The 288358-nt window shown below is 40.4% G+C and overlaps 55 non-coding genes across 55 annotated transcripts; all 55 read right to left on the reverse strand.

Moving 5' to 3' along the window:
- Positions 1 to 963: 963 nt before the first annotated feature.
- TRNAS-GCU (transfer RNA serine (anticodon GCU)) lies at positions 964 to 1045 on the reverse strand. Its single transcript has one exon. It is a non-coding gene; the product is annotated as a tRNA-Ser (tRNA).
- Positions 1046 to 3609: 2564 nt separating this feature from the next.
- On the reverse strand, positions 3610 to 3691 carry TRNAS-GCU (transfer RNA serine (anticodon GCU)). Its single transcript has one exon. It is a non-coding gene; the product is annotated as a tRNA-Ser (tRNA).
- A 12827-nt stretch (positions 3692 to 16518) lies between these two features.
- On the reverse strand, positions 16519 to 16600 carry TRNAS-GCU (transfer RNA serine (anticodon GCU)). The gene has a single exon. It is a non-coding gene; the product is annotated as a tRNA-Ser (tRNA).
- Positions 16601 to 19163: 2563 nt separating this feature from the next.
- TRNAS-GCU (transfer RNA serine (anticodon GCU)) lies at positions 19164 to 19245 on the reverse strand. Its single transcript has one exon. It is a non-coding gene; the product is annotated as a tRNA-Ser (tRNA).
- A 2565-nt stretch (positions 19246 to 21810) lies between these two features.
- Positions 21811 to 21892, reverse strand: TRNAS-GCU (transfer RNA serine (anticodon GCU)). Its single transcript has one exon. It is a non-coding gene; the product is annotated as a tRNA-Ser (tRNA).
- Positions 21893 to 24457: 2565 nt separating this feature from the next.
- On the reverse strand, positions 24458 to 24539 carry TRNAS-GCU (transfer RNA serine (anticodon GCU)). Its single transcript has one exon. It is a non-coding gene; the product is annotated as a tRNA-Ser (tRNA).
- Positions 24540 to 29751: 5212 nt separating this feature from the next.
- On the reverse strand, positions 29752 to 29833 carry TRNAS-GCU (transfer RNA serine (anticodon GCU)). The gene has a single exon. It is a non-coding gene; the product is annotated as a tRNA-Ser (tRNA).
- A 2565-nt stretch (positions 29834 to 32398) lies between these two features.
- On the reverse strand, positions 32399 to 32480 carry TRNAS-GCU (transfer RNA serine (anticodon GCU)). The gene has a single exon. It is a non-coding gene; the product is annotated as a tRNA-Ser (tRNA).
- A 2565-nt stretch (positions 32481 to 35045) lies between these two features.
- Positions 35046 to 35127, reverse strand: TRNAS-GCU (transfer RNA serine (anticodon GCU)). Its single transcript has one exon. It is a non-coding gene; the product is annotated as a tRNA-Ser (tRNA).
- Positions 35128 to 37692: 2565 nt separating this feature from the next.
- On the reverse strand, positions 37693 to 37774 carry TRNAS-GCU (transfer RNA serine (anticodon GCU)). Its single transcript has one exon. It is a non-coding gene; the product is annotated as a tRNA-Ser (tRNA).
- A 2565-nt stretch (positions 37775 to 40339) lies between these two features.
- On the reverse strand, positions 40340 to 40421 carry TRNAS-GCU (transfer RNA serine (anticodon GCU)). The gene has a single exon. It is a non-coding gene; the product is annotated as a tRNA-Ser (tRNA).
- Positions 40422 to 42986: 2565 nt separating this feature from the next.
- On the reverse strand, positions 42987 to 43068 carry TRNAS-GCU (transfer RNA serine (anticodon GCU)). Its single transcript has one exon. It is a non-coding gene; the product is annotated as a tRNA-Ser (tRNA).
- Positions 43069 to 46816: 3748 nt separating this feature from the next.
- On the reverse strand, positions 46817 to 46898 carry TRNAS-GCU (transfer RNA serine (anticodon GCU)). Its single transcript has one exon. It is a non-coding gene; the product is annotated as a tRNA-Ser (tRNA).
- A 2565-nt stretch (positions 46899 to 49463) lies between these two features.
- Positions 49464 to 49545, reverse strand: TRNAS-GCU (transfer RNA serine (anticodon GCU)). Its single transcript has one exon. It is a non-coding gene; the product is annotated as a tRNA-Ser (tRNA).
- Positions 49546 to 52110: 2565 nt separating this feature from the next.
- TRNAS-GCU (transfer RNA serine (anticodon GCU)) lies at positions 52111 to 52192 on the reverse strand. Its single transcript has one exon. It is a non-coding gene; the product is annotated as a tRNA-Ser (tRNA).
- A 6244-nt stretch (positions 52193 to 58436) lies between these two features.
- Positions 58437 to 58518, reverse strand: TRNAS-GCU (transfer RNA serine (anticodon GCU)). The gene has a single exon. It is a non-coding gene; the product is annotated as a tRNA-Ser (tRNA).
- A 12906-nt stretch (positions 58519 to 71424) lies between these two features.
- TRNAS-GCU (transfer RNA serine (anticodon GCU)) lies at positions 71425 to 71506 on the reverse strand. Its single transcript has one exon. It is a non-coding gene; the product is annotated as a tRNA-Ser (tRNA).
- A 2564-nt stretch (positions 71507 to 74070) lies between these two features.
- Positions 74071 to 74152, reverse strand: TRNAS-GCU (transfer RNA serine (anticodon GCU)). The gene has a single exon. It is a non-coding gene; the product is annotated as a tRNA-Ser (tRNA).
- Positions 74153 to 76717: 2565 nt separating this feature from the next.
- Positions 76718 to 76799, reverse strand: TRNAS-GCU (transfer RNA serine (anticodon GCU)). Its single transcript has one exon. It is a non-coding gene; the product is annotated as a tRNA-Ser (tRNA).
- Positions 76800 to 79362: 2563 nt separating this feature from the next.
- TRNAS-GCU (transfer RNA serine (anticodon GCU)) lies at positions 79363 to 79444 on the reverse strand. The gene has a single exon. It is a non-coding gene; the product is annotated as a tRNA-Ser (tRNA).
- Positions 79445 to 92271: 12827 nt separating this feature from the next.
- Positions 92272 to 92353, reverse strand: TRNAS-GCU (transfer RNA serine (anticodon GCU)). The gene has a single exon. It is a non-coding gene; the product is annotated as a tRNA-Ser (tRNA).
- Positions 92354 to 94915: 2562 nt separating this feature from the next.
- Positions 94916 to 94997, reverse strand: TRNAS-GCU (transfer RNA serine (anticodon GCU)). Its single transcript has one exon. It is a non-coding gene; the product is annotated as a tRNA-Ser (tRNA).
- A 2566-nt stretch (positions 94998 to 97563) lies between these two features.
- On the reverse strand, positions 97564 to 97645 carry TRNAS-GCU (transfer RNA serine (anticodon GCU)). The gene has a single exon. It is a non-coding gene; the product is annotated as a tRNA-Ser (tRNA).
- Positions 97646 to 100209: 2564 nt separating this feature from the next.
- Positions 100210 to 100291, reverse strand: TRNAS-GCU (transfer RNA serine (anticodon GCU)). Its single transcript has one exon. It is a non-coding gene; the product is annotated as a tRNA-Ser (tRNA).
- Positions 100292 to 102856: 2565 nt separating this feature from the next.
- TRNAS-GCU (transfer RNA serine (anticodon GCU)) lies at positions 102857 to 102938 on the reverse strand. The gene has a single exon. It is a non-coding gene; the product is annotated as a tRNA-Ser (tRNA).
- Positions 102939 to 108150: 5212 nt separating this feature from the next.
- On the reverse strand, positions 108151 to 108232 carry TRNAS-GCU (transfer RNA serine (anticodon GCU)). Its single transcript has one exon. It is a non-coding gene; the product is annotated as a tRNA-Ser (tRNA).
- Positions 108233 to 110797: 2565 nt separating this feature from the next.
- TRNAS-GCU (transfer RNA serine (anticodon GCU)) lies at positions 110798 to 110879 on the reverse strand. Its single transcript has one exon. It is a non-coding gene; the product is annotated as a tRNA-Ser (tRNA).
- A 2565-nt stretch (positions 110880 to 113444) lies between these two features.
- Positions 113445 to 113526, reverse strand: TRNAS-GCU (transfer RNA serine (anticodon GCU)). The gene has a single exon. It is a non-coding gene; the product is annotated as a tRNA-Ser (tRNA).
- Positions 113527 to 116090: 2564 nt separating this feature from the next.
- TRNAS-GCU (transfer RNA serine (anticodon GCU)) lies at positions 116091 to 116172 on the reverse strand. Its single transcript has one exon. It is a non-coding gene; the product is annotated as a tRNA-Ser (tRNA).
- Positions 116173 to 118737: 2565 nt separating this feature from the next.
- TRNAS-GCU (transfer RNA serine (anticodon GCU)) lies at positions 118738 to 118819 on the reverse strand. The gene has a single exon. It is a non-coding gene; the product is annotated as a tRNA-Ser (tRNA).
- A 2565-nt stretch (positions 118820 to 121384) lies between these two features.
- Positions 121385 to 121466, reverse strand: TRNAS-GCU (transfer RNA serine (anticodon GCU)). Its single transcript has one exon. It is a non-coding gene; the product is annotated as a tRNA-Ser (tRNA).
- A 2565-nt stretch (positions 121467 to 124031) lies between these two features.
- Positions 124032 to 124113, reverse strand: TRNAS-GCU (transfer RNA serine (anticodon GCU)). Its single transcript has one exon. It is a non-coding gene; the product is annotated as a tRNA-Ser (tRNA).
- Positions 124114 to 126677: 2564 nt separating this feature from the next.
- Positions 126678 to 126759, reverse strand: TRNAS-GCU (transfer RNA serine (anticodon GCU)). Its single transcript has one exon. It is a non-coding gene; the product is annotated as a tRNA-Ser (tRNA).
- A 7693-nt stretch (positions 126760 to 134452) lies between these two features.
- Positions 134453 to 134534, reverse strand: TRNAS-GCU (transfer RNA serine (anticodon GCU)). The gene has a single exon. It is a non-coding gene; the product is annotated as a tRNA-Ser (tRNA).
- Positions 134535 to 137099: 2565 nt separating this feature from the next.
- Positions 137100 to 137181, reverse strand: TRNAS-GCU (transfer RNA serine (anticodon GCU)). Its single transcript has one exon. It is a non-coding gene; the product is annotated as a tRNA-Ser (tRNA).
- Positions 137182 to 139746: 2565 nt separating this feature from the next.
- Positions 139747 to 139828, reverse strand: TRNAS-GCU (transfer RNA serine (anticodon GCU)). Its single transcript has one exon. It is a non-coding gene; the product is annotated as a tRNA-Ser (tRNA).
- An 11443-nt stretch (positions 139829 to 151271) lies between these two features.
- TRNAS-GCU (transfer RNA serine (anticodon GCU)) lies at positions 151272 to 151353 on the reverse strand. The gene has a single exon. It is a non-coding gene; the product is annotated as a tRNA-Ser (tRNA).
- Positions 151354 to 161613: 10260 nt separating this feature from the next.
- On the reverse strand, positions 161614 to 161695 carry TRNAS-GCU (transfer RNA serine (anticodon GCU)). The gene has a single exon. It is a non-coding gene; the product is annotated as a tRNA-Ser (tRNA).
- Positions 161696 to 164260: 2565 nt separating this feature from the next.
- Positions 164261 to 164342, reverse strand: TRNAS-GCU (transfer RNA serine (anticodon GCU)). Its single transcript has one exon. It is a non-coding gene; the product is annotated as a tRNA-Ser (tRNA).
- A 2565-nt stretch (positions 164343 to 166907) lies between these two features.
- TRNAS-GCU (transfer RNA serine (anticodon GCU)) lies at positions 166908 to 166989 on the reverse strand. Its single transcript has one exon. It is a non-coding gene; the product is annotated as a tRNA-Ser (tRNA).
- A 2564-nt stretch (positions 166990 to 169553) lies between these two features.
- On the reverse strand, positions 169554 to 169635 carry TRNAS-GCU (transfer RNA serine (anticodon GCU)). The gene has a single exon. It is a non-coding gene; the product is annotated as a tRNA-Ser (tRNA).
- Positions 169636 to 185433: 15798 nt separating this feature from the next.
- On the reverse strand, positions 185434 to 185515 carry TRNAS-GCU (transfer RNA serine (anticodon GCU)). Its single transcript has one exon. It is a non-coding gene; the product is annotated as a tRNA-Ser (tRNA).
- Positions 185516 to 198665: 13150 nt separating this feature from the next.
- TRNAS-GCU (transfer RNA serine (anticodon GCU)) lies at positions 198666 to 198747 on the reverse strand. The gene has a single exon. It is a non-coding gene; the product is annotated as a tRNA-Ser (tRNA).
- Positions 198748 to 209252: 10505 nt separating this feature from the next.
- On the reverse strand, positions 209253 to 209334 carry TRNAS-GCU (transfer RNA serine (anticodon GCU)). The gene has a single exon. It is a non-coding gene; the product is annotated as a tRNA-Ser (tRNA).
- A 5212-nt stretch (positions 209335 to 214546) lies between these two features.
- On the reverse strand, positions 214547 to 214628 carry TRNAS-GCU (transfer RNA serine (anticodon GCU)). The gene has a single exon. It is a non-coding gene; the product is annotated as a tRNA-Ser (tRNA).
- Positions 214629 to 219839: 5211 nt separating this feature from the next.
- TRNAS-GCU (transfer RNA serine (anticodon GCU)) lies at positions 219840 to 219921 on the reverse strand. The gene has a single exon. It is a non-coding gene; the product is annotated as a tRNA-Ser (tRNA).
- Positions 219922 to 225132: 5211 nt separating this feature from the next.
- Positions 225133 to 225214, reverse strand: TRNAS-GCU (transfer RNA serine (anticodon GCU)). Its single transcript has one exon. It is a non-coding gene; the product is annotated as a tRNA-Ser (tRNA).
- A 10350-nt stretch (positions 225215 to 235564) lies between these two features.
- On the reverse strand, positions 235565 to 235646 carry TRNAS-GCU (transfer RNA serine (anticodon GCU)). The gene has a single exon. It is a non-coding gene; the product is annotated as a tRNA-Ser (tRNA).
- Positions 235647 to 243505: 7859 nt separating this feature from the next.
- Positions 243506 to 243587, reverse strand: TRNAS-GCU (transfer RNA serine (anticodon GCU)). The gene has a single exon. It is a non-coding gene; the product is annotated as a tRNA-Ser (tRNA).
- Positions 243588 to 246152: 2565 nt separating this feature from the next.
- Positions 246153 to 246234, reverse strand: TRNAS-GCU (transfer RNA serine (anticodon GCU)). Its single transcript has one exon. It is a non-coding gene; the product is annotated as a tRNA-Ser (tRNA).
- A 2564-nt stretch (positions 246235 to 248798) lies between these two features.
- Positions 248799 to 248880, reverse strand: TRNAS-GCU (transfer RNA serine (anticodon GCU)). Its single transcript has one exon. It is a non-coding gene; the product is annotated as a tRNA-Ser (tRNA).
- Positions 248881 to 254092: 5212 nt separating this feature from the next.
- Positions 254093 to 254174, reverse strand: TRNAS-GCU (transfer RNA serine (anticodon GCU)). The gene has a single exon. It is a non-coding gene; the product is annotated as a tRNA-Ser (tRNA).
- A 2565-nt stretch (positions 254175 to 256739) lies between these two features.
- On the reverse strand, positions 256740 to 256821 carry TRNAS-GCU (transfer RNA serine (anticodon GCU)). The gene has a single exon. It is a non-coding gene; the product is annotated as a tRNA-Ser (tRNA).
- Positions 256822 to 272624: 15803 nt separating this feature from the next.
- On the reverse strand, positions 272625 to 272706 carry TRNAS-GCU (transfer RNA serine (anticodon GCU)). Its single transcript has one exon. It is a non-coding gene; the product is annotated as a tRNA-Ser (tRNA).
- A 10634-nt stretch (positions 272707 to 283340) lies between these two features.
- On the reverse strand, positions 283341 to 283422 carry TRNAS-GCU (transfer RNA serine (anticodon GCU)). The gene has a single exon. It is a non-coding gene; the product is annotated as a tRNA-Ser (tRNA).
- Positions 283423 to 288358: the final 4936 nt, after the last annotated feature.

Consider the following 288358-nt stretch of genomic DNA (forward strand, 5'->3'; position numbering starts at 1 on the left):
CAAAGAATGGGTTGGAGTGGAATGTCCAATAAATAGCTGATTTCTGCTCAGTTCATATGGTTAAATCAAAACGGTCTAATTTACTCCTAATTCCTCGTTGGATAATAATTTGTGCATCGTTATCTCTGTCCAATAATTATTCACGCATTTCTCCAGAATTTTCCACAAACCATAGATCACATGTCGTTGATTGGCCCATGTTATTGATGTCTTCATCGGTTGGAATGTCAGGTAAGAAAAGTTACACTTTACGCACCAGTCAGTAGTTCCATTGTTTTCTCCTACTCCAGGCAACCTTGCACCTGTTACGAATTACACTGTTGCATTCAGCAAGAATGTCTCCTTGAGCAAGTCGGGTCCCATGAGAAAGAATTTACTACAGCTACACACATCTCTAGCTTCTGGAAAAGTACAGTTTCGTGTCCTTCGGGAAAACAGCACATTGCACGTTAGAAAAACACAGTTTAATATGAGACCAGGCATGTAGGCCCAGACCCTCGCTAAACTAAGGCCTAGTGCTTAATGTACAAACTCCTAATACATAACTCCAATTTTGATATGTTAATACAAGTTCAAAACATCAGTACATAATTAATTCAGCATTAATAACTTTCATTAGTCTTCGTATACATTGGTAGCCACTCCCCGTGGGCACATTTTAAACGTGTGCATTATTTCTACATTAACACATTTTCCATGCAGTTTCATTATACAATATATTGCAAACTTCTACGTCCCCCAACTTAACAACCCTCCGCCTGAGGAAAGAATTTGTGATTCATGCACAGAACCCGGCCGGCGCTGTTTACAGTAATGCCTAAGCACAGTGCTCACCTGAGCGGTGTTTCCAAACCGAGGCATTGTACTGTCCGAAATACCATGGGATACGTAATTTAACTTTCACATAAAATAGGGTTAAACCAGACATACCGCATATTAAAAAGTAAACACACAATAATAAACCGACAAGGGTGGGATTTGAACCCACACATGCAGAGCACAAAGGATTAGCAGTCCATCGCCTTAACCACTCGGCCACCTTATCGTGTAAAGGTCAGCTTTCAGGAGGAAAAAATATAGTAGCCGAAATGTGTTCTATGAGGTGATAGTTGTCCACACATAATAAAGAGCATATATTTACAGATTGTTATGGCAACTTGTTGTCTTCAGCTTTGCTCTAAATGACCTTGTTGTCCTTCCCTACTTCAGCTTGAATTTATATGATATATGTAATGGAATCATGAAAATTACACATTCCAAACGTGTTCTATCCATATGTGATCTACTGTCACACTACCCTCAAATGAGCTAAGATTGCTTTATTTCAGTTGTACGTGGATTTAAAGTGCAATTTCATACAAATATTTTACTGGTATGGTGCTTTCGAGTCTCTAGGTGTCATTCATTGTTGGGGTGCTTACATGTCAACATTAGGCAGCAAATAGTATACAAAGAAGTGAAACTGCCTTCCCATTTAATGTGCATTGTTCTGCAAAACATTTTAAGTAGGAGAAAGTAAAACTTAGTTCATAAAACCGCCTAAACTGGGAGTATTGCCGCTACCGCTTTGACACTTCAGTTTAAAAACGTACGTGCATCAACAAGAAATATTTTTGCGCTAAATAAATTGCTGTCCGACTGCTCACGTAACGCATAAAACTGAGGCAGTCGTAATTACACCACATTGAAGTTATATCTTGGTGGTTTTCATTGATGATGACTCAGCAGCAACAGATCAGATGACTTTTTATTAGTGATAGCGCATCACGGCCTTGATAAGTAAACTTACAAGGAGACACGCCTAGGTCGATGAACCTTTTGGACTACGTTCAGGGACTTCCCAGTACGAGATGTCTTTTGGCATCACAAATCAATGGATCAATATCTCAACAACAATCGCAATAACTAATCATCATGCTAATCAATAACCTTTAATGAGAGTCAATAAAGTGAACACACCAGGACCTTTCAGTCCTGAATAAAAACACCAATTTAGTTAAGTGTTAGGATACTTATTTCCCTATTGGTTACAATCTAAAGTCATTTCTGTTAATCTCATCAGCAATTCATCTCATTAGTAACTCTTCAGATTTGCAATTAGAAATGCAATTAATCAATGCATGGAGAATATTCACTCAGTATTAACACATCATTAATAAGAACCAACTTAGCAAAGTCTCAGTAGTGCATGATTCAAAAAAGCAAGAACTCAGTAATTTGTCTATTTGCGTCAGATTTTAGTGAACACCTTAACTAACCTCAAATTAGAATCAGCATGTTGGGCTTCATGCAAAACAATTTAGCAAACACAAATTTGGAAAACATCTAACTATGGCCTCAATCAAAGAGCAGTTGGTACCGAGAAAGAAAAGGCAAGCCGACAATTACAATTTTCATCAGATAGTTACCCATCCAACGGATCAGCAAACAGCGTCAGTCTTTGTCCTCAGGCCATCAGTCGTTTTCACCATCAGCAAAGATAGGACAGGGCAAAGCCTCTGTATTGCATAGCTGAGGAACAAGAACTCCCCTCATATAGAGGAGATATGAGTATCAGGTAAGGAATAAGTAAAGGGTGGTTTAGAGTATCAGGACGAACAAACGGCAAAGTCTCAAAGGAAATGGCCTAAATGGCTCAGTAGAATGGCAAATGATGGGTTGGAGTGGAATGTCCAATAAATAGCTGATTTCTGCTCAGGTCATATGTTTAATCAAAACTGTCAAATTTACTCCTAATTCCTCGTTGGATAATAATTTGTGCATCGTTATCTCTGTCCAATAATTATTCACGCATTTCACCAGAATTTTCCACAAACCATAGTTCACATGTCATTGATTGGCCCATGTTATTGACTTCTTCATCGGTTGGAATGTCAGGTAAGAAAAGTTACACTCTACGCACCAGTCAGTAGTTCCATTGTTTTCTCCTACTCCAGGCAACCTTGCACCTGTTACGAATTACACTGTTGCATTCAGCAAGAATGTCTCCTTGAGCAAGTCCGGTCCCATTAGAAAGAATTTACTACAGCTACACACATCTCTAGCTTCTGGAAAAGTACAGTTTCGTATCTTTCAGGAAAACAGCACATTGCACGTTAGAAAAACACAATTTAATATGAGACCAGGCATGTAGGCCCAGACCCTCGCTAAACTAAGGCCTAGTGCTTAATGTACAAACTCCTAATACATAACTCCAATTTTGATATGTTAATACAAGTTCAAAACATCAGTACATAATTAATTCAGCATTAATAACTTTCATTAGTCTTCGTATACATTGGTAGCCACTCCCCGTGGGCACATTTTAAACGCGTGCATTATTTCTACATTAACACATTTTCGATGCAGTTTCATTACACAATATATTGCAAACTTCTACGTCCCTCAACTTAACAACCCTCCGCCTGAGGAAAGAATTTGTGATTCATGCACAGAACCCGGCCGGCGCTGTTTACAGTAATGCCTAAGCACAGTGCTCACCTGAGCGGTGTTTCCAAACCGAGGCATTGTACTGTCGGAAATACCATGGGATACGTAATTTAACTTTCACATAAAATAGGGTTAAACCAGACATACCGCATATTAAAAAGTAAACACACAATAATAAACCGACAAGGGGGGGATTCGAACCCACACATGCAGAGCACAATGGATTAGCAGTTCATTGCCTTAACCACTCGGCCACCTTGTCGCATAAAGGTCAGTTTTCAGGAGGAAAAAATATAGTAGCCGAAATGTGTTCTATGAGGTGATAGTTGTCCACACATAATAAAGAGCATATATTTACAGATTGTTATGGCAACTTGTTGTCTTCAGCTTTGCTCTAAATGACCTTGTTGTCCTTCCCTACTTCAGCTTGAATTTATATCAGATATGTAATGGAATCATGTAAATTACACATTCCAAACGTGTTCTATCCATATGTGATCTACTGTCACACTACCCTCAAATGAGCTAAGATTGCTTTATTTCAGTTGTACGTGGATTTAAAGTGCAATTTCATACAAATATTTTACTGGTATGGTGCTTTCGAGTCTCTAGGTGTCATTCATTGTTGGGGTGCTTACATGTCAACATTAGGCAGCAAATAGTACACAAATAAGGAAAACTGCCTTCCCATTTAATGTGCATTGTTCTGCAAAACGTTTTAAGTAGGAGAAAGTAAAACTTAGTTTATAAAACCGCCTAAACTGGGAGTATTGCCGCTACAGCTTTCACACTTCAGTTTAAAAACGTACGTGCATCAACAAGAAATATTTTTGCGCTAAATAAATTGCTGTCCGACTGCTCACGTAACGCATAAAACTGAGGCAGTCGTAATTACACCACATTGAAGTAATATCTTGGTGGTTTTCGTTGACGATGACTCAGCAGCAACAGATCAGATGACTTTTTATTAGTGATAGCGCATCACGGCCTTGATAAGTAAACTTACAAGGAGACACGCCTAGGTCGATTAACCTTTCGGACTACGTTCTGGGTCTTCCCAGTACGAGATGTCTTTTGGCATCACAAATCAATGGATCAATATCTCAACAACAATCGCAATAACTAATCATCATGCTAATCAATATCCTTTAATGAGAGTCAATAAAGTGAACACACCATGACCTTTCAGTCATGAATAAAAACAACAATTTAGTTAAGTGTTAGGATACTTATTTCCCTATTAGTTACAATCTAAAGTCATTTCTGTTAATCTCATCGGCAATTCATCTCATTAGTAACTCTTCAGATTTGCAATTAGAAATGCAATTAATCAATGCATGGAGAATATTCACTCAGTATTAACACATCATTAATAAGAACCAACTTAGCAAAGTCTCAGTAGTGCATGATTCAAAAAAGCAAGCACTCAGTAATTTGTCTATTTGCGTCAGATTTTAGTGAACACCTTAACTAACCTCAAATTAGAATCAGCATGTTGGGCTTCATGCAAAACAATTTAGCAAACACAAATTTGGAAAACATCTAACTATGGCCTCTATCAAAGAGCAGTTGGTACCGAGAAAGAAAAGGCAAGCCGACAATTACAATTTTCATCAGATAGTTACCCATCCAACGGATCAGCAAACAGCGTCAGTCTTTGTCCTCAGGGCATCAGTCGTTTTCACCATCAGCAAAGATAGGACAGGGCAAAGCCTCTGTATTGCATAGCTGAGGAACAAGAACTCCCCTCATATAGAGGAGATATGAGTATCAGGTAAGGAATAAGTAAAGGGTGGTTTAGAGTATCAGGACGAACAAACGGCAAAGTCTCAAAGGAAATGGCCTAAATGGCTCAGTAGAATGGCAAAGAATGGCTTGGAGTGGAATGTCCAATAAATGGCTGATTTCTGCTCGAGTCATGTGGTTAAATCAAAACTGTCTAATTTACTCCTAATTCCTCATTGGATGATAATTGGTGCATCGTTCTGTCTGTCCAATAATTCCTTATGCATTTCACCAGAATTTTCCACAAACCACAGTTCACATGTCGTTGATTGGCCCATGTTATTGACGTCTTCATCGGTTGGAATGTCAGGTAAGAAAAGTTACACTTTACGCACCAGTCAGTAGTTCCATTGTTTTCTCCTACTCCATGCAGCCTTGCACCTGTTATGAATTACACTGTTGCATTCAGCAAGAATGTCTCCTTGAGCAAGTCGGATCCCATGAGAAAGAATTTACTAGAGCTACACACATCTCTAGCTTCTGGAAAAGTACAGTTTCATGTCCTTCAGGAAAACAGCACATTGCACAGTTTAATATGAGACCAGGCAAGTAGGCCCAGACCCTTGCTAAACTAAGGCCTAGTGCTTAATGAACAAACTCCTAATACATTACTTAAATTTTGATATGTGTAAGGAAATGCCTCCTTGGCATGGTTACCCCCTGACTTTTTGCCTTTGCTGATGCTATGTTTTGAATTGAAAGTGTGCTGAGGTCTGCTAACCAGGCCCCAGCACCAGTGTTCCTTCCCTAACCTGTACTTTTGATTCCACAATTGGCACACCCTGGCATCCAGGTAAGTCCCTTGTAACTGGTACCCCTGGTACCAAGGGCCCTGATGCCAGGGAAGGTTTCTAAGGGCTGCAGCATATCTTATGCCACCCTGGGGACCCCTCACTCAGCACAGAAACACTGCTTGCCAGCTTGTGTGTGCTGCTGAGGACAAAACGAGTAAGTCGACATGGCACTCCCCTCAGGGTGCCATGCCAACCTCACACTGCCTATGCAGTATAGATAGGTCACCCCTCTAGTAGGCCTTACAGCCCTAAGGCAGGGTGCACTATACCATAGGTGAGGGCACCAGTGCATGAGCACTGTGCCCCTACAGTGTCTAAGCCAAACCTTAGACATTGTAAGTGCAGGGTAGCCATAAGAGTATATGGTCTGGGAGTCTGTCAAACACGGACTCCACAGCACCATAATGGCTACACTGAAAACTGGGAAGTTTGGTATCAAACTTCTCAGCACAATAAATGCACACTGATGCCAGTGTACATTTTATTGTGAAATACACCCCAGAGGGCACCTTAGAGGTGCCCCCTGAAAACCTTAACCGACTATCCAGCAGCCTGCCACAACCAAGACATGTTGCTGGCCCCATGGGGAGAGTGCCTTTGTCACTCTGAGGCCAGTAACAAAGCCTGCACTGGGTGGAGATGCTAGCACCTCCCCCAGGCAGGAGGCTTACCCCCTTTGTTCCAGCACCGCAGGGCACTCCAGCTTGTGGAATTGCCTGCCCCCCCCGGCCACGGCCCCACTTTTGGCGGCAAGGCCGGAGGAAATAATGAGAATAACAAGGAGGAGTCACTGGCCAGTCAGGACAGCCCCTAAGGTGTCCTGAGCTGAAGTGACTCTAACTTTGAGAAATCCTCCATCTTGCAGATGGAGGATTCCCCAATAGGATTAGGGATGTGACCCCCTCCCCTTGGGAGGAGGCACAAAGAGGGTGTACCCACCCTCCGGGCTAGTAGCCATTGGCTACTAACCCCCCAGACCTAAATACGCCCTTAAATTTAGTATTTAAGGGCTTCCCTGAACCTAAAGATTTAGATTCCTGCAACTTACAAGAAGAAGAGGACTGCTGAGCTGAAAGACCCCTGCAGAGGAAGAAAAGAAGACACCAACTGCTTTGGCCCCAGACCTACCGGCCTGTCTACTGCCTTCCCAAAGAAACCTGCTCCAGCGACGCTTTCCCAAGGACCAGCGACCTCTGAATCCTCAGAGGACTGCCCTGCTTCAAGAAAGACCAGAAACTCCCGAGGACAGCGGCACTGCTCCAAAAAGAACTGCAACTTTGTTACAGAGGAGCAGATTTAAAGACCCCTGCAAATCCCCGCAAGAAGCGTGAGACTTGCAACACTGCACCCGGCGACCCCGACTCGACTGGTGGAGAACCAACACCTCAGGGAGGACCCTCCGGCGACTCCGAGACCGTGAGTAACCAAAGTTGTCCCCCCTGAGCCCCCACAGCGACGCCTGCAGAGGGAATCCCGAGGCTCCCCCTGACCACGACTGCCTGAACCTAAAGTCCCGACGGATGGAAAAGACCCTGCACCCGCAGCCCCCAGCACCTGAAGGAACGGAACTTCTGTGCAGGAGTGACCCCCAGGAGTCCCTCTCCCTTGCCCAGGTGGTGGCTACCCCGAGGAGCTCCCCCCTTGCCTGCCTGCACCGCTGAAGAGATCCCTTGGTCTCTCATTGAGACCTACAGAGAACCCGACGCTTGTTTACACACTGCACCCGGCCGCCCCCGCGCTGCTGAGGGTGTACTTTTTGTGCTGACTTGTGTCCCCCCCGGTGCCCTACAAAACCCCCCTGGTCTGCCCTCCGAAGACGCGGGTACTTACCTGCTGGCAGACCGGAACCAGGGCACCCCCTTCTCTCCATTGAAGCCTATGTGTTTTGGGCACCTCTTTGACCTCTGCACCTGACCGGCCCTGAGCTGCTGGTGTGGTAACTTTGGGGTTGCTCTGAACCCCCAACGGTGGGCTACCTTGGACCCAAACCTGAGACTTGTAAGTGATTTACTTACCTGCTAAAACTAACAATAACTTACCTCCCCCAGGAACTGTGAAAATTGCACCGTGTCCACTTTTAAAACAGCTTATTGTGTTTTGTGAGAAAATTATATATGCTACTGTGATTATTCAAAGTTCCTAAAGTACTTACCTGCAATACCTTTCAAATGAGATATTACATGTAGAATTTGAACCTGTGGTTCTTAAAATAAACTAAGAAAATATATTTTTCTATAACAAAACCTATTGGCCTGGATTTGTCTCTGAGTGTGTGTTCCTCATTTATTGCCTGTGTGTATGTACAACAAATGCTTAACACTACTCCTTTGATAAGCCTACTGCTCGACCACACTACCACAAAATAGAGCATTAGTATTATCTCTTTTTGCCACTATCTTACCTCTAAGGGGAACCCTTGGACTCTGTGCATACAATTCCTTACTTTGAAATAGTGCATACAGAGCCAACTTTCTACATTGGTGGATCAGCGGTGGGGTACAAGACTTTGCATTAGCTGGACTACTCAGCCAATACCTGATCACATGACAAATTCCAAAAATTGCCATTAGAAATTGATTTTTGCAATTTGAAATTTTTCTAAATTCTTAAAAGACCTGCTAGGGCCTTGTGTTAGATCCTGGTTAGCATTTCTTTTAGAGTTTAAAAGTTTGGTAAAAGTTTGAATTAGATTCTAGAACTAGTTTTTAGATTCCTAAAAAGTATTCCAACTTTTAGAAGCATAATGTCTAGTGCAGAGATGAATGTGGTGGAACTCGACACCACACCTTACCTCCATCTTAAGATGAGGGAGCTAAGGTCACTCTGTAAAATAAAGAAAATAGTAATGGGCCCCAGACCTTCCAAACTACAGCTCCAGGAGCTGTTGGCAGAGTTTCAAAAGGCCAACCCCTCTGAGGATGGCAACACAGAGGATGATGATAGTGACTTGGAGGGTGATTCCCCCCTACCAGTCCTATCTAGGGAAGACAGGGCCTCTCAAGCCCTGACTCCAAGCATAATAGTCAGAGATGCTGGCTCCCTCACAGGAGGGACCAACTTCTCTGAAATCACTGAGGATAACTCCAGTGAAGAGGACATCCAGTTAGCCAGGATGGCCAAAAGATTGGCTTTGGAAAGACAGATCCTAGCCATAGAAAGGGAAAGACAAGAGATGGGCCTAGGACCCATCAATGGTGGCAACAACATAAATAGGGTCAGAGATTCTCCTGACATGTTGAAAATCCCTAAAGGGATTGTAACTAAATATGAAGATGGTGATGACATCACCAAATGGTTCACAGCTTTTGAGAGGGCTTGTGTAACCAGAAAAGTGAACAAATCTCACTGGGGTGCTCTCCTTTGGGAAATGTTCACAGGAAAGTGTAGGGATAGACTCCTCAGACTCTCTGGAAAAGATGGAGAATCTTATGACCTCATGAAGGGTACCCTGATTGAGGGCTTTGGATTCTCCACTGAGGAGTAGAGGATTAGATTCAGGGGGGCTCAAAAATCCTCGAGCCAGACCTGGGTTGACTTTGTAGACCACTCAGTAAAAACACTAGATGGTTGGATTCAAGGCAGTGGTGTAAGTAATTATGATGGGCTGTACAATTTATTTGTGAAAGAACACCTATTAAGTAATTGTTTCAATGATAAACTGCATCAGCATCTGGTAGACCTAGGACCAATTTCTCCCCAAGAATTGGGAAAGAAGGCGGACCATTGGGTCAAGACTAGGGTGTCCATAACTTCCACAGGGGGTGACCAAAAGAAAGGGGTCACAAAACCTCCCCAGGGGAAGGGTGGTGAGACAGCCAAAAACAAAAATAGTAAAGAGTCTTCTACAGGCCCCCAAAAACCTGCACAGGAGGGTGGGCCCAGAGCCTCTTCACAAAACAATTCTGGGTACAAGGGTAAAAACTTTGATCCCAAAAAGGCCTGGTGTCGTAGCTGTAGTCAGTCTGGACACCAAACTGGAGACAAGGCCTGTCCCAAGAAAGATACCACTTCTAACTCCACTCCAGCTAAAACTGGAATTGCCAGTCTCCAAGTGGGATCAACAGTGTGCCCAGAGCAAATCAGGTGTCACACTGAAGCTACATTAGTCTCTGAGGGTGGAGTGGATTTAGCCACACTGGCTGCCTGGCCCCCTAACATGCAAAAATACAGGCAGCAGCTCTTAATTAATGGGACAAGTGTAGAGGGCCTGAGGGATACAGGTGCCAGTGTCACTATGGTGACAGAGAAACTGGTTTCCCCTGGCCAATACCTGACTGGACAAACCTATCCAGTCACCAATGCTGACAATCAAACTAAAGTACATCCCATGGCAATGGTAACTTTAGAGTGGGGAGGGGTCAATGGCCTGAAACAGGTGGTGGTCTCCTCAAATATCCCAGTAGACTGTTTGCTTGGAAATGACCTGGAGTCCTCAGCATGGGCTGAGGTAGAACTGAAAACCCATGCAGCCATGCTGGGTATCCCTGAACTGGTGTGTGTCAAAACAAGGGCACAGTGCAAGGCACAGGGTGAAAAAGTAGAGCTGGAGTCTGGAAGAAAGGCCCAGCCTACCAAGAGAAAAAGAAAGTCAGCTGGGAAACCAGCTGCAACACAACAAGAAAAAGAGAGCCTCTCTTCTCAGGAAGAAGTTCTGCCCTCTGAGGGAACTGAGCCTATGGAGCTGGAACCTTATCAGGTTGAGCTCTTGGGCCCAGGGGGACCCTCAAGGGAAGAGTTGTGTAAGGGACAAGAAACCTGTCCCTCTCTTGAAGGCCTTAGGCAGAAAGCTGCTGAAGAGTCCAAAGGCAAGAAAAATGGAACACATAGGGTCTATTGGGAAGATGGACTCCTGTACACTGAGGCAAGAGATCCCAAACCTGGTGCCACTAGGAGAGTGGTAGTGCCTCAGGGGTTCAGAGAGTTTATTCTGACCTTAGCCCATGATATTCCCCTTGCTGGGCATTTGGGACAAACCAAGACGTGGGAGAGGTTAGTCAACCACTTCTACTGGCCCAACATGTCCCAGAAGGTTAAGGAGTTTTGCACCTCCTGTACCACCTGTCAAGCCAGTGGTAAGACAGGTGGACATCCAAAGGCCCCCCTCATTCCACTTCCAGTGGTGGGGGTCCCCTTTGAAAGAGTGGGTGTGGACATAGTGGGTCCACTGGAACATCCCACAGCCTCAGGAAATATGTACATCCTAGTAGTAGTGGATCATGCTACTAGGTATCCTGAAGCTATTCCCCTTAGGTCGACTACTGCCCCTGCAGTAGCCAAGGCCCTCATTGGTATCTTTACCAGAGTGGGCTTCCCTAAGGAGGTGGTGTCTGACAGAGGTACCAACTTCATGTCAGCATACCTGAAACACATGTGGAATGAGTGTGGAGTGACTTATAAATTCACTACACCCTATCATCCACAAACTATTGGCCTTGTTGAGAGATTCAACAAGACATTAAAGGGCATGATCATGGGGCTCCCAGAAAAACTCAAAAGGAGATGGGATGTCCTCTTGCCATGTCTGCTTTTCGCTTACAGAGAGGTGCCTCAGAAGGGAGGAGGGATCTCACCCTTATGAACTTCTGTTTGGTCACCCTGTAAGGGGACCACTAGCTCTTGTGAAAGAAGGCTGGGAGAGACCTCTTCATGAGCCTAAACAAGACATAGTGGACTATGTACTTGGCCTTCACTCAAGGATGGCAGAGTACATGGAAAAGGCAAGCAAAAACCTTGAGGCCAGCCAACAGCTCCAGAAGTGTTGGTATGACCAAAAGGCTGCACTGGTTGAATTTCAACCAGGGCAGAAAGTCTGGGTTTTGGATCCTGTGGCTCAGAGGGCACTTCAGGACAAATGGAGTGGCCCTTACCCAGTGCTAGAGAGGAAGAGTCAGGTCACCTATCTGGTAGACCTGGGCACAAGCAGGAGCCCCAAGAGGGTGATCCATGTGAACCGCCTTAAGCTCTTCCATGACAGGGCTGATGTAAATCTGTTAATGGTAACAGATGAAGATCAGGAAGCTGAGAGTGAGCCTCTCCCTGATCTTCTGTCATCAGACCCTAATGATGGCTCAGTAGATGGAGTGATCTATTCAGACACCCTCTCTGGCCAACAGCAAGCTGACTGTAGGAAGGTCCTGCAACAGTTTGCTGAGCTCTTTTCCCTAACCCCTGGTCAGACACACCTGTGTACCCATGATGTGGACACAGGAGACAGCATGCCTGTCAAAAACAAAATATTCAGACAGTCTGATCAAGTTAAGGAAAGCATCAAGGTGGAAGTCCACAAGATGCTGGAATTGGGAGTAATTGAGTACTCTGACAGCCCCTGGGCTAGCCCAGTGGTCTTAGTCCCCAAACCTCACACCAAAGATGGAAAGAGAGAGATGAGGTTTTGTGTGGACTACAGAGGACTTAACTCTGTCACCAAGACAGATGCCCATCCCATTCCTAGAGCTGATGAGCTGATTGATAAATTAGGGGCTGCCAAATTCTTAAGTACCTTTGACTTAACAGCAGGGTACTGGCAAATCAAAATGGCCCCTGGAGCAAAAGAAAAGACAGCATTCTCCACACCTGATGGGCATTATCAGTTCACTGTTATGCCCTTTGGTTTAAAGAATGCCCCTGCCACCTTCCAAAGGTTGGTGAATCAAGTCCTTGCTGGCTTGGAGTCCTTCAGTGCAGCTTATCTTGACGATATTGCTGTCTTTAGCTCCAACTGGCAGGATCACCTGGTCCACCTGAAGAAGGTTATGAAGGCTCTGCAATCTGCAGGCCTCTCTATCAAGGCATACAAATGCCAGATAGGGCTGGGAACTGTGGTTTACTTGGGACACCTTGTAGGTGGAGGCCAAGTTCAGCCACTCCAGCCTAAGATCCAGACTATTCTGGACTGGGCAGTTCCAAAAACCCAGACTCAAGGCAGGTCATTCCTTGGCTTTACTGGGTACTATAGGAGGTTTGTGAAGGGATATGGATCCATTGTGACAGCCCTCACAGAACTCACCTCCAAGAAAATGCCCAAGAAAGTAAACTGGACTGTAGAATGCCAACAGGCCTTTGACACCCTGAAACAAGCAATGTGCACAGCACCAGTTCTAAAAGCTCTAGATTACTCCAAGCAGTTCATTGTGCAGACAGATGCCTCTGAACATGGGATAGGGGCAGTTTTGTCCCAAACAAATGATGATGGCCTTGACCAGCCTGTTGCTTTCATTAGCAGGAGGTTACTCCCCAGGGAGCAGCGTTGGAGTGCCATTGAGAGGGAGGCCTTTGCTGTGGTTTGGTCCCTGAAGAAGCTGAGACCATACCTCTTTGGTACTCACTTCCTAGTTCAGACTGACCACAGACCTCTCAGATGGCTGATGCAAATGAAAGGTGAAAATCCAAAACTGTTGAGGTGGTCCATCTCCCTACAGGTAATGGACTTTATAGTGGAACACAGACCTGGGACTGCCCATGCCAATGCAGATGGCCTTTCCAGGTTCTTCCACTTAGAAAATGAAGACTCTCTTGGGAAAGGTTAGTCTCATCCTCTTTCGTTTGGGGGGGGGGGGGTTGTGTAAGGAAATGCCTCCTTGGCATGGTTACCCCCTGACTATTTGCCTTTGCTGATGCTATGTTTTGAATTGAAAGTGTGCTGAGGTCTGCTAAGCAGGCCCCAGCACCAGTGTTCTTTCCCTAACCTGTACTTTTGATTCCACAATTGGCACACCCTGGCATCCAGGTAAGTCCCTTGTAACTGGTACCCCTGGTACCAAGGGCCCTGATGCCAGGGAAGGTTTCTAAGGACTGCAGCATATCTTATGCCACCCTGGGGACCCCTCACTCAGCACAGACACACTGCTTGCCAGCTTGTGTGTGCTGGTGAGAACAAAACGAGTGAGTCGACATGGCACTCCCCTCAGGGTGCCATGCCAACCTCACACTGCCTATGCAGTATAGATAAGTCACCCCTCTAGTAGGCCTTACAGCCCTAAGGCAGGGTGCACTATACCATAGGTGAGGGCACCAGTGCATGAGCACTGTGCCCCTACAGTGTCTAAGCCAAACCTTAGACATTGTAAGTGCAGGGTAGCCATACTGTAAGAGTATATGGTCTGGGAGTCTGTCAAACACGGACTCCACAGCACCATAATGGCTACACTGAAAACTGGGAAGTTTGGTATCAAACTTCTCAGCACAATAAATGCACACTGATGCCAGTGTCCATTTTATTGTGAAATACACCCCAGAGGGCACCTTAGAGGTGCCCCCTGAAACCTTAACCGACTATCTGTGTAGGCTGACTGGTTCCAGCAGCCTGCCACAACCGAGACATGTTGCTGGCCCCATGGGGAGAGTGCCTTTGTCATTCTGAGGCCAGTAACAAAGCCTGCACTGGGTGGAGATGCTAACACCTCCCCCAGGCAGGAGCTGTAACACCTGGCGGTGAGCCTCAAAGGCTTACCCCCTTTGTTCCAGCACCGCAGGGCACTCCAGCTAGTGGAGTTGCCCGCCCCCCCCCCCCCGGCCACGGCCCCACTTTTGGCGGCAAGGCCAGAGGAAATAATGAGAATAACAAGGAGGAGTCACTGGCCAGTCAGGACAGCCCCTAAGGTGTCCTGAGCTGAAGTGACTCTAACTTTTAGAAATCCTCCATCTTGCAGATGGAGGATTCCCCAATAGGATTAGGGATGTGACCCCCTCCCCTTGGGAGGAGGCACAAAGAGGGTGTACCCACCCTCAGGGCTAGTAGCCATTGGCTACTAACCCCCCAGACCTAAATACGCCCTTAAGTTTAGTATTTAAGGGCTTCCCTGAACCTAAAGATTTAGATTCCAGCAACTTACAAGAAGAAGAGGACTGCTGAGCTGAAAGACCCCTGCAGAGGAAGAAAAGAAGACACCAACTGCTTTGGCCCCAGACCTACCGGCCTGTCTCCTGCCTTCCCAAAGAAACCTGCTCCAGTGACGCTTTCCCAAGGACCAGCGACCTCTGAATCCTCAGAGGACTGCCCTGCTTCAAGAAAGACCAGAAACTCCCGAGGACAGCGGCACTGCTCCAAAAAGAACTGCAACTTTGTTACAGAGGAGCAGATTTAAAGACCCCTGCAAATCCCCGCAAGAAGCGTGAGACTTGCAACACTGCACCCGGCGACCCCGACTCGATGGTGGAGAACCAACACCTCAGGAAGGACCCTCCGGCGACTCCGAGACCGCGAGTAACCAAAGTTGTCCCCCCTGAGCCTCCACAGCGACGCCTGCAGAGGGAATCCCGAGGCTCCCTCTGACCACGACTGCCTGAACCTAAAGACCCTGCACCCGCAGCCCCCAGCACCTGAAGGAATGGAACTTCTGTGCAGGAGTGACCCCCAGGAGGCCCTCTCCCTTGACCAGGTGGTGGCTACCCCGAGGAGCTCCCCCCTTGCCTGCCTGCACCGCTGAAGAGATCCCTTGGTCTCTCATTGAAACCTACCGAGAACCCGACGCTTGTTTACACACTGCACCCGGCCGCCCCCGCGCTGCTGAGGGTGTACTTTTTGTGCTGACTTGTGTCCAACCCGGTGCCTTACAAAACCCCCCTGGTCTGCCCTCCGAAGACGCGGGTACTTACCTGCTGGCAGACCGGAACCAGGGCACCCCCTTCTCTCCATTGAAGCCTATGTGTTTTGGGCACCTCTTTGACCTCTGCACCTGACCGGCCCTGAGCTGCTGGTGTGGTAACTTTGGGGTTGCTCTGATCCCTCAACGGTGGGCTACCTTGAACCCAAACCTGAGACTTGTAAGTGATTTACTTACCTGCTAAAACTAACAATAACTTACCTCCCCCAGGAACTGTGAAAATTGTTCTTAAAATAAACTAAGAAAATATATTTTTCTATAACGAAACCTATTGGCCTGGATTTGTCTCTGAGTGTGTGTTCCTCATTTATTGCCTGTGTGTATGTACAACAAATGCTTAACACTACTCCTTTGATAAGCCTACTGCTCGACCACACTACCACAAAATAGAGCATTAGTATTATCTCTTTTTGCGACTATCTTACCTCTAAGGGGAACCCTTGGACTCTGTGCATTCAATTCCTTACATTGAAATAGTGCATACAGAGCCAACTTCCTACAATATGTTAATACAAATTCAAAACATCAGTACATAATTAATTCAGCATTAATAACTTTCATTAGTCTTCGTATACATTGGTAGCCACTCCCCGTGGGCACATTTTAAACGTGTGCATTATTTCTACATTAACACATTTTCTATGCAGTTTCATTACACAATATATTGCAAACTTCTACGTCCCCCAACTTAACAACCCTCCGCCTGAGGAAAGAATTTGTGATTCATGCACAGAACCCGGCTGGCGCTGTTTACAGTAATGCCTAAGCACAGTGCTCACCTGAGCGGTGTTTCCAAACCGAGGCATTGTACTGTCGGAAATACCATGGGATACGTAATTTAACTTTCACATAAAATAGGGTTAAACCAGACATACCGCATATTAAAAAGTAAACACACAATAATAAACCGACAAGGGTGTGATTCGAACCCACGCATGCAGAGCACAATGGATTAGCAGTCCATCGCCTTAACCACTCAGCCACCTTGTCGTGTAAAGGTCAGTTTTCAGGAGGAAAAAATATAGTAGCCGAAATGTGTTCTATGAGGTGATAGTTGTCCACACATAATAAAGAGCATATATTTACAGATTGTTATGGCAACTTGTTGTCTTCAGCTTTGCTCTAAATGACCTTGTTGTCCTTCCCTACTTCAGCTTGAATTTATATGATATATGTAATGGAATCATGAAAATTACACATTCCAAACGTGTTCTATCCATATGTGATCTACTGTCACTACCCTCAAATGAGCTAAGATTGCTTTATTTCAGTTGTACGTGGATTTAAAGTGCAATTTCATACAAATATTTTACTGGTATGGTGCTTTCGAGTCTCTAGGTGTCATTCATTGTTGGGGTGCTTACATGTCAACATTAGGCAGCAAATAGTACACAAATAAGGAAAACTGCCTTCCCATTTAATGTGCATTGTTCTGCAAAACGTTTTAAGTAGGAGAAAGTAAAACTTAGTTTATAAAACCGCCTAAACTGGGAGTATTGCCGCTACAGCTTTGACACTTCAGTTTAAAAACGTACGTGCATCAACAAGAAATATTTTTGCGCTAAATAAATTGCTGTCCGACTGCTCACGTAACGCATAAAACTGAGGCAGTCGTAATTACACCACATTGAAGTAATATCTTGGTGGTTTTCGTTGACGATGACTCAGCAGCAACAGATCAGATGACTTTTTATTAGTGATAGCGCATCACGGCCTTGATAAGTAAACTTACAAGGAGACACGCCTAGGTCGATGAACCTTTTGGACTACATTCGGGGACTTCCAAGTACGAGATGTCTTTTGGCATCACAAATCAATGGATCAATATCTCAACAACAATCGCAATAACTAATCATCATGCTAATCAATAACCTTTAATGAGAGTCAATAAAGTGAACACACCATGACTTTTCAGTCATGAATAAAAACACCAATTTAGTTAAGTGTTAGGATACTTATTTCCCTATTGGTTACAATCTAAAGTCATTTCTGTTAATCTCATCGGCAATTCATCTCATTAGTAACTCTTCAGATTTGCAATTAGAAATGCAATTAATCAATGCATGGAGAATATTCACTCAGTATTAACACATCATTAATAAGAACCAACTTAGCAAAGTCTCAGTAGTGCATGATTCAAAAAAGCAAGAACTCAGTAATTTGACTATTTGCGTCAGATTTTAGTGAACACCTTAACTAATCTCAAATTAGCATCAGCATGTTGGGCTTCATGCGAAACAATTTAGCAAACACAAATTTGGAAAACATCTAACTATGGCTTCTATCAAAGAGCAGTTGGTACCGAGAAAGAAAAGGCAAGCCGACAATTACAATTTTCATCAGATAGTTACCCATCCAACGGATCAGCAAACAGCGTCAGTCTTTGTCCTCAGGCCATCAGTCGTTTTCACCATCAGCAAAGAAAGGACAGGGCAAAGCCTCTGTATTGCATAGCTGAGGAACAAGAACTCCCCTCATATAGAGGAGATATGAGTATCAGGTAAGGAATAAGTAAAGGGTGGTTTAGAGTATCAGGACAAACAAACGGCAAAGTCTCAAAGGAAATGGCCTAAATGGCTCAGTAGAATGGCAAAGAATGGGTTGGAGTGGAATGTCCAATAAATAGCTGATTTCTGCTCAGGTCATATGGTTAAATCAAAACTGTCTAATTTACTCCTAATTCCTCGTTGGATAATAATTTGTGCATCGTTATCTCTGTCCAATAATTATTCACGCATTTCACCAGAATTTTCCACAAACCATAGTTCACATGTCGTTGATTGGCCCATGTTATTGACGTCTTCATCGGTTGGAATGTCAGGTAAGAAAAGTTACACTTTACGCACCAGTCAGTAGTTCCATTGTTTTCTCCTACTCCAGGCAACCTTGCACCTGTTACGAATTACACTGTTGCATTCAGCAAGAATGTCTCCTTGAGCAAGTCGGGTCCCATGAGAAAGAATTTACTACAGCTACACACATCTCTAGCTTCTGGAAAAGTACAGTTTCGTGTCCTTCAGGAAAACAGCACATTGCACGTTAGAAAAACACAGTTTAATATGAGACCAGGCATGTAGGCCCAGACCCTCGCTAAACTAAGGCCTAGTGCTTAATGTACAAACTCCTAACACATAACTCCAATTTTGATATGTTAATACAAGTTCAAAACATCAGTACATAATTAATTCAGCATTAATAACTTTCATTTGTCTTCGTATACATTGGTAGCCACTCCCCGTGGGCACATTTTAAACGCATGCATTATTTCTACATTAACACATTTTCTATGCAGTTTCATTACACAATATATTGCAAACTTCTACGTCCCCCAACTTAACAACCCTCCGCCTGAGGAAAGAATTTGTGATTCATGCACAGAACCCGGCCGGCGCAGTTTACAGTAATGCCTAAGCACAGTGCTTACCTGAGCGGTGTTTCCAAACCGAGGCATTGTATTGTCGGAAATACCATGGGATACGTAATTTAACATTCACATAAAATAGGGTTAAACCAGACATACCGCATATTAAAAAGTAAACACACAATAATAAGCCGACAAGGGTGGGATTTGAACCCACGCATGCAGAGCACAATGGATTAGCAGTCCATCGCCTTAACCACTCAGCCACCTTGTCGTGTAAATGTCAGATTTCAGGAGGAAAAAATATAGTAGCCGAAATGTGTTCTATGAGGTGATAGTTGTCCACACATAATAAAGAGCATATATTTACAGATTGTTATGGCAACTTGTTGTCTTCAGCTTTGCTCTAAATGACCTTGTTGTCCTTCCCTGCTTCAGCTTGAATTTATATGATATATGTAATGGAATCATGAAAATTACACATTCCAAACGTGTTCTATCCATATGTGATCTACTGTCACACTACCCTCAAATGAGCTAAGATTGCTTTATTTCAGTTTTACGTGGATTTAAAGTGCAATTTCATACAAATATTTTACTGGTATGGTGCTTTCCAGTCTCTAGGTGTCATTCATTGTTGGGGTGCTTACATGTCAACATTAGGCAGCAAATAGTACACAAATAAGGAAAACTGCCTTCCCATTTAATGTGCATTGTTCTGCAAAACGTTTTAAGTAGGAGAAAGTAAAACTTAGTTTATAAAACCGCCTAAACTGGGAGTATTGCCGCTACAGCTTTGACACTTCAGTTTAAAAACGTACGTGCATCAACAAGAAATATTTTTGCGCTAAATAAATTGCTGTCCGACTGCTCACGTAACGCATAAAACTGAGGCAGTCGTAATTACACCACATTGAAGTAATATCTTGGTGGTTTTCGTTGACGATGACTCAGCAGCAACAGATCAGATGACTTTTTATTAGTGATAGCGCATCACGGCCTTGATAAGTAAACTTACAAGGAGACACGCCTAGGTCGATGAACCTTTTGGACTACGTTCGGGGACTTCCCAGTACGAGATGTCTTTTGGCATCACAAATCAATGGATCAATATCGCAACAACAATCGCAATAACTAATCATCATGCTAATCAATAACCTTTAATGAGAGTCAATAAAGTGAACACACCATGACCTTTCAGTCATGAATAAAAACACCAATTTAGTTAAGTGTTAGGATACTTATTTCCCTATTGGTTACAATCTAAAGTCATTTCTGTTAATCTCATCGGCAATTCATCTCATTAGTAACTCTTCAGATTTGCAATTAGAAATACAATTAATCAATGCATGGAGAATATTCACTCAGTATTAACACATCATTAATAAGAACCAACTTAGCAAAGTCTCAGTAGTGCATGATTCAAAAAAGCAAGAACTCAGCAATTTGTCTATTTGCGTCAGATTTTAGTGAACACCTTAACCAACCTCAAATTAGCATCAGCATGTTGGGCTTCATGCAAAACAATTTAGCAAACACAAATTTGGAAAACATCTAACTATGGCCTCTATCAAAGAGCAGTTGGTACCGAGAAAGAAAAGGAGAGCCGACAATTACAATTTTCATCAGATAGTTACCCATCCAACGGATCAGCAAACAGCGTCAGTCTTTGTCCTCAGGCCATCAGTCGTTTTCACCATCAGCAAAGAAAGGACAGGGCAAAGCCTCTGTATTGCATAGCTGAGGAACAAGAACTCCCCTCATATAGAGGAGATATGAGTATCAGGTAAGGAATAAGTAAAGGGTGGTTTAGAGTATCAGGACGAACAAACGGCAAAGTCTCAAAGGAAATGGCCTAAATGGCTCAGTAGAATGGCAAAGAATGGGCTGGAGTGGAATGTCCAATAAATAGCTGATTTCTGCTCAGGTCATATGGTTAAATCAAAACTGTCTAATTTACTCCTAATTCCTCGTTGGATCATAATTTGTGCATCGTTATCTCTGTCCAATAATTATTCACGCATTTCACCAGAATTTTCCACAAACCATAGTTCACATGTCGTTGATTGGCCCATGTTATTGACGTCTTCATCGGTTGGAATGTCAGGTAAGAAAAGTTACACTTTACGCACCAGTCAGTAGTTCCATTGTTTTCTCCTACTCCAGGCAACCTTGCACCTGTTACGAATTACACTGTTGCATTCAGCAAGAATGTCTCCTTGAGCAAGTCGGGTCCCATGAGAAAGAATTTACTACAGCTACACACATCTCTAGCTTCTGGAAAAGTACAGTTTCGTGTCCTTCAGGAAAACAGCACATTGCACGTTAGAAAAACACAGTTTAATATGAGACCAGGCATGTAGGCCCAGACCCTCGCTAAACTAAGGCCTAGTGCTTAATGTACAAACTCCTAATACATAACTCCAATTTTGATATGTTAATACAAGTTCAAAACATCAGTACATAATTAATTCAGCATTAATAACTTTCATTAGTCTTCGTATACATTGGTAGCCACTCCCCGTGGGCACATTTTAAATGTGTGCATTATTTCTACATTAACACATTTTCTATGCAGTTTCATTACACAATATATTGCAAACTTCTACGTCCCCCAACTTAACAACCCTCCGCCTGAGGAAAGAATTTGTGATTCATGCACAGAACCCGGCCGGCGCTGTTTACAGTAATGCCTAAGCACAGTGCTCACCTGAGCGGTGTTTCCAAACCGAGGCATTGTACTGTCGGAAATACCATGGGATACGTAATTTAACTTTCACATAAAATAGGGTTAAACCAGACATACCGCATATTAAAAAGTAAACACACAATAATAAACCAACAAGGGTGGGATTCGAACCCACGCATGCAGAGCCCAATGGATTAGCAGTCCATCGCCTTAACCACTCAGCCACCTTGTCATTTAAAGGTCAGTTTTCAGGAGGAAAAAATATAGTATCCGAAATGTGTTCTATGAGGTGATAGTTGTCCACACATAATAAACAGCATATATTTACAGATTGTTATGGCAACTCGTTGTCTTCAGCTTTGCCCTAAATGACCTTGTTGTCCTTCCCTACTTCAGCTTGAATTTATATGATATATGCAATGGAATCATGAAAATTACACATTCCAAACGTGTTCTATCCATATGTGATCTACTGTCACACTACCCTCAAATGAGCTAAGATTGCTTTATTTCAGTTGTACGTGGATTTAAAGTGCAATTTCATACACATATTTTACTGGTATGGTGCTTTCGAGTCTCTAGGTGTCATTCATTGTTGGGGTGCTTACATGTCAACATTAGGCAGCAAATAGTACACAAATAAGGAAAACTGCCTTCCCATTTAATGTGCATTGTTCTGCAAAACGTTTTAAGTAGGAGAAAGTAAAACTTAGTTTATAAAACCGCCTAAACTGGGAGTATTGCCGCAACAGCTTTGACACTTCAGTTTAAAAACGTACGTGCATCAACAAGAAATATTTTTGCGCTAAATAAATTGCTGTCCGACTGCTCACGTAACGCATAAAACTGAGGCAGTCGTAATTACACCACATTGAAGTAATATCTTGGTGGTTTTCATTGACGATGACTCAGCAGCAACAGATCAGATGACTTTTTATTAGTGATAGCGCATCACAGCCTTGATAAGTAAACTTACAAGGAGACACGCCTAGGTCGATGAACCTTTTGGACTACGTTCGGGGACTTCCCAGTACGAGATGTCTTTTGGCATCACAAATCAATGGATCAATATCTCAACAACAATCGCAATAACTAATCATCATACTAATCAATAACCTTTAATGAGAGTCAATAAAGTGAACACACCATGACCTTTCAGTCATGAATAAAAACACCAATTTAGTTAAGTGTTAGGATACTTATTTCCCTATTGGTTACAATCTAAAGTCATTTCTGTTAATCTCATCGGCAATTCATCTCATTAGTAACTCTTCAGATTTGCAATTAGAAATACAATTAATCAATGCATGGAGAATATTCACTTAGTATTAACACATCATTAATAAGAACCAAATTAGCAAAGTCTCAGTAGTGCATGATTCAAAAAAGCAAGAACTCAGCAATTTGTCTATTTGCGTCAGATTTTAGTGAACACCTTAACCAACCTCAAATTAGCATCAGCATGTTGGGCTTCATGCAAAACAATTTAGCAAACACAAATTTGGAAAACATCTAACTATGGCCTCTATCAAAGAGCAGTTGGTACCGAGAAAGAAAAGGCAAGACGACAATTACAATTTTCATCAGATAGTTACCCATCCAACGGATCAGCAAACAGCGTCAGTCTTTGTCCTCAGGCCATCAGTCGTTTTCACCATCAGCAAAGAAAGGACAGGGCAAAGCCTCTGTATTGCATAGCTGAGCAACAAGAACTCCCCTCATATAGAGGAGATATGAGTATCAGGTAAGGAATAAGTAAAGGGTGGTTTAGAGTATCAGGACGAACAAACGGCAAAGTCTCAAAGGAAATGGCCTAAATGGCTCAGTAGAATGGCAAAGAATGGGTTGGAGTGGAATGTCCAATAAATAGCTGATTTCTGCTCAGGTCATATGGTTAAATCAAAACTGTCTAATTTACTCCTAATTCCTCGTTGGATAATAATTTGTGCATCGTTATCTCTGTCCAATAATTATTCACGCATTTCACCAGAATTTTCCACAAACCATAGTTCACATGTCGTTGATTGGCCCATGTTATTGACGTCTTCATCGGTTGGAATGTCAGGTAAGAAAAGTTACACTTTACGCACCAGTCAGTAGTTCCATTGTTTTCTCCTACTCCAGGCAACCTTGCACCTGTTACGAATTACACTGTTGCATTCAGCAAGAATGTCTCCTTGAGCAAGTCGGGTCCCATGAGAAAGAATTTACTACAGCTACACACATCTCTAGCTTCTGGAAAAGTACAGTTTCGTGTCCTTCAGGAAAACAGCACATTGCACGTTAGAAAAACACAGTTTAATATGAGACCAGGCATGTAGGCCCAGACCCTCGCTAAACTAAGGCCTAGTGCTTAATGTACAAACTCCTAATACATAACTCCAATTTTGATATGTTAATACAAGTTCAAAACATCAGTACATAATTAATTCAGCATTAATAACTTTCATTAGTCTTCGTATACATTGGTAGCCACTCCCCGTGGGCACATTTTAAATGTGTGCATTATTTCTACATTAACACATTTTCTATGCAGTTTCATTACACAATATATTGCAAACTTCTACGTCCCCCAACTTAACAACCCTCCGCCTGAGGAAAGAATTTGTGATTCATGCACAGAACCCGGCCGGCGCTGTTTACAGTAATGCCTAAGCACAGTGCTCACCTGAGCGGTGTTTCCAAACCGAGGCATTGTACTGTCGGAAATACCATGGGATACGTAATTTAACTTTCACATAAAATAGGGTTAAACCAGACATACCGCATATTAAAAAGTAAACACACAATAATAAACCAACAAGGGTGGGATTCAAACCCACGCATGCAGAGCCCAATGGATTAGCAGTCCATCGCCTTAACCACTCAGCCACCTTGTCATTTAAAGGTCAGTTTTCAGGAGGAAAAAATATAGTATCCGAAATGTGTTCTATGAGGTGATAGTTGTCCACACATAATAAACAGCATATATTTACAGATTGTTATGGCAACTCGTTGTCTTCAGCTTTGCCCTAAATGACCTTGTTGTCCTTCCCTACTTCAGCTTGAATTTATATGATATATGCAATGGAATCATGAAAATTACACATTCCAAACGTGTTCTATCCATATGTGATCTACTGTCACACTACCCTCAAATGAGCTAAGATTGCTTTATTTCAGTTGTACGTGGATTTAAAGTGCAATTTCATACACATATTTTACTGGTATGGTGCTTTCGAGTCTCTAGGTGTCATTCATTGTTGGGGTGCTTACATGTCAACATTAGGCAGCAAATAGTACACAAATAAGGAAAACTGCCTTCCCATTTAATGTGCATTGTTCTGCAAAACGTTTTAAGTAGGAGAAAGTAAAACTTAGTTTATAAAACCGCCTAAACTGGGAGTATTGCCGCAACAGCTTTGACACTTCAGTTTAAAAACGTACGTGCATCAACAAGAAATATTTTTGCGCTAAATAAATTGCTGTCCGACTGCTCACGTAACGCATAAAACTGAGGCAGTCGTAATTACACCACATTGAAGTAATATCTTGGTGGTTTTCATTGACGATGACTCAGCAGCAACAGATCAGATGACTTTTTATTAGTGATAGCGCATCACAGCCTTGATAAGTAAACTTACAAGGAGACACGCCTAGGTCGATGAACCTTTTGGACTACGTTCGGGGACTTCCCAGTACGAGATGTCTTTTGGCATCACAAATCAATGGATCAATATCTCAACAACAATCGCAATAACTAATCATCATACTAATCAATAACCTTTAATGAGAGTCAATAAAGTGAACACACCATGACCTTTCAGTCATGAATAAAAACACCAATTTAGTTAAGTGTTAGGATACTTATTTCCCTATTGGTTACAATCTAAAGTCATTTCTGTTAATCTCATCGGCAATTCATCTCATTAGTAACTCTTCAGATTTGCAATTAGAAATACAATTAATCAATGCATGGAGAATATTCACTTAGTATTAACACATCATTAATAAGAACCAAATTAGCAAAGTCTCAGTAGTGCATGATTCAAAAAAGCAAGAACTCAGCAATTTGTCTATTTGCGTCAGATTTTAGTGAACACCTTAACCAACCTCAAATTAGCATCAGCATGTTGGGCTTCATGCAAAACAATTTAGCAAACACAAATTTGGAAAACATCTAACTATGGCCTCTATCAAAGAGCAGTTGGTACCGAGAAAGAAAAGGCAAGACGACAATTACAATTTTCATCAGATAGTTACCCATCCAACGGATCAGCAAACAGCGTCAGTCTTTGTCCTCAGGCCATCAGTCGTTTTCACCATCAGCAAAGAAAGGACAGGGCAAAGCCTCTGTATTGCATAGCTGAGCAACAAGAACTCCCCTCATATAGAGGAGATATGAGTATCAGGTAAGGAATAAGTAAAGGGTGGTTTAGAGTATCAGGACGAACAAACGGCAAAGTCTCAAAGGAAATGGCCTAAATGGCTCAGTAGAATGGCAAAGAATGGGTTGGAGTGGAATGTCCAATAAATAGCTGATTTCTGCTCAGGTCATATGGTTAAATCAAAACTGTCTAATTTACTCCTAATTCCTCGTTGGATAATAATTTGTGCATCGTTATCTCTGTCCAATAATTATTCACGCATTTCACCAGAATTTTCCACAAACCATAGTTCACATGTCGTTGATTGGCCCATGTTATTGACGTCTTCATCGGTTGGAATGTCAGGTAAGAAAAGTTACACTTTACGCACCAGTCAGTAGTTCCATTGTTTTCTCCTACTCCAGGCAACCTTGCACCTGTTACGAAATACACTGTTGCATTCAGCAAGAATGTCTCCTTGAGCAAGTCGGGTCCCATGAGAAAGAATTTACTACAGCTACACACATCTCTAGCTTCTGGAAAAGTACAGTTTCGTGTCCTTCAGGAAAACAGCACATTGCACGTTAGAAAAACACAGTTTAATATGAGACCAGGCATGTAGGCCCAGACCCTCGCTAAACTAAGGCCTAGTGCTTAATGTACAAACTCCTACTACATAACTCCAATTTTGATATGTTTATTCAAGTTCAAAACATCAGTACATAATTAATTCAGCATTAATAACTTTCCTTAGTCTTCGTATACATTGGTAGCCACTCCCCGTGGGCACATTTTAAACGCGTGCATTATTTCTACATTAACACATTTTCTATGCAGTTTCATTACACAATATATTGCAAACTTTTACGTCCCCCAACTTAACAACCCTCCGCCTGAGGAAAGAATTTGTGATTCATGCACAGAACCCGGCCGGCGCTGTTTACAGTAATGCCTAAGCACAGTGCTCACCTGAGCGGTGTTTCCAAACCGAGGCATTGTACTGTCGGAAATACCATGGGATACGTAATTTAACTTTCACATAAAATAGGGTTAAACCAGACATACAGCATATTAAAAAGTAAACACACAATAATAAACCGACAAGGGGTAGATTCGAACCCTCGTATGCAGAGCACAATGGATTAGCAGTCCATCGCCTTAACCTCTCGGCCACCTTGTCTTGTAAAGGTCAGTTTTCAGGAGGAAAAAATATAGTAGCCGAAATGTGTTCTATGAGGTGTTAGTTGTCCACACATAATAAAGAGCATATATTTACAGATTGTTATGGCAACTTGTTGTCTTAAGCTTTGCTCTAAATGACCTTGTTGTCCTTCCCTACCTCATCTTGAATTTATATGATATATGTAATGGAATCATGAAAATTACACATTCCAAACGTGTTCTATCCATATGTGATCTACTGTCACACTACCCTCAAATGAGCTAATATTGCTTTATTTCAGTTGTACGTGGATTTAAAGTGCAATTTCATACAAATATTTTACTGGTATGGTGCATTCGAGTCTCTAGGTGTCATTCATTGTTGGGGTGCTTACATATCAACATTAGGCAGCAAATAGTACACAAATAAGGAAAACTGCCTTCCCATTTAATGTGCATTGTTCTGCAAAACGTTTTAAGTAGGAGAAAGTAAAACTTAGTTTATAAAACCGCCTAAACTGGGAGTATTGCCGCTACAGCTTTGACACTTCAGTTTAAAAACGTACGTGCATCAACAAGAAATATTTTTGCGCTAAATAAATTGCTGTCCGACTGCTCACGTAACGCATAAAACTGAGGCAGTCGTAATTACACCACATTGAAGTAATATCTTGGTGGTTTTCGTTGACGATGACTCAGCAGCAACAGATCAGATGACTTTTTATTAGTGATAGCGCATCACGGCCTTGATAAGTAAACTTACAAGGAGACACGCCTAGGTCGATGAACCTTTTGGACTACATTCGGGGACTTCCCAGTACGAGATGTCTTTTGGCATCACAAATCAATGGATCAATATCTCAACAACAATCGCAATAACTAATCATCATGCTAATCAATAACCTTTACTGAGAGTCAATAAAGTGAACACACCATGACCTTTCAGTCATGAATAAAAACACCAATTTAGTTAAGTGTTAGGATACTTATTTCCATATTGGTTACAATCTAAAGTCATTTCTGTTAATCTCATCGGCAATTCATCTCATTAGTAACTCTTCAGATTTGCAATTAGAAATGCAATTAATCAATGCATGGAGAATATTCACTCAGTATTAACACATCATTAATAAGAACCAACTTAGCAAAGTCTCAGTAGTGCATGATTCAAAAAAGCAAGAACTCAGCAATTTGTCTATTTGCGTCAGATTTTAGTGAACACCTTAACCAACCTCAAATTAGAATCAGCATGTTGGGCTTCATGCAAAACAATTTAGCAAACACAAATTTGGAAAACATCTAACTATGGCCTCTATCAAAGAGCAGTTGGTACCGAGAAAGAAAAGGCCAGCCGACAATTACAATTTTCATCAGATAGTTACCCATCCAACGGATCAGCAAACAGCGTCAGTCTTTGTCCTCAGGGCATCAGTCGTTTTCACCATCAGCAAAGATAGGACAGGGCAAAGCCTCTGTATTGCATAGCTGAGGAACAAGAACTCCCCTCATATAGAGGAGATATGAGTATCAGGTAAGGAATAAGTAAAGGGTGGTTTAGAGTATCAGGACGAACAAACGGCAAAGTCTCAAAGGAAATGGCCTAAATGGCTCAGTAGAATGGCAAAGAATGGGTTGGAGTGGAATGTCCAATAAATAGCTGATTTCTGCTCAGGTCATATGGTTAAATCCAAATGGTCTAATTTACTCCTAATTCCTCGGTGGATAATAATTTGTGCGTCGTTATCTCTGTCCAATAATTATTCACGCATTTCACCAGAATTTTCCACAAACCATAGTTCACATGTCGTTGATTGGCCCATGTTATTGACGTCTTCATCGGTTGGAATGTCAGGTAAGAAAAGTTACACTTTACGCACCAGTCAGTAGTTCCATTGTTTTCTCCTACTCCAGGCAACCTTGCACCTGTTACGAATTACACTGTTGCATTCAGCAAGAATGTCTCCTTGAGCAAGTCGGGTCCCATGAGAAAGAATTTACTACAGCTACACACATCTCTAGCTTCTGGAAAAGTACAGTTTCGTGTCCTTCAGGAAAACAGCACATTGCACGTTAGAAAAACACAGTTTAATATGAGACCAGGCATGTAGGCCCAGACCCTCGCTAAACTAAGGCCTAGTGCTTAATGTACAAACTCCTAATACATAACTCCAATTTTGATATGTTAATACAGGTTCAAAACATCAGTACATAATTAATTCAGCATTAATAACTTTCATTAGTCTTCGTATACATTGGTAGCCACTCCCCGTGGGCACATTTTAAACGCGTGCATTATTTCTACATTAACACATTTTCTATGCAGTTTCATTACACAATATATTGCAAACTTCTACGTCCCCCAACTTAACAACCCTCCGCCTGAGGAAAGAATTTGTGATTCATGCACAGAACCCGGCCGGCGCTGTTTACAGTAATGCCTAAGCACAGTGCTCACCTGAGCGGTGTTTCCAAACCGAGGCATTGTACTGTCGGAAATACCATGGGATACGTAATTTAACTTTCACATAAAATAGGGTTAAACCAGACATACCGCATATTAAAAAGTAAACACACAATAATAAACCGACAAGGGTGGGAATCGAACCCACGCATGCAGAGCACAATGGATTAGCAGTCCATCGCCTTAACCACTCGGCCACCTTGTCGTGTAAAGGTCAGTTTTCAGGAGGAAAAAATATAGTAGCCGAAATGTGTTCTATGAGGTGATAGTTGTCCACACATAATAAAGAGCATATATTTACAGATTGTTATGGCAACTTGTTGTCTTCAGCTTTGCTCTAAATGACCTTGTTGTCCTTCCCTACTTCAGCTTGAATTTATATGATATATGTAATGGAATCATGAAAATTACACGTTCCAAACGTGTTCTATCCATATGTGATCTACTGTCACACTACCCTCAAATGAGCTAAGATTGCTTTATTTCAGTTGTACGTGGATTTAAAGTGCAATTTCATACAAATATTTTACTGGTATGGTGCTTTCGAGTCTCTAGGTGCCATTCATTGTTGGGGTGCTTACATGTCAACATTAGGCAGCAAATAGTACACAAATAAGGAAAACTGCCTTCCCATTTAATGTGCATTGTTCTGCAAAACGTTTTAAGCAGGAGAAAGTAAAACTTAGTTTATAAAACCGCCTAAACTGGGAGTATTGCCGCTACAGCTTTGACACTTCAGTTTAAAAACGTACATGCATCAACTAGAAATATTTTTGCGCTAAATAAATTGCTGTCCGACTGCTCACGTAACGCATAAAACTGAGGCAGTCGTAATTACACCACATTGAAGTAATATCTTGGTGGTTTTCGTTGACGATGACTCAGCAGCAACAGATCAGATGACTTTTTATTAGTGATAGCGCATCACGGCCTTGATAAGTAAACTTACAAGGAGACACGCCTAGGTCGATGAACCTTTTGGACTACGTTCGGGGACTTCGCAGTACGAGATGTCTTTTGGCATCACAAATCAATGGATCAATATCTCAACAACAATCGCAATAACTAATCATCATGCTAATCAATAACCTTTAATGAGAGTCAATAAAGTGAACACACCATGACCTTTCAGTCATGAATAAAAACACCAATTTAGTTAAGTGTTAGGATACTTATTTCCCTATTGGTTACAATCTAAAGTCATTTCTGTTAATCTCATCGGCAATTCATCTCATTAGTAACTCTTCAGGTTTGCAATTAGAAATACAATTAATCAATGCATGGAGAATATTCACTCAGTATTAACACATCCTTAATAAGAACCAACTTAGCAAAGTCTCAGTAGTGCATGATTAAAAAAAGCAAGAACTCAGCAATTTGTCTATTTGCGTCAGATTTTAGTGAACACCTTAACCAACCTCAGATTAGCATCAGCATGTTGGGCTTCATGCAAAACAATTTAGCAAACACAAATTTGGAAAACATCTAACTATGGCCTCTATCAAAGAGCAGTTGGTACCGAGAAAGAAAAGGCCAGCCGACAATTACAATTTTCATCAGATAGTTACCCATCCAACGGATCAGCAAACAGCGTCAGTCTTTGTCCTCAGGCCATCAGTCGTTTTCACCATCAGCAAAGAAAGGACAGGGCAAAGCCTCTGTATTGCATAGCTGAGGAACAAGAACTCCCCTCATATAGAGGAGATATGAGTATCAGGTAAGGAATAAGTAAAGGGTGGTTTAGAGTATCAGGACGAACAAACGGCAAAGTCTCAAAGGAAATGGCCTAAATGGCTCAGTAGAATGGCAAAGAATGGGTTGGAGTGGAATGTCCAATAAATAGCTGATTTCTGCTCAGGTCATATGGTTAAATCAAAACTGTCTAATTTACTCCTAATTCCTCGTTGGATAATAATTTCTGCATCGTTATCTCTGTCCAATAATTATTCACGCATTTCACCAGAATTTTCCACAAACCATAGTTCACATGTCGTTGATTGGCCCATGTTATTGACGTCTTCATCGGTTGGAATGTCAGGTAAGAAAAGTTACACTTTACGCACCAGTCAGTAGTTCCATTGTTTTCTCCTACTCCAGGCAACCTTGCACCTGTTACGAATTACACTGTTGCATTCAGCAAGAATGTCTCCTTGAGCAAGTCGGGTCCCATGAGAAAGAATTTACTACAGCTACACACATCTCTAGCTTCTGGAAAAGTACAGTTTCGTGTCCTTCAGGAAAACAGCACATTGCACGTTAGAAAAACACAGTTTAATATGAGACCAGCCACGTAGGCCCAGACCCTCGCTAAACTAAGGCCTAGTGCTTAATGTACAAACTCCTAATACATAACTCCAATTTTGATATGTTAATACAAGTTCAAAACATCAGTACATAATTAATTCAGCATTAATAACTTTCATTAGTCTTCGTATACATTGGTAACCACTCCCCGTGGGCACATTTTAAACGTGTGCATTATTTCTACATTAACACATTTTCTATGCAGTTTCATTACACAATATATTGCAAACTTTTACGTCCCCCGACTTAACAACCCTCCGCCTGAGGAAAGAATTTGTGATTCATGCACAGAACCCGGCCGGCGCTGTTTACAGTAATGCCTAAGCACAGTGCTCACCTGAGCGGTGTTTCCAAACCGAGGCATTGTACTGTCGGAAATACCATGGGATACGTAATTTAACTTTCACATAAAATAGGGTTAAACCAGACATACCACATATTAAAAAGTAAACACTCAATAATAAACCGACAAGGGTGAGACTCGAACCCACGCATGCAGAGCACAATGGATTAGCAGTCCATCGCCTTAACCACTCGGCCACCTTGTCGTGTAAAGGTCAGTTTTCAGGAGGAAAAAATATAGTAGCCGAAATGTGTTCTATGAGGTGATAGTTGTCCACACATAATAAAGAGCATATATTTACAGATTGTTATGGCAACTTGTTGTCTTCAGCTTTGCTCTAAATGACCTTGTTGTCCTTCCCTACCTCAGCTTGAATTTATATGATATATGTAATGGAATCATGAAAATTACACATTCCAAACGTGTTCTATCCATATGTGATCTACTGTCACACTACCCTCAAATGAGCTAAGATTGCTTTATTTCAGTTGTACGTGGATTTAAAGTGCAATTTCATACAAATATTTTACTGGTATGGTGCATTCGAGTCTCTAGGTGTCATTCATTGTTGGGGTGCTTACATATCAACATTAGGCAGCAAATAGTACACAAATAAGGAAAACTGCCTTCCCATTTAATGTGCATTGTTCTGCAAAACGTTTTAAGTAGGAGAAAGTAAAACTTAGTTTATAAAACCGCCTAAACTGGGAGTATTGCCGCTTCAGCTTTGACACTTCAGTTTAAAAACGTACGTGCATCAACAAGAAATATTTTTGCGCTAAATAAATTGCTGTCCGACTGCTCACGTAACGCATAAAACTGAGGCAGTCGTAATTACACCACATTGAATTAATATCTTGGTGGTTTTCGTTGACGATGACTCAGCAGCAACAGATCAGATGACTTTTTATTAGTGATAGCGCATCACGGCCTTGATAAGTAAACTTACAAGGAGACACGCCTAGGTCGATGAACCTTTTGGACTACATTCGGGGACTTCGCAGTACGAGATGTCTTTTGGCATCACAAATCAATGGATCAATATCTCAACAACAATCGCAATAACTAATCATCATGCTAATCAATAACCTTTAATGAGAGTCAATAAAGTGAACACACCATGACCTTTCAGTCATGAATAAAAACACCAATTTAGTTAAGTGTTAGGATACTTATTTCCCTATTGGTTACAATCTAAAGTCATTTCTGTTAATCTCATCGGCAATTCATCTCATTAGTAACTCTTCAGGTTTGCAATTAGAAATACAATTAATCAATGCATGGAGAATATTCACTCAGTATTAACACATCCTTAATAAGAACCAACTTAGCAAAGTCTCAGTAGTGCATGATTCAAAAAAGCAAGAACTCAGCAATTTGTCTATTTGCGTCAGATTTTAGTGAACACCTTAACCAACCTCAGATTAGCATCAGCATGTTGGGCTTCATGCAAAACAATTTAGCAAACACAAATTTGGAAAACATCTAACTATGGCCTCTATCAAAGAGCAGTTGGTACCGAGAAAGAAAAGGCCAGCCGACAATTACAATTTTCATCAGATAGTTACCCATCCAACGGATCAGCAAACAGCGTCAGTCTTTGTCCTCAGGCCATCAGTCGTTTTCACCATCAGCAAAGAAAGGACAGGGCAAAGCCTCTGTATTGCATAGCTGAGGAACAAGAACTCCCCTCATATAGAGGAGATATGAGTATCAGGTAAGGAATAAGTAAAGGGTGGTTTAGAGTATCAGGACGAACAAACGGCAAAGTCTCAAAGGAAATGGCCTAAATGGCTCAGTAGAATGGCAAAGAATGGGTTGGAGTGGAATGTCCAATAAATAGCTGATTTCTGCTCAGGTCATATGGTTAAATCAAAACTGTCTAATTTACTCCTAATTCCTCGTTGGATAATAATTTCTGCATCGTTATCTCTGTCCAATAATTATTCACGCATTTCACCAGAATTTTCCACAAACCATAGTTCACATGTCGTTGATTGGCCCATGTTATTGACGTCTTCATCGGTTGGAATGTCAGGTAAGAAAAGTTACACTTTAAGCACCAGTCAGTAGTTCCATTGTTTTCTCCTACTCCAGGCAACCTTGCACCTGTTACGAATTACACTGTTGCATTCAGCAAGAATGTCTCCTTGAGCAAGTCGGGTCCCATGAGAAAGAATTTACTACAGCTACACACATCTCTAGCTTCTGGAAAAGTACAGTTTCGTGTCCTTCAGGAAAACTGCACATTGCACGTTAGAAAAACACAGTTTAATATGAGACCAGCCACGTAGGCCCAGACCCTCGCTAAACTAAGGCCTAGTGCTTAATGTACAAACTCCTAATACATAACTCCAATTTTGATATGTTAATACAAGTTCAAAACATCAGTACATAATTAATTCAGCATTAATAACTTTCATTAGCCTTCGTATACATTGATAGCCACTCCCCGTGGGCACATTTTAAACGTGTGCATTATTTCTACATTAACACATTTTCTATGCAGTTTCATTACACAATATATTGCAAACTTTTACGTCCCCCGACTTAACAACCCTCCGCCTGAGGAAAGAATTTGTGATTCATGCACAGAACCCGGCCGGCGCTGTTTACAGTAATGCCTAAGCACAGTGCTCACCTGAGCGGTGTTTCCAAACCGAGGCATTGTACTGTCGGAAATACCATGGGATACGTAATTTAACTTTCACATAAAATAGGGTTAAACCAGATATACCACATATTAAAAAGTAAACACTCAATAATAAACCGACAAGGGTGAGACTCGAACCCACGCATGCAGAGCACAATAGATTAGCAGTCCATCGCCTTAACCACTCGGCCACCTTGTCGTGTAAAGGTCAGTTTTCAGGAGGAAAAAATATAGTAGCCGAAATGTGTTCTATGAGGTGATAGTTGTCCACACATAATAAAGAGCATATATTTACAGATTGTTATGGCAACTTGTTGTCTTCAGCTTTGCTCTAAATGACCTTGTTGTCCTTCCCTACCTCAGCTTGAATTTATATGATATATGTAATGGAATCATGAAAATTACACATTCCAAACGTGTTCTATCCATATGTGATCTACTGTCACACTACCCTCAAATGAGCTAAGATTGCTTTATTTCAGTTGTACGTGGATTTAAAGTGCAATTTCATACAAATATTTTACTGGTATGGTGCTTTCAAGTCTCTAGGTGTCATTCATTGTTGGGTTGCTTACATGTCAACATTAGGCAGCAAATAGTACACAAATAAGGAAAACTGCCTTCCCATTTAATGTGCATTGTTCTGCAAAACGTTTTAAGTAGAAGAAAGTAAAACTTAGTTTATAAAACCGCCTAAACTGGGAGTATTGCCGCTACAGCTTTGACACTTCAGTTTAAAAACGTACGAGCATCAACAAGAAATATTTTTGCGCTAAATAAATTGCTGTCCGACTGCTCACGTAACGCATAAAACTGAGGCAGTCGTAATTACACCACATTGAAGTAATATCTTGGTGGTTTTCGTTGACGATGACTCAGCAGCAACAGATCAGATGACTTTTTATTAGTGATAGCGCATCACGGCCTTGATAAGTAAACTTACAAGGAGACACGCCTAGGTCGATGAACCTTTTTGACTACGTTCGGGGACTTCCCAGTACGAGATGTCTTTTGGCATCACAAATCAATGGATCAATATCTCAACAACAATCGCAATAACTAATCATCATGCTAATCAATAACCTTTAATGAGAGTCAATAAAGTGAACACACCATGACCTTTCAGTCATGAATAAAAACACCAATTTAGTTAAGTGTTAGGATACTTATTTCCCTATTGGTTACAATCTAAAGTCATTTCTGTTAATCTCATCGGCAATTCATCTGATTAGTAACTCTTCAGATTTGCAATTAGAAATGCAATTAATCAATGCATGGAGAATATTCACTCAGTATTAACACATCATTAATAAGAACCAACTTAGCAAAGTCTCAGTAGTGCATGATTCAAAAAAGCAAGAACTCAGTAATTTGTCTATTTGCGTCAGATTTTAGTGAACACCTTAACTAACCTCAAATTAGCATCAGCATGTTGGGCTTCATGCAAAACAATTTAGCAAACACAAATTTGGAAAACATCTAACTATGGCCTCTGTCAAAGAGCAGTTGGTACCGAGAAAGAAAAGGCAAGCCGACAATTACAATTTTCATCAGATAGTTACCCATCCAACGGATCAGCAAGCAGCGTAAGTCTTTGTCCTCAGGCCATCAGTCGTTTTCACCATCAGCAAAGATAGGACAGGGCAAAGCCTCTGTATTGCATAGCTGAGGAACAAGAACTCCCCTCATATAGAGGAGATATGAGTATCAGGTAAGGAATAAGTAAAGGGTGGTTTAGAGTATCAGGACGAACAAACGGCAAAGTCTCAAAGGAAATGGCCTAAATGGCTCAGTAGAATGGCAAAGAATGGGTTGGAGTAGAATGTACAATAAATAGCTGATTTCTGCTCAGGTCATATGGTTAAATCAAAACTGTCTAATTTACTCCTAATTCCTCGTTGGATAATAATTTGTGCATCGTTATCTCTGTCCAATAATTATTCACGCATTTCACCAGAATTTTCCACAAACCATAGTTCACATGTCGTTGATTGGCCCATGTTATTGACGTCTTCATCGGTTGGAATGTCAGGTAAGAAAAGTTACACTTTACGCACCAGTCAATAGTTCCATTGTTTTCTCCTACTCCAGGCAACCTTGCACCTGTTACGAATTACACTGTTGCATTCAGCAAGAATGTCTCCTTGAGCAAGTCGGGTCCCATGAGAAAGAATTTACTACAGCTACACACATCTCTAGCTTCTGGAAAAGTACAGTTTCGTGTCCTTCAGGAAAACAGCACATTGCACGTTAGAAAAACACAGTTTAATATGAGACCAGGCATGTAGGCCCAGACCCTCGCTAAACTAAGGCCTAGTGCTTAATGTACAAACTCCTAATACATAACTCCAATTTTGATATGTTAATACAAGTTCAAAACATCAGTACATAATTAATTCAGCATTAATAACTTTCATTAGTCTTCGTATACATTGGTAGCCACTCCCCGTGGGCACATTTTAAACGCGTGCATTATTTCTACATTAACACATTTTCTATGCAGTTTCATTACACAATATATTGCAAACTTCTACGTCCCCCAACTTAACAACCCTCCGCCTGAGGAAAGAATTTGTGATTCATGCACAGAACCCGGCCGGCGCTGTTTACAGTAATGCCTAAGCACAGTGCTCACCTGAGCGGTGTTTCCAAACCGAGGCATTGTACTGTCGGAAATACCATGGGATACGTAATTTAACTTTCACATAAAATAGGGTTAAACCAGACATACCGCATATTAAAAAGTAAACACACAATAATAAACCGACAAGGGTGGGATTCGAACCCACGCATGCAGAGCACAATGGACTAGCAGTCCATCGCCTTAACCACTCGGCCACCTTGTCGTGTAAAGGTCAGTTTTCAGGAGGAAAAAATATAGTAGCCGAAATGTGTTCTATGAGGTGATAGTTGTCCACACATAATAAAGAGCATATATTTACAGATTGTTATGGCAACTTGTTGCCTTCAGCTTTGCTCTAAATGACCTTGTTGTACTTCCCTACTTCAGCTTGAATTTATATGATATATGTAATGGAATCATGAAAATTACACATTCCAAACGTGTTCTATCCATATGTGATCTACTGTCACACTACCCTCAAATGAGCTAAGATTGCTTTATTTCAGTTGTACGTGGATTTAAAGTGCAATTTCATACAAATATTTTACTGGTATGGTGCTTTCGAGTCTCTAGGTGCCATTCATTGTTGGGGTGCTTACATGTCAACATTAGGCAGCAAATAGTACACAAATAAGGAAAACTGCCTTCCCATTTAATGTGCATTGTTCTGCAAAACGTTTTAAGCAGGAGAAAGTAAAACTTAGTTTATAAAACCGCCTAAACTGGGAGTATTGCCGCTACAGCTTTCACACTTCAGTTTAAAAACGTACGTGCATCAAAAAGAAATATTTTTGCGCTAAATAAATTGCTGTCCGACTGCTCACGTAACGCATAAAACTGAGGCAGTCGTAATTACACCAAATTGAAGTAATATCTTGGTGGTTTTCGTTGACGATGACTCAGCAGCAACAGATCAGATGACTTTTTATTAGTGATAGCGCATCACGGCCTTGATAAGTAAACTTACAAGGAGACACGCCTAGGTCGATGAACCTTTTGGACTACGTTCGGGGACTTCGCAGTACGAGATGTCTTTTGGCATCACAAATCAATGGATCAATATCTCAACAACAATCGCAATAACTAATCATCATGCTAATCAATAACCTTTAATGAGAGTCAATAAAGTGAACACACCATGACCTTTCAGTCATGAATAAAAACACCAATTTAGTTAAGTGTTAGGATACTTATTTCCCTATTGGTTACAATCTAAAGTCATTTCTGTTAATCTCATCGGCAATTCATCTCATTAGTAACTCTTCAGATTTGCAATTAGAAATACAATTAATCAATGCATGGAGAATATTCACTCAGTATTAACACATCATTGATAAGAACCAACTTAGCAAAGTCTCAGTAGTGCATGATTCAAAAAAGCAAGAACTCAGCAATTTGTCTATTTGCGTCAGATTTTAGTGAACACCTTAACCAACCTCAGATTAGCATCAGCATGTTGGGCTTCATGCAAAACAATTTAGCAAACACAAATTTGGAAAACATCTAACTATGGCCTCTATCAAAGAGCAGTTGGTACCGAGAAAGAAAAGGCCAGCCGACAATTACAATTTTCATCAGATAGTTACCCATCCAACGGATCAGCAAACAGCGTCAGTCTTTGTCCTCAGGCCATCAGTCGTTTTCACCATCAGCAAAGAAAGGACAGGGCAAAGCCTCTGTATTGCATAGCTGAGGAACAAGAACTCCCCTCATATAGAGGAGATATGAGTATCAGGTAAGGAATAAGTAAAGGGTGGTTTAGAGTATCAGGACGAACAAACGGCAAAGTCTCAAAGGAAATGGCCTAAATGGCTCAGTAGAATGGCAAAGAATGGGTTGGAGTGGAATGTCCAATAAATAGCTGATTTCTGCTCAGGTCATATGGTTAAATCAAAACTGTCTAATTTACTCCTAATTCCTCGTTGGATAATAATTTGTGCATCGTTATCTCTGTCCAATAATTATTCACGCATTTCACCAGAATTTTCCACAAACCATAGTTCACATGTCGTTGATTGGCCCATGTTATTGACGTCTTCATCGGTTGGAATGTCAGGTAAGAAAAGTTACACTTTACGCACCAGTCAGTAGTTCCATTGTTTTCTCCTACTCCAGGCAACCTTGCACCTGTTACGAATTACACTGTTGCATTCAGCAAGAATGTCTCCTTGAGCAAGTCGGGTCCCATGAGAAAGAATTTACTACAGCTACACACATCTCTAGCTTCTGGAAAAGTACAGTTTCGTGTCCTTCAGGAAAACAGCACATTGCACGTTAGAAAAACACAGTTTAATATGAGACCAGGCATGTAGGCCCAGACCCTCGCTAAACTAAGGCCTAGTGCTTAATGTACAAACTCCTAATACATAACTCCAATTTTGATATGTTAATACAAGTTCAAAACATCAGTACATAATTAATTCAGCATTAATAACTTTCATTAGTCTTCGTATACATTGGTAGCCACTCCCCGTGGGCACATTTTAAACGCGTGCATTATTTCTACATTAACACATTTTCTATGCAGTTTCATTACACAATATATTGCAAACTTTTACGTCCCCCAACTTAACAACCCTCCGCCTGAGGAAAGAATTTGTGATTCATGCACAGAACCCGGCCGGCGCTGTTTACAGTAATGCCTAAGCACAGTGCTCACCTGAGCGGTGTTTCCAAACCGAGGCATTGTACTGTCGGAAATACCATGGGATACGTAATTTAACTTTCACATAAAATAGGGTTAAACCAGACATACCACATATTAAAAAGTAAACACACAATATTAAACCGACAAGCGTGAGATTCGAACCCACGCATGCAGAGCACAATGGATTAGCAGTCCATTGCCTTAACCACTCGGCCACCTTGTCGTGTAAAGGTCAGTTTTCAGGAGGAAAAAATATAGTAGCCGAAATGTGTTCTATAAGGTGATAGTTGTCCACACATAATAAAGAGCATATATTTACAGATTGTTATGGCAACTTGTTGTCTTCAGCTTTGCTCTAAATGACCTTGTTGTCCTTCCCTACATCAGCTTGAACTTATATGATATATGTAATGGAATCATGAAAATGACACATTCCAAACGTGTTCTATCCATATGTGATCTACTGTCACACTACCCTCAAATGAGCTAAGATTGCTTTATTTCAGTTGTACGTGGATTTAAAGTGCAATTTCATACAAATATTTTACTGGTATCGTGCTTTCGAGTCTCTAGGTGCCATTCATTGTTGGGGTGCTTACATGTCAACATTAGGCAGCAAATAGTACACAAATAAGGAAAACTGCCTTCCCATTCAATGTGCATTGTTCTGCAAAACGTTTTAAGTAGGAGAAAGTAAAACTTAGTTTATAAAACCGCCTAAACTGGGAGTATTGCCGCTACAGCTTTGACACTTCAGTTTAAAAACGTACGTGCATCAACAAGAAATATTTTTGCGCTAAATAAATTGCTGTCCGACTGCTCACGTAACGCATAAAACTGAGGCAGTCGTAATTACACCACATTGAAGTAATATCTTGGTGGTTTTCGTTGACGATGACTCAGCAGCAACAGATCAGATGACTTTTTATTAGTGATAGCGCATCACAGCCTTGATAAGTAAACTTACAAGGAGACACGCCTAGGTCGATGAACCTTTTGGACTACGTTCGGGGAGTTCCCAGTACGAGATGTCTTTTGGCATCACAAATCAATGGATCAATATCTCAACAACAATCGCAATAACTAATCATCATACTAATCAATAACCTTTAATGAGAGTCAATAAAGTGAACACACCATGACCTTTCAGTCATGAATAAAAACACCAATTTAGTTAAGTGTTAGGATACTTATTTCCCTATTAGTTACAATCTAAAGTCATTTCTGTTAATCTCATCGGCAATTCATCTCATTAGTAACTCTTCAGATTTGCAATTAGAAATGCAATTAATCAATGCATGGAGAATATTCACTCAGTATTAACACATCATTAATAAGAACCAACTTAGCAAAGTCTCAGTAGTGCATGATTCAAAAAAGCAAGAACTCAGTAATTTGTCTATTTGCGTCAGATTTTAGTGAACACCTTAACTAACCTCAAATTAGCATCAGCATGTTGGGCTTCATGCAAAACAATTTAGCAAACACAAATTTGGAAAACATCTAACTATGGCCTCTATCAAAGAGCAGTTGGTACCGAGAAAGAAAAGGCAAGCCGACAATTACAATTTTCATCAGATAGTTACCCATCCAACGGATCAGCAAACAGCGTCAGTCTTTGTCCTCAGGGCATCAGTTGTTTTCACCATCAGCAAAGATAGGACAGGGCAAAGCCTCTGTATTGCATAGCTGAGGAACAAGAACTCCCCTCATATAGAGGAGATATGAGTATCAGGTAAGGAATAAGTAAAGGGTGGTTTAGAGTATCAGGACGAACAAACGGCAAAGTCTCAAAGGAAATGGCCTAAATGGCTCAGTAGAATGGCAAAGAATGGGTTGGAGTGGAATGTCCAATAAATAGCTGATTTCTGCTCAGGTCATATGGTTAAATCAAAATGGTCTAATTTACTCCTAATTCCTCGTTGGATAATAATTTGTGCATCGTTATCTCTGTCCAATAATTATTCACGCATTTCACCAGAATTTTCCACAAACCATAGTTCACATGTCGTTGATTGGCCCATGTTATTGACGTCTTCATCGGTTGAAATGTCAGGTAAGAAAAGTTACACTTTACGCACCAGTCAGTAGTTCCATTGTTTTCTCCTACTCCAGGCAACCTTGCACCTGTTACGAATTACACTGTTGCATTCAGCAAGAATGTCTCCTTGAGCAAGTCGGGTCCCATGAGAAAGAATTTACTACAGCTACACACATCTCTAGCTTCTGGAAAAGTACAGTTTCGTGTCCTTCAGGAAAACAGCACATTGCACGTTAGAAAAACACAGTTTAATATGAGACCAGGCATGTAGGCCCAGACCCTCGCTAAACTAAGGCCTAGTGCTTAATGTACAAACTCCTAATACATAACTCCAATTTTGATATGTTAATACAAGTTCAAAACATCAGTACATAATTAATTCAGCATTAATAACTTTCATTAGTCTTCGTATACATTGGTAGCCACTCCCCGTGGGCACATTTTAAACGCGTGCATTATTTCTACATTAACACATTTTCTATGCAGTTTCATTACACAATATATTGCAAACTTCTACGTCCCCCAACTTAACAACCCTCCGCCTGAGGAAAGAATTTGTGATTCATGCACAGAACCCGGCCGGCGCTGTTTACAGTAATGCCTAAGCACAGTGCTCACCTGAGCGGTGTTTCCAAACCGAGGCATTGTACTGTCGGAAATACCATGGGATACGTAATTTAACTTTCACATAAAATAGGGTTAAACCAGACATACCGCATATTAAAAAGTAAACACACAATAATAAACCGACAAGGGTGGGATTCGAACCCACGCATGCAGAGCACAATGGATTAGCAGTCCATCGCCTTAACCACTCGGCCACCTTGTCATGTAAAGGTCAGTTTTCAGGAGGAAAAAATATAGTAGCCGAAATGTGTTGTATGAGGTGATAGTTGTCCACACATAATAAACAGCATATATTTACAGATTGTTATGGCAACTCGTTGTCTTCAGCTTTGCTCTAAATGACCTTGTTGTCCTTCCCTACTTCAGCTTGAATTTATATGATATATGTGATGGAATCATGAAAATTACACATTCCAAACGTGTTCTATCCATATGTTATCAACTGTCACACTACCCTCAAATGAGCTAAGATTGCTTTATTTCAGTTGTACGTGGATTTAAAGTGCAATTTCATACACATATTTTACTGGTATGGTGCTTTTGAGTCTCTAGGTGTCATTCATTGTTGGGGTGCTTACATGTCAACATTAGGCAGCAAATAGTACACAAATAAGGAAAACTGCCTTCCCATTTAATGTGCATTGTTCTGCAAAACGTTTTAAGTAGGAGAAAGTAAAACTTAGTTTATAAAACCGCCTAAACTGGGAGTATTGCCGCTACAGCTTTGACACTTCAGTTTAAAAACGTACGTGCATCAACAAGAAATATTTTTGCGCTAAATAAATTGCTGTCCGACTGCTCACGTAACGCATAAAACTGAGGCAGTCGTAATTACACCACATTGAAGTAATATCTTGGTGGTTTTCGTTGACGATGACTCAGCAGCAACAGATCAGATGACTTTTTATTAGTGATAGCGCATCACGGCCTTGATAAGTAAACTTACAAGGAGACACGCCTAGGTCTATGAACCTTTTGGACTACGTTTGGGGACTTCCCAGTACGAGATGTCTTTTGGCATCACAAATCAATGGATCAATATCTCAACAACAATCGCAATAACTAATCATCATGCTAATCAATAACCTTTAATGAGAGTCAATAAAGTGAACACACCATGACCTTTCAGTCATGAATAAAAACACCAATTTAGTTAAGTGTTAGGATACTTATTTCCCTATTGGTTACAATCTAAAGTCATTTCTGTTAATCTCATCGGCAATTCATCTCATTAGTAACTCTTCAGATTTGCAATTAGAAATGCAATTAATCAATGCATGGAGAATATTCACTCAGTATTAACACATCATTAATAAGAACCAACTTAGCAAAGTCTCAGTAGTGCATGATTCAAAAAAGCAAGAACTCAGTAATTTGTCTATTTGCGTCAGATTTTAGTGAGCACCTTAACTAACCTCAAATTAGCATCAGCATGTTGGGCTTCATGCAAAACAATTTAGCAAACACAAATTTGGAAAACATCTAACTATGGCCTCTATCAAAGAGCAGTTGGTACCGAGAAAGAAAAGGCAAGCCGACCATTACAATTTTCATCAGATAGTTACCCATCCAACGGATCAGCAAACAGCGTCAGTCTTTGTCCTCAGGGCATCAGTCGTTTTCATCTTCAGCAAAGATAGGACAGGGCAAAGCCTCTGTATTGCATAGCTGAGGAACAAGAACTCCCCTCATATAGAGGAGATATGAGTATCAGGGAAGGAATAAGTAAAGGGTGGTTTAGAGTATCAGGACGAACAAACGGCAAAGTCTCAAAGGAAATGGCCTAAATGGCTCAGTAGAATGGCAAAGAATGGGTTGGAGTGGAATGTCCAATAAATAGCTGATTTCTGCTCAGTTCATATGGTTAAATCAAAATGGTCTAATTTACTCCTAATTCCTCGTTGGATAATAATTTGTGCATCGTTATCTCTGTCCAATAATTATTCACGCATTTCACGAGAATTTTCCACAAACCATAGTTCACATGTCGTTGATTGGCCCATGTTATTGACGTCTTCATCGGTTGGAATGTCAGGTAAGAAAAGTGACACTTTACGCACCAGTCAGTAGTTCCATTGTTTTCTCCTACTCCAGGCAACCTTGCACCAGTTATGAATTACACTGTTGCATTCAGCAAGAATGTCTCCTTGAGCAAGTCGGGTCCCATGAGAAAGAATTTACTAGAGCTACACACATCTCTAGCTTCTGGAAAAGTACAGTTTCGTGTCCTTCAGGAAAACAGCACATTGCACGTTAGAAAAACACAGTTTAATATGAGACCAGGCATGTAGGCCCAGACCCTCGCTAAACTAAGGCCTAGTGCTTACTGTACAAACTCCTAATACATAACTCCAATTTTGATATGTTAATACAAGTTCAAAACATCAGTACATAATTAATTCAGCATTAATAACTTTCATAAGTCTTCGTATACATTGGTAGCCACTCCCCGTGGGCACATTTTAAACGTGTGCATTATTTCTACATTAACACATTTTCTATGCAGTTTCATTACACAATATATTGCAAACTTCTACGTCCCCCAACTTAACAACCCTCCACCTGAGGAAAGAATTTGTGATTCATGCACAGAACCCGGCCGGCGCTGTTTACAGTAATGCCTAAGCACAGTGCTCAATTTAGCAAACACAAATTTGGAAAATATCTAACTATGGCCTCTATCAAAGAGCAGTTGGTACCGAGAAAGAAAAGGCAAGCCGACAATTACTATTTTCGTCAGATAGTTACCCATCCAACGGATCAGCAAACAGTGTCAGTCTTTGTCCTCAGGGCATCAGTCGTTTTCACCTTCAGCAAAGATAGGACAGGGCAAAGCCTCTGTATTGCATAGCTGAGGAACAAGAACTCCCCTCATATAGAGGAGATATGAGTATCAGGTAAGGAATAAGTAAAGGGTGGTTTAGAGTATCAGGACGAACAAACGGCAAAGTCTCAAAGGAAATGGCCTAAATGGCTCAGTAGAATGGCAAAGAATGGGTTGGAGTGGAATGTCCAATAAATAGCTGATTTCTGCTCAGGTCATATGGTTAAATCAAAACTGTCTAATTTACTCCTAATTCCTCGTTGGATAATAATTTCTGCATCGTTATCTCTGTCCAATAATTATTCACGCATTTCACCAGAATTTTCCACAAACCATAGTTCACATGTCGTTGATTGGCCCATGTTATTGACGTCTTCATCGGTTGGAATGTCAGGTAAGAAAAGTTACACTTTACGCACCAGTCAGTAGTTCCATTGTTTTCTCCTACTCCAGGCAACCTTGCACCTGTTACGAATTACACTGTTGCATTCAGCAAGAATGTCTCCTTGAGCAAGTCGGGTCCCATGAGAAATAATTTACTACAGCTACACACATCTCTAGCTTCTGGAAAAGTACAGTTTCGTGTCCTTCAGGAAAACAGCACATTGCACGTTAGAAAAACACAGTTTAATATGAGACCAGGCATGTAGGCCCAGACCCTCGCTAAACTAAGGCCTAGTGCTTAATGTACAAACTCCTAATACATAACTCCAATTTTGATATGTTAATACAAGTTCAAAACATCAGTACATAATTAATTCAGCATTAATAACTTTCATTAGTCTTCGTATACATTGGTAGCCACTCCCCGTGGGCACATTTTAAACGCGTGCATTATTTCTACATTAACACATTTTCTATGCAGTTTCATTACACAATATATTGCAAACTTTTACGTCCCCCAACTTAACAACCCTCCGCCTGAGGAAAGAATTTGTGATTCATGCACAGAACCCGGCCGGCGCTGTTTACAGTAATGCCTAAGCACAGTGCTCACCTGAGCGGTGTTTCCAAACCGAGGCATTGTACTGTCGGAAATACCATGGGATACGTAATTTAACTTTCACATAAAATAGGGTTAAACCAGACATACCGCATATTAAAAAGTAAACACACAATAATAAACCGACAAGGGTGAGATTCGAACCCACGCATGCAGAGCACAATGGATTAGCAGTCCATCGCCTTAACCACTCGGCCACCTTGTCATGTAAAGGTAAGTTTTCAGGAGGAAAAAATATAGTAGCCGAAATGTGTTCTATGAGGTGATAGTTGTCCACACATAATAAAGAGCATATATTTACAGATTGTTATGGCAACTTGTTGTCTTCAGCTTTGCTCTAAATGACCTTGTTGTCCTTCCCTACCTCAGCTTGAATTTATATGATATATGTAATGGAATCATGAAAATTACACATTCCAAACGTGTTCTATCCATATGTGATCTACTGTCACACTACCCTCAAATGAGCTAAGATTGCTTTATTTCAGTTGTACGTGGATTTAAAGTGCAATTTCATACAAATATTTTACTGGTATGGTGCATTCGAGTCTCTAGGTGTCATTCATTGTTGGGGTGCTTACATGTCAACATTAGGCAGCAAATAGTACACAAATAAGGAAAACTGCCTTCCCATTTAATGTGCATTGTTCTGCAAAACGTTTTAAGTAGGAGAAAGTAAAACTTAGTTTATAAAACCGACTAAACTGGGAGCATTGCCGCTACAGCTTTGACACTTCAGTTTAAAAACGTACGTGCATCAACAAGAAATATTTTTGCGCTAAATAAATTGCTGTCCGACTGCTCACGTAACGCATAAAACTGAGGCAGTCGTAATTACACCACATTGAAGTAATATCTTGGTGGTTTTCGTTGACGATGACTCAGCAGCAACAGATCAGATTACTTTTTATTAGTGATAGCGCATCACAGCCTTGATAAGTAAACTTACAAGGAGACACGCCTAGGTCGATGAACCTTTTGGACTACATTCGGGGACTTCCCAGTACGAGATGTCTTTTGGCATCACAAATCAATGGATCAATATCTCAACAACAATCGCAATAACTAATCATCATGCTAATCAATAACCTTTAATGAGAGTCAATAAAGTGAACACACCATGACCTTTCAGTCATGAATAAAAACACCAATTTAGTTAAGTGTTAGGATACTTATTTCCCTATTGGTTACAATCTAAAGTCATTTCTGTTAATCTCATCGGCAATTCATCTCATTAGTAACTCTTCAGATTTGCAATTAGAAATGCAATTAATCAATGCATGGAGAATATTCACTCAGTATTAACACATCATTAATAAGAACCAACTTAGCAAAGTCTCAGTAGTGCATGATTCAAAAAAGCAAGAACTCAGCAATTTGTCTATTTGCGTCAGATTTTAGTGAACACCTTAACCAACCTCAAATTAGAATCAGCATGTTGGGCTTCATGCAAAACAATTTAGCAAACACAAATTTGGAAAACATCTAACTATGGCCTCTATCAAAGAGCAGTTGGTACCGAGAAAGAAAAGGCAAGCCGACAATTACAATTTTCATCAGATAGTTACCCATCCAACGGATCAGCAAACAGCGTCAGTCTTTGTCCTCAGGGCATCAGTCGTTTTCACCATCAGCAAAGATAGGACAGGGCAAAGCCTCTGTATTGCATAGCTGAGGAACAAGAACTCCCCTCATATAGAGGAGATATGAGTATCAGGTAAGGAATAAGTAAAGGGTGGTTTAGAGTATCAGGACGAACAAACGGCAAAGTCTCAAAGGAAATGGCCTAAATGGCTCAGTAGAATGGCAAAGAATGGGTTGGAGTGGAATGTCCAATAAATAGCTGATTTCTGCTCAGGTCATATGGTTAAATCAAAACTGTCTAATTTACTCCTAATTCCTCGTTGGATAATAATTTTTGCATCGTTATCTCTGTCCAATAATTATTCACGCATTTCACCAGAATTTTCCACAAACCATAGTTCACATGTCGTTGATTGGCCCATGTTATTGACGTCTTCATCGGTTGGAATGTCAGGTAAGAAAAGTTACACTTTACGCACCAGTCAGTAGTTCCATTGTTTTCTCCTACTCCAGGCAACCTGGCACCTGTTACGAATTACACTGTTGCATTCAGCAAGAATGTCTCCTTGAGCAAGTCGGGTCCCATGAGAAAGAATTTACTACAGCTACACACATCTCTAGCTTCTGGAAAAGTACAGTTTCGTGTCCTTCAGGAAAACAGCACATTGCACGTTAGAAAAACACAGTTTAATATGAGACCCGGCATGTAGGCCCAGACCCTCGCTAAACTAAGGCCTAGTGCTTAATGTACAAACTCCTAATACATAACTCCAATTTTGATATGTTAATACAAGTTCAAAACATCAGTACATAATTAATTCAGCATTAATAACTTTCATTAGTCTTCGTATACATTGGTAGCCACTCCCCGTGGGCACATTTCAAACGCGTGCATTATTTCTACATTAACACATTTTCTATGCAGTTTCATTACACAATATATTGCAAACTTCTACGTCCCCCAACTTAACAACCCTCCGCCTGAGGAAAGAATTTGTGATTCATGCACAGAACCCGGCCGGCGCTGTTTACAGTAATGCCTAAGCACAGTGCTCACCTGAGCGGTGTTTCCAAACCGAGGCATTGTACTGTCGGAAATACCATGGGATACGTAATTTAACTTTCACATAAAATAGGGTTAAACCAGACATACCGCATATTAAAAAGTAAACACACAATAATAAACCGACAAGGGAGGGATTCGAACCCACGCATGCAGAGCACAATGGATTAGCAGTCCATCGCCTTAACCACTCGGCCACCTTGTCGTGTAAAGGTCAGTTTTCAGGAGGAAAAAATATAGTAGCCGAAATGTGTTCTATGAGGTGATAGCTGTCCACACATAATAAAGAGCATATATTTACAGATTGTTATGGCAACTTGTTGTCTTCAGCTTTGCTCTAAATGACCTTGTTGTCCTTCCCTACTTCAGCTTGAATTTATATAATATATGTAATGGAATCATGAAAATTACACATTCCAAACGTGTTCTATCCATATGTGATCTACTGTCACACTACCCTCAAATGAGCTAAGATTGCTTTATTTCAGTTGTACGTGGATTTAAAGTGCAATTTCATACAAATATTTTACTGGTATCGTGCTTTCGAGTCTCTAGGTGCCATTCATTGTTGGGGTGCTTACATGTCAACATTAGGCAGCAAATAGTACACAAATAAGGAAAACTGCCTTCCCATTCAATGTGCATTGTTCTGCAAAACGTTTTAAGTAGGAGAAAGTAAAACTTAGTTTATAAAACCGCCTAAACTGGGAGTATTGCCGCTACAGCTTTGACACTTCAGTTTAAAAACGTACGTGCATCAACAAGAAATATTTTTGCGCTAAATAAATTGCTGTCCGACTGCTCACGTAACGCATAAAACTGAGGCAGTCGTAATTACACCACATTGAAGTAATATCTTGGTGGTTTTCGTTGACGATGACTCAGCAGCAACAGATCAGATGACTTTTTATTAGTGATAGCGCATCACAGCCTTGATAAGTAAACTTACAAGGAGACACGCCTAGGTCGATGAACCTTTTGGACTACGTTCGGGGAGTTCCCAGTACGAGATGTCTTTTGGCATCACAAATCAATGGATCAATATCTCAACAACAATCGCAATAACTAATCATCATACTAATCAATAACCTTTAATGAGAGTCAATAAAGTGAACACACCATGACCTTTCAGTCATGAATAAAAACACCAATTTAGTTAAGTGTTAGGATACTTATTTCCCTATTAGTTACAATCTAAAGTCATTTCTGTTAATCTCATCGGCAATTCATCTCATTAGTAACTCTTCAGATTTGCAATTAGAAATGCAATTAATCAATGCATGGAGAATATTCACTCAGTATTAACACATCATTAATAAGAACCAACTTAGCAAAGTCTCAGTAGTGCATGATTCAAAAAAGCAAGAACTCAGTAATTTGTCTATTTGCGTCAGATTTTAGTGAACACCTTAACTAACCTCAAATTAGCATTAGCATGTTGGGCTTCATGCAAAACAATTTAGCAAACACAAATTTGGAAAACATCTAACTATGGCCTCTATCAAAGAGCAGTTGGTACCGAGAAAGAAAAGGCAAGCCGACAATTACAATTTTCATCAGATAGTTACCCATCCAACGGATCAGCAAACAGCGTCAGTCTTTGTCCTCAGGGCATCAGTTGTTTTCACCATCAGCAAAGATAGGACAGGGCAAAGCCTCTGTATTGCATAGCTGAGGAACAAGAACTCCCCTCATATAGAGGAGATATGAGTATCAGGTAAGGAATAAGTAAAGGGTGGTTTAGAGTATCAGGACGAACAAACGGCAAAGTCTCAAAGGAAATGGCCTAAATGGCTCAGTAGAATGGCAAAGAATGGGTTGGAGTGGAATGTCCAATAAATAGCTGATTTCTGCTCAGGTCATATGGTTAAATCAAAATGGTCTAATTTACTCCTAATTCCTCGTTGGATAATAATTTGTGCATCGTTATCTCTGTCCAATAATTATTCACGCATTTCACCAGAATTTTCCACAAACCATAGTTCACATGTCGTTGATTGGCCCATGTTATTGACGTCTTCATCGGTTGAAATGTCAGGTAAGAAAAGTTACACTTTACGCACCAGTCAGTAGTTCCATTGTTTTCTCCTACTCCAGGCAACCTTGCACCTGTTACGAATTACACTGTTGCATTCAGCAAGAATGTCTCCTTGAGCAAGTCGGGTCCCATGAGAAAGAATTTACTACAGCTACACACATCTCTAGCTTCTGGAAAAGTACAGTTTCGTGTCCTTCAGGAAAACAGCACATTGCACGTTAGAAAAACACAGTTTAATATGAGACCAGGCATGTAGGCCCAGACCCTCGCTAAACTAAGGCCTAGTGCTTAATGTACAAACTCCTAATACATAACTCCAATTTTGATATGTTAATACAAGTTCAAAACATCAGTACATAATTAATTCAGCATTAATAACTTTCATTAGTCTTCGTATACATTGGTAGCCACTCCCCGTGGGCACATTTTAAACGCGTGCATTATTTCTACATTAACACATTTTCTATGCAGTTTCATTACACAATATATTGCAAACTTCTACGTCCCCCAACTTAACAACCCTCCGCCTGAGGAAAGAATTTGTGATTCATGCACAGAACCCGGCCGGCGCTGTTTACAGTAATGCCTAAGCACAGTGCTCACCTGAGCGGTGTTTCCAAACCGAGGCATTGTACTGTCGGAAATACCATGGGATACGTAATTTAACTTTCACATAAAATAGGGTTAAACCAGACATACCGCATATTAAAAAGTAAACACACAATAATAAACCGACAAGGGTGGGATTCGAACCCACGCATGCAGAGCACAATGGATTAGCAGTCCATCGCCTTAACCACTCAGCCACCTTGTCGTGTAAAGGTCAGTTTTCAGGAGGAAAAAATATAGTAGCCGAAATGTGTTCTATGAGGTGATAGTTGTCCACACATAATAAAGAGCATATATTTACAGATTGTTATGACAACTTGTTGTCTTCAGCTTTGCTCTAAATGACCTTGTTGTCCTTCCCTACTTCAGCTTGAATTTATATGATATATGTGATGGAATCATGAAAATTACACATTCCAAACGTGTTCTATCCATATGTTATCAACTGTCACACTACCCTCAAATGAGCTAAGATTGCTTTATTTCAGTTGTACGTGGATTTAAAGTGCAATTTCATACACATATTTTACTGGTATGGTGCTTTTGAGTCTCTAGGTGTCATTCATTGTTGGGGTGCTTACATGTCAACATTAGGCAGCAAATAGTACACAAATAAGGAAAACTGCCTTCCCATTTAATGTGCATTGTTCTGCAAAACGTTTTAAGTAGGAGAAAGTAAAACTTAGTTTATAAAACCGCCTAAACTGGGAGTATTGCCGCTACAGCTTTGACACTTCAGTTTAAAAACGTACGTGCATCAACAAGAAATATTTTTGCGCTAAATAAATTGCTGTCCGACTGCTCACGTAACGCATAAAACTGAGGCAGTCGTAATTACACCACATTGAAGTAATATCTTGGTGGTTTTCGTTGACGATGACTCAGCAGCAACAGATCAGATGACTTTTTATTAGTGATAGCGCATCACGGCCTTGATAAGTAAACTTACAAGGAGACACGCCTAGGTCTATGAACCTTTTGGACTACGTTTGGGGACTTCCCAGTACGAGATGTCTTTTGGCATCACAAATCAATGGATCAATATCTCAACAACAATCGCAATAACTAATCATCATGCTAATCAATAACCTTTAATGAGAGTCAATAAAGTGAACACACCATGACCTTTCAGTCATGAATAAAAACACCAATTTAGTTAAGTGTTAGGATACTTATTTCCCTATTGGTTACAATCTAAAGTCATTTCTGTTAATCTCATCGGCAATTCATCTCATTAGTAACTCTTCAGATTTGCAATTAGAAATGCAATTAATCAATGCATGGAGAATATTCACTCAGTATTAACACATCATTAATAAGAACCAACTTAGCAAAGTCTCAGTAGTGCATGATTCAAAAAAGCAAGAACTCAGTAATTTGTCTATTTGCGTCAGATTTTAGTGAGCACCTTAACTAACCTCAAATTAGCATCAGCATGTTGGGCTTCATGCAAAACAATTTAGCAAACACAAATTTGGAAAACATCTAACTATGGCCTCTATCAAAGAGCAGTTGGTACCGAGAAAGAAAAGGCAAGCCGACCATTACAATTTTCATCAGATAGTTACCCATCCAACGGATCAGCAAACAGCGTCAGTCTTTGTCCTCAGGGCATCAGTCGTTTTCATCTTCAGCAAAGATAGGACAGGGCAAAGCCTCTGTATTGCAGAGCTGAGGAACAAGAACTCCCCTCATATAGAGGAGATATGAGTATCAGGGAAGGAATAAGTAAAGGGTGGTTTAGAGTATCAGGACGAACAAACGGCAAAGTCTCAAAGGAAATGGCCTAAATGGCTCAGTAGAATGGCAAAGAATGGGTTGGAGTGGAATGTCCAATAAATAGCTGATTTCTGCTCAGTTCATATGGTTAAATCAAAATGGTCTAATTTACTCCTAATTCCTCGTTGGATAATAATTTGTGCATCGTTATCTCTGTCCAATAATTATTCACGCATTTCACGAGAATTTTCCACAAACCATAGTTCACATGTCGTTGATTGGCCCATGTTATTGACGTCTTCATCGGTTGGAATGTCAGGTAAGAAAAGTGACACTTTACGCACCAGTCAGTAGTTCCATTGTTTTCTCCTACTCCAGGCAACCTTGCACCAGTTATGAATTACACTGTTGCATTCAGCAAGAATGTCTCCTTGAGCAAGTCGGGTCCCATGAGAAAGAATTTACTAGAGCTACACACATCTCTAGCTTCTGGAAAAGTACAGTTTCGTGTCCTTCAGGAAAACAGCACATTGCACGTTAGAAAAACACAGTTTAATATGAGACCAGGCATGTAGGCCCAGACCCTCGCTAAACTAAGGCCTAGTGCTTACTGTACAAACTCCTAATACATAACTCCAATTTTGATATGTTAATACAAGTTCAAAACATCAGTACATAATTAATTCAGCATTAATAACTTTCATAAGTCTTCGTATACATTGGTAGCCACTCCCCGTGGGCACATTTTAAACGTGTGCATTATTTCTACATTAACACATTTTCTATGCAGTTTCATTACACAATATATTGCAAACTTCTACGTCCCCCAACTTAACAACCCTCCACCTGAGGAAAGAATTTGTGATTCATGCACAGAACCCGGCCGGCGCTGTTTACAGTAATGCCTAAGCACAGTGCTCAATTTAGCAAACACAAATTTGGAAAATATCTAACTATGGCCTCTATCAAAGAGCAGTTGGTACCGAGAAAGAAAAGGCAAGCCGACAATTACTATTTTCGTCAGATAGTTACCCATCCAACGGATCAGCAAACAGTGTCAGTCTTTGTCCTCAGGGCATCAGTCGTTTTCACCTTCAGCAAAGATAGGACAGGGCAAAGCCTCTGTATTGCATAGCTGAGGAACAAGAACTCCCCTCATATAGAGGAGATATGAGTATCAGGTAAGGAATAAGTAAAGGGTGGTTTAGAGTATCAGGACGAACAAACGGCAAAGTCTCAAAGGAAATGGCCTAAATGGCTCAGTAGAATGGCAAAGAATGGGTTGGAGTGGAATGTCCAATAAATAGCTGATTTCTGCTCAGTTCATATGGTTAAATCAAAATGGTCTAATTTACTCCTAATTCCTCGTTGGATAATAATTTGTTCATCGTTATCTCTGTCCAATAATTATTCACGCATTTCACGAGAATTTTCCACAAACCATAGTTCACATGTCGTTGATTGGCCCATGTTATTGACGTCTTCATCGGTTGGAATGTCAGGTAAGAAAAGTTACACTTTACGCACCAGTCAGTAGTTCCATTGTTTTCTCCTACTCCAGGCAACCTTGCACCTGTTACGAATTACACTGTTGCATTCAGCAAGAATGTCTCCTTGAGCAAGTCGGGTCCCATGAGAAAGAATTTACTAGAGCTACACACATCTCTAGCTTCTGGAAAAGTACAGTTTAGTGTCCTTCAGGAAAACAGCACATTGCACGTTAGAAAAAGACAGTTTAATATGAGACCAGGCATGTAGGCCCAGACCCTCGCTAAACTAAGGCCTAGTGCTTAATGTACAAACTCCTAATACATAACTCCAATTTTGATATGTTAATACAAGTTCAAAACATCAGTACATAATTAATTCAGCATTAATAACTTTCATTAGTCTTCGTATACATTGGTAGCCACTCCCCGTGGGCACATTTTAAACGCGTGCATTATTTCTACATTAACACATTTTCTATGCAGTTTCATTACACAATTGTTGGAAAATGGGTTATTGGTAGGGCAGGTAGGTACCTACACCTAGCAACAAGCCACTAACCTCCACATAGGTACAGTTAGGTCTCAGTAAATTAATCCCAGCTCTACCCTTGGTAGCTTGGCATCGAGCGTCAAGGCTTAACTTAGGAGACAAAGTGTAAAGCATTCAAATATCACAAAACAGTAATTAAATAAAACACAGGAAACAGTTTAAAAATCCAAAACCAATTTATAAAAATAGCTTATATTTTTATCTTTAAAATGACACAAAAACGATTAAAATCGGTTCAGGGGAACCGGAGATATGAATTTTTAAAGTATTATTATTTTCTAGCGCTTAGAAACAAAAAGCGCCAATCGGGTCATCTGGTTGCACCAGGACCGGGGCAAAGTCAAACTTTCAGGCCGACCGCGATGGAGCCCTGCTCGGCTACAAGTCGCGGGAGGCCTCGGTTAAAAAGTTACCTTCTGACTTAGTCTCTTTTTTGATGTTTTTCTTCCCCGGGACGAACCTGCCAGTTGAATCCGACCTCCTGGAGCCCTTGTCCGGATACGCGAAGTCGGTTTCCTCGGAGGTGATTTTTACCTTCGGACTTAGTCGTTTTTTCGAGATGAAAATCCTTCGACCGGGGTAAACCTGGATCTTAATCCGACGTCCATGGAGCCCTTCTCGGATACGATGGCTGGGAGGTCCCGGTCAACTTTTTACGTTCGGACTTAGTCTCTTTTTTGGATGTTTTTCTTTACCGGGACGAACCACGAAGTCAGGCCGGGTCGCGGTTGAGGCAAGCCGGCTATAATTTCCGCGTCGGGTCGGTCACTTTATGGAGCTTTTTTTCAAAAATTCTCCAATCTTTTCCAAACTTCTGGGGCTTCACCCAGATGTTCTTTTAAGGTTCTTTTGGGGTCCACAGCTCACCCCAAGGGTCCAGAAGTTCTGTGATGGTCCTTGGGGGTGCGGACTTCAACTCCCAAAATGCACCTGGCGCAAACTCCTTTTTGGCCACTGGACAGTGGTCAGCTGGTCGTTTTCTTCAGGAGTTGGTGCAGGGGACTCTGGTTTAGCAATTTTTCACCTGTAGCAAACAGGGAGTCCCTCCTTGAACCAGTTGAAGCCAGGCAAAGTCCTTCTTGTGGTGAAGCCCAAGTGTGCAGCTGGTGCAGTCCTTCTGAGTGCAGGGTCCAGGTGCAGGCCAGGGGTCCAGCAGGGCAGTCCTTCTTCTTCTTTAGTTCCTTTCTTGTTGAATTCTGGAGGGGATCTGAGGCGTGGGTGCAGGTCTGCCAGTTTTATCCTTGCTCCTGGGTGAAAAGCAGGGGGGGCCCTGGTTCTCCAATCAGGGACAGGGTCGTCCCCCTGTGATGACCACTTCCTGGGAAGTGTGGCAAAAATCCATCCCAGAAGGCAACAGTCTCCAAAAATCCAACATGGATGAATCTGATTTTTGGAGGTTACATCTGGCTGAGCCCACCCACTGGTGTGGCTAAAAATCATAAACACACCCCTCTCCTGCCCTCTCCTAATCTAATCAAGGGGGCACCTAGCTGTCTGGGGTTGCAGGATGTGGGGGTGTTGCTGGGTGCTGCAAATGTCCTTCTCTGCCTTTGAAGAGCAGTTTGGCAGCCCTCCCCCTTCCTGCCTCACCATCTGCTGAGGGGAGATTTTCTCTCCCCCAAGCACATTCCTTTGTGTGAAGCCAGGCCACTTCACACCTCATTAAAGTAGCCTGGCAGAAGCTGCTGCAGGCTGACCAATCAGAGCACAGCAGCAAAAACAATGCAGAGCTGAAATTGGCAACTTTTTAGGTAAAGTCTAAACTTTTTACCTGTACTAGTTATATTAAATCCAACAACTGGAAGTTGTGGGATTTATTATAACAATCAATTTGATACCAAATTCTTGGTATGTAACATTTAAGGAGACTTTAACATTTAAAATAAAGTCTGCCCATTCTAGCCTATGAAGGCCATTTACTTCAATGAGGAAAAAACGAATTTGGCTGTTTTTACCTCACCAGGGCTTATAAATCTATTTTTATAAAGTCCCTGCTTATAGTTACATGGCACCCAGCCCTAGGGGCACATAGGGCACACCTTAGGGGTGACTTATATGTAAAAATAAGGTAGTTTAAGACTTTGGAAGTACCTTTAATTCCAAAGTCGAATTTGCATATAACTTTAATTTAAAAGCAGCCAGCAAGGCAGGCTTGCTTTTAAAATGACACTGGGCACCCCAGCAATGCACCTAGGTGTGCACCACCTATGCTGTGGTCCCTAAACCTACATGCCCTACCATATACTAGGGACTTATAGGTAGTTTAACTTAGCCAATTATAATTAGCCTAATTTGCATATCCATTTTACACAGAGCACAGGCCCTGGGACTGGTTAGCAGTACCCAGGGCACCATCAGAGTCAGGAAAACACCAGCATAAAGTGGAAAATGGGGGCAAAAAGTTATGGGGCCTCTGCAATCAGCCCCAGTTTCTCACAACAATATATTGCAAACTTCTACGTCCCCCAACTTAACAACCCTCCGCCTGAGGAAAGAATTTGTGATTCATGCACAGAACCCGGCCGGCGCTGTTTACAGTAATGCCTAAGCACAGTGCTCACCTGAGCGGTGTTTCCAAACCGAGACATTGTACTGTCGGAAATACCATGGGATACGTAATTTAACTTTCACATAAAATAGGGTTAAACCAGACATACCGCATATTAAAAAGTAAACACACAATAATAAACCGACAAGGGTGGGATTCGAACCCACGCATGCAGAGCACAATGGATTAGCAGTCCATCGCCTTAACCACTCGGCCACCTTGTCATGTAAAGGTCAGTTTTCAGGAGGAAAAAATATAGTAGCCGAAATGTGTTCTATGAGGTGATAGTTGTCCACACATAATAAAGAGCATATATTTACAGATTGTTATGGCAACTTGTTGTCTTCAGCTTTGCTCTAAATGACCTTGTTGTCCTTCCCTACTTCAGCTTGAATTTATATGATATATGTAATGGAATCATGAAAATTACACATTCCAAACGTGTTCTATCCATATGTTATCAACTGTCACACTACCCTCAAATGAGCTAAGATTGCTTTATTTCAGTTGTACGTGGATTTAAAGTGCAATTTCATACACATATTTTACTGGTATGGTGCTTTTGAGTCTCTAGGTGTCATTCATTGTTGGGGTGCTTACATGTCAACATTAGGCAGCAAATAGTACACAAATAAGGAAAACTGCCTTCCCATTTAATGTGCATTGTTCGGCAAAACGTTTTAAGTAGGAGAAAGTAAAACTTAGTTTATAAAACCGCCTAAACTGGGAGTATTGCCGCTACAGCTTTGACACTTCAGTTTAAAAACGTACGTGCATCAACAAGAAATATTTTTGCGCTAAATAAATTGCTGTCCGACTGCTCACGTAACGCATAAAACTGAGGCAGTCGTAATTACACCACATTGAAGTAATATCTTGGTGGTTTTCGTTGACGATGACTCAGCAGCAACAGATCAGATGACTTTTTATTAGTGATAGCGCATCACGACCTTGATAAGTAAACTTACAAGGAGACACGTCTAGGTCGATGAACCTTTTGGACTACGTTCGGGGACTTCCCAGTACGAGATGTCTTTTGGCATCACAAATCAATGGATCAATATCTCAACAACAATCGCAATAACTAATCATCATGCTAATCAATAACCTTTAATGAGAGTCAATAAAGTGAACACACCATGACCTTTCAGTCATGAATAAAAACACCAATTTAGTTAAGTGTTAGGATACTTATTTCCCTATTGGTTACAATCTAAAGTAATTTCTGTTAATCTCATCGGCAATTCATCTCATTAGTAACTCTTCAGATTTGCAATTAGAAATGCAATTAATCAATGCATGGAGAATATTCACTCAGTATTAACACATCATTAATAAGAACCACCTTAGCAAAGTCTCAGTAGTGCATGATTCAAAAAAGCAAGAACTCAGTAATTTGTCTATTTGCGTCAGATTTTAGTGAACACCTTAACTAACCTCAAATTAGAATCAGCACGTAAGGCTTCATGCAAAACAATTTAGCAAATACAAATTTGGAAAACATCTAACTATGGCCTCTATCAAAGAGCAGTTGGTACCGAGAAAGAAAAGGCAAGCCGACAATTACTATTTTCGTCAGATAGTTACCCATCCAACGGATCAGCAAACAGCGTCAGTCTTTGTCCTCAGGGCATCAGTCGTTTTCACCTTCAGCAAAGATAGGACAGGGCAAAGCCTCTGTATTGCATAGCTGAGGAACAAGAACTCCCCTCATATAGAGGAGATATGAGTATCAGGTAAGGAATAAGTAAAGGGTGGTTTAGAGTATCAGGACGAACAAACGGCAAAGTCTCAAAGGAAATGGCCTAAATGGCTCAGTAGAATGGCAAAGAATGGGTTGGAGTGGAATGTCCAATAAATAGCTGATTTCTGCTCAGTTCATATGGTTAAATCAAAATGGTCTAATTTACTCCTAATTCCTCGTTGGATAATAATTTGTTCATCGTTATCTCTGTCCAATAATTATTCACGCATTTCACGAGAATTTTCCACAAACCATAGTTCACATGTCGTTGATTGGCCCATGTTATTGACGTCTTCATCGGTTGGAATGTCAGGTAAGAAAAGTTACACTTTACGCACCAGTCAGTAGTTCCATTGTTTTCTCCTACCCCAGGCAACCTTGCACCTGTTACGAATTACACTGTTGCATTCAGCAAGAATGTCTCCTTGAGCAAGTCGGGTCCCATGAGAAAGAATTTACTAGAGCTACACACATCTCTAGCTTCTGGAAAAGTACAGTTTAGTGTCCTTCAGGAAAACAGCACATTGCACGTTAGAAAAAGACAGTTTAATATGAGACCAGGCATGTAGGCCCAGACCCTCGCTAAACTAAGGCCTAGTGCTTAATGTACAAACTCCTAATACATAACTCCAATTTTGATATGTTAATACAAGTTCAAAACATCAGTACATAATTAATTCAGCATTAATAACTTTCATTAGTCTTCGTATACATTGGTAGCCACTCCCCGTGGGCACATTTTAAACGCGTGCATTATTTCTACATTAACACATTTTCTATGCAGTTTCATTACACAATTGTTGGAAAATGGGTTATTGGTAGGGCAGGTAGGTACCTACACCTAGCAACAAGCCACTAACCTCCACATAGGTACAGTTAGGTCTCAGTAAATTAATCCCAGCTCTACCCTTGGTAGCTTGGCATCGAGCGTCAAGGCTTAACTTAGGAGACAAAGTGTAAAGCATTCAAATATCACAAAACAGTAATTAAATAAAACACAGGAAACAGTTTAAAAATCCAAAACCAATTTATAAAAATAGCTTATATTTTTATCTTTAAAATGACACAAAAACGATTAAAATCGGTTCAGGGGAACCGGAGATATGAATTTTTAAAGTATTATTATTTTCTAGCGCTTAGAAACAAAAAGCGCCAATCGGGTCATCTGGTTGCACCAGGACCGGGGCAAAGTCAAACTTTCAGGCCGACCGCGATGGAGCCCTGCTCGGCTACAAGTCGCGGGAGGCCTCGGTTAAAAAGTTACCTTCTGACTTAGTCTCTTTTTTGATGTTTTTCTTCCCCGGGACGAACCTGCCAGTTGAATCCGACCTCCTGGAGCCCTTGTCCGGATACGCGAAGTCGGTTTCCTCGGAGGTGATTTTTACCTTCGGACTTAGTCGTTTTTTCGAGATGAAAATCCTTCGACCGGGGTAAACCTGGATCTTAATCCGACGTCCATGGAGCCCTTCTCGGATACGATGGCTGGGAGGTCCCGGTCAACTTTTTACGTTCGGACTTAGTCTCTTTTTTGGATGTTTTTCTTTACCGGGACGAACCACGAAGTCAGGCCGGGTCGCGGTTGAGGCAAGCCGGCTATAATTTCCGCGTCGGGTCGGTCACTTTATGGAGCTTTTTTTCAAAAATTCTCCAATCTTTTCCAAACTTCTGGGGCTTCACCCAGATGTTCTTTTAAGGTTCTTTTGGGGTCCACAGCTCACCCCAAGGGTCCAGAAGTTCTGTGATGGTCCTTGGGGGTGCGGACTTCAACTCCCAAAATGCACCTGGCGCAAACTCCTTTTTGGCCACTGGACAGTGGTCAGCTGGTCGTTTTCTTCAGGAGTTGGTGCAGGGGACTCTGGTTTAGCAATTTTTCACCTGTAGCAAACAGGGAGTCCCTCCTTGAACCAGTTGAAGCCAGGCAAAGTCCTTCTTGTGGTGAAGCCCAAGTGTGCAGCTGGTGCAGTCCTTCTGAGTGCAGGGTCCAGGTGCAGGCCAGGGGTCCAGCAGGGCAGTCCTTCTTCTTCTTTAGTTCCTTTCTTGTTGAATTCTGGAGGGGATCTGAGGCGTGGGTGCAGGTCTGCCAGTTTTATCCTTGCTCCTGGGTGAAAAGCAGGGGGGGCCCTGGTTCTCCAATCAGGGACAGGGTCGTCCCCCTGTGATGACCACTTCCTGGGAAGTGTGGCAAAAATCCATCCCAGAAGGCAACAGTCTCCAAAAATCCAACATGGATGAATCTGATTTTTGGAGGTTACATCTGGCTGAGCCCACCCACTGGTGTGGCTAAAAGTCATAAACACACCCCTCTCCTGCCCTCTCCTAATCTAATCAAGGGGGCACCTAGCTGTCTGGGGTTGCAGGATGTGGGGGTGTTGCTGGGTGCTGCAAATGTCCTTCTCTGCCTTTGAAGAGCAGTTTGGCAGCCCTCCCCCTTCCTGCCTCACCATCTGCTGAGGGGAGATTTTCTCTCCCCCAAGCACATTCCTTTGTGTGAAGCCAGGCCACTTCACACCTCATTAAAGTAGCCTGGCAGAAGCTGCTGCAGGCTGACCAATCAGAGCACAGCAGCAAAAACAATGCAGAGCTGAAATTGGCAACTTTTTAGGTAAAGTCTAAACTTTTTACCTGTACTAGTTATATTAAATCCAACAACTGGAAGTTGTGGGATTTATTATAACAATCAATTTGATACCAAATTCTTGGTATGTAACATTTAAGGAGACTTTAACATTTAAAATAAAGTCTGCCCATTCTAGCCTATGAAGGCCATTTACTTCAATGAGGAAAAAATGAATTTGGCTGTTTTTACCTCACCAGGGCTTATAAATCTATTTTTATAAAGTCCCTGCTTATAGTTACATGGCACCCAGCCCTAGGGGCACATAGGGCACACCTTAGGGGTGACTTATATGTAAAAATAAGGTAGTTTAAGACTTTGGAAGTACCTTTAATTCCAAAGTCGAATTTGCATATAACTTTAATTTAAAAGCAGCCAGCAAGGCAGGCTTGCTTTTAAAATGACACTGGGCACCTCAGCAATGCACCTAGGTGTGCACCACCTATGCTGTGGTCCCTAAACCTACATGCCCTACCATATACTAGGGACTTATAGGTAGTTTAACTTAGCCAATTATAATTAGCCTAATTTGCATATCCATTTTACACAGAGCACAGGCCCTGGGACTGGTTAGCAGTACCCAGGGCACCATCAGAGTCAGGAAAACACCAGCATAAAGTGGAAAATGGGGGCAAAAAGTTATGGGGCCTCTGCAATCAGCCCCAGTTTCTCACACAACCCCCCCCAGCCCACACGCCCAGGAGACTCAGCCCAACCCTGGGAGAGTCTTCCTGGCTTGTTAGGCGAGGAAGACAGTGAAGAAAACTGGCTGTCCCTTTGCAGGGCCTACTCTGCCTTACATCCTCCTGTCAGGGTCTCTCCCTCTGGGTAGTGAACCCACCCCAACAATGAAAGGACCCATTTCAAACTGAAACTTCCCTCTAGGGGGGTCTTCCTCCTCTCTCTCTGCCAACTTGGGTAGTGAGGTGCCCACCTCCCCTACTCCAAACTTTGCTAGGGCAACACCTAGCTTACCCAAAGAGGTCACCCAACACTTGAGCAACCCCACCATGACCAATAGGGTCAGGGGGCCTACTTTGCTATTGGCCCTGGGGTCTGCCTCCCAGGCCAAGTACAGTGCTGCCAGGAAGGCTAGCACCCAGCAGAGGCTACTGACAGCTGTCAGTACCCAGAACCACACCCTAAGCTCTCCACTGACAGGTGGCTGAGCTGCTTTAGGGGCATCTTTGGGGTCCTGGCACCCCTCTTGCTGTCTAGAGTGGGGGGCTACCACCTCCTGTGGCAGACACCCTCCTTCCACTCTCCCTTCTGTCAGTGCAGGGGCAACACCTTGCATCTGGACAGCTGCCTGACTACTCAGGACTTCCTTGGGGTCAGGTGAGGCCTCACCAGTGCCAACTCTGGGCTCCCCCCTTACTGGGGCAGAGGGCCCTTGGCTCCCTGGAACTCTCTTTAAGAGTGGCCTACCTTTCCTTCTCTTCTTTCCTTTTCTTGGGGACCCCTGTCTCCTAACTGTAGGGACTGACTCCCCAGGACTTTGGGTTGGGGGGGCGCCCTGGGCGACCACCCCATCTGTGACCAGACTCACCTCTGGGAGGTCATTGCCCAGGATACAATCTAGGGGAAGGTCAGCACTGACTACCACCTTAATCCAGTCAAGGATACCCTCCCTCTCTAGGGGCACTATGGCTACAGGTTTGGAGGTGACCTCCCCTGTGGCTATCCTGACTTTCTTTGTCTTTCCTGGGACATACATGTCTGGGGTCACTAACCGGTCACTCACTATAGTGTGACTGGCACCGGTGTCTCTCAGGCCAATGGTAGGGATCCCATTCACTTGAAGGTGGTGGAAGTGCCTACTCCCACCCTCAGGGATCACCAGCTTACCATCTGGTCCTGTCTCCCAGCACAATGCTAGGAGGACTTCATCATCTGAGGAATCCTCCTCTATGGCTACACTGGACAGCCCAGTGCTAACCACCTTCTTTGGACAGGCTGCATCTCCTCTGAAGTGACCTGCCTGCTGACAGTCAAAGCAAGCCCTACTGTCCAAGAGCTTTTTTAACCCTGGGTCTCCCTGTCTCTGATTGTCAGAGTGGGAGTGGGATTTACTCTCCTCCTTCTTAGGGTTCTGGGGTACAGAGGGAGTCTCTGTGGTGGGCTTACCACCTCCCTCCTTAGGTTTTTGGGGACCTGTCCCCCCCTTCTTGGAGTCTCCCCCCTGGGACTTGACAACCACCCTGGTTCTCAACCACTCATCAGCTGCCTCCCCTAGCTCTCTAGGGTTGGTCTGCTTAGAGTCCACTAGATGCTGGCGTAACCTTTCTTGGATACAATTGGTCAAGATGTGCTCTCTCATGATCAGATTGTATAACCCCTCATAAGTATCTACTTTGTTGCCAATAATCCAGCCCTCTAGTGCCTTTAGTGAAATGTCCACAAAGTCAACCCAAGACTGGGTACTGACCTTCTGGGTGTCCCTGAACTTCATTCTATATTGCTCTGGGGTCAGACCAAACTTCTTGGCTAAGCACCTCTTCATACTAGGGTATGAATCTGCCTCCTCCCCCCTTAAGGTCAGAAGCCTATCCCTCCCTGAGTTGGGGACCAACTCCCACAAAAGGGAACCCCAGTATTGAGGCCTAACCCTTCTCATTTGGAGTGCCCTCTCAAAGGCCCCTAGCCACATATCTATGTCATCCCCCTCTACATAAGCAGGAACTACCCCCTTGGGTAATCTGGGGAAAACTCCCCCACCCATGGACACCTCAGCTTCTTTATCGCTGCTTCCATCTCTTTTCTCTTTGTATGCCCACTTTTTCTTTTCTAGGGCCAGCTTCTCTGCTTCCAAAGCTATGTATGCTAGCTGGGCCTCCAGCTCTCTTTCTCTGATGGATGGGTTCTCTCCTCCTGAAAGGACCTCCTTCCCACCACTAGCTTTGGGTCTGCCCCTAGTGACTGTGTTTACTGAGGACCGTTCTTCCACTTCCTCACTTAGGCTCAGATGCCTTCCCTCCCCTGAGTGGTTAGAGTTAGCATCTTCCCCTTTTTCTTCCCCCTCTGGAGCTTCCTCTGTCTCTACCTCTTGGGCCTCAGCCCATGCTGTCAGGGATTTAATCAGGATTTCCTTCCTGAGATTAGTGGTTGCAGGCAACCCTCTTTCAATACACAACCCCCTAAGCTGGACTACTGTCAGTGTGGGTAGGCTAGCCAGATCAAGCTCCATGGTTCCCTAGTTTTGTGTCAACAAAAACTTTTTGCAAAAATTGGAAACAAGAATTTAGAAAAATTACAAAAATTCAATAATTGAAATTAATCCAAATTAAAAATTAAAAACAATTTTTGCACTAGGACAATTTAAAGGATTTTTAATTTGTTTTACCTAAAACTGTAACGTGATATTGAACACAAGTACAGGATCCCGTCGCTGCTTCCAATTATGTTGGAAAATGGGTTATTGGTAGGGCAGGTAGGTACCTACACCTAGCAACAAGCCACTAACCTCCACATAGGTACAGTTAGGTCTCAGTAAATTAATCCCAGCTCTACCCTTGGTAGCTTGGCATCGAGCGTCAAGGCTTAACTTAGGAGACAAAGTGTAAAGCATTCAAATATCACAAAACAGTAATTAAATAAAACACAGGAAACAGTTTAAAAATCCAAAACCAATTTATAAAAATAGCTTATATTTTTATCTTTAAAATGACACAAAAACGATTAAAATCGGTTCAGGGGAACCGGAGATATGAATTTTTAAAGTATTATTATTTTCTAGCGCTTAGAAACAAAAAGCGCCAATCGGGTCATCTGGTTGCACCAGGACCGGGGCAAAGTCAAACTTTCAGGCCGACCGCGATGGAGCCCTGCTCGGCTACAAGTCGCGGGAGGCCTCGGTTAAAAAGTTACCTTCTGACTTAGTCTCTTTTTTGATGTTTTTCTTCCCCGGGACGAACCTGCCAGTTAAATCCGACCTCCTGGAGCCCTTGTCCGGATACGCGAAGTCGGTTTCCTCGGAGGTGATTTTTACCTTCGGACTTAGTCGTTTTTTCGAGATGAAAATCCTTCGACCGGGGTAAACCTGGATCTTAATCCGACGTCCATGGAGCCCTTCTCGGATACGATGGCTGGGAGGTCCCGGTCAACTTTTTACGTTCGGACTTAGTCTCTTTTTTGGATGTTTTTCTTTACCGGGACGAACCACGAAGTCAGGCCGGGTCGCGGTTGAGGCAAGCCGGCTAGAATTTCCGCGTCGGGTCGGTCACTTTATGGAGCTTTTTTTCAAAAATTCTCCAATCTTTTCCAAACTTCTGGGGCTTCACCCAGATGTTCTTTTAAGGTTCTTTTGGGGTCCACAGCTCACCCCAAGGGTCTAGAAGTTCTGTGATGGTCCTTGGGGGTGCGGACTTCAACTCCCAGAATGCACCTGGCGCAAACTCCTTTTTGGCCACTGGACAGTGGTCAGCTGGTCGTTTTCTTCAGGAGTTGGTGCAGGGGACTCTGGTTTAGCAATTTTTCACCTGTAGCAAACAGGGAGTCCCTCCTTGAACCAGTTGAAGCCAGGCAAAGTCCTTCTTGTGGTGAAGCCCAAGTGTGCAGCTGGTGCAGTCCTTCTGAGTGCAGGGTCCAGGTGCAGGCCAGGGGTCCAGCAGGGCAGTCCTTCTTCTTCTTTAGTTCCTTTCTTGTTGAATTCTGGAGGGGATCTGAGGCGTGGGTGCAGGTCTGCCAGTTTTATCCTTGCTCCTGGGTGAAAAGCAGGGGGGGCCCTGGTTCTCCAATCAGGGACAGGGTCGTCCCCCTGTGATGACCACTTCCTGGGAAGTGTGGCAAAAATCCATCCCAGAAGGCAACATGGATGAATCTGATTTTTGGAGGTTACATCTGGCTGAGCCCACCCACTGGTGTGGCTAAAAATCATAAACACACCCCTCTCCTGCCCTCTCCTAATCTAATCAAGGGGGCACCTAGCTGTCTGGGGTTGCAGGATGTTGGGGTGTTGCTGGGTGCTGCAAATGTCCTTCTCTGCCTTTGAAGAGCAGTTTGGCAGCCCTCCCCCTTCCTGCCTCACCATCTGCTGAGGGGAGATTTTCTCTCCCCCAAGCACATTCCTTTGTGTGAAGCCAGGCCACTTCACACCTCATTAAAGTAGCCTGGCAGAAGCTGCTGCAGGCTGACCAATCAGAGCACAGCAGCAAAAACAATGCAGAGCTGAAATTGGCAACTTTTTAGGTAAAGTCTAAACTTTTTACCTGTACTAGTTATATTAAATCCAACAACTGGAAGTTGTGGGATTTATTATAACAATCAATTTGATACCAAATTCTTGGTATGTAACATTTAAGGAGACTTTAACATTTAAAATAAAGTCTGCCCATTCTAGCCTATGAAGGCCATTTACTTCAATGAGGAAAAAACGAATTTGGCTGTTTTTACCTCACCAGGGCTTATAAATCTATTTTTATAAAGTCCCTGCTTATAGTTACATGGCACCCAGCCCTAGGGGCACATAGGGCACACCTTAGGGGTGACTTATATGTAAAAATAAGGTAGTTTAAGACTTTGGAAGTACCTTTAATTCCAAAGTCGAATTTGCATATAACTTTAATTTAAAAGCAGCCAGCAAGGCAGGCTTGCTTTTAAAATGACACTGGGCACCTCAGCAATGCACCTAGGTGTGCACCACCTATGCTGTGGTCCCTAAACCTACATGCCCTACCATATACTAGGGACTTATAGGTAGTTTAACTTAGCCAATTATAATTAGCCTAATTTGCATATCCATTTTACACAGAGCACAGGCCCTGGGACTGGTTAGCAGTACCCAGGGCACCATCAGAGTCAGGAAAACACCAGCATAAAGTGGAAAATGGGGGCAAAAAGTTATGGGGCCTCTGCAATCAGCCCCAGTTTCTCACAACAATATATTGCAAACTTCTACGTCCCCCAACTTAACAACCCTCCGCCTGAGGAAAGAATTTGTGATTCATGCACAGAACCCGGCCGGCGCTGTTTACAGTAATGCCTAAGCACAGTGCTCACCTGAGCGGTGTTTCCAAACCGAGGCATTGTACTGTCCGAAATACCATGGGATACGTAATTTAACTTTCACATAAAATAGGGTTAAACCAGACATACCGCATATTAAAAAGTAAACACACAATAATAAACCGACAAGGGTGGGATTTGAACACACACATGCAGAGCACAAAGGATTAGCAGTCCATCGCCTTAACCACTCGGCCACCTTATCGTGTAAAGGTCAGCTTTCAGGAGCAAAAAATATAGTAGCCGAAATGTGTTCTATGAGGTGATAGTTGTCCACACATAATAAAGAGCATATATTTACAGATTGTTATGGCAACTTGTTGTCTTCAGCTTTGCTCTAAATGACCTTGTTGTCCTTCCCTACTTCAGCTTGAATTTATATCATATATGTAATGGAATCATGAAAATTATACATTCCAAACGTGTTCCATCCATAGGTGATCTACTGTCACACTACCCTCAAATGAGCTAAGATTGCTTTATTTCAGTTGTACGTGGATTTAAAGTGCAATTTCATACAAATATTTTACTGGTATGGTGCTTTCGAGTCTCTAGGTGTCATTCATTGTTGGGGTGCTTACATGTCAACATTAGGCAGCAAATAGTACACAAATAAGGAAAACTGCCTTCCCATTTAATGTGCATTGTTCTGCAAAACGTTTTAAGTGGAAGAAAGTAAAACTTAGTTTATAAAACCGCCTAAACTGGGAGTATTGCCGCTACAGCTTTGACACTTCAGTTTAAAAACGTACGTGCATCAACAAGAAATATTTTTGAGCTAAATAAATTGCTGTCCGACTGCTCACGTAACGCATAAAACTCAGGCAGTCGTAATTACACCACATTGAAGTAATATCTTGGTGGTTTTCGTTGACGATGACTCAGCAGCAACAGATCAGATGACTTTTTATTAGTGATAGCGCATCACGGCCTTGATAAGTAAACTTACAAGGAGACACGCCTAGGTCGATGAACCTTTTGGACTACGTTCGGGGACTTCCCAGTACGAGATGTCTTTTGGCATCACAAATCAATGGATCAATATCTCAACAACAATCGCAATAACTAATCATCATGCTAATCAATAACCTTTAATGAGAGTCAATAAAGTGAACACACCATGACTTTCAGTCATGAATAAAAACACCAATTTAGTTAAGTGTTAGGATACTTATTTCCCTATTGGTTACAATCTAAAGTCATTTCTGTTAATCTCATCGGCAATTCATCTCATTAGTAACTCTTCAGATTTGCAATTAGAAATGCAATTAATCAATGCATGGAGAATATTCACTCAGTATTAACACATCATTAATAAGAACCAACTTAGCAAAGTCTCAGTAGTGCGTGATTCAAAAAAGCAAGAACTCAGTAATTTGTCTATTTGCGTCAGATTTTAGTGAACACCTTAACTAACCTCAAATTAGAATCAGCATGTTGGGCTTCATGCAAAACAATTTAGCAAACACAAATTTGGAAAACATCTAACTATGGCCTCTATTAAAGAGCAGTTGGTACTGAGAAAGAAAAGGCAAGCCGACAATTACAATTTTCATCAGATAGTTACCCATCCAACGGATCAGCAAACAGCGTCAGTCTTTGTCCTCAGGGCATCAGTCGTTTTCACCATCAGCAAAGATAGGAGAGGGCAAAGCCTCTGTATTGCATAGCTGAGGAACAAGAACTCCCCTCATATAGAGGAGATATGAGTATCAGGTAAGGAATAAGGAAAGGGTGGTTTAGAGTATCAGGACGAACAAACGGCAAAGCCTCAAAGGAAATGGCCTAAATGGCTCAGTAGAATGGCAAAGAATGGGTTGGAGTGGAATGTCCAATAAATAGCTGATTTCTGCTCAGTTCATATGGTTAAATCAAAACGGTCTAATTTACTCCTAATTCCTCGTTGTATAATAATTTGTGCATCGTTATCTCTGTCCAATAATTATTCACGCATTTCTCCAGAATTTTCCACAAACCATAGATCACATGTCGTTGATTGGCCCATGTTATTGATGTCTTCATCGGTTGGAATGTCAGGTAAGAAAAGTTACACTTTACGCACCAGTCAGTAGTTCCATTGTTTTCTCCTACTCCAGGCAACCTTGCACCTGTTACGAATTACACTGTTGCATTCAGCAAGAATGTCTCCTTGAGCAAGTCGGGTCCCATGAGAAAGAATTTACTACAGATACACACATCTCTAGCTTCTGGAAAAGTACAGTTTCGTGTCCTTCGGGAAAACAGCACATTGCACGTTAGAAAAACACAGTTTAATATGAGACCAGGCATGTAGGCCCAGACCCTCGCTAAACTAAGGCCTAGTGCTTAATGTACAAACTACTAATACATAACTCCAATTTTGATATGTTAATACAAGTTCAAAACATCAGTACATAATTAATTCAGCATTAATAACTTTCATTAGTCTTCGTATACATTGGTAGCCACTCCCCGTGGGCACATTTTAAACGTGTGCATTATTTCTACATTAACACATTTTCCATGCAGTTTCATTATACAATATATTGCAAACTTCTACGTCCCCCAACTTAACAACCCTCCGCCTGAGGAAAGAATTTGTGATTCATGCACAGAACCCGGCCGGCGCTGTTTACAGTAATGCCTAAGCACAGTGCTCACCTGAGCGGTGTTTCCAAACCGAGGCATTGTACTGTCCGAAATACCATGGGATACGTAATTTAACTTTCACATAAAATAGGGTTAAACCAGACATACCGCATATTTAAAAGTAAACACACAATAATAAACCGACAAGGGTGGGATTTGAACCCACACATGCAGAGCACAAAGGATTAGCAGTCCATCGCCTTAACCACTCGGCCACCTTATCGTGTAAAGGTCAGCTTTCAGGAGGAAAAAATATAGTAGCCGAAATGTGTTCTATGAGGTGATAGTTGTCCACACATAATAAAGAGCATATATTTACAGATTGTTATGGCAACTTGTTGTCTTCAGCTTTGCTCTAAATGACCTTGTTGTCCTTCCCTACTTCAGCTTGAATTTATATCATATATGTAATGGAATCATGAAAATTATACATTCCAAACGTGTTCCATCCATAGGTGATCTACTGTCACACTACCCTCAAATGAGCTAAGATTGCTTTATTTCAGTTGTACGTGGATTTAAAGTGCAATTTCATACAAATATTTTACTGGTATGGTGCTTTCGAGTCTCTAGGTGTCATTCATTGTTGGGGTGCTTACATGTCAACATTAGGCAGCAAATAGTTTACAAAGAAGTGAAACTGCCTTCCCATTTAATGTGCATTGTTCTGCAAAACATTTTAAGTAGGAGAAAGTAAAACTTAGTTCATAAAACCGCCTAAACTGGGAGTATTGCCGCTACAGCTTTGACACTTCAGTTTAAAAACGTACGTGCATCAACAAGAAATATTTTTGCGCTAAATAAATTGCTGTCCGACTGCTCACGTAACGCATAAAACTGAGGCAGTCGTAATTACACCACATTGAAGTTATATCTTGGTGGTTTTCATTGATGATGACTCAGCAGCAACAGATCAGATGACTTTTTATTAGTGATAGCGCATCAGAGCCTTGATAAGTAAACTTACAAGGAGACACGCCTAGGTCGATGAACCTTTTGGACTACGTTCAGGGACTTCCCAGTACGAGATGTCTTATGGCATCACAAATCAATGGATCAATATCTCAACAACAATCGCAATAACTAATCATCATGCTAATCAATAACCTTTAATGAGAGTCAATAAAGTGAACACACCAGGACCTTTCAGTCCTGAATAAAAACACCAATTTAGTTAAGTGTTAGGATACTTATTTCCCTATTGGTTACAATCTAAAGTCATTTCTGTTAATCTCATCAGCAATTCATCTCATTAGTAACTCTTCAGATTTGCAATAAGAAATGCAATTAATCAATGCATGGAGAATATTCACTCAGTATTAACACATCATTAATAAGAACCAACTTAGCAAAGTCTCAGTAGTGCATGATTCAAAAAAGCAAGAACTCAGTAATTTGTCTATTTGCGTCAGATTTTAGTGAACACCTTAACTAACCTCAAATTAGAATCAGCATGTTGGGCTTCATGCAAAACAATTTAGCAAACACAAATTTGGAAAACATCTAACTATGGCCTCTATCAAAGAGCAGTTGGTACCGAGAAAGAAAAGGCAAGCCGACAATTAAAATTTTCATCAGATAGTTACCCATCCAACGGATCAGCAAACAGCGTCAGTCTTTGTCCTCAGGGCATCAGTCGTTTTCACCATCAGCAAAGATAGGACAGGGCAAAGCCTCTGTATTGCATAGCTGAGGAACAAGAACTCCCCTCATATAGAGGAGATATGAGTATCAGGTAAGGAATAAGTAAAGGGTGGTTTAGAGTATCAGGACGAACAAACGGCAAAGTCTCAAAGGAAATGGCCTAAATGGCTCAGTAGAATGGCAAAGAATGGGTTGGAGTGGAATGTCCAATAAATAGCTGATTTCTGCTCAGGTCATATGTTTAATCAAAACTGTCTAATGTACTCCTAATTCCTCGTTGGATAATAATTTGTGCATCGTTATCTCTGTCCAATAATTATTCACGCATTTCACCAGAATTTTCCACAAACCATAGTTCACATGTCGTTGATTGGCCCATGTTATTGACGTCTTCATCGGTTGGAATGTCAGGTAAGAAAAGTTACACTTTACGCACCAGTCAGTAGTTCCATTGTTTTCTCCTACTCCAGGCAACCTTGCACCTGTTACGAATTACACTGTTGCATTCAGCAAGAATGTCTCCTTGAGCAAGTCGGGTCCCATGAGAAAGAATTTACTACAGCTACACACATCTCTAGCTTCTGGAAAAGTACAGTTTCGTGTCCTTCGGGAAAACAGCACATTGCACGTTAGAAAAACACAGTTTAATATGAGACCAGGCATGTAGGCCCAGACCCTCGCTAAACTAAGGCCTAGTGCTTAATGTACAAACTCCTAATACATAACTCCAATTTTGATATGTTAATACAAGTTCAAAACATCAGTACATAATTAATTCAGCATTAATAACTTTCATTAGTCTTCGTATACATTGGTAGCCACTCCCCGTGGGCACATTTTAAACGTGTGCATTATTTCTACATTAACACATTTTCCATGCAGTTTCATTACACAATATATTGCAAACTTCTACGTCCCCCAACTTAACAACCCTCCGCCTGAGGAAAGAATTTGTGATTCATGCACAGAACCCGGCCGGCGCTGTTTACAGTAATGCCTAAGCACAGTGCTCACCTGAGCGGTGTTTCCAAACCGAGGCATTGTACTGTCCGAAATACCATGGGATACGTAATTTAACTTTCACATAAAATAGGGTTAAACCAGACATACCGCATATTAAAAAGTAAACACACAATAATAAACCGACAAGGGTGGGATTTGAACCCACACATGCAGAGCACAAAGGATTAGCAGTCCATCGCCTTAACCACTCGGCCACCTTATCGTGTAAAGGTCAGCTTTCAGGAGGAAAAAATATAGTAGCCGAAATGTGTTCTATGAGGTGATAGTTGTCCACACATAATAAAGAGCATATATTTACAGATTGTTATGGCAACTTGTTGTCTTCAGCTTTGCTCTAAATGACCTTGTTGTCCTTCCCTACTTCAGCTTGAATTTATATCATATATGTAATGGAATCATGAAAATTATACATTCCAAACGTGTTCCATCCATAGGTGATCTACTGTCACACTACCCTCAAATGAGCTAAGATTGCTTTATTTCAGTTGTACGTGGATTTAAAGTGCAATTTCATACAAATATTTTACTGGTATGGTGCTTTCGAGTCTCTAGGTGTCATTCATTGTTGGGGTGCTTACATGTCAACATTAGGCAGCAAATAGTACACAAATAAGGAAAACTGCCTTCCCATTTAATGTGCATTGTTCTGCAAAACGTTTTAAGTGGAAGAAAGTAAAACTTAGTTTATAAAACCGCCTAAACTGGGAGTATTGCCGCTACAGCTTTGACACTTCAGTTTAAAAACGTACGTGCATCAACAAGAAATATTTTTGAGCTAAATAAATTGCTGTCCGACTGCTCACGTAACGCATAAAACTCAGGCAGTCGTAATTACACCACATTGAAGTAATATCTTGGTGGTTTTCGTTGACGATGACTCAGCAGCAACAGATCAGATGACTTTTTATTAGTGATAGCGCATCACGGCCTTGATAAGTAAACTTACAAGGAGACACGCCTAGGTCGATGAACCTTTTGGACTACGTTCGGGGACTTCCCAGTACGAGATGTCTTTTGGCATCACAAATCAATGGATCAATATCTCAACAACAATCGCAATAACTAATCATCATGCTAATCAATAACCTTTAATGAGAGTCAATAAAGTGAACACACCATGACCTTTCAGTCATGAATAAAAACACCAATTTAGTTAAGTGTTAGGATACTTATTTCCCTATTGGTTACAATCTAAAGTCATTTCTGTTAATCTCATCGGCAATTCATCTCATTAGTAACTCTTCAGATTTGCAATTAGAAATGCAATTAATCAATGCATGGAGAATATTCACTCAGTATTAACACATCATTAATAAGAACCAACTTAGCAAAGTCTCAGTAGTGCGTGATTCAAAAAAGCAAGAACTCAGTAATTTGTCTATTTGCGTCAGATTTTAGTGAACACCTTAACTAACCTCAAATTAGAATCAGCATGTTGGGCTTCATGCAAAACAATTTAGCAAACACAAATTTGGAAAACATCTAACTATGGCCTCTATTAAAGAGCAGTTGGTACTGAGAAAGAAAAGGCAAGCCGACAATTACAATTTTCATCAGATAGTTACCCATCCAACGGATCAGCAAACAGCGTCAGTCTTTGTCCTCAGGGCATCAGTCGTTTTCACCATCAGCAAAGATAGGAGAGGGCAAAGCCTCTGTATTGCATAGCTGAGGAACAAGAACTCCCCTCATATAGAGGAGATATGAGTATCAGGTAAGGAATAAGGAAAGGGTGGTTTAGAGTATCAGGACGAACAAACGGCAAAGCCTCAAAGGAAATGGCCTAAATGGCTCAGTAGAATGGCAAAGAATGGGTTGGAGTGGAATGTCCAATAAATAGCTGATTTCTGCTCAGTTCATATGGTTAAATCAAAACGGTCTAATTTACTCCTAATTCCTCGTTGGATAATAATTTGTGCATCGTTATCTCTGTCCAATAATTATTCACGCATTTCTCCAGAATTTTCCACAAACCATAGATCACATGTCGTTGATTGGCCCATGTTATTGATGTCTTCATCGGTTGGAATGTCAGGTAAGAAAAGTTACACTTTACGCACCAGTCAGTAGTTCCATTGTTTTCTCCTACTCCAGGCAACCTTGCACCTGTTACGAATTACACTGTTGCATTCAGCAAGAATGTCTCCTTGAGCAAGTCGGGTCCCATGAGAAAGAATTTACTACAGCTACACACATCTCTAGCTTCTGGAAAAGTACAGTTTCGTGTCCTTCGGGAAAACAGCACATTGCACGTTAGAAAAACACAGTTTAATATGAGACCAGGCATGTAGGCCCAGACCCTCGCTAAACTAAGGCCTAGTGCTTAATGTACAAACTCCTAATACATAACTCCAATTTTGATATGTTAATACAAGTTCAAAACATCAGTACATAATTAATTCAGCATTAATAACTTTCATTAGTCTTCGTATACATTGGTAGCCACTCCCCGTGGGCACATTTTAAACGTGTGCATTATTTCTACATTAACACATTTTCCATGCAGTTTCATTATACAATATATTGCAAACTTCTACGTCCCCCAACTTAACAACCCTCCGCCTGAGGAAAGAATTTGTGATTCATGCACAGAACCCGGCCGGCGCTGTTTACAGTAATGCCTAAGCACAGTGCTCACCTGAGCGGTGTTTCCAAACCGAGGCATTGTACTGTCCGAAATACCATGGGATACGTAATTTAACTTTCACATAAAATAGGGTTAAACCAGACATACCGCATATTAAAAAGTAAACACACAATAATAAACCGACAAGGGTGGGATTTGAACCCACACATGCAGAGCACAAAGGATTAGCAGTCCATCGCCTTAACCACTCGGCCACCTTATCGTGTAAAGGTCAGCTTTCAGGAGGAAAAAATATAGTAGCCGAAATGTGTTCTATGAGGTGATAGTTGTCCACACATAATAAAGAGCATATATTTACAGATTGTTATGGCAACTTGTTGTCTTCAGCTTTGCTCTAAATGACCTTGTTGTCCTTCCCTACTTCAGCTTGAATTTATATGATATATGTAATGGAATCATGAAAATTACACATTCCAAACGTGTTCTATATTATGTGATCTACTGTCACACTACCCTCAAATGAGCTAAGATTGCTTTATTTCAGTTGTACGTGGATTTAAAGTGCAATTTCATACAAATATTTTACTGGTATGGTGCTTTCGAGTCTCTAGGTGTCATTCATTGTTGGGGTGCTTACATGTCAACATTAGGCAGCAAATAGTATACAAAGAAGTGAAACTGCCTTCCCATTTAATGTGCATTGTTCTGCAAAACATTTTAAGTAGGAGAAAGTAAAACTTAGTTCATAAAACCGCCTAAACTGGGAGTATTGCCGCTACAGCTTTGACACTTCAGTTTAAAAACGTACGTGCATCAACAAGAAATATTTTTGCGCTAAATAAATTGCTGTCCGACTGCTCACGTAACGCATAAAACTGAGGCAGTCGTAATTACACCACATTGAAGTTATATCTTGGTGGTTTTCATTGATGATGACTCAGCAGCAACAGATCAGATGACTTTTTATTAGTGATAGCGCATCACGGCCTTGATAAGTAAACTTACAAGGAGACAGGCCTAGGTCGATGAACCTTTTGGACTACGTTCAGGGACTTCCCAGTACGAGATGTCTTTTGGCATCACAAATCAATGGATCAATATCTCAACAACAATCGCAATAACTAATCATCATGCTAATCAATAACCTTTAATGAGAGTCAATAAAGTGAACACACCAGGACCTTTCAGTCCTGAATAAAAACACCAATTTAGTTAAGTGTTAGGATACTTATTTCCCTATTGGTTACAATCTAAAGTCATTTCTGTTAATCTCATCAGCAATTCATCTCATTAGTAACTCTTCAGATTTGCAATTAGAAATGCAATTAATCAATGCATGGAGAATATTCACTCAGTATTAACACATCATTAATAAGAACCAACTTAGCAAAGTCTCAGTAGTGCATGATTCAAAAAAGCAAGAACTCAGTAATTTGTCTATTTGCGTCAGATTTTAGTGAACACCTTAACTAACCTCAAATTAGAATCAGCATGTTGGGCTTCATGCAAAACAATTTAGCAAACACAAATTTGGAAAACATCTAACTATGGCCTCAATCAAAGAGCAGTTGGTACCGAGAAAGAAAAGGCAAGCCGACAATTACAATTTTCATCAGATAGTTACCCATCCAACGGATCAGCAAACAGCGTCAGTCTTTGTCCTCAGGCCATCAGTCGTTTTCACCATCAGCAAAGATAGGACAGGGCAAAGCCTCTGTATTGCATAGCTGAGGAACAAGAACTCCCCTCATATAGAGGAGATATGAGTATCAGGTAAGGAATAAGTAAAGGGTGGTTTAGAGTATCAGGACGAACAAACGGCAAAGTCTCAAAGGAAATGGCCTAAATGGCTCAGTAGAATGGCAAATGATGGGTTGGAGTGGAATGTCCAATAAATAGCTGATTTCTGCTCAGGTCATATGTTTAATCAAAACTGTCAAATTTACTCCTAATTCCTCGTTGGATAATAATTTGTGCATCGTTATCTCTGTCCAATAATTATTCACGCATTTCACCAGAATTTTCCACAAACCATAGTTCACATGTCATTGATTGGCCCATGTTATTGACTTCTTCATCGGTTGGAATGTCAGGTAAGAAAAGTTACACTCTACGCTCCAGTCAGTAGTTCCATTGTTTTCTCCTACTCCAGGCAACCTTGCACCTGTTACGAATTACACTGTTGCATTCAGCAAGAATGTCTCCTTGAGCAAGTCCGGTCCCATTAGAAAGAATTTACTACAGCTACACACATCTCTAGCTTCTGGAAAAGTACAGTTTCGTATCCTTCAGGAAAACAGCACATTGCACGTTAGAAAAACACAATTTAATATGAGACCAGGCATGTAGGCCCAGACCCTCGCTAAACTAAGGCCTAGTGCTTAATGTACAAACTCCTAATACATAACTCCAATTTTGATATGTTAATACAAGTTCAAAACATCAGTACATAATTAATTCAGCATTAATAACTTTCATTAGTCTTCGTATACATTGGTAGCCACTCCCCGTGGGCACATTTTAAACGCGTGCATTATTTCTACATTAACACATTTTCGATGCAGTTTCATTACACAATATATTGCAAACTTCTACGTCCCTCAACTTAACAACCCTCCGCCTGAGGAAAGAATTTGTGATTCATGCACAGAACCCGGCCGGCGCTGTTTACAGTAATGCCTAAGCACAGTGCTCACCTGAGCGGTGTTTCCAAACCGAGGCATTGTACTGTCGGAAATACCATGGGATACGTAATTTAACTTTCACATAAAATAGGGTTAAACCAGACATACCGCATATTAAAAAGTAAACACACAATAATAAACCGACAAGGGGGGGATTCGAACCCACACATGCAGAGCACAATGGATTAGCAGTTCATTGCCTTAACCACTCAGCCACCTTGTCGCATAAAGGTCAGTTTTCAGGAGGAAAAAATATAGTAGCCGAAATGTGTTCTATGAGGTGATAGTTGTCCACACATAATAAAGAGCATATATTTACAGATTGTTATGGCAACTTGTTGTCTTCAGCTTTGCTCTAAATGACCTTGTTGTCCTTCCCTACTTCAGCTTGAATTTATATCAGATATGTAATGGAATCATGAAAATTACACATTCCAAACGTGTTCTATCCATATGTGATCTACTGTCACACTACCCTCAAATGAGCTAAGATTGCTTTATTTCAGTTGTACGTGGATTTAAAGTGCAATTTCATACAAATATTTTACTGGTATGGTGCTTTCGAGTCTCTAGGTGTCATTCATTGTTGGGGTGCTTACATGTCAACATTAGGCAGCAAATAGTACACAAATAAGGAAAACTGCCTTCCCATTTAATGTGCATTGTTCTGCAAAACGTTTTAAGTAGGAGAAAGTAAAACTTAGTTTATAAAACCGCCTAAACTGGGAGTATTGCCGCTACAGCTTTCACACTTCAGTTTAAAAACGTACGTGCATCAACAAGAAATATTTTTGCGCTAAATAAATTGCTGTCCGACTGCTCACGTAACGCATAAAACTGAGGCAGTCGTAATTACACCACATTGAAGTAATATCTTGGTGGTTTTCGTTGACGATGACTCAGCAGCAACAGATCAGATGACTTTTTATTAGTGATAGCGCATCACGGCCTTGATAAGTAAACTTACAAGGAGACACGCCTAGGTCGATTAACCTTTCGGACTACGTTCTGGGACTTCCCAGTACGAGATGTCTTTTGGCATCACAAATCAATGGATCAATATCTCAACAACAATCGCAATAACTAATCATCATGCTAATCAATATCCTTTAATGAGAGTCAATAAAGTGAACACACCATGACCTTTCAGTCATGAATAAAAACAACAATTTAGTTAAGTGTTAGGATACTTATTTCCCTATTAGTTACAATCTAAAGTCATTTCTGTTAATCTCATCGGCAATTCATCTCATTAGTAACTCTTCAGATTTGCAATTAGAAATGCAATTAATCAATGCATGGAGAATATTCACTCAGTATTAACACATCATTAATAAGAACCAACTTAGCAAAGTCTCAGTAGTGCATGATTCAAAAAAGCAAGCACTCAGTAATTTGTCTATTTGCGTCAGATTTTAGTGAACACCTTAACTAACCTCAAATTAGAATCAGCATGTTGGGCTTCATGCAAAACAATTTAGCAAACACAAATTTGGAAAACATCTAACTATGGCCTCTATCAAAGAGCAGTTGGTACCGAGAAAGAAAAGGCAAGCCGACAATTACAATTTTCATCAGATAGTTACCCATCCAACGGATCAGCAAACAGCGTCAGTCTTTGTCCTCAGGGCATCAGTCGTTTTCACCATCAGCAAAGATAGGACAGGGCAAAGCCTCTGTATTGCATAGCTGAGGAACAAGAACTCCCCTCATATAGAGGAGATATGAGTATCAGGTAAGGAATAAGTAAAGGGTGGTTTAGAGTATCAGGACGAACAAACGGCAAAGTCTCAAAGGAAATGGCCTAAATGGCTCAGTAGAATGGCAAAGAATGGCTTGGAGTGGAATGTCCAATAAATGGCTGATTTCTGCTCGAGTCATGTGGTTAAATCAAAACTGTCTAATTTACTCCTAATTCCTCATTGGATGATAATTGGTGCATCGTTCTGTCTGTCCAATAATTCCTTATGCATTTCACCAGAATTTTCCACAAACCACAGTTCACATGTCGTTGATTGGCCCATGTTATTGACGTCTTCATCGGTTGGAATGTCAGGTAAGAAAAGTTACACTTTACGCACCAGTCAGTAGTTCCATTGTTTTCTCCTACTCCATGCAGCCTTGCACCTGTTACGAATTACACTGTTGCATTCAGCAAGAATGTCTCCTTGAGCAAGTCGGATCCCATGAGAAAGAATTTACTAGAGCTACACACATCTCTAGCTTCTGGAAAAGTACAGTTTCATGTCCTTCAGGAAAACAGCACATTGCACAGTTTAATATGAGACCAGGCAAGTAGGCCCAGACCCTTGCTAAACTAAGGCCTAGTGCTTAATGAACAAACTCCTAATACATTACTTAAATTTTGATATGTGTAAGGAAATGCCTCCTTGGCATGGTTACCCCCTGACTTTTTGCCTTTGCTGATGCTATGTTTTGAATTGAAAGTGTGCTGAGGTCTGCTAACCAGGCCCCAGCACCAGTGTTCCTTCCCTAACCTGTACTTTTGATTCCACAATTGGCACACCCTGGCATCCAGGTAAGTCCCTTGTAACTGGTACCCCTGGTACCAAGGGCCCTGATGCCAGGGAAGGTTTCTAAGGGCTGCAGCATATCTTATGCCACCCTGGGGACCCCTCACTCAGCACAGAAACACTGCTTGCCAGCTTGTGTGTGCTGCTGAGGACAAAACGAGTAAGTCGACATGGCACTCCCCTCAGGGTGCCATGCCAACCTCACACTGCCTATGCAGTATAGATAGGTCACCCCTCTAGTAGGCCTTACAGCCCTAAGGCAGGGTGCACTATACCATAGGTGAGGGCACCAGTGCATGAGCACTGTGCCCCTACAGTGTCTAAGCCAAACCGTAGACATTGTAAGTGCAGGGTAGCCATAAGAGTATATGGTCTGGGAGTCTGTCAAACACGGACTCCACAGCACCATAATGGCTACACTGAAAACTGGGAAGTTTGGTATCAAACTTCTCAGCACAATAAATGCACACTGATGCCAGTGTACATTTTATTGTGAAATACACCCCAGAGGGCACCTTAGAGGTGCCCCCTGAAAACCTTAACCGACTATCCAGCAGCCTGCCACAACCAAGACATGTTGCTGGCCCCATGGGGAGAGTGCCTTTGTCACTCTGAGGCCAGTAACAAAGCCTGCACTGGGTGGAGATGCTAGCACCTCCCCCAGGCAGGAGGCTTACCCCCTTTGTTCCAGCACCGCAGGGCACTCCAGCTTGTGGAATTGCCTGCCCCCCCCGGCCACGGCCCCACTTTTGGCGGCAAGGCCGGAGGAAATAATGAGAATAACAAGGAGGAGTCACTGGCCAGTCAGGACAGCCCCTAAGGTGTCCTGAGCTGAAGTGACTCTAACTTTGAGAAATCCTCCATCTTGCAGATGGAGGATTCCCCAATAGGATTAGGGATGTGACCCCCTCCCCTTGGGAGGAGGCACAAAGAGGGTGTACCCACCCTCCGGGCTAGTAGCCATTGGCTACTAACCCCCCAGACCTAAATACGCCCTTAAATTTAGTATTTAAGGGCTTCCCTGAACCTAAAGATTTAGATTCCTGCAACTTACAAGAAGAAGAGGACTGCTGAGCTGAAAGACCCCTGCAGAGGAAGAAAAGAAGACACCAACTGCTTTGGCCCCAGACCTACCGGCCTGTCTACTGCCTTCCCAAAGAAACCTGCTCCAGCGACGCTTTCCCAAGGACCAGCGACCTCTGAATCCTCAGAGGACTGCCCTGCTTCAAGAAAGACCAGAAACTCCCGAGGACAGCGGCACTGCTCCAAAAAGAACTGCAACTTTGTTACAGAGGAGCAGATTTAAAGACCCCTGCAAATCCCCGCAAGAAGCGTGAGACTTGCAACACTGCACCCGGCGACCCCGACTCGACTGGTGGAGAACCAACACCTCAGGGAGGACCCTCCGGCGACTCCGAGACCGTGAGTAACCAAAGTTGTCCCCCCTGAGCCCCCACAGCGACGCCTGCAGAGGGAATCCCGAGGCTCCCCCTGACCACGACTGCCTGAACCTAAAGTCCCGACGGATGGAAAAGACCCTGCACCCGCAGCCCCCAGCACCTGAAGGAACGGAACTTCTGTGCAGGAGTGACCCCCAGGAGTCCCTCTCCCTTGCCCAGGTGGTGGCTACCCCGAGGAGCTCCCCCCTTGCCTGCCTGCACCGCTGAAGAGATCCCTTGGTCTCTCATTGAGACCTACAGAGAACCCGACGCTTGTTTACACACTGCACCCGGCCGCCCCCGCGCTGCTGAGGGTGTACTTTTTGTGCTGACTTGTGTCCCCCCCGGTGCCCTACAAAACCCCCCTGGTCTGCCCTCCGAAGACGCGGGTACTTACCTGCTGGCAGACCGGAACCAGGGCACCCCCTTCTCTCCATTGAAGCCTATGTGTTTTGGGCACCTCTTTGACCTCTGCACCTGACCGGCCCTGAGCTGCTGGTGTGGTAACTTTGGGGTTGCTCTGAACCCCCAACGGTGGGCTACCTTGGACCCAAACCTGAGACTTGTAAGTGATTTACTTACCTGCTAAAACTAACAATAACTTACCTCCCCCAGGAACTGTGAAAATTGCACTGTGTCCACTTTTAAAACAGCTTATTGTGTTTTGTGAGAAAATTATATATGCTACTGTGATTATTCAAAGTTCCTAAAGTACTTACCTGCAATACCTTTCAAATGAGATATTACATGTAGAATTTGAACCTGTGGTTCTTAAAATAAACTAAGAAAATATATTTTTCTATAACAAAACCTATTGGCCTGGATTTGTCTCTGAGTGTGTGTTCCTCATTTATTGCCTGTGTGTATGTACAACAAATGCTTAACACTACTCCTTTGATAAGCCTACTGCTCGACCACACTACCACAAAATAGAGCATTAGTATTATCTCTTTTTGCCACTATCTTACCTCTAAGGGGAACCCTTGGACTCTGTGCATACAATTCCTTACTTTGAAATAGTGCATACAGAGCCAACTTTCTACATTGGTGGATCAGCGGTGGGGTACAAGACTTTGCATTAGCTGGACTACTCAGCCAATACCTGATCACATGACAAATTCCAAAAATTGCCATTAGAAATTGATTTTTGCAATTTGAAATTTTTCTAAATTCTTAAAAGACCTGCTAGGGCCTTGTGTTAGATCCTGGTTAGCATTTCTTTTAGAGTTTAAAAGTTTGGTAAAAGTTTGAATTAGATTCTAGAACTAGTTTTTAGATTCCTAAAAAGTATTCCAACTTTTAGAAGCATAATGTCTAGTGCAGAGATGAATGTGGTGGAACTCGACACCACACCTTACCTCCATCTTAAGATGAGGGAGCTAAGGTCACTCTGTAAAATAAAGAAAATAGTAATGGGCCCCAGACCTTCCAAACTACAGCTCCAGGAGCTGTTGGCAGAGTTTCAAAAGGCCAACCCCTCTGAGGATGGCAACACAGAGGATGATGATAGTGACTTGGAGGGTGATTCCCCCCTACCAGTCCTATCTAGGGAAGACAGGGCCTCTCAAGCCCTGACTCCAAGCATAATAGTCAGAGATGCTGGCTCCCTCACAGGAGGGACCAACTTCTCTGAAATCACTGAGGATAACTCCAGTGAAGAGGACATCCAGTTAGCCAGGATGGCCAAAAGATTGGCTTTGGAAAGACAGATCCTAGCCATAGAAAGGGAAAGACAAGAGATGGGCCTAGGACCCATCAATGGTGGCAACAACATAAATAGGGTCAGAGATTCTCCTGACATGTTGAAAATCCCTAAAGGGATTGTAACTAAATATGAAGATGGTGATGACATCACCAAATGGTTCACAGCTTTTGAGAGGGCTTGTGTAACCAGAAAAGTGAACAAATCTCACTGGGGTGCTCTCCTTTGGGAAATGTTCACAGGAAAGTGTAGGGATAGACTCCTCAGACTCTCTGGAAAAGATGGAGAATCTTATGACCTCATGAAGGGTACCCTGATTGAGGGCTTTGGATTCTCCACTGAGGAGTAGAGGATTAGATTCAGGGGGGCTCAAAAATCCTCGAGCCAGACCTGGGTTGACTTTGTAGACCACTCAGTAAAAACACTAGATGGTTGGATTCAAGGCAGTGGTGTAAGTAATTATGATGGGCTGTACAATTTATTTGTGAAAGAACACCTATTAAGTAATTGTTTCAATGATAAACTGCATCAGCATCTGGTAGACCTAGGACCAATTTCTCCCCAAGAATTGGGAAAGAAGGCGGACCATTGGGTCAAGACTAGGGTGTCCATAACTTCCACAGGGGGTGACCAAAAGAAAGGGGTCACAAAACCTCCCCAGGGGAAGGGTGGTGAGACAGCCAAAAACAAAAATAGTAAAGAGTCTTCTACAGGCCCCCAAAAACCTGCACAGGAGGGTGGGCCCAGAGCCTCTTCACAAAACAATTCTGGGTACAAGGGTAAAAACTTTGATCCCAAAAAGGCCTGGTGTCGTAGCTGTAGTCAGTCTGGACACCAAACTGGAGACAAGGCCTGTCCCAAGAAAGATACCACTTCTAACTCCACTCCAGCTAAAACTGGAATTGCCAGTCTCCAAGTGGGATCAACAGTGTGCCCAGAGCAAATCAGGTGTCACACTGAAGCTACATTAGTCTCTGAGGGTGGAGTGGATTTAGCCACACTGGCTGCCTGGCCCCCTAACATGCAAAAATACAGGCAGCAGCTCTTAATTAATGGGACAAGTGTAGAGGGCCTGAGGGATACAGGTGCCAGTGTCACTATGGTGACAGAGAAACTGGTTTCCCCTGGCCAATACCTGACTGGACAAACCTATCCAGTCACCAATGCTGACAATCAAACTAAAGTACATCCCATGGCAATGGTAACTTTAGAGTGGGGAGGGGTCAATGGCCTGAAACAGGTGGTGGTCTCCTCAAATATCCCAGTAGACTGTTTGCTTGGAAATGACCTGGAGTCCTCAGCATGGGCTGAGGTAGAACTGAAAACCCATGCAGCCATGCTGGGTATCCCTGAACTGGTGTGTGTCAAAACAAGGGCACAGTGCAAGGCACAGGGTGAAAAAGTAGAGCTGGAGTCTGGAAGAAAGGCCCAGCCTACCAAGAGAAAAAGAAAGTCAGCTGGGAAACCAGCTGCAACACAACAAGAAAAAGAGAGCCTCTCTTCTCAGGAAGAAGTTCTGCCCTCTGAGGGAACTGAGCCTATGGAGCTGGAACCTTATCAGGTTGAGCTCTTGGGCCCAGGGGGACCCTCAAGGGAAGAGTTGTGTAAGGGACAAGAAACCTGTCCCTCTCTTGAAGGCCTTAGGCAGAAAGCTGCTGAAGAGTCCAAAGGCAAGAAAAATGGAACACATAGGGTCTATTGGGAAGATGGACTCCTGTACACTGAGGCAAGAGATCCCAAACCTGGTGCCACTAGGAGAGTGGTAGTGCCTCAGGGGTTCAGAGAGTTTATTCTGACCTTAGCCCATGATATTCCCCTTGCTGGGCATTTGGGACAAACCAAGACGTGGGAGAGGTTAGTCAACCACTTCTACTGGCCCAACATGTCCCAGAAGGTTAAGGAGTTTTGCACCTCCTGTACCACCTGTCAAGCCAGTGGTAAGACAGGTGGACATCCAAAGGCCCCCCTCATTCCACTTCCAGTGGTGGGGGTCCCCTTTGAAAGAGTGGGTGTGGACATAGTGGGTCCACTGGAACATCCCACAGCCTCAGGAAATATGTACATCCTAGTAGTAGTGGATCATGCTACTAGGTATCCTGAAGCTATTCCCCTTAGGTCGACTACTGCCCCTGCAGTAGCCAAGGCCCTCATTGGTATCTTTACCAGAGTGGGCTTCCCTAAGGAGGTGGTGTCTGACAGAGGTACCAACTTCATGTCAGCATACCTGAAACACATGTGGAATGAGTGTGGAGTGACTTATAAATTCACTACACCCTATCATCCACAAACTATTGGCCTTGTTGAGAGATTCAACAAGACATTAAAGGGCATGATCATGGGGCTCCCAGAAAAACTCAAAAGGAGATGGGATGTCCTCTTGCCATGTCTGCTTTTCGCTTACAGAGAGGTGCCTCAGAAGGGAGGAGGGATCTCACCCTTATGAACTTCTGTTTGGTCACCCTGTAAGGGGACCACTAGCTCTTGTGAAAGAAGGCTGGGAGAGACCTCTTCATGAGCCTAAACAAGACATAGTGGACTATGTACTTGGCCTTCGCTCAAGGATGGCAGAGTACATGGAAAAGGCAAGCAAAAACCTTGAGGCCAGCCAACAGCTCCAGAAGTGTTGGTATGACCAAAAGGCTGCACTGGTTGAATTTCAACCAGGGCAGAAAGTCTGGGTTTTGGATCCTGTGGCTCAGAGGGCACTTCAGGACAAATGGAGTGGCCCTTACCCAGTGCTAGAGAGGAAGAGTCAGGTCACCTATCTGGTAGACCTGGGCACAAGCAGGAGCCCCAAGAGGGTGATCCATGTGAACCGCCTTAAGCTCTTCCATGACAGGGCTGATGTAAATCTGTTAATGGTAACAGATGAAGATCAGGAAGCTGAGAGTGAGCCTCTCCCTGATCTTCTGTCATCAGACCCTAATGATGGCTCAGTAGATGGAGTGATCTATTCAGACACCCTCTCTGGCCAACAGCAAGCTGACTGTAGGAAGGTCCTGCAACAGTTTGCTGAGCTCTTTTCCCTAACCCCTGGTCAGACACACCTGTGTACCCATGATGTGGACACAGGAGACAGCATGCCTGTCAAAAACAAAATATTCAGACAGTCTGATCAAGTTAAGGAAAGCATCAAGGTGGAAGTCCACAAGATGCTGGAATTGGGAGTAATTGAGTACTCTGACAGCCCCTGGGCTAGCCCAGTGGTCTTAGTCCCCAAACCTCACACCAAAGATGGAAAGAGAGAGATGAGGTTTTGTGTGGACTACAGAGGACTTAACTCTGTCACCAAGACAGATGCCCATCCCATTCCTAGAGCTGATGAGCTGATTGATAAATTAGGGGCTGCCAAATTCTTAAGTACCTTTGACTTAACAGCAGGGTACTGGCAAATCAAAATGGCCCCTGGAGCAAAAGAAAAGACAGCATTCTCCACACCTGATGGGCATTATCAGTTCACTGTTATGCCCTTTGGTTTAAAGAATGCCCCTGCCACCTTCCAAAGGTTGGTGAATCAAGTCCTTGCTGGCTTGGAGTCCTTCAGTGCAGCTTATCTTGACGATATTGCTGTCTTTAGCTCCAACTGGCAGGATCACCTGGTCCACCTGAAGAAGGTTATGAAGGCTCTGCAATCTGCAGGCCTCTCTATCAAGGCATACAAATGCCAGATAGGGCTGGGAACTGTGGTTTACTTGGGACACCTTGTAGGTGGAGGCCAAGTTCAGCCACTCCAGCCTAAGATCCAGACTATTCTGGACTGGGCAGTTCCAAAAACCCAGACTCAAGGCAGGTCATTCCTTGGCTTTACTGGGTACTATAGGAGGTTTGTGAAGGGATATGGATCCATTGTGACAGCCCTCACAGAACTCACCTCCAAGAAAATGCCCAAGAAAGTAAACTGGACTGTAGAATGCCAACAGGCCTTTGACACCCTGAAACAAGCAATGTGCACAGCACCAGTTCTAAAAGCTCTAGATTACTCCAAGCAGTTCATTGTGCAGACAGATGCCTCTGAACATGGGATAGGGGCAGTTTTGTCCCAAACAAATGATGATGGCCTTGACCAGCCTGTTGCTTTCATTAGCAGGAGGTTACTCCCCAGGGAGCAGCGTTGGAGTGCCATTGAGAGGGAGGCCTTTGCTGTGGTTTGGTCCCTGAAGAAGCTGAGACCATACCTCTTTGGTACTCACTTCCTAGTTCAGACTGACCACAGACCTCTCAGATGGCTGATGCAAATGAAAGGTGAAAATCCAAAACTGTTGAGGTGGTCCATCTCCCTACAGGGAATGGACTTTATAGTGGAACACAGACCTGGGACTGCCCATGCCAATGCAGATGGCCTTTCCAGGTTCTTCCACTTAGAAAATGAAGACTCTCTTGGGAAAGGTTAGTCTCATCCTCTTTCGTTTGGGGGGGGGGGGGTTGTGTAAGGAAATGCCTCCTTGGCATGGTTACCCCCTGACTATTTGCCTTTGCTGATGCTATGTTTTGAATTGAAAGTGTGCTGAGGTCTGCTAAGCAGGCCCCAGCACCAGTGTTCTTTCCCTAACCTGTACTTTTGATTCCACAATTGGCACACCCTGGCATCCAGGTAAGTCCCTTGTAACTGGTACCCCTGGTACCAAGGGCCCTGATGCCAGGGAAGGTTTCTAAGGACTGCAGCATATCTTATGCCACCCTGGGGACCCCTCACTCAGCACAGACACACTGCTTGCCAGCTTGTGTGTGCTGGTGAGAACAAAACGAGTGAGTCGACATGGCACTCCCCTCAGGGTGCCATGCCAACCTCACACTGCCTATGCAGTATAGATAAGTCACCCCTCTAGTAGGCCTTACAGCCCTAAGGCAGGGTGCACTATACCATAGGTGAGGGCACCAGTGCATGAGCACTGTGCCCCTACAGTGTCTAAGCCAAACCTTAGACATTGTAAGTGCAGGGTAGCCATACTGTAAGAGTATATGGTCTGGGAGTCTGTCAAACACGGACTCCACAGCACCATAATGGCTACACTGAAAACTGGGAAGTTTGGTATCAAACTTCTCAGCACAATAAATGCACACTGATGCCAGTGTCCATTTTATTGTGAAATACACCCCAGAGGGCACCTTAGAGGTGCCCCCTGAAACCTTAACCGACTATCTGTGTAGGCTGACTGGTTCCAGCAGCCTGCCACAACCGAGACATGTTGCTGGCCCCATGGGGAGAGTGCCTTTGTCATTCTGAGGCCAGTAACAAAGCCTGCACTGGGTGGAGATGCTAACACCTCCCCCAGGCAGGAGCTGTAACACCTGGCGGTGAGCCTCAAAGGCTTACCCCCTTTGTTCCAGCACCGCAGGGCACTCCAGCTAGTGGAGTTGCCCGCCCCCCCCCCCCCGGCCACGGCCCCACTTTTGGCGGCAAGGCCAGAGGAAATAATGAGAATAACAAGGAGGAGTCACTGGCCAGTCAGGACAGCCCCTAAGGTGTCCTGAGCTGAAGTGACTCTAACTTTTAGAAATCCTCCATCTTGCAGATGGAGGATTCCCCAATAGGATTAGGGATGTGACCCCCTCCCCTTGGGAGGAGGCACAAAGAGGGTGTACCCACCCTCAGGGCTAGTAGCCATTGGCTACTAACCCCCCAGACCTAAATACGCCCTTAAGTTTAGTATTTAAGGGCTTCCCTGAACCTAAAGATTTAGATTCCAGCAACTTACAAGAAGAAGAGGACTGCTGAGCTGAAAGACCCCTGCAGAGGAAGAAAAGAAGACACCAACTGCTTTGGCCCCAGACCTACCGGCCTGTCTCCTGCCTTCCCAAAGAAACCTGCTCCAGTGACGCTTTCCCAAGGACCAGCGACCTCTGAATCCTCAGAGGACTGCCCTGCTTCAAGAAAGACCAGAAACTCCCGAGGACAGCGGCACTGCTCCAAAAAGAACTGCAACTTTGTTACAGAGGAGCAGATTTAAAGACCCCTGCAAATCCCCGCAAGAAGCGTGAGACTTGCAACACTGCACCCGGCGACCCCGACTCGATGGTGGAGAACCAACACCTCAGGAAGGACCCTCCGGCGACTCCGAGACCGCGAGTAACCAAAGTTGTCCCCCCTGAGCCTCCACAGCGACGCCTGCAGAGGGAATCCCGAGGCTCCCTCTGACCACGACTGCCTGAACCTAAAGACCCTGCACCCGCAGCCCCCAGCACCTGAAGGAATGGAACTTCTGTGCAGGAGTGACCCCCAGGAGGCCCTCTCCCTTGACCAGGTGGTGGCTACCCCGAGGAGCTCCCCCCTTGCCTGCCTGCACCGCTGAAGAGATCCCTTGGTCTCTCATTGAAACCTACCGAGAACCCGACGCTTGTTTACACACTGCACCCGGCCGCCCCCGCGCTGCTGAGGGCGTACTTTTTGTGCTGACTTGTGTCCAACCCGGTGCCTTACAAAACCCCCCTGGTCTGCCCTCCGAAGACGCGGGTACTTACCTGCTGGCAGACCGGAACCAGGGCACCCCCTTCTCTCCATTGAAGCCTATGTGTTTTGGGCACCTCTTTGACCTCTGCACCTGACCGGCCCTGAGCTGCTGGTGTGGTAACTTTGGGGTTGCTCTGATCCCTCAACGGTGGGCTACCTTGAACCCAAACCTGAGACTTGTAAGTGATTTACTTACCTGCTAAAACTAACAATAACTTACCTCCCCCAGGAACTGTGAAAATTGTTCTTAAAATAAACTAAGAAAATATATTTTTCTATAACGAAACCTATTGGCCTGGATTTGTCTCTGAGTGTGTGTTCCTCATTTATTGCCTGTGTGTATGTACAACAAATGCTTAACACTACTCCTTTGATAAGCCTACTGCTCGACCACACTACCACAAAATAGAGCATTAGTATTATCTCTTTTTGCGACTATCTTACCTCTAAGGGGAACCCTTGGACTCTGTGCATTCAATTCCTTACATTGAAATAGTGCATACAGAGCCAACTTCCTACAATATGTTAATACAAATTCAAAACATCAGTACATAATTAATTCAGCATTAATAACTTTCATTAGTCTTCGTATACATTGGTAGCCACTCCCCGTGGGCACATTTTAAACGTGTGCATTATTTCTACATTAACACATTTTCTATGCAGTTTCATTACACAATATATTGCAAACTTCTACGTCCCCCAACTTAACAACCCTCCGCCTGAGGAAAGAATTTGTGATTCATGCACAGAACCCGGCTGGCGCTGTTTACAGTAATGCCTAAGCACAGTGCTCACCTGAGCGGTGTTTCCAAACCGAGGCATTGTACTGTCGGAAATACCATGGGATACGTAATTTAACTTTCACATAAAATAGGGTTAAACCAGACATACCGCATATTAAAAAGTAAACACACAATAATAAACCGACAAGGGTGTGATTCGAACCCACGCATGCAGAGCACAATGGATTAGCAGTCCATCGCCTTAACCACTCAGCCACCTTGTCGTGTAAAGGTCAGTTTTCAGGAGGAAAAAATATAGTAGCCGAAATGTGTTCTATGAGGTGATAGTTGTCCACACATAATAAAGAGCATATATTTACAGATTGTTATGGCAACTTGTTGTCTTCAGCTTTGCTCTAAATGACCTTGTTGTCCTTCCCTACTTCAGCTTGAATTTATATGATATATGTAATGGAATCATGAAAATTACACATTCCAAACGTGTTCTATCCATATGTGATCTACTGTCACTACCCTCAAATGAGCTAAGATTGCTTTATTTCAGTTGTACGTGGATTTAAAGTGCAATTTCATACAAATATTTTACTGGTATGGTGCTTTCGAGTCTCTAGGTGTCATTCATTGTTGGGGTGCTTACATGTCAACATTAGGCAGCAAATAGTACACAAATAAGGAAAACTGCCTTCCCATTTAATGTGCATTGTTCTGCAAAACGTTTTAAGTAGGAGAAAGTAAAACTTAGTTTATAAAACCGCCTAAACTGGGAGTATTGCCGCTACAGCTTTGACACTTCAGTTTAAAAACGTACGTGCATCAACAAGAAATATTTTTGCGCTAAATAAATTGCTGTCCGACTGCTCACGTAACGCATAAAACTGAGGCAGTCGTAATTACACCACATTGAAGTAATATCTTGGTGGTTTTCGTTGACGATGACTCAGCAGCAACAGATCAGATGACTTTTTATTAGTGATAGCGCATCACGGCCTTGATAAGTAAACTTACAAGGAGACACGCCTAGGTCGATGAACCTTTTGGACTACATTCGGGGACTTCCAAGTACGAGATGTCTTTTGGCATCACAAATCAATGGATCAATATCTCAACAACAATCGCAATAACTAATCATCATGCTAATCAATAACCTTTAATGAGAGTCAATAAAGTGAACACACCATGACTTTTCAGTCATGAATAAAAACACCAATTTAGTTAAGTGTTAGGATACTTATTTCCCTATTGGTTACAATCTAAAGTCATTTCTGTTAATCTCATCGGCAATTCATCTCATTAGTAACTCTTCAGATTTGCAATTAGAAATGCAATTAATCAATGCATGGAGAATATTCACTCAGTATTAACACATCATTAATAAGAACCAACTTAGCAAAGTCTCAGTAGTGCATGATTCAAAAAAGCAAGAACTCAGTAATTTGACTATTTGCGTCAGATTTTAGTGAACACCTTAACTAATCTCAAATTAGCATCAGCATGTTGGGCTTCATGCGAAACAATTTAGCAAACACAAATTTGGAAAACATCTAACTATGGCTTCTATCAAAGAGCAGTTGGTACCGAGAAAGAAAAGGCAAGCCGACAATTACAATTTTCATCAGATAGTTACCCATCCAACGGATCAGCAAACAGCGTCAGTCTTTGTCCTCAGGCCATCAGTCGTTTTCACCATCAGCAAAGAAAGAACAGGGCAAAGCCTCTGTATTGCATAGCTGAGGAACAAGAACTCCCCTCATATAGAGGAGATATGAGTATCAGGTAAGGAATAAGTAAAGGGTGGTTTAGAGTATCAGGACAAACAAACGGCAAAGTCTCAAAGGAAATGGCCTAAATGGCTCAGTAGAATGGCAAAGAATGGGTTGAGTGGAATGTCCAATAAATAGCTGATTTCTGCTCAGGTCATATGGTTAAATCAAAACTGTCTAATTTACTCCTAATTCCTCGTTGGATAATAATTTGTGCATCGTTATCTCTGTCCAATAATTATTCACGCATTTCACCAGAATTTTCCACAAACCATAGTTCACATGTCGTTGATTGGCCCATGTTATTGACGTCTTCATCGGTTGGAATGTCAGGTAAGAAAAGTTACACTTTACGCACCAGTCAGTAGTTCCATTGTTTTCTCCTACTCCAGGCAACCTTGCACCTGTTACGAATTACACTGTTGCATTCAGCAAGAATGTCTCCTTGAGCAAGTCGGGTCCCATGAGAAAGAATTTACTACAGCTACACACATCTCTAGCTTCTGGAAAAGTACAGTTTCGTGTCCTTCAGGAAAACAGCACATTGCACGTTAGAAAAACACAGTTTAATATGAGACCAGGCATGTAGGCCCAGACCCTCGCTAAACTAAGGCCTAGTGCTTAATGTACAAACTCCTAACACATAACTCCAATTTTGATATGTTAATACAAGTTCAAAACATCAGTACATAATTAATTCAGCATTAATAACTTTCATTTGTCTTCGTATACATTGGTAGCCACTCCCCGTGGGCACATTTTAAACGCATGCATTATTTCTACATTAACACATTTTCTATGCAGTTTCATTACACAATATATTGCAAACTTCTACGTCCCCCAACTTAACAACCCTCCGCCTGAGGAAAGAATTTGTGATTCATGCACAGAACCCGGCCGGCGCAGTTTACAGTAATGCCTAAGCACAGTGCTCACCTGAGCGGTGTTTCCAAACCGAGGCATTGTATTGTCGGAAATACCATGGGATACGTAATTTAACTTTCACATAAAATAGGGTTAAACCAGACATACCGCATATTAAAAAGTAAACACACAATAATAAGCCGACAAGGGTGGGATTTGAACCCACGCATGCAGAGCACAATGGATTAGCAGTCCATCGCCTTAACCACTCAGCCACCTTGTCGTGTAAATGTCAGATTTCAGGAGGAAAAAATATAGTAGCCGAAATGTGTTCTATGAGGTGATGGTTGTCCACACATAATAAAGAGCATATATTTACAGATTGTTATGGCAACTTGTTGTCTTCAGCTTTGCTCTAAATGACCTTGTTGTCCTTCCCTGCTTCAGCTTGAATTTATATGATATATGTAATGGAATCATGAAAATTACACATTCCAAACCTGTTCTATCCATATGTGATCTACTGTCACACTACCCTCAAATGAGCTAAGATTGCTTTATTTCAGTTTTACGTGGATTTAAAGTGCAATTTCATACAAATATTTTACTGGTATGGTGCTTTCCAGTCTCTAGGTGTCATTCATTGTTGGGGTGCTTACATGTCAACATTAGGCAGCAAATAGTACACAAATAAGGAAAACTGCCTTCCCATTTAATGTGCATTGTTCTGCAAAACGTTTTAAGTAGGAGAAAGTAAAACTTAGTTTATAAAACCGCCTAAACTGGGAGTATTGCCGCTACAGCTTTGACACTTCAGTTTAAAAACGTACGTGCATCAACAAGAAATATTTTTGCGCTAAATAAATTGCTGTCCGACTGCTCACGTAACGCATAAAACTGAGGCAGTCGTAATTACACCACATTGAAGTAATATCTTGGTGGTTTTCGTTGACGATGACTCAGCAGCAACAGATCAGATGACTTTTTATTAGTGATAGCGCATCACGGCCTTGATAAGTAAACTTACAAGGAGACACGCCTAGGTCGATGAACCTTTTGGACTACGTTCGGGGACTTCCCAGTACGAGATGTCTTTTGGCATCACAAATCAATGGATCAATATCGCAACAACAATCGCAATAACTAATCATCATGCTAATCAATAACCTTTAATGAGAGTCAATAAAGTGAACACACCATGACCTTTCAGTCATGAATAAAAACACCAATTTAGTTAAGTGTTAGGATACTTATTTCCCTATTGGTTACAATCTAAAGTCATTTCTGTTAATCTCATCGGCAATTCATCTCATTAGTAACTCTTCAGATTTGCAATTAGAAATACAATTAATCAATGCATGGAGAATATTCACTCAGTATTAACACATCATTAATAAGAACCAACTTAGCAAAGTCTCAGTAGTGCATGATTCAAAAAAGCAAGAACTCAGCAATTTGTCTATTTGCGTCAGATTTTAGTGAACACCTTAACCAACCTCAAATTAGCATCAGCATGTTGGGCTTCATGCAAAACAATTTAGCAAACACAAATTTGGAAAACATCTAACTATGGCCTCTATCAAAGAGCAGTTGGTACCGAGAAAGAAAAGGAGAGCCGACAATTACAATTTTCATCAGATAGTTACCCATCCAACGGATCAGCAAACAGCGTCAGTCTTTGTCCTCAGGCCATCAGTCGTTTTCACCATCAGCAAAGAAAGGACAGGGCAAAGCCTCTGTATTGCATAGCTGAGGAACAAGAACTCCCCTCATATAGAGGAGATATGAGTATCAGGTAAGGAATAAGTAAAGGGTGGTTTAGAGTATCAGGACGAACAAACGGCAAAGTCTCAAAGGAAATGGCCTAAATGGCTCAGTAGAATGGCAAAGAATGGGCTGGAGTGGAATGTCCAATAAATAGCTGATTTCTGCTCAGGTCATATGGTTAAATCAAAACTGTCTAATTTACTCCTAATTCCTCGTTGGATCATAATTTGTGCATCGTTATCTCTGTCCAATAATTATTCACGCATTTCACCAGAATTTTCCACAAACCATAGTTCACATGTCGTTGATTGGCCCATGTTATTGACGTCTTCATCGGTTGGAATGTCAGGTAAGAAAAGTTACACTTTACGCACCAGTCAGTAGTTCCATTGTTTTCTCCTACTCCAGGCAACCTTGCACCTGTTACGAATTACACTGTTGCATTCAGCAAGAATGTCTCCTTGAGCAAGTCGGGTCCCATGAGAAAGAATTTACTACAGCTACACACATCTCTAGCTTCTGGAAAAGTACAGTTTTGTGTCCTTCAGGAAAACAGCACATTGCACATTAGAAAAACACAGTTTAATATGAGACCAGGCATGTAGGCCCAGACCCTCGCTAAACTAAGGCCTAGTGCTTAATGTACAAACTCCTAATACATAACTCCAATTTTGATATGTTAATACAAGTTCAAAACATCAGTACATAATTAATTCAGCATTAATAACTTTCATTAGTCTTCGTCTACATTGGTAGCCACTCCCCGTGGGCACATTTTAAACGCATGCATTATTTCTACATTAACACATTTTCTATGCAGTTTCATTACACAATATATTGCAAACTTTTACGTCCCCCAACTTAACAACCCTCCGCCTGAGGAAAGAAATTTGTGATTCATGCACAGAACCCGGCCGGCGCTGTTTACAGTAATGCCTAAGCACAGTGCTCACCTGAGCGGTGTTTCCAAACCGAGGCATTGTACTGTCGGAAATACCATGGGATACGTAATTTAACTTTCACATAAAATAGGGTTAAACCTGACATACTGCATATTAAAAAGTAAACACACAATAATAAACCGACAAGGGTGAGATTCGAACCCACGCATGCAGAGCACAATGGATTAGCAGTCCATCGCCTTAACCACTCAGCCACCTTGTCGTGTAAAGGTCAGTTTTCAGGAGGAAAAAATATAGTAGCCGAAATGTGTTCTATGAGGTGATAGTTGTCCACACATAATAAAGAGCATATATTCTAGATTGTTATGGCAACTTGTTGTCTTCAGCTTTGCTCTAAATGACCTTGTTGTCCTTCCCTACCTCAGCTTGAATATATATGATATATGTACTGGAATCATGAAAATTACACATTCCAAACGTGTTCTATCCATATGTGATCTACTGTCACACTACCCTCAAATGAGCTAAGATTGCTTTATTTCAGTTGTACGTGGATTTAAAGTGCAATTTCATACAAATATTTTACTGGTATGGTGCATTCGAGTCTCTAGGTGTCATTCATTGTTGGGGTGCTTACATGTCAACATTAGGCAGCAAATAGTACACAAATAAGGAAAACTGCCTTCCCATTTAATGTGCATTGTTCTGCAAAACGTTTTAAGTAGGAGAAAGTAAAACTTAGTTTATAAAACCGCCTAAACTGGGAGTATTGCCGCTACAGCTTTGACACTTCAGTTTAAAAACGTACGTGCATCACCAAGAAATATTTTTGCGCTAAATAAATTGCTGTCCGACTGCTCACGTAACGCATAAAACTGAGGCAGTCGTAATTACACCACATTGAAGTAATATCTTGGTGGTTTTCGTTGACGATGAATCAGCAGCAACAGATCAGATGACTTTTTATTAGTGATAGCGCATCACGGCCTTGATAAGTAAACTTACAAGGAGACACGCCTAGGTCGATGAACCTTTTGGACTACGTTCGGGGACTTCCCAGTACGAGATGTCTTTTGGCATCACAAATCAATGGATCAATATCTCAACAACAATCGCAATAACTAATCATCATGCTAATCAATAACCTTTAATGAGAGTCAATAAAGTGAACACACCATGACCTTTCAGTCATGAATAAAAACACCAATTTAGTTAAGTGTTAGGATACTTATTTCCCTATTAGTTACAATCTAAAGTCATTTCTGTTAATCTCATCGGCAATTCATCTCATTAGTAACTCTTCAGATTTGCAATTAGAAATGCAATTAATCAATGCATGGAGAATATTCACTCAGTATTAACACATCATTAATAAGAACCAACTTAGCAAAGTATCAGTAGTGCATGATTCAAAAAAGCAAGAACTCAGTAATTTGTCTATTTGCGTCAGATTTTAGTGAACACCTTAACTAACCTCAAATTAGCATCAGCATGTTGGGCTTCATGCAAAACAATTTAGCAAACACAAATTTGGAAAACATCTAACTATGGCCTCTATCAAAGAGCAGTTGGTACCGAGAAAGAAAAGGCAAGCCGACAATTACAATTTTCATCAGATAGTTACCCATCCAACGGATCAGCAAACAGCGTCAGTCTTTGTCCTCAGGGCATCAGTCGTTTTCAACATCAGCAAAGATAGGACAGGGCAAAGCCTCTGTATTGCATAGCTGAGGAACAAGAACTCCCCTCATATAGAGGAGATATGAGTATCAGGTAAGGAATAAGTAAAGGGTGGTTTAGAGTATCAGGACGAACAAACGGCAAAGTCTCAAAGGAAATGGCCTAAATGGCTCAGTAGAATGGCAAAGAATGGGTTGGAGTGGAATGTCCAATAAATAGCTGATTTCTGCTAAGGTCATATGGTTAAATCAAAATGGTCTAATTTACTCCTAATTCCTCGTTGGATAATAATTTGTGCATCGTTATCTCTGTCCAATAATTATTCACGCATTTCACCAGAATTTTCCACAAACCATAGTTCACATGTCGTTGATTGGCCCATGTTATTGACGTCTTCATCGGTTGGAATGTCAGGTAAGAAAAGTTACACTTTACGCACCAGTCAGTAGTTCCATTGTTTTCTCCTACTCCAGGCAACCTTGCACCTGTTACGAATTACACTGTTGCATTCAGCAAGAATGTCTCCTTGAGCAAGTCGGGTCCCATGAGAAAGAATTTACTACAGCTACACACATCTCTAGCTTCTGGAAAAGTACAGTTTCGTGTCCTTCAGGAAAACAGCACATTGCACGTTAGAAAAACACAGTTTAATATGAGACCAGGCATGTAGGCCCAGACCCTCGCTAAACTAAGGCCTAGTGCTTAATGTACAAACTCCTAATACATAACTCCAATTTTGATATGTTAATACAAGTTCAAAACATCAGTACATAATTAATTCAGCATTAATAACTTTCATTAGTCTTCGTATACATTGGTAGCCACTCCCCGTGGGCACATTTTAAATGTGTGCATTATTTCTACATTAACACATTTTCTATGCAGTTTCATTACACAATATATTGCAAACTTCTACGTCCCCCAACTTAACAACCCTCCGCCTGAGGAAAGAATTTGTGATTCATGCACAGAACCCGGCCGGCGCTGTTTACAGTAATGCCTAAGCACAGTGCTCACCTGAGCGGTGTTTCCAAACCGAGGCATTGTACTGTCGGAAATACCATGGGATACGTAATTTAACTTTCACATAAAATAGGGTTAAACCAGACATTCCGCATATTAAAAAGTAAACACACAATAATAAACCAACAAGGGTGGGATTCGAACCCACGCATGCAGAGCCCAATGGATTAGCAGTCCATCGCCTTAACCACTCAGCCACCTTGTCATTTAAAGGTCAGTTTTCAGGAGGAAAAAATATAGTATCCGAAATGTGTTCTATGAGGTGATAGTTGTCCACACATAATAAACAGCATATATTTACAGATTGTTATGGCAACTCGTTGTCTTCAGCTTTGCCCTAAATGACCTTGTTGTCCTTCCCTACTTCAGCTTGAATTTATATGATATATGCAATGGAATCATGAAAATTACACATTCCAAACGTGTTCTATCCATATGTGATCTACTGTCACACTACCCTCAAATGAGCTAAGATTGCTTTATTTCAGTTGTACGTGGATTTAAAGTGCAATTTCATACACATATTTTACTGGTATGGTGCTTTCGAGTCTCTAGGTGTCATTCATTGTTGGGGTGCTTACATGTCAACATTAGGCAGCAAATAGTACACAAATAAGGAAAACTGCCTTCCCATTTAATGTGCATTGTTCTGCAAAACGTTTTAAGTAGGAGAAAGTAAAACTTAGTTTATAAAACCGCCTAAACTGGGAGTATTGCCGCAACAGCTTTGACACTTCAGTTTAAAAACGTACGTGCATCAACAAGAAATATTTTTGCGCTAAATAAATTGCTGTCCGACTGCTCACGTAACGCATAAAACTGAGGCAGTCGTAATTACACCACATTGAAGTAATATCTTGGTGGTTTTCATTGACGATGACTCAGCAGCAACAGATCAGATGACTTTTTATTAGTGATAGCGCATCACAGCCTTGATAAGTAAACTTACAAGGAGACACGCCTAGGTCGATGAACCTTTTGGACTACGTTCGGGGACTTCCCAGTACGAGATGTCTTTTGGCATCACAAATCAATGGATCAATATCTCAACAACAATCGCAATAACTAATCATCATACTAATCAATAACCTTTAATGAGAGTCAATAAAGTGAACACACCATGACCTTTCAGTCATGAATAAAAACACCAATTTAGTTAAGTGTTAGGATACTTATTTCCCTATTGGTTACAATCTAAAGTCATTTCTGTTAATCTCATCGGCAATTCATCTCATTAGTAACTCTTCAGATTTGCAATTAGAAATACAATTAATCAATGCATGGAGAATATTCACTTAGTATTAACACATCATTAATAAGAACCAAATTAGCAAAGTCTCAGTAGTGCATGATTCAAAAAAGCAAGAACTCAGCAATTTGTCTATTTCCGTCAGATTTTAGTGAACACCTTAACCAACCTCAAATTAGCATCAGCATGTTGGGCTTCATGCAAAACAATTTAGCAAACACAAATTTGGAAAACATCTAACTATGGCCTCTATCAAAGAGCAGTTGGTACCGAGAAAGAAAAGGCAAGACGACAATTACAATTTTCATCAGATAGTTACCCATCCAACGGATCAGCAAACAGCGTCAGTCTTTGTCCTCAGGCCATCAGTCGTTTTCACCATCAGCAAAGAAAGGACAGGGCAAAGCCTCTGTATTGCATAGCTGAGCAACAAGAACTCCCCTCATATAGAGGAGATATGAGTATCAGGTAAGGAATAAGTAAAGGGTGGTTTAGAGTATCAGGACGAACAAACGGCAAAGTCTCAAAGGAAATGGCCTAAATGGCTCAGTAGAATGGCAAAGAATGGGTTGGAGTGGAATGTCCAATAAATAGCTGATTTCTGCTCAGGTCATATGGTTAAATCAAAACTGTCTAATTTACTCCTAATTCCTCGTTGGATAATAATTTGTGCATCGTTATCTCTGTCCAATAATTATTCACGCATTTCACCAGAATTTTCCACAAACCATAGTTCACATGTCGTTGATTGGCCCATGTTATTGACGTCTTCATCGGTTGGAATGTCAGGTAAGAAAAGTTACACTTTACGCACCAGTCAGTAGTTCCATTGTTTTCTCCTACTCCAGGCAACCTTGCACCTGTTACGAATTACACTGTTGCATTCAGCAAGAATGTCTCCTTGAGCAAGTCGGGTCCCATGAGAAAGAATTTACTACAGCTACACACATCTCTAGCTTCTGGAAAAGTACAGTTTCGTGTCCTTCAGGAAAACAGCACATTGCACGTTAGAAAAACACAGTTTAATATGAGACCAGGCATGTAGGCCCAGACCCTCGCTAAACTAAGGCCTAGTGCTTAATGTACAAACTCCTAATACATAACTCCAATTTTGATATGTTAATACAAGTTCAAAACATCAGTACATAATTAATTCAGCATTAATAACTTTCATTAGTCTTCGTATACATTGGTAGCCACTCCCCGTGGGCACATTTTAAATGTGTGCATTATTTCTACATTAACACATTTTCTATGCAGTTTCATTACACAATATATTGCAAACTTCTACGTCCCCCAACTTAACAACCCTCCGCCTGAGGAAAGAATTTGTGATTCATGCACAGAACCCGGCCGGCGCTGTTTACAGTAATGCCTAAGCACAGTGCTCACCTGAGCGGTGTTTCCAAACCGAGGCATTGTACTGTCGGAAATACCATGGGATACGTAATTTAACTTTCACATAAAATAGGGTTAAACCAGACATTCCGCATATTAAAAAGTAAACACACAATAATAAACCAACAAGGGTGGGATTCGAACCCACGCATGCAGAGCCCAATGGATTAGCAGTCCATCGCCTTAACCACTCAGCCACCTTGTCATTTAAAGGTCAGTTTTCAGGAGGAAAAAATATAGTATCCGAAATGTGTTCTATGAGGTGATAGTTGTCCACACATAATAAACAGCATATATTTACAGATTGTTATGGCAACTCGTTGTCTTCAGCTTTGCCCTAAATGACCTTGTTGTCCTTCCCTACTTCAGCTTGAATTTATATGATATATGCAATGGAATCATGAAAATTACACATTCCAAACGTGTTCTATCCATATGTGATCTACTGTCACACTACCCTCAAATGAGCTAAGATTGCTTTATTTCAGTTGTACGTGGATTTAAAGTGCAATTTCATACACATATTTTACTGGTATGGTGCTTTCGAGTCTCTAGGTGTCATTCATTGTTGGGGTGCTTACATGTCAACATTAGGCAGCAAATAGTACACAAATAAGGAAAACTGCCTTCCCATTTAATGTGCATTGTTCTGCAAAACGTTTTAAGTAGGAGAAAGTAAAACTTAGTTTATAAAACCGCCTAAACTGGGAGTATTGCCGCAACAGCTTTGACACTTCAGTTTAAAAACGTACGTGCATCAACAAGAAATATTTTTGCGCTAAATAAATTGCTGTCCGACTGCTCACGTAACGCATAAAACTGAGGCAGTCGTAATTACACCACATTGAAGTAATATCTTGGTGGTTTTCATTGACGATGACTCAGCAGCAACAGATCAGATGACTTTTTATTAGTGATAGCGCATCACAGCCTTGATAAGTAAACTTACAAGGAGACACGCCTAGGTCGATGAACCTTTTGGACTACGTTCGGGGACTTCCCAGTACGAGATGTCTTTTGGCATCACAAATCAATGGATCAATATCTCAACAACAATCGCAATAACTAATCATCATACTAATCAATAACCTTTAATGAGAGTCAATAAAGTGAACACACCATGACCTTTCAGTCATGAATAAAAACACCAATTTAGTTAAGTGTTAGGATACTTATTTCCCTATTGGTTACAATCTAAAGTCATTTCTGTTAATCTCATCGGCAATTCATCTCATTAGTAACTCTTCAGATTTGCAATTAGAAATACAATTAATCAATGCATGGAGAATATTCACTTAGTATTAACACATCATTAATAAGAACCAAATTAGCAAAGTCTCAGTAGTGCATGATTCAAAAAAGCAAGAACTCAGCAATTTGTCTATTTCCGTCAGATTTTAGTGAACACCTTAACCAACCTCAAATTAGCATCAGCATGTTGGGCTTCATGCAAAACAATTTAGCAAACACAAATTTGGAAAACATCTAACTATGGCCTCTATCAAAGAGCAGTTGGTACCGAGAAAGAAAAGGCAAGACGACAATTACAATTTTCATCAGATAGTTACCCATCCAACGGATCAGCAAACAGCGTCAGTCTTTGTCCTCAGGCCATCAGTCGTTTTCACCATCAGCAAAGAAAGGACAGGGCAAAGCCTCTGTATTGCATAGCTGAGCAACAAGAACTCCCCTCATATAGAGGAGATATGAGTATCAGGTAAGGAATAAGTAAAGGGTGGTTTAGAGTATCAGGACGAACAAACGGCAAAGTCTCAAAGGAAATGGCCTAAATGGCTCAGTAGAATGGCAAAGAATGGGTTGGAGTGGAATGTCCAATAAATAGCTGATTTCTGCTCAGGTCATATGGTTAAATCAAAACTGTCTAATTTACTCCTAATTCCTCGTTGGATAATAATTTGTGCATCGTTATCTCTGTCCAATAATTATTCACGCATTTCACCAGAATTTTCCACAAACCATAGTTCACATGTCGTTGATTGGCCCATGTTATTGACGTCTTCATCGGTTGGAATGTCAGGTAAGAAAAGTTACACTTTACGCACCAGTCAGTAGTTCCATTGTTTTCTCCTACTCCAGGCAACCTTGCACCTGTTACGAAATACACTGTTGCATTCAGCAAGAATGTCTCCTTGAGCAAGTCGGGTCCCATGAGAAAGAATTTACTACAGCTACACACATCTCTAGCTTCTGGAAAAGTACAGTTTCGTGTCCTTCAGGAAAACAGCACATTGCACGTTAGAAAAACACAGTTTAATATGAGACCAGGCATGTAGGCCCAGACCCTCGCTAAACTAAGGCCTAGTGCTTAATGTACAAACTCCTACTACATAACTCCAATTTTGATATGTTTATACAAGTTCAAAACATCAGTACATAATTAATTCAGCATTAATAACTTTCCTTAGTCTTCGTATACATTGGTAGCCACTCCCCGTGGGCACATTTTAAACGCGTGCATTATTTCTACATTAACACATTTTCTATGCAGTTTCATTACACAATATATTGCAAACTTTTACGTCCCCCAACTTAACAACCCTCCGCCTGAGGAAAGAATTTGTGATTCATGCACAGAACCCGGCCGGCGCTGTTTACAGTAATGCCTAAGCACAGTGCTCACCTGAGCGGTGTTTCCAAACCGAGGCATTGTACTGTCGGAAATACCATGGGATACGTAATTTAACTTTCACATAAAATAGGGTTAAACCAGACATACAGCATATTAAAAAGTAAACACACAATAATATACCGACAAGTGGTAGATTCGAACCCTCGTATGCAGAGCACAATGGATTAGCAGTCCATCGCCTTAACCTCTCGGCCACCTTGTCTTGTAAAGGTCAGTTTTCAGGAGGAAAAAATATAGTAGCCGAAATGTGTTCTATGAGGTGATAGTTGTCCACACATAATAAAGAGCATATATTTACAGATTGTTATGGCAACTTGTTGTCTTAAGCTTTGCTCTAAATGACCTTGTTGTCCTTCCCTACCTCAGCTTGAATTTATATGATATATGTAATGGAATCATGAAAATTACACATTCCAAACGTGTTCTATCCATATGTGATCTACTGTCACACTACCCTCAAATGAGCTAATATTGCTTTATTTCAGTTGTACGTGGATTTAAAGTGCAATTTCATACAAATATTTTACTGGTATGGTGCATTCGAGTCTCTAGGTGTCATTCATTGTTGGGGTGCTTACATATCAACATTAGGCAGCAAATAGTACACAAATAAGGAAAACTGCCTTCCCATTTAATGTGCATTGTTCTGCAAAACGTTTTAAGTAGGAGAAAGTAAAACTTAGTTTATAAAACCGCCTAAACTGGGAGTATTGCCGCTACAGCTTTGACACTTCAGTTTAAAAACGTACGTGCATCAACAAGAAATATTTTTGCGCTAAATAAATTGCTGTCCGACTGCTCACGTAACGCATAAAACTGAGGCAGTCGTAATTACACCACATTGAAGTAATATCTTGGTGGTTTTCGTTGACGATGACTCAGCAGCAACAGATCAGATGACTTTTTATTAGTGATAGCGCATCACGGCCTTGATAAGTAAACTTACAAGGAGACACGCCTAGGTCGATGAACCTTTTGGACTACATTCGGGGACTTCCCAGTACGAGATGTCTTTTGGCATCACAAATCAATGGATCAATATCTCAACAACAATCGCAATAACTAATCATCATGCTAATCAATAACCTTTACTGAGAGTCAATAAAGTGAACACACCATGACCTTTCAGTCATGAATAAAAACACCAATTTAGTTAAGTGTTAGGATACTTATTTCCATATTGGTTACAATCTAAAGTCATTTCTGTTAATCTCATCGGCAATTCATCTCATTAGTAACTCTTCAGATTTGCAATTAGAAATGCAATTAATCAATGCATGGAGAATATTCACTCAGTATTAACACATCATTAATAAGAACCAACTTAGCAAAGTCTCAGTAGTGCATGATTCAAAAAAGCAAGAACTCAGCAATTTGTCTATTTGCGTCAGATTTTAGTGAACACCTTAACCAACCTCAAATTAGAATCAGCATGTTGGGCTTCATGCAAAACAATTTAGCAAACACAAATTTGGAAAACATCTAACTATGGCCTCTATCAAAGAGCAGTTGGTACCGAGAAAGAAAAGGCCAGCCGACAATTACAATTTTCATCAGATAGTTACCCATCCAACGGATCAGCAAACAGCGTCAGTCTTTGTCCTCAGGGCATCAGTCGTTTTCACCATCAGCAAAGATAGGACAGGGCAAAGCCTCTGTATTGCATAGCTGAGGAACAAGAACTCCCCTCATATAGAGGAGATATGAGTATCAGGTAAGGAATAAGTAAAGGGTGGTTTAGAGTATCAGGACGAACAAACGGCAAAGTCTCAAAGGAAATGGCCTAAATGGCTCAGTAGAATGGCAAAGAATGGGTTGGAGTGGAATGTCCAATAAATAGCTGATTTCTGCTCAGGTCATATGGTTAAATCCAAATGGTCTAATTTACTCCTAATTCCTCGGTGGATAATAATTTGTGCGTCGTTATCTCTGTCCAATAATTATTCACGCATTTCACCAGAATTTTCCACAAACCATAGTTCACATGTCGTTGATTGGCCCATGTTATTGACGTCTTCATCGGTTGGAATGTCAGGTAAGAAAAGTTACACTTTACGCACCAGTCAGTAGTTCCATTGTTTTCTCCTACTCCAGGCAACCTTGCACCTGTTACGAATTACACTGTTGCATTCAGCAAGAATGTCTCCTTGAGCAAGTCGGGTCCCATGAGAAAGAATTTACTACAGCTACACACATCTCTAGCTTCTGGAAAAGTACAGTTTCGTGTCCTTCAGGAAAACAGCACATTGCACGTTAGAAAAACACAGTTTAATATGAGACCAGGCATGTAGGCCCAGACCCTCGCTAAACTAAGGCCTAGTGCTTAATGTACAAACTCCTAATACATAACTCCAATTTTGATATGTTAATACAAGTTCAAAACATCAGTACATAATTAATTCAGCATTAATAACTTTCATTAGTCTTCGTATACATTGGTAGCCACTCCCCGTGGGCACATTTTAAACGCGTGCATTATTTCTACATTAACACATTTTCTATGCAGTTTCATTACACAATATATTGCAAACTTCTACGTCCCCCAACTTAACAACCCTCCGCCTGAGGAAAGAATTTGTGATTCATGCACAGAACCCGGCCGGCGCTGTTTACAGTAATGCCTAAGCACAGTGCTCACCTGAGCGGTGTTTCCAAACCGAGGCATTGTACTGTCGGAAATACCATGGGATACGTAATTTAACTTTCACATAAAATAGGGTTAAACCAGACATACCGCATATTAAAAAGTAAACACACAATAATAAACCGACAAGGGTGGGATTCGAACCCACGCATGCAGAGCACAATGGATTAGCAGTCCATCGCCTTAACCACTCGGCCACCTTGTCGTGTAAAGGTCAGTTTTCAGGAGGAAAAAATATAGTAGCCGAAATGTGTTCTATGAGGTGATAGTTGTCCACACATAATAAAGAGCATATATTTACAGATTGTTATGGCAACTTGTTGTCTTCAGCTTTGCTCTAAATGACCTTGTTGTCCTTCCCTACTTCAGCTTGAATTTATATGATATATGTAATGGAATCATGAAAATTACACGTTCCAAACGTGTTCTATCCATATGTGATCTACTGTCACACTACCCTCAAATGAGCTAAGATTGCTTTATTTCAGTTGTACGTGGATTTAAAGTGCAATTTCATACAAATATTTTACTGGTATGGTGCTTTCGAGTCTCTAGGTGCCATTCATTGTTGGGGTGCTTACATGTCAACATTAGGCAGCAAATAGTACACAAATAAGGAAAACTGCCTTCCCATTTAATGTGCATTGTTCTGCAAAACGTTTTAAGCAGGAGAAAGTAAAACTTAGTTTATAAAACCGCCTAAACTGGGAGTATTGCCGCTACAGCTTTGACACTTCAGTTTAAAAACGTACATGCATCAACTAGAAATATTTTTGCTCTAAATAAATTGCTGTCCGACTGCTCACGTAACGCATAAAACTGAGGCAGTCGTAATTACACCACATTGAAGTAATATCTTGGTGGTTTTCGTTGACGATGACTCAGCAGCAACAGATCAGATGACTTTTTATTAGTGATAGCGCATCACGGCCTTGATAAGTAAACTTACAAGGAGACACGCCTAGGTCGATGAACCTTTTGGACTACGTTCGGGGACTTCGCAGTACGAGATGTCTTTTGGCATCACAAATCAATGGATCAATATCTCAACAACAATCGCAATAACTAATCATCATGCTAATCAATAACCTTTAATGAGAGTCAATAAAGTGAACACACCATGACCTTTCAGTCATGAATAAAAACACCAATTTAGTTAAGTGTTAGGATACTTATTTCCCTATTGGTTACAATCTAAAGTCATTTCTGTTAATCTCATCGGCAATTCATCTCATTAGTAACTCTTCAGGTTTGCAATTAGAAATACAATTAATCAATGCATGGAGAATATTCACTCAGTATTAACACATCCTTAATAAGAACCAACTTAGCAAAGTCTCAGTAGTGCATGATTAAAAAAAGCAAGAACTCAGCAATTTGTCTATTTGCGTCAGATTTTAGTGAACACCTTAACCAACCTCAGATTAGCATCAGCATGTTGGGCTTCATGCAAAACAATTTAGCAAACACAAATTTGGAAAACATCTAACTATGGCCTCTATCAAAGAGCAGTTGGTACCGAGAAAGAAAAGGCCAGCCGACAATTACAATTTTCATCAGATAGTTACCCATCCAACGGATCAGCAAACAGCGTCAGTCTTTGTCCTCAGGCCATCAGTCGTTTTCACCATCAGCAAAGAAAGGACAGGGCAAAGCCTCTGTATTGCATAGCTGAGGAACAAGAACTCCCCTCATATAGAGGAGATATGAGTATCAGGTAAGGAATAAGTAAAGGGTGGTTTAGAGTATCAGGACGAACAAACGGCAAAGTCTCAAAGGAAATGGCCTAAATGGCTCAGTAGAATGGCAAAGAATGGGTTGGAGTGGAATGTCCAATAAATAGCTGATTTCTGCTCAGGTCATATGGTTAAATCAAAACTGTCTAATTTACTCCTAATTCCTCGTTGGATAATAATTTCTGCATCGTTATCTCTGTCCAATAATTATTCACGCATTTCACCAGAATTTTCCACAAACCATAGTTCACATGTCGTTGATTGGCCCATGTTATTGACGTCTTCATCGGTTGGAATGTCAGGTAAGAAAAGTTACACTTTACGCACCAGTCAGTAGTTCCATTGTTTTCTCCTACTCCAGGCAACCTTGCACCTGTTACGAATTACACTGTTGCATTCAGCAAGAATGTCTCCTTGAGCAAGTCGGGTCCCATGAGAAAGAATTTACTACAGCTACACACATCTCTAGCTTCTGGAAAAGTACAGTTTCGTGTCCTTCAGGAAAACAGCACATTGCACGTTAGAAAAACACAGTTTAATATGAGACCAGCCACGTAGGCCCAGACCCTCGCTAAACTAAGGCCTAGTGCTTAATGTACAAACTCCTAATACATAACTCCAATTTTGATATGTTAATACAAGTTCAAAACATCAGTACATAATTAATTCAGCATTAATAACTTTCATTAGTCTTCGTATACATTGGTAACCACTCCCCGTGGGCACATTTTAAACGTGTGCATTATTTCTACATTAACACATTTTCTATGCAGTTTCATTACACAATATATTGCAAACTTTTACGTCCCCCGACTTAACAACCCTCCGCCTGAGGAAAGAATTTGTGATTCATGCACAGAACCCGGCCGGCGCTGTTTACAGTAATGCCTAAGCACAGTGCTCACCTGAGCGGTGTTTCCAAACCGAGGCATTGTACTGTCGGAAATACCATGGGATACGTAATTTAACTTTCACATAAAATAGGGTTAAACCAGACATACCACATATTAAAAAGTAAACACTCAATAATAAACCGACAAGGGTGAGACTCGAACCCACGCATGCAGAGCACAATGGATTAGCAGTCCATCGCCTTAACCACTCGGCCACCTTGTCGTGTAAAGGTCAGTTTTCAGGAGGAAAAAATATAGTAGCCGAAATGTGTTCTATGAGGTGATAGTTGTCCACACATAATAAAGAGCATATATTTACAGATTGTTATGGCAACTTGTTGTCTTCAGCTTTGCTCTAAATGACCTTGTTGTCCTTCCCTACCTCAGCTTGAATTTATATGATATATGTAATGGAATCATGAAAATTACACATTCCAAACGTGTTCTATCCATATGTGATCTACTGTCACACTACCCTCAAATGAGCTAAGATTGCTTTATTTCAGTTGTACGTGGATTTAAAGTGCAATTTCATACAAATATTTTACTGGTATGGTGCATTCGAGTCTCTAGGTGTCATTCATTGTTGGGGTGCTTACATATCAACATTAGGCAGCAAATAGTACACAAATAAGGAAAACTGCCTTCCCATTTAATGTGCATTGTTCTGCAAAACGTTTTAAGTAGGAGAAAGTAAAACTTAGTTTATAAAACCGCCTAAACTGGGAGTATTGCCGCTTCAGCTTTGACACTTCAGTTTAAAAACGTACGTGCATCAACAAGAAATATTTTTGCGCTAAATAAATTGCTGTCCGACTGCTCACGTAACGCATAAAACTGAGGCAGTCGTAATTACACCACATTGAATTAATATCTTGGTGGTTTTCGTTGACGATGACTCAGCAGCAACAGATCAGATGACTTTTTATTAGTGATAGCGCATCACGGCCTTGATAAGTAAACTTACAAGGAGACACGCCTAGGTCGATGAACCTTTTGGACTACATTCGGGGACTTCGCAGTACGAGATGTCTTTTGGCATCACAAATCAATGGATCAATATCTCAACAACAATCGCAATAACTAATCATCATGCTAATCAATAACCTTTAATGAGAGTCAATAAAGTGAACACACCATGACCTTTCAGTCATGAATAAAAACACCAATTTAGTTAAGTGTTAGGATACTTATTTCCCTATTGGTTACAATCTAAAGTCATTTCTGTTAATCTCATCGGCAATTCATCTCATTAGTAACTCTTCAGGTTTGCAATTAGAAATACAATTAATCAATGCATGGAGAATATTCACTCAGTATTAACACATCCTTAATAAGAACCAACTTAGCAAAGTCTCAGTAGTGCATGATTCAAAAAAGCAAGAACTCAGCAATTTGTCTATTTGCGTCAGATTTTAGTGAACACCTTAACCAACCTCAGATTAGCATCAGCATGTTGGGCTTCATGCAAAACAATTTAGCAAACACAAATTTGGAAAACATCTAACTATGGCCTCTATCAAAGAGCAGTTGGTACCGAGAAAGAAAAGGCCAGCCGACAATTACAATTTTCATCAGATAGTTACCCATCCAACGGATCAGCAAACAGCGTCAGTCTTTGTCCTCAGGCCATCAGTCGTTTTCACCATCAGCAAAGAAAGGACAGGGCAAAGCCTCTGTATTGCATAGCTGAGGAACAAGAACTCCCCTCATATAGAGGAGATATGAGTATCAGGTAAGGAATAAGTAAAGGGTGGTTTAGAGTATCAGGACGAACAAACGGCAAAGTCTCAAAGGAAATGGCCTAAATGGCTCAGTAGAATGGCAAAGAATGGGTTGGAGTGGAATGTCCAATAAATAGCTGATTTCTGCTCAGGTCATATGGTTAAATCAAAACTGTCTAATTTACTCCTAATTCCTCGTTGGATAATAATTTCTGCATCGTTATCTCTGTCCAATAATTATTCACGCATTTCACCAGAATTTTCCACAAACCATAGTTCACATGTCGTTGATTGGCCCATGTTATTGACGTCTTCATCGGTTGGAATGTCAGGTAAGAAAAGTTACACTTTACGCACCAGTCAGTAGTTCCATTGTTTTCTCCTACTCCAGGCAACCTTGCACCTGTTACGAATTACACTGTTGCATTCAGCAAGAATGTCTCCTTGAGCAAGTCGGGTCCCATGAGAAAGAATTTACTACAGCTACACACATGTCTAGCTTCTGGAAAAGTACAGTTTCGTGTCCTTCAGGAAAACAGCACATTGCACGTTAGAAAAACACAGTTTAATATGAGACCAGCCACGTAGGCCCAGACCCTCGCTAAACTAAGGCCTAGTGCTTAATGTACAAACTCCTAATACATAACTCCAATTTTGATATGTTAATACAAGTTCAAAACATCAGTACATAATTAATTCAGCATTAATAACTTTCATTAGTCTTCGTATACATTGATAGACACTCCCCGTGGGCACATTTTAAACATGTGCATTATTTCTACATTAACAGATTTTCTATGCAGTTTCATTACACAATATATTGCAAACTTTTACGTCCCCCGACTTAACAACCCTCCGCCTGAGGAAAGAATTTGTGATTCATGCACAGAACCCGGCCGGCGCTGTTTACAGTAATGCCTAAGCACAGTGCTCACCTGAGCGGTGTTTCCAAACCGAGGCATTGTACTGTCGGAAATACCATGGGATACGTAATTTAACTTTCACATAAAATAGGGTTAAACCAGACATACCACATATTAAAAAGTAAACACTCAATAATAAACCGACAAGGGTGAGACTCGAACCCACGCATGCAGAGCACAATGGATTAGCAGTCCATCGCCTTAACCACTCGGCCACCTTGTCGTGTAAAGGTCAGTTTTCAGGAGGAAAAAATATAGTAGCCGAAATGTGTTCTATGAGGTGATAGTTGTCCACACATAATAAAGAGCATATATTTACAGTTGTTATGGCAACTTGTTGTCTTCAGCTTTGCTCTAAATGACCTTGTTGTCCTTCCCTACCTCAGCTTGAATTTATATGATATATGTAATGGAATCATGAAAATTACACATTCCAAACGTGTTCTATCCATATGTGATCTACTGTCACACTACCCTCAAATGAGCTAAGATTGCTTTATTTCAGTTGTACGTGGATTTAAAGTGCAATTTCATACAAATATTTTACTGGTATGGTGCATTCGAGTCTCTAGGTGTCATTCATTGTTGGGGTGCTTACATATCAACATTAGGCAGCAAATAGTACACAAATAAGGAAAACTGCCTTCCCATTTAATGTGCATTGTTCTGCAAAACGTTTTAAGTAGGAGAAAGTAAAACTTAGTTTATAAAACCGCCTAAACTGGGAGTATTGCCGCTTCAGCTTTGACACTTCAGTTTAAAAACGTACGTGCATCAACAAGAAATATTTTTGCGCTAAATAAATTGCTGTCCGACTGCTCACGTAACGCATAAAACTGAGGCAGTCGTAATTACACCACATTGAATTAATATCTTGGTGGTTTTCGTTGACGATGACTCAGCAGCAACAGATCAGATGACTTTTTATTAGTGATAGCGCATCACGGCCTTGATAAGTAAACTTACAAGGAGACACGCCTAGGTCGATGAACCTTTTGGACTACATTCGGGGACTTCGCAGTACGAGATGTCTTTTGGCATCACAAATCAATGGATCAATATCTCAACAACAATCGCAATAACTAATCATCATGCTAATCAATAACCTTTAATGAGAGTCAATAAAGTGAACACACCATGACCTTTCAGTCATGAATAAAAACACCAATTTAGTTAAGTGTTAGGATACTTATTTCCCTATTGGTTACAATCTAAAGTCATTTCTGTTAATCTCATCGGCAATTCATCTCATTAGTAACTCTTCAGGTTTGCAATTAGAAATACAATTAATCAATGCATGGAGAATATTCACTCAGTATTAACACATCCTTAATAAGAACCAACTTAGCAAAGTCTCAGTAGTGCATGATTCAAAAAAGCAAGAACTCAGCAATTTGTCTATTTGCGTCAGATTTTAGTGAACACCTTAACCAACCTCAGATTAGCATCAGCATGTTGGGCTTCATGCAAAACAATTTAGCAAACACAAATTTGGAAAACATCTAACTATGGCCTCTATCAAAGAGCAGTTGGTACCGAGAAAGAAAAGGCCAGCCGACAATTACAATTTTCATCAGATAGTTACCCATCCAACGGATCAGCAAACAGCGTCAGTCTTTGTCCTCAGGCCATCAGTCGTTTTCACCATCAGCAAAGAAAGGACAGGGCAAAGCCTCTGTATTGCATAGCTGAGGAACAAGAACTCCCCTCATATAGAGGAGATATGAGTATCAGGTAAGGAATAAGTAAAGGGTGGTTTAGAGTATCAGGACGAACAAACGGCAAAGTCTCAAAGGAAATGGCCTAAATGGCTCAGTAGAATGGCAAAGAATGGGTTGGAGTGGAATGTCCAATAAATAGCTGATTTCTGCTCAGGTCATATGGTTAAATCAAAACTGTCTAATTTACTCCTAATTCCTCGTTGGATAATAATTTCTGCATCGTTATCTCTGTCCAATAATTATTCACGCATTTCACCAGAATTTTCCACAAACCATAGTTCACATGTCGTTGATTGGCCCATGTTATTGACGTCTTCATCGGTTGGAATGTCAGGTAAGAAAAGTTACACTTTAAGCACCAGTCAGTAGTTCCATTGTTTTCTCCTACTCCAGGCAACCTTGCACCTGTTACGAATTACACTGTTGCATTCAGCAAGAATGTCTCCTTGAGCAAGTCGGGTCCCATGAGAAAGAATTTACTACAGCTACACACATCTCTAGCTTCTGGAAAAGTACAGTTTCGTGTCCTTCAGGAAAACTGCACATTGCACGTTAGAAAAACACAGTTTAATATGAGACCAGCCACGTAGGCCCAGACCCTCGCTAAACTAAGGCCTAGTGCTTAATGTACAAACTCCTAATACATAACTCCAATTTTGATATGTTAATACAAGTTCAAAACATCAGTACATAATTAATTCAGCATTAATAACTTTCATTAGTCTTCGTATACATTGGTAACCACTCCCCGTGGGCACATTTTAAACGTGTGCATTATTTCTACATTAACACATTTTCTATGCAGTTTCATTACACAATATATTGCAAACTTTTACGTCCCCCGACTTAACAACCCTCCGCCTGAGGAAAGAATTTGTGATTCATGCACAGAACCCGGCCGGCGCTGTTTACAGTAATGCCTAAGCACAGTGCTCACCTGAGCGGTGTTTCCAAACCGAGGCATTGTACTGTCGGAAATACCATGGGATACGTAATTTAACTTTCACATAAAATAGGGTTAAACCAGACATACCACATATTAAAAAGTAAACACTCAATAATAAACCGACAAGGGTGAGACTCGAACCCACGCATGCAGAGCACAATAGATTAGCAGTCCATCGCCTTAACCACTCGGCCACCTTGTCGTGTAAAGGTCAGTTTTCAGGAGGAAAAAATATAGTAGCCGAAATGTGTTCTATGAGGTGATAGTTGTCCACACATAATAAAGAGCATATATTTACAGATTGTTATGGCAACTTGTTGTCTTCAGCTTTGCTCTAAATGACCTTGTTGTCCTTCCCTACCTCAGCTTGAATTTATATGATATATGTAATGGAATCATGAAAATTACACATTCCAAACGTGTTCTATCCATATGTGATCTACTGTCACACTACCCTCAAATGAGCTAAGATTGCTTTATTTCAGTTGTACGTGGATTTAAAGTGCAATTTCATACAAATATTTTACTGGTATGGTGCTTTCAAGTCTCTAGGTGTCATTCATTGTTGGGTTGCTTACATGTCAACATTAGGCAGCAAATAGTACACAAATAAGGAAAACTGCCTTCCCATTTAATGTGCATTGTTCTGCAAAACGTTTTAAGTAGAAGAAAGTAAAACTTAGTTTATAAAACCGCCTAAACTGGGAGTATTGCCGCTACAGCTTTGACACTTCAGTTTAAAAACGTACGAGCATCAACAAGAAATATTTTTGCGCTAAATAAATTGCTGTCCGACTGCTCACGTAACGCATAAAACTGAGGCAGTCGTAATTACACCACATTGAAGTAATATCTTGGTGGTTTTCGTTGACGATGACTCAGCAGCAACAGATCAGATGACTTTTTATTAGTGATAGCGCATCACGGCCTTGATAAGTAAACTTACAAGGAGACACGCCTAGGTCGATGAACCTTTTGGACTACATTCGGGGACTTCCCAGTACGAGATGTCTTTTGGCATCACAAATCAATGGATCAATATCTCAACAACAATCGCAATAACTAATCATCATGCTAATCAATAACCTTTAATGAGAGTCAATAAAGTGAACACACCATGACCTTTCGGTCATGAATAAAAACACCAATTTAGTTAAGTGTTAGGATACTTATTTCCCTATTGGTTACAATCTAAAGTCATTTCTGTTAATCTCATTGGCAATTCATCTCATTAGTAACTCTTCAGATTTCCAATTAGAAATGCAATTAATCAATGCATGGAGAATATTCACTCAGTATTAACACATCATTAATAAGAACCAACTTAGCAAAGTCTCAGTAGTGCATGATTCAAAAAAGCAAGAACTCAGTAATTTGTCTATTTGCGTCAGATTTTAGTGAACACCTTAACTAACCTCAAATTAGCATCAGCATGTTGGGCTTCATGCAAAACAATTTAGCAAACACAAATTTGGAAAACATCTAACTATGGCCTCTGTCAAAGAGCAGTTGGTACAGAGAAAGAAAAGGCAAGCCGACAATTACAATTTTCATCAGATAGTTACCCATCCAACGGATCAGCAAGCAGCGTAAGTCTTTGTCCTCAGGCCATCAGTCGTTTTCACCATCAGCAAAGATAGGACAGGGCAAAGCCTCTGTATTGCATAGCTGAGGAACAAGAACTCCCCTCATATAGAGGAGATATGAGTATCAGGTAAGGAATAAGTAAAGGGTGGTTTAGAGTATCAGGACGAACAAACGGCAAAGTCTCAAAGGAAATGGCCTAAATGGCTCAGTAGAATGGCAAAGAATGGGTTGGAGTAGAATGTACAATAAATAGCTGATTTCTGCTCAGGTCATATGGTTAAATCAAAACTGTCTAATTTACTCCTAATTCCTCGTTGGATAATAATTTGTGCATCGTTATCTCTGTCCAATAATTATTCACGCATTTCACCAGAATTTTCCACAAACCATAGTTCACATGTCGTTGATTGGCCCATGTTATTGACGTCTTCATCGGTTGGAATGTCAGGTAAGAAAAGTTACACTTTACGCACCAGTCAATAGTTCCATTGTTTTCTCCTACTCCAGGCAACCTTGCACCTGTTACGAATTACACTGTTGCATTCAGCAAGAATGTCTCCTTGAGCAAGTCGGGTCCCATGAGAAAGAATTTACTACAGCTACACACATCTCTAGCTTCTGGAAAAGTACAGTTTCGTGTCCTTCAGGAAAACAGCACATTGCACGTTAGAAAAACACAGTTTAATATGAGACCAGGCATGTAGGCCCAGACCCTCGCTAAACTAAGGCCTAGTGCTTAATGTACAAACTCCTAATACATAACTCCAATTTTGATATGTTAATACAAGTTCAAAACATCAGTACATAATTAATTCAGCATTAATAACTTTCATTAGTCTTCGTATACATTGGTAGCCACTCCCCGTGGGCACATTTTAAACGCGTGCATTATTTCTACATTAACACATTTTCTATGCAGTTTCATTACACAATATATTGCAAACTTCTACGTCCCCCAACTTAACAACCCTCCGCCTGAGGAAAGAATTTGTGATTCATGCACAGAACCCGGCCGGCGCTGTTTACAGTAATGCCTAAGCACAGTGCTCACCTGAGCGGTGTTTCCAAACCGAGGCATTGTACTGTCGGAAATACCATGGGATACGTAATTTAACTTTCACATAAAATAGGGTTAAACCAGACATACCGCATATTAAAAAGTAAACACACAATAATAAACCGACAAGGGTGGGATTCGAACCCACGCATGCAGAGCACAATGGACTAGCAGTCCATCGCCTTAACCACTCGGCCACCTTGTCGTGTAAAGGTCAGTTTTCAGGAGGAAAAAATATAGTAGCCGAAATGTGTTCTATGAGGTGATAGTTGTCCACACATAATAAAGAGCATATATTTACAGATTGTTATGGCAACTTGTTGCCTTCAGCTTTGCTCTAAATGACCTTGTTGTCCTTCCCTACTTCAGCTTGAATTTATATGATATATGTAATGGAATCATGAAAATTACACATTCCAAACGTGTTCTATCCATATGTGATCTACTGTCACACTACCCTCAAATGAGCTAAGATTGCTTTATTTCAGTTGTACGTGGATTTAAAGTGCAATTTCATACAAATATTTTACTGGTATGGTGCTTTCGAGTCTCTAGGTGCCATTCATTGTTGGGGTGCTTACATGTCAACATTAGGCAGCAAATAGTACACAAATAAGGAAAACTGCCTTCCCATTTAATGTGCATTGTTCTGCAAAACGTTTTAAGCAGGAGAAAGTAAAACTTAGTTTATAAAACCGCCTAAACTGGGAGTATTGCCGCTACAGCTTTCACACTTCAGTTTAAAAACGTACGTGCATCAAAAAGAAATATTTTTGCGCTAAATAAATTGCTGTCCGACTGCTCACGTAACGCATAAAACTGAGGCAGTCGTAATTACACCAAATTGAAGTAATATCTTGGTGGTTTTCGTTGACGATGACTCAGCAGCAACAGATCAGATGACTTTTTATTAGTGATAGCGCATCACGGCCTTGATAAGTAAACTTACAAGGAGACACGCCTAGGTCGATGAACCTTTTGGACTACGTTCGGGGACTTCGCAGTACGAGATGTCTTTTGGCATCACAAATCAATGGATCAATATCTCAACAACAATCGCAATAACTAATCATCATGCTAATCAATAACCTTTAATGAGAGTCAATAAAGTGAACACACCATGACCTTTCAGTCATGAATAAAAACACCAATTTAGTTAAGTGTTAGGATACTTATTTCCCTATTGGTTACAATCTAAAGTCATTTCTGTTAATCTCATCGGCAATTCATCTCATTAGTAACTCTTCAGATTTGCAATTAGAAATACAATTAATCAATGCATGGAGAATATTCACTCAGTATTAACACATCATTAATAAGAACCAACTTAGCAAAGTCTCAGTAGTGCATGATTCAAAAAAGCAAGAACTCAGCAATTTGTCTATTTGCGTCAGATTTTAGTGAACACCTTAACCAACCTCAGATTAGCATCAGCATGTTGGGCTTCATGCAAAACAATTTAGCAAACACAAATTTGGAAAACATCTAACTATGGCCTCTATCAAAGAGCAGTTGGTACCGAGAAAGAAAAGGCCAGCCGACAATTACAATTTTCATCAGATAGTTACCCATCCAACGGATCAGCAAACAGCGTCAGTCTTTGTCCTCAGGCCATCAGTCGTTTTCACCATCAGCAAAGAAAGGACAGGGCAAAGCCTCTGTATTGCATAGCTGAGGAACAAGAACTCCCCTCATATAGAGGAGATATGAGTATCAGGTAAGGAATAAGTAAAGGGTGGTTTAGAGTATCAGGACGAACAAACGGCAAAGTCTCAAAGGAAATGGCCTAAATGGCTCAGTAGAATGGCAAAGAATGGGTTGGAGTGGAATGTCCAATAAATAGCTGATTTCTGCTCAGGTCATATGGTTAAATCAAAACTGTCTAATTTACTCCTAATTCCTCGTTGGATAATAATTTGTGCATCGTTATCTCTGTCCAATAATTATTCACGCATTTCACCAGAATTTTCCACAAACCATAGTTCACATGTCGTTGATTGGCCCATGTTATTGACGTCTTCATCGGTTGGAATGTCAGGTAAGAAAAGTTACACTTTACGCACCAGTCAGTAGTTCCATTGTTTTCTCCTACTCCAGGCAACCTTGCACCTGTTACGAATTACACTGTTGCATTCAGCAAGAATGTCTCCTTGAGCAAGTCGGGTCCCATGAGAAAGAATTTACTACAGCTACACACATCTCTAGCTTCTGGAAAAGTACAGTTTCGTGTCCTTCAGGAAAACAGCACATTGCACGTTAGAAAAACACAGTTTAATATGAGACCAGGCATGTAGGCCCAGACCCTCGCTAAACTAAGGCCTAGTGCTTAATGTACAAACTCCTAATACATAACTCCAATTTTGATATGTTAATACAAGTTCAAAACATCAGTACATAATTAATTCAGCATTAATAACTTTCATTAGTCTTCGTATACATTGGTAGCCACTCCCCGTGGGCACATTTTAAACGCGTGCATTATTTCTACATTAACACATTTTCTATGCAGTTTCATTACACAATATATTGCAAACTTTTACGTCCCCCAACTTAACAACCCTCCGCCTGAGGAAAGAATTTGTGATTCATGCACAGAACCCGGCCGGCGCTGTTTACAGTAATGCCTAAGCACAGTGCTCACCTGAGCGGTGTTTCCAAACCGAGGCATTGTACTGTCGGAAATACCATGGGATACGTAATTTAACTTTCACATAAAATAGGGTTAAACCAGACATACCACATATTAAAAAGTAAACACACAATAATAAACCGACAAGCGTGAGATTCGAACCCACGCATGCAGAGCACAATGGATTAGCAGTCCATTGCCTTAACCACTCGGCCACCTTGTCGTGTAAAGGTCAGTTTTCAGGAGGAAAAAATATAGTAGCCGAAATGTGTTCTATAAGGTGATAGTTGTCCACACATAATAAAGAGCATATATTTACAGATTGTTATGGCAACTTGTTGTCTTCAGCTTTGCTCTAAATGACCTTGTTGTCCTTCCCTACATCAGCTTGAACTTATATGATATATGTAATGGAATCATGAAAATTACACATTCCAAACGTGTTCTATCCATATGTGATCTACTGTCACACTACCCTCAAATGAGCTAAGATTGCTTTATTTCAGTTGTACGTGGATTTAAAGTGCAATTTCATACAAATATTTTACTGGTATGGTGCATTCGAGTCTCTAGGTGTCATTCATTGTTGGGGTGCTTACATGTCAACATTAGGCAGCAAATAGTACACAAATAAGGAAAACTGCCTTCCCATTTAATGTGCATTGTTCTGCAAAACGTTTTAAGTAGGAGAAAGTAAAACTTAGTTTATAAAACCGACTAAACTGGGAGTATTGCCGCTACAGCTTTGACACTTCAGTTTAAAAACGTACGTGCATCAACAAGAAATATTTTTGCGCTAAATAAATTGCTGTCCGACTGCTCACGTAACGCATAAAACTGAGGCAGTCGTAATTACACCACATTGAAGTAATATCTTGGTGGTTTTCGTTGACGATGACTCAGCAGCAACAGATCAGATGACTTTGTATTAGTGATAGCGCATCACGGCATTGATAAGTAAACTTACAAGGAGACACCCATAGGTCGATGAACCTTTTGGACTACATTCGGGGACTTCCCAGTACGAGATGTCTTTTGGCATCACAAATCAATGGATCAATATCTCAACAACAATCGCAATAACTAATCATCATGCTAATCAATAACCTTTAATGAGAGTCAATAAAGTGAACACACCATGACCTTTCAGTCATGAATAAAAACACCAATTTAGTTAAGTGTTAGGATACTTATTTCCCTATTTGTTACAATCTAAAGTCATTTCTGTTAATCTCATCGGCAATTCATCTCATTAGTAACTCTTCAGATTTGCAATTAGAAATGCAATTAATCAATGCATGGAGAATATTCACTCAGTATTAACACATCATTAATAAGAACCAACTTAGCAAAGTCTCAGTAGTGCATGATTCAAAAAAGCAAGAACTCAGCAATTTGTCTGTTTGCGTCAGATTTTAGTGAACACCTTAACCAACCTCAAATTAGAATCAGCATGTTGGGCTTCATGCAAAACAATTTAGCAAACACAAATTTGGAAAACATCTAACTATGGCCTCTATCAAAGAGCAGTTGGTACCGAGAAAGAAAAGGCAAGCCGACAATTACAATTTTCATCAGATAGTTACCCATTCAACGGATCAGCAAACAGCGTCAGTCTTTGTCCTCAGGGCATCAGTCGTTTTCACCATCAGCAAAGATAGGACAGGGCAAAGCCTCTGTATTGCATAGCTGAGGAACAAGAACTCCCCTCATATAGAGGAGATATGAGTATCAGGTAAGGAATAAGTAAAGGGTGGTTTAGAGTATCAGGACGAACAAACGGCAAAGTCTCAAAGGAAATGGCCTAAATGGCTCAGTAGAATGGCAAAGAATGGGTTGGAGTGGAATGTCCAATAAATAGCTGATTTCTGCTCAGGTCATATGGTTAAATCAAAACTGTCTAATTTACTCCTAATTCCTCGTTGGATAATAATTTTTGCATCGTTATCTCTGTCCAATAATTATTCACGCATTTCACCAGAATTTTCCACAAACCATAGTTCACATGTCGTTGATTGGCCCATGTTATTGACGTCTTCATCGGTTGGAATGTCAGGTAAGAAAAGTTACACTTTACGCACCAGTCAGTAGTTCCATTGTTTTCTCCTACTCCAGGCAACCTGGCACCTGTTACGAATTACACTGTTGCATTCAGCAAGAATGTCTCCTTGAGCAAGTCGGGTCCCATGAGAAAGAATTTACTACAGCTACACACATCTCTAGCTTCTGGAAAAGTACAGTTTCGTGTCCTTCAGGAAAACAGCACATTGCACGTTAGAAAAACACAGTTTAATATGAGACGAGGCATGTAGGCCCAGACCCTCGCTAAACTAAGGCCTAGTGCTTAATGTACAAACTCCTAATACATAACTCCAATTTTGATATGTTAATACAAGTTCAAAACATCAGTACATAATTAATTCAGCATTAATAACTTTCATTAGTCTTCGTATACATTGGTAGCCACTCCCCGTGGGCACATTTCAAACGCGTGCATTATTTCTACATTAACACATTTTCTATGCAGTTTCATTACACAATATATTGCAAACTTCTACGTCCCCCAACTTAACAACCCTCCGCCTGAGGAAAGAATTTGTGATTCATGCACAGAACCCGGCCGGCGCTGTTTACAGTAATGCCTAAGCACAGTGCTCACCTGAGCGGTGTTTCCAAACCGAGGCATTGTACTGTCGGAAATACCATGGGATACGTAATTTAACTTTCACATAAAATAGGGTTAAACCAGACATACCGCATATTAAAAAGTAAACACACAATAATAAACCGACAAGGGAGGGATTCGAACCCACGCATGCAGAGCACAATGGATTAGCAGTCCATTGCCTTAACCACTCGGCCACCTTGTCATGTAAAGGTCAGTTTTCAGGAGGAAAAAATATAGTAGCCGAAATGTGTTCTAAGAGGTGATAGTTGTCCACACATAATAAACAGCATATATTTACAGATTGTTATGGCAACTCGTTGTCTTCAGCTTTGCTCTAAATGACCTTGTTGTCCTTCCCTACTTCAGCTTGAATTTATATGATATAGTAATGGAATCATGAAAATTACACATTCCAAACGTGTTCTATCCATATGTGATCTACTGTCACACTACCCTCAAATGAGCTAAGATTGCTTTATTTCAGTTGTACGTGGATTTAAAGTGCAATTTCATACAAATATTTTACTGGTATGGTGCATTCGAGTCTCTAGGTGTCATTCATTGTTGGGGTGCTTACATGTCAACATTAGGCAGCAAATAGTACACAAATAAGGAAAACTGCCTTCCCATTTAATGTGCATTGTTCTGCAAAACGTTTTAAGTAGGAGAAAGTAAAACTTAGTTTATAAAACCGACTAAACTGGGAGTATTGCCGCTACAGCTTTGACACTTCAGTTTAAAAACGTACGTGCATCAACAAGAAATATTTTTGCGCTAAATAAATTGCTGTCCGACTGCTCACGTAACGCATAAAACTGAGGCAGTCGTAATTACACCACATTGAAGTAATATCTTGGTGGTTTTCGTTGACGATGACTCAGCAGCAACAGATCAGATGACTTTTTATTAGTGATAGCGCATCACGGCATTGATAAGTAAACTTACAAGGAGACACCCCTAGGTCGATGAACCTTTTGGACTACATTCGGGGACTTCCCAGTACGAGATGTCTTTTGGCATCACAAATCAATGGATCAATATCTCAACAACAATCGCAATAACTAATCATCATGCTAATCAATAACCTTTAATGAGAGTCAATAAAGTGAACACACCATGACCTTTCAGTCATGAATAAAAACACCAATTTAGTTAAGTGTTAGGATACTTATTTCCCTATTTGTTACAATCTAAAGTCATTTCTGTTAATCTCATCGGCAATTCATCTCATTAGTAACTCTTCAGATTTGCAATTAGAAATGCAATTAATCAATGCATGGAGAATATTCACTCAGTATTAACACATCATTAATAAGAACCAACTTAGCAAAGTCTCAGTAGTGCATGATTCAAAAAAGCAAGAACTCAGCAATTTGTCTGTTTGCGTCAGATTTTAGTGAACACCTTAACCAACCTCAAATTAGAATCAGCATGTTGGGCTTCATGCAAAACAATTTAGCAAACACAAATTTGGAAAACATCTAACTATGGCCTCTATCAAAGAGCAGTTGGTACCGAGAAAGAAAAGGCAAGCCGACAATTACAATTTTCATCAGATAGTTACCCATTCAACGGATCAGCAAACAGCGTCAGTCTTTGTCCTCAGGGCATCAGTCGTTTTCACCATCAGCAAAGATAGGACAGGGCAAAGCCTCTGTATTGCATAGCTGAGGAACAAGAACTCCCCTCATATAGAGGAGATATGAGTATCAGGTAAGGAATAAGTAAAGGGTGGTTTAGAGTATCAGGACGAACAAACGGCAAAGTCTCAAAGGAAATGGCCTAAATGGCTCAGTAGAATGGCAAAGAATGGGTTGGAGTGGAATGTCCAATAAATAGCTGATTTCTGCTCAGGTCATATGGTTAAATCAAAACTGTCTAATTTACTCCTAATTCCTCGTTGGATAATAATTTTTGCATCGTTATCTCTGTCCAATAATTATTCACGCATTTCACCAGAATTTTCCACAAACCATAGTTCACATGTCGTTGATTGGCCCATGTTATTGACGTCTTCATCGGTTGGAATGTCAGGTAAGAAAAGTTACACTTTACGCACCAGTCAGTAGTTCCATTGTTTTCTCCTACTCCAGGCAACCTGGCACCTGTTACGAATTACACTGTTGCATTCAGCAAGAATGTCTCCTTGAGCAAGTCGGGTCCCATGAGAAAGAATTTACTACAGCTACACACATCTCTAGCTTCTGGAAAAGTACAGTTTCGTGTCCTTCAGGAAAACAGCACATTGCACGTTAGAAAAACACAGTTTAATATGAGACGAGGCATGTAGGCCCAGACCCTCGCTAAACTAAGGCCTAGTGCTTAATGTACAAACTCCTAATACATAACTCCAATTTTGATATGTTAATACAAGTTCAAAACATCAGTACATAATTAATTCAGCATTAATAACTTTCATTAGTCTTCGTATACATTGGTAGCCACTCCCCGTGGGCACATTTCAAACGCGTGCATTATTTCTACATTAACACATTTTCTATGCAGTTTCATTACACAATATATTGCAAACTTCTACGTCCCCCAACTTAACAACCCTCCGCCTGAGGAAAGAATTTGTGATTCATGCACAGAACCCGGCCGGCGCTGTTTACAGTAATGCCTAAGCACAGTGCTCACCTGAGCGGTGTTTCCAAACCGAGGCATTGTACTGTCGGAAATACCATGGGATACGTAATTTAACTTTCACATAAAATAGGGTTAAACCAGACATACCGCATATTAAAAAGTAAACACACAATAATAAACCGACAAGGGTGGGATTCGAACCCACGCATGCAGAGCACAATGGATTAGCAGTCCATTGCCTTAACCACTCGGCCACCTTGTCATGTAAAGGTCAGTTTTCAGGAGGAAAAAATATAGTAGCCGAAATGTGTTCTAAGAGGTGATAGTTGTCCACACATAATAAACAGCATATATTTACAGATTGTTATGGCAACTCGTTGTCTTCAGCTTTGCTCTAAATGACCTTGTTGTCCTTCCCTACTTCAGCTTGAATTTATATGATATAGTAATGGAATCATGAAAATTACACATTCCAAACGTGTTCTATCCATATGTGATCTACTGTCACACTACCCTCAAATGAGCTAAGATTGCTTTATTTCAGTTGTACGTGGATTTAAAGTGCAATTTCATACACATATTTTACTGGTATGGTGCTTTCGAGTCTCTAGGTGTCATTCATTGTTGGGGTGCTTACATGTCAACATTAGGCAGCAAATAGTACACAAATATGGAAAACTGCCTTCCCATTTGTTGGAAAATGGGTTATTGGTAGGGCAGGTAAGAACCTACACCTAGCAACAAGCCACAAACCTCCACATGAGTACAGTTAGGTCTCAGTAAATTAATCCCAGCTCTACCCTTGGTAGCTTGGCATCGAGCGTCAAGGCTTAACTTATGAGACAAAGTGTAAAGCATTCAAATATCACAAAACAGTAATTAAATAAAACACAGGAAACAGTTTAAAAATCCAAAACCAATTTATAAAAATAGCTTATATTTTTATCTTTAAAATGACACAAAAACGATTAAAATCGGTTCAGGGGAACCGGAGATATGAATTTTTAAAGTATTATTATTTTCTAGCGCTTAGAAACAAAAAGCGCCAATCGGGTCATCTGGTTGCACCAGGACCGGGGCAAAGTCAAACTTTCAGGCCGACCGCGATGGAGCCCTGCTCGGCTACAAGTCGCGGGAGGCCTCGGTTAAAAAGTTACCTTCTGACTTAGTCTCTTTTTTGATGTTTTTCTTCCCCGGGACGAACCTGCCAGTTGCATCCGACCTCCTGGAGCCCTTGTCCGGATACGCGAAGTCGGTGGTGATTTTTACCTTCGGACTTAGTCGTTTTTTCGAGATGAAAATCCTTCGACCGGGGTAAACCTGGATCTTGATCCGACGTCCGTGGAGCCCTTCTCGGATACGATGGCTGGAAGGTCCCGGTCAACTTTTTACGTTCGGACTTAGTCTCTTTTTTGGATGTTTTTCTTTACCGGGACGAACCACGAAGTCAGGCCGGGTCACGGTTGAGGCAAGCCGGCTAGAATTTCCGCGTCGGGTCGGTCACTTTATGGAGCTTTTTTTCAAAAATTCTCCAATCTTTTCCAAACTTCTGGGGCTTCACCCAGATGTTCTTTTAAGGTTCTTTTGGGGTCCACAGCTCACCCCAAGGGTCCAGAAGTTCTGTGATGGTCCTTGGAAAGTGCGGACTTCAACTCCCAGAATACACCTGGCGCAAACTCCTTTTGGGCCACTGGACAGTGGTCAGCTGGTCACTTTTTCAGGAGTTGGTGCAGGGGACTCTGGATAGCAATTTTTCACCTGTAGCAAACAGGGAGTCCCTCCTTGAACCAGTGGAAGCCAGGCAAAGTCCTTCTTGTGGTGAAGCCCAAGTGTGCAGCTGGTGCAGTCTTTCTGAGTGCAGGGTCCAGGTGCAGGCCAGGGGTCCAGCAGGGCAGTCCTTCTTCTCCTTGTAGTTCCTTCTTCTTGAAATTTGGTGGGGATCTGAGGCGTGGGTGCAGGTCTGCCAGTTTTATCCTTGCTCCTGGGTGAAAAGCAGGGGGGCCCTGGTTCTCCAATCAGGGACAGGGTCGTCCCCCTGTGATGACCACTTCCTGGGAAGTGTGGCAAAAATCCATCCCAGAAGGCAACAGTCTCTAAAAATCCAAAATGGATGAATCTGATTTTTGGAGGAGAGATCTGGCTGAGCCCACCCACTGGTGTGGCTAAAAATCATAAACACACCCCTCTCCTGCCCTCTCCTAATCTAATCAAGGGGGCACCTAGCTGTCTGGGGTTGCAGGATGTGGGGGTGTTGCTGGGTGCTCCAGATGTCCTTCTCTGACTTTGAAGACCAGTTTGGCAGCCCTCCCCCTTCCTGCCTCACAATCTGCTGAGGGGAGATTCTCTCCCCCAAGCACATTCCTTTGTGTGAAGCCAGGCCACTTCACACCTCATTAAAGTAGCCTGGCAGAAGCTGCTGCAGGCTGGCCAATCAGAGCACAGCAGCAAAAACAATGCAGAGCTGAAATTGGCAACTTTTTAGGTAAAGTCTAAACTTTTTACCTGGACTAGTTATATTAAATCCAACAACTGGAAGTTGTGGGATTTATTATAACAATCAATTTGATACCAAATTCTTGGTATGTAACATTTAAGGAGACTTTAAAATTTAAAATAAAGTCTGCCCATTCTAGCCTATGAAGGCCATTTACTTCAATGAGGGAAAAACGAATTTGGCTGTTTTTACCTCACCAGGGCTTATAAATCTATTTTCATAAAGTCCCTGCTTATAGTTACATGGCACCCAGCCCTAGGGGCACATAGGGCACACCTTAGGGGTGACTTATATGTAAGAATAAGGTAGTTTAAGACTTTGGAAGTACCTTTAATTCCAAAGTCGAATTTGCATATAACTTTAATTTAAAAGCAGCCAGCAAGGCAGGCTTGCTTTTAAAATGACACTGGGCACCTCAGCAATGCACCTAGGTGTGCACCACCTATGCCGTGGTCCCTAAACCTACATGCCCTACCATATACTAGGGACTTATAGGTAGGTTAACTTAGCCAATTATAATTAGCCTAATTTGCATATCCATTTTACACAGAGCACAGGCCCTGGGACTGGTTAGCAGTACCCAGGGCACCATCAGAGTCAGGAAAACACCAGCATAAAGTGGAAAATGGGGGCAAAAAGTTATGGGGCCTCTGCAATCAGCTCCAGTTTCTCACACCATTTAATGTGCATTGTTCTGCAAAACGTTTTAAGTAGGAGAAAGTAAAACTTAGTTTATAAAACCGCCTAAACTGGGAGTATTGCCGCTACAGCTTTGACACTTCAGTTTAAAAACGTACGTGCATCAACAAGAAATATTTTTGCGCTAAATAAATTGCTGTCCGACTGCTCACGTAACGCATAAAACTGAGGCAGTCGTAATTACACCACATTGAAGTAATATCTTGGTGGTTTTCGTTGACGATGACTCAGCAGCAACAGATCAGATGACTTTTTATTAGTGATAGCGCATCACAGCCTTTATAAGTAAACTTACAAGGAGACACGCCTAGGTCGATGAACCTTTTGGACTACGTTCGGGGACTTCCCAGTACGAGATGTCTTTTGGCATCACAAATCAATGGATCAATATCTCAACAACAATCGCAATAACTAATCATCATACTAATCAATAACCTTTAATGAGAGTCAATAAAGTGAACACACCATGACCTTTCAGTCATGAATAAAAACACCAATTTAGTTAAGTGTTAGGATACTTATTTCCCTATTAGTTACAATCTAAAGTCATTTCTGTTAATCTCATCGGCAATTCATCTCATTAGTAACTCTTCAGATTTGCAATTAGAAATGCAATTAATCAATGCATGGAGAATATTCACTCAGTATTAACACATCATTAATAAGAACCAACTTAGCAAAGTCTCAGTAGTGCATGATTCAAAAAAGCAAGAACTCAGTAATTTGTCTATTTGCGTCAGATTTTAGTGAACACCTTAACTAACCTCAAATTAGCATCAGCATGTTGGGCTTCATACAAAACAATTTAGCAAACACAAATTTGGAAAACATCTAACTATGGCCTCTATCAAAGAGCAGTTGGTACCGAGAAAGAAAAGGCAAGCCGACAATTACAATTTTCATCAGATAGTTACCCATCCAACGGATCAGCAAACAGCGTCAGTCTTTGTCCTCAGGGCATCAGTTGTTTTCACCATCAGCAAAGATAGGACAGGGCAAAGCCTCTGTATTGCATAGCTGAGGAACAAGAACTCCCCTCATATAGAGGAGATATGAGTATCAGGTAAGGAATAAGTAAAGGGTGGTTTAGAGTATCAGGACGAACAAACGGCAAAGTCTCAAAGGAAATGGCCTAAATGGCTCAGTAGAATGGCAAAGAATGGGTTGGAGTGGAATGTCCAATAAATAGCTGATTTCTGCTCAGGTCATATGGTTAAATCAAAATGGTCTAATTTACTCCTAATTCCTCGTTGGATAATAATTTGTGCATCGTTATCTCTGTCCAATAATTATTCACGCATTTCACCAGAATTTTCCACAAACCATAGTTCACATGTCGTTGATTGGCCCATGTTATTGACGTCTTCATCGGTTGGAATGTCAGGTAAGAAAAGTTACACTTTACGCACCAGTCAGTAGTTCCATTGTTTTCTCCTACTCCAGGCAACCTTGCACCTGTTACGAATTACACTGTTGCATTCAGCAAGAATGTCTCCTTGAGCAAGTCGGGTCCCATGAGAAAGAATTTACTACAGCTACACACATCTCTAGCTTCTGGAAAAGTACAGTTTCGTGTACTTCAGGAAAACAGCACATTGCACGTTAGAAAAACACAGTTTAATATGAGACCAGGCATGTAGGCCCAGACCCTCGCTAAACTAAGGCCTAGTGCTTAATGTACAAACTCCTAATACATAACTCCAATTTTGATATGTTAATACAACTTCAAAACAGCAGTACATAATTAATTCAGCATTAATAACTTTCATTAGTCTTCGTATACATTGGTAGCCACTCCCCGTGGGCACATTTTAAACGCGTGCATTATTTCTACATTAACACATTTTCTATGCAGTTTCATGACACAATATATTGCAAACTTCTACGTCCCCCAACTTAACAACCCTCCGCCTGAGGAAAGAATTTGTGATTCATGCACAGAACCCGGCTGGCGCTGTTTACAGTAATGCCTAAGCACAGTGCTCACCTGAGCGGTGTTTCCAAACCGAGGCATTGTACTGTCGGAAATACCATGGGATACGTAATTTAACTTTCACATAAAATAGGGTTAAACCAGACATACCGCATATTAAAAAGTAAACACACAATAATAAACCAACAAGGGTGGGATTCGAACCACGAATGCAGAGCACAATGGATTAGCAGTCCATCACCTTAACCACTCGCCCACCTTGTCGTGTAAAGCTCAGTTTTCAGGAGGAAAAAATATAGTAGCCGAAATGTGTTCTATGAGGTGATAGTTGTCCACACAAAATAAAGAGCATATATTTACAGATTGTTATGGCAACTTGTTGTCTTCAGCTTTGCTCTAAATGACCTTGTTGTCCTTCCCTACTTCAGCTTGAATTTATATGATATATGTAATGGAATCATGAAAATTACACATTCCAAACGTGTTCTATCCATATGTGATCTACTGTCACTCTACCCTCAAATGAGCTAAGATTGCTTTATTTCAGTTGTACGTGGATTTAAAGTGCAATTTCATACAAATATTTTACTGGTATGGTGCTTTCGAGTCTCTAGGTGCCATTCATTGTTGGGGTGCTTACATGTCAACATTAGGCAGCAAATAGTACACAAATAAGGAAAACTGCCTTCCCATTTAATGTGCATTGTTCTGCAAAACGTTTTAAGCAGGAGAAAGTAAAACTTAGTTTATAAAACCGCCTAAACTGGGAGTATTGCCGCTACAGCTTTGACACTTCAGTTTAAAAACGTACGTGCATCAACAAGAAATATTTTTGCGCTAAATAAATTGCTGTCCGACTGCTCACGTAACGCATAAAACTGAGGCAGTCGTAATTACACCACATTGAAGTAATATCTTGGTGGTTTTCGTTGACGATGACTCAGCAGCAACAGATCAGATGACTTTTTATTAGTGATAGCGCATTACGGCCTTGATAAGTAAACTTACAAGGAGACACGCCTAGGTCTATGAACCTTTTGGACTACGTTTGGGGACTTCCCAGTACGAGATGTCTTTTGGCATCACAAATCAATGGATCAATATCTCAACAACAATCGCAATAACTAATCATCATGCTAATCAATAACCTTTAATGAGAGTCAATAAAGTGAACACACCATGACCTTTCAGTCATGAATAAAAACACCAATTTAGTTAAGTGTTAGGATACTTATTTCCCTATTGGTTACAATCTAAAGTCATTTCTGTTAATCTCATCGGCAATTCATCTCATTAGTAACTCTTCAGATTTGCAATTAGAAATACAATTAATCAATGCATGGAGAATATTCACTCAGTATTAACACATCATTAATAAGAACCAACTTAGCAAAGTCTCAGTAGTGCATGATTCAAAAAAGCAAGAACTCAGCAATTTGTCTATTTGCGTCAGATTTTAGTGAACACCTTAACCAACCTCAAATTAGCATCAGCATGTTGGGCTTCATGCAAAACAATTTAGCAAACACAAATTTGGAAAACATCTAACTATGGCCTCTAGCAAAGAGCAGTTGGTACCGAGAAAGAAAAGGCCAGCCGACAATTACAATTTTCATCAGATAGTTACCCATCCAACGGATCAGCAAACAGCGTCAGTCTTTGTCCTCAGGCCATCAGTCGTTTTCACCATCAGCAAAGAAAGGACAGGGCAAAGCCTCTGTATTGCATAGCTGAGGAACAAGAACTCCCCTCATATAGAGGAGAGATGAGTATCAGGTAAGGAATAAGTAAAGGGTGGTTTAGAGTATCAGGACGAACAAACAGCAAAGTCTCAAAGGAAATGGCCTAAATGGCTCAGTAGAATGGCAAAGAATGGGTTGGAGTGGAATGTCCAATAAATAGCTGATTTCTGCTCAGGTCATATTGTTAAATCAAAACTGTCTAATTTACTCCTAATTCCTCGTTGGATAATAATTTGTGCATCGTTATCTCTGTCCAATAATTATTCACGCATTTCACCAGAATTTTCCACAAACCATAGTTCACATGTCGTTGATTGGCCCATGTTATTGACGTCTTCATCAGTTGGAATGTCAGGTAAGAAAAGTTACACTTTACGCACCAGTCAGTAGTTCCATTGTTTTCTCCTACTCCAGGCAACCTTGCACCTGTTACGAATTACACTGTTGCATTCAGCAAGAATGTCTCCTTGAGCAAGTCGGGTCCCATGAGAAAGAATTTACTACAGCTACACACATCTCTAGCTTCTGGAAAAGTACAGTTTCGTGTCCTTCAGGAAAACAGCACATTGCACGTTAGAAAAACACAGTTTAATATGAGACCAGGCATGTAGGCCCAGACCCTCGCTAAACTAAGGCCTAGTGCTTAATGTACAAACTCCTAATACATAACTCCAATTTTGATATGTTAATACAAGTTCAAAACATCAGTACATAATTAATTCAGCATTAATAACTTTCATTAGTCTTCGTATACATTGGTAGCCACTCCCCGTGGGCACATTTTAAACGCGTGCATTATTTCTACATTAACACATTTTCTATGCAGTTTCATTACACAATATATTGCAAACTTTTACGTCCCCCAACTTAACAACCCTCCGCCTGAGGAAAGAATTTGTGATTCATGCACAGAACCCGGCCGGCGCTGTTTACAGTAATGCCTAAGCACAGTGCTCACCTGAGCGGTGTTTCCAAACCGAGGCATTGTACTGTCGGAAATACCATGGGATACGTAATTTAACTTTCACATAAAATAGGGTTAAACCAGACATACCGCATATTAAAAAGTAAACACACAATAATAAACCGACAAGGGTGAGATTCGAACCCACGCATGCAGAGCACAATGGATTAGCAGTCCATCGCCTTAACCACTCGGCCACCTTGTCATGTAAAGGTAAGTTTTCAGGAGGAAAAAATATAGTAGCCGAAATGTGTTCTATGAGGTGATAGTTGTCCACACATAATAAAGAGCATATATTTACAGATTGTTATGGTAACTTGTTGTCTTCAGCTTTGCTCTAAATGACCTTGTTGTCCTTCCCTACCTCAGCTTGAATTTATATGATATATGTAATGGAATCATGAAAATTACACATTCCAAACGTGTTCTATCCATATGTGATCTACTGTCACACTACCCTCAAATGAGCTAAGATTGCTTTATTTCAGTTGTACGTGGATTTAAAGTGCAATTTCATACAAATATTTTACTGGTATGGTGCATTCGAGTCTCTAGGTGTCATTCATTGTTGGGGTGCTTACATGTCAACATTAGGCAGCAAATAGTACACAAATAAGGAAAACTGCCTTCCCATTTAATGTGCATTGTTCTGCAAAACGTTTTAAGTAGGAGAAAGTAAAACTTAGTTTATAAAACCGACTAAACTGGGAGCATTGCCGCTACAGCTTTGACACTTCAGTTTAAAAACGTACGTGCATCAACAAGAAATATTTTTGCGCTAAATAAATTGCTGTCCGACTGCTCACGTAACGCATAAAACTGAGGCAGTCGTAATTACACCACATTGAAGTAATATCTTGGTGGTTTTCGTTGACGATGACTAAGCAGCAACAGATCAGATTACTTTTTATTAGTGATAGCGCATCACAGCCTTGATAAGTAAACTTACAAGGAGACACGCCTAGGTCGATGAACCTTTTGGACTACATTCGGGGACTTCCCAGTACGAGATGTCTTTTGGCATCACAAATCAATGGATCAATATCTCAACAACAATCGCAATAACTAATCATCATGCTAATCAATAACCTTTAATGAGAGTCAATAAAGTGAACACACCATGACCTTTCAGTCATGAATAAAAACACCAATTTAGTTAAGTGTTAGGATACTTATTTCCCTATTGGTTACAATCTAAAGTCATTTCTGTTAATCTCATCGGCAATTCATCTCATTAGTAACTCTTCAGATTTGCAATTAGAAATGCAATTAATCAATGCATGGAGAATATTCACTCAGTATTAACACATCATTAATAAGAACCAACTTAGAAAAGTCTCAGTAGTGCATGATTCAAAAAAGCAAGAACTCAGCAATTTGTCTATTTGCGTCAGATTTTAGTGAACACCTTAACCAACCTCAAATTAGAATCAGCATGTTGGGCTTCATGCAAAACAATTTAGCAAACACAAATTTGGAAAACATCTAACTATGGCCTCTATCAAAGAGCAGTTGGTACCGAGAAAGAAAAGGCAAGCCGACAATTACAATTTTCATCAGATAGTTACCCATCCAACGGATCAGCAAACAGCGTCAGTCTTTGTCCTCAGGGCATCAGTCGTTTTCACCATCAGCAAAGATAGGACAGGGCAAAGCCTCTGTATTGCATAGCTGAGGAACAAGAACTCCCCTCATATAGAGGAGATATGAGTATCAGGTAAGGAATAAGTAAAGGGTGGTTTAGAGTATCAGGACGAACAAACGGCAAAGTCTCAAAGGAAATGGCCTAAATGGCTCAGTAGAATGGCAAAGAATGGGTTGGAGTGGAATGTCCAATAAATAGCTGATTTCTGCTCAGGTCATATGGTTAAATCAAAACTGTCTAATTTACTCCTAATTCCTCGTTGGATAATAATTTTTGCATCGTTATCTCTGTCCAATAATTATTCACGCATTTCACCAGAATTTTCCACAAACCATAGTTCACATGTCGTTGATTGGCCCATGTTATTGACGTCTTCATCGGTTGGAATGTCAGGTAAGAAAAGTTACACTTTACGCACCAGTCAGTAGTTCCATTGTTTTCTCCTACTCCAGGCAACCTGGCACCTGTTACGAATTACACTGTTGCATTCAGCAAGAATGTCTCCTTGAGCAAGTCGGGTCCCATGAGAAAGAATTTACTACAGCTACACACATCTCTAGCTTCTGGAAAAGTACAGTTTCGTGTCCTTCAGGAAAACAGCACATTGCACGTTAGAAAAACACAGTTTAATATGAGACCCGGCATGTAGGCCCAGACCCTCGCTAAACTAAGGCCTAGTGCTTAATGTACAAACTCCTAATACATAACTCCAATTTTGATATGTTAATACAAGTTCAAAACATCAGTACATAATTAATTCAGCATTAATAACTTTCATTAGTCTTCGTATACATTGGTAGCCACTCCCCGTGGGCACATTTCAAACGCGTGCATTATTTCTACATTAACACATTTTCTATGCAGTTTCATTACACAATATATTGCAAACTTCTACGTCCCCCAACTTAACAACCCTCCGCCTGAGGAAAGAATTTGTGATTCATGCACAGAACCCGGCCGGCGCTGTTTACAGTAATGCCTAAGCACAGTGCTCACCTGAGCGGTGTTTCCAAACCGAGGCATTGTACTGTCGGAAATACCATGGGATACGTAATTTAACTTTCACATAAAATAGGGTTAAACCAGACATACCGCATATTAAAAAGTAAACACACAATAATAAACCAACAAGGGAGGGATTCGAACCCACGCATGCAGAGCACAATGGATTAGCAGTCCATCGCCTTAACCACTCGGCCACCTTGTCGTGTAAAGGTCAGTTTTCAGGAGGAAAAAATATAGTAGCCGAAATGTGTTCTATGAGGTGATAGCTGTCCACACATAATAAAGAGCATATATTTACAGATTGTTATGGCAACTTGTTGTCTTCAGCTTTGCTCTAAATGACCTTGTTGTCCTTCCCTACTTCAGCTTGAATTTATATAATATATGTAATGGAATCATGAAAATTACACATTCCAAACGTGTTCTATCCATATGTGATCTACTGTCACACTACCCTCAAATGAGCTAAGATTGCTTTATTTCAGTTGTACGTGGATTTAAAGTGCAATTTCATACAAATATTTTACTGGTATCGTGCTTTCGAGTCTCTAGGTGCCATTCATTGTTGGGGTGCTTACATGTCAACATTAGGCAGCAAATAGTACACAAATAAGGAAAACTGCCTTCCCATTCAATGTGCATTGTTCTGCAAAACGTTTTAAGTAGGAGAAAGTAAAACTTAGTTTATAAAACCGCCTAAACTGGGAGTATTGCCGCTACAGCTTTGACACTTCAGTTTAAAAACGTACGTGCATCAACAAGAAATATTTTTGCGCTAAATAAATTGCTGTCCGACTGCTCACGTAACGCATAAAACTGAGGCAGTCGTAATTACACCACATTGAAGTAATATCTTGGTGGTTTTCGTTGACGATGACTCAGCAGCAACAGATCAGATGACTTTTTATTAGTGATAGCGCATCACAGCCTTGATAAGTAAACTTACAAGGAGACACGCCTAGGTCGATGAACCTTTTGGACTACGTTCGGGGAGTTCCCAGTACGAGATGTCTTTTGGCATCACAAATCAATGGATCAATATCTCAACAACAATCGCAATAACTAATCATCATACTAATCAATAACCTTTAATGAGAGTCAATAAAGTGAACACACCATGACCTTTCAGTCATGAATAAAAACACCAATTTAGTTAAGTGTTAGGATACTTATTTCCCTATTAGTTACAATCTAAAGTCATTTCTGTTAATCTCATCGGCAATTCATCTCATTAGTAACTCTTCAGATTTGCAATTAGAAATGCAATTAATCAATGCATGGAGAATATTCACTCAGTATTAACACATCATTAATAAGAACCAACTTAGCAAAGTCTCAGTAGTGCATGATTCAAAAAAGCAAGAACTCAGTAATTTGTCTATTTGCGTCAGATTTTAGTGAACACCTTAACTAACCTCAAATTAGCATCAGCATGTTGGGCTTCATGCAAAACAATTTAGCAAACACAAATTTGGAAAACATCTAACTATGGCCTCTATCAAAGAGCAGTTGGTACCGAGAAAGAAAAGGCAAGCCGACAATTACAATTTTCATCAGATAGTTACCCATCCAACGGATCAGCAAACAGCGTCAGTCTTTGTCCTCAGGGCATCAGTTGTTTTCACCATCAGCAAAGATAGGACAGGGCAAAGCCTCTGTATTGCATAGCTGAGGAACAAGAACTCCCCTCATATAGAGGAGATATGAGTATCAGGTAAGGAATAAGTAAAGGGTGGTTTAGAGTATCAGGACGAACAAACGGCAAAGTCTCAAAGGAAATGGCCTAAATGGCTCAGTAGAATGGCAAAGAATGGGTTGGAGTGGAATGTCCAATAAATAGCTGATTTCTGCTCAGGTCATATGGTTAAATCAAAATGGTCTAATTTACTCCTAATTCCTCGTTGGATAATAATTTGTGCATCGTTATCTCTGTCCAATAATTATTCACGCATTTCACCAGAATTTTCCACAAACCATAGTTCACATGTCGTTGATTGGCCCATGTTATTGACGTCTTCATCGGTTGAAATGTCAGGTAAGAAAAGTTACACTTTACGCACCAGTCAGTAGTTCCATTGTTTTCTCCTACTCCAGGCAACCTTGCACCTGTTACGAATTACACTGTTGCATTCAGCAAGAATGTCTCCTTGAGCAAGTCGGGTCCCATGAGAAAGAATTTACTACAGCTACACACATCTCTAGCTTCTGGAAAAGTACAGTTTTGTGTCCTTCAGGAAAACAGCACATTGCACGTTAGAAAAACACAGTTTAATATGAGACCAGGCATGTAGGCCCAGACCCTCGCTAAACTAAGGCCTAGTGCTTAATGTACAAACTCCTAATACATAACTCCAATTTTGATATGTTAATACAAGTTCAAAACATCAGTACATAATTAATTCAGCATTAATAACTTTCATTAGTCTTCGTATACATTGGTAGCCACTCCCCGTGGGCACATTTTAAACGCGTGCATTATTTCTACATTAACACATTTTCTATGCAGTTTCATTACACAATATATTGCAAACTTCTACGTCCCCCAACTTAACAACCCTCCGCCTGAGGAAAGAATTTGTGATTCATGCACAGAACCCGGCCGGCGCTGTTTACAGTAATGCCTAAGCACAGTGCTCACCTGAGCGGTGTTTCCAAACCGAGGCATTGTACTGTCGGAAATACCATGGGATACGTAATTTAACTTTCACATAAAATAGGGTTAAACCAGACATACCGCATATTAAAAAGTAAACACACAATAATAAACCGACAAGGGTGGGATTCGAACCCACGCATGCAGAGCACAATGGATTAGCAGTCCATCGCCTTAACCACTCGGCCACCTTGTCATGTAAAGGTCAGTTTTCAGGAGGAAAAAATATACTAGCCGAAATGTGTTCTATGAGGTGATAGTTGTCCACACATAATAAACAGCATATATTTACAGATTGTTATGGCAACTCGTTGTCTTCAGCTTTGCTCTAAATGACCTTGTTGTCCTTCCCTACTTCAGCTTGAATTTATATGATATATGTGATGGAATCATGAAAATTACACATTCCAAACGTGTTCTATCCATATGTTATCAACTGTCACACTACCCTCAAATGAGCTAAGATTGCTTTATTTCAGTTGTACGTGGATTTAAAGTGCAATTTCATACACATATTTTACTGGTATGGTGCTTTTGAGTCTCTAGGTGTCATTCATTGTTGGGGTGCTTACATGTCAACATTAGGCAGCAAATAGTACACAAATAAGGAAAACTGCCTTCCCATTTAATGTGCATTGTTCTGCAAAACGTTTTAAGTAGGAGAAAGTAAAACTTAGTTTATAAAACCGCCTAAACTGGGAGTATTGCCGCTACAGCTTTGACACTTCAGTTTAAAAACGTACGTGCATCAACAAGAAATATTTTTGCGCTAAATAAATTGCTGTCCGACTGCTCACGTAACGCATAAAACTGAGGCAGTCGTAATTACACCACATTGAAGTAATATCTTGGTGGTTTTCGTTGACGATGACTCAGCAGCAACAGATCAGATGACTTTTTATTAGTGATAGCGCATCACGGCCTTGATAAGTAAACTTACAAGGAGACACGCCTAGGTCTATGAACCTTTTGGACTACGTTTGGGGACTTCCCAGTACGAGATGTCTTTTGGCATCACAAATCAATGGATCAATATCTCAACAACAATCGCAATAACTAATCATCATGCTAATCAATAACCTTTAATGAGAGTCAATAAAGTGAACACACCATGACCTTTCAGTCATGAATAAAAACACCAATTTAGTTAAGTGTTAGGATACTTATTTCCCTATTGGTTACAATCTAAAGTCATTTCTGTTAATCTCATCGGCAATTCATCTCATTAGTAACTCTTCAGATTTGCAATTAGAAATGCAATTAATCAATGCATGGAGAATATTCACTCAGTATTAACACATCATTAATAAGAACCAACTTAGCAAAGTCTCAGTAGTGCATGATTCAAAAAAGCAAGAACTCAGTAATTTGTCTATTTGCGTCAGATTTTAGTGAGCACCTTAACTAACCTCAAATTAGCATCAGCATGTTGGGCTTCATGCAAAACAATTTAGCAAACACAAATTTGGAAAACATCTAACTATGGCCTCTATCAAAGAGCAGTTGGTACCGAGAAAGAAAAGGCAAGCCGACCATTACAATTTTCATCAGATAGTTACCCATCCAACGGATCAGCAAACAGCGTCAGTCTTTGTCCTCAGGGCATCAGTCGTTTTCATCTTCAGCAAAGATAGGACAGGGCAAAGCCTCTGTATTGCATAGCTGAGGAACAAGAACTCCCCTCATATAGAGGAGATATGAGTATCAGGGAAGGAATAAGTAAAGGGTGGTTTAGAGTATCAGGACGAACAAACGGCAAAGTCTCAAAGGAAATGGCCTAAATGGCTCAGTAGAATGGCAAAGAATGGGTTGGAGTGGAATGTCCAATAAATAGCTGATTTCTGCTCAGTTCATATGGTTAAATCAAAATGGTCTAATTTACTCCTAATTCCTCGTTGGATAATAATTTGTGCATCGTTATCTCTGTCCAATAATTATTCACGCATTTCACGAGAATTTTCCACAAACCATAGTTCACATGTCGTTGATTGGCCCATGTTATTGACGTCTTCATCGGTTGGAATGTCAGGTAAGAAAAGTGACACTTTACGCACCAGTCAGTAGTTCCATTGTTTTCTCCTACTCCAGGCAACCTTGCACCAGTTATGAATTACACTGTTGCATTCAGCAAGAATGTCTCCTTGAGCAAGTCGGGTCCCATGAGAAAGAATTTACTAGAGCTACACACATCTCTAGCTTCTGGAAAAGTACAGTTTCGTGTCCTTCAGGAAAACAGCACATTGCACGTTAGAAAAACACAGTTTAATATGAGACCAGGCATGTAGGCCCAGACCCTCGCTAAACTAAGGCCTAGTGCTTACTGTACAAACTCCTAATACATAACTCCAATTTTGATATGTTAATACAAGTTCAAAACATCAGTACATAATTAATTCAGCATTAATAACTTTCATAAGTCTTCGTATACATTGGTAGCCACTCCCCGTGGGCACATTTTAAACGTGTGCATTATTTCTACATTAACACATTTTCTATGCAGTTTCATTACACAATATATTGCAAACTTCTACGTCCCCCAACTTAACAACCCTCCACCTGAGGAAAGAATTTGTGATTCATGCACAGAACCCGGCCGGCGCTGTTTACAGTAATGCCTAAGCACAGTGCTCAATTTAGCAAACACAAATTTGGAAAATATCTAACTATGGCCTCTATCAAAGAGCAGTTGGTACCGAGAAAGAAAAGGCAAGCCGACAATTACTATTTTCGTCAGATAGTTACCCATCCAACGGATCAGCAAACAGTGTCAGTCTTTGTCCTCAGGGCATCAGTCGTTTTCACCTTCAGCAAAGATAGGACAGGGCAAAGCCTCTGTATTGCATAGCTGAGGAACAAGAACTCCCCTCATATAGAGGAGATATGAGTATCAGGTAAGGAATAAGTAAAGGGTGGTTTAGAGTATCAGGACGAACAAACGGCAAAGTCTCAAAGGAAATGGCCTAAATGGCTCAGTAGAATGGCAAAGAATGGGTTGGAGTGGAATGTCCAATAAATAGCTGATTTCTGCTCAGTTCATATGGTTAAATCAAAATGGTCTAATTTACTCCTAATTCCTCGTTGGATAATAATTTGTTCATCGTTATCTCTGTCCAATAATTATTCACGCATTTCACGAGAATTTTCCACAAACCATAGTTCACATGTCGTTGATTGGCCCATGTTATTGACGTCTTCATCGGTTGGAATGTCAGGTAAGAAAAGTTACACTTTACGCACCAGTCAGTAGTTCCATTGTTTTCTCCTACTCCAGGCAACCTTGCACCTGTTACGAATTACACTGTTGCATTCAGCAAGAATGTCTCCTTGAGCAAGTCGGGTCCCATGAGAAAGAATTTACTAGAGCTACACACATCTCTAGCTTCTGGAAAAGTACAGTTTAGTGTCCTTCAGGAAAACAGCACATTGCACGTTAGAAAAAGACAGTTTAATATGAGACCAGGCATGTAGGCCCAGACCCTCGCTAAACTAAGGCCTAGTGCTTAATGTACAAACTCCTAATACATAACTCCAATTTTGATATGTTAATACAAGTTCAAAACATCAGTACATAATTAATTCAGCATTAATAACTTTCATTAGTCTTCGTATACATTGGTAGCCACTCCCCGTGGGCACATTTTAAACGCGTGCATTATTTCTACATTAACACATTTTCTATGCAGTTTCATTACACAATTGTTGGAAAATGGGTTATTGGTAGGGCAGGTAGGTACCTACACCTAGCAACAAGCCACTAACCTCCACATAGGTACAGTTAGGTCTCAGTAAATTAATCCCAGCTCTACCCTTGGTAGCTTGGCATCGAGCGTCAAGGCTTAACTTAGGAGACAAAGTGTAAAGCATTCAAATATCACAAAACAGTAATTAAATAAAACACAGGAAACAGTTTAAAAATCCAAAACCAATTTATAAAAATAGCTTATATTTTTATCTTTAAAATGACACAAAAACGATTAAAATCGGTTCAGGGGAACCGGAGATATGAATTTTTAAAGTATTATTATTTTCTAGCGCTTAGAAACAAAAAGCGCCAATCGGGTCATCTGGTTGCACCAGGACCGGGGCAAAGTCAAACTTTCAGGCCGACCGCGATGGAGCCCTGCTCGGCTACAAGTCGCGGGAGGCCTCGGTTAAAAAGTTACCTTCTGACTTAGTCTCTTTTTTGATGTTTTTCTTCCCCGGGACGAACCTGCCAGTTGAATCCGACCTCCTGGAGCCCTTGTCCGGATACGCGAAGTCGGTTTCCTCGGAGGTGATTTTTACCTTCGGACTTAGTCGTTTTTTCGAGATGAAAATCCTTCGACCGGGGTAAACCTGGATCTTAATCCGACGTCCATGGAGCCCTTCTCGGATACGATGGCTGGGAGGTCCCGGTCAACTTTTTACGTTCGGACTTAGTCTCTTTTTTGGATGTTTTTCTTTACCGGGACGAACCACGAAGTCAGGCCGGGTCGCGGTTGAGGCAAGCCGGCTATAATTTCCGCGTCGGGTCGGTCACTTTATGGAGCTTTTTTTCAAAAATTCTCCAATCTTTTCCAAACTTCTGGGGCTTCACCCAGATGTTCTTTTAAGGTTCTTTTGGGGTCCACAGCTCACCCCAAGGGTCCAGAAGTTCTGTGATGGTCCTTGGGGGTGCGGACTTCAACTCCCAAAATGCACCTGGCGCAAACTCCTTTTTGGCCACTGGACAGTGGTCAGCTGGTCGTTTTCTTCAGGAGTTGGTGCAGGGGACTCTGGTTTAGCAATTTTTCACCTGTAGCAAACAGGGAGTCCCTCCTTGAACCAGTTGAAGCCAGGCAAAGTCCTTCTTGTGGTGAAGCCCAAGTGTGCAGCTGGTGCAGTCCTTCTGAGTGCAGGGTCCAGGTGCAGGCCAGGGGTCCAGCAGGGCAGTCCTTCTTCTTCTTTAGTTCCTTTCTTGTTGAATTCTGGAGGGGATCTGAGGCGTGGGTGCAGGTCTGCCAGTTTTATCCTTGCTCCTGGGTGAAAAGCAGGGGGGGCCCTGGTTCTCCAATCAGGGACAGGGTCGTCCCCCTGTGATGACCACTTCCTGGGAAGTGTGGCAAAAATCCATCCCAGAAGGCAACAGTCTCCAAAAATCCAACATGGATGAATCTGATTTTTGGAGGTTACATCTGGCTGAGCCCACCCACTGGTGTGGCTAAAAATCATAAACACACCCCTCTCCTGCCCTCTCCTAATCTAATCAAGTTGGCACCTAGCTGTCTGGGGTTGCAGGATGTGGGGGTGTTGCTGGGTGCTGCAAATGTCCTTCTCTGCCTTTGAAGAGCAGTTTGGCAGCCCTCCCCCTTCCTGCCTCACCATCTGCTGAGGGGAGATTTTCTCTCCCCCAAGCACATTCCTTTGTGTGAAGCCAGGCCACTTCACACCTCATTAAAGTAGCCTGGCAGAAGCTGCTGCAGGCTGACCAATCAGAGCACAGCAGCAAAAACAATGCAGAGCTGAAATTGGCAACTTTTTAGGTAAAGTCTAAACTTTTTACCTGTACTAGTTATATTAAATCCAACAACTGGAAGTTGTGGGATTTATTATAACAATCAATTTGATACCAAATTCTTGGTATGTAACATTTAAGGAGACTTTAACATTTAAAATAAAGTCTGCCCATTCTAGCCTATGAAGGCCATTTACTTCAATGAGGAAAAAACGAATTTGGCTGTTTTTACCTCACCAGGGCTTATAAATCTATTTTTATAAAGTCCCTGCTTATAGTTACATGGCACCCAGCCCTAGGGGCACATAGGGCACACCTTAGGGGTGACTTATATGTAAAAATAAGGTAGTTTAAGACTTTGGAAGTACCTTTAATTCCAAAGTCGAATTTGCATATAACTTTAATTTAAAAGCAGCCAGCAAGGCAGGCTTGCTTTTAAAATGACACTGGGCACCTCAGCAATGCACCTAGGTGTGCACCACCTATGCTGTGGTCCCTAAACCTACATGCCCTACCATATACTAGGGACTTATAGGTAGTTTAACTTAGCCAATTATAATTAGCCTAATTTGCATATCCATTTTACACAGAGCACAGGCCCTGGGACTGGTTAGCAGTACCCAGGGCACCATCAGAGTCAGGAAAACACCAGCATAAAGTGGAAAATGGGGGCAAAAAGTTATGGGGCCTCTGCAATCAGCCCCAGTTTCTCACACAACCCCCCCCAGCCCACACGCCCAGGAGACTCAGCCCAACCCTGGGAGAGTCTTCCTGGCTTGTTAGGCGAGGAAGACAGTGAAGAAAACTGGCTGTCCCTTTGCAGGGCCTACTCTGCCTTACATCCTCCTGTCAGGGTCTCTCCCTCTGGGTAGTGAACCCACCCCAACAATGAAAGGACCCATTTCAAACTGAAACTTCCCTCTAGGGGGGTCTTCCTCCTCTCTCTCTGCCAACTTGGGTAGTGAGGTGCCCACCTCCCCTACTCCAAACTTTGCTAGGGCAACACCTAGCTTACCCAAAGAGGTCACCCAACACTTGAGCAACCCCACCATGACCAATAGGGTCAGGGGGCCTACTTTGCTATTGGCCCTGGGGTCTGCCTCCCAGGCCAAGTACAGTGCTGCCAGGAAGGCTAGCACCCAGCAGAGGCTACTGACAGCTGTCAGTACCCAGAACCACACCCTAAGCTCTCCACTGACAGATGGCTGAGCTGCTTTAGGGGCATCTTTGGGGTCCTGGCACCCCTCTTGCTGTCTAGAGTGGGGGGCTACCACCTCCTGTGGCAGACACCCTCCTTCCACTCTCCCTTCTGTCAGTGCAGGGGCAACACCTTGCATCTGGACAGCTGCCTGACTACTCAGGACTTCCTTGGGGTCAGGTGAGGCCTCACCAGTGCCAACTCTGGGCTCCCCCCTTACTGGGGCAGAGGGCCCTTGGCTCCCTGGAACTCTCTTTAAGAGTGGCCTACCTTTCCTTCTCTTCTTTCCTTTTCTTGGGGACCCCTGTCTCCTAACTGTAGGGACTGACTCCCCAGGACTTTGGGTTGGGGGGGCGCCCTGGGCGACCACCCCATCTGTGACCAGACTCACCTCTGGGAGGTCATTGCCCAGGATACAATCTAGGGGAAGGTCAGCACTGACTACCACCTTAATCCAGTCAAGGATACCCTCCCTCTCTAGGGGCACTATGGCTACAGGTTTGGAGGTGACCTCCCCTGTGGCTATCCTGACTTTCTTTGTCTTTCCTGGGACATACATGTCTGGGGTCACTAACCGGTCACTCACTATAGTGTGACTGGCACCGGTGTCTCTCAGGCCAATGGTAGGGATCCCATTCACTTGAAGGTGGTGGAAGTGCCTACTCCCACCCTCAGGGATCACCAGCTTACCATCTGGTCCTGTCTCCCAGCACAATGCTAGGAGGACTTCATCATCTGAGGAATCCTCCTCTATGGCTACACTGGACAGCCCAGTGCTAACCACCTTCTTTGGACAGGCTGCATCTCCTCTGAAGTGACCTGCCTGCTGACAGTCAAAGCAAGCCCTACTGTCCAAGAGCTTTTTTAACCCTGGGTCTCCCTGTCTCTGATTGTCAGAGTGGGAGTGGGATTTACTCTCCTCCTTCTTAGGGTTCTGGGGTACAGAGGGAGTCTCTGTGGTGGGCTTACCACCTCCCTCCTTAGGTTTTTGGGGACCTGTCCCCCCCTTCTTGGAGTCTCCCCCCTGGGACTTGACAACCACCCTGGTTCTCAACCACTCATCAGCTGCCTCCCCTAGCTCTCTAGGGTTGGTCTGCTTAGAGTCCACTAGATGCTGGCGTAACCTTTCTTGGATACAATTGGTCAAGATGTGCTCTCTCATGATCAGATTGTATAACCCCTCATAAGTATCTACTTTGTTGCCAATAATCCAGCCCTCTAGTGCCTTTAGTGAAATGTCCACAAAGTCAACCCAAGACTGGGTACTGACCTTCTGGGTGTCCCTGAACTTCATTCTATATTGCTCTGGGGTCAGACCAAACTTCTTGGCTAAGCACCTCTTCATACTAGGGTATGAATCTGCCTCCTCCCCCCTTAAGGTCAGAAGCCTATCCCTCCCTGAGTTGGGGACCAACTCCCACAAAAGGGAACCCCAGTATTGAGGCCTAACCCTTCTCATTTGGAGTGCCCTCTCAAAGGCCCCTAGCCACTTATCTATGTCATCCCCCTCTACATAAGCAGGAACTACCCCCTTGGGTAATCTGGGGAAAACTCCCCCACCCATGGACACCTCAGCTTCTTTATCGCTGCTTCCATCTCTTTTCTCTTTGTATGCCCACTTTTTCTTTTCTAGGGCCAGCTTCTCTGCTTCCAAAGCTATGTATGCTAGCTGGGCCTCCAGCTCTCTTTCTCTGATGGATGGGTTCTCTCCTCCTGAAAGGACCTCCTTCCCACCACTAGCTTTGGGTCTGCCCCTAGTGACTGTGTTTACTGAGGACCGTTCTTCCACTTCCTCACTTAGGCTCAGATGCCTTCCCTCCCCTGAGTGGTTAGAGTTAGCATCTTCCCCTTTTTCTTCCCCCTCTGGAGCTTCCTCTGTCTCTACCTCTTGGGCCTCAGCCCATGCTGTCAGGGATTTAATCAGGATTTCCTTCCTGAGATTAGTGGTTGCAGGCAACCCTCTTTCAATACACAACCCCCTAAGCTGGACTACTGTCAGTGTGGGTAGGCTAGCCAGATCAAGCTCCATGGTTCCCTAGTTTTGTGTCAACAAAAACTTTTTGCAAAAATTGGAAACAAGAATTTAGAAAAATTACAAAAATTCAATAATTGAAATTAATCCAAATTAAAAATTAAAAACAATTTTTGCACTAGGACAATTTAAAGGATTTTTAATTTGTTTTACCTAAAACTGTAACGTGATATTGAACACAAGTACAGGATCCCGTCGCTGCTTCCAATTATGTTGGAAAATGGGTTATTGGTAGGGCAGGTAGGTACCTACACCTAGCAACAAGCCACTAACCTCCACATAGGTACAGTTAGGTCTCAGTAAATTAATCCCAGCTCTACCCTTGGTAGCTTGGCATCGAGCGTCAAGGCTTAACTTAGGAGACAAAGTGTAAAGCATTCAAATATCACAAAACAGTAATTAAATAAAACACAGGAAACAGTTTAAAAATCCAAAACCAATTTATAAAAATAGCTTATATTTTTATCTTTAAAATGACACAAAAACGATTAAAATCGGTTCAGGGGAACCGGAGATATGAATTTTTAAAGTATTATTATTTTCTAGCGCTTAGAAACAAAAAGCGCCAATCGGGTCATCTGGTTGCACCAGGACCGGGGCAAAGTCAAACTTTCAGGCCGACCGCGATGGAGCCCTGCTCGGCTACAAGTCGCGGGAGGCCTCGGTTAAAAAGTTACCTTCTGACTTAGTCTCTTTTTTGATGTTTTTCTTCCCCGGGACGAACCTGCCAGTTAAATCCGACCTCCTGGAGCCCTTGTCCGGATACGCGAAGTCGGTTTCCTCGGAGGTGATTTTTACCTTCGGACTTAGTCGTTTTTTCGAGATGAAAATCCTTCGACCGGGGTAAACCTGGATCTTAATCCGACGTCCATGGAGCCCTTCTCGGATACGATGGCTGGGAGGTCCCGGTCAACTTTTTACGTTCGGACTTAGTCTCTTTTTTGGATGTTTTTCTTTACCGGGACGAACCACGAAGTCAGGCCGGGTCGCGGTTGAGGCAAGCCGGCTAGAATTTCCGCGTCGGGTCGGTCACTTTATGGAGCTTTTTTTCAAAAATTCTCCAATCTTTTCCAAACTTCTGGGGCTTCACCCAGATGTTCTTTTAAGGTTCTTTTGGGGTCCACAGCTCACCCCAAGGGTCTAGAAGTTCTGTGATGGTCCTTGGGGGTGCGGACTTCAACTCCCAGAATGCACCTGGCGCAAACTCCTTTTTGGCCACTGGACAGTGGTCAGCTGGTCGTTTTCTTCAGGAGTTGGTGCAGGGGACTCTGGTTTAGCAATTTTTCACCTGTAGCAAACAGGGAGTCCCTCCTTGAACCAGTTGAAGCCAGGCAAAGTCCTTCTTGTGGTGAAGCCCAAGTGTGCAGCTGGTGCAGTCCTTCTGAGTGCAGGGTCCAGGTGCAGGCCAGGGGTCCAGCAGGGCAGTCCTTCTTCTTCTTTAGTTCCTTTCTTGTTGAATTCTGGAGGGGATCTGAGGCGTGGGTGCAGGTCTGCCAGTTTTATCCTTGCTCCTGGGTGAAAAGCAGGGGGGGCCCTGGTTCTCCAATCAGGGACAGGGTCGTCCCCCTGTGATGACCACTTCCTGGGAAGTGTGGCAAAAATCCATCCCAGAAGGCAACATGGATGAATCTGATTTTTGGAGGTTACATCTGGCTGAGCCCACCCACTGGTGTGGCTAAAAATCATAAACACACCCCTCTCCTGCCCTCTCCTAATCTAATCAAGGGGGCACCTAGCTGTCTGGGGTTGCAGGATGTGGCGGTGTTGCTGGGTGCTGCAAATGTCCTTCTCTGCTTTTGAAGAGCAGTTTGGCAGCCCTCCCCCTTCCTGCCTCACCATCTGCTGAGGGGAGATTTTCTCTCCCCCAAGCACATTCCTTTGTGTGAAGCCAGGCCACTTCACACCTCATTAAAGTAGCCTGGCAGAAGCTGCTGCAGGCTGACCAATCAGAGCACAGCAGCAAAAACAATGCAGAGCTGAAATTGGCAACTTTTTAGGTAAAGTCTAAACTTTTTACCTGTACTAGTTATATTAAATCCAACAACTGGAAGTTGTGGGATTTATTATAACAATCAATTTGATACCAAATTCTTGGTATGTAACATTTAAGGAGACTTTAACATTTAAAATAAAGTCTGCCCATTCTAGCCTATGAAGGCCATTTACTTCAATGAGGAAAAAACAAATTTGGCTGTTTTTACCTCACCAGGGCTTATAAATCTATTTTTATAAAGTCCCTGCTTATAGTTACATGGCACCCAGCCCTAGGGGCACATAGGGCACACCTTAGGGGTGACTTATATGTAAAAATAAGGTAGTTTAAGACTTTGGAAGTACCTTTAATTCCAAAGTCGAATTTGCATATAACTTTAATTTAAAAGCAGCCAGCAAGGCAGGCTTGCTTTTAAAATGACACTGGGCACCTCAGCAATGCACCTAGGTGTGCACCACCTATGCTGTGGTCCCTAAACCTACATGCCCTACCATATACTAGGGACTTATAGGTAGTTTAACTTAGCCAATTATAATTAGCCTAATTTGCATATCCATTTTACACAGAGCACAGGCCCTGGGACTGGTTAGCAGTACCCAGGGCACCATCAGAGTCAGGAAAACACCAGCATAAAGTGGAAAATGGGGGCAAAAAGTTATGGGGCCTCTGCAATCAGCCCCAGTTTCTCACAACAATATATTGCAAACTTCTACGTCCCCCAACTTAACAACCCTCCGCCTGAGGAAAGAATTTGTGATTCATGCACAGAACCCGGCCGGCGCTGTTTACAGTAATGCCTAAGCACAGTGCTCACCTGAGCGGTGTTTCCAAACCGAGACATTGTACTGTCGGAAATACCATGGGATACGTAATTTAACTTTCACATAAAATAGGGTTAAACCAGACATACCGCATATTAAAAAGTAAACACACAATAATAAACCGACAAGGGTGGGATTCGAACCCACGCATGCAGAGCACAATGGATTAGCAGTCCATCGCCTTAACCACTCGGCCACCTTGTCATGTAAAGGTCAGTTTTCAGGAGGAAAAAATATAGTAGCCGAAATGTGTTCTATGAGGTGATAGTTGTCCACACATAATAAAGAGCATATATTTACAGATTGTTATGGCAACTTGTTGTCTTCAGCTTTGCTCTAAATGACCTTGTTGTCCTTCCCTACTTCAGCTTGAATTTATATGATATATGTAATGGAATCATGAAAATTACACATTCCAAACGTGTTCTATCCATATGTTATCAACTGTCACACTACCCTCAAATGAGCTAAGATTGCTTTATTTCAGTTGTACGTGGATTTAAAGTGCAATTTCATACACATATTTTACTGGTATGGTGCTTTTGAGTCTCTAGGTGTCATTCATTGTTGGGGTGCTTACATGTCAACATTAGGCAGCAAATAGTACACAAATAAGGAAAACTGCCTTCCCATTTAATGTGCATTGTTCTGCAAAACGTTTTAAGTAGGAGAAAGTAAAACTTAGTTTATAAAACCGCCTAAACTGGGAGTATTGCCGCTACAGCTTTGACACTTCAGTTTAAAAACGTACGTGCATCAACAAGAAATATTTTTGCGCTAAATAAATTGCTGTCCGACTGCTCACGTAACGCATAAAACTGAGGCAGTCGTAATTACACCACATTGAAGTAATATCTTGGTGGTTTTCGTTGACGATGACTCAGCAGCAACAGATCAGATGACTTTTTATTAGTGATAGCGCATCACGACCTTGATAAGTAAACTTACAAGGAGACACGTCTAGGTCGATGAACCTTTTGGACTACGTTCGGGGACTTCCCAGTACGAGATGTCTTTTGGCATCACAAATCAATGGATCAATATCTCAACAACAATCGCAATAACTAATCATCATGCTAATCAATAACCTTTAATGAGAGTCAATAAAGTGAACACACCATGACCTTTCAGTCATGAATAAAAACACCAATTTAGTTAAGTGTTAGGATACTTATTTCCCTATTGGTTACAATCTAAAGTCATTTCTGTTAATCTCATCGGCAATTCATCTCATTAGTAACTCTTCAGATTTGCAATTAGAAATGCAATTAATCAATGCATGGAGAATATTCACTCAGTATTAACACATCATTAATAAGAACCACCTTAGCAAAGTCTCAGTAGTGCATGATTCAAAAAAGCAAGAACTCAGTAATTTGTCTATTTGCGTCAGATTTTAGTGAACACCTTAACTAACCTCAAATTAGAATCAGCACGTAAGGCTTCATGCAAAACAATTTAGCAAATACAAATTTGGAAAACATCTAACTATGGCCTCTATCAAAGAGCAGTTGGTACCGAGAAAGAAAAGGCAAGCCGACAATTACTATTTTCGTCAGATAGTTACCCATCCAACGGATCAGCAAACAGCGTCAGTCTTTGTCCTCAGGGCATCAGTCGTTTTCACCTTCAGCAAAGATAGGACAGGGCAAAGCCTCTGTATTGCATAGCTGAGGAACAAGAACTCCCCTCATATAGAGGAGATATGAGTATCAGGTAAGGAATAAGTAAAGGGTGGTTTAGAGTATCAGGACGAACAAACGGCAAAGCCTCAAAGGAAATGGCCTAAATGGCTCAGTAGAATGGCAAAGAATGGGTTGGAGTGGAATGTCCAATAAATAGCTGATTTCTGCTCAGTTCATATGGTTAAATCAAAATGGTCTAATTTACTCCTAATTCCTCGTTGGATAATAATTTGTTCATCGTTATCTCTGTCCAATAATTATTCACGCATTTCACGAGAATTTTCCACAAACCATAGTTCACATGTCGTTGATTGGCCCATGTTATTGACGTCTTCATCGGTTGGAATGTCAGGTAAGAAAAGTTACACTTTACGCACCAGTCAGTAGTTCCATTGTTTTCTCCTACTCCAGGCAACCTTGCACCTGTTACGAATTACACTGTTGCATTCAGCAAGAATGTCTCCTTGAGCAAGTCGGGTCCCATGAGAAAGAATTTACTAGAGCTACACACATCTCTAGCTTCTGGAAAAGTACAGTTTAGTGTCCTTCAGGAAAACAGCACATTGCACGTTAGAAAAAGACAGTTTAATATGAGACCAGGCATGTAGGCCCAGACCCTCGCTAAACTAAGGCCTAGTGCTTAATGTACAAACTCCTAATACATAACTCCAATTTTGATATGTTAATACAAGTTCAAAACATCAGTACATAATTAATTCAGCATTAATAACTTTCATTAGTCTTCGTATACATTGGTAGCCACTCCCCGTGGGCACATTTTAAACGCGTGCATTATTTCTACATTAACACATTTTCTATGCAGTTTCATTACACAATTGTTGGAAAATGGGTTATTGGTAGGGCAGGTAGGTACCTACACCTAGCAACAAGCCACTAACCTCCACATAGGTACAGTTAGGTCTCAGTAAATTAATCCCAGCTCTACCCTTGGTAGCTTGGCATCGAGCGTCAAGGCTTAACTTAGGAGACAAAGTGTAAAGCATTCAAATATCACAAAACAGTAATTAAATAAAACACAGGAAACAGTTTAAAAATCCAAAACCAATTTATAAAAATAGCTTATATTTTTATCTTTAAAATGACACAAAAACGATTAAAATCGGTTCAGGGGAACCGGAGATATGAATTTTTAAAGTATTATTATTTTCTAGCGCTTAGAAACAAAAAGCGCCAATCGGGTCATCTGGTTGCACCAGGACCGGGGCAAAGTCAAACTTTCAGGCCGACCGCGATGGAGCCCTGCTCGGCTACAAGTCGCGGGAGGCCTCGGTTAAAAAGTTACCTTCTGACTTAGTCTCTTTTTTGATGTTTTTCTTCCCCGGGACGAACCTGCCAGTTGAATCCGACCTCCTGGAGCCCTTGTCCGGATACGCGAAGTCGGTTTCCTCGGAGGTGATTTTTACCTTCGGACTTAGTCGTTTTTTCGAGATGAAAATCCTTCGACCGGGGTAAACCTGGATCTTAATCCGACGTCCATGGAGCCCTTCTCGGATACGATGGCTGGGAGGTCCCGGTCAACTTTTTACGTTCGGACTTAGTCTCTTTTTTGGATGTTTTTCTTTACCGGGACGAACCACGAAGTCAGGCCGGGTCGCGGTTGAGGCAAGCCGGCTATAATTTCCGCGTCGGGTCGGTCACTTTATGGAGCTTTTTTTCAAAAATTCTCCAATCTTTTCCAAACTTCTGGGGCTTCACCCAGATGTTCTTTTAAGGTTCTTTTGGGGTCCACAGCTCACCCCAAGGGTCCAGAAGTTCTGTGATGGTCCTTGGGGGTGCGGACTTCAACTCCCAAAATGCACCTGGCGCAAACTCCTTTTTGGCCACTGGACAGTGGTCAGCTGGTCGTTTTCTTCAGGAGTTGGTGCAGGGGACTCTGGTTTAGCAATTTTTCACCTGTAGCAAACAGGGAGTCCCTCCTTGAACCAGTTGAAGCCAGGCAAAGTCCTTCTTGTGGTGAAGCCCAAGTGTGCAGCTGGTGCAGTCCTTCTGAGTGCAGGGTCCAGGTGCAGGCCAGGGGTCCAGCAGGGCAGTCCTTCTTCTTCTTTAGTTCCTTTCTTGTTGAATTCTGGAGGGGATCTGAGGCGTGGGTGCAGGTCTGCCAGTTTTATCCTTGCTCCTGGGTGAAAAGCAGGGGGGGCCCTGGTTCTGCAATCAGGGACAGGGTCGTCCCCCTGTGATGACCACTTCCTGGGAAGTGTGGCAAAAATCCATCCCAGAAGGCAACAGTCTCCAAAAATCCAACATGGATGAATCTGATTTTTGGAGGTTACATCTGGCTGAGCCCACCCACTGGTGTGGCTAAAAATCATAAACACACCCCTCTCCTGCCCTCTCCTAATCTAATCAAGGGGGCACCTAGCTGTCTGGGGTTGCAGGATGTGGGGGTGTTGCTGGGTGCTGCAAATGTCCTTCTCTGCCTTTGAAGAGCAGTTTGGCAGCCCTCCCCCTTCCTGCCTCACCATCTGCTGAGGGGAGATTTTCTCTCCCCCAAGCACATTCCTTTGTGTGAAGCCAGGCCACTTCACACCTCATTAAAGTAGCCTGGCAGAAGCTGCTGCAGGCTGACCAATCAGAGCACAGCAGCAAAAACAATGCAGAGCTGAAATTGGCAACTTTTTAGGTAAAGTCTAAACTTTTTACCTGTACTAGTTATATTAAATCCAACAACTGGAAGTTGTGGGATTTATTATAACAATCAATTTGATACCAAATTCTTGGTATGTAACATTTAAGGAGACTTTAACATTTAAAATAAAGTCTGCCCATTCTAGCCTATGAAGGCCATTTACTTCAATGAGGAAAAAACGAATTTGGCTGTTTTTACCTCACCAGGGCTTATAAATCTATTTTTATAAAGTCCCTGCTTATAGTTACATGGCACCCAGCCCTAGGGGCACATAGGGCACACCTTAGGGGTGACTTATATGTAAAAATAAGGTAGTTTAAGACTTTGGAAGTACCTTTAATTCCAAAGTCGAATTTGCATATAACTTTAATTTAAAAGCAGCCAGCAAGGCAGGCTTGCTTTTAAAATGACACTGGGCACCTCAGCAATGCACCTAGGTGTGCACCACCTATGCTGTGGTCCCTAAACCTACATGCCCTACCATATACTAGGGACTTATAGGTAGTTTAACTTAGCCAATTATAATTAGCCTAATTTGCATATCCATTTTACACAGAGCACAGGCCCTGGGACTGGTTAGCAGTACCCAGGGCACCATCAGAGTCAGGAAAACACCAGCATAAAGTGGAAAATGGGGGCAAAAAGTTATGGGGCCTCTGCAATCAGCCCCAGTTTCTCACACAACCCCCCCCAGCCCACACGCCCAGGAGACTCAGCCCAACCCTGGGAGAGTCTTCCTGGCTTGTTAGGCGAGGAAGACAGTGAAGAAAACTGGCTGTCCCTTTGCAGGGCCTACTCTGCCTTACATCCTCCTGTCAGGGTCTCTCCCTCTGGGTAGTGAACCCACCCCAACAATGAAAGGACCCATTTCAAACTGAAACTTCCCTCTAGGGGGGTCTTCCTCCTCTCTCTCTGCCAACTTGGGTAGTGAGGTGCCCACCTCCCCTACTCCAAACTTTGCTAGGGCAACACCTAGCTTACCCAAAGAGGTCACCCAACACTTGAGCAACCCCACCATGACCAATAGGGTCAGGGGGCCTACTTTGCTATTGGCCCTGGGGTCTGCCTCCCAGGCCAAGTACAGTGCTGCCAGGAAGGCTAGCACCCAGCAGAGGCTACTGACAGCTGTCAGTACCCAGAACCACACCCTAAGCTCTCCACTGACAGGTGGCTGAGCTGCTTTAGGGGCATCTTTGGGGTCCTGGCACCCCTCTTGCTGTCTAGAGTGGGGGGCTACCACCTCCTGTGGCAGACACCCTCCTTCCACTCTCCCTTCTGTCAGTGCAGGGGCAACACCTTGCATCTGGACAGCTGCCTGACTACTCAGGACTTCCTTGGGGTCAGGTGAGGCCTCACCAGTGCCAACTCTGGGCTCCCCCCTTACTGGGGCAGAGGGCCCTTGGCTCCCTGGAACTCTCTTTAAGAGTGGCCTACCTTTCCTTCTCTTCTTTCCTTTTCTTGGGGACCCCTGTCTCCTAACTGTAGGGACTGACTCCCCAGGACTTTGGGTTGGGGGGGCGCCCTGGGCGACCACCCCATCTGTGACCAGACTCACCTCTGGGAGGTCATTGCCCAGGATACAATCTAGGGGAAGGTCAGCACTGACTACCACCTTAATCCAGTCAAGGATACCCTCCCTCTCTAGGGGCACTATGGCTACAGGTTTGGAGGTGACCTCCCCTGTGGCTATCCTGACTTTCTTTGTCTTTCCTGGGACATACATGTCTGGGGTCACTAACCGGTCACTCACTATAGTGTGACTGGCACCGGTGTCTCTCAGGCCAATGGTAGGGATCCCATTCACTTGAAGGTGGTGGAAGTGCCTACTCCCACCCTCAGGGATCACCAGCTTACCATCTGGTCCTGTCTCCCAGCACAATGCTAGGAGGACTTCATCATCTGAGGAATCCTCCTCTATGGCTACACTGGACAGCCCAGTGCTAACCACCTTCTTTGGACAGGCTGCATCTCCTCTGAAGTGACCTGCCTGCTGACAGTCAAAGCAAGCCCTACTGTCCAAGAGCTTTTTTAACCCTGGGTCTCCCTGTCTCTGATTGTCAGAGTGGGAGTGGGATTTACTCTCCTCCTTCTTAGGGTTCTGGGGTACAGAGGGAGTCTCTGTGGTGGGCTTACCACCTCCCTCCTTAGGTTTTTGGGGACCTGTCCCCCCCTTCTTGGAGTCTCCCCCCTGGGACTTGACAACCACCCTGGTTCTCAACCACTCATCAGCTGCCTCCCCTAGCTCTCTAGGGTTGGTCTGCTTAGAGTCCACTAGATGCTGGCGTAACCTTTCTTGGATACAATTGGTCAAGATGTGCTCTCTCATGATCAGATTGTATAACCCCTCATAAGTATCTACTTTGTTGCCAATAATCCAGCCCTCTAGTGCCTTTAGTGAAATGTCCACAAAGTCAACCCAAGACTGGGTACTGACCTTCTGGGTGTCCCTGAACTTCATTCTATATTGCTCTGGGGTCAGACCAAACTTCTTGGCTAAGCACCTCTTCATACTAGGGTATGAATCTGCCTCCTCCCCCCTTAAGGTCAGAAGCCTATCCCTCCCTGAGTTGGGGACCAACTCCCACAAAAGGGAACCCCAGTATTGAGGCCTAACCCTTCTCATTTGGAGTGCCCTCTCAAAGGCCCCTAGCCACTTATCTATGTCATCCCCCTCTATATAAGCAGGAACTACCCCCTTGGGTAATCTGGGGAAAACTCCCCCACCCATGGACACCTCAGCTTCTTTATCGCTGCTTCCATCTCTTTTCTCTTTGTATGCCCACTTTTTCTTTTCTAGGGCCAGCTTCTCTGCTTCCAAAGCTATGTATGCTAGCTGGGCCTCCAGCTCTCTTTCTCTGATGGATGGGTTCTCTCCTCCTGAAAGGACCTCCTTCCCACCACTAGCTTTGGGTCTGCCCCTAGTGACTGTGTTTACTGAGGACCGTTCTTCCACTTCCTCACTTAGGCTCAGATGCCTTCCCTCCCCTGAGTGGTTAGAGTTAGCATCTTCCCCTTTTTCTTCCCCCTCTGGAGCTTCCTCTGTCTCTACCTCTTGGGCCTCAGCCCATGCTGTCAGGGATTTAATCAGGATTTCCTTCCTGAGATTAGTGGTTGCAGGCAACCCTCTTTCAATACACAACCCCCTAAGCTGGACTACTGTCAGTGTGGGTAGGCTAGCCAGATCAAGCTCCATGGTTCCCTAGTTTTGTGTCAACAAAAACTTTTTGCAAAAATTGGAAACAAGAATTTAGAAAAATTACAAAAATTCAATAATTGAAATTAATCCAAATTAAAAATTAAAAACAATTTTTGCACTAGGACAATTTAAAGGATTTTTAATTTGTTTTACCTAAAACTGTAACGTGATATTGAACACAAGTACAGGATCCCGTCGCTGCTTCCAATTATGTTGGAAAATGGGTTATTGGTAGGGCAGGTAGGTACCTACACCTAGCAACAAGCCACTAACCTCCACATAGGTACAGTTAGGTCTCAGTAAATTAATCCCAGCTCTACCCTTGGTAGCTTGGCATCGAGCGTCAAGGCTTAACTTAGGAGACAAAGTGTAAAGCATTCAAATATCACAAAACAGTAATTAAATAAAACACAGGAAACAGTTTAAAAATCCAAAACCAATTTATAAAAATAGCTTATATTTTTATCTTTAAAATGACACAAAAACGATTAAAATCGGTTCAGGTGAACCGGAGATATGAATTTTTAAAGTATTATTATTTTCTAGCGCTTAGAAACAAAAAGCGCCAATCGGGTCATCTGGTTGCACCAGGACCGGGGCAAAGTCAAACTTTCAGGCCGACCGCGATGGAGCCCTGCTCGGCTACAAGTCGCGGGAGGCCTCGGTTAAAAAGTTACCTTCTGACTTAGTCTCTTTTTTGATGTTTTTCTTCCCCGGGACGAACCTGCCAGTTAAATCCGACCTCCTGGAGCCCTTGTCCGGATACGCGAAGTCGGTTTCCTCGGAGGTGATTTTTACCTTCGGACTTAGTCGTTTTTTCGAGATGAAAATCCTTCGACCGGGGTAAACCTGGATCTTAATCCGACGTCCATGGAGCCCTTCTCGGATACGATGGCTGGGAGGTCCCGGTCAACTTTTTACGTTCGGACTTAGTCTCTTTTTTGGATGTTTTTCTTTACCGGGACGAACCACGAAGTCAGGCCGGGTCGCGGTTGAGGCAAGCCGGCTAGAATTTCCGCGTCGGGTCGGTCACTTTATGGAGCTTTTTTTCAAAAATTCTCCAATCTTTTCCAAACTTCTGGGGCTTCACCCAGATGTTCTTTTAAGGTTCTTTTGGGGTCCACAGCTCACCCCAAGGGTCCAGAAGTTCTGTGATGGTCCTTGGGGGTGCGGACTTCAACTCCCAGAATGCACCTGGCGCAAACTCCTTTTTGGCCACTGGACAGTGGTCAGCTGGTCGTTTTCTTCAGGAGTTGGTGCAGGGGACTCTGGTTTAGCAATTTTTCACCTGTAGCAAACAGGGAGTCCCTCCTTGAACCAGTTGAAGCCAGGCAAAGTCCTTCTTGTGGTGAAGCCCAAGTGTGCAGCTGGTGCAGTCCTTCTGAGTGCAGGGTCCAGGTGCAGGCCAGGGGTCCAGCAGGGCAGTCCTTCTTCTTCTTTAGTTCCTTTCTTGTTGAATTCTGGAGGGGATCTGAGGCGTGGGTGCAGGTCTGCCAGTTTTATCCTTGCTCCTGGGTGAAAAGCAGGGGGGGCCCTGGTTCTCCAATCAGGGACAGGGTCGTCCCCCTGTGATGACCACTTCCTGGGAAGTGTGGCAAAAATCCATCCCAGAAGGCAACATGGATGAATCTGATTTTTGGAGGTTACATCTGGCTGAGCCCACCCACTGGTGTGGCTAAAAATCATAAACACACCCCTCTCCTGCCCTCTCCTAATCTAATCAAGGGGGCACCTAGCTGTCTGGGGTTGCAGGATGTGGGGGTGTTGCTGGGTGCTGCAAATGTCCTTCTCTGCCTTTGAAGAGCAGTTTGGCAGCCCTCCCCCTTCCTGCCTCACCATCTGCTGAGGGGAGATTTTCTCTCCCCCAAGCACATTCCTTTGTGTGAAGCCAGGCCACTTCACACCTCATTAAAGTAGCCTGGCAGAAGCTGCTGCAGGCTGACCAATCAGAGCACAGCAGCAAAAACAATGCAGAGCTGAAATTGGCAACTTTTTAGGTAAAGTCTAAACTTTTTACCTGTACTAGTTATATTAAATCCAACAACTGGAAGTTGTGGGATTTATTATAACAATCAATTTGATACCAAATTCTTGGTATGTAACATTTAAGGAGACTTTAACATTTAAAATAAAGTCTGCCCATTCTAGCCTATGAAGGCCATTTACTTCAATGAGGAAAAAACGAATTTGGCTGTTTTTACCTCACCAGGGCTTATAAATCTATTTTTATAAAGTCCCTGCTTATAGTTACATGGCACCCAGCCCTAGGGGCACATAGGGCACACCTTAGGGGTGACTTATATGTAAAAATAAGGTAGTTTAAGACTTTGGAAGTACCTTTAATTCCAAAGTCGAATTTGCATATAACTTTAATTTAAAAGCAGCCAGCAAGGCAGGCTTGCTTTTAAAATGACACTGGGCACCTCAGCAATGCACCTAGGTGTGCACCACCTATGCTGTGGTCCCTAAACCTACATGCCCTACCATATACTAGGGACTTATAGGTAGTTTAACTTAGCCAATTATAATTAGCCTAATTTGCATATCCATTTTACACAGAGCACAGGCCCTGGGACTGGTTAGCAGTACCCAGGGCACCATCAGAGTCAGGAAAACACCAGCATAAAGTGGAAAATGGGGGCAAAAAGTTATGGGGCCTCTGCAATCAGCCCCAGTTTCTCACAACAATATATTGCAAACTTCTACGTCCCCCAACTTAACAACCCTCCGCCTGAGGAAAGAATTTGTGATTCATGCACAGAACCCGGCCGGCGCTGTTTACAGTAATGCCTAAGCACAGTGCTCACCTGAGCGGTGTTTCCAAACCGAGACATTGTACTGTCGGAAATACCATGGGATACGTAATTTAACTTTCACATAAAATAGGGTTAAACCAGACATACCGCATATTAAAAAGTAAACACACAATAATAAACCGACAAGGGTGGGATTCGAACCCACGCATGCAGAGCACAATGGATTAGCAGTCCATCGCCTTAACCACTCGGCCACCTTGTCGAGTAAAGGTCAGTTTTCAGGAGGAAAAAATATAGTAGCCGAAATGTGTTCTATGAGGTGATAGTTGTCCACACATAATAAAGAGCATATATTTACAGATTGTTATGGCAACTTGTTGTCTTCAGCTTTGCTCTAAATGACCTTGTTGTCCTTCCCTACTTCAGCTTGAATTTATATGATATATGTAATGGAATCATGAAAATTACACATTCCAAACGTGTTCTATCCATATGTGATCTACTGTCACACTACCCTCAAATGAGCTAAGATTGCTTTATTTCAGTTGTACGTGGATTTAAAGTGCAATTTCATACAAATATTTTACTGGTATGGTGCTTTCGAGTCTCTAAGTGTCATTCATTGTTGGGGTGCTTACATGTCAACATTAGGCAGCAAATAGTACACAAATAAGGAAAACTGCCTTCCCATTTAATGTGCATTGTTCTGCAAAACGTTTTAAGTAGGAGAAAGTAAAACTTAGTTTATAAAACCGCCTAAACTGGGAGTATTGCCGCTACAGCTTTGACACTTCAGTTTAAAAACGTACGTGCATCAACAAGAAATATTTTTGCGCTAAATAAATTGCTGTCCGACTGCTCACGTAACGCATAAAACTGAGGCAGTCGTAATTACACCACATTGAAGTAATATCTTGGTGGTTTTCGTTGACGATGACTCAGCAGCAACAGATCAGATGACTTTTTATTAGTGATAGCGCATCACGACCTTGATAAGTAAACTTACAAGGAGACACGTCTAGGTCGATGAACCTTTTGGACTACGTTCGGGGACTTCCCAGTACGAGATGTCTTTTGGCATCACAAATCAATGGATCAATATCTCAACAACAATCGCAATAACTAATCATCATGCTAATCAATAACCTTTAATGAGAGTCAATAAAGTGAACACACCATGACCTTTCAGTCATGAATAAAAACACCAATTTAGTTAAGTGTTAGGATACTTATTTCCCTATTGGTTACAATCTAAAGTCATTTCTGTTAATCTCATCGGCAATTCATCTCATTAGTAACTCTTCAGATTTGCAATTAGAAATGCAATTAATCAATGCATGGGGAATATTCACTCAGTATTAACACATCATTAATAAGAACCAACTTAGCAAAGTCTCAGTAGTGCATATTTCAAAAAAGCAAGAACTCAGTAATTTGTCTATTTGCGTCAGATTTTAGTGAACACCTTAACTAACCTCAAATTAGCATCAGCATGTTGGGCTTCATGCAAAACAATTTAGCAAACACAAATTTGGAAAACATCTAACTATGGCCTCTATCAAAGAGCAGTTGGTACCGAGAAAGAAAAGGCAAGCCGACAATTACAATTTTCATCAGATAGTTACCCATCCAAAGGATCAGCAAACAGCGTCAGTCTTTGTCCTCAGGGCATCAGTCGTTTTCACCATCAGCAAAGATAGGACAGGGCAAAGCCTCTGTATTGCATAGCTGAGGAACAAGAACTCCCCTCATATAGAGGAGATATGAGTATCAGGTAAGGAATAAGTAAAGGGTGGTTTAGAGTATCAGGACGAACAAACGGCAAAGTCTCAAAGGAAATGGCCTAAATGGCTCAGTAGAATGGCAAAGAATGGGTTGGAGTGGAATGTCCAATAAATAGCTGATTTCTGCTCAGTTCATATGGTTAAATCAAAACAGTCTAATTTACTCCTAATTCCTCGTTGGATAATAATTTGTGCATCGTTATCTCTGTCCAATAATTATTCACGCATTTCACCAGAATTTTCCACAAACCATAGTTCACATGTCGTTGATTGGCCCATGTTATTGACGTCTTCATCGGTTGGAATGTCAGGTAAGAAAAGTTACACTTTACGCACCAGTCAGTAGTTCCATTGTTTTCTCCTACTCCAGGCAACCTTGCACCTGTTACGAATTACACTGTTGCATTCAGCAAGAATGTCTCCTTGAGCAAGTCGGGTCCCATGAGAAAGAATTTACTAGAGCTACACACATCTCTAGCTTCTGGAAAAGTACAGTTTCGTGTCCTTCAGGAAAACAGCACATTGCACGTTAGAAAAACACAGTTTAATATGAGACCAGGCATGTAGGCCCAGACCCTCGCTAAACTAAGGCCTAGTGCTTAATGTACAAACTCCTAATACATAACTCCAATTTTGATATGTTAATACAAGTTCAAAACATCAGTACATAATTAATTCAGCATTAATAACTTTCATTAGTCTTCGTATACATTGGTAGCCACTCCCCGTGGGCACATTTCAAACGCGTGCATTATTTCTACATTAACACATTTTCTATGCAGTTTCATTACACAATATATTGCAAACTTCTACGTCCCCCAACTTAACAACCCTCCGCCTGAGGAAAGAATTTGTGATTCATGCACAGAACCCGGCCGGCGCTGTTTACAGTAATGCCTAAGCACAGTGCTCACCTGAGCAGTGTTTCCAAACCGAGGCATTGTACTGTCGGAAATACCATGGGATACGTAATTTAACTTTCACATCAAATAGGGTTAAACCAGACATACCGCATATTAAAAAGTAAACACACAATAATAAACCGACAAGGGTGGGATTCGAACCAACGCATGCAGAGCACAATGGATTAGCAGTCCATCGCCTTAACCACTCGGCCACCTTTTCATGTAAAAGTCAGTTTTCAGGAGGAAAAAATATAGTAGCCGAAATGTGTTCTATGAGGTGATAGTTGTCCACACATAATAAAGAGCATATATTTACAGATTGTTATGGCAACTTGTTGTCTTCAGCTTTTCTCTAAATGACCTTGTTGTCCTTCCCTACTTCAGCTTGAATTTATATGATATATGTAATGGAATCATGAAAATTACACATTCCAAACGTGTTCTATCCATATGTGATCTACTGTCACACTACCCTCAAATGAGCTAAGATTGCTTTATTTCAGTTGTACGTGGATTTAAAGTGCAATTTCATACAAATATTTTACTGGAATGGTGCTTTCGAGTCTCTAGGTGTCATTCATTGTTGGGGTGCTTACATGTCAACATTAGGAAGCAAATAGTACACAAATAAGGAAAACTGCCTTCCCATTTAATGTGCATTGTTCTGCAAAACGTTTTAAGTAGGAGAAAGTAAAACTTAGTTTATAAAACCGCCTAAACTGAGAGTATTGCCGCTACAGCTTTGACACTTCAGTTTAAAAACGTACGTGCATCAACAAGAAATATTTTTGCGCTAAATAAATTGCTGTCCGACTGCTCACGTAACGCATAAAACTGAGGCAGTCGTAATTACACCACATTGAAGTAATATCTTGGTGGTTTTCGTTGACGATGACTCAGCAGCAACAGATCAGATGACTTTTTATTAGTGATAGCGCATCACGGCCTTGATAAGTAAACTTACAAGGAGACACGCCTAGGTAGATGAACCTTTTGGACTACGTTCGGGGACTTCCCAGTACGAGATGTCTTTTGGCATCACAAATCAATGGATCAATATCTCAACAACAATCGCAATAACTAATCATCATGCTAATCAATAACCTTTAATGAGAGTAAATAAAGTGAACACACCATGACCTTTCAGTCATGAATAAAAACACCAATTTAGTTAAGTGTTAGGATACTTATTTCCCTATTGGTTACAATCTAAAGTAATTTCTGTTAATCTCATCGGCAATTCATCTCATTAGTAACTCTTCAGATTTGCAATTAGAAATGCAATTAATCAATGCATGGGGAATATTCACTCAGTATTAACACATCATTAATAAGAACCAACTTAGCAAAGTCTCAGTAGTGCATATTTCAAAAAAGCAAGAACTCAGTAATTTGTCTATTTGCGTCAGATTTTAGTGAACACCTTAACTAACCTCAAATTAGCATCAGCATGTTGGGCTTCATGCAAAACAATTTAGCAAACACAAATTTGGAAAACATCTAACTATGGCCTCTATCAAAGAGCAGTTGGTACCGAGAAAGAAAAGGCAAGCCGACAATTACAATTTTCATCAGATAGTTACCCATCCAAAGGATCAGCAAACAGCGTCAGTCTTTGTCCTCAGGGCATCAGTCGTTTTCACCATCAGCAAAGATAGGACAGGGCAAAGCCTCTGTATTGCATAGCTGAGGAACAAGAACTCCCCTCATATAGAGGAGATATGAGTATCAGGTAAGGAATAAGTAAAGGGTGGTTTAGAGTATCAGGACGAACAAACGGCAAAGTCTCAAAGGAAATGGCCTAAATGGCTCAGTAGAATGGCAAAGAATGGGTTGGAGTGGAATGTCCAATAAATAGCTGATTTCTGCTCAGGTCATATGGTTAAATCAAAACTGTCTAATTTACTCCTAATTCCTCGTTGGATAATAATTTCTGCATCGTTATCTCTGTCCAATAATTATTCACGCATTTCACCAGAATTTTCCACAAACCATAGTTCACATGTCGTTGATTGGCCCATGTTATTGACGTCTTCATCGGTTGGAATGTCAGGTAAGAAAAGTTACACTTTACGCAAAAGTCAGTAGTTCCATTGTTTTCTCCTACTCCAGGCAACCTTGCACCTGTTACGAATTACACTGTTGCATTCAGCAAGAATGTCTCCTTGAGCAAGTCGGGTCCCATGAGAAAGAATTTACTAGAGCTACACACATCTCTAGCTTCTGGAAAAGTAAAGTTTCGTGTCCTTCAGGAAAACAGCACATTGCACGTTAGAAAAACACAGTTTAATATGAGACCAGGCATGTAGGCCCAGACCCTCGCTAAACTAAGGCCTATTGCTTAATGTACAAACTCCTAATACATAACTCCAATTTTGATATGTTAATACAAGTTCAAAACATCAGTACATAATTAATTCAGCATTAATAACTTTCATTAGTCTTCGTATACATTGGTAGCCACTCCCCGTGGGCACATTTCAAACGCGTGCATTATTTCTACATTAACACATTTTCTATGCAGTTTCATTACACAATATATTGCAAACTTCTACGTCCCCCAACTTAACAACCCTCCGCCTGAGGAAAGAATTTGTGATTCATGCACAGAACCCGGCCGGCGCTGTTTACAGTAATGCCTAAGCACAGTGCTCACCTGAGCGGTGTTTCCAAACCGAGGCATTGTACTGTCGGAAATACCATGGGATACGTAATTTAACTTTCACATAAAATAGGGTTAAACCAGACATACCGCATATTAAAAAGTAAACACACAATAATAAACCGACAAGTGTGGGATTCGAACCCACGCATGCAGAGCACAGTGGATTAGCAGTTCATCACCTTAACCACTCGGCCACCTTGTCGTGTAAAAGTCAGTTTTCAGGAGGAAAAAATATAGTAGCCGAAATGTGTTCTATGAGGTGATAGTTGTCCACACATAATAAAGAGCATATATTTACAGATTGTTATGGCAACTTGTTGTCTTCAGCTTTGCTCTAAATGACCTTGTTGTCCTTCCCTACTTCAGCTTGAATTTATATGATATATGTAATGGAATCATAAAAATTACACATTGCAAACGTGTTCTATCCATATGTGATCTACTGTCACACTACCCTCAAATGAGCTAAGATTGCTTTATTTCAGTTGTACGTGGATTTAAAGTGCAATTTCATACAAATATTTTACTGGTATGGTGCTTTCGAGTCTCTAGGTGTCATTCATTGTTGGGGTGCTTACATGTCAACATTAGGCAGCAAATAGTATACAAAGAAGTGAAACTGCCTTCCCATTTATTCTGCATTGTTCTGCAAAACGTTTTAAGTAGGAGAAAGTAAAACTTAGTTCATAAAACCGCCTAAACTGGGAGTATTGCCGCTACAGCTTTGACACTTCAGTTTAAAAACGTACGTGCATCAAGAAGAAATATTTTTGCGCTAAATAAATTGCTGTCCGACTGCTCACGTAACGCATAAAACTGAGGCAGTCGTAATTACACCACATTGAAGTTATATCTTGGTGGTTTTCATTGATGATGACTCAGCAGCAACAGATCAGATGACTTTTTATTAGTGATAGCGCATCACGGCCTTGATAAGTAAACTTACAAGGAGACACGCCTAGGTCGATGAACCTTTTGGACTACGTTCAGGGACTTCCCAGTACGAGATGTCTTTTGGCATCACAAATCAATGGATCAATATCTCAACAACAATCGCAATAACTAATCATCATGCTAATCAATAACCTTTAATGAGAGTCAATAAAGTGAACACACCATGACCTTTCAGTCATGAATAAAAACACCAATTTAGTTAAGTGTTAGGATACTTATTTCCCTATTGGTTACAATCTAAAGTCATTTCTGTTAATCTCATCAGCAATTCATCTCATTAGTAACTCTTCAGATTTGCAATTAGAAATGCAATTAATCAATGCATGGAGAATATTCACTCAGTATTATCACATCATTAATAAGAACCAACTTAGCAAAGTCTCAGTAGTGCATGATTCAAAAAAGCAAGAACTCAGTAATTTGTCTATTTGCGTCAGATTTTAGTGAACACCTTAACTAACCTCAAATTAGAATCAGCATGTTGGGCTTCATGCAAAACAATTTAGCAAACACAAATTTGGAAAACATCTAACTATGGCCTCTATCAAAGAGCAGTTGGTACCGAGAAAGAAAAGGCAAGCCGACAATTAAAATTTTCATCAGATAGTTACCCATCCAACGGATCAGCAAACAGCGTCAGTCTTTGTCCTCAGGGCATCAGTCGTTTTCACCATCAGCAAAGATAGGACAGGGCAAAGCCTCTGTATTGCATAGCTGAGGAACAAGAACTCCCCTCATATAGAGGAGATATGAGTATCAGGTAAGGAATAAGTAAAGGGTGGTTTAGAGTATCAGGACGAACAAACGGCAAAGTCTCAAAGGAAATGGCCTAAATGGCTCAGTAGAATGGCAAAGAATGGGTTGGAGTGGAATGTCCAATAAATAGCTGATTTCTGCTCAGTTCATATGTTTAATCAAAACTGTCTAATGTACTCCTAATTCCTCGTTGGATAATAATTTGTGCATCGTTATCTCTGTCTAATAATTATTCACGCATTTCACCAGAATTTTCCACAAACCATAGTTCACATGTCGTTGATTGGCCCATGTTATTGACGTCTTCATCGGTTGGAATGTCAGGTAAGGAAAGTTACACTTTACGCACCTGTCAGTAGTTCCATTGTTTTCTCCTACTCCAGGCAACCTTGCACCTGTTACGAATTACACTGTTGCATTCAGCAAGAATGTCTCCTTGAGCAAGTCGGGTCCCATGAGAAAGAATTTACTACAGCTACACACACCTCTAGCTTCTGGAAAAGTACAGTTTCGTGTCCTTCAGGAAAACAGCACATTGCACGTTAGAAAAACACAGTTTAATATGAGACCAGGCATGTAGGCCCAGACCGTCGCTAAACTAAGGCCTAGTGCTTAATGTACAAACTCCTAATACATAACTCCAATTTTGATATGTTAATACAAGTTCAAAACATCAGTACATAATTAATTCAGCATTAATAACTTTCATTAGTCTTCGTATACATTGGTAGCCACTCCCCGTGGGCACATTTTAAACGCGTGCATTATTTCTACATTAACACATTTTCTATGCAGTTTCATTACACAATATATTGCAAACTTCTACGTCCCCCAACTTAACAACCCTCCGCCTGAGGAAAGAATTTGTGATTCGTGCACAGAACCCGGCCGGCGCTGTTTACAGTAATGCCTAAGCACAGTGCTCACCTGAGCGGTGTTTCCAAACCGAGGCATTGTACTGTCGGAAATACCATGGGATACGTAATTTAACTTTCACATAAAATAGGGTTAAACCAGACATACCGCATATTAAAAAGTAAACACACAATAATAAACCGACAAGGGTGGGATTCGAACCAACGCATGCAGAGTACAATGGATTAGCAGTCCATCGCCTTAACCACTTGGCCACCTTGTCGTGTAAAGGTCAGTTTTCAGGAGGAAAAAATATAGTAGCCGAAATGTGTTCTATGAGGTGATAGTTGTCCACACATAATAAAGAGCATATATTTACAGATTGTTATGGCAACTTGTTGTCTTCAGCTTTGCTCTAAATGACCTTGTTGTCCTTCCCTACTTCAGCTTGAATTTATATGATATATGTAATGGAATCATGAAAATTACACATTCCAAACGTGTTCTATCCATATGTGATCTACTGTCACACTACCCTCAAATGAGCTAAGATTGCTTTATTTCAGTTGTACGTGGATTTAAAGTGCAATTTCATACAAATATTTTACTGGTATGGTGCTTTCGAGTCTCTAGGTGTCATTCATTGTTGGGGTGCTTACATGTCAACATTAGGCAGCAAATAGTACACAAATAAGGAAAACTGCCTTCCCATTTAATGTGCATTGTTCTGCAAAATGTTTTAAGTAGGAGAAAGTAAAACTTAGTTTATAAAACCGCCTAAACTGGGAGTATTGCCGCTACAGCTTTGACACTTCAGTTTAAAAACGTACGTGCATCAACAAGAAATATTTTTGCGCTAAATAAATTGCTGTCCGACTGCTCACGTAACGCATAAAACTGAGGCAGTCGTAATTACACCACATTGAAGTAATATCTTGGTGGTTTTCGTTGACGATGACTCAGCAGCAACAGATCAGATGACTTTTTATTAGTGATAGCGCATCACGGCCTTGATAAGTAAACTTACAAGGAGACACGCCTAGGTAGATGAACCTTTTGGACTACGTTCGGGGACTTCCCAGTACGAGATGTCTTTTGGCATCACAAATCAATGGATCAATATCTCAACAACAATCGCAATAACTAATCATCATGCTAATCAATAACCTTTAATGAGAGTAAATAAAGTGAACACACCATGACCTTTCAGTCATGAATAAAAACACCAATTTAGTTAAGTGTTAGGATACTTATTTCCCTATTGGTTACAATCTAAAGTAATTTCTGTTAATCTCATCGGCAATTCATCTCATTAGTAACTCTTCAGATTTGCAATTAGAAATGCAATTAATCAATGCATGGGGAATATTCACTCAGTATTAACACATCATTAATAAGAACCAACTTAGCAAAGTCTCAGTAGTGCATATTTCAAAAAAGCAAGAACTCAGTAATTTGTCTATTTGCGTCAGATTTTAGTGAACACCTTAACTAACCTCAAATTAGCATCAGCATGTTGGGCTTCATGCAAAACAATTTAGCAAACACAAATTTGGAAAACATCTAACTATGGCCTCTATCAAAGAGCAGTTGGTACCGAGAAAGAAAAGGCAAGCCGACAATTACAATTTTCATCAGATAGTTACCCATCCAAAGGATCAGCAAACAGCGTCAGTCTTTGTCCTCAGGGCATCAGTCGTTTTCACCATCAGCAAAGATAGGACAGGGCAAAGCCTCTGTATTGCATAGCTGAGGAACAAGAACTCCCCTCATATAGAGGAGATATGAGTATCAGGTAAGGAATAAGTAAAGGGTGGTTTAGAGTATCAGGACGAACAAACGGCAAAGTCTCAAAGGAAATGGCCTAAATGGCTCAGTAGAATGGCAAAGAATGGGTTGGAGTGGAATGTCCAATAAATAGCTGATTTCTGCTCAGTTCATATGGTTAAATCAAAACGGTCTAATTTACTCCTAATTCCTCGTTGGATAATAATTTGTGCATCGTTATCTCTGTCCAATAATTATTCACGCATTTCACCAGAATTTTCCACAAACCATAGTTCACATGTCGTTGATTGGCCCATGTTATTGACGTCTTCATCGGTTGGAATGTCAGGTAAGAAAAGTTACACTTTACGCACCTGTCAGTAGTTCCATTGTTTTCTCCTACTCCAGGCAACCTTGCACCTGTTACGAATTACACTGTTGCATTCAGCAAGAATGTCTCCTTGAGCAAGTCGGGTCCCATGAGAAAGAATTTACTAGAGCTACACACATCTCTAGCTTCTGGAAAAGTAAAGTTTCGTGTCCTTCAGGAAAACAGCACATTGCATGTTAGAAAAACACAGTTTAATATGAGACCAGGCATGTAGGCCCAGACCCTCGCTAAACTAAGGCCTATTGCTTAATGTACAAACTCCTAATACATAACTCCAATTTTGATATGTTAATACAAGTTCAAAACATCAGTACATAATTAATTCAGCATTAATAACTTTCATTAGTCTTCGTATACATTGGTAGCCACTCCCCGTGGGCACATTTCAAACGCGTGCATTATTTCTACATTAACACATTTTCTATGCAGTTTCATTACACAATATATTGCAAACTTCTACGTCCCCCAACTTAACAACCCTCCGCCTGAGGAAAGAATTTGTGATTCATGCACAGAACCCGGCCGGCGCTGTTTACAGTAATGCCTAAGCACAGTGCTCACCTGAGCAGTGTTTCCAAACCGAGGCATTGTACTGTCGGAAATACCATGGGATACGTAATTTAACTTTCACATCAAATAGGGTTAAACCAGACATACCGCATATTAAAAAGTAAACACACAATAATAAACCGACAAGGGTGGGATTCGAACCAACGCATGCAGAGCACAATGGATTAGCAGTCCATCGTCTTAACCACTCGGCCACCTTTTCGTGTAAAAGTCAGTTTTCAGGAGGAAAAAATATAGTAGCCGAAATGTGTTCTATGAGGTGATAGTTGTCCACACATAATAAAGAGCATATATTTACAGATTGTTATGGCAACTTGTTGTCTTCAGCTTTGCTCTAAATGACCTTGTTGTCCTTCCCTACTTCAGCTTGAATTTATATGATATATGTAATGGAATCATGAAAATTACACATTCCAAACGTGTTCTATCCATATGTGATCTACTGTCACACTACCCTCAAATGAGCTAAGATTGCTTTATTTCAGTTGTACGTGGATTTAAAGTGCAATTTCATACAAATATTTTACTGGTATGGTGCTTTCGAGTCTCTAGGTGTCATTCATTGTTGGGGTGCTTACATGTCAACATTAGGCAGCAAAGAGTACACAAATAAGGAAAACTGCCTTCCCATTTAATGTGCATTGTTCTGCAAAACGTTTTAAGTAGGAGAAAGTAAAACTTAGTTTATAAAACCGCCTAAACTCGGAGTATTGCCGCTACAGCTTTGACACTTCAGTTTAAAAACGTACGTGCATCAACAAGAAATATTTTTGCGCTAAATAAATTGCTGTCCGACTGCTCACGTAACGCATAAAACTGAGGCAGTCGTAATTACACCACATTGAAGTAATATCTTGGTGGTTTTCGTTGACGATGACTCAGCAGCAACAGATCAGATGACTTTTTATTAGTGATAGCGCATCACGGCCTTGATAAGTAAACTTACAAGGAGACACGCCTAGGTAGATGAACCTTTTGGACTACGTTCGGGGACTTCCCAGTACGAGATGTCTTTTGGCATCACAAATCAATGGATCAATATCTCAACAACAATCGCAATAACTAATCATCATGCTAATCAATAACCTTTAATGAGAGTCAATAAAGTGAACACACCATGACCTTTCAGTCATGAATAAAAACACCAATTTAGTTAAGTGTTAGGATACTTATTTCCCTATTGGTAACAATCTAAAGTAATTTCTGTTAATCTCATCGGCAATTCATCTCATTAGTAACTCTTCAGATTTGCAATTAGAAATGCAATTAATCAATGCATGGGGAATATTCACTCAGTATTAACACATCATTAATAAGAACCAACTTAGCAAAGTCTCAGTAGTGCATATTTCAAAAAAGCAAGAACTCAGTAATTTGTCTATTTGCGTCAGATTTTAGTGAACACCTTAACTAACCTCAAATTAGCATCAGCATGTTGGGCTTCATGCAAAACAATTTAGCAAACACAAATTTGGAAAACATCTAACTATGGCCTCTATCAAAGAGCAGTTGGTACCGAGAAAGAAAAGGCAAGCCGACAATTACAATTTTCATCAGATAGTTACCCATCCAAAGGATCAGCAAACAGCGTCAGTCTTTGTCCTCAGGGCATCAGTCGTTTTCACCATCAGCAAAGATAGGACAGGGCAAAGCCTCTGTATTGCATAGCTGAGGAACAAGAACTCCCCTCATATAGAGGAGATATGAGTATCAGGTAAGGAATAAGTAAAGGGTGGTTTAGAGTATCAGGACGAACAAACGGCAAAGTCTCAAAGGAAATGGCCTAAATGGCTCAGTAGAATGGCAAAGAATGGGTTGGAGTGGAATGTCCAATAAATAGCTGATTTCTGCTCAGTTCATATGGTTAAATCAAAACGGTCTAATTTACTCCTAATTCCTCGTTGGATAATAATTTGTGCATCGTTATCTCTGTCCAATAATTATTCACGCATTTCACCAGAATTTTCCACAAACCATAGTTCACATGTCGTTGATTGGCCCATGTTATTGACGTCTTCATCGGTTGGAATGTCAGGTAAGAAAAGTTACACTTTACGCACCAGTCAGTAGTTCCATTGTTTTCTCCTACTCCAGGCAACCTTGCACCTGTTACGAATTACACTGTTGCATTCAGCAAGAATGTCTCCTTGAGCAAGTCGGGTCCCATGAGAAAGAATTTACTAGAGCTACACACATCTCTAGCTTCTGGAAAAGTAAAGTTTCGTGTCCTTCAGGAAAACAGCACATTGCACGTTAGAAAAACACAGTTTAATATGAGACCAGGCATGTAGGCCCAGACCCTCGCTAAACTAAGGCCTATTGCTTAATGTACAAACTCCTAATACATAACTCCAATTTTGATATGTTAATACAAGTTCAAAACATCAGTACATAATTAATTCAGCATTAATAACTTTCATTAGTCTTCGTATACATTGGTAGCCACTCCCCGTGGGCACATTTCAAACGCGTGCATTATTTCTACATTAACACATTTTCTATGCAGTTTCATTACACAATATATTGCAAACTTCTACGTCCCCCAACTTAACAACCCTCCGCCTGAGGAAAGAATTTGTGATTCATGCACAGAACCCGGCCGGCGCTGTTTACAGTAATGCCTAAGCACAGTGCTCACCTGAGCAGTGTTTCCAAACCGAGGCATTGTACTGTCGGAAATACCATGGGATACGTAATTTAACTTTCACATCAAATAGGGTTAAACCAGACATACCGCATATTAAAAAGTAAACACACAATAATAAACCGACAAGGGTGGGATTCGAACCAACGCATGCAGAGCACAATGGATTAGCAGTCCATCGTCTTAACCACTCGGCCACCTTTTCGTGTAAAAGTCAGTTTTCAGGAGGAAAAAATATAGTAGCCGAAATGTTTTCTATGAGGTGATAGTTGTCCACACATAATAAAGAGCATATATTTACAGATTGTTATGGCAACTTGTTGTCTTCAGCTTTGCTCTAAATGACCTTGTTGTCCTTCCCTACTTCAGCTTGAATTTATATGATATATGTAATGGAATCATGAAAATTACACATTCCAAACGTGTTCTATCCATATGTGATCTACTGTCACACTACCCTCAAATGAGCTAAGATTGCTTTATTTCAGTTGTACGTGGATTTAAAGTGCAATTTCATACAAATATTTTACTGGTATGGTGCTTTCGAGTCTCTAGGTGTCATTCATTGTTGGGGTGCTTACATGTCAACATTAGGCAGCAAATAGTACACAAATAAGGAAAACTGCCTTCCCATTTAATGTGCATTGTTCTGCAAAACGTTTTAAGTAGGAGAAAGTAAAACTTAGTTTATAAAACCGCCTAAACTCGGAGTATTGCCGCTACAGCTTTGACACTTCAGTTTAAAAACGTACGTGCATCAACAAGAAATATTTTTGCGCTAAATAAATTGCTGTCCGACTGCTCACGTAACGCATAAAACTGAGGCAGTCGTAATTACACCACATTGAAGTAATATCTTGGTGGTTTTCGTTGACGATGACTCAGCAGCAACAGATCAGATGACTTTTTATTAGTGATAGCGCATCACGGCCTTGATAAGTAAACTTACAAGGAGACACGCCTAGGTAGATGAACCTTTTGGACTACGTTCGGGGACTTCCCAGTACGAGATGTCTTTTGGCATCACAAATCAATGGATCAATATCTCAACAACAATCGCAATAACTAATCATCATGCTAATCAATAACCTTTAATGAGAGTAAATAAAGTGAACACACCATGACCTTTCAGTCATGAATAAAAACACCAATTTAGTTAAGTGTTAGGATACTTATTTCCCTATTGGTTACAATCTAAAGTAATTTCTGTTAATCTCATCGGCAATTCATCTCATTAGTAACTCTTCAGATTTGCAATTAGAAATGCAATTAATCAATGCATGGGGAATATTCACTCAGTATTAACACATCATTAATAAGAACCAACTTAGCAAAGTCTCAGTAGTGCATATTTCAAAAAAGCAAGAACTCAGTAATTTGTCTATTTGCGTCAGATTTTAGTGAACACCTTAACTAACCTCAAATTAGCATCAGCATGTTGGGCTTCATGCAAAACAATTTAGCAAACACAAATTTGGAAAACATCTAACTATGGCCTCTATCAAAGAGCAGTTGGTACCGAGAAAGAAAAGGCAAGCCGACAATTACAATTTTCATCAGATAGTTACCCATCCAAAGGATCAGCAAACAGCGTCAGTCTTTGTCCTCAGGGCATCAGTCGTTTTCACCATCAGCAAAGATAGGACAGGGCAAAGCCTCTGTATTGCATAGCTGAGGAACAAGAACTCCCCTCATATAGAGGAGATATGAGTATCAGGTAAGGAATAAGTAAAGGGTGGTTTAGAGTATCAGGACGAACAAACGGCAAAGTCTCAAAGGAAATGGCCTAAATGGCTCAGTAGAATGGCAAAGAATGGGTTGGAGTGGAATGTCCAATAAATAGCTGATTTCTGCTCAGTTCATATGGTTAAATCAAAACGGTCTAATTTACTCCTAATTCCTCGTTGGATAATAATTTGTGCATCGTTATCTCTGTCCAATAATTATTCACGCATTTCACCAGAATTTTCCACAAACCATAGTTCACATGTCGTTGATTGGCCCATGTTATTGACGTCTTCATCGGTTGGAATGTCAGGTAAGAAAAGTTACACTTTACGCACCAGTCAGTAGTTCCATTGTTTTCTCCTACTCCAGGCAACCTTGCACCTGTTACGAATTACACTGTTGCATTCAGCAAGAATGTCTCCTTGAGCAAGTCGGGTCCCATGAGAAAGAATTTACTAGAGCTACACACATCTCTAGCTTCTGGAAAAGTAAAGTTTCGTGTCCTTCAGGAAAACAGCACATTGCACGTTAGAAAAACACAGTTTAATATGAGACCAGGCATGTAGGCCCAGACCCTCGCTAAACTAAGGCCTAGTGCTTAATGTACAAACTCCTAATACATAACTCCAATTTTTATATGTTAATACAAGTTCAAAACATCAGTACATAATTAATTCAGCATTAATAACTTTCATTAGTCTTCGTATACATTGGTAGCCACTCCCCGTGGGCACATTTCAAACGCGTGCATTATTTCTACATTAACACATTTTCTATGCAGTTTCATTACACAATATATTGCAAACTTCTACGTCCCCCAACTTAACAACCCTCCGCCTGAGGAAAGAATTTGTGATTCATGCACAGAACCCGGCCGGCGCTGTTTACAGTAATGCCTAAGCACAGTGCTCACCTGAGCAGTGTTTCCAAACCGAGGCATTGTACTGTCGGAAATACCATGGGATACGTAATTTAACTTTCACATCAAATAGGGTTAAACCAGACATACCGCATATTAAAAAGTAAACACACAATAATAAACCGACAAGGGTGGGATTCGAACCAACGCATGCAGAGCACAATGGATTAGCAGTCCATCCTCTTAACCACTCGGCCACCTTTTCGTGTAAAAGTCAGTTTTCAGGAGGAAAAAATATAGTAGCCGAAATGTGTTCTATGAGGTGATAGTTGTCCACACATAATAAAGAGCATATATTTACAGATTGTTATGGCAACTTGTTGTCTTCAGCTTTGCTCTAAATGACCTTGTTGTCCTTCCCTACTTCAGCTTGAATTTATATGATATATGTAATGGAATCATGAAAATTACACATTCCAAACGTGTTCTATCCATATGTGATCTACTGTCACACTACCCTCAAATGAGCTAAGATTGCTTTATTTCAGTTGTACGTGGATTTAAAGTGCAATTTCATACAAATATTTTACTGGTATGGTGCTTTCGAGTCTCTAGGTGTCATTCATTGTTGGGGTGCTTACATGTCAACATTAGGCAGCAAATAGTACACAAATAAGGAAAACTGCCTTCCCATTTAATGTGCATTGTTCTGCAAAATGTTTTAAGTAGGAGAAAGTAAAACTTAGTTTATAAAACCGCCTAAACTGGGAGTATTGCCGCTACAGCTTTGACACTTCAGTTTAAAAACATACGTGCATCAACAAGAAATATTTTTGCGCTAAATAAATTGTTGTCCGACTGCTCACGTAACGCATAAAACTGAGGCAGTCGTAATTACACCACATTGAAGTAATATCTTGGTGGTTTTCGTTGACGATGACTCAGCAGCAACAGATCAGATGACTTTTTATTAGTGATAGCGCATCACGGCCTTGATAAGTAAACTTACAAGGAGACACGCCTAGGTCGATGAACCTTTTGGACTACGTTCGGGGACTTCCCAGTACGAGATGTCTTTTGGCATCACAAATCAATGGATCAATATCTCAACAACAATCGCAATAACTAATCATCATGCTAATCAATAACCTTTAATGAGAGTAAATAAAGTGAACACACCATGACCTTTCAGTCATGAATAAAAACACCAATTTAGTTAAGTGTTAGGATACTTATTTCCCTATTGGTTACAATCTAAAGTAATTTCTGTTAATCTCATCGGCAATTCATCTCATTAGTAACTCTTCAGATTTGCAATTAGAAATGCAATTAATCAATGTATGGGGAATATTCACTCAGTATTAACACATCATTAATAAGAACCAACTTAGCAAAGTCTCAGTAGTGCATATTTCAAAAAAGCAAGAACTCAGTAATTTGTCTATTTGCGTCAGATTTTAGTGAACACCTTAACTAACCTCAAATTAGCATCAGCATGTTGGGCTTCATGCAAAACAATTTAGCAAACACAAATTTGGAAAACATCTAACTATGGCCTCTATCAAAGAGCAGTTGGTACCGAGAAAGAAAAGGCAAGCCGACAATTACAATTTTCATCAGATAGTTACCCATCCAAAGGATCAGCAAACAGCGTCAGTCTTTGTCCTCAGGGCATCAGTCGTTTTCACCATCAGCAAAGATAGGACAGGGCAAAGCCTCTGTATTGCATAGCTGAGGAACAAGAACTCCCCTCATATAGAGGAGATATGAGTATCAGGTAAGGAATAAGTAAAGGGTGGTTTAGAGTATCAGGACGAACAAACGGCAAAGTCTCAAAGGAAATGGCCTAAATGGCTCAGTAGAATGGCAAAGAATGGGTTGGAGTGGAATGTCCAATAAATAGCTGATTTCTGCTCAGTTCATATGGTTAAATCAAAACGGTCTAATTTACTCCTAATTCCTCGTTGGATAATAATTTGTGCATCGTTATCTCTGTCCAATAATTATTCACGCATTTCACCAGAATTTTCCACAAACCATAGTTCACATGTCGTTGATTGGCCCATGTTATTGACGTCTTCATCGGTTGGAATGTCAGGTAAGAAAAGTTACACTTTACGCACCAGTCAGTAGTTCCATTGTTTTCTCCTACTCCAGGCAACCTTGCACCTGTTACGAATTACACTGTTGCATTCAGCAAGAATGTCTCCTTGAGCAAGTCGGGTCCCATGAGAAAGAATTTACTAGAGCTACACACATCTCTAGCTTCTGGAAAAGTAAAGTTTCGTGTCCTTCAGGAAAACAGCACATTGCACGTTAGAAAAACACAGTTTAATATGAGACCAGGCATGTAGGCCCAGACCCTCGCTAAACTAAGGCCTATTGCTTAATGTACAAACTCCTAATACATAACTCCAATTTTGATATGTTAATACAAGTTCAAAACATCAGTACATAATTAATTCAGCATTAATAACTTTCATTAGTCTTCGTATACATTGGTAGCCACTCCCCGTGGGCACATTTCAAACGCGTGCATTATTTCTACATTAACACATTTTCTATGCAGTTTCATTACACAATATATTGCAAACTTCTACGTCCCCCAACTTAACAACCCTCCGCCTGAGGAAAGAATTTGTGATTCATGCACAGAACCCGGCCAGCGCTGTTTACAGTAATGCCTAAGCACAGTGCTCACCTGAGCAGTGTTTCCAAACTGAGGCATTGTACTGTCGGAAATACCATGGGATACGTAATTTAACTTTCACATCAAATAGGGTTAAACCAGACATACCGCATATTAAAAAGTAAACACACAATAATAAACCGACAAGGGTGGGATTCGAACTAACGCATGCAGAGCACAATGGATTAGCAGTCCATCCTCTTAACCACTCGGCCACCTTTTCGTGTAAAAGTCAGTTTTCAGGAGGAAAAAATATAGTAGCCGAAATGTGTTCTATGAGGTGATAGTTGTCCACACATAATAAAGAGCATATATTTACAGATTGTTATGGCAACTTGTTGTCTTCAGCTTTGCTCTAAATGACCTTGTTGTCCTTCCCTACTTCAGCTTGAATTTATATGATATATGTAATGGAATCATGAAAATTACACATTCCAAACGTGTTCTATCCATATGTGATCTACTGTCACACTACCCTCAAATGAGCTAAGATTGCTTTATTTCAGTTGTACGTGGATTTAAAGTGCAATTTCATACAAATATTTTACTGGTATGGTGCTTTCGAGTCTCTAGGTGTCATTCATTGTTGGGGTGCTTACATGTCAACATTAGGCAGCAAATAGTACACAAATAAGGAAAACTGCCTTCCCATTTAATGTGCATTGTTCTGCAAAATGTTTTAAGTAGGAGAAAGTAAAACTTAGTTTATAAAACCGCCTAAACTGGGAGTATTGCCGCTACAGCTTTGACACTTCAGTTTAAAAACATACGTGCATCAACAAGAAATATTTTTGCGCTAAATAAATTGTTGTCCGACTGCTCACGTAACGCATAAAACTGAGGCAGTCGTAATTACACCACATTGAAGTAATATCTTGGTGGTTTTCGTTGACGATGACTCAGCAGCAACAGATCAGATGACTTTTTATTAGTGATAGCGCATCACGGCCTTGATAAGTAAACTTACAAGGAGACACGCCTAGGTCGATGAACCTTTTGGACTAAGTTCGGGGACTTCCCAGTACGAGATGTCTTTTGGCATCACAAATCAATGGATCAATATCTCAACAACAATCGCAATAACTAATCATCATGCTAATCAATAACCTTTAATGAGAGTCAATAAAGTGAACACACCATGACCTTTCAGTCATGAATAAAAACACCAATTTAGTTAAGTGTTAGGATACTTATTTCCCTATTGGTTACAATCTAAAGTAATTTCTGTTAATCTCATCGGCAATTCATCTCATTAGTAACTCTTCAGATTTGCAATTAGAAATGCAATTAATCAATGCATGGGGAATATTCACTCAGTATTAACACATCATTAATAAGAACCAACTTAGCAAAGTCTCAGTAGTGCATATTTCAAAAAAGCAAGAACTCAGTAATTTGTCTATTTGCGTCAGATTTTAGTGAACACCTTAACTAACCTCAAATTAGCATCAGCATGTTGGGCTTCATGCAAAACAATTTAGCAAACACAAATTTGGAAAACATCTAACTATGGCCTCTATCAAAGAGCAGTTGGTACCGAGAAAGAAAAGGCAAGCCGACAATTACAATTTTCATCAGATAGTTACCCATCCAAAGGATCAGCAAACAGCGTCAGTCTTTGTCCTCAGGGCATCAGTCGTTTTCACCATCAGCAAAGATAGGACAGGGCAAAGCCTCTGTATTGCATAGCTGAGGAACAAGAACTCCCCTCATATAGAGGAGATATGAGTATCAGGTAAGGAATAAGTAAAGGGTGGTTTAGAGTATCAGGACGAACAAACGGCAAAGTCTCAAAGGAAATGGCCTAAATGGCTCAGTAGAATGGCAAAGAATGGGTTGGAGTGGAATGTCCAATAAATAGCTGATTTCTGCTCAGTTCATATGGTTAAATCAAAACGGTCTAATTTACTCCTAATTCCTCGTTGGATAATAATTTGTGCATCGTTATCTCTGTCCAATAATTATTCACGCATTTCACCAGAATTTTCCACAAACCATAGTTCACATGTCGTTGATTGGCCCATGTTATTGACGTCTTCATCGGTTGGAATGTCAGGTAAGAAAAGTTACACTTTACGCACCAGTCAGTAGTTCCATTGTTTTCTCCTACTCCAGGCAACCTTGCACCTGTTACGAATTACACTGTTGCATTCAGCAAGAATGTCTCCTTGAGCAAGTCGGGTCCCATGAGAAAGAATTTACTAGAGCTACACACATCTCTAGCTTCTGGAAAAGTAAAGTTTCGTGTCCTTCAGGAAAACAGCACATTGCACGTTAGAAAAACACAGTTTAATATGAGACCAGGCATGTAGGCCCAGACCCTCGCTAAACTAAGGCCTATTGCTTAATGTACAAACTCCTAATACATAACTCCAATTTTGATATGTTAATACAAGTTCAAAACATCAGTACATAATTAATTCAGCATTAATAACTTTCATTAGTCTTCGTATACATTGGTAGCCACTCCCCGTGGGCACATTTCAAACGCGTGCATTATTTCTACATTAACACATTTTCTATGCAGTTTCATTACACAATATATTGCAAACTTCTACGTCCCCCAACTTAACAACCCTCCGCCTGAGGAAAGAATTTGTGATTCATGCACAGAACCCGGCCGGCGCAGTTTACAGTAATGCCTAAGCACAGTGCTCACCTGAGCAGTGTTTCCAAACCGAGGCATTGTACTGTCGGAAATACCATGGGATACGTAATTTAACTTTCACATCAAATAGGGTTAAACCAGACATACCGCATATTAAAAAGTAAACACACAATAATAAACCGACAAGGGTGGGATTCGAACCAACGCATGCAGAGCACAATGGATTAGCAGTCCATCGTCTTAACCACTCGGCCACCTTTTCGTGTAAAAGTCAGTTTTCAGGAGGAAAAAATATAGTAGCCGAAATGTGTTCTATGAGGTGATAGTAGTCCACACATAATAAAGAGCATATATTTACAGATTGTTATGGCAACTTGTTGTCTTCAGCTTTGCTCTAAATGACCTTGTTGTCCTTCCCTACTTCAGCTTGAATTTATATGATATGTAATGGAATCATGAAAATTACTCATTCCAAACGTGTTCTATCCATATGTGATCTACTGTCACACTACCCTCAAATGAGCTAAGATTGCTTTATTTCAGTTGTACGTGGATTTAAAGTGCAATTTCATACAAATATTTTACTGGTATGGTGCTTTCGAGTCTCTAGGTGTCATTCATTGTTGGGGTGCTTACATGTCAACATTAGGCAGCAAATAGTACACAAATAAGGAAAACTGCCTTCCCATTTAATGTGCATTGTTCTGCAAAACGTTTTAAGTAGGAGAAAGTAAAACTTAGTTTATAAAACCGCCTAAACTCGGAGTATTGCCGCTACAGCTTTGACACTTCAGTTTAAAAACGTACGTGCATCAACAAGAAATATTTTTGCGCTAAATAAATTGCTGTCCGACTGCTCACGTAACGCATAAAACTGAGGCAGTCGTAATTACACCACATTGAAGTAATATCTTGGTGGTTTTCGTTGACGATGACTCAGCAGCAACAGATCAGATGACTTTTTATTAGTGATAGCGCATCACGACCTTGATAAGTAAACTTACAAGGAGACACGCCTAGGTAGATGAACCTTTTGGACTACGTTCGGGGACTTCCCAGTACGAGATGTCTTTTGGCATCACAAATCAATGGATCAATATCTCAACAACAATCGCAATAACTAATCATCATGCTAATCAATAACCTTTAATGAGAGTCAATAAAGTGAACACACCATGACCTTTCAGTCATGAATAAAAACACCAATTTAGTTAAGTGTTAGGATACTTATTTCCCTATTGGTTACAATCTAAAGTAATTTCTGTTAATCTCATCGGCAATTCATCTCATTAGTAACTCTTCAGATTTGCAATTAGAAATGCAATTAATCAATGCATGGGGAATATTCACTCAGTATTAACACATCATTAATAAGAACCAACTTAGCAAAGTCTCAGTAGTGCATATTTCAAAAAAGCAAGAACTCAGTAATTTGTCTATTTGCGTCAGATTTTAGTGAACACCTTAACTAACCTCAAATTAGCATCAGCATGTTGGGCTTCATGCAAAACAATTTAGCAAACACAAATTTGGAAAACATCTAACTATGGCCTCTATCAAAGAGCAGTTGGTACCGAGAAAGAAAAGGCAAGCCGACAATTACAATTTTCATCAGATAGTTACCCATCCAAAGGATCAGCAAACAGCGTCAGTCTTTGTCCTCAGGGCATCAGTCGTTTTCACCATCAGCAAAGATAGGACAGGGCAAAGCCTCTGTATTGCATAGCTGAGGAACAAGAACTCCCCTCATATAGAGGAGATATGAGTATCAGGTAAGGAATAAGTAAAGGGTGGTTTAGAGTATCAGGACGAACAAACGGCAAAGTCTCAAAGGAAATGGCCTAAATGGCTCAGTAGAATGGCAAAGAATGGGTTGGAGTGGAATGTCCAATAAATAGCTGATTTCTGCTCAGTTCATATGGTTAAATCAAAACGGTCTAATTTACTCCTAATTCCTCGTTGGATAATAATTTGTGCATCGTTATCTCTGTCCAATAATTATTCACGCATTTCACCAGAATTTTCCACAAACCATAGTTCACATGTCGTTGATTGGCCCATGTTATTGACGTCTTCATCGGTTGGAATGTCAGCTAAGAAAAGTTACACTTTACGCACCAGTCAGTAGTTCCATTGTTTTCTCCTACTCCAGGCAACCTTGCACCTGTTACGAATTACACTGTTGCATTCAGCAAGAATGTCTCCTTGAGCAAGTCGGGTCCCATGAGAAAGAATTTACTAGAGCTACACACATCTCTAGCTTCTGGAAAAGTAAAGTTTCGTGTCCTTCAGGAAAACAGCACATTGCACGTTAGAAAAACACAGTTTAATATGAGACCAGGCATGTAGGCCCAGACCCTCGCTAAACTAAGGCCTATTGCTTAATGTACAAACTCCTAATACATAACTCCAATTTTGATATGTTAATACAAGTTCAAAACATCAGTACATAATTAATTCAGCATTAATAACTTTCATTAGTCTTCGTATACATTGGTAGCCGCTCCCCGTGGGCACATTTCAAACGCGTGCATTATTTCTACATTAACACATTTTCTATGCAGTTTCATTACACAATATATTGCAAACTTCTACGTCCCCCAACTTAACAACCCTCCGCCTGAGGAAAGAATTTGTGATTCATGCACAGAACCCGGCCGGCGCTGTTTACAGTAATGCCTAAGCACAGTGCTCACCTGAGCGGTGTTTCCAAACCGAGGCATTGTACTGTCGGAAATACCATGGGATACGTAATTTAACTTTCACATAAAATAGGGTTAAACCACACATACCGCATATTAAAAAGTAAACACACAATAATAAACCAACAAGGGTGGGATTCGAACCCACGCATGCAGAGCACAATGGATTAGCAGTTCATCGCCTTAACCACTCGGCCACCTTGTCGTGTAAAAGTCAGTTTTCAGGAGGAAAAAATATAGTAGCCGAAATGTGTTCTATGAGGTGATAGTTGTCCACACATAATAAAGAGCATATATTTACAGATTGTTATGGCAACTTGATGTCTTCAGCTTTGCTCTAAATGACCTTGTTGTCCTTCCCTACTTCAGCTTGAATTTATATGATATATGTAATGGAATCATAAAAATTACACATTGCAAACGTGTTCTATCCATATGTGATCTACTGTCACACTACCCTCAAATGAGCTAAGATTGCTTTATTTCAGTTGTACGTGGATTTAAAGTGCAATTTCATACAAATATTTTACTGGTATGGTGCTTTCGAGTCTCTAGGTGTCATTCATTGTTGGGGTGCTTACATGTCAACATTAGGCAGCAAATAGTATACAAAGAAGTGAAACTGCCTTCCCATTTAATCTGCATTGTTCTGCAAAACGTTTTAAGTAGGAGAAAGTAAAACTGAGTTCATAAAACCGCCTAAACTGGGTGTATTGCCGCTACAGCTTTGACACTTCAGTTTAAAAACGTACGTGCATCAACAAGAAATATTTTTGCGCTAAATAAATTGTTGTCCGACTGCTCACGTAACGCATAAAACTGAGGCAGTCGTAATTACACCACATTGAAGTTATATCTTGGTGGTTTTCATTGATGATGACTCAGCAGCAACAGATCAGATGACTTTTTATTAGTGATAGCGCATCACGGCCTTGATAAGTAAACTTACAAGGAGACACGCCTAGGTCGATGAACCTTTTGGACTACGTTCAGGGACTTCCCAGTACGAGATGTCTTTTGGCATCACAAATCAATGGATCAATATCTCAACAACAATCGCAATAACTAATCATCATGCTAATCAATAACCTTTAATGAGAGTCAATAAAGTGAACACACCATGACCTTTCAGTCATGAATAAAAACACCAATTTAGTTAAGTGTTAGGATACTTATTTCCCTATTGGTTACAATCTAAAGTCATTTCTGTTAATCTCATCAGCAATTCATCTCATTAGTAACTCTTCAGATTTGCAATTAGAAATGCAATTAATCAATGCATGGAGAATATTCACTCAGTATTAACACATCATTAATAAGAACCAACTTAGCAAAGTCTCAGTAGTGCATGATTAAAAAAAGCAAGAACTCAGTAATTTGTCTATTTGCGTCAGATTTTAGTGAACACCTTAACTAACCTCAAATTAGAATCAGCATGTTGGGCTTCATGCAAAACAATTTAGCAAACACAAATTTGGAAAACATCTAACTATGGCCTCTATCAAAGAGCAGTTGGTACCGAGAAAGAAAAGGCAAGCCGACAATTAAAATTTTCATCAGATAGTTACCCATCCAACGGATCAGCAAACAGCGTCAGTCTTTGTCCTCAGGGCATCAGTCGTTTTCACCATCAGCAAAGATAGGACAGGGCAAAGCCTCTGTATTGCATAGCTGAGGAACAAGAACTCCCCTCATATAGAGGAGATATGAGTATCAGGTAAGGAATAAGTAAAGGGTGGTTTAGAGTATCAGGACGAACAAACGGCAAAGTCTCAAAGGAAATGGCCTAAATGGCTCAGTAGAATGGCAAAGAATGGGTTGGAGTGGAATGTCCAATAAATAGCTGATTTCTGCTCAGTTCATATGTTTAATCAAAACTGTCTAATGTACTCCTAATTCCTCGTTGGATAATAATTTGTGCATCGTTATCTCTGTCTAATAATTATTCACGCATTTCACCAGAATTTTCCACAAACCATAGTTCACATGTCGTTGATTGGCCCATGTTATTGACGTCTTCATCGGTTGGAATGTCAGGTAAGAAAAGTTACACTTTACGCACCTGTCAGTAGTTCCATTGTTTTCTCCTACTCCAGGCAACCTTGCACCTGTTACGAATTACACTGTTGCATTCAGCAAGAATGTCTCCTTGAGCAAGTCGGGTCCCATGAGAAAGAATTTACTACAGCTACACACACCTCTAGCTTCTGGAAAAGTACAGTTTCGTGTCCTTCAGGAAAACAGCACATTGCACGTTAGAAAAACACAGTTTAATATGAGACCAGGCATGTAGGCCCAGACCCTCGCTAAACTAAGGCCTAGTGCTTAATGTACAAACTCCTAATACATAACTCCAATTTTGATATGTTAATACAAGTTCAAAACATCAGTACATAATTAATTCAGCATTAATAACTTTCATTAGTCTTCGTATACATTGGTAGCCACTCCCCGTGGGCACATTTTAAACGCGTGCATTATTTCTACATTAACACATTTTCTATGCAGTTTCATTACACAATATATTGCAAACTTCTACGTCCCCCAACTTAACAACCCTCCGCCTGAGGAAAGAATTTGTGATTCGTGCACAGAACCCGGCCGGCGCTGTTTACAGTAATGCCTAAGCACAGTGCTCACCTGAGCGGTGTTTCCAAACCGAGGCATTGTACTGTCGGAAATACCATGGGATACGTAATTTAACTTTCACATAAAATAGGGTTAAACCAGACATTCCGCATATTAAAAAGTAAACTCACAATAATAAACTGACAAGTGTGGGATTCGAACCAACGCATGCAGAGTACAATGGATTAGCAGTCCATCGCCTTAACCACTTGGCCACCTTGTCGTGTAAAGGTCAGTTTTCAGGAGGAAAAAATATAGTAGCCGAAATGTGTTCTATGAGGTGATAGTTGTCCACACATAATAAAGAGCATATATTTACAGATTGTTATGGCAACTTGTTGTCTTCAGCTTTGCTCTAAATGACCTTGTTGTCCTTCCCTACTTCAGCTTGAATTTATATGATATATGTAATGGAATCATGAAAATTACACATTCCAAACGTGTTCTATCCATATGTGATCTACTGTCACACTACCCTCAAATGAGCTAAGATTGCTTTATTTCAGTTGTACGTGGATTTAAAGTGCAATTTCATACAAATATTTTACTGGTATGGTGCTTTCGAGTCTCTAGGTGTCATTCATTGTTGGGGTGCTTACATGTCAACATTAGGCAGCAAATAGTACACAAATAAGGAAAACTGCCTTCCCATTTAATGTGCATTGTTCTGCAAAATGTTTTAAGTAGGAGAAAGTAAAACTTAGTTTATAAAACCGCCTAAACTGGGAGTATTGCCGCTACAGCTTTGACACTTCAGTTTAAAAACATACGTGCATCAACAAAAAATATTTTTGCGCTAAATAAATTGTTGTCCGACTGCTCACGTAACGCATAAAACTGAGGCAGTCGTAATTACACCACATTGAAGTAATATCTTGGTGGTTTTCGTTGACGATGACTCAGCAGCAACAGATCAGATGACTTTTTATTAGTGATAGCGCATCACGGCCTTGATAAGTAAACTTACAAGGAGACACGCCTAGGTCGATGAACCTTTTGGACTAAGTTCGGGGACTTCCCAGTACGAGATGTCTTTTGGCATCACAAATCAATGGATCAATATCTCAACAACAATCGCAATAACTAATCATCATGCTAATCAATAACCTTTAATGAGAGTCAATAAAGTGAACTCACCATGACCTTTCAGTCATGAATAAAAACACCAATTTAGTTAAGTGTTAGGATACTTATTTCCCTATTGGTTACAATCTAAAGTAATTTCTGTTAATCTCATCGGCAATTCATCTCATTAGTAACTCTTCAGATTTGCAATTAGAAATGCAATTAATCAATGCATGGTGAATATTCACTCAGTATTAACACATCATTAATAAGAACCAACTTAGCAAAGTCTCAGTAGTGCATATTTCAAAAAAGCAAGAACTCAGTAATTTGTCTATTTGAGTCAGATTTTAGTGAACACCTTAACTAACCTCAAATTAGCAACAGCATGTTGGGCTTCATGCAAAACAATTTAGCAAACACAAATTTGGAAAACATCTAACTATGGCCTCTATCAAAGAGCAGTTGGTACCGAGAAAGAAAAGGCAAGCCGACAATTACAATTTTCATCAGATAGTTACCCATCCAAAGGATCAGCAAACAGCGTCAGTCTTTGTCCTCAGGGCATCAGTCGTTTTCACCATCAGCAAAGATAGGACAGGGCAAAGCCTCTGTATTGCATAGCTGAGGAACAAGAACTCCCCTCATATAGAGGAGATATGAGTATCAGGTAAGGAATAAGTAAAGGGTGGTTTAGAGTATCAGGACGAACAAACGGCAAAGTCTCAAAGGAAATGGCCTAAATGGCTCAGTAGAATGGCAAAGAATGGGTTGGAGTGGAATGTCCAATAAATAGCTGATTTCTGCTCAGTTCATATGGTTAAATCAAAACGGTCTAATTTACTCCTAATTCCTCGTTGGATAATAATTTGTGCATCGTTATCTCTGTCCAATAATTATTCACGCATTTCACCAGAATTTTCCACAAACCATAGTTCACATGTCGTTGATTGGCCCATGTTATTGACGTCTTCATCGGTTGGAATGTCAGGTAAGAAAAGTTACACTTTACGCACCTGTCAGTAGTTCCATTGTTTTCTCCTACTCCAGGCAACCTTGCACCTGTTACGAATTACACTGTTGCATTCAGCAAGAATGTCTCCTTGAGCAAGTCGGGTCCCATGAGAAAGAATTTACTAGAGCTACACACATCTCTAGCTTCTGGAAAAGTAAAGTTTCGTGTCCTTCAGGAAAACAGCACATTGCATGTTAGAAAAACACAGTTTAATATGAGACCAGGCATGTAGGCCCAGACCCTCGCTAAACTAAGGCCTATTGCTTAATGTACAAACTCCTAATACATAACTCCAATTTTGATATGTTAATACAAGTTCAAAACATCAGTACATAATTAATTCAGCATTAATAACTTTCATTAGTCTTCGTATACATTGGTAGCCACTCCCCGTGGGCACATTTCAAACGCGTGCATTATTTCTACATTAACACATTTTCTATGCAGTTTCATTACACAATATATTGCAAACTTCTACGTCCCCCAACTTAACAACCCTCCGCCTGAGGAAAGAATTTGTGATTCATGCACAGAACCCGGCCGGCGCTGTTTACAGTAATGCCTAAGCACAGTGCTCACCTGAGCAGTGTTTCCAAACCGAGGCATTGTACTGTCGGAAATACCATGGGATACGTAATTTAACTTTCACATCAAATAGGGTTAAACCAGACATACCGCATATTAAAAAGTAAACACACAATAATAAACCGACAAGGGTGGGATTCGAACCAACGCATGCAGAGCACAATGGATTAGCAGTCCATCGTCTTAACCACTCGGCCACCTTTTCGTGTAAAAGTCAGTTTTCAGGAGGAAAAAATATAGTAGCCGAAATGTGTTCTATGAGGTGATAGTTGTCCACACATAATAAAGAGCATATATTTACAGATTGTTATGGCAACTTGTTGTCTTCAGCTTTGCTCTAAATGACCTTGTTGTCCTTCCCTACTTCAGCTTGAATTTATATGATATATGTAATGGAATCATGAAAATTACACATTCCAAACGTGTTCTATCCATATGTGATCTACTGTCACACTACCCTCAAATGAGCTAAGATTGCTTTATTTCAGTTGTACGTGGATTTAAAGTGCAATTTCATACAAATATTTTACTGGTATGGTGCTTTCGAGTCTCTAGGTGTCATTCATTGTTGGGGTGCTTACATGTCAACATTAGGCAGCAAAGAGTACACAAATAAGGAAAACTGCCTTCCCATTTAATGTGCATTGTTCTGCAAAACGTTTTAAGTAGGAGAAAGTAAAACTTAGTTTATAAAACCGCCTAAACTCGGAGTATTGCCGCTACAGCTTTGACACTTCAGTTTAAAAACGTACGTGCATCAACAAGAAATATTTTTGCGCTAAATAAATTGCTGTCCGACTGCTCACGTAACGCATAAAACTGAGGCAGTCGTAATTACACCACATTGAAGTAATATCTTGGTGGTTTTCGTTGACGATGACTCAGCAGCAACAGATCAGATGACTTTTTATTAGTGATAGCGCATCACGGCCTTGATAAGTAAACTTACAAGGAGACACGCCTAGGTAGATGAACCTTTTGGACTACGTTCGGGGACTTCCCAGTACGAGATGTCTTTTGGCATCACAAATCAATGGATCAATATCTCAACAACAATCGCAATAACTAATCATCATGCTAATCAATAACCTTTAATGAGAGTCAATAAAGTGAACACACCATGACCTTTCAGTCATGAATAAAAACACCAATTTAGTTAAGTGTTAGGATACTTATTTCCCTATTGGTAACAATCTAAAGTAATTTCTGTTAATCTCATCGGCAATTCATCTCATTAGTAACTCTTCAGATTTGCAATTAGAAATGCAATTAATCAATGCATGGGGAATATTCACTCAGTATTAACACATCATTAATAAGAACCAACTTAGCAAAGTCTCAGTAGTGCATATTTCAAAAAAGCAAGAACTCAGTAATTTGTCTATTTGCGTCAGATTTTAGTGAACACCTTAACTAACCTCAAATTAGCATCAGCATGTTGGGCTTCATGCAAAACAATTTAGCAAACACAAATTTGGAAAACATCTAACTATGGCCTCTATCAAAGAGCAGTTGGTACCGAGAAAGAAAAGGCAAGCCGACAATTACAATTTTCATCAGATAGTTACCCATCCAAAGGATCAGCAAACAGCGTCAGTCTTTGTCCTCAGGGCATCAGTCGTTTTCACCATCAGCAAAGATAGGACAGGGCAAAGCCTCTGTATTGCATAGCTGAGGAACAAGAACTCCCCTCATATAGAGGAGATATGAGTATCAGGTAAGGAATAAGTAAAGGGTGGTTTAGAGTATCAGGACGAACAAACGGCAAAGTCTCAAAGGAAATGGCCTAAATGGCTCAGTAGAATGGCAAAGAATGGGTTGGAGTGGAATGTCCAATAAATAGCTGATTTCTGCTCAGTTCATATGGTTAAATCAAAACGGTCTAATTTACTCCTAATTCCTCGTTGGATAATAATTTGTGCATCGTTATCTCTGTCCAATAATTATTCACGCATTTCACCAGAATTTTCCACAAACCATAGTTCACATGTCGTTGATTGGCCCATGTTATTGACGTCTTCATCGGTTGGAATGTCAGGTAAGAAAAGTTACACTTTACGCACCAGTCAGTAGTTCCATTGTTTTCTCCTACTCCAGGCAACCTTGCACCTGTTACGAATTACACTGTTGCATTCAGCAAGAATGTCTCCTTGAGCAAGTCGGGTCCCATGAGAAAGAATTTACTAGAGCTACACACATCTCTAGCTTCTGGAAAAGTAAAGTTTCGTGTCCTTCAGGAAAACAGCACATTGCACGTTAGAAAAACACAGTTTAATATGAGACCAGGCATGTAGGCCCAGACCCTCGCTAAACTAAGGCCTATTGCTTAATGTACAAACTCCTAATACATAACTCCAATTTTGATATGTTAATACAAGTTCAAAACATCAGTACATAATTAATTCAGCATTAATAACTTTCATTAGTCTTCGTATACATTGGTAGCCACTCCCCGTGGGCACATTTCAAACGCGTGCATTATTTCTACATTAACACATTTTCTATGCAGTTTCATTACACAATATATTGCAAACTTCTACGTCCCCCAACTTAACAACCCTCCGCCTGAGGAAAGAATTTGTGATTCATGCACAGAACCCGGCCGGCGCTGTTTACAGTAATGCCTAAGCACAGTGCTCACCTGAGCAGTGTTTCCAAACCGAGGCATTGTACTGTCGGAAATACCATGGGATACGTAATTTAACTTTCACATCAAATAGGGTTAAACCAGACATACCGCATATTAAAAAGTAAACACACAATAATAAACCGACAAGGGTGGGATTCGAACCAACGCATGCAGAGCACAATGGATTAGCAGTCCATCGTCTTAACCACTCGGCCACCTTTTCGTGTAAAAGTCAGTTTTCAGGAGGAAAAAATATAGTAGCCGAAATGTTTTCTATGAGGTGATAGTTGTCCACACATAATAAAGAGCATATATTTACAGATTGTTATGGCAACTTGTTGTCTTCAGCTTTGCTCTAAATGACCTTGTTGTCCTTCCCTACTTCAGCTTGAATTTATATGATATATGTAATGGAATCATGAAAATTACACATTCCAAACGTGTTCTATCCATATGTGATCTACTGTCACACTACCCTCAAATGAGCTAAGATTGCTTTATTTCAGTTGTACGTGGATTTAAAGTGCAATTTCATACAAATATTTTACTGGTATGGTGCTTTCGAGTCTCTAGGTGTCATTCATTGTTGGGGTGCTTACATGTCAACATTAGGCAGCAAATAGTACACAAATAAGGAAAACTGCCTTCCCATTTAATGTGCATTGTTCTGCAAAACGTTTTAAGTAGGAGAAAGTAAAACTTAGTTTATAAAACCGCCTAAACTCGGAGTATTGCCGCTACAGCTTTGACACTTCAGTTTAAAAACGTACGTGCATCAACAAGAAATATTTTTGCGCTAAATAAATTGCTGTCCGACTGCTCACGTAACGCATAAAACTGAGGCAGTCGTAATTACACCACATTGAAGTAATATCTTGGTGGTTTTCGTTGACGATGACTCAGCAGCAACAGATCAGATGACTTTTTATTAGTGATAGCGCATCACGGCCTTGATAAGTAAACTTACAAGGAGACACGCCTAGGTAGATGAACCTTTTGGACTACGTTCGGGGACTTCCCAGTACGAGATGTCTTTTGGCATCACAAATCAATGGATCAATATCTCAACAACAATCGCAATAACTAATCATCATGCTAATCAATAACCTTTAATGAGAGTAAATAAAGTGAACACACCATGACCTTTCAGTCATGAATAAAAACACCAATTTAGTTAAGTGTTAGGATACTTATTTCCCTATTGGTTACAATCTAAAGTAATTTCTGTTAATCTCATCGGCAATTCATCTCATTAGTAACTCTTCAGATTTGCAATTAGAAATGCAATTAATCAATGCATGGGGAATATTCACTCAGTATTAACACATCATTAATAAGAACCAACTTAGCAAAGTCTCAGTAGTGCATATTTCAAAAAAGCAAGAACTCAGTAATTTGTCTATTTGCGTCAGATTTTAGTGAACACCTTAACTAACCTCAAATTAGCATCAGCATGTTGGGCTTCATGCAAAACAATTTAGCAAACACAAATTTGGAAAACATCTAACTATGGCCTCTATCAAAGAGCAGTTGGTACCGAGAAAGAAAAGGCAAGCCGACAATTACAATTTTCATCAGATAGTTACCCATCCAAAGGATCAGCAAACAGCGTCAGTCTTTGTCCTCAGGGCATCAGTCGTTTTCACCATCAGCAAAGATAGGACAGGGCAAAGCCTCTGTATTGCATAGCTGAGGAACAAGAACTCCCCTCATATAGAGGAGATATGAGTATCAGGTAAGGAATAAGTAAAGGGTGGTTTAGAGTATCAGGACGAACAAACGGCAAAGTCTCAAAGGAAATGGCCTAAATGGCTCAGTAGAATGGCAAAGAATGGGTTGGAGTGGAATGTCCAATAAATAGCTGATTTCTGCTCAGTTCATATGGTTAAATCAAAACGGTCTAATTTACTCCTAATTCCTCGTTGGATAATAATTTGTGCATCGTTATCTCTGTCCAATAATTATTCACGCATTTCACCAGAATTTTCCACAAACCATAGTTCACATGTCGTTGATTGGCCCATGTTATTGACGTCTTCATCGGTTGGAATGTCAGGTAAGAAAAGTTACACTTTACGCACCAGTCAGTAGTTCCATTGTTTTCTCCTACTCCAGGCAACCTTGCACCTGTTACGAATTACACTGTTGCATTCAGCAAGAATGTCTCCTTGAGCAAGTCGGGTCCCATGAGAAAGAATTTACTAGAGCTACACACATCTCTAGCTTCTGGAAAAGTAAAGTTTCGTGTCCTTCAGGAAAACAGCACATTGCACGTTAGAAAAACACAGTTTAATATGAGACCAGGCATGTAGGCCCAGACCCTCGCTAAACTAAGGCCTAGTGCTTAATGTACAAACTCCTAATACATAACTCCAATTTTTATATGTTAATACAAGTTCAAAACATCAGTACATAATTAATTCAGCATTAATAACTTTCATTAGTCTTCGTATACATTGGTAGCCACTCCCCGTGGGCACATTTCAAACGCGTGCATTATTTCTACATTAACACATTTTCTATGCAGTTTCATTACACAATATATTGCAAACTTCTACGTCCCCCAACTTAACAACCCTCCGCCTGAGGAAAGAATTTGTGATTCATGCACAGAACCCGGCCGGCGCTGTTTACAGTAATGCCTAAGCACAGTGCTCACCTGAGCAGTGTTTCCAAACCGAGGCATTGTACTGTCGGAAATACCATGGGATACGTAATTTAACTTTCACATCAAATAGGGTTAAACCAGACATACCGCATATTAAAAAGTAAACACACAATAATAAACCGACAAGGGTGGGATTCGAACCAACGCATGCAGAGCACAATGGATTAGCAGTCCATCGTCTTAACCACTCGGCCACCTTTTCGTGTAAAAGTCAGTTTTCAGGAGGAAAAAATATAGTAGCCGAAATGTGTTCTATGAGGTGATAGTAGTCCACACATAATAAAGAGCATATATTTACAGATTGTTATGGCAACTTGTTGTCTTCAGCTTTGCTCTAAATGACCTTGTTGTCCTTCCCTACTTCAGCTTGAATTTATATGATATGTAATGGAATCATGAAAATTACTCATTCCAAACGTGTTCTATCCATATGTGATCTACTGTCACACTACCCTCAAATGAGCTAAGATTGCTTTATTTCAGTTGTACGTGGATTTAAAGTGCAATTTCATACAAATATTTTACTGGTATGGTGCTTTCGAGTCTCTAGGTGTCATTCATTGTTGGGGTGCTTACATGTCAACATTAGGCAGCAAATAGTACACAAATAAGGAAAACTGCCTTCCCATTTAATGTGCATTGTTCTGCAAAACGTTTTAAGTAGGAGAAAGTAAAACTTAGTTTATAAAACCGCCTAAACTCGGAGTATTGCCGCTACAGCTTTGACACTTCAGTTTAAAAACGTACGTGCATCAACAAGAAATATTTTTGCGCTAAATAAATTGCTGTCCGACTGCTCACGTAACGCATAAAACTGAGGCAGTCGTAATTACACCACATTGAAGTAATATCTTGGTGGTTTTCGTTGACGATGACTCAGCAGCAACAGATCAGATGACTTTTTATTAGTGATAGCGCATCACGACCTTGATAAGTAAACTTACAAGGAGACACGCCTAGGTAGATGAACCTTTTGGACTACGTTCGGGGACTTCCCAGTACGAGATGTCTTTTGGCATCACAAATCAATGGATCAATATCTCAACAACAATCGCAATAACTAATCATCATGCTAATCAATAACCTTTAATGAGAGTCAATAAAGTGAACACACCATGACCTTTCAGTCATGAATAAAAACACCAATTTAGTTAAGTGTTAGGATACTTATTTCCCTATTGGTTACAATCTAAAGTAATTTCTGTTAATCTCATCGGCAATTCATCTCATTAGTAACTCTTCAGATTTGCAATTAGAAATGCAATTAATCAATGCATGGGGAATATTCACTCAGTATTAACACATCATTAATAAGAACCAACTTAGCAAAGTCTCAGTAGTGCATATTTCAAAAAAGCAAGAACTCAGTAATTTGTCTATTTGCGTCAGATTTTAGTGAACACCTTAACTAACCTCAAATTAGCATCAGCATGTTGGGCTTCATGCAAAACAATTTAGCAAACACAAATTTGGAAAACATCTAACTATGGCCTCTATCAAAGAGCAGTTGGTACCGAGAAAGAAAAGGCAAGCCGACAATTACAATTTTCATCAGATAGTTACCCATCCAAAGGATCAGCAAACAGCGTCAGTCTTTGTCCTCAGGGCATCAGTCGTTTTCACCATCAGCAAAGATAGGACAGGGCAAAGCCTCTGTATTGCATAGCTGAGGAACAAGAACTCCCCTCATATAGAGGAGATATGAGTATCAGGTAAGGAATAAGTAAAGGGTGGTTTAGAGTATCAGGACGAACAAACGGCAAAGTCTCAAAGGAAATGGCCTAAATGGCTCAGTAGAATGGCAAAGAATGGGTTGGAGTGGAATGTCCAATAAATAGCTGATTTCTGCTCAGTTCATATGGTTAAATCAAAACGGTCTAATTTACTCCTAATTCCTCGTTGGATAATAATTTGTGCATCGTTATCTCTGTCCAATAATTATTCACGCATTTCACCAGAATTTTCCACAAACCATAGTTCACATGTCGTTGATTGGCCCATGTTATTGACGTCTTCATCGGTTGGAATGTCAGCTAAGAAAAGTTACACTTTACGCACCAGTCAGTAGTTCCATTGTTTTCTCCTACTCCAGGCAACCTTGCACCTGTTACGAATTACACTGTTGCATTCAGCAAGAATGTCTCCTTGAGCAAGTCGGGTCCCATGAGAAAGAATTTACTAGAGCTACACACATCTCTAGCTTCTGGAAAAGTAAAGTTTCGTGTCCTTCAGGAAAACAGCACATTGCACGTTAGAAAAACACAGTTTAATATGAGACCAGGCATGTAGGCCCAGACCCTCGCTAAACTAAGGCCTATTGCTTAATGTACAAACTCCTAATACATAACTCCAATTTTGATATGTTAATACAAGTTCAAAACATCAGTACATAATTAATTCAGCATTAATAACTTTCATTAGTCTTCGTATACATTGGTAGCCGCTCCCCGTGGGCACATTTCAAACGCGTGCATTATTTCTACATTAACACATTTTCTATGCAGTTTCATTACACAATATATTGCAAACTTCTACGTCCCCCAACTTAACAACCCTCCGCCTGAGGAAAGAATTTGTGATTCATGCACAGAACCCGGCCGGCGCTGTTTACAGTAATGCCTAAGCACAGTGCTCACCTGAGCGGTGTTTCCAAACCGAGGCATTGTACTGTCGGAAATACCATGGGATACGTAATTTAACTTTCACATAAAATAGGGTTAAACCACACATACCGCATATTAAAAAGTAAACACACAATAATAAACCAACAAGGGTGGGATTCGAACCCACGCATGCAGAGCACAATGGATTAGCAGTTCATCGCCTTAACCACTCGGCCACCTTGTCGTGTAAAAGTCAGTTTTCAGGAGGAAAAAATATAGTAGCCGAAATGTGTTCTATGAGGTGATAGTTGTCCACACATAATAAAGAGCATATATTTACAGATTGTTATGGCAACTTGATGTCTTCAGCTTTGCTCTAAATGACCTTGTTGTCCTTCCCTACTTCAGCTTGAATTTATATGATATATGTAATGGAATCATAAAAATTACACATTGCAAACGTGTTCTATCCATATGTGATCTACTGTCACACTACCCTCAAATGAGCTAAGATTGCTTTATTTCAGTTGTACGTGGATTTAAAGTGCAATTTCATACAAATATTTTACTGGTATGGTGCTTTCGAGTCTCTAGGTGTCATTCATTGTTGGGGTGCTTACATGTCAACATTAGGCAGCAAATAGTATACAAAGAAGTGAAACTGCCTTCCCATTTAATCTGCATTGTTCTGCAAAACGTTTTAAGTAGGAGAAAGTAAAACTGAGTTCATAAAACCGCCTAAACTGGGTGTATTGCCGCTACAGCTTTGACACTTCAGTTTAAAAACGTACGTGCATCAACAAGAAATATTTTTGCGCTAAATAAATTGTTGTCCGACTGCTCACGTAACGCATAAAACTGAGGCAGTCGTAATTACACCACATTGAAGTTATATCTTGGTGGTTTTCATTGATGATGACTCAGCAGCAACAGATCAGATGACTTTTTATTAGTGATAGCGCATCACGGCCTTGATAAGTAAACTTACAAGGAGACACGCCTAGGTCGATGAACCTTTTGGACTACGTTCAGGGACTTCCCAGTACGAGATGTCTTTTGGCATCACAAATCAATGGATCAATATCTCAACAACAATCGCAATAACTAATCATCATGCTAATCAATAACCTTTAATGAGAGTCAATAAAGTGAACACACCATGACCTTTCAGTCATGAATAAAAACACCAATTTAGTTAAGTGTTAGGATACTTATTTCCCTATTGGTTACAATCTAAAGTCATTTCTGTTAATCTCATCAGCAATTCATCTCATTAGTAACTCTTCAGATTTGCAATTAGAAATGCAATTAATCAATGCATGGAGAATATTCACTCAGTATTAACACATCATTAATAAGAACCAACTTAGCAAAGTCTCAGTAGTGCATGATTAAAAAAAGCAAGAACTCAGTAATTTGTCTATTTGCGTCAGATTTTAGTGAACACCTTAACTAACCTCAAATTAGAATCAGCATGTTGGGCTTCATGCAAAACAATTTAGCAAACACAAATTTGGAAAACATCTAACTATGGCCTCTATCAAAGAGCAGTTGGTACCGAGAAAGAAAAGGCAAGCCGACAATTAAAATTTTCATCAGATAGTTACCCATCCAACGGATCAGCAAACAGCGTCAGTCTTTGTCCTCAGGGCATCAGTCGTTTTCACCATCAGCAAAGATAGGACAGGGCAAAGCCTCTGTATTGCATAGCTGAGGAACAAGAACTCCCCTCATATAGAGGAGATATGAGTATCAGGTAAGGAATAAGTAAAGGGTGGTTTAGAGTATCAGGACGAACAAACGGCAAAGTCTCAAAGGAAATGGCCTAAATGGCTCAGTAGAATGGCAAAGAATGGGTTGGAGTGGAATGTCCAATAAATAGCTGATTTCTGCTCAGTTCATATGTTTAATCAAAACTGTCTATTGTACTCCTAATTCCTCGTTGGATAATAATTTGTGCATCGTTATCTCTGTCTAATAATTATTCACGCATTTCACCAGAATTTTCCACAAACCATAGTTCACATGTCGTTGATTGGCCCATGTTATTGACGTCTTCATCGGTTGGAATGTCAGGTAAGAAAAGTTACACTTTACGCACCTGTCAGTAGTTCCATTGTTTTCTCCTACTCCAGGCAACCTTGCACCTGTTACGAATTACACTGTTGCATTCAGCAAGAATGTCTCCTTGAGCAAGTCGGGTCCCATGAGAAAGAATTTACTACAGCTACACACACCTCTAGCTTCTGGAAAAGTACAGTTTCGTGTCCTTCAGGAAAACAGCACATTGCACGTTAGAAAAACACAGTTTAATATGAGACCAGGCATGTAGGCCCAGACCCTCGCTAAACTAAGGCCTAGTGCTTAATGTACAAACTCCTAATACATAACTCCAATTTTGATATGTTAATACAAGTTCAAAACATCAGTACATAATTAATTCAGCATTAATAACTTTCATTAGTCTTCGTATACATTGGTAGCCACTCCCCGTGGGCACATTTTAAACGCGTGCATTATTTCTACATTAACACATTTTCTATGCAGTTTCATTACACAATATATTGCAAACTTCTACGTCCCCCAACTTAACAACCCTCCGCCTGAGGAAAGAATTTGTGATTCGTGCACAGAACCCGGCCGGCGCTGTTTACAGTAATGCCTAAGCACAGTGCTCACCTGAGCGGTGTTTCCAAACCGAGGCATTGTACTGTCGGAAATACCATGGGATACGTAATTTAACTTTCACATAAAATAGGGTTAAACCAGACATACCGCATATTAAAAAGTAAACTCACAATAATAAACTGACAAGTGTGGGATTCGAACCAACGCATGCAGAGTACAATGGATTAGCAGTCCATCGCCTTAACCACTTGGCCACCTTGTCGTGTAAAGGTCAGTTTTCAGGAGGAAAAAATATAGTAGCCGAAATGTGTTCTATGAGGTGATAGTTGTCCACACATAATAAAGAGCATATATTTACAGATTGTTATGGCAACTTGTTGTCTTCAGCTTTGCTCTAAATGACCTTGTTGTCCTTCCCTACTTCAGCTTGAATTTATATGATATATGTAATGGAATCATGAAAATTACACATTCCAAACGTGTTCTATCCATATGTGATCTACTGTCACACTACCCTCAAATGAGCTAAGATTGCTTTATTTCAGTTGTACGTGGATTTAAAGTGCAATTTCATACAAATATTTTACTGGTATGGTGCTTTCGAGTCTCTAGGTGTCATTCATTGTTGGGGTGCTTACATGTCAACATTAGGCAGCAAATAGTACACAAATAAGGAAAACTGCCTTCCCATTTAATGTGCATTGTTCTGCAAAATGTTTTAAGTAGGAGAAAGTAAAACTTAGTTTATAAAACCGCCTAAACTGGGAGTATTGCCGCTACAGCTTTGACACTTCAGTTTAAAAACATACGTGCATCAACAAAAAATATTTTTGCGCTAAATAAATTGTTGTCCGACTGCTCACGTAACGCATAAAACTGAGGCAGTCGTAATTACACCACATTGAAGTAATATCTTGGTGGTTTTCGTTGACGATGACTCAGCAGCAACAGATCAGATGACTTTTTATTAGTGATAGCGCATCACGGCCTTGATAAGTAAACTTACAAGGAGACACGCCTAGGTCGATGAACCTTTTGGACTAAGTTCGGGGACTTCCCAGTACGAGATGTCTTTTGGCATCACAAATCAATGGATCAATATCTCAACAACAATCGCAATAACTAATCATCATGCTAATCAATAACCTTTAATGAGAGTCAATAAAGTGAACTCACCATGACCTTTCAGTCATGAATAAAAACACCAATTTAGTTAAGTGTTAGGATACTTATTTCCCTATTGGTTACAATCTAAAGTAATTTCTGTTAATCTCATCGGCAATTCATCTCATTAGTAACTCTTCAGATTTGCAATTAGAAATGCAATTAATCAATGCATGGTGAATATTCACTCAGTATTAACACATCATTAATAAGAACCAACTTAGCAAAGTCTCAGTAGTGCATATTTCAAAAAAGCAAGAACTCAGTAATTTGTCTATTTGAGTCAGATTTTAGTGAACACCTTAACTAACCTCAAATTAGCAACAGCATGTTGGGCTTCATGCAAAACAATTTAGCAAACACAAATTTGGAAAACATCTAACTATGGCCTCTATCAAAGAGCAGTTGGTACCGAGAAAGAAAAGGCAAGCCGACAATTACAATTTTCATCAGATAGTTACCCATCCAAAGGATCAGCAAACAGCGTCAGTCTTTGTCCTCAGGGCATCAGTCGTTTTCACCATCAGCAAAGATAGGACAGGGCAAAGCCTCTGTATTGCATAGCTGAGGAACAAGAACTCCCCTCATATAGAGGAGATATGAGTATCAGGTAAGGAATAAGTAAAGGGTGGTTTAGAGTATCAGGACGAACAAACGGCAAAGTCTCAAAGGAAATGGCCTAAATGGCTCAGTAGAATGGCAAAGAATGGGTTGGAGTGGAATGTCCAATAAATAGCTGATTTCTGCTCAGTTCATATGGTTAAATCAAAACGGTCTAATTTACTCCTAATTCCTCGTTGGATAATAATTTGTGCATCGTTATCTCTGTCCAATAATTATTCACGCATTTCACCAGAATTTTCCACAAACCATAGTTCACATGTCGTTGATTGGCCCATGTTATTGACGTCTTCATCGGTTGGAATGTCAGGTAAGAAAAGTTACACTTTACGCACCTGTCAGTAGTTCCATTGTTTTCTCCTACTCCAGGCAACCTTGCACCTGTTACGAATTACACTGTTGCATTCAGCAAGAATGTCTCCTTGAGCAAGTCGGGTCCCATGAGAAAGAATTTACTAGAGCTACACACATCTCTAGCTTCTGGAAAAGTAAAGTTTCGTGTCCTTCAGGAAAACAGCACATTGCATGTTAGAAAAACACAGTTTAATATGAGACCAGGCATGTAGGCCCAGACCCTCGCTAAACTAAGGCCTATTGCTTAATGTACAAACTCCTAATACATAACTCCAATTTTGATATGTTAATACAAGTTCAAAACATCAGTACATAATTAATTCAGCATTAATAACTTTCATTAGTCTTCGTATACATTGGTAGCCACTCCCCGTGGGCACATTTCAAACGCGTGCATTATTTCTACATTAACACATTTTCTATGCAGTTTCATTACACAATATATTGCAAACTTCTACGTCCCCCAACTTAACAACCCTCCGCCTGAGGAAAGAATTTGTGATTCATGCACAGAACCCGGCCGGCGCTGTTTACAGTAATGCCTAAGCACAGTGCTCACCTGAGCAGTGTTTCCAAACCGAGGCATTGTACTGTCGGAAATACCATGGGATACGTAATTTAACTTTCACATCAAATAGGGTTAAACCAGACATACCGCATATTAAAAAGTAAACACACAATAATAAACCGACAAGGGTGGGATTCGAACCAACGCATGCAGAGCACAATGGATTAGCAGTCCATCGTCTTAACCACTCGGCCACCTTTTCGTGTAAAAGTCAGTTTTCAGGAGGAAAAAATATAGTAGCCGAAATGTGTTCTATGAGGTGATAGTTGTCCACACATAATAAAGAGCATATATTTACAGATTGTTATGGCAACTTGTTGTCTTCAGCTTTGCTCTAAATGACCTTGTTGTCCTTCCCTACTTCAGCTTGAATTTATATGATATATGTAATGGAATCATGAAAATTACACATTCCAAACGTGTTCTATCCATATGTGATCTACTGTCACACTACCCTCAAATGAGCTAAGATTGCTTTATTTCAGTTGTACGTGGATTTAAAGTGCAATTTCATACAAATATTTTACTGGTATGGTGCTTTCGAGTCTCTAGGTGTCATTCATTGTTGGGGTGCTTACATGTCAACATTAGGCAGCAAAGAGTACACAAATAAGGAAAACTGCCTTCCCATTTAATGTGCATTGTTCTGCAAAACGTTTTAAGTAGGAGAAAGTAAAACTTAGTTTATAAAACCGCCTAAACTCGGAGTATTGCCGCTACAGCTTTGACACTTCAGTTTAAAAACGTACGTGCATCAACAAGAAATATTTTTGCGCTAAATAAATTGCTGTCCGACTGCTCACGTAACGCATAAAACTGAGGCAGTCGTAATTACACCACATTGAAGTAATATCTTGGTGGTTTTCGTTGACGATGACTCAGCAGCAACAGATCAGATGACTTTTTATTAGTGATAGCGCATCACGGCCTTGATAAGTAAACTTACAAGGAGACACGCCTAGGTAGATGAACCTTTTGGACTACGTTCGGGGACTTCCCAGTACGAGATGTCTTTTGGCATCACAAATCAATGGATCAATATCTCAACAACAATCGCAATAACTAATCATCATGCTAATCAATAACCTTTAATGAGAGTCAATAAAGTGAACACACCATGACCTTTCAGTCATGAATAAAAACACCAATTTAGTTAAGTGTTAGGATACTTATTTCCCTATTGGTAACAATCTAAAGTAATTTCTGTTAATCTCATCGGCAATTCATCTCATTAGTAACTCTTCAGATTTGCAATTAGAAATGCAATTAATCAATGCATGGGGAATATTCACTCAGTATTAACACATCATTAATAAGAACCAACTTAGCAAAGTCTCAGTAGTGCATATTTCAAAAAAGCAAGAACTCAGTAATTTGTCTATTTGCGTCAGATTTTAGTGAACACCTTAACTAACCTCAAATTAGCATCAGCATGTTGGGCTTCATGCAAAACAATTTAGCAAACACAAATTTGGAAAACATCTAACTATGGCCTCTATCAAAGAGCAGTTGGTAGCGAGAAAGAAAAGGCAAGCCGACAATTACAATTTTCATCAGATAGTTACCCATCCAAAGGATCAGCAAACAGCGTCAGTCTTTGTCCTCAGGGCATCAGTCGTTTTCACCATCAGCAAAGATAGGACAGGGCAAAGCCTCTGTATTGCATAGCTGAGGAACAAGAACTCCCCTCATATAGAGGAGATATGAGTATCAGGTAAGGAATAAGTAAAGGGTGGTTTAGAGTATCAGGACGAACAAACGGCAAAGTCTCAAAGGAAATGGCCTAAATGGCTCAGTAGAATGGCAAAGAATGGGTTGGAGTGGAATGTCCAATAAATAGCTGATTTCTGCTCAGTTCATATGGTTAAATCAAAACGGTCTAATTTACTCCTAATTCCTCGTTGGATAATAATTTGTGCATCGTTATCTCTGTCCAATAATTATTCACGCATTTCACCAGAATTTTCCACAAACCATAGTTCACATGTCGTTGATTGGCCCATGTTATTGACGTCTTCATCGGTTGGAATGTCAGGTAAGAAAAGTTACACTTTACGCACCAGTCAGTAGTTCCATTGTTTTCTCCTACTCCAGGCAACCTTGCACCTGTTACGAATTACACTGTTGCATTCAGCAAGAATGTCTCCTTGAGCAAGTCGGGTCCCATGAGAAAGAATTTACTAGAGCTACACACATCTCTAGCTTCTGGAAAAGTAAAGTTTCGTGTCCTTCAGGAAAACAGCACATTGCACGTTAGAAAAACACAGTTTAATATGAGACCAGGCATGTAGGCCCAGACCCTCGCTAAACTAAGGCCTATTGCTTAATGTACAAACTCCTAATACATAACTCCAATTTTGATATGTTAATACAAGTTCAAAACATCAGTACATAATTAATTCAGCATTAATAACTTTCATTAGTCTTCGTATACATTGGTAGCCACTCCCCGTGGGCACATTTCAAACGCGTGCATTATTTCTACATTAACACATTTTCTATGCAGTTTCATTACACAATATATTGCAAACTTCTACGTCCCCCAACTTAACAACCCTCCGCCTGAGGAAAGAATTTGTGATTCATGCACAGAACCCGGCCGGCGCTGTTTACAGTAATGCCTAAGCACAGTGCTCACCTGAGCAGTGTTTCCAAACCGAGGCATTGTACTGTCGGAAATACCATGGGATACGTAATTTAACTTTCACATCAAATAGGGTTAAACCAGACATACCGCATATTAAAAAGTAAACACACAATAATAAACCGACAAGGGTGGGATTCGAACCAACGCATGCAGAGCACAATGGATTAGCAGTCCATCGTCTTAACCACTCGGCCACCTTTTCGTGTAAAAGTCAGTTTTCAGGAGGAAAAAATATAGTAGCCGAAATGTTTTCTATGAGGTGATAGTTGTCCACACATAATAAAGAGCATATATTTACAGATTGTTATGGCAACTTGTTGTCTTCAGCTTTGCTCTAAATGACCTTGTTGTCCTTCCCTACTTCAGCTTGAATTTATATGATATATGTAATGGAATCATGAAAATTACACATTCCAAACGTGTTCTATCCATATGTGATCTACTGTCACACTACCCTCAAATGAGCTAAGATTGCTTTATTTCAGTTGTACGTGGATTTAAAGTGCAATTTCATACAAATATTTTACTGGTATGGTGCTTTCGAGTCTCTAGGTGTCATTCATTGTTGGGGTGCTTACATGTCAACATTAGGCAGCAAATAGTACACAAATAAGGAAAACTGCCTTCCCATTTAATGTGCATTGTTCTGCAAAACGTTTTAAGTAGGAGAAAGTAAAACTTAGTTTATAAAACCGCCTAAACTCGGAGTATTGCCGCTACAGCTTTGACACTTCAGTTTAAAAACGTACGTGCATCAACAAGAAATATTTTTGCGCTAAATAAATTGCTGTCCGACTGCTCACGTAACGCATAAAACTGAGGCAGTCGTAATTACACCACATTGAAGTAATATCTTGGTGGTTTTCGTTGACGATGACTCAGCAGCAACAGATCAGATGACTTTTTATTAGTGATAGCGCATCACGGCCTTGATAAGTAAACTTACAAGGAGACACGCCTAGGTAGATGAACCTTTTGGACTACGTTCGGGGACTTCCCAGTACGAGATGTCTTTTGGCATCACAAATCAATGGATCAATATCTCAACAACAATCGCAATAACTAATCATCATGCTAATCAATAACCTTTAATGAGAGTAAATAAAGTGAACACACCATGACCTTTCAGTCATGAATAAAAACACCAATTTAGTTAAGTGTTAGGATACTTATTTCCCTATTGGTTACAATCTAAAGTCATTTCTGTTAATCTCATCGGCAATTCATCTCATTAGTAACTCTTCAGATTTGCAATTAGAAATGCAATTAATCAATGCATGGGGAATATTCACTCAGTATTAACACATCATTAATAAGAACCAACTTAGCAAAGTCTCAGTAGTGCATGATTCAAAAAAGCAAGAACTCAGTAATTTGTCTATTTGCGTCAGATTTTAGTGAACACCTTAACTAACCTCAAATTAGCATCAGCATGTTGGGCTTCATGCAAAACAATTTAGCAAACACAAATTTGGAAAACATCTAACTATGGCCTCTATCAAAGAGCAGTTGGTACCGAGAAAGAAAAGGCAAGCCGACAATTACAATTTTCATCAGATAGTTACCCATCCAACGGATCAGCAAACAGCGTCAGTCTTTGTCCTCAGGGCATCAGTCGTTTTCACCATCAGCAAAGATAGGACAGGGCAAAGCCTCTGTATTGCTTAGCTGAGGAACAAGAACTCCCCTCATATAGAGGAGATATGAGTATCAGGTAAGGAATAAGTAAAGGGTGGTTTAGAGTATCAGGACGAACAAACGGCAAAGCCTCAAAGGAAATGGCCTAAATGGCTCAGTAGAATGGCAAAGAATGGGTTGGAGTGGAATGTCCAATAAATAGCTGATTTCTGCTCAGTTCATATGGTTAAATCAAAACGGTCTAATTTACTCTTAATTCCTCGTTGGATAATAATTTGTGCATCGTTATCTCTGTCCAATAATTATTCACGCATTTCACCAGAATTTTCCACAAACCATAGTTCACATGTCGTTGATTGGCCCATGTTATTGATGTCTTCATCGGTTGGAATGTCAGGTAAGAAAAGTTACACTTTACGCACCAGTCAGTAGTTCCATTGTTTTCTCCTACTCCAGGCAACCTTGCACCTGTTACGAATTACACTGTTGCATTCAGCAAGAATGTCTCCTTGAGCAAGTCGGGTCCCATGAGAAAGAATTTACTACAGCTACACACATCTCTAGCTTCTGGAAAAGTAAAGTTTCGTGTCCTTCAGGAAAACAGCACATTGCACGTTAGAAAAACACAGTTTAATATGAAACCAGGCATGAAGGCCCAGACCCTCCCTAAACTAAGGCCTATTGCTTAATGTAAAAACTCCTAATACATAACTCCAATTTTGATATGTTAATACAAGTTCAAAACATCAGTACATAATTAATTCAGCATTAATAACTTTCTTTAGTCTTCGTATACATTGGTAGCCACTCCCCGTGGGCACATTTCAAACGCGTGCATTATTTCTACATTAACACATTTTCTATGCAGTTTCATTACACAATATATTGCAAACTTCTACGTCCCCCAACTTAACAACCCTCCGCCTGAGGAAAGAATTTGTGATTCATGCACAGAACCCGGCCGGCGCTGTTTACAGTAATGCCTAAGCACAGTGCTCACCTGAGCGGTGTTTCCAAACCGAGGCATTGTACTGTCGGAAATACCATGGGATACGTAATTTAACTTTCACATAAAATAGGGTTAAACCAGACATACCGCATATTAAAAAGTAAACACACAATAATAAACCGACAAGGGTGGGATTCGAACCCACGCATGCAGAGCACAATGGATTAGCAGTCCATCGCCTTAACCACTCGGCCACCTTGTCGTGTAAAAGTCAGTTTTCAGGAGGAAAAAATATAGTAGCCGAAATGTGTTCTATGAGGAGATAGTTGTCCACACATAATAAAGAGCATATATTTACAGATTGTTATGGCAACTTGTTGTCTTCAGCTTTGCTCTAAATGACCTTGTTGTCCTTCCCTACTTCAGCTTGAATTTATATGATATATGTAATGGAATCATGAAAATTACACATTCCAAACGTGTTCTATCCATATGTGATCTACTGTCACACTACCCTCAAATGAGCTAAGATTGCTTTATTTCAGTTGTACGTGGATTTAAAGTGCAATTTCATACAAATATTTTACTGGTATGGTGCTTTCGAGTCTCTAGGTGTCATTCATTGTTGGGGTGCTTACATGTCAACATTAGGCAGCAAATAGTACACAAATAAGGAAAACTGCCTTCCCATTTAATGTGCATTGTTCTGCAAAATGTTTTAAGTAGGAGAAAGTAAAACTTAGTTTATAAAACCGCCTAAACTGGGAGTATTGCCGCTACAGCTTTGACACTTCAGTTTAAAAACATACGTGCATCAACAAGAAATATTTTTGCGCTAAATAAATTGTTGTCCGACTGCTCACGTAACGCATAAAACTGAGGCAGTCGTAATTACACCACATTGAAGTAATATCTTGGTGGTTTTCGTTGACGATGACTCAGCAGCAACAGATCAGATGACTTTTTATTAGTGATAGCGCATCACGGACTTGATAAGTAAACTTACAAGGAGACACGCCTAGGTCGATGAACCTTTTGGACTAAGTTCGGGGACTTCCCAGTACGAGATGTCTTTTGGCATCACAAATCAATGGATCAATATCTCAACAACAATCGCAATAACTAATCATCATGCTAATCAATAACCTTTAATGAGAGTCAATAAAGTGAACACACCATGACCTTTCAGTCATGAATAAAAACACCAATTTAGTTAAGTGTTAGGATACTTATTTCCCTATTGGTTACAATCTAAAGTCATTTCTGTTAATCTCATCGGCAATTCATCTCATTAGTAACTCTTCAGATTTGCAATTAGAAATGCAATTAATCAATGCATGGGGAATATTCACTCAGTATTAACACATCATTAATAAGAACCAACTTAGAAAAGTCTCAGTAGTGCATATTTCAAAAAAGCAAGAACTCAGTAATTTGTCTATTTGCGTCAGATTTTAGTGAACACCTTAACTAACCTCAAATTAGCATCAGCATGTTGGGCTTCATGCAAAACAATTTAGCAAACACAAATTTGGAAAACATCTAACTATGGCCTCTATCAAAGAGCAGTTGGTACCGAGAAAGAAAAGGCAAGCCGACAATTACAATTTTCATCAGATAGTTACCCATCCAACGGATCAGCAAACAGCGTCAGTCTTTGTCCTCAGGGCATCAGTCGTTTTCACCATCAGCAAAGATAGGACAGGGCAAAGCCTCTGTATTGCATAGCTGAGGAACAAGAACTCCCCTCATATAGAGGAGATATGAGTATCAGGTAAGGAATAAGTAAAGGGTGGTTTAGAGTATCAGGACGAACAAACGGCAAAGCCTCAAAGGAAATGGCCTAAATGGCTCAGTAGAATGGCAAAGAATGGGTTGGAGTGGAATGTCCAATAAATAGCTGATTTCTGCTCAGTTCATATGGTTAAATCAAAACGGTCTAATTTACTCCTAATTCCTCGTTGGATAATAATTTGTGCATCGTTATCTCTGTCCAATAATTATTCACGCATTTCACCAGAATTTTCCACAAACCATAGTTCACATGTCGTTGATTGGCCCATGTTATTGACGTCTTCATCGGTTGGAATGTCAGGTAAGAAAAGTTACACTTTACGCACCAGTCAGTAGTTCCATTGTTTTCTCCTACTCCAGGCAACCTTGCACCTGTTACGAATTACACTGTTGCATTCAGCAAGAATGTCTCCTTGAGCAAGTCGGGTCCCATGAGAAAGAATTTACTAGAGCTACACACATCTCTAGCTTCTGGAAAAGTAAAGTTTCGTGTCCTTCAGGAAAACAGCACATTGCACGTTAGAAAAACACAGTTTAATATGAGACCAGGCATGTAGGCCCAGACCCTCGCTAAACTAAGGCCTATTGCTTAATGTACAAACTCCTAATACATAACTCCAATTTTGATATGTTAATACAAGTTCAAAACATCAGTACATAATTAATTCAGCATTAATAACTTTCATTAGTCTTCGTATACATTGGTAGCCACTCCTCGTGGGCACATTTCAAACGCGTGCATTATTTCTACATTAACACATTTTCTATGCAGTTTCATTACACAATATATTGCAAACTTCTACGTCCCCCAACTTAACAACCCTCCGCCTGAGGAAAGAATTTGTGATTCATGCACAGAACCCGGCCGGCGCTGTTTACAGTAATGCCTAAGCACAGTGCTCACCTGAGCAGTGTTTCCAAACCGAGGCATTGTACTGTCGGAAATACCATGGGATACGTAATTTAACTTTCACATCAAATAGGGTTAAACCAGACATACCGCATATTAAAAAGTAAACACACAATAATAAACCGACAAGGGTGGGATTCGAACCAACGCATGCAGAGCACAATGGATTAGCAGTCCATCGTCTTAACCACTCGGCCACCTTTTCGTGTAAAAGTCAGTTTTCAGGAGGAAAAAATATAGTAGCCGAAATGTGTTCTATGAGGTGATAGTTGTCCACACATAATAAAGAGCATATATTTACAGATTGTTATGGCAACTTGTTGTCTTCAGCTTTGCTCTAAATGACCTTGTTGTCCTTCCCTACTTCAGCTTGAATTTATATGATATATGTAATGGAATCATGAAAATTACACATTCCAAACGTGTTCTATCCATATGTGATCTACTGTCACACTACCCTCAAATGAGCTAAGATTGCTTTATTTCAGTTGTACGTGGATTTAAAGTGCAATTTCATACAAATATTTTACTGGTATGGTGCTTTCGAGTCTCTAGGTGTCATTCATTGTTGGGGTGCTTACATGTCAACATTAGGCAGCAAATAGTACACAAATAAGGAAAACTGCCTTCCCATTTAATGTGCATTGTTCTGCAAAACGTTTTAAGTAGGAGAAAGTAAAACTTAGTTTATAAAACCGCCTAAACTCGGAGTATTGCCGCTACAGCTTTGACACTTCAGTTTAAAAACGTACGTGCATCAACAAGAAATATTTTTGCGCTAAATAAATTGCTGTCCGACTGCTCACGTAACGCATAAAACTGAGGCAGTCGTAATTACACCACATTGAAGTAATATCTTGGTGGTTTTCGTTGACGATGACTCAGCAGCAACAGATCAGATGACTTTTTATTAGTGATAGCGCATCACGGCCTTGATAAGTAAACTTACAAGGAGACACGCCTAGGTAGATGAACCTTTTGGACTACGTTCGGGGACTTCCCAGTACGAGATGTCTTTTGGCATCACAAATCAATGGATCAATATCTCAACAACAATCGCAATAACTAATCATCATGCTAATCAATAACCTTTAATGAGAGTAAATAAAGTGAACACACCATGACCTTTCAGTCATGAATAAAAACACCAATTTAGTTAAGTGTTAGGATACTTATTTCCCTATTGGTTACAATCTAAAGTCATTTCTGTTAATCTCATCGGCAATTCATCTCATTAGTAACTCTTCAGATTTGCAATTAGAAATGCAATTAATCAATGCATGGGGAATATTCACTCAGTATTAACACATCATTAATAAGAACCAACTTAGCAAAGTCTCAGTAGTGCATGATTCAAAAAAGCAAGAACTCAGTAATTTGTCTATTTGCGTCAGATTTTAGTGAACACCTTAACTAACCTCAAATTAGCATCAGCATGTTGGGCTTCATGCAAAACAATTTAGCAAACACAAATTTGGAAAACATCTAACTATGGCCTCTATCAAAGAGCAGTTGGTACCGAGAAAGAAAAGGCAAGCCGACAATTACAATTTTCATCAGATAGTTACCCATCCAACGGATCAGCAAACAGCGTCAGTCTTTGTCCTCAGGGCATCAGTCGTTTTCACCATCAGCAAAGATAGGACAGGGCAAAGCCTCTGTATTGCATAGCTGAGGAACAAGAACTCCCCTCATATAGAGGAGATATGAGTATCAGGTAAGGAATAAGTAAAGGGTGGTTTAGAGTATCAGGACGAACAAACGGCAAAGCCTCAAAGGAAATGGCCTAAATGGCTCAGTAGAATGGCAAAGAATGGGTTGGAGTGGAATGTCCAATAAATAGCTGATTTCTGCTCAGTTCATATGGTTAAATCAAAACGGTCTAATTTACTCCTAATTCCTCGTTGGATAATAATTTGTGCATCGTTATCTCTGTCCAATAATTATTCACGCATTTCACCAGAATTTTCCACAAACCATAGTTCACATGTCGTTGATTGGCCCATGTTATTGATGTCTTCATCGGTTGGAATGTCAGGTAAGAAAAGTTACACTTTACGCACCAGTCAGTAGTTCCATTGTTTTCTCCTACTCCAGGCAACCTTGCACCTGTTACGAATTACACTGTTGCATTCAGCAAGAATGTCTCCTTGAGCAAGTCGGGTCCCATGAGAAAGAATTTACTACAGCTACACACATCTCTAGCTTCTGGAAAAGTAAAGTTTCGTGTCCTTCAGGAAAACAGCACATTGCACGTTAGAAAAACACAGTTTAATATGAAACCAGGCATGAAGGCCCAGACCCTCCCTAAACTAAGGCCTATTGCTTAATGTAAAAACTCCTAATACATAACTCCAATTTTGATATGTTAATACAAGTTCAAAACATCAGTACATAATTAATTCAGCATTAATAACTTTCTTTAGTCTTCGTATACATTGGTAGCCACTCCCCGTGGGCACATTTCAAACGCGTGCATTATTTCTACATTAACACATTTTCTATGCAGTTTCATTACACAATATATTGCAAACTTCTACGTCCCCCAACTTAACAACCCTCCGCCTGAGGAAAGAATTTGTGATTCATGCACAGAACCCGGCCGGCGCTGTTTACAGTAATGCCTAAGCACAGTGCTCACCTGAGCGGTGTTTCCAAACCGAGGCATTGTACTGTCGGAAATACCATGGGATACGTAATTTAACTTTCACATAAAATAGGGTTAAACCAGACATACCGCATATTAAAAAGTAAACACACAATAATAAACCGACAAGGGTGGGATTCGAACCCACGCATGCAGAGCACAATGGATTAGCAGTCCATCGCCTTAACCACTCGGCCACCTTGTCGTGTAAAAGTCAGTTTTCAGGAGGAAAAAATATAGTAGCCGAAATGTGTTCTATGAGGAGATAGTTGTCCACACATAATAAAGAGCATATATTTACAGATTGTTATGGCAACTTGTTGTCTTCAGCTTTGCTCTAAATGACCTTGTTGTCCTTCCCTACTTCAGCTTGAATTTATATGATATATGTAATGGAATCATGAAAATTACACATTCCAAACGTGTTCTATCCATATGTGATCTACTGTCACACTACCCTCAAATGAGCTAAGATTGCTTTATTTCAGTTGTACGTGGATTTAAAGTGCAATTTCATACAAATATTTTACTGGTATGGTGCTTTCGAGTCTCTAGGTGTCATTCATTGTTGGGGTGCTTACATGTCAACATTAGGCAGCAAATAGTACACAAATAAGGAAAACTGCCTTCCCATTTAATGTGCATTGTTCTGCAAAATGTTTTAAGTAGGAGAAAGTAAAACTTAGTTTATAAAACCGCCTAAACTGGGAGTATTGCCGCTACAGCTTTGACACTTCAGTTTAAAAACATACGTGCATCAACAAGAAATATTTTTGCGCTAAATAAATTGTTGTCCGACTGCTCACGTAACGCATAAAACTGAGGCAGTCGTAATTACACCACATTGAAGTAATATCTTGGTGGTTTTCGTTGACGATGACTCAGCAGCAACAGATCAGATGACTTTTTATTAGTGATAGCGCATCACGGACTTGATAAGTAAACTTACAAGGAGACACGCCTAGGTCGATGAACCTTTTGGACTAAGTTCGGGGACTTCCCAGTACGAGATGTCTTTTGGCATCACAAATCAATGGATCAATATCTCAACAACAATCGCAATAACTAATCATCATGCTAATCAATAACCTTTAATGAGAGTCAATAAAGTGAACACACCATGACCTTTCAGTCATGAATAAAAACACCAATTTAGTTAAGTGTTAGGATACTTATTTCCCTATTGGTTACAATCTAAAGTCATTTCTGTTAATCTCATCGGCAATTCATCTCATTAGTAACTCTTCAGATTTGCAATTAGAAATGCAATTAATCAATGCATGGGGAATATTCACTCAGTATTAACACATCATTAATAAGAACCAACTTAGAAAAGTCTCAGTAGTGCATATTTCAAAAAAGCAAGAACTCAGTAATTTGTCTATTTGCGTCAGATTTTAGTGAACACCTTAACTAACCTCAAATTAGCATCAGCATGTTGGGCTTCATGCAAAACAATTTAGCAAACACAAATTTGGAAAACATCTAACTATGGCCTCTATCAAAGAGCAGTTGGTACCGAGAAAGAAAAGGCAAGCCGACAATTACAATTTTCATCAGATAGTTACCCATCCAACGGATCAGCAAACAGCGTCAGTCTTTGTCCTCAGGGCATCAGTCGTTTTCACCATCAGCAAAGATAGGACAGGGCAAAGCCTCTGTATTGCATAGCTGAGGAACAAGAACTCCCCTCATATAGAGGAGATATGAGTATCAGGTAAGGAATAAGTAAAGGGTGGTTTAGAGTATCAGGACGAACAAACGGCAAAGCCTCAAAGGAAATGGCCTAAATGGCTCAGTAGAATGGCAAAGAATGGGTTGGAGTGGAATGTCCAATAAATAGCTGATTTCTGCTCAGTTCATATGGTTAAATCAAAACGGTCTAATTTACTCCTAATTCCTCGTTGGATAATAATTTGTGCATCGTTATCTCTGTCCAATAATTATTCACGCATTTCACCAGAATTTTCCACAAACCATAGTTCACATGTCGTTGATTGGCCCATGTTATTGACGTCTTCATCGGTTGGAATGTCAGGTAAGAAAAGTTACACTTTACGCACCAGTCAGTAGTTCCATTGTTTTCTCCTACTCCAGGCAACCTTGCACCTGTTACGAATTACACTGTTGCATTCAGCAAGAATGTCTCCTTGAGCAAGTCGGGTCCCATGAGAAAGAATTTACTAGAGCTACACACATCTCTAGCTTCTGGAAAAGTAAAGTTTCGTGTCCTTCAGGAAAACAGCACATTGCACGTTAGAAAAACACAGTTTAATATGAGACCAGGCATGTAGGCCCAGACCCTCGCTAAACTAAGGCCTATTGCTTAATGTACAAACTCCTAATACATAACTCCAATTTTGATATGTTAATACAAGTTCAAAACATCAGTACATAATTAATTCAGCATTAATAACTTTCATTAGTCTTCGTATACATTGGTAGCCACTCCTCGTGGGCACATTTCAAACGCGTGCATTATTTCTACATTAACACATTTTCTATGCAGTTTCATTACACAATATATTGCAAACTTCTACGTCCCCCAACTTAACAACCCTCCGCCTGAGGAAAGAATTTGTGATTCATGCACAGAACCCGGCCGGCGCTGTTTACAGTAATGCCTAAGCACAGTGCTCACCTGAGCAGTGTTTCCAAACCGAGGCATTGTACTGTCGGAAATACCATGGGATACGTAATTTAACTTTCACATCAAATAGGGTTAAACCAGACATACCGCATATTAAAAAGTAAACACACAATAATAAACCGACAAGGGTGGGATTCGAACCAACGCATGCAGAGCACAATGGATTAGCAGTCCATCGTCTTAACCACTCGGCCACCTTTTCGTGTAAAAGTCAGTTTTCAGGAGGAAAAAATATAGTAGCCGAAATGTGTTCTATGAGGTGATAGTTGTCCACACATAATAAAGAGCATATATTTACAGATTGTTATGGCAACTTGTTGTCTTCAGCTTTGCTCTAAATGACCTTGTTGTCCTTCCCTACTTCAGCTTGAATTTATATGATATATGTAATGGAATCATGAAAATTACACATTCCAAACGTGTTCTATCCATATGTGATCTACTGTCACACTACCCTCAAATGAGCTAAGATTGCTTTATTTCAGTTGTACGTGGATTTAAAGTGCAATTTCATACAAATATTTTACTGGTATGGTGCTTTCGAGTCTCTAGGTGTCATTCATTGTTGGGGTGCTTACATGTCAACATTAGGCAGCAAATAGTACACAAATAAGGAAAACTGCCTTCCCATTTAATGTGCATTGTTCTGCAAAACGTTTTAAGTAGGAGAAAGTAAAACTTAGTTTATAAAACCGCCTAAACTCGGAGTATTGCCGCTACAGCTTTGACACTTCAGTTTAAAAACGTACGTGCATCAACAAGAAATATTTTTGCGCTAAATAAATTGCTGTCCGACTGCTCACGTAACGCATAAAACTGAGGCAGTCGTAATTACACCACATTGAAGTAATATCTTGGTGGTTTTCGTTGACGATGACTCAGCAGCAACAGATCAGATGACTTTTTATTAGTGATAGCGCATCACGGCCTTGATAAGTAAACTTACAAGGAGACACGCCTAGGTAGATGAACCTTTTGGACTACGTTCGGGGACTTCCCAGTACGAGATGTCTTTTGGCATCACAAATCAATGGATCAATATCTCAACAACAATCGCAATAACTAATCATCATGCTAATCAATAACCTTTAATGAGAGTAAATAAAGTGAACACACCATGACCTTTCAGTCATGAATAAAAACACCAATTTAGTTAAGTGTTAGGATACTTATTTCCCTATTGGTTACAATCTAAAGTCATTTCTGTTAATCTCATCGGCAATTCATCTCATTAGTAACTCTTCAGATTTGCAATTAGAAATGCAATTAATCAATGCATGGGGAATATTCACTCAGTATTAACACATCATTAATAAGAACCAACTTAGCAAAGTCTCAGTAGTGCATGATTCAAAAAAGCAAGAACTCAGTAATTTGTCTATTTGCGTCAGATTTTAGTGAACACCTTAACTAACCTCAAATTAGCATCAGCATGTTGGGCTTCATGCAAAACAATTTAGCAAACACAAATTTGGAAAACATCTAACTATGGCCTCTATCAAAGAGCAGTTGGTACCGAGAAAGAAAAGGCAAGCCGACAATTACAATTTTCATCAGATAGTTACCCATCCAACGGATCAGCAAACAGCGTCAGTCTTTGTCCTCAGGGCATCAGTCGTTTTCACCATCAGCAAAGATAGGACAGGGCAAAGCCTCTGTATTGCATAGCTGAGGAACAAGAACTCCCCTCATATAGAGGAGATATGAGTATCAGGTAAGGAATAAGTAAAGGGTGGTTTAGAGTATCAGGACGAACAAACGGCAAAGCCTCAAAGGAAATGGCCTAAATGGCTCAGTAGAATGGCAAAGAATGGGTTGGAGTGGAATGTCCAATAAATAGCTGATTTCTGCTCAGTTCATATGGTTAAATCAAAACGGTCTAATTTACTCCTAATTCCTCGTTGGATAATAATTTGTGCATCGTTATCTCTGTCCAATAATTATTCACGCATTTCACCAGAATTTTCCACAAACCATAGTTCACATGTCGTTGATTGGCCCATGTTATTGATGTCTTCATCGGTTGGAATGTCAGGTAAGAAAAGTTACACTTTACGCACCAGTCAGTAGTTCCATTGTTTTCTCCTACTCCAGGCAACCTTGCACCTGTTACGAATTACACTGTTGCATTCAGCAAGAATGTCTCCTTGAGCAAGTCGGGTCCCATGAGAAAGAATTTACTACAGCTACACACATCTCTAGCTTCTGGAAAAGTAAAGTTTCGTGTCCTTCAGGAAAACAGCACATTGCACGTTAGAAAAACACAGTTTAATATGAAACCAGGCATGAAGGCCCAGACCCTCCCTAAACTAAGGCCTATTGCTTAATGTAAAAACTCCTAATACATAACTCCAATTTTGATATGTTAATGCAAGTTCAAAACATCAGTACATAATTAATTCAGCATTAATAACTTTCTTTAGTCTTCGTATACATTGGTAGCCACTCCCCGTGGGCACATTTCAAACGCGTGCATTATTTCTACATTAACACATTTTCTATGCAGTTTCATTACACAATATATTGCAAACTTCTACGTCCCCCAACTTAACAACCCTCCGCCTGAGGAAAGAATTTGTGATTCATGCACAGAACCCGGCCAGCGTGTTTACAGTAATGCCTAAGCACAGTGCTCACCTGAGCGGTGTTTCCAAACCGAGGCATTGTACTGTCGGAAATACCATGGGATACGTAATTTAACTTTCACATAAAATAGGGTTAAACCAGACATACCGCATATTAAAAAGTAAACACACAATAATAAACCGACAAGGGTGGGATTCGAACCCACGCATGCAGAGCACAATGGATTAGCAGTCCATCGCCTTAACCACTCGGCCACCTTGTCGTGTAAAAGTCAGTTTTCAGGAGGAAAAAATATAGTAGCCGAAATGTGTTCTATGAGGAGATAGTTGTCCACACATAATAAAGAGCATATATTTACAGATTGTTATGGCAACTTGTTGTCTTCAGCTTTGCTCTAAATGACCTTGTTGTCCTTCCCTACTTCAGCTTGAATTTATATGATATATGTAATGGAATCATGAAAATTACACATTCCAAACGTGTTCTATCCATATGTGATCTACTGTCACACTACCCTCAAATGAGCTAAGATTGCTTTATTTCAGTTGTACGTGGATTTAAAGTGCAATTTCATACAAATATTTTACTGGTATGGTGCTTTCGAGTCTCTAGGTGTCATTCATTGTTGGGGTGCTTACATGTCAACATTAGGCAGCAAATAGTACACAAATAAGGAAAACTGCCTTCCCATTTAATGTGCATTGTTCTGCAAAATGTTTTAAGTAGGAGAAAGTAAAACTTAGTTTATAAAACCGCCTAAACTGGGAGTATTGCCGCTACAGCTTTGACACTTCAGTTTAAAAACATACGTGCATCAACAAGAAATATTTTTGCGCTAAATAAATTGTTGTCCGACTGCTCACGTAACGCATAAAACTGAGGCAGTCGTAATTACACCACATTGAAGTAATATCTTGGTGGTTTTCGTTGACGATGACTCAGCAGCAACAGATCAGATGACTTTTTATTAGTGATAGCGCATCACGGCCTTGATAAGTAAACTTACAAGGAGACACGCCTAGGTCGATGAACCTTTTGGACTAAGTTCGGGGACTTCCCAGTACGAGATGTCTTTTGGCATCACAAATCAATGGATCAATATCTCAACAACAATCGCAATAACTAATCATCATGCTAATCAATAACCTTTAATGAGAGTCAATAAAGTGAACACACCATGACCTTTCAGTCATGAATAAAAACACCAATTTAGTTAAGTGTTAGGATACTTATTTCCCTATTGGTTACAATCTAAAGTCATTTCTGTTAATCTCATCGGCAATTCATCTCATTAGTAACTCTTCAGATTTGCAATTAGAAATGCAATTAATCAATGCATGGGGAATATTCACTCAGTATTAACACATCATTAATAAGAACCAACTTAGAAAAGTCTCAGTAGTGCATATTTCAAAAAAGCAAGAACTCAGTAATTTGTCTATTTGCGTCAGATTTTAGTGAACACCTTAACTAACCTCAAATTAGCATCAGCATGTTGGGCTTCATGCAAAACAATTTAGCAAACACAAATTTGGAAAACATCTAACTATGGCCTCTATCAAAGAGCAGTTGGTACCGAGAAAGAAAAGGCAAGCCGACAATTACAATTTTCATCAGATAGTTACCCATCCAACGGATCAGCAAACAGCGTCAGTCTTTGTCCTCAGGGCATCAGTCGTTTTCACCATCAGCAAAGATAGGACAGGGCAAAGCCTCTGTATTGCATAGCTGAGGAACAAGAACTCCCCTCATATAGAGGAGATATGAGTATCAGGTAAGGAATAAGTAAAGGGTGGTTTAGAGTATCAGGACGAACAAACGGCAAAGCCTCAAAGGAAATGGCCTAAATGGCTCAGTAGAATGGCAAAGAATGGGTTGGAGTGGAATGTCCAATAAATAGCTGATTTCTGCTCAGTTCATATGGTTAAATCAAAACGGTCTAATTTACTCCTAATTCCTCGTTGGATAATAATTTGTGCATCGTTATCTCTGTCCAATAATTATTCACGCATTTCACCAGAATTTTCCACAAACCATAGTTCACATGTCGTTGATTGGCCCATGTTATTGACGTCTTCATCGGTTGGAATGTCAGGTAAGAAAAGTTACACTTTACGCACCAGTCAGTAGTTCCATTGTTTTCTCCTACTCCAGGCAACCTTGCACCTGTTACGAATTACACTGTTGCATTCAGCAAGAATGTCTCCTTGAGCAAGTCGGGTCCCATGAGAAAGAATTTACTAGAGCTACACACATCTCTAGCTTCTGGAAAAGTAAAGTTTCGTGTCCTTCAGGAAAACAGCACATTGCACGTTAGAAAAACACAGTTTAATATGAGACCAGGCATGTAGGCCCAGACCCTCGCTAAACTAAGGCCTATTGCTTAATGTACAAACTCCTAATACATAACTCCAATTTTGATATGTTAATACAAGTTCAAAACATCAGTACATAATTAACCAGCATTAATAACTTTCATTAGTCTTCGTATACATTGGTAGCCACTCCTCGTGGGCACATTTCAAACGCGTGCATTATTTCTACATTAACACATTTTCTATGCAGTTTCATTACACAATATATTGCAAACTTCTACGTCCCCCAACTTAACAACCCTCCGCCTGAGGAAAGAATTTGTGATTCATGCACAGAACCCGGCCGGCGCTGTTTACAGTAATGCCTAAGCACAGTGCTCACCTGAGCAGTGTTTCCAAACCGAGGCATTGTACTGTCGGAAATACCATGGGATACGTAATTTAACTTTCACATCAAATAGGGTTAAACCAGACATACCGCATATTAAAAAGTAAACACACAATAATAAACCGACAAGGGTGGGATTCGAACCAACGCATGCAGAGCACAATGGATTAGCAGTCCATCGTCTTAACCACTCGGCCACCTTTTCGTGTAAAAGTCAGTTTTCAGGAGGAAAAAATATAGTAGCCGAAATGTGTTCTATGAGGTGATAGTTGTCCACACATAATAAAGAGCATATATTTACAGATTGTTATGGCAACTTGTTGTCTTCAGCTTTGCTCTAAATGACCTTGTTGTCCTTCCCTACTTCAGCTTGAATTTATATGATATATGTAATGGAATCATGAAAATTACACATTCCAAACGTGTTCTATCCATATGTGATCTACTGTCACACTACCCTCAAATGAGCTAAGATTGCTTTATTTCAGTTGTACGTGGATTTAAAGTGCAATTTCATACAAATATTTTACTGGTATGGTGCTTTCGAGTCTCTAGGTGTCATTCATTGTTGGGGTGCTTACATGTCAACATTAGGCAGCAAATAGTACACAAATAAGGAAAACTGCCTTCCCATTTAATGTGCATTGTTCTGCAAAACGTTTTAAGTAGGAGAAAGTAAAACTTAGTTTATAAAACCGCCTAAACTCGGAGTATTGCCGCTACAGCTTTGACACTTCAGTTTAAAAACGTACGTGCATCAACAAGAAATATTTTTGCGCTAAATAAATTGCTGTCCGACTGCTCACGTAACGCATAAAACTGAGGCAGTCGTAATTACACCACATTGAAGTAATATCTTGGTGGTTTTCGTTGACGATGACTCAGCAGCAACAGATCAGATGACTTTTTATTAGTGATAGCGCATCACGGCCTTGATAAGTAAACTTACAAGGAGACACGCCTAGGTAGATGAACCTTTTGGACTACGTTCGGGGACTTCCCAGTACGAGATGTCTTTTGGCATCACAAATCAATGGATCAATATCTCAACAACAATCGCAATAACTAATCATCATGCTAATCAATAACCTTTAATGAGAGTAAATAAAGTGAACACACCATGACCTTTCAGTCATGAATAAAAACACCAATTTAGTTAAGTGTTAGGATACTTATTTCCCTATTGGTTACAATCTAAAGTCATTTCTGTTAATCTCATCGGCAATTCATCTCATTAGTAACTCTTCAGATTTGCAATTAGAAATGCAATTAATCAATGCATGGGGAATATTCACTCAGTATTAACACATCATTAATAAGAACCAACTTAGCAAAGTCTCAGTAGTGCATGATTCAAAAAAGCAAGAACTCAGTAATTTGTCTATTTGCGTCAGATTTTAGTGAACACCTTAACTAACCTCAAATTAGCATCAGCATGTTGGGCTTCATGCAAAACAATTTAGCAAACACAAATTTGGAAAACATCTAACTATGGCCTCTATCAAAGAGCAGTTGGTACCGAGAAAGAAAAGGCAAGCCGACAATTACAATTTTCATCAGATAGTTACCCATCCAACGGATCAGCAAACAGCGTCAGTCTTTGTCCTCAGGGCATCAGTCGTTTTCACCATCAGCAAAGATAGGACAGGGCAAAGCCTCTGTATTGCATAGCTGAGGAACAAGAACTCCCCTCATATAGAGGAGATATGAGTATCAGGTAAGGAATAAGTAAAGGGTGGTTTAGAGTATCAGGACGAACAAACGGCAAAGCCTCAAAGGAAATGGCCTAAATGGCTCAGTAGAATGGCAAAGAATGGGTTGGAGTGGAATGTCCAATAAATAGCTGATTTCTGCTCAGTTCATATGGTTAAATCAAAACGGTCTAATTTACTCCTAATTCCTCGTTGGATAATAATTTGTGCATCGTTATCTCTGTCCAATAATTATTCACGCATTTCACCAGAATTTTCCACAAACCATAGTTCACATGTCGTTGATTGGCCCATGTTATTGATGTCTTCATCGGTTGGAATGTCAGGTAAGAAAAGTTACACTTTACGCACCAGTCAGTAGTTCCATTGTTTTCTCCTACTCCAGGCAACCTTGCACCTGTTACGAATTACACTGTTGCATTCAGCAAGAATGTCTCCTTGAGCAAGTCGGGTCCCATGAGAAAGAATTTACTACAGCTACACACATCTCTAGCTTCTGGAAAAGTAAAGTTTCGTGTCCTTCAGGAAAACAGCACATTGCACGTTAGAAAAACACAGTTTAATATGAAACCAGGCATGAAGGCCCAGACCCTCCCTAAACTAAGGCCTATTGCTTAATGTAAAAACTCCTAATACATAACTCCAATTTTGATATGTTAATGCAAGTTCAAAACATCAGTACATAATTAATTCAGCATTAATAACTTTCTTTAGTCTTCGTATACATTGGTAGCCACTCCCCGTGGGCACATTTCAAACGCGTGCATTATTTCTACATTAACACATTTTCTATGCAGTTTCATTACACAATATATTGCAAACTTCTACGTCCCCCAACTTAACAACCCTCCGCCTGAGGAAAGAATTTGTGATTCATGCACAGAACCCGGCCAGCGCTGTTTACAGTAATGCCTAAGCACAGTGCTCACCTGAGCGGTGTTTCCAAACCGAGGCATTGTACTGTCGGAAATACCATGGGATACGTAATTTAACTTTCACATAAAATAGGGTTAAACCAGACATACCGCATATTAAAAAGTAAACACACAATAATAAACCGACAAGGGTGGGATTCGAACCCACGCATGCAGAGCACAATGGATTAGCAGTCCATCGCCTTAACCACTCGGCCACCTTGTCGTGTAAAAGTCAGTTTTCAGGAGGAAAAAATATAGTAGCCGAAATGTGTTCTATGAGGAGATAGTTGTCCACACATAATAAAGAGCATATATTTACAGATTGTTATGGCAACTTGTTGTCTTCAGCTTTGCTCTAAATGACCTTGTTGTCCTTCCCTACTTCAGCTTGAATTTATATGATATATGTAATGGAATCATAAAAATTACACATTGCAAACGTGTTCTATCCATATGTGATCTACTGTCACACTACCCTCAAATGAGCTAAGATTGCTTTATTTCAGTTGTACGTGGATTTAAAGTGCAATTTCATACAAATATTTTACTGGTATGGTGCTTTCGAGTCTCTAGGTGTCATTCATTGTTGGGGTGCTTACATGTCAACATTAGGCAGCAAATAGTATACAAAGAAGTGAAACTGCCTTCCCATTTAATCTGCATTGTTCTGCAAAATGTTTTAAGTAGGAGAAAGTAAAACTTAGTTCATAAAACCGCCTAAACTGGGAGTATTGCCGCTACAGCTTTGACACTTCAGTTTAAAAACGTACGTGCATCAACAAGAAATATTTTTGCGCTAAATAAATTGCTGTCCGACTGCTCACGTAACGCATAAAACTGAGGCAGTCGTAATTACACCACATTGAAGTTATATCTTGGTGGTTTTCATTGATGATGACTCAGCAGCAACAGATCAGATGACTTTTTATTAGTGATAGCGCATCACGGCCTTGATAAGTAAACTTACAAGGAGACACGCCTAGGTCGATGAACCTTTTGGACTACGTTCAGGGACTTCCCAGTACGAGATGTCTTTTGGCATCACAAATCAATGGATCAATATCTCAACAACAATCGCAATAACTAATCATCATGCTAATCAATAACCTTTAATGAGAGTCAATAAAGTGAACACACCATGACCTTTCAGTCATGAATAAAAACACCAATTTAGTTAAGTGTTAGGATACTTATTTCCCTATTGGTTACAATCTAAAGTCATTTCTGTTAATCTCATCAGCAATTCATCTCATTAGTAACTCTTCAGATTTGCAATTAGAAATGCAATTAATCAATGCATGGAGAATATTCACTCAGTATTAACACATCATTAATAAGAACCAACTTAGCAAAGTCTCAGTAGTGCATGATTCAAAAAAGCAAGAACTCAGTAATTTGTCTATTTGCGTCAGATTTTAGTGAACACCTTAACTAACCTCAAATTAGAATCAGCATGTTGGGCTTCATGCAAAACAATTTAGCAAACACAAATTTGGAAAACATCTAACTATGGCCTCTATCAAAGAGCAGTTGGTACCGAGAAAGAAAAGGCAAGCCGACAATTAAAATTTTCATCAGATAGTTACCCATCCAACGGATCAGCAAACAGCGTCAGTCTTTGTCCTCAGGGCATCAGTCGTTTTCACCATCAGCAAAGATAGGACAGGGCAAAGCCTCTGTATTGCATAGCTGAGGAACAAGAACTCCCCTCATATAGAGGAGATATGAGTATCAGGTAAGGAATAAGTAAAGGGTGGTTTAGAGTATCAGGACGAACAAACGGCAAAGTCTCAAAGGAAATGGCCTAAATGGCTCAGTAGAATGGCAAAGAATGGGTTGGAGTGGAATGTCCAATAAATAGCTGATTTCTGCTCAGTTCATATGTTTAATCAAAACTGTCTAATGTACTCCTAATTCCTCGTTGGATAATAATTTGTGCATCGTTATCTCTGTCTAATAATTATTCACGCATTTCACCAGAATTTTCCACAAACCATAGTTCACATGTCGTTGATTGGCCCATGTTATTGACGTCTTCATCGGTTGGAATGTCAGGTAAGAAAAGTTACACTTTACGCACCTGTCAGTAGTTCCATTGTTTTCTCCTACTCCAGGCAACCTTGCACCTGTTACGAATTACACTGTTGCATTCAGCAAGAATGTCTCCTTGAGCAAGTCGGGTCCCATGAGAAAGAATTTACTACAGCTACACACACCTCTAGCTTCTGGAAAAGTACAGTTTCGTGTCTTTCAGGAAAACAGCACATTGCACGTTAGAAAAACACAGTTTAATATGAGACCAGGCATGTAGGCCCAGACCCTCGCTAAACTAAGGCCTAGTGCTTAATGTACAAACTCCTAATACATAACTCCAATTTTGATATGTTAATTCAAGTTCAAAACATCAGTACATAATTAATTCAGCATTAATAACTTTCATTAGTCTTCGTATACATTGGTAGCCACTCCCCGTGGGCACATTTTAAACGCGTGCATTATTTCTACATTAACACATTTTCTATGCAGTTTCATTACACAATATATTGCAAACTTCTACGTCCCCCAACTTAACAACCCTCCGCCTGAGGAAAGAATTTGTGATTCGTGCACAGAACCCGGCCGGCGCTGTTTACAGTAATGCCTAAGCACAGTGCTCACCTGAGCGGTGTTTCCAAACCGAGGAATTGTACTGTCGGAAATACCATGGGATACGTAATTTAACTTTCACATAAAATAGGGTTAAACCAGACATACCGCATATTAAAAAGTAAACACACCATAATAAACCGACCAGGGTGGGATTCGAACCAACGCATGCAGAGTACAATGGATTAGCAGTCCATCGCCTTAACCACTTGGCCACCTTGTCGTGTAAAGGTCAGTTTTCAGGAGGAAAAAATATAGTAGCCGAAATGTGTTCTATGAGGTGATAGTTGTCCACACATAATAAAGAGCATATATTTACAGATTGTTATGGCAACTTGTTGTCTTCAGCTTTGCTCTAAATGACCTTGTTGTCCTTCCCTACTTCAGCTTGAATTTATATGATATATGTAATGGAATCATGAAAATTACACATTCCAAACGTGTTCTATCCATATGTGATCTACTGTCACACTACCCTCAAATGAGCTAAGATTGCTTTATTTCAGTTGTACGTGGATTTAAAGTGCAATTTCATACAAATATTTTACTGGTATGGTGCTTTCGAGTCTCTAGGTGTCATTCATTGTTGGGGTGCTTACATGTCAACATTAGGCAGCAAATAGTACACAAATAAGGAAAACTGCCTTCCCATTTAATGTGCATTGTTCTGCAAAATGTTTTAAGTAGGAGAAAGTAAAACTTAGTTTATAAAACCGCCTAAACTGGGAGTATTGCCGCTACAGCTTTGACACTTCAGTTTAAAAACATACGTGCATCAACAAGAAATATTTTTGCGCTAAATAAATTGTTGTCCGACTGCTCACGTAACGCATAAAACTGAGGCAGTCGTAATTACACCACATTGAAGTAATATCTTGGTGGTTTTCGTTGACGATGACTCAGCAGCAACAGATCAGATGACTTTTTATTAGTTATAGCGCATCACGGCCTTGTTAAGTAAACTTACAAGGAGACACGCCTAGGTCGATGAACCTTTTGGACTAAGTTCGGGGACTTCCCAGTACGAGATGTCTTTTGGCATCACAAATCAATGGATCAATATCTCAACAACAATCGCAATAACTAATCATCATGCTAATCAATAACCTTTAATGAGAGTCAATAAAGTGAACACACCATGACCTTTCAGTCATGAATAAAAACACCAATTTAGTTAAGTGTTAGGATACTTATTTCCCTATTGGTTACAATCTAAAGTAATTTCTGTTAATCTCATCGGCAATTCATCTCATTAGTAACTCTTCAGATTTGCAATTAGAAATGCAATTAATCAATGCATGGGGAATATTCACTCAGTATTAACACATCATTAATAAGAACCAACTTAGAAAAGTCTCAGTAGTGCATATTTCAAAAAAGCAAGAACTCAGTAATTTGTCTATTTGCGTCAGATTTTAGTGAACACCTTAACTAACCTCAAATTAGCATCAGCATGTTGGGCTTCATGCAAAACAATTTAGCAAACACAAATTTGGAAAACATCTAACTATGGCCTCTATCAAAGAGCAGTTGGTACCGAGTGTTGGAAAATGGGTTATTGGTAGGGCAGGTAGGTACCTACACCTAGCAACAAGCCACAAACCTCCACGTAAGTACAGTTAGGTCTCAATAAATTAATCCCAGCTCTACCCTTGGTAGCTTGGCATCGAGCGTCAAGGCTTAACTTAGGAGACAAAGTGTAAAGCATTCAAATATCACAAAACAGTAATTAAATAAAACACAGGAAACAGTTTAAAAATCCAAAACCAATTTATAAAAATAGCTTATATTTTTATCTTTAAAATGACACAAAAACGATTAAAATCGGTTCAGGGGAACCGGAGATATGAATTTTTAAAGTATTATTATTTTCTAGCGCATAGAAACAAAAAGCGCCAATCGGGTCATCTGGTTGCACCAGGACCGGGACAAAGTCAAACTTTCAGGCCGACCGCGATGGAGCCCTGCTCGGCTACAGGTCGCGGGAGGCCTCGGTTAAAAAGTTACCTTCTGACTTAGTCTTTATTTTGAAGTTTTTCTTCACCGGGACGAACCTGCCAGTTGGATCCGACCTCCTGGAGCCCTTGTCCGGATACGCGAAGTCGGTTTCCTCGGTGGTGATTTCTACCTTCGGACTTAGTCGTTTTTTCGAGATGAAAATCCTTCGACCGGGGTAAACCTGGATCTTGATCCGACGTCCGTGGAGCCCTTCTCGGATACGATGGCTGGAAGGTCCCGGTCAACTTTTTACGTTCGGACTTAGTCTCTTTTTCGGATGTTTTTCTTGACCGGGACGAACCACGAAGTCAGGCCGGGTCGCGGTTGAGGCAAGCCGGCTAGAATTTCCGCGTCGAGTCGGTCACTTTATGGAGCTTTTTTCTAGAATTTCTCCAATCTTTTCCAAACTTCTGGGGCTTCACCCAGATGTTCTTTTAAGGTTCTTTTGGGGTCCACAGCTCACCCCAAGGGTCCAGAAGTTCTGTGATGGTCCTTGGGAAGTGCAGACTTCAACTCCCAGAATACACCTGGCGCAAACTCCTTTTTGGCCACTGGACAGTGGTCAGCTGGTCACTTTTTCAGGAGTTGGTGCAGGGGACTCTGGTTAGCAATTTTTCACCTGTAGCAAACAGGGAGTCCCTCCTTGAACCAGTGGAAGCCAGGCAAAGTCCTTCTTGTGGTGAAGCCCAAGTGTGCAGCTGGTGCAGTCTTTCTGAGTGCAGGGTCCAGGTGCAGGCCAGGGGTCCAGCAGGGCAGTCCTTCTTCTCCTTGTAGTTCTTTCTTCTTGAAATTTGGTGGGGATCTGAGGCGTGGGTGCAGGTCTGCCAGTTTTATCCTTGCTCCTGGGTGAAAAGCAGGGGGGCCCTGGTCCTCCAATCAGGGACAGGGTCGTCCCCCTGTGATGACCACTTCCTGGGAAGTGTGGCAAAAATCCATCCCAGAAGGCAATAGTCTCTAAAAATCCAAAATGGATGAATCTGATTTTTGGAGGAGAGATCTGGCTGAGCCCACCCACTGGTGTGGCTAAAAATCATAAACACACCCCTCTCCTGCCCTCTCCTAATCTAATCAAGGGGGCACCTAGCTGTCTGGGGTTGCAGGATGTGGGGGTGTTGCTGGGTGCTCCAGATGTCCTTCTCTGCCTTTGAAGACCAGTTTGGCAGCCCTCCCCCTTCCTGCTTCCCCATCTGCTGAGGGGAGATTCTCTCCCCCAAGCACATTCCTTTGTGTAAAGCCAGGCCACTTCACACCTCATTAAAGTGGCCTGGCAGAAGCTGCTGCAGGCTGGCCAATCAGAGCACAGCAGCAAAAACAATGCAGAGCTGAAATTGGCAACTTTTTAGGTAAAGTCTAAACTTTTTACCTGCACTAGTTATATTAAATCCAACAACTGGAAGTTGTGGGATTTATTATAACAATCAATTTGATACCAAATTCTTGGTATGTAACATTTAAGGAGACTTTAAAATTTAAAATAAAGTCTGCTCATTCTAGCCTATGAAGGCCATTTACTTCAATGAGGGAAAAACGAATTTGGCTGTTTTTACCTCACCAGGGCTTATAAATCTATTTTTATAAAGTCCCTGCTTATAGTTACATGGCACCCAGCCCTAGGGGCACATAGGGCACACCTTAGGGGTGACTTATATGTAAAAATAAGGTAGTTTAAAACTTTGGAAGTACCTTTAATTCCAAAGTCGAATTTGCATATAACTTTAATTTAAAAGCAGCCAGCAAGGCAGGCTTGCTTTTAAAATGACACTGGGCACCTCAGCAATGCACCTAGGTGTGCACCACCTATGCTGTGGTCCCTAAACCTACATGCCCTACCATATACTAGGGACTTATAGGTAGGTTAACTTAGCCAATTATAATTAGCCTAATTTGCATATCCATTTTACACAGAGCACAGGCCCTGGGACTGGTTAGCAGTACCCAGGGCACCATCAGAGTCAGGAAAACACCAGCATAAAGTGGAAAATGGGGGCAAAAAGTTAGGGGGCCTCTGCAATCAGCCCCAGTTTCTCACACCGAGAAAGAAAAGGCAAGCCGACAATTACAATTTTCATCAGATAGTTACCCATCCAAAGGATCAGCAAACAGCGTCAGTCTTTGTCCTCAGGGCATCAGTCGTTTTCACCATCAGCAAAGATAGGACAGGGCAAAGCCTCTGTATTGCATAGCTGAGGAACAAGAACTCCCCTCATATAGAGGAGATATGAGTATCAGGTAAGGAATAAGTAAAGGGTGGTTTAGAGTATCAGGACGAACAAACGGCAAAGTCTCAAAGGAAATGGCCTAAATGGCTCAGTAGAATGGCAAAGAATGGGTTGGAGTGGAATGTCCAATAAATAGCTGATTTCTGCTCAGTTCATATGGTTAAATCAAAACGGTCTAATTTACTCCTAATTCCTCGTTGGATAATAATTTGTGCATCGTTATCTCTGTCCAATAATTATTCACGCATTTCACCAGAATTTTCCACAAACCATAGTTCACATGTCGTTGATTGGCCCATGTTATTGACGTCTTCATCGGTTGGAATGTCAGGTAAGAAAAGTTACACTTTACGCACCAGTCAGTAGTTCCATTGTTTTCTCCTACTCCAGGCAACCTTGCACCTGTTACGAATTACACTGTTGCATTCAGCAAGAATGTCTCCTTGAGCAAGTCGGGTCCCATGAGAAAGAATTTACTAGAGCTACACACATCTCTAGCTTCTGGAAAAGTAAAGTTTTGTGTCCTTCAGGAAAACAGCACATTGCACGTTAGAAAAACACAGTTTAATATGAGACCAGGCATGTAGGCCCAGACCCTCGCTAAACTAAGGCCTATTGCTTAATGTACAAACTCCTAATACATAACTCCAATTTTGATATGTTAATACAAGTTCAAAACATCAGTACATAATTAATTCAGCATTAATAACTTTCATTAGTCTTCGTATACATTGGTAGCCACTCCCCGTGGGCACATTTCAAACGCGTGCATTATTTCTACATTAACACATTTTCTATGCAGTTTCATTACACAATATATTGCAAACTTCTACGTCCCCCAACTTAACAACCCTCCGCCTGAGGAAAGAATTTGTGATTCATGCACAGAACCCGGCCGGCGCTGTTTACAGTAATGCCTAAGCACAGTGCTCACCTGAGCAGTGTTTCCAAACCGAGGCATTGTACTGTCGGAAATACCATGGGATACGTAATTTAACTTTCACATCAAATAGGGTTAAACCAGACATACCGCATATTAAAAAGTAAACACACAATAATAAACCGACAAGGGTGGGATTCGAACCAACGCATGCAGAGCACAATGGATTAGCAGTCCATCGTCTTAACCACTCGGCCACCTTTTCGTGTAAAAGTCAGTTTTCAGGAGGAAAAAATATAGTAGCCGAAATGTGTTCTATGAGGTGATAGTTGTCCACACATAATAAAGAGCATATATTTACAGATTGTTATGGCAACTTGTTGTCTTCAGCTTTGCTCTAAATGACCTTGTTGTCCTTCCCTACTTCAGCTTGAATTTATATGATATATGTAATGGAATCATGAAAATTACACATTCCAAACGTGTTCTATCCATATGTGATCTACTGTCACACTACCCTCAAATGAGCTAAGATTGCTTTATTTCAGTTGTACGTGGATTTAAAGTGCAATTTCATACAAATATTTTACTGGTATGGTGCTTTCGAGTCTCTAGGTGTCATTCATTGTTGGGGTGCTTACATGTCAACATTAGGCAGCAAATAGTACACAAATAAGGAAAACTGCCTTCCCATTTAATGTGCATTGTTCTGCAAAACGTTTTAAGTAGGAGAAAGTAAAACTTAGTTTATAAAACAGCCTAAACTGGGAGTATTGCCGCTACAGCTTTGACACTTCAGTTTAAAAACGTACGTGCATCAACAAGAAATATTTTTGCGCTAAATAAATTGCTGTCCGACTGCTCACGTAACGCATAAAACTGAGGCAGTCGTAATTACACCACATTGAAGTAATATCTTGGTGGTTTTCGTTGACGATGACTCAGCAGCAACAGATCAGATGACTTTTTATTAGTGATAGCGCATCACGGCCTTGATAAGTAAACTTACAAGGAGACACGCCTAGGTAGATGAACCTTTTGGACTACGTTCGGGGACTTCCCAGTACGAGATGTCTTTTGGCATCACAAATCAATGGATCAATATCTCAACAACAATCGCAATAACTAATCATCATGCTAATCAATAACCTTTAATGAGAGTAAATAAAGTGAACACACCATGACCTTTCAGTCATGAATAAAAACACCAATTTAGTTAAGTGTTAGGATACTTATTTCCCTATTGGTTACAATCTAAAGTCATTTCTGTTAATCTCATCGGCAATTCATCTCATTAGTAACTCTTCAGATTTGCAATTAGAAATGCAATTAATCAATGCATGGGGAATATTCACTCAGTATTAACACATCATTAATAAGAACCAACTTAGCAAAGTCTCAGTAGTGCATGATTCAAAAAAGCAAGAACTCAGTAATTTGTCTATTTGCGTCAGATTTTAGTGAACACCTTAACTAACCTCAAATTAGCATCAGCATGTTGGGCTTCATGCAAAACAATTTAGCAAACACAAATTTGGAAAACATCTAACTATGGCCTCTATCAAAGAGCAGTTGGTACCGAGAAAGAAAAGGCAAGCCGACAATTACAATTTTCATCAGATAGTTACCCATCCAACGGATCAGCAAACAGCGTCAGTCTTTGTCCTCAGGGCATCAGTCGTTTTCACCATCAGCAAAGATAGGACAGGGCAAAGCCTCTGTATTGCATAGCTGAGGAACAAGAACTCCCCTCATATAGAGGAGATATGAGTATCAGGTAAGGAATAAGTAAAGGGTGGTTTAGAGTATCAGGACGAACAAACGGCAAAGCCTCAAAGGAAATGGCCTAAATGGCTCAGTAGAATGGCAAAGAATGGGTTGGAGTGGAATGTCCAATAAATAGCTGATTTCTGCTCAGTTCATATGGTTAAATCAAAACGGTCTAATTTACTCCTAATTCCTCGTTGGATAATAATTTGTGCATCGTTATCTCTGTCCAATAATTATTCACGCATTTCACCAGAATTTTCCACAAACCATAGTTCACATGTCGTTGATTGGCCCATGTTATTGATGTCTTCATCGGTTGGAATGTCAGGTAAGAAAAGTTACACTTTACGCACCAGTCAGTAGTTCCATTGTTTTCTCCTACTCCAGGCAACCTTGCACCTGTTACGAATTACACTGTTGCATTCAGCAAGAATGTCTCCTTGAGCAAGTCGGGTCCCATGAGAAAGAATTTACTACAGCTACACACATCTCTAGCTTCTGGAAAAGTAAAGTTTCGTGTCCTTCAGGAAAACAGCACATTGCACGTTAGAAAAACACAGTTTAATATGAAACCAGGCATGAAGGCCCAGACCCTCCCTAAACTAAGGCCTATTGCTTAATGTAAAAACTCCTAATACATAACTCCAATTTTGATATGTTAATACAAGTTCAAAACATCAGTACATAATTAATTCAGCATTAATAACTTTCTTTAGTCTTCGTATACATTGGTAGCCACTCCCCGTGGGCACATTTCAAACGCGTGCATTATTTCTACATTAACACATTTTCTATGCAGTTTCATTACACAATATATTGCAAACTTCTACGTCCCCCAACTTAACAACCCTCCGCCTGAGGAAAGAATTTGTGATTCATGCACAGAACCCGGCCGGCGCTGTTTACAGTAATGCCTAAGCACAGTGCTCACCTGAGCGGTGTTTCCAAACCGAGGCATTGTACTGTCGGAAATACCATGGGATACGTAATTTAACTTTCACATAAAATAGGGTTAAACCAGACATACCGCATATTAAAAAGTAAACACACAATAATAAACCGACAAGGGTGGGATTCGAACCCACGCATGCAGAGCACAATGGATTAGCAGTCCATCGCCTTAACCACTCGGCCACCTTGTCGTGTAAAAGTCAGTTTTCAGGAGGAAAAAATATAGTAGCCGAAATGTGTTCTATGAGGTGATAGTGGTCCACACATAATAAAGAGCATATATTTACAGATTGTTATGGCAACTTGTTGTCTTCAGCTTTGCTCTAAATGACCTTGTTGTCCTTCCCTACTTCAGCTTGAATTTATATGATATATGTAATGGAATCATAAAAATTACACATTGCAAACGTGTTCTATCCATATGTGATCTACTGTCACACTACCCTCAAATGAGCTAAGATTGCTTTATTTCAGTTGTACGTGGATTTAAAGTGCAATTTCATACAAATATTTTACTGGTATGGTGCTTTCGAGTCTCTAGGTGTCATTCATTGTAGGGGTGCTTACATGCCAACATTAGGCAGCAAATAGTATACAAAGAAGTGAAACTGCCTTCCCATTTAATCTGCATTGTTCTACAAAACGTTTTAAGTAGGAGAAAGTAAAACTTAGTTCATAAAACCGCCTAAACTGGGAGTATTGCCGCTACAGCTTTGACACTTCAGTTTAAAAACGTACGTGCATCAACAAGAAATATTTTTGCGCTAAATAAATTGCTGTCCGACTGCTCACGTAACGCATAAAACTGAGGCAGTCGTAATTACACCACATTGAAGTTATATCTTGGTGGTTTTCATTGATGATGACTCAGCAGCAACAGATCAGATGACTTTTTATTAGTGATAGCGCATCACGGCCTTGATAAGTAAACTTACAAGGAGACACGCCTAGGTCGATGAACCTTTTGGACTACGTTCAGGGACTTCCCAGTACGAGATGTCTTTTGGCATCACAAATCAATGGATCAATATCTCAACAACAATCGCAATAACTAATCATCATGCTAATCAATAACCTTTAATGAGAGTCAATAAAGTGAACACACCATGACCTTTCAGTCATGAATAAAAACACCAATTTAGTTAAGTGTTAGGATACTTATTTCCCTATTGGTTACAATCTAAAGTCATTTCTGTTAATCTCATCAGCAATTCATCTCATTAGTAACTCTTCAGATTTGCAATTAGAAATGCAATTAATCAATGCATGGGGAATATTCACTCAGTATTAACACATCATTAATAAGAACCAACTTAGCAAAGTCTCAGTAGTGCATATTTCAAAAAAGCAAGAACTCAGTAATTTGTCTATTTGCGTCAGATTTTAGTGAACACCTTAACTAACCTCAAATTAGCATCAGCATGTTGGGCTTCATGCAAAACAATTTAGCAAACACAAATTTGGAAAACATCTAACTATGGCCTCTATCAAAGAGCAGTTGGTACCGAGAAAGAAAAGGCAAGCCGACAATTACAATTTTCATCAGATAGTTACCCATCCAAAGGATCAGCAAACAGCGTCAGTCTTTGTCCTCAGGGCATCAGTCGTTTTCACCATCAGCAAAGATAGGACAGGGCAAAGCCTCTGTATTGCATAGCTGAGGAACAAGAACTCCCCTCATATAGAGGAGATATGAGTATCAGGTAAGGAATAAGTAAAGGGTGGTTTAGAGTATCAGGACGAACAAACGGCAAAGTCTCAAAGGAAATGGCCTAAATGGCTCAGTAGAATGGCAAAGAATGGGTTGGAGTGGAATGTCCAATAAATAGCTGATTTCTGCTCAGTTCATATGGTTAAATCAAAACGGTCTAATTTACTCCTAATTCCTCGTTGGATAATAATTTGTGCATCGTTATCTCTGTCCAATAATTATTCACGCATTTCACCAGAATTTTCCACAAACCATAGTTCACATGTCGTTGATTGGCCCATGTTATTGACGTCTTCATCGGTTGGAATGTCAGGTAAGAAAAGTTACACTTTACGCACCAGTCAGTAGTTCCATTGTTTTCTCCTACTCCAGGCAACCTTGCACCTGTTACGAATTACACTGTTGCATTCAGCAAGAATGTCTCCTTGAGCAAGTCGGGTCCCATGAGAAAGAATTTACTAGAGCTACACACATCTCTAGCTTCTGGAAAAGTAAAGTTTCGTGTCCTTCAGGAAAACAGCACATTGCACGTTAGAAAAACACAGTTTAATATGAGACCAGGCATGTAGGCCCAGACCCTCGCTAAACTAAGGCCTATTGCTTAATGTACAAACTCCTAATACATAACTCCAATTTTGATATGTTAATACAAGTTCAAAACATCAGTACATAATTAATTCAGCATTAATAACTTTCATTAGTCTTCGTATACATTGGTAGCCACTCCCCGTGGGCACATTTCAAACGCGTGCATTATTTCTACATTAACACATTTTCTATGCAGTTTCATTACACAATATATTGCAAACTTCTACGTCCCCCAACTTAACAACCCTCCGCCTGAGGAAAGAATTTGTGATTCATGCACAGAACCCGGCCGGCGCTGTTTACAGTAATGCCTAAGCACAGTGCTCACCTGAGCAGTGTTTCCAAACCGAGGCATTGTACTGTCGGAAATACCATGGGATACGTAATTTAACTTTCACATCAAATAGGGTTAAACCGGACATACCGCATATTAAAAAGTAAACACACAATAATAAACCAACAAGGGTGGGATTCGAACCAACGCATGCAGAGCACAATGGATTAGCAGTCCATCGTCTTAACCACTCGGCCACCTTTTCGTGTAAAAGTCAGGTTTCAGGAGGAAAAAATATAGTAGCCGAAATGTGTTCTATGAGGTGATAGTTGTCCACACATAATAAAGAGCATATATTTACAGATTGTTATGGCAACTTGTTGTCTTCAGCTTTGCTCTAAATGACCTTGTTGTCCTTCCCTATTTCAGCTTGAATTTATATGATATATGTAATGGAATCATAAAAATTACACATTGCAAACGTGTTCTATCCATATGTGATCTACTGTCACACTACCCTCAAATGAGCTAAGATTGCTTTATTTCAGTTGTACGTGGATTTAAAGTGCAATTTCATACAAATATTTTACTGGTATGGTGCTTTCGAGTCTCTAGGTGTCATTCATTGTTGGGGTGCTTACATGTCAACATTAGGCAGCAAATAGTATACAAAGAAGTGAAACTGCCTTCCCATTTAATCTGCATTGTTCTGCAAAACGTTTTAAGTAGGAGAAAGTAAAACTTAGTTCATAAAACCGCCTAAACTGGGAGTATTGCCGCTACAGCTTTGACACTTCAGTTTAAAAACGTACGTGCATCAACAAGAAATATTTTTGCGCTAAATAAATTGCTGTCCGACTGCTCACGTAACGCATAAAACTGAGGCAGTCGTAATTACACCACATTGAAGTTATATCTTGGTGGTTTTCATTGATGATGACTCAGCAGCAACAGATCAGATGACTTTTTATTAGTGATAGCGCATCACGGCCTTGATAAGTAAACTTACAAGGAGACACGCCTAGGTCGATGAACCTTTTGGACTACGTTCAGGGACTTCCCAGTACGAGATGTCTTTTGGCATCACAAATCAATGGATCAATATCTCAACAACAATCGCAATAACTAATCATCATGCTAATCAATAACCTTTAATGAGAGTCAATAAAGTGAACACACCATGACCTTTCAGTCATGAATAAAAACACCAATTTAGTTAAGTGTTAGGATACTTATTTCCCTATTGGTTACAATCTAAAGTCATTTCTGTTAATCTCATCAGCAATTCATCTCATTAGTAACTCTTCAGATTTGCAATTAGAAATGCAATTAATCAATGCATGGGGAATATTCACTCAGTATTAACACATCATTAATAAGAACCAACTTAGCAAAGTCTCAGTAGTGCATATTTCAAAAAAGCAAGAACTCAGTAATTTGTCTATTTGCGTCAGATTTTAGTGAACACCTTAACTAACCTCAAATTAGCATCAGCATGTTGGGCTTCATGCAAAACAATTTAGCAAACACAAATTTGGAAAACATCTAACTATGGCCTCTATCAAAGAGCAGTTGGTACCGAGAAAGAAAAGGCAAGCCGACAATTACAATTTTCATCAGATAGTTACCCATCCAAAGGATCAGCAAACAGCGTCAGTCTTTGTCCTCAGGGCATCAGTCGTTTTCACCATCAGCAAAGATAGGACAGGGCAAAGCCTCTGTATTGCATAGCTGAGGAACAAGAACTCCCCTCATATAGAGGAGATATGAGTATCAGGTAAGGAATAAGTAAAGGGTGGTTTAGAGTATCAGGACGAACAAACGGCAAAGTCTCAAAGGAAATGGCCTAAATGGCTCAGTAGAATGGCAAAGAATGGGTTGGAGTGGAATGTCCAATAAATAGCTGATTTCTGCTCAGTTCATATGGTTAAATCAAAACGGTCTAATTTACTCCTAATTCCTCGTTGGATAATAATTTGTGCATCGTTATCTCTGTCCAATAATTATTCACGCATTTCACCAGAATTTTCCACAAACCATAGTTCACATGTCGTTGATTGGCCCATGTTATTGACGTCTTCATCGGTTGGAATGTCAGGTAAGAAAAGTTACACTTTATGCACCAGTCAGTAGTTCCATTGTTTTCTCCTACTCCAGGCAACCTTGCACCTGTTACGAATTACACTGTTGCATTCAGCAAGAATGTCTCCTTGAGCAAGTCGGGTCCCATGAGAAAGAATTTACTAGAGCTACACACATCTCTAGCTTCTGGAAAAGTAAAGTTTCGTGTCCTTCAGGAAAACAGCACATTGCACGTTAGAAAAACACAGTTTAATATGAGACCAGGCATGTAGGCCCAGACCCTCGCTAAACTAAGGCCTATTGCTTAACGTACAAACTCCTAATACATAACTCCAATTTTGATATGTTAATACAAGTTCAAAAGATCAGTACATAATTAATTCAGCATTAATAACTTTCATTAGTCTTCGTATACATTGGTAGCCACTCCCCGTGGGCACATTTCAAACGCGTGCATTATTTCTACATTAACACATTTTCTATGCAGTTTCATTACACAATATATTGCAAACTTCTACGTCCCCCAACTTAACAACCCTCCGCCTGAGGAAAGAATTTGTGATTCATGCACAGAACCCGGCCGGCGCTGTTTACAGTAATGCCTAAGCACAGTGCTCACCTGAGCAGTGTTTCCAAACCGAGGCATTGTACTGTCGGAAATACCATGGGATACGTAATTTAACTTTCACATCAAATAGGGTTAAACCAGACATACCGCATATTAAAAAGTAAACACACAATAATAAACCGACAAGGGTGGGATTCGAACCAACGCATGCAGAGCACAATGGATTAGCAGTCCATCGTCTTAACCACTCGGCCACCTTTTCGTGTAAAAGTCAGGTTTCAGGAGGAAAAAATATAGTAGCCGAAATGTGTTCTATGAGGTGATAGTTGTCCACACATAATAAAGAGCATATATTTACAGATTGTTATGGCAACTTGTTGTCTTCAGCTTTGCTCTAAATGACCTTGTTGTCCTTCCCTACTTCAGCTTGAATTTATATGATATATGTAATGGAATCATGAAAATTACACATTCCAAACGTGTTCTATCCATATGTGATCTACTGTCACACTACCCTCAAATGAGCTAAGATTGCTTTATTTCAGTTGTACGTGGATTTAAAGTGCAATTTCATACAAATATTTTACTGGTATGGTGCTTTCGAGTCTCTAGGTGTCATTCATTGTTGGGGTGCTTACATGTCAACATTAGGCAGCAAATAGTACACAAATAAGGAAAACTGCCTTCCCATTTAATGTGCATTGTTCTGCAAAACGTTTTAAGTATGAGAAAGTAAAACTTAGTTTATAAAACCGCCTAAACTGGGAGTATTGCCGCTACAGCTTTGACACTTCAGTTTAAAAACGTACGTGCATCAACAAGAAATATTTTTGCGCTAAATAAATTGCTGTCCGACTGCTCACGTAACGCATAAAACTGAGGCAGTCGTAATTACACCACATTGAAGTAATATCTTGGTGGTTTTCGTTGACGATGACTCAGCAGCAACAGATCAGATGACTTTTTATTAGTGATAGCGCATCACGGCCTTGATAAGTAAACTTACAAGGAGACACGCCTAGGTAGATGAACCTTTTGGACTACGTTCGGGGACTTCCCAGTACGAGATGTCTTTTGGCATCACAAATCAATGGATCAATATCTCAACAACAATCGCAATAACTAATCATCATGCTAATCAATAACCTTTAATGAGAGTAAATAAAGTGAACACACCATGACCTTTCAGTCATGAATAAAAACACCAATTTAGTTAAGTGTTAGGATACTTATTTCCCTATTGGTTACAATCTAAAGTCATTTCTGTTAATCTCATCGGCAATTCATCTCATTAGTAACTCTTCAGATTTGCAATTAGAAATGCAATTAATCAATGCATGGGGAATATTCACTCAGTATTAACACATCATTAATAAGAACCAACTTAGCAAAGTCTCAGTAGTGCATGATTCAAAAAAGCAAGAACTCAGTAATTTGTCTATTTGCGTCAGATTTTAGTGAACACCTTAACTAACCTCAAATTAGCATCAGCATGTTGGGCTTCATGCAAAACAATTTAGCAAACACAAATTTGGAAAACATCTAACTATGGCCTCTATCAAAGAGCAGTTGGTACCGAGAAAGAAAAGGCAAGCCGACAATTACAATTTTCATCAGATAGTTACCCATCCAACGGATCAGCAAACAGCGTCAGTCTTTGTCCTCAGGGCATCAGTCGTTTTCACCATCAGCAAAGATAGGACAGGGCAAAGCCTCTGTATTGCATAGCTGAGGAACAAGAACTCCCCTCATATAGAGGAGATATGAGTATCAGGTAAGGAATAAGTAAAGGGTGGTTTAGAGTATCAGGACGAACAAACGGCAAAGCCTCAAAGGAAATGGCCTAAATGGCTCAGTAGAATGGCAAAGAATGGGTTGGAGTGGAATGTCCAATAAATAGCTGATTTCTGCTCAGTTCATATGGTTAAATCAAAACGGTCTAATTTACTCCTAATTCCTCGTTGGATAATAATTTGTGCATCGTTATCTCTGTCCAATAATTATTCACGCATTTCACCAGAATTTTCCACAAACCATAGTTCACATGTCGTTGATTGGCCCATGTTATTGATGTCTTCATCGGTTGGAATGTCAGGTAAGAAAAGTTACACTTTACGCACCAGTCAGTAGTTCCATTGTTTTCTCCTACTCCAGGCAACCTTGCACCTGTTACGAATTACACTGTTGCATTCAGCAAGAATGTCTCCTTGAGCAAGTCGGGTCCCATGAGAAAGAATTTACTACAGCTACACACATCTCTAGCTTCTGGAAAAGTAAAGTTTCGTGTCCTTCAGGAAAACAGCACATTGCACGTTAGAAAAACACAGTTTAATATGAAACCAGGCATGAAGGCCCAGACCCTCCCTAAACTAAGGCCTATTGCTTAATGTAAAAACTCCTAATACATAACTCCAATTTTGATATGTTAATACAAGTTCAAAACATCAGTACATAATTAATTCAGCATTAATAACTTTCTTTAGTCTTCGTATACATTGGTAGCCACTCCCAGTGGGCACATTTCAAACGCGTGCATTATTTCTACATTAACACATTTTCTATGCAGTTTCATTACACAATATTTTGCAAACTTCTACGTCCCCCAACTTAACAACCCTCCGCCTGAGGAAAGAATTTGTGATTCATGCACAGAACCCGGCCGGCGCTGTTTACAGTAATGCCTAAGCACAGTGCTCACCTGAGCGGTGTTTCCAAACCGAGGCATTGTACTGTCGGAAATACCATGGGATACGTAATTTAACTTTCACATAAAATAGGGTTAAACCAGACATACCGCATATTAAAAAGTAAACACACAATAATAAACCGACAAGGGTGGGATTCGAACCCACGCATGCAGAGCACAATGGATTAGCAGTTCTTCGCCTTAACCACTCGGCCACCTTGTCGTGTAAAAGTCAGTTTTCAGGAGGAAAAAATATAGTAGCCGAAATGTGTTCTATGAGGTGATAGTTGTCCACACATAATAAAGAGCATATATTTACAGATTGTTATGGCAACTTGTTGTCTTCAGCTTTGCTCTAAATGACCTTGTTGTCCTTCCCTACTTCAGCTTGAATTTATATGATATATGTAATGGAATCATAAAAATTACACATTGCAAACGTGTTCTATCCATATGTGATCTACTGTCACACTACCCTCAAATGAGCTAAGATTGCTTTATTTCAGTTGTACGTGGATTTAAAGTGCAATTTCATACAAATATTTTACTGGTATCGTGCTTTCGAGTCTCTAGGTGTCATTCATTGTTGGGGTGCTTACATGTCAACATTAGGCAGCAAATAGTATACAAAGAAGTGAAACTGCCTTCCCATTTAATCTGCATTGTTCTGCAAAACGTTTTAAGTAGGAGAAAGTAAAACTTAGTTCATAAAACCGCCTAAACTGGGAGTATTGCCGCTACAGCTTTGACACTTCAGTTTAAAAACGTACGTGCATCAACAAGAAATATTTTTGCGCTAAATAAATTGCTGTCCGACTGCTCACGTAACGCATAAAACTGAGGCAGTCGTAATTACACCACATTGAAGTTATATCTTGGTGGTTTTCATTGATGATGACTCAGCAGCAACAGATCAGATGACTTTTTATTAGTGATAGCGCATCACGGCCTTGATAAGTAAACTTACAAGGAGACACGCCTAGGTCGATGAACCTTTTGGACTACGTTCAGGGACTTCCCAGTACGAGATGTCTTTTGGCATCACAAATCAATGGATCAATATCTCAACAACAATCGCAATAACTAATCATCATGCTAATCAATAACCTTTAATGAGAGTAAATAAAGTGAACACACCATGACCTTTCAGTCATGAATAAAAACACCAATTTAGTTAAGTGTTAGGATACTTATTTCCCTATTGGTTACAATCTAAAGTCATTTCTGTTAATCTCATCGGCAATTCATCTCATTAGTAACTCTTCAGATTTGCAATTAGAAATGCAATTAATCAATGCATGGGGAATATTCACTCAGTATTAACACATCATTAATAAGAACCAACTTAGCAAAGTCTCAGTAGTGCATGATTCAAAAAAGCAAGAACTCAGTAATTTGTCTATTTGCGTCAGATTTTAGTGAACACCTTAACTAACCTCAAATTAGCATCAGCATGTTGGGCTTCATGCAAAACAATTTAGCAAACACAAATTTGGAAAACATCTAACTATGGCCTCTATCAAAGAGCAGTTGGTACCGAGAAAGAAAAGGCAAGCCGACAATTACAATTTTCATCAGATAGTTACCCATCCAACGGATCAGCAAACAGCGTCAGTCTTTGTCCTCAGGGCATCAGTCGTTTTCACCATCAGCAAAGATAGGACAGGGCAAAGCCTCTGTATTGCATAGCTGAGGAACAAGAACTCCCCTCATATAGAGGAGATATGAGTATCAGCTAAGGAATAAGTAAAGGGTGGTTTAGAGTATCAGGACGAACAAACGGCAAAGCCTCAAAGGAAATGGCCTAAATGGCTCAGTAGAATGGCAAAGAATGGGTTGGAGTGGAATGTCCAATAAATAGCTGATTTCTGCTCAGTTCATATGGTTAAATCAAAACGGTCTAATTTACTCCTAATTCCTCGTTGGATAATAATTTGTGCATCGTTATCTCTGTCCAATAATTATTCACGCATTTCACCAGAATTTTCCACAAACCATAGTTCACATGTCGTTGATTGGCCCATGTTATTGATGTCTTCATCGGTTGGAATGTCAGGTAAGAAAAGTTACACTTTACGCACCAGTCAGTAGTTCCATTGTTTTCTCCTACTCCAGGCAACCTTGCACCTGTTACGAATTACACTGTTGCATTCAGCAAGAATGTCTCCTTGAGCAAGTCGGGTCCCATGAGAAAGAATTTACTACAGCTACACACATCTCTAGCTTCTGGAAAAGTAAAGTTTCGTGTCCTTCAGGAAAACAGCACATTGCACGTTAGAAAAACACAGTTTAATATGAAACCAGGCATGAAGGCCCAGACCCTCCCTAAACTAAGGCCTATTGCTTAATGTAAAAACTCCTAATACATAACTCCAATTTTGATATGTTAATACAAGTTCAAAACATCAGTACATAATTAATTCAGCATTAATAACTTTCTTTAGTCTTCGTATACATTGGTAGCCACTCCCAGTGGGCACATTTCAAACGCGTGCATTATTTCTACATTAACACATTTTCTATGCAGTTTCATTACACAATATATTGCAAACTTCTACGTCCCCCAACTTAACAACCCTCCGCCTGAGGAAAGAATTTGTGATTCATGCACAGAACCCGGCCGGCGCTGTTTACAGTAATGCCTAAGCACAGTGCTCACCTGAGCGGTGTTTCCAAACCGAGGCATTGTACTGTCGGAAATACCATGGGATACGTAATTTAACTTTCACATAAAATAGGGTTAAACCAGACATACCGCATATTAAAAAGTAAACACACAATAATAAACCGACAAGGGTGGGATTCGAACCCACGCATGCAGAGCACAATGGATTAGCAGTTCATCGCCTTAACCACTCGGCCACCTTGTCGTGTAAAAGTCAGTTTTCAGGAGGAAAAAATATAGTAGCCGAAATGTGTTCTATGAGGTGATAGTTGTCCACACATAATAAAGAGCATATATTTACAGATTGTTATGGCAACTTGTTGTCTTCAGCTTTGCTCTAAATGACCTTGTTGTCCTTCCCTACTTCAGCTTGAATTTATATGATATATGTAATGGAATCATAAAAATTACACATTGCAAACGTGTTCTATCCATATGTGATCTACTGTCACACTACCCTCAAATGAGCTAAGATTGCTTTATTTCAGTTGTACGTGGATTTAAAGTGCAATTTCATACAAATATTTTACTGGTATCGTGCTTTCGAGTCTCTAGGTGTCATTCATTGTTGGGGTGCTTACATGTCAACATTAGGCAGCAAATAGTATACAAAGAAGTGAAACTGCCTTCCCATTTAATCTGCATTGTTCTGCAAAACGTTTTAAGTAGGAGAAAGTAAAACTTAGTTCATAAAACCGCCTAAACTGGGAGTATTGCCGCTACAGCTTTGACACTTCAGTTTAAAAACGTACGTGCATCAACAAGAAATATTTTTGCGCTAAATAAATTGCTGTCCGACTGCTCACGTAACGCATAAAACTGAGGCAGTCGTAATTACACCACATTGAAGTTATATCTTGGTGGTTTTCATTGATGATGACTCAGCAGCAACAGATCAGATGACTTTTTATTAGTGATAGCGCATCACGGCCTTGATAAGTAAACTTACAAGGAGACACGCCTAGGTCGATGAACCTTTTGGACTACGTTCAGGGACTTCCCAGTACGAGATGTCTTTTGGCATCACAAATCAATGGATCAATATCTCAACAACAATCGCAATAACTAATCATCATGCTAATCAATAACCTTTAATGAGAGTCAATAAAGTGAACACACCATGACCTTTCAGTCATGAATAAAAACACCAATTTAGTTAAGTGTTAGGATACTTATTTCCCTATTGGTTACAGTCTAAAGTCATTTCTGTTAATCTCATCAGCAATTCATCTCATTAGTAACTCTTCAGATTTGCAATTAGAAATGCAATTAATCAATGCATGGAGAATATTCACTCAGTATTAACACATCATTAATAAGAACCAACTTAGCAAAGTCTCAGTAGTGCATGATTCAAAAAAGCAAGAACTCAGTAATTTGTCTATTTGCGTCAGATTTTAGTGAACACCTTAACTAACCTCAAATTAGAATCAGCATGTTGGGCTTCATGCAAAACAATTTAGCAAACACAAATTTGGAAAACATCTAACTATGGCCTCTATCAAAGAGCAGTTGGTACCGAGAAAGAAAAGGCAAGCCGACAATTAAAATTTTCATCAGATAGTTACCCATCCAACGGATCAGCAAACAGCGTCAGTCTTTGTCCTCAGGGCATCAGTCGTTTTCACCATCAGCAAAGATAGGACAGGGCAAAGCCTCTGTATTGCATAGCTGAGGAACAAGAACTCCCCTCATATAGAGGAGATATGAGTATCAGCTAAGGAATAAGTAAAGGGTGGTTTAGAGTATCAGGACGAACAAACGGCAAAGTCTCAAAGGAAATGGCCTAAATGGCTCAGTAGAATGGCAAAGAATGGGTTGGAGTGGAATGTCCAATAAATAGCTGATTTCTGCTCAGTTCATATGTTTAATCAAAACTGTCTAATGTACTCCTAATTCCTCGTTGGATAATAATTTGTGCATCGTTATCTCTGTCTAATAATTATTCACGCATTTCACCAGAATTTTCCACAAACCATAGTTCACATGTCGTTGATTGGCCCATGTTATTGACGTCTTCATCGGTTGGAATGTCAGGTAAGAAAAGTTACACTTTACGCACCTGTCAGTAGTTCCATTGTTTTCTCCTACTCCAGGCAACCTTGCACCTGTTACGAATTACACTGTTGCATTCAGCAAGAATGTCTCCTTGAGCAAGTCGGGTCCCATGAGAAAGAATTTACTACAGCTACACACACCTCTAGCTTCTGGAAAAGTACAGTTTCGTGTCCTTCAGGAAAACAGCACATTACACGTTAGAAAAACACAGTTTAATATGAGACCAGGCATGTAGGCCCAGACCCTCGCTAAACTAAGGCCTAGTGCTTAATGTACAAACTCCTAATACATAACTCCAATTTTGATATGTTAATACAAGTTCAAAACATCAGTACATAATTAATTCAGCATTAATAACTTTCATTAGTCTTCGTATACATTGGTAGCCACTCCCCGTGGGCACATTTTAAACGCGTGCATTATTTCTACATTAACACATTTTCTATGCAGTTTCATTACACAATATATTGCAAACTTCTACGTCCCCCAACTTAACAACCCTCCGCCTGAGGAAAGAATTTGTGATTCGTGCACAGAACCCGGCCGGCGCTGTTTACAGTAATGCCTAAGCACAGTGCTCACCTGAGCGGTGTTTCCAAACCGAGGCATTGTACTGTCGGAAATACCATGGGATACGTAATTTAACTTTCACATAAAATAGGGTTAAACCAGACATACCGCATATTAAAAAGTAAACACACAATAATAAACCGACAAGGGTGGGATTCGAACCAACGCATGCAGAGTACAATGGATTAGCAGTCCATCGCCTTAACCACTTGGCCACCTTGTCGTGTAAAGGTCAGTTTTCAGGAGGAAAAAATATAGTAGCCGAAATGTGTTCTATGAGGTGATAGTTGTCCACACATAATAAAGAGCATATATTTACAGATTGTTATGGCAACTTGTTGTCTTCAGCTTTGCTCTAAATGACCTTGTTGTCCTTCCCTACTTCAGCTTGAATTTATATGATATATGTAATGGAATCATGAAAATTACACATTCCAAACGTGTTCTATCCATATGTGATCTACTGTCACACTACCCTCAAATGAGCTAAGATTGCTTTATTTCAGTTGTACGTGGATTTAAAGTGCAATTTCATACAAATATTTTACTGGTATGGTGCTTTCGAGTCTCTAGGTGTCATTCATTGTTGGGGTGCTTACATGTCAACATTAGGCAGCAAATAGTACACAAATAAGGAAAACTGCCTTCCCATTTAATGTGCATTGTTCTGCAAAATGTTTTAAGTAGGAGAAAGTAAAACTTAGTTTATAAAACCGCCTAAACTGGGAGTATTGCCGCTACAGCTTTGACACTTCAGTTTAAAAACATACGTGCATCAACAAGAAATATTTTTGCGCTAAATAAATTGCTGTCCGACTGCTCACGTAACGCATAAAACTGAGGCAGTCGTAATTACACCACATTGAAGTTATATCTTGGTGGTTTTCATTGATGATGACTCAGCAGCAACAGATCAGATGACTTTTTATTAGTGATAGCGCATCACGGCCTTGATAAGTAAACTTACAAGGAGACACACCTAGGTCGATGAACCTTTTGGACTACGTTCAGGGACTTCCCAGTACGAGATGTCTTTTGGCATCACAAATCAATGGATCAATATCTCAACAACAATCGCAATAACTAATCATCATGCTAATCAATAACCTTTAATGAGAGTCAATAAAGTGAACACACCATGACCTTTCAGTCATGAATAAAAACACCAATTTAGTTAAGTGTTAGGATACTTATTTCCCTATTGGTTACAATCTAAAGTCATTTCTGTTAATCTCATCAGCAATTCATCTCATTAGTAACTCTTCAGATTTGCAATTAGAAATGCAATTAATCAATGCATGGGGAATATTCACTCAGTATTAACACATCATTAATAAGAACCAACTTAGCAAAGTCTCAGTAGTGCATATTTCAAAAAAGCAAGAACTCAGTAATTTGTCTATTTGCGTCAGATTTTAGTGAACACCTTAACTAACCTCAAATTAGCATCAGCATGTTGGGCTTCATGCAAAACAATTTAGCAAACACAAATTTGGAAAACATCTAACTATGGCCTCTATCAAAGAGCAGTTGGTACCGAGAAAGAAAAGGCAAGCCGACAATTACAATTTTCATCAGATAGTTACCCATCCAAAGGATCAGCAAACAGCGTCAGTCTTTGTCCTCAGGGCATCAGTCGTTTTCACCATCAGCAAAGATAGGACAGGGCAAAGCCTCTGTATTGCATAGCTGAGGAACAAGAACTCCCCTCATATAGAGGAGATATGAGTATCAGGTAAGGAATAAGTAAAGGGTGGTTTAGAGTATCAGGACGAACAAACGGCAAAGTCTCAAAGGAAATGGCCTAAATGGCTCAGTAGAATGGCAAAGAATGGGTTGGAGTGGAATGTCCAATAAATAGCTGATTTCTGCTCAGTTCATATGGTTAAATCAAAACGGTCTAATTTACTCCTAATTCCTCGTTGGATAATAATTTGTGCATCGTTATCTCTGTCCAATAATTATTCACGCATTTCACCAGAATTTTCCACAAACCATAGTTCACATGTCGTTGATTGGCCCATGTTATTGACGTCTTCATCGGTTGGAATGTCAGGTAAGAAAAGTTACACTTTATGCACCAGTCAGTAGTTCCATTGTTTTCTCCTACTCCAGGCAACCTTGCACCTGTTACGAATTACACTGTTGCATTCAGCAAGAATGTCTCCTTGAGCAAGTCGGGTCCCATGAGAAAGAATTTACTAGAGCTACACACATCTCTAGCTTCTGGAAAAGTAAAGTTTCGTGTCCTTCAGGAAAACAGCACATTGCACGTTAGAAAAACACAGTTTAATATGAGACCAGGCATGTAGGCCCAGACCCTCGCTAAACTAAGGCCTATTGCTTAACGTACAAACTCCTAATACATAACTCCAATTTTGATATGTTAATACAAGTTCAAAAGATCAGTACATAATTAATTCAGCATTAATAACTTTCATTAGTCTTCGTATACATTGGTAGCCACTCCCCGTGGGCACATTTCAAACGCGTGCATTATTTCTACATTAACACATTTTCTATGCAGTTTCATTACACAATATATTGCAAACTTCTACGTCCCCCAACTTAACAACCCTCCGCCTGAGGAAAGAATTTGTGATTCATGCACAGAACCCGGCCGGCGCTGTTTACAGTAATGCCTAAGCACAGTGCTCACCTGAGCAGTGTTTCCAAACCGAGGCATTGTACTGTCGGAAATACCATGGGATACGTAATTTAACTTTCACATCAAATAGGGTTAAACCAGACATACCGCATATTAAAAAGTAAACACACAATAATAAACCGACAAGGGTGGGATTCGAACCAACGCATGCAGAGCACAATGGATTAGCAGTCCATCGTCTTAACCACTCGGCCACCTTTTCGTGTAAAAGTCAGGTTTCAGGAGGAAAAAATATAGTAGCCGAAATGTGTTCTATGAGGTGATAGTTGTCCACACATAATAAAGAGCATATATTTACAGATTGTTATGGCAACTTGTTGTCTTCAGCTTTGCTCTAAATGACCTTGTTGTCCTTCCCTACTTCAGCTTGAATTTATATGATATATGTAATGGAATCATGAAAATTACACATTCCAAACGTGTTCTATCCATATGTGATCTACTGTCACACTACCCTCAAATGAGCTAAGATTGCTTTATTTCAGTTGTACGTGGATTTAAAGTGCAATTTCATACAAATATTTTACTGGTATGGTGCTTTCGAGTCTCTAGGTGTCATTCATTGTTGGGGTGCTTACATGTCAACATTAGGCAGCAAATAGTACACAAATAAGGAAAACTGCCTTCCCATTTAATGTGCATTGTTCTGCAAAACGTTTTAAGTAGGAGAAAGTAAAACTTAGTTTATAAAACCGCCTAAACTGGGAGTATTGCCGCTACAGCTTTGACACTTCAGTTTAAAAACGTACGTGCATCAACAAGAAATATTTTTGCGCTAAATAAATTGCTGTCCGACTGCTCACGTAACGCATAAAACTGAGGCAGTCGTAATTACACCACATTGAAGTTATATCTTGGTGGTTTTCATTGATGATGACTCAGCAGCAACAGATCAGATGACTTTTTATTAGTGATAGCGCATCACGGCCTTGATAAGTAAACTTACAAGGAGACACGCCTAGGTCGATGAACCTTTTGGACTACGTTCAGGGACTTCCCAGTACGAGATGTCTTTTGGCATCACAAATCAATGGATCAATATCTCAACAACAATCGCAATAACTAATCATCATGCTAATCAATAACCTTTAATGAGAGTAAATAAAGTGAACACACCATGACCTTTCAGTCATGAATAAAAACACCAATTTAGTTAAGTGTTAGGATACTTATTTCCCTATTGGTTACAATCTAAAGTCATTTCTGTTAATCTCATCGGCAATTCATCTCATTAGTAACTCTTCAGATTTGCAATTAGAAATGCAATTAATCAATGCATGGGGAATATTCACTCAGTATTAACACATCATTAATAAGAACCAACTTAGCAAAGTCTCAGTAGTGCATGATTCAAAAAAGCAAGAACTCAGTAATTTGTCTATTTGCGTCAGATTTTAGTGAACACCTTAACTAACCTCAAATTAGCATCAGCATGTTGGGCTTCATGCAAAACAATTTAGCAAACACAAATTTGGAAAACATCTAACTATGGCCTCTATCAAAGAGCAGTTGGTACCGAGAAAGAAAAGGCAAGCCGACAATTACAATTTTCATCAGATAGTTACCCATCCAACGGATCAGCAAACAGCGTCAGTCTTTGTCCTCAGGGCATCAGTCGTTTTCACCATCAGCAAAGATAGGACAGGGCAAAGCCTCTGTATTGCATAGCTGAGGAACAAGAACTCCCCTCATATAGAGGAGATATGAGTATCAGGTAAGGAATAAGTAAAGGGTGGTTTAGAGTATCAGGACGAACAAACGGCAAAGCCTCAAAGGAAATGGCCTAAATGGCTCAGTAGAATGGCAAAGAATGGGTTGGAGTGGAATGTCCAATAAATAGCTGATTTCTGCTCAGTTCATATGGTTAAATCAAAACGGTCTAATTTACTCCTAATTCCTCGTTGGATAATAATTTGTGCATCGTTATCTCTGTCCAATAATTATTCACGCATTTCACCAGAATTTTCCACAAACCATAGTTCACATGTCGTTGATTGGCCCATGTTATTGATGTCTTCATCGGTTGGAATGTCAGGTAAGAAAAGTTACACTTTACGCACCAGTCAGTAGTTCCATTGTTTTCTCCTACTCCAGGCAACCTTGCACCTGTTACGAATTACACTGTTGCATTCAGCAAGAATGTCTCCTTGAGCAAGTCGGGTCCCATGAGAAAGAATTTACTACAGCTACACACATCTCTAGCTTCTGGAAAAGTAAAGTTTCGTGTCCTTCAGGAAAACAGCACATTGCACGTTAGAAAAACACAGTTTAATATGAAACCAGGCATGAAGGCCCAGACCCTCCCTAAACTAAGGCCTATTGCTTAATGTAAAAACTCCTAATACATAACTCCAATTTTGATATGTTAATACAAGTTCAAAACATCAGTACATAATTAATTCAGCATTAATAACTTTCTTTAGTCTTCGTATACATTGGTAGCCACTCCCAGTGGGCACATTTCAAACGCGTGCATTATTTCTACATTAACACATTTTCTATGCAGTTTCATTACACAATATTTTGCAAACTTCTACGTCCCCCAACTTAACAACCCTCCGCCTGAGGAAAGAATTTGTGATTCATGCACAGAACCCGGCCGGCGCTGTTTACAGTAATGCCTAAGCACAGTGCTCACCTGAGCGGTGTTTCCAAACCGAGGCATTGTACTGTCGGAAATACCATGGGATACGTAATTTAACTTTCACATAAAATAGGGTTAAACCAGACATACCGCATATTAAAAAGTAAACACACAATAATAAACCGACAAGGGTGGGATTCGAACCCACGCATGCAGAGCACAATGGATTAGCAGTTCTTCGCCTTAACCACTCGGCCACCTTGTCGTGTAAAAGTCAGTTTTCAGGAGGAAAAAATATAGTAGCCGAAATGTGTTCTATGAGGTGATAGTTGTCCACACATAATAAAGAGCATATATTTACAGATTGTTATGGCAACTTGTTGTCTTCAGCTTTGCTCTAAATGACCTTGTTGTCCTTCCCTACTTCAGCTTGAATTTATATGATATATGTAATGGAATCATAAAAATTACACATTGCAAACGTGTTCTATCCATATGTGATCTACTGTCACACTACCCTCAAATGAGCTAAGATTGCTTTATTTCAGTTGTACGTGGATTTAAAGTGCAATTTCATACAAATATTTTACTGGTATCGTGCTTTCGAGTCTCTAGGTGTCATTCATTGTTGGGGTGCTTACATGTCAACATTAGGCAGCAAATAGTATACAAAGAAGTGAAACTGCCTTCCCATTTAATCTGCATTGTTCTGCAAAACGTTTTAAGTAGGAGAAAGTAAAACTTAGTTCATAAAACCGCCTAAACTGGGAGTATTGCCGCTACAGCTTTGACACTTCAGTTTAAAAACGTACGTGCATCAACAAGAAATATTTTTGCGCTAAATAAATTGCTGTCCGACTGCTCACGTAACGCATAAAACTGAGGCAGTCGTAATTACACCACATTGAAGTTATATCTTGGTGGTTTTCATTGATGATGACTCAGCAGCAACAGATCAGATGACTTTTTATTAGTGATAGCGCATCACGGCCTTGATAAGTAAACTTACAAGGAGACACGCCTAGGTCGATGAACCTTTTGGACTACGTTCAGGGACTTCCCAGTACGAGATGTCTTTTGGCATCACAAATCAATGGATCAATATCTCAACAACAATCGCAATAACTAATCATCATGCTAATCAATAACCTTTAATGAGAGTAAATAAAGTGAACACACCATGACCTTTCAGTCATGAATAAAAACACCAATTTAGTTAAGTGTTAGGATACTTATTTCCCTATTGGTTACAATCTAAAGTCATTTCTGTTAATCTCATCGGCAATTCATCTCATTAGTAACTCTTCAGATTTGCAATTAGAAATGCAATTAATCAATGCATGGGGAATATTCACTCAGTATTAACACATCATTAATAAGAACCAACTTAGCAAAGTCTCAGTAGTGCATGATTCAAAAAAGCAAGAACTCAGTAATTTGTCTATTTGCGTCAGATTTTAGTGAACACCTTAACTAACCTCAAATTAGCATCAGCATGTTGGGCTTCATGCAAAACAATTTAGCAAACACAAATTTGGAAAACATCTAACTATGGCCTCTATCAAAGAGCAGTTGGTACCGAGAAAGAAAAGGCAAGCCGACAATTACAATTTTCATCAGATAGTTACCCATCCAACGGATCAGCAAACAGCGTCAGTCTTTGTCCTCAGGGCATCAGTCGTTTTCACCATCAGCAAAGATAGGACAGGGCAAAGCCTCTGTATTGCATAGCTGAGGAACAAGAACTCCCCTCATATAGAGGAGATATGAGTATCAGGTAAGGAATAAGTAAAGGGTGGTTTAGAGTATCAGGACGAACAAACGGCAAAGCCTCAAAGGAAATGGCCTAAATGGCTCAGTAGAATGGCAAAGAATGGGTTGGAGTGGAATGTCCAATAAATAGCTGATTTCTGCTCAGTTCATATGGTTAAATCAAAACGGTCTAATTTACTCCTAATTCCTCGTTGGATAATAATTTGTGCATCGTTATCTCTGTCCAATAATTATTCACGCATTTCACCAGAATTTTCCACAAACCATAGTTCACATGTCGTTGATTGGCCCATGTTATTGATGTCTTCATCGGTTGGAATGTCAGGTAAGAAAAGTTACACTTTACGCACCAGTCAGTAGTTCCATTGTTTTCTCCTACTCCAGGCAACCTTGCACCTGTTACGAATTACACTGTTGCATTCAGCAAGAATGTCTCCTTGAGCAAGTCGGGTCCCATGAGAAAGAATTTACTACAGCTACACACATCTCTAGCTTCTGGAAAAGTAAAGTTTCGTGTCCTTCAGGAAAACAGCACATTGCACGTTAGAAAAACACAGTTTAATATGAAACCAGGCATGAAGGCCCAGACCCTCCCTAAACTAAGGCCTATTGCTTAATGTAAAAACTCCTAATACATAACTCCAATTTTGATATGTTAATACAAGTTCAAAACATCAGTACATAATTAATTCAGCATTAATAACTTTCTTTAGTCTTCGTATACATTGGTAGCCACTCCCAGTGGGCACATTTCAAACGCGTGCATTATTTCTACATTAACACATTTTCTATGCAGTTTCATTACACAATATATTGCAAACTTCTACGTCCCCCAACTTAACAACCCTCCGCCTGAGGAAAGAATTTGTGATTCATGCACAGAACCCGGCCGGCGCTGTTTACAGTAATGCCTAAGCACAGTGCTCACCTGAGCGGTGTTTCCAAACCGAGGCATTGTACTGTCGGAAATACCATGGGATACGTAATTTAACTTTCACATAAAATAGGGTTAAACCAGACATACCGCATATTAAAAAGTAAACACACAATAATAAACCGACAAGGGTGGGATTCGAACCCACGCATGCAGAGCACAATGGATTAGCAGTTCATCGCCTTAACCACTCGGCCACCTTGTCGTGTAAAAGTCAGTTTTCAGGAGGAAAAAATATAGTAGCCGAAATGTGTTCTATGAGGTGATAGTTGTCCACACATAATAAAGAGCATATATTTACAGATTGTTATGGCAACTTGTTGTCTTCAGCTTTGCTCTAAATGACCTTGTTGTCCTTCCCTACTTCAGCTTGAATTTATATGATATATGTAATGGAATCATAAAAATTACACATTGCAAACGTGTTCTATCCATATGTGATCTACTGTCACACTACCCTCAAATGAGCTAAGATTGCTTTATTTCAGTTGTACGTGGATTTAAAGTGCAATTTCATACAAATATTTTACTGGTATCGTGCTTTCGAGTCTCTAGGTGTCATTCATTGTTGGGGTGCTTACATGTCAACATTAGGCAGCAAATAGTATACAAAGAAGTGAAACTGCCTTCCCATTTAATCTGCATTGTTCTGCAAAACGTTTTAAGTAGGAGAAAGTAAAACTTAGTTCATAAAACCGCCTAAACTGGGAGTATTGCCGCTACAGCTTTGACACTTCAGTTTAAAAACGTACGTGCATCAACAAGAAATATTTTTGCGCTAAATAAATTGCTGTCCGACTGCTCACGTAACGCATAAAACTGAGGCAGTCGTAATTACACCACATTGAAGTTATATCTTGGTGGTTTTCATTGATGATGACTCAGCAGCAACAGATCAGATGACTTTTTATTAGTGATAGCGCATCACGGCCTTGATAAGTAAACTTACAAGGAGACACGCCTAGGTCGATGAACCTTTTGGACTACGTTCAGGGACTTCCCAGTACGAGATGTCTTTTGGCATCACAAATCAATGGATCAATATCTCAACAACAATCGCAATAACTAATCATCATGCTAATCAATAACCTTTAATGAGAGTCAATAAAGTGAACACACCATGACCTTTCAGTCATGAATAAAAACACCAATTTAGTTAAGTGTTAGGATACTTATTTCCCTATTGGTTACAGTCTAAAGTCATTTCTGTTAATCTCATCAGCAATTCATCTCATTAGTAACTCTTCAGATTTGCAATTAGAAATGCAATTAATCAATGCATGGAGAATATTCACTCAGTATTAACACATCATTAATAAGAACCAACTTAGCAAAGTCTCAGTAGTGCATGATTCAAAAAAGCAAGAACTCAGTAATTTGTCTATTTGCGTCAGATTTTAGTGAACACCTTAACTAACCTCAAATTAGAATCAGCATGTTGGGCTTCATGCAAAACAATTTAGCAAACACAAATTTGGAAAACATCTAACTATGGCCTCTATCAAAGAGCAGTTGGTACCGAGAAAGAAAAGGCAAGCCGACAATTAAAATTTTCATCAGATAGTTACCCATCCAACGGATCAGCAAACAGCGTCAGTCTTTGTCCTCAGGGCATCAGTCGTTTTCACCATCAGCAAAGATAGGACAGGGCAAAGCCTCTGTATTGCATAGCTGAGGAACAAGAACTCCCCTCATATAGAGGAGATATGAGTATCAGGTAAGGAATAAGTAAAGGGTGGTTTAGAGTATCAGGACGAACAAACGGCAAAGTCTCAAAGGAAATGGCCTAAATGGCTCAGTAGAATGGCAAAGAATGGGTTGGAGTGGAATGTCCAATAAATAGCTGATTTCTGCTCAGTTCATATGTTTAATCAAAACTGTCTAATGTACTCCTAATTCCTCGTTGGATAATAATTTGTGCATCGTTATCTCTGTCTAATAATTATTCACGCATTTCACCAGAATTTTCCACAAACCATAGTTCACATGTCGTTGATTGGCCCATGTTATTGACGTCTTCATCGGTTGGAATGTCAGGTAAGAAAAGTTACACTTTACGCACCTGTCAGTAGTTCCATTGTTTTCTCCTACTCCAGGCAACCTTGCACCTGTTACGAATTACACTGTTGCATTCAGCAAGAATGTCTCCTTGAGCAAGTCGGGTCCCATGAGAAAGAATTTACTACAGCTACACACACCTCTAGCTTCTGGAAAAGTACAGTTTCGTGTCCTTCAGGAAAACAGCACATTGCACGTTAGAAAAACACAGTTTAATATGAGACCAGGCATGTAGGCCCAGACCCTCGCTAAACTAAGGCCTAGTGCTTAATGTACAAACTCCTAATACATAACTCCAATTTTGATATGTTAATACAAGTTCAAAACATCAGTACATAATTAATTCAGCATTGATAACTTTCATTAGTCTTCGTATACATTGGTAGCCACTCCCCGTGGGCACATTTTAAACGCGTGCATTATTTCTACATTAACACATTTTCTATGCAGTTTCATTACACAATATATTGCAAACTTCTACGTCCCCCAACTTAACAACCCTCCGCCTGAGGAAAGAATTTGTGATTCGTGCACAGAACCCGGCCGGCGCTGTTTACAGTAATGCCTAAGCACAGTGCTCACCTGAGCGGTGTTTCCAAACCGAGGCATTGTACTGTCGGAAATACCATGGGATACGTAATTTAACTTTCACATAAAATAGGGTTAAACCAGACATACCGCATATTAAAAAGTAAACACACAATAATAAACCGACAAGGGTGGGATTCTAACCAACGCATGCAGAGTACAATGGATTAGCAGTCCATCGCCTTAACCACTTGGCCACCTTGTCGTGTAAAGGTCAGTTTTCAGGAGGAAAAAATATAGTAGCCGAAATGTGTTCTATGAGGTGATAGTTGTCCACACATAATAAAGAGCATATATTTACAGATTGTTATGGCAACTTGTTGTCTTCAGCTTTGCTCTAAATGACCTTGTTGTCCTTCCCTACTTCAGCTTGAATTTATATGATATATGTAATGGAATCATGAAAATTACACATTCCAAACGTGTTCTATCCATATGTGATCTACTGTCACACTACCCTCAAATGAGCTAAGATTGCTTTATTTCAGTTGTACGTGGATTTAAAGTGCAATTTCATACAAATATTTTACTGGTATGGTGCTTTCGAGTCTCTAGGTGTCATTCATTGTTGGGGTGCTTACATGTCAACATTAGGCAGCAAATAGTACACAAATAAGGAAAACTGCCTTCCCATTTAATGTGCATTGTTCTGCAAAATGTTTTAAGTAGGAGAAAGTAAAACTTAGTTTATAAAACCGCCTAAACTGGGAGTATTGCCGCTACAGCTTTGACACTTCAGTTTAAAAACATACGTGCATCAACAAGAAATATTTTTGCGCTAAATAAATTGTTGTCCGACTGCTCACGTAACGCATAAAACTGAGGCAGTCGTAATTACACCACATTGAAGTAATATCTTGGTGGTTTTCGTTGACGATGACTCAGCAGCAACAGATCAGATGACTTTTTATTAGTGATAGCGCATCACAGCCTTGATAAGTAAACTTACAAGGAGACACGCCTAGGTCGATGAACCTTTTGGACTAAGTTCGGGGACTTCCCAGTACGAGATGTCTTTTGGCATCACAAATCAATGGATCAATATCTCAACAACAATCGCAATAACTAATCATCATGCTAATCAATAACCTTTAATGAGAGTCAATAAAGTGAACACACCATGACCTTTCAGTCATGAATAAAAACACCAATTTAGTTAAGTGTTAGGATACTTATTTCCCTATTGGTTACAATCTAAAGTAATTTCTGTTAATCTCATCGGCAATTCATCTCATTAGTAACTCTTCAGATTTGCAATTAGAAATGCAATTAATCAATGCATGGGGAATATTCACTCAGTATTAACACATCATTAATAAGAACCAACTTAGCAAAGTCTCAGTAGTGCATATTTCAAAAAAGCAAGAACTCAGTAATTTGTCTATTTGCGTCAGATTTTAGTGAACACCTTAACTAACCTCAAATTAGCATCAGCATGTTGGGCTTCATGCAAAACAATTTAGCAAACACAAATTTGGAAAACATCTAACTATGGCCTCTATCAAAGAGCAGTTGGTACCGAGAAAGAAAAGGCAAGCCGACAATTACAATTTTCATCAGATAGTTACCCATCCAAAGGATCAGCAAACAGCGTCAGTCTTTGTCCTCAGGGCATCAGTCGTTTTCACCATCAGCAAAGATAGGACAGGGCAAAGCCTCTGTATTGCATAGCTGAGGAACAAGAACTCCCCTCATATAGAGGAGATATGAGTATCAGGTAAGGAATAAGTAAAGGGTGGTTTAGAGTATCAGGACGAACAAACGGCAAAGTCTCAAAGGAAATGGCCTAAATGGCTCAGTAGAATGGCAAAGAATGGGTTGGAGTGGAATGTCCAATAAATAGCTGATTTCTGCTCAGTTCATATGGTTAAATCAAAACGGTCTAATTTACTCCTAATTCCTCGTTGGATAATAATTTGTGCATCGTTATCTCTGTCCAATAATTATTCACGCATTTCACCAGAATTTTCCACAAACCATAGTTCACATGTCGTTGATTGGCCCATGTTATTGACGTCTTCATCGGTTGGAATGTCAGGTAAGAAAAGTTACACTTTACGCACCAGTCAGTAGTTCCATTGTTTTCTCCTAATCCAGGCAACCTTGCACCTGTTACGAATTACACTGTTGCATTCAGCAAGAATGTCTCCTTGAGCAAGTCGGGTCCCATGAGAAAGAATTTACTAGAGCTACACACATCTCTAGCTTCTGGAAAAGTAAAGTTTCGTGTCCTTCAGGAAAACAGCACATTGCACGTTAGAAAAACACAGTTTAATATGAGACCAGGCATGTAGGCCCAGACCCTCGCTAAACTAAGGCCTATTGCTTAATGTACAAACTCCTAATACATAACTCCAATTTTGATATGTTAATACAAGTTCAAAACATCAGTACATAATTAATTCAGCATTAATAACTTTCATTAGTCTTCGTATACATTGGTAGCCACTCCCCGTGGGCACATTTCAAACGCGTGCATTATTTCTACATTAACACATTTTCTATGCAGTTTCATTACACAATATATTGCAAACTTCTACGTCCCCCAACTTAACAACCCTCCGCCTGAGGAAAGAATTTGTGATTCATGCACAGAACCCGGCCGGCGCTGTTTACAGTAATGCCTAAGCACAGTGCTCACCTGAGCAGTGTTTCCAAACCGAGGCATTGGACTGTCGGAAATACCATGGGATACGTAATTTAACTTTCACATCAAATAGGGTTAAACCAGACATACCGCATATTAAAAAGTAAACACACAATAATAAACCGACAAGGGTGGGATTCGAACCAACGCATGCAGAGCACAATGGATTAGCAGTCCATCGTCTTAACCACTCGGCCACCTTTTCGTGTAAAAGTCAGGTTTCAGGAGGAAAAAATATAGTAGCCGAAATGTGTTCTATGAGGTGATAGTTGTCCACACATAATAAAGAGCATATATTTACAGATTGTTATGGCAACTTGTTGTCTTCAGCTTTGCTCTAAATGACCTTGTTGTCCTTCCCTACTTCAGCTTGAATTTATATGATATATGTAATGGAATCATGAAAATTACACATTCCAAACGTGTTCTATCCATATGTGATCTACTGTCACACTACCCTCAAATGAGCTAAGATTGCTTTATTTCAGTTGTACGTGGATTTAAAGTGCAATTTCATACAAATATTTTACTGGTATGGTGCTTTCGAGTCTCTAGGTGTCATTCATTGTTGGGGTGCTTACATGTCAACATTAGGCAGCAAATAGTATACAAAGAAGTGAAACTGCCTTCCCATTTAATCTGCATTGTTCTGCAAAACGTTTTAAGTAGGAGAAAGTAAAACTTAGTTCATAAAACCGCCTAAACTGGGAGTATTGCCGCTACAGCTTTGACACTTCAGTTTAAAAACGTACGTGCATCAACAAGAAATATTTTTGCGCTAAATAAATTGCTGTCCGACTGCTCACGTAACGCATAAAACTGAGGCAGTCGTAATTACACCACATTGAAGTTATATCTTGGTGGTTTTCATTGATGATGACTCAGCAGCAACAGATCAGATGACTTTTTATTAGTGATAGCGCATCACGGCCTTGATAAGTAAACTTACAAGGAGACACACCTAGGTCGATGAACCTTTTGGACTACGTTCAGGGACTTCCCAGTACGAGATGTCTTTTGGCATCACAAATCAATGGATCAATATCTCAACAACAATCGCAATAACTAATCATCATGCTAATCAATAACCTTTAATGAGAGTCAATAAAGTGAACACACCATGACCTTTCAGTCATGAATAAAAACACCAATTTAGTTAAGTGTTAGGATACTTATTTCCCTATTGGTTACAATCTAAAGTCATTTCTGTTAATCTCATCAGCAATTCATCTCATTAGTAACTCTTCAGATTTGCAATTAGAAATGCAATTAATCAATGCATGGAGAATATTCACTCAGTATTAACACATCATTAATAAGAACCAACTTAGCAAAGTCTCAGTAGTGCATGATTCAAAAAAGCAAGAACTCAGTAATTTGTCTATTTGCGTCAGATTTTAGTGAACACCTTAACTAACCTCAAATTAGAATCAGCATGTTGGGCTTCATGCAAAACAATTTAGCAAACACAAATTTGGAAAACATCTAACTATGGCCTCTATCAAAGAGCAATTGGTACCGAGAAAGAAAAGGCAAGCCGACAATTAAAATTTTCATCAGATAGTTACCCATCCAACGGATCAGCAAACAGCGTCAGTCTTTGTCCTCAGGGCATCAGTCGTTTTCACCATCAGCAAAGATAGGACAGGGCAAAGCCTCTGTATTGCATAGCTGAGGAACAAGAACTCCCCTCATATAGAGGAGATATGAGTATCAGGTAAGGAATAAGTAAAGAGTGGTTTAGAGTATCAGGACGAACAAACGGCAAAGTCTCAAAGGAAATGGCCTAAATGGCTCAGTAGAATGGCAAAGAATGGGTTGGAGTGGAATGTCCAATAAATAGCTGATTTCTGCTCAGTTCATATGTTTAATCAAAACTGTCTAATGTACTCCTAATTCCTCGTTGGATAATAATTTGTGCATCGTTATCTCTGTCTAATAATTATTCACGCATTTCACCAGAATTTTCCACAAACCATAGTTCACATGTCGTTGATTGGCCCATGTTATTGACGTCTTCATCGGTTGGAATGTCAGGTAAGAAAAGTTACACTTTACGCACCTGTCAGTAGTTCCATTGTTTTCTCCTACTCCAGGCAACCTTGCACCTGTTACGAATTACACTGTTGCATTCAGCAAGAATGTCTCCTTGAGCAAGTCGGGTCCCATGAGAAAGAATTTACTACAGCTACACACACCTCTAGCTTCTGGAAAAGTACAGTTTCGTGTCCTTCAGGAAAACAGCAAATTGCACGTTAGAAAAACACAGTTTAATATGAGACCAGGCATGTAGGCCTAGACCCTCGCTAAACTAAGGCCTAGTGCTTAATGTACAAACTCCTAATACATAACTCCAATTTTGATATGTTAATACAAGTTCAAAACATCAGTACATAATTAATTCAGCATTAATAACTTTCATTAGTCTTCGTATACATTGGTAGCCCCTCCCCGTGGGCACATTTTAAACGCGTGCATTATTTCTACATTAACACATTTTCTATGCAGTTTCATTACACAAAAACATATTGCAAACTTCTACGTCCCCCAACTTAACAACCCTCCGCCTGAGGAAAGAATTTGTGATTCGTGCACAGAACCCGGCCGGCGCTGTTTACAGTAATGCCTAAGCACAGTGCTCACCTGAGCGGTGTTTCCAAACCGAGGCATTGTACTGTCGGAAATACCATGGGATACGTAATTTAACTTTCACATAAAATAGGGTTAAACCAGACATACCGCATATTAAAAAGTAAACACACAATAATAAACCGACAAGAGTGGGATTCGAACCAACGCATGCAGAGTACAATGGATTAGCAGTCCATCGCCTTAACCACTTGGCCACCTTGTCGTGTAAAGGTCAGTTTTCAGGAGGAAAAAATATAGTAGCCGAAATGTGTTCTATGAGGTGATAGTTGTCCACACATAATAAAGAGCATATATTTACAGATTGTTATGGCAACTTGTTGTCTTCAGCTTTGCTCTAAATGACCTTGTTGTCCTTCCCTACTTCAGCTTGAATTTATATGATATATGTAATGGAATCATGAAAATTACACATTCCAAATGTGTTCTATCCATATGTGATCTACTGTCACACTACCCTCAAATGAGCTAAGATTGCTTTATTTCAGTTGTACGTGGATTTAAAGTGCAATTTCATACAAATATTTTACTGGTATGGTGCTTTCGAGTCTCTAGGTGTCATTCATTGTTGGGGTGCTTACATGTCAACATTAGGCAGCAAATAGTACACAAATAAGGAAAACTGCCTTCCCATTTAATGTGCATTGTTCTGCAAAATGTTTTAAGTAGGAGAAAGTAAAACTTAGTTTATAAAACCGCCTAAACTGGGAGTATTGCCGCTACAGCTTTGACACTTCAGTTTAAAAACATACGTGCATCAACAAGAAATATTTTTGCGCTAAATAAATTGTTGTCCGACTGCTCACGTAACGCATAAAACTGAGGCAGTCGTAATTACACCACATTGAAGTAATATCTTGGTGGTTTTCGTTGACGATGACTCAGCAGCAACAGATCAGATGACTTTTTATTAGTGATAGCGCATCACGGCCTTGATAAGTAAACTTACAAGGAGACACGCCTAGGTCGATGAACCTTTTGGACTAAGTTCGGGGACTTCCCAGTACGAGATGTCTTTTGGCATCACAAATCAATGGATCAATATCTCAACAACAATCGCAATAACTAATCATCATGCTAATCAATAACCTTTAATGAGAGTCAATAAAGTGAACACACCATGACCTTTCAGTCATGAATAAAAACACCAATTTAGTTAAGTGTTAGGATACTTATTTCCCTATTGGTTACAATCTAAAGTAATTTCTGTTAATCTCATCGGCAATTCATCTCATTAGTAACTCTTCAGATTTGCAATTAGAAATGCAATTAATCAATGCATGGGGAATATTCACTCAGTATTAACACATCATTAATAAGAACCAACTTAGCAAAGTCTCAGTAGTGCATATTTCAAAAAAGCAAGAACTCAGTAATTTGTCTATTTGCGTCAGATTTTAGTGAACACCTTAACTAACCTCAAATTAGCATCAGCATGTTGGGCTTCATGCAAAACAATTTAGCAAACACAAATTTGGAAAACATCTAACTATGGCCTCTATCAAAGAGCAGTTGGTACCGAGAAAGAAAAGGCAAGCCGACAATTACAATTTTCATCAGATAGTTACCCATCCAAAGGATCAGCAAACAGCGTCAGTCTTTGTCCTCAGGGCATCAGTCGTTTTCACCATCAGCAAAGATAGGACAGGGCAAAGCCTCTGTATTGCATAGCTGAGGAACAAGAACTCCCCTCATATAGAGGAGATATGAGTATCAGGTAAGGAATAAGTAAAGGGTGGTTTAGAGTATCAGGACGAACAAACGGCAAAGTCTCAAAGGAAATGGCCTAAATGGCTCAGTAGAATGGCAAAGAATGGGTTGGAGTGGAATGTCCAATAAATAGCTGATTTCTGCTCAGTTCATATGGTTAAATCAAAACGGTCTAATTTACTCCTAATTCCTTGTTGGATAATAATTTGTGCATCGTTATCTCTGTCCAATAATTATTCACGCATTTCACCAGAATTTTCCACAAACCATAGTTCACATGTCGTTGATTGGCCCATGTTATTGACGTCTTCATCGGTTGGAATGTCAGGTAAGAAAAGTTACACTTTACGCACCAGTCAGTAGTTCCATTGTTTTCTCCTACTCCAGGCAACCTTGCACCTGTTACGAATTACACTGTTGCATTCAGCAAGAATGTCTCCTTGAGCAAGTCGGGTCCCATGAGAAAGAATTTACTAGAGCTACACACATCTCTAGCTTCTGGAAAAGTAAAGTTTCGTGTCCTTCAGGAAAACAGCACATTGCACGTTAGAAAAACACAGTTTAATATGAGACCAGGCATGTAGGCCCAGACCCTCGCTAAACTAAGGCCTATTGCTTAATGTACAAACTCCTAATACATAACTCCAATTTTGATATGTTAATACAAGTTCAAAACATCAGTACATAATTAATTCAGCATTAATAACTTTCATTAGTCTTCGTATACATTGGTAGCCACTCCCCTTGGGCACATTTCAAACGCGTGCATTATTTCTACATTAACACATTTTCTATGCAGTTTCATTACACAATATATTGCAAACTTCTACGTCCCCCAACTTAACAACCCTCCGCCTGAGGAAAGAATTTGTGATTCGTGCACAGAACCCGGCCGGCGCTGTTTACAGTAATGCCTAAGCACAGTGCTCACCTGAGCGGTGTTTCCAAACCGAGGCATTGTACTGTCGGAAATACCATGGGATACGTAATTTAACTTTCACATAAAATAGGGTTAAACCAGACATACCGCATATTAAAAAGTAAACACACAATAATAAACCGACAAGGGTGGGATTCTAACCAACGCATGCAGAGTACAATGGATTAGCAGTCCATCGCCTTAACCACTTGGCCACCTTGTCGTGTAAAGGTCAGTTTTCAGGAGGAAAAAATATAGTAGCCGAAATGTGTTCTATGAGGTGATAGTTGTCCACACATAATAAAGAGCATATATTTACAGATTGTTATGGCAACTTGTTGTCTTCAGCTTTGCTCTAAATGACCTTGTTGTCCTTCCCTACTTCAGCTTGAATTTATATGATATATGTAATGGAATCATGAAAATTACACATTCCAAACGTGTTCTATCCATATGTGATCTACTGTCACACTACCCTCAAATGAGCTAAGATTGCTTTATTTCAGTTGTACGTGGATTTAAAGTGCAATTTCATACAAATATTTTACTGGTATGGTGCTTTCGAGTCTCTAGGTGTCATTCATTGTTGGGGTGCTTACATGTCAACATTAGGCAGCAAATAGTACACAAATAAGGAAAACTGCCTTCCCATTTAATGTGCATTGTTCTGCAAAATGTTTTAAGTAGGAGAAAGTAAAACTTAGTTTATAAAACCGCCTAAACTGGGAGTATTGCCGCTACAGCTTTGACACTTCAGTTTAAAAACATACGTGCATCAACAAGAAATATTTTTGCGCTAAATAAATTGTTGTCCGACTGCTCACGTAACGCATAAAACTGAGGCAGTCGTAATTACACCACATTGAAGTAATATCTTGGTGGTTTTCGTTGACGATGACTCAGCAGCAACAGATCAGATGACTTTTTATTAGTGATAGCGCATCACAGCCTTGATAAGTAAACTTACAAGGAGACACGCCTAGGTCGATGAACCTTTTGGACTAAGTTCGGGGACTTCCCAGTACGAGATGTCTTTTGGCATCACAAATCAATGGATCAATATCTCAACAACAATCGCAATAACTAATCATCATGCTAATCAATAACCTTTAATGAGAGTCAATAAAGTGAACACACCATGACCTTTCAGTCATGAATAAAAACACCAATTTAGTTAAGTGTTAGGATACTTATTTCCCTATTGGTTACAATCTAAAGTAATTTCTGTTAATCTCATCGGCAATTCATCTCATTAGTAACTCTTCAGATTTGCAATTAGAAATGCAATTAATCAATGCATGGGGAATATTCACTCAGTATTAACACATCATTAATAAGAACCAACTTAGCAAAGTCTCAGTAGTGCATATTTCAAAAAAGCAAGAACTCAGTAATTTGTCTATTTGCGTCAGATTTTAGTGAACACCTTAACTAACCTCAAATTAGCATCAGCATGTTGGGCTTCATGCAAAACAATTTAGCAAACACAAATTTGGAAAACATCTAACTATGGCCTCTATCAAAGAGCAGTTGGTACCGAGAAAGAAAAGGCAAGCCGACAATTACAATTTTCATCAGATAGTTACCCATCCAAAGGATCAGCAAACAGCGTCAGTCTTTGTCCTCAGGGCATCAGTCGTTTTCACCATCAGCAAAGATAGGACAGGGCAAAGCCTCTGTATTGCATAGCTGAGGAACAAGAACTCCCCTCATATAGAGGAGATATGAGTATCAGGTAAGGAATAAGTAAAGGGTGGTTTAGAGTATCAGGACGAACAAACGGCAAAGTCTCAAAGGAAATGGCCTAAATGGCTCAGTAGAATGGCAAAGAATGGGTTGGAGTGGAATGTCCAATAAATAGCTGATTTCTGCTCAGTTCATATGGTTAAATCAAAACGGTCTAATTTACTCCTAATTCCTCGTTGGATAATAATTTGTGCATCGTTATCTCTGTCCAATAATTATTCACGCATTTCACCAGAATTTTCCACAAACCATAGTTCACATGTCGTTGATTGGCCCATGTTATTGACGTCTTCATCGGTTGGAATGTCAGGTAAGAAAAGTTACACTTTACGCACCAGTCAGTAGTTCCATTGTTTTCTCCTAATCCAGGCAACCTTGCACCTGTTACGAATTACACTGTTGCATTCAGCAAGAATGTCTCCTTGAGCAAGTCGGGTCCCATGAGAAAGAATTTACTAGAGCTACACACATCTCTAGCTTCTGGAAAAGTAAAGTTTCGTGTCCTTCAGGAAAACAGCACATTGCACGTTAGAAAAACACAGTTTAATATGAGACCAGGCATGTAGGCCCAGACCCTCGCTAAACTAAGGCCTATTGCTTAATGTACAAACTCCTAATACATAACTCCAATTTTGATATGTTAATACAAGTTCAAAACATCAGTACATAATTAATTCAGCATTAATAACTTTCATTAGTCTTCGTATACATTGGTAGCCACTCCCCGTGGGCACATTTCAAACGCGTGCATTATTTCTACATTAACACATTTTCTATGCAGTTTCATTACACAATATATTGCAAACTTCTACGTCCCCCAACTTAACAACCCTCCGCCTGAGGAAAGAATTTGTGATTCATGCACAGAACCCGGCCGGCGCTGTTTACAGTAATGCCTAAGCACAGTGCTCACCTGAGCAGTGTTTCCAAACCGAGGCATTGGACTGTCGGAAATACCATGGGATACGTAATTTAACTTTCACATCAAATAGGGTTAAACCAGACATACCGCATATTAAAAAGTAAACACACAATAATAAACCGACAAGGGTGGGATTCGAACCAACGCATGCAGAGCACAATGGATTAGCAGTCCATCGTCTTAACCACTCGGCCACCTTTTCGTGTAAAAGTCAGGTTTCAGGAGGAAAAAATATAGTAGCCGAAATGTGTTCTATGAGGTGATAGTTGTCCACACATAATAAAGAGCATATATTTACAGATTGTTATGGCAACTTGTTGTCTTCAGCTTTGCTCTAAATGACCTTGTTGTCCTTCCCTACTTCAGCTTGAATTTATATGATATATGTAATGGAATCATGAAAATTACACATTCCAAACGTGTTCTATCCATATGTGATCTACTGTCACACTACCCTCAAATGAGCTAAGATTGCTTTATTTCAGTTGTACGTGGATTTAAAGTGCAATTTCATACAAATATTTTACTGGTATGGTGCTTTCGAGTCTCTAGGTGTCATTCATTGTTGGGGTGCTTACATGTCAACATTAGGCAGCAAATAGTATACAAAGAAGTGAAACTGCCTTCCCATTTAATCTGCATTGTTCTGCAAAACGTTTTAAGTAGGAGAAAGTAAAACTTAGTTCATAAAACCGCCTAAACTGGGAGTATTGCCGCTACAGCTTTGACACTTCAGTTTAAAAACGTACGTGCATCAACAAGAAATATTTTTGCGCTAAATAAATTGCTGTCCGACTGCTCACGTAACGCATAAAACTGAGGCAGTCGTAATTACACCACATTGAAGTTATATCTTGGTGGTTTTCATTGATGATGACTCAGCAGCAACAGATCAGATGACTTTTTATTAGTGATAGCGCATCACGGCCTTGATAAGTAAACTTACAAGGAGACACACCTAGGTCGATGAACCTTTTGGACTACGTTCAGGGACTTCCCAGTACGAGATGTCTTTTGGCATCACAAATCAATGGATCAATATCTCAACAACAATCGCAATAACTAATCATCATGCTAATCAATAACCTTTAATGAGAGTCAATAAAGTGAACACACCATGACCTTTCAGTCATGAATAAAAACACCAATTTAGTTAAGTGTTAGGATACTTATTTCCCTATTGGTTACAATCTAAAGTCATTTCTGTTAATCTCATCAGCAATTCATCTCATTAGTAACTCTTCAGATTTGCAATTAGAAATGCAATTAATCAATGCATGGAGAATATTCACTCAGTATTAACACATCATTAATAAGAACCAACTTAGCAAAGTCTCAGTAGTGCATGATTCAAAAAAGCAAGAACTCAGTAATTTGTCTATTTGCGTCAGATTTTAGTGAACACCTTAACTAACCTCAAATTAGAATCAGCATGTTGGGCTTCATGCAAAACAATTTAGCAAACACAAATTTGGAAAACATCTAACTATGGCCTCTATCAAAGAGCAATTGGTACCGAGAAAGAAAAGGCAAGCCGACAATTAAAATTTTCATCAGATAGTTACCCATCCAACGGATCAGCAAACAGCGTCAGTCTTTGTCCTCAGGGCATCAGTCGTTTTCACCATCAGCAAAGATAGGACAGGGCAAAGCCTCTGTATTGCATAGCTGAGGAACAAGAACTCCCCTCATATAGAGGAGATATGAGTATCAGGTAAGGAATAAGTAAAGAGTGGTTTAGAGTATCAGGACGAACAAACGGCAAAGTCTCAAAGGAAATGGCCTAAATGGCTCAGTAGAATGGCAAAGAATGGGTTGGAGTGGAATGTCCAATAAATAGCTGATTTCTGCTCAGTTCATATGTTTAATCAAAACTGTCTAATGTACTCCTAATTCCTCGTTGGATAATAATTTGTGCATCGTTATCTCTGTCTAATAATTATTCACGCATTTCACCAGAATTTTCCACAAACCATAGTTCACATGTCGTTGATTGGCCCATGTTATTGACGTCTTCATCGGTTGGAATGTCAGGTAAGAAAAGTTACACTTTACGCACCTGTCAGTAGTTCCATTGTTTTCTCCTACTCCAGGCAACCTTGCACCTGTTACGAATTACACTGTTGCATTCAGCAAGAATGTCTCCTTGAGCAAGTCGGGTCCCATGAGAAAGAATTTACTACAGCTACACACACCTCTAGCTTCTGGAAAAGTACAGTTTCGTGTCCTTCAGGAAAACAGCAAATTGCACGTTAGAAAAACACAGTTTAATATGAGACCAGGCATGTAGGCCTAGACCCTCGCTAAACTAAGGCCTAGTGCTTAATGTACAAACTCCTAATACATAACTCCAATTTTGATATGTTAATACAAGTTCAAAACATCAGTACATAATTAATTCAGCATTAATAACTTTCATTAGTCTTCGTATACATTGGTAGCCCCTCCCCGTGGGCACATTTTAAACGCGTGCATTATTTCTACATTAACACATTTTCTATGCAGTTTCATTACACAAAAACATATTGCAAACTTCTACGTCCCCCAACTTAACAACCCTCCGCCTGAGGAAAGAATTTGTGATTCGTGCACAGAACCCGGCCGGCGCTGTTTACAGTAATGCCTAAGCACAGTGCTCACCTGAGCGGTGTTTCCAAACCGAGGCATTGTACTGTCGGAAATACCATGGGATACGTAATTTAACTTTCACATAAAATAGGGTTAAACCAGACATACCGCATATTAAAAAGTAAACACACAATAATAAACCGACAAGGGTGGGATTCGAACCAACGCATGCAGAGTACAATGGATTAGCAGTCCATCGCCTTAACCACTTGGCCACCTTGTCGTGTAAAGGTCAGTTTTCAGGAGGAAAAAATATAGTAGCCGAAATGTGTTCTATGAGGTGATAGTTGTCCACACATAATAAAGAGCATATATTTACAGATTGTTATGGCAACTTGTTGTCTTCAGCTTTGCTCTAAATGACCTTGTTGTCCTTCCCTACTTCAGCTTGAATTTATATGATATATGTAATGGAATCATGAAAATTACACATTCCAAATGTGTTCTATCCATATGTGATCTACTGTCACACTACCCTCAAATGAGCTAAGATTGCTTTATTTCAGTTGTACGTGGATTTAAAGTGCAATTTCATACAAATATTTTACTGGTATGGTGCTTTCGAGTCTCTAGGTGTCATTCATTGTTGGGGTGCTTACATGTCAACATTAGGCAGCAAATAGTACACAAATAAGGAAAACTGCCTTCCCATTTAATGTGCATTGTTCTGCAAAATGTTTTAAGTAGGAGAAAGTAAAACTTAGTTTATAAAACCGCCTAAACTGGGAGTATTGCCGCTACAGCTTTGACACTTCAGTTTAAAAACATACGTGCATCAACAAGAAATATTTTTGCGCTAAATAAATTGTTGTCCGACTGCTCACGTAACGCATAAAACTGAGGCAGTCGTAATTACACCACATTGAAGTAATATCTTGGTGGTTTTCGTTGACGATGACTCAGCAGCAACAGATCAGATGACTTTTTATTAGTGATAGCGCATCACGGCCTTGATAAGTAAACTTACAAGGAGACACGCCTAGGTCGATGAACCTTTTGGACTAAGTTCGGGGACTTCCCAGTACGAGATGTCTTTTGGCATCACAAATCAATGGATCAATATCTCAACAACAATCGCAATAACTAATCATCATGCTAATCAATAACCTTTAATGAGAGTCAATAAAGTGAACACACCATGACCTTTCAGTCATGAATAAAAACACCAATTTAGTTAAGTGTTAGGATACTTATTTCCCTATTGGTTACAATCTAAAGTAATTTCTGTTAATCTCATCGGCAATTCATCTCATTAGTAACTCTTCAGATTTGCAATTAGAAATGCAATTAATCAATGCATGGGGAATATTCACTCAGTATTAACACATCATTAATAAGAACCAACTTAGCAAAGTCTCAGTAGTGCATATTTCAAAAAAGCAAGAACTCAGTAATTTGTCTATTTGCGTCAGATTTTAGTGAACACCTTAACTAACCTCAAATTAGCATCAGCATGTTGGGCTTCATGCAAAACAATTTAGCAAACACAAATTTGGAAAACATCTAACTATGGCCTCTATCAAAGAGCAGTTGGTACCGAGAAAGAAAAGGCAAGCCGACAATTACAATTTTCATCAGATAGTTACCCATCCAAAGGATCAGCAAACAGCGTCAGTCTTTGTCCTCAGGGCATCAGTCGTTTTCACCATCAGCAAAGATAGGACAGGGCAAAGCCTCTGTATTGCATAGCTGAGGAACAAGAACTCCCCTCATATAGAGGAGATATGAGTATCAGGTAAGGAATAAGTAAAGGGTGGTTTAGAGTATCAGGACGAACAAACGGCAAAGTCTCAAAGGAAATGGCCTAAATGGCTCAGTAGAATGGCAAAGAATGGGTTGGAGTGGAATGTCCAATAAATAGCTGATTTCTGCTCAGTTCATATGGTTAAATCAAAACGGTCTAATTTACTCCTAATTCCTTGTTGGATAATAATTTGTGCATCGTTATCTCTGTCCAATAATTATTCACGCATTTCACCAGAATTTTCCACAAACCATAGTTCACATGTCGTTGATTGGCCCATGTTATTGACGTCTTCATCGGTTGGAATGTCAGGTAAGAAAAGTTACACTTTACGCACCAGTCAGTAGTTCCATTGTTTTCTCCTACTCCAGGCAACCTTGCACCTGTTACGAATTACACTGTTGCATTCAGCAAGAATGTCTCCTTGAGCAAGTCGGGTCCCATGAGAAAGAATTTACTAGAGCTACACACATCTCTAGCTTCTGGAAAAGTAAAGTTTCGTGTCCTTCAGGAAAACAGCACATTGCACGTTAGAAAAACACAGTTTAATATGAGACCAGGCATGTAGGCCCAGACCCTCGCTAAACTAAGGCCTATTGCTTAATGTACAAACTCCTAATACATAACTCCAATTTTGATATGTTAATACAAGTTCAAAACATCAGTACATAATTAATTCAGCATTAATAACTTTCATTAGTCTTCGTATACATTGGTAGCCACTCCCCTTGGGCACATTTCAAACGCGTGCATTATTTCTACATTAACACATTTTCTATGCAGTTTCATTACACAATATATTGCAAACTTCTACGTCCCCCAACTTAACAACCCTCCGCCTGAGGAAAGAATTTGTGATTCATGCACAGAACCCGGCCGGCGCTGTTTACAGTAATGCCTAAGCACAGTGCTCACCTGAGCAGTGTTTCCAAACCGAGGCATTGTACTGTCGGAAATACCATGGGATACGTAATTTAACTTTCACATCAAATAGGGTTAAACCAGACATACCGCATATTAAAAAGTAAACACACAATAATAAACCGACAAGGGTGGGATTCGAACCAACGCATGCAGAGCACAATGGATTAGCAGTCCATCGTCTTAACCACTCGGCCACCTTTTCGTGTAAAAGTCAGTTTTCAGGAGGAAAAAATATAGTAGCCGAAATGTGTTCTATGAGGTGATAGTTGTCCACACATAATAAAGAGCATATATTTACAGATTGTTATGGCAACTTGTTGTCTTCAGCTTTGCTCTAAATGACCTTGTTGTCCTTCCCTACTTCAGCTTGAATTTATATGATATATGTAATGGAATCATGAAAATTACACATTCCAAACGTGTTCTATCCATATGTGATCTACTGTCACACTACCCTCAAATGAGCTAAGATTGCTTTATTTCAGTTGTACGTGGATTTAAAGTGCAATTTCATACAAATATTTTACTGGTATGGTGCTTTCGAGTCTCTAGGTGTCATTCATTGTTGGGGTGCTTACATGTCAACATTAGGCAGCAAATAGTACACAAATAAGGAAAACTGCCTTCCCATTTAATGTGCATTGTTCTGCAAAACGTTTTAAGTAGGAGAAAGTAAAACTTAGTTTATAAAACCGCCTAAACTCGGAGTATTGCCGCTACAGCTTTGACACTTCAGTTTAAAAACGTACGTGCATCAACAAGAAATATTTTTGCGCTAAATAAATTGCTGTCCGACTGCTCACGTAACGCATAAAACTGAGGCAGTCGTAATTACACCACATTGAAGTAATATCTTGGTGGTTTTCGTTGACGATGACTCAGCAGCAACAGATCAGATGACTTTTTATTAGTGATAGCGCATCACGGCCTTGATAAGTAAACTTACAAGGAGACACGCCTAGGTAGATGAACCTTTTGGACTACGTTCGGGGACTTCCCAGTACGAGATGTCTTTTGGCATCACAAATCAATGGATCAATATCTCAACAACAATCGCAATAACTAATCATCATGCTAATCAATAACCTTTAATGAGAGTCAATAAAGTGAACACACCATGACCTTTCAGTCATGAATAAAAACACCAATTTAGTTAAGTGTTAGGATACTTATTTCCCTATTGGTTACAATCTAAAGTAATTTCTGTTAATCTCATCGGCAATTCATCTCATTAGTAACTCTTCAGATTTGCAATTAGAAATGCAATTAATCAATGCATGGGGAATATTCACTCAGTATTAACACATCATTAATAAGAACCAACTTAGCAAAGTCTCAGTAGTGCATATTTCAAAAAAGCAAGAACTCAGTAATTTGTCTATTTGCGTCAGATTTTAGTGAACACCTTAACTAACCTCAAATTAGCATCAGCATGTTGGGCTTCATGCAAAACAATTTAGCAAACACAAATTTGGAAAACATCTAACTATGGCCTCTATCAAAGAGCAGTTGGTACCGAGAAAGAAAAGGCAAGCCGACAATTACAATTTTCATCAGATAGTTACCCATCCAAAGGATCAGCAAACAGCGTCAGTCTTTGTCCTCAGGGCATCAGTCGTTTTCACCATCAGCAAAGATAGGACAGGGCAAAGCCTCTGTATTGCATAGCTGAGGAACAAGAACTCCCCTCATATAGAGGAGATATGAGTATCAGGTAAGGAATAAGTAAAGGGTGGTTTAGAGTATCAGGACGAACAAACGGCAAAGTCTCAAAGGAAATGGCCTAAATGGCTCAGTAGAATGGCAAAGAATGGGTTGGAGTGGAATGTCCAATAAATAGCTGATTTCTGCTCAGTTCATATGGTTAAATCAAAACGGTCTAATTTACTCCTAATTCCTCGTTGGATAATAATTTGTGCATCGTTATCTCTGTCCAATAATTATTCACGCATTTCACCAGAATTTTCCACAAACCATAGTTCACATGTCGTTGATTGGCCCATGTTATTGACGTCTTCATCGGTTGGAATGTCAGGTAAGAAAAGTTACACTTTACGCACCAGTCAGTAGTTCCATTGTTTTCTCCTACTCCAGGCAACCTTGCACCTGTTACGAATTACACTGTTGCATTCAGCAAGAATGTCTCCTTGAGCAAGTCGGGTCCCATGAGAAAGAATTTACTAGAGCTACACACATCTCTAGCTTCTGGAAAAGTAAAGTTTCGTGTCCTTCAGGAAAACAGCACATTGCACGTTAGAAAAACACAGTTTAATATGAGACCAGGCATGTAGGCCCAGACCCTCGCTAAACTAAGGCCTATTGCTTAATGTACAAACTCCTAATACATAACTCCAATTTTGATATGTTAATACAAGTTCAAAACATCAGTACATAATTAATTCAGCATTAATAACTTTCATTAGTCTTCGTATACATTGGTAGCCACTCCCCTTGGGCACATTTCAAACGCGTGCATTATTTCTACATTAACACATTTTATATGCAGTTTCATTACACAATATATTGCAAACTTCTACGTCCCCCAACTTAACAACCCTCCGCCTGAGGAAAGAATTTGTGATTCATGCACAGAACCCGGCCGGCGCTGTTTACAGTAATGCCTAAGCACAGTGCTCACCTGAGCAGTGTTTCCAAACCGAGGCATTGTACTGTCGGAAATACCATGGGATACGTAATTTAACTTTCACATCAAATAGGGTTAAACCAGACATACCGCATATTAAAAAGTAAACACACAATAATAAACCGACAAGGGTGGGATTCGAACCAACGCATGCAGAGCACAATGGATTAGCAGTCCATCGTCTTAACCACTCGGCCACCTTTTCGTGTAAAAGTCAGTTTTCAGGAGGAAAAAATATAGTAGCCGAAATGTGTTCTATGAGGTGATAGTTGTCCACACATAATAAAGAGCATATATTTACAGATTGTTATGGCAACTTGTTGTCTTCAGCTTTGCTCTAAATGACCTTGTTGTCCTTCCCTACTTCAGCTTGAATTTATATGATATATGTAATGGAATCATGAAAATTACACATTCCAAACGTGTTCTATCCATATGGCAACTTGTTGTCTTCAGCTTTGCTCTAAATGACCTTGTTGTCCTTCCCTACTTCAGCTTGAATTTATATGATATATGTAATGGAATCATGAAAATTACACATTCCAAACGTGTTCTATCCATATGTGATCTACTGTCACACTACCCTCAAATGAGCTAAGATTGCTTTATTTCAGTTGTACGTGGATTTAAAGTGCAATTTCATACAAATATTTTACTGGTATGGTGCTTTCGAGTCTCTAGGTGTCATTCATTGTTGGGGTGCTTACATGTCAACATTAGGCAGCAAATAGTACACAAATAAGGAAAACTGCCTTCCCATTTAATGTGCATTGTTCTGCAAAATGTTTTAAGTAGGAGAAAGTAAAACTTAGTTTATAAAACCGCCTAAACTGGGAGTATTGCCGCTACAGCTTTGACACTTCAGTTTAAAAACATACGTGCATCAACAAGAAATATTTTTGCGCTAAATAAATTGTTGTCCGACTGCTCACGTAACGCATAAAACTGAGGCAGTCGTAATTACACCACATTGAAGTAATATCTTGGTGGTTTTCGTTGACGATGACTCAGCAGCAACAGATCAGATGACTTTTTATTAGTGATAGCGCATCACAGCCTTGATAAGTAAACTTACAAGGAGACACGCCTAGGTCGATGAACCTTTTGGACTAAGTTCGGGGACTTCCCAGTACGAGATGTCTTTTGGCATCACAAATCAATGGATCAATATCTCAACAACAATCGCAATAACTAATCATCATGCTAATCAATAACCTTTAATGAGAGTCAATAAAGTGAACACACCATGACCTTTCAGTCATGAATAAAAACACCAATTTAGTTAAGTGTTAGGATACTTATTTCCCTATTGGTTACAATCTAAAGTAATTTCTGTTAATCTCATCGGCAATTCATCTCATTAGTAACTCTTCAGATTTGCAATTAGAAATGCAATTAATCAATGCATGGGGAATATTCACTCAGTATTAACACATCATTAATAAGAACCAACTTAGCAAAGTCTCAGTAGTGCATATTTCAAAAAAGCAAGAACTCAGTAATTTGTCTATTTGCGTCAGATTTTAGTGAACACCTTAACTAACCTCAAATTAGCATCAGCATGTTGGGCTTCATGCAAAACAATTTAGCAAACACAAATTTGGAAAACATCTAACTATGGCCTCTATCAAAGAGCAGTTGGTACCGAGAAAGAAAAGGCAAGCCGACAATTACAATTTTCATCAGATAGTTACCCATCCAAAGGATCAGCAAACAGCGTCAGTCTTTGTCCTCAGGGCATCAGTCGTTTTCACCATCAGCAAAGATAGGACAGGGCAAAGCCTCTGTATTGCATAGCTGAGGAACAAGAACTCCCCTCATATAGAGGAGATATGAGTATCAGGTAAGGAATAAGTAAAGGGTGGTTTAGAGTATCAGGACGAACAAACGGCAAAGTCTCAAAGGAAATGGCCTAAATGGCTCAGTAGAATGGCAAAGAATGGGTTGGAGTGGAATGTCCAATAAATAGCTGATTTCTGCTCAGTTCATATGGTTAAATCAAAACGGTCTAATTTACTCCTAATTCCTCGTTGGATAATAATTTGTGCATCGTTATCTCTGTCCAATAATTATTCACGCATTTCACCAGAATTTTCCACAAACCATAGTTCACATGTCGTTGATTGGCCCATGTTATTGACGTCTTCATCGGTTGGAATGTCAGGTAAGAAAAGTTACACTTTACGCACCAGTCAGTAGTTCCATTGTTTTCTCCTAATCCAGGCAACCTTGCACCTGTTACGAATTACACTGTTGCATTCAGCAAGAATGTCTCCTTGAGCAAGTCGGGTCCCATGAGAAAGAATTTACTAGAGCTACACACATCTCTAGCTTCTGGAAAAGTAAAGTTTCGTGTCCTTCAGGAAAACAGCACATTGCACGTTAGAAAAACACAGTTTAATATGAGACCAGGCATGTAGGCCCAGACCCTCGCTAAACTAAGGCCTATTGCTTAATGTACAAACTCCTAATACATAACTCCAATTTTGATATGTTAATACAAGTTCAAAACATCAGTACATAATTAATTCAGCATTAATAACTTTCATTAGTCTTCGTATACATTGGTAGCCACTCCCCGTGGGCACATTTCAAACGCGTGCATTATTTCTACATTAACACATTTTCTATGCAGTTTCATTACACAATATATTGCAAACTTCTACGTCCCCCAACTTAACAACCCTCCGCCTGAGGAAAGAATTTGTGATTCATGCACAGAACCCGGCCGGCGCTGTTTACAGTAATGCCTAAGCACAGTGCTCACCTGAGCAGTGTTTCCAAACCGAGGCATTGTACTGTCGGAAATACCATGGGATACGTAATTTAACTTTCACATCAAATAGGGTTAAACCAGACATACCGCATATTAAAAAGTAAACACACAATAATAAACCGACAAGGGTGGGATTCGAACCAACGCATGCAGAGCACAATGGATTAGCAGTCCATCGTCTTAACCACTCGGCCACCTTTTCGTGTAAAAGTCAGGTTTCAGGAGGAAAAAATATAGTAGCCGAAATGTGTTCTATGAGGTGATAGTTGTCCACACATAATAAAGAGCATATATTTACAGATTGTTATGGCAACTTGTTGTCTTCAGCTTTGCTCTAAATGACCTTGTTGTCCTTCCCTACTTCAGCTTGAATTTATATGATATATGTAATGGAATCATGAAAATTACACATTCCAAACGTGTTCTATCCATATGTGATCTACTGTCACACTACCCTCAAATGAGCTAAGATTGCTTTATTTCAGTTGTACGTGGATTTAAAGTGCAATTTCATACAAATATTTTACTGGTATGGTGCTTTCGAGTCTCTAGGTGTCATTCATTGTTGGGGTGCTTACATGTCAACATTAGGCAGCAAATAGTATACAAAGAAGTGAAACTGCCTTCCCATTTAATCTGCATTGTTCTGCAAAACGTTTTAAGTAGGAGAAAGTAAAACTTAGTTCATAAAACCGCCTAAACTGGGAGTATTGCCGCTACAGCTTTGACACTTCAGTTTAAAAACGTACGTGCATCAACAAGAAATATTTTTGCGCTAAATAAATTGCTGTCCGACTGCTCACGTAACGCATAAAACTGAGGCAGTCGTAATTACACCACATTGAAGTTATATCTTGGTGGTTTTCATTGATGATGACTCAGCAGCAACAGATCAGATGACTTTTTATTAGTGATAGCGCATCACGGCCTTGATAAGTAAACTTACAAGGAGACACACCTAGGTCGATGAACCTTTTGGACTACGTTCAGGGACTTCCCAGTACGAGATGTCTTTTGGCATCACAAATCAATGGATCAATATCTCAACAACAATCGCAATAACTAATCATCATGCTAATCAATAACCTTTAATGAGAGTCAATAAAGTGAACACACCATGACCTTTCAGTCATGAATAAAAACACCAATTTAGTTAAGTGTTAGGATACTTATTTCCCTATTGGTTACAATCTAAAGTCATTTCTGTTAATCTCATCAGCAATTCATCTCATTAGTAACTCTTCAGATTTGCAATTAGAAATGCAATTAATCAATGCATGGAGAATATTCACTCAGTATTAACACATCATTAATAAGAACCAACTTAGCAAAGTCTCAGTAGTGCATGATTCAAAAAAGCAAGAACTCAGTAATTTGTCTATTTGCGTCAGATTTTAGTGAACACCTTAACTAACCTCAAATTAGAATCAGCATGTTGGGCTTCATGCAAAACAATTTAGCAAACACAAATTTGGAAAACATCTAACTATGGCCTCTATCAAAGAGCAATTGGTACCGAGAAAGAAAAGGCAAGCCGACAATTAAAATTTTCATCAGATAGTTACCCATCCAACGGATCAGCAAACAGCGTCAGTCTTTGTCCTCAGGGCATCAGTCGTTTTCACCATCAGCAAAGATAGGACAGGGCAAAGCCTCTGTATTGCATAGCTGAGGAACAAGAACTCCCCTCATATAGAGGAGATATGAGTATCAGGTAAGGAATAAGTAAAGAGTGGTTTAGAGTATCAGGACGAACAAACGGCAAAGTCTCAAAGGAAATGGCCTAAATGGCTCAGTAGAATGGCAAAGAATGGGTTGGAGTGGAATGTCCAATAAATAGCTGATTTCTGCTCAGTTCATATGTTTAATCAAAACTGTCTAATGTACTCCTAATTCCTCGTTGGATAATAATTTGTGCATCGTTATCTCTGTCTAATAATTATTCACGCATTTCACCAGAATTTTCCACAAACCATAGTTCACATGTCGTTGATTGGCCCATGTTATTGACGTCTTCATCGGTTGGAATGTCAGGTAAGAAAAGTTACACTTTACGCACCTGTCAGTAGTTCCATTGTTTTCTCCTACTCCAGGCAACCTTGCACCTGTTACGAATTACACTGTTGCATTCAGCAAGAATGTCTCCTTGAGCAAGTCGGGTCCCATGAGAAAGAATTTACTACAGCTACACACACCTCTAGCTTCTGGAAAAGTACAGTTTCGTGTCCTTCAGGAAAACAGCAAATTGCACGTTAGAAAAACACAGTTTAATATGAGACCAGGCATGTAGGCCTAGACCCTCGCTAAACTAAGGCCTAGTGCTTAATGTACAAACTCCTAATACATAACTCCAATTTTGATATGTTAATACAAGTTCAAAACATCAGTACATAATTAATTCAGCATTAATAACTTTCATTAGTCTTCGTATACATTGGTAGCCCCTCCCCGTGGGCACATTTTAAACGCGTGCATTATTTCTACATTAACACATTTTCTATGCAGTTTCATTACACAAAAACATATTGCAAACTTCTACGTCCCCCAACTTAACAACCCTCCGCCTGAGGAAAGAATTTGTGATTCGTGCACAGAACCCGGCCGGCGCTGTTTACAGTAATGCCTAAGCACAGTGCTCACCTGAGCGGTGTTTCCAAACCGAGGCATTGTACTGTCGGAAATACCATGGGATACGTAATTTAACTTTCACATAAAATAGGGTTAAACCAGACATACCGCATATTAAAAAGTAAACACACAATAATAAACCGACAAGGGTGGGATTCGAACCAACGCATGCAGAGTACAATGGATTAGCAGTCCATCGCCTTAACCACTTGGCCACCTTGTCGTGTAAAGGTCAGTTTTCAGGAGGAAAAAATATAGTAGCCGAAATGTGTTCTATGAGGTGATAGTTGTCCACACATAATAAAGAGCATATATTTACAGATTGTTATGGCAACTTGTTGTCTTCAGCTTTGCTCTAAATGACCTTGTTGTCCTTCCCTACTTCAGCTTGAATTTATATGATATATGTAATGGAATCATGAAAATTACACATTCCAAATGTGTTCTATCCATATGTGATCTACTGTCACACTACCCTCAAATGAGCTAAGATTGCTTTATTTCAGTTGTACGTGGATTTAAAGTGCAATTTCATACAAATATTTTACTGGTATGGTGCTTTCGAGTCTCTAGGTGTCATTCATTGTTGGGGTGCTTACATGTCAACATTAGGCAGCAAATAGTACACAAATAAGGAAAACTGCCTTCCCATTTAATGTGCATTGTTCTGCAAAATGTTTTAAGTAGGAGAAAGTAAAACTTAGTTTATAAAACCGCCTAAACTGGGAGTATTGCCGCTACAGCTTTGACACTTCAGTTTAAAAACATACGTGCATCAACAAGAAATATTTTTGCGCTAAATAAATTGTTGTCCGACTGCTCACGTAACGCATAAAACTGAGGCAGTCGTAATTACACCACATTGAAGTAATATCTTGGTGGTTTTCGTTGACGATGACTCAGCAGCAACAGATCAGATGACTTTTTATTAGTGATAGCGCATCACGGCCTTGATAAGTAAACTTACAAGGAGACACGCCTAGGTCGATGAACCTTTTGGACTAAGTTCGGGGACTTCCCAGTACGAGATGTCTTTTGGCATCACAAATCAATGGATCAATATCTCAACAACAATCGCAATAACTAATCATCATGCTAATCAATAACCTTTAATGAGAGTCAATAAAGTGAACACACCATGACCTTTCAGTCATGAATAAAAACACCAATTTAGTTAAGTGTTAGGATACTTATTTCCCTATTGGTTACAATCTAAAGTAATTTCTGTTAATCTCATCGGCAATTCATCTCATTAGTAACTCTTCAGATTTGCAATTAGAAATGCAATTAATCAATGCATGGGGAATATTCACTCAGTATTAACACATCATTAATAAGAACCAACTTAGCAAAGTCTCAGTAGTGCATATTTCAAAAAAGCAAGAACTCAGTAATTTGTCTATTTGCGTCAGATTTTAGTGAACACCTTAACTAACCTCAAATTAGCATCAGCATGTTGGGCTTCATGCAAAACAATTTAGCAAACACAAATTTGGAAAACATCTAACTATGGCCTCTATCAAAGAGCAGTTGGTACCGAGAAAGAAAAGGCAAGCCGACAATTACAATTTTCATCAGATAGTTACCCATCCAAAGGATCAGCAAACAGCGTCAGTCTTTGTCCTCAGGGCATCAGTCGTTTTCACCATCAGCAAAGATAGGACAGGGCAAAGCCTCTGTATTGCATAGCTGAGGAACAAGAACTCCCCTCATATAGAGGAGATATGAGTATCAGGTAAGGAATAAGTAAAGGGTGGTTTAGAGTATCAGGACGAACAAACGGCAAAGTCTCAAAGGAAATGGCCTAAATGGCTCAGTAGAATGGCAAAGAATGGGTTGGAGTGGAATGTCCAATAAATAGCTGATTTCTGCTCAGTTCATATGGTTAAATCAAAACGGTCTAATTTACTCCTAATTCCTTGTTGGATAATAATTTGTGCATCGTTATCTCTGTCCAATAATTATTCACGCATTTCACCAGAATTTTCCACAAACCATAGTTCACATGTCGTTGATTGGCCCATGTTATTGACGTCTTCATCGGTTGGAATGTCAGGTAAGAAAAGTTACACTTTACGCACCAGTCAGTAGTTCCATTGTTTTCTCCTACTCCAGGCAACCTTGCACCTGTTACGAATTACACTGTTGCATTCAGCAAGAATGTCTCCTTGAGCAAGTCGGGTCCCATGAGAAAGAATTTACTAGAGCTACACACATCTCTAGCTTCTGGAAAAGTAAAGTTTCGTGTCCTTCAGGAAAACAGCACATTGCACGTTAGAAAAACACAGTTTAATATGAGACCAGGCATGTAGGCCCAGACCCTCGCTAAACTAAGGCCTATTGCTTAATGTACAAACTCCTAATACATAACTCCAATTTTGATATGTTAATACAAGTTCAAAACATCAGTACATAATTAATTCAGCATTAATAACTTTCATTAGTCTTCGTATACATTGGTAGCCACTCCCCTTGGGCACATTTCAAACGCGTGCATTATTTCTACATTAACACATTTTCTATGCAGTTTCATTACACAATATATTGCAAACTTCTACGTCCCCCAACTTAACAACCCTCCGCCTGAGGAAAGAATTTGTGATTCATGCACAGAACCCGGCCGGCGCTGTTTACAGTAATGCCTAAGCACAGTGCTCACCTGAGCAGTGTTTCCAAACCGAGGCATTGTACTGTCGGAAATACCATGGGATACGTAATTTAACTTTCACATCAAATAGGGTTAAACCAGACATACCGCATATTAAAAAGTAAACACACAATAATAAACCGACAAGGGTGGGATTCGAACCAACGCATGCAGAGCACAATGGATTAGCAGTCCATCGTCTTAACCACTCGGCCACCTTTTCGTGTAAAAGTCAGTTTTCAGGAGGAAAAAATATAGTAGCCGAAATGTGTTCTATGAGGTGATAGTTGTCCACACATAATAAAGAGCATATATTTACAGATTGTTATGGCAACTTGTTGTCTTCAGCTTTGCTCTAAATGACCTTGTTGTCCTTCCCTACTTCAGCTTGAATTTATATGATATATGTAATGGAATCATGAAAATTACACATTCCAAACGTGTTCTATCCATATGTGATCTACTGTCACACTACCCTCAAATGAGCTAAGATTGCTTTATTTCAGTTGTACGTGGATTTAAAGTGCAATTTCATACAAATATTTTACTGGTATGGTGCTTTCGAGTCTCTAGGTGTCATTCATTGTTGGGGTGCTTACATGTCAACATTAGGCAGCAAATAGTACACAAATAAGGAAAACTGCCTTCCCATTTAATGTGCATTGTTCTGCAAAACGTTTTAAGTAGGAGAAAGTAAAACTTAGTTTATAAAACCGCCTAAACTCGGAGTATTGCCGCTACAGCTTTGACACTTCAGTTTAAAAACGTACGTGCATCAACAAGAAATATTTTTGCGCTAAATAAATTGCTGTCCGACTGCTCACGTAACGCATAAAACTGAGGCAGTCGTAATTACACCACATTGAAGTAATATCTTGGTGGTTTTCGTTGACGATGACTCAGCAGCAACAGATCAGATGACTTTTTATTAGTGATAGCGCATCACGGCCTTGATAAGTAAACTTACAAGGAGACACGCCTAGGTAGATGAACCTTTTGGACTACGTTCGGGGACTTCCCAGTACGAGATGTCTTTTGGCATCACAAATCAATGGATCAATATCTCAACAACAATCGCAATAACTAATCATCATGCTAATCAATAACCTTTAATGAGAGTCAATAAAGTGAACACACCATGACCTTTCAGTCATGAATAAAAACACCAATTTAGTTAAGTGTTAGGATACTTATTTCCCTATTGGTTACAATCTAAAGTAATTTCTGTTAATCTCATCGGCAATTCATCTCATTAGTAACTCTTCAGATTTGCAATTAGAAATGCAATTAATCAATGCATGGGGAATATTCACTCAGTATTAACACATCATTAATAAGAACCAACTTAGCAAAGTCTCAGTAGTGCATATTTCAAAAAAGCAAGAACTCAGTAATTTGTCTATTTGCGTCAGATTTTAGTGAACACCTTAACTAACCTCAAATTAGCATCAGCATGTTGGGCTTCATGCAAAACAATTTAGCAAACACAAATTTGGAAAACATCTAACTATGGCCTCTATCAAAGAGCAGTTGGTACCGAGAAAGAAAAGGCAAGCCGACAATTACAATTTTCATCAGATAGTTACCCATCCAAAGGATCAGCAAACAGCGTCAGTCTTTGTCCTCAGGGCATCAGTCGTTTTCACCATCAGCAAAGATAGGACAGGGCAAAGCCTCTGTATTGCATAGCTGAGGAACAAGAACTCCCCTCATATAGAGGAGATATGAGTATCAGGTAAGGAATAAGTAAAGGGTGGTTTAGAGTATCAGGACGAACAAACGGCAAAGTCTCAAAGGAAATGGCCTAAATGGCTCAGTAGAATGGCAAAGAATGGGTTGGAGTGGAATGTCCAATAAATAGCTGATTTCTGCTCAGTTCATATGGTTAAATCAAAACGGTCTAATTTACTCCTAATTCCTCGTTGGATAATAATTTGTGCATCGTTATCTCTGTCCAATAATTATTCACGCATTTCACCAGAATTTTCCACAAACCATAGTTCACATGTCGTTGATTGGCCCATGTTATTGACGTCTTCATCGGTTGGAATGTCAGGTAAGAAAAGTTACACTTTACGCACCAGTCAGTAGTTCCATTGTTTTCTCCTACTCCAGGCAACCTTGCACCTGTTACGAATTACACTGTTGCATTCAGCAAGAATGTCTCCTTGAGCAAGTCGGGTCCCATGAGAAAGAATTTACTAGAGCTACACACATCTCTAGCTTCTGGAAAAGTAAAGTTTCGTGTCCTTCAGGAAAACAGCACATTGCACGTTAGAAAAACACAGTTTAATATGAGACCAGGCATGTAGGCCCAGACCCTCGCTAAACTAAGGCCTATTGCTTAATGTACAAACTCCTAATACATAACTCCAATTTTGATATGTTAATACAAGTTCAAAACATCAGTACATAATTAATTCAGCATTAATAACTTTCATTAGTCTTCGTATACATTGGTAGCCACTCCCCTTGGGCACATTTCAAACGCGTGCATTATTTCTACATTAAC

This window comes from Pleurodeles waltl, chromosome 12 (genome assembly GCF_031143425.1).
Source record: "Pleurodeles waltl isolate 20211129_DDA chromosome 12, aPleWal1.hap1.20221129, whole genome shotgun sequence".
Taxonomy (NCBI): domain Eukaryota; kingdom Metazoa; phylum Chordata; class Amphibia; order Caudata; family Salamandridae; genus Pleurodeles; species Pleurodeles waltl.